General features: G+C 41.3%; 1 protein-coding gene across 1 annotated transcript; it reads right to left on the bottom strand.

Annotated features, from left to right (window-relative positions):
• Positions 1-34,412: 34,412 nt before the first annotated feature.
• On the bottom strand, positions 34,413-191,808 carry pan3 (poly(A) specific ribonuclease subunit PAN3). The gene is made up of 18 exons (XM_078222194.1): positions 191,294-191,808; positions 185,326-185,444; positions 162,021-162,093; positions 144,846-144,913; positions 132,178-132,328; positions 91,455-91,702; positions 91,040-91,144; positions 79,289-79,346; positions 68,218-68,376; positions 66,538-66,654; positions 60,806-60,907; positions 56,688-56,853; positions 55,782-55,869; positions 51,558-51,697; positions 47,072-47,201; positions 45,533-45,597; positions 37,729-37,867; positions 34,413-37,499 (listed from the first exon to the last, which is right to left on the bottom strand). Exons 1-18 carry the CDS (start codon positions 191,679-191,681, stop codon positions 37,359-37,361), a joined length of 2,457 nt encoding a protein of 818 aa, XP_078078320.1. The 5' UTR covers positions 191,682-191,808; the 3' UTR covers positions 34,413-37,358.
• Positions 191,809-210,588: the final 18,780 nt, after the last annotated feature.

The following is a 210,588-nucleotide window of genomic DNA, read 5'->3' as shown; positions in this document are numbered from 1 at the left end:
CCTATAGTCAAGATAAGTGTTTCTGGAGCTTTTGAAATTTAGTCAATTATTCATAATAATCCCAGCTATCAAAATAAGCCTTTGGAAAGATAAACAATAAAACCATTAAAACTGGAAAACAGAGGGCCTTTTTTATAAGCCATACCAGGTGTTCTATCAATCAAAGCAATTGAGCAGCAGACGGCTGTGTTTTCTTTCTCTAAGGGAAAGCTGAAGTTTTATTTTCAATTTAAAGCATTTAAATCACTTTGATAATTCCATTAGAGGTCACAAGCATTGTTTTCTTCAGTTTTGAATGCAAGAGAGCGCTGTTACCAATGGGAAAAGTGCTTTAATGCATCTCAACGCTTAAACAATGCTGATTAATGTAATGAGCAACTTATCTTTTCAGGGACATGGCCCTATGATGGACCATTGAAGTAGAAACACATTTACATAGAACATTGAAAAAATACAGCACAAACAGGCCCTTCGGCCCACAAGTTGCGCCGGTCATGTCCCTACCTACCTCGGCTTATATATAGGCTTACCTATAACCCTCAATCCTATTAAGTCCCATGTACTCATCCAGAAGTCTCTTAAAAGACCCTATCGAGTTTGCCTCCACCACCACTGACGGCAGCCGATTCCACTCACCCACCACCCTCTGAGTGAAAAACTTACCCCTGACATCTCCTCTGTACCTACTCTCCAGCACCTTAAACCTGTGTCCTCTCGTAGCAGCCATTTCAGCCCTGGGAAAAAGCCTCCGAGAATCCACCCGATCTATACCTCTCAACATCTTGTACACCTCTATCAGGTCACCTCTCATCCTTTGTCTCTCCAAGGAGAAAAGACCGAGCTCCCTCAGCCTATCCTCATAAGGCCTCACAATACATCATCTAAGAATTACATCTGAGGTTGCCAAAACATTTAACACCCGTCAGAATGTCCCGGCTCCTCAGCAGGCTTCCCCCAGTGGTCATGAAGTCTCCAATGCAGCGAGGTTTATTAGGGCTTCCAAAACCCACACCAGCACACAAAATTCGCAGAGGGGAAGGAAACTCAAATTTCCTATAGAGCTCACAATGGCAACCGTGACCTCAGCAGATGTGCATGTGGCGCCAGGACCCAAAGTCCTCCTGACCTATGAAAAGGTCACACAAAATAGAAAAGGATCAAGAAGGCACTAGAAATTTAAAATGACTACAAATGTTTTAAGCCTTTGTCAGTCCCAACCCTATTGCCACCTCCATCACCAGACAAAAATCTGGCCCCTCAGATAGTCAAACAGTTGATACCCCAATGCCCCAATGAAAGCTGCAGCTATGAGTTCTCATCTATTTCTGATTTTTGCTTCTATTGTGCCTGGCATCCACTTGGAGCCATCTACAGTAATATGGCTAAAATCAACAGTTCAGCTGGTTGGGGATGGATGCTTTCTCCCACATTATGGTGCTATATGTTGGTGCTCCAAGATGTTTCTTCCAATTTATAAATACCCTTAAAGGATTATACTACCTATCTTCTTATCCAGAATATGCTGGATAGAAAAAAGTGGCAGTGAATTTATTATTTGTGCGGCTGCATAATACAGTGTTGTGGAAATAGGATCCAATAGGAAGAGTGCGTGAGTAGTTTTAGCCTTGTTATTCATGATTCTGGATTTTGTTATATAAAAAGAAATACTGAATCTAAATTTTGATGCCAAAAGAAAGGCAGTGAAAAATCAAATATGAAAACGTGAACTCACAATTTTCAAAGAGGCACGCAGTCAAATTCCTTCAAGTAAATATAGAACTATGGTGAGGGAAGCATTGAGGATCATTATCCCCCGAGTGCAGAAGTGGAGAACTGAGTAGTTGCTGGAGAGCCAATAATTCTTATATGTCAGAATGGACAAAGTCATTTTTCTGAGGTTACATTTAACGGACCAAAGGATTTGAGCGCAAATAATGTTGGGACTTTATTCCCTGGAGCGTAGAAGAATGAGGCGAGATTTGATAGAGGTGTATAAGATTTTGATGGGTATAGATAGAGGGAATGCAAGCAGGCTTTTTCCACTGAGGCTGGGGGAGAAAAAAACCAGACGGCATGGGTTAAAGGTGAAAGGAGAAAAGTTTAAAGGGAATATTAGGGGGGGCTTCTTCACGCAGAGAGTGGTGGGAGTGTGGAATGAGCTGCCGGATAAAGTGGTAAATGTGGGGTCACTTTTAACATTTAAGAAAAACTTGGACGGGTTCATGGATGAGAGGGGTGTGGAGGGATATGGTCCAAGTGCAGGTCAGTGGGACTAGGCAAAAAATGGTTCGGCACAGACAAGGAGGGCCGAAAGGCCTGTTTCTGAGCTGTAATTTTCTATGGTTCTATGGAAATCAAGTCTGTTGCACAAACTGTGAGCAAATTCATACATTCATTTTGCACAGGCAAAGATTTCTTTTTTAAATAGAAAACCAGATTTTAGACTGAACGCAAGAGGTGATGCAGCTTATATTTCCTCGGTTGTATTTTAAAATTGGGTGAATTAAAGCATTAGCTGCTAGTATTGTCCTCCATTCACCACCACTCTCTTCCCCCACTATTCCATGTTAGCAGAACAATTTTAAAGTAATTGTGAGAACCTTCATGAATCATCCAAACAGATTACTTCAAAGAATAGAACAGATGGGCCTGAACCACCTTCTTCATAAGCTCATAACATATAGGAGCAGAATTAGTCCATTCGGCCCATCAAGTCTGCTTTGCCATTCAATCTTGGCTGATCAAGACATTTTCCTGCCTTCTCCCCATAACCCTTCAACCCGTTACCAATTATAAATTTGTCTAACTCTTCCTTAAATTTACTCACCGTCCCAGCATCCATCGCACTTTGGGGTAGCGAATTCCACAGATTCAGTAGTTTCTCCTCAACTCTGTTTTAAATTTGCTACCCCTCATCCTAAGACTATGACCTCTCGTCCTAGAATGCCCCACAAGCGGAAGCATCTGCTCCACGTCTACTTTATCCTTTTATCATCTTGTATACCTCAATTTGATCTCCCCTGACTCTTCTAAATTCCAGAGAGTACAGGCCTAAACTGTTCAATCTTTCTTTATACGACAAACCCCTCACCTCTGGAATCAATTCTTCTGGCATGTTTGTAAGACCTAAAAATGTACCCACCTTGTCTGCATTCTGCCAATGACAATTTACAATGAGGCATCCTCCCAATCACGTTAATGTCAAACTTAAAATGAACATGAGTTAGAAAAAAATCAGGGTAAACAATTGGATTCAGAGAAACCCCAAGCACACAACCGTACATTTCTCTATAAAATCTTAAAATTTAAGTTTTGACTTGTTTAGCCATCAGTCATTAGTCACAGCATGTTCAAGGAATCACAACCAAGGAAGCTGTTCAATGTCTTATGTTACGTAAGAACTTATGTTTATGTCATAAAAATGCAATAAATGAAAGAAAATAACATTGTTTTCTGCTGTATTGATGCACTTGTGAAGAAGCCAACATTTGAGAGAAGGAACATGGTGAGAGATGAACATATTCAGCATGTTTGATAGTGTATGTAAAAGATCAAAGAGTCTCAGGTGTACAGTATTATAATTCAGCAAGTAACTCACTAACCTCCACAATTCCGTGCAATGTAACTGGTTTGCTCCAGATTCAGGGTTTAAATGGGCACAAATGCAAAGGAAATTCGAGGCCACTGTCTGGATCCTTTGAGTTGGTTAATGAAGTGGGACTTCCAATTCACATACACGAGTTTTGAATCATTTAAGTATCGTCTAGCAGTATACACTGTAAAATCTTGTTAAATGCAATGTTTCCATTTTGAGCAAATATGTATAAACAAGATAGCCTTATTATTGCAATCTTATTATCTTTAGAGTGTATCTAAGCTCATGCACAAGAATATTTGCATGTTTTCTTGCCCAAGGTGAACATACTGAGTAGATGTTTGGAACCTTTGCACACTGCAAACACGCCTTGGATAATTCCAAATCCCCAGCATGCATTCATCAAATAGATATTCATAAATTGCACAAGAGGTTTCAGACCATCTACCCTAATGTTCATTTTTAATATCAATTATGAAACTGTATTCACTTACAGCATTAGGGTCAGGACTTGCAATAAAACATCACATGAAAATTGTGCATTATTGCCAGGCAATATATTAAGTATAACTGTGTCCAAATCTTTATATACTGTATTTATCAACTCACTAGTCAAACCCTCAGCTGACTGAAATGTCTCTAGTTGTACACAGTTTATCCTGAATGAAGGTGAAGTGAATTCTGCAACTGTCTTTTCTTGGAACTCGTACTACTGTTAAAAATGTATTTCTATATAAAATAATAAAAATTGTTTTATTACCTCCATGACATTGCATCATTTATTTTACCCATTTTAGCCTTGTTTTTATTGTTACTTGGTAATACTGCCAAATCGCGGAGTCACACCTAATGTTCTGAGTTTTGCAAACATAGGCTAATTGAGTGCAGTCTGTCCCCTATCCCATTGCAAACAGCTGAAGAGACATGCTGCTTCACATCATCTGTCAGGTCTTGGGGCATGCGACCTACATACCTTTCCTTGCAGCAATACTGAAATTCATAAACCACATTATCATTTGTGAGGTAAATGGAACCTCATTTGGCCTGACAGCAGCATCCTGCTAGTGAGAAACATCACTCGTGCTGCCGCTACATGGTAGCAGCATCAACTGACTAGCTTCACCCGTTGCTCCAACCTTTCAGATACTTTACCCTTCCGGGTGGACTCGGCACTTTGCAGATCCGAAGGGGTGGCCTTAAGCAAATTTGTGAGAATACACGAAACACAGCGAGCAAAGGTCGGATTGGGGTCACCATTATCCTGCAGGATAACTTTGATGATGGTGATGGCCCTATTTATGAGATTGCCGATAAAGCCAATCTTGTGGTACATGTAGCTGTAGGAATCCCAACGTGTCCAGTGAAGGGAGTAGACTGTAGCAGAGAACCCATTAGCTGATCTTTCACCGAGCATGTCCAGGGAGAGGGAGCTTGTTAGACTGCTCCATTTCGAAGCGCACAATGCAGTGCATTAAGCTGCAGCTGCAGAATCAAATATGTCATCTATGTATCAGAAATAGACGTGGGGGAGGAGGTTAGGAGTCATTCCATTGAAAATGTATTTCTCATGGAAACAGACAAAAATGAGAGCACGAGCTGAGCCTAGAGGGAATTCCATGGCAGCACCACTTGTTTGGGCATACATGATATCACTAAAGTTTTATTCAACTGCCTGTGTTACTAAGTTCATAAGGTCAATGAACACAGATTCAGAACATGGCAATCCAGCACGCAAATATGTGTGTCTGGGTTGGCCTGGTGTCTTTGCAATGCCACCAGACATTCACTTAGCAAGTGGAAATCAAGCAAGTCATTGGCTATCCTGCAGTATGTAGGTATGTGCTGGGCACACTTTCAAAGACTCAGTGTTTTCATTAGACACTGATTTGTGGCAGGATAGCTGAGAATAGAGGAGTTCAAACTCCACAAATACAGTTTCCCTTTTCGTGTGAGATGCAGGAACACCAAAGTTGCAGCTATGCCAAGGACAAGCTCCTTGCTTTCAGAGAGTATGTGGTCAGATGGATTCACTATGTGCTTGGCAGTGTCATTAATTGCAAAGAGACTGGAATAATCACCCTTTTCTTCCCTTGATGTGGCAGTTGATAAGTCCGCTAATCGGTTCTCCATTACTGTCAACCTGCCTTCATTGGTCACTCTACGCATTGAGATTCATTCAGCTCCTGCGTGACAAGATTGGCCTTATTGGCAATTCCGTAAATAGGGTCCAAGCCATATTCGTCGTGCAGGCTGATGCTGAAATAAGGCACATGAAAGCTATCCTGGATGACAATAGTGACTCCAATCTTTGCTTGCTGTGTGTAATGTGTGCTCACAAATGGGCCTAAGGCTGCCAATTTCAGAGCTGAGAAATGTCCTGTCTACCTTCAATTGCCCAGGAAAGGTAAAATATCTCAAACCAGCAGGTGAAGCTTGCTGTTTCATGGCTGCTATTATGCAGTGACAACACACGTGTGCTAAGGATTGCACTAACAACAGACTTAGGATTATCAGTCGGGCTCACAATATAGCTCACTTATGTTTACTGGAAGCTACATATTCATATGCAAGGACCTTGACCTCAGCAGGCAAAAGGAATATATCCAGATATTGTACCTTTTTTAGAATAAGCAAAAGCACTGGGGATAATAACTCCCTGGTTCATTTGCCATTGCAGTGTCTTGATGAACCAGAGTTGGCTTGTCAACTAATCAGCACTCCTTTTCTCATACAGTATAAATTACTGTTGCTTTTGAAATTTGGTATTCTTGTGTCTATCCTGATAAGTGCAAGATGAAAAGCTTTGACAGTAAGTCTCTTTTTTCAGCAAAATACTCATTTTTCTTGGTTGCATCAAAAATCTGATTATTTCTGTGTTCTGCAGTACAAGAACAGTACAAACAATAAACATCGGAGAGTGAAAGTAGAGTTAACGCTTCAAGTCCATATGAATCTTCTGCTTTGAAGAGTCAGACAGACTCGAAACAGTAAGGCTGGAATTCTCCAGACGTTCGGGCCGGTGGGATTCTCCGGTCCCACCGGCAGCACACCCCCACCCATGGGTTTCCCGCCGGCATGGGGGAGATGGCAGCCAGACCAGAGAATCCCACCGCTAGCAAACACTTGTCACCTCCCGCCGGTGGGAAACAGGCTTTTGGGAGGCTGGAGAATTTCATCCTTTTTTCCCTTATTCTATTTTCTCTCTTCACAGATGCTGCCAGACCTGTTGAGTTTTTCCAGCATTTTCTGTTTTTGTTTTAGATTCTAGCATCCGCAGTATTTTGCTTTTAAGCAATAGAACATTCTTTTTTCTGAAAATGTCAAGCTCCAGAATGATCTGCCTAACCTTTAGAGAAATACATATATATTACACTACCACTGACCAGAAATGTTGTCTTCTTGGGTACCTTCTGAAGAAGCCTGGGCAGTGCTAGTACACAGATGGAACTAAGTTTGCAAGGTAAGGTCCGTGGGAGCTAAAGCTGAAAGAGACTGGACGCATTAGTTAGATAGATGGAAAGTTGACATTAAGGAGATTTAATGTCTCCTTGCATTACTTTACTAATGATTAGTAAAAGGCCAATAGGGCAGTAATTAGATTGGGATTAGGGATTAGATTTACCCTGTGATTCTGTGTGTAGGACATACCTGGGCAATCTTCCAAACGGCTCATGTAATTAGAGGAGTCAGTCATGGTGTACAGGCCTTAAGCGCTATCACTGGGATGTTAGAAGGACCCTGAGCTTTTGTTGTGTCAGCTGCTTCTGAATCTCAGGTGGAATGAACCACTAAGAAGGATTATAAACATGTCTGTGGGCAGTCTAGTGTAGTAAAATGTTTGTACCTTATTCTGCTGCTCCAGGCATGCCTTCCTATACTTTGAATTGATCTTGTAGCTAGATGGATATCAAATAATGAGAGACATGTCAGACCATGAGGTTACAGATAGTAATTCAATTCTGTCACTGCTGTGACCCCCAGTCACTTGCCTCATGTTTTGTGCTGCGAGAATTAAGGTTATTCAGTTCCACACAACTTGGTGACGGTCCTTCATTACACAATGTAGGATTATTGTGGGTCAGATTTTGGCTGCAAATGTGTAGCTGCTGATGTTTTCCACCCCAACCCCAAGAGGTTGGAGTGGAAAATGTCAATGGAGGTGGAATGGGGATCATTCTCAACCACATCTGGTAAAGCCCACGGTGTTTAATATGTGGTAGTGATCATTGTTACAATGTGTGCAATTTAGATAACTTTTTTTAAAAATTCTACTTACAAGTTTAAAATGACCGTGAAACATTTTCCATCTCCTAATATATATGATTTAGTTTTAATGCGCAGTTATCTCCTCAAGGTTTCTTCAAACTAACATTATTTTCTTGTCAGAGAACAGTTCTAAACAACAAGCAACAGCAACAATTTGTATTTATATAGCCCCTGGTTGTGAAAGATTAGTTAAGTCAGCAGGGAATGGTGCTGGATGCTTGGAAGAAGTTGTTTGCTTCTGTTAGACCTGGGACATTGGTTATCAAATTTTTTTAAAGTATTTGCATTCATTTACGGGATGTGGGTCTTACTGGCTAGGCTAGCATTTATTTCCCATCCCAGATTGCCCTTGGGAAGGGTTAGGCAATAAACTACTGGTCTCGTCAACAACACTCACATTCCATAAATGAATAGAATATGTCGGATGACGAATGTCTTAGCTTCCAGTACAGCACAGGGAGAGATCACATAATGTCTGAGCACTCCACTGGAAGCTCAGATTAAAATAATTAAACCTCAGTTTGTTGCAGACTTAAATTAATGTCATCACAGTTGTCAATATCAGCGCTGATCCCAATGCTGCTAGATTGTTGAATTTGCAGGTGTTCTGATGGAATTTGCCATGTTAGGAAGTTGGAACGAAATGAGAAGTAAAGAATTGAATAAAAAAAGAAACTGACAGGGATTTAGCTGCACTGAGGACTTATGAGATGCAGATTAGCCTTATAGATAGCAGGGTGAAATAGATACTTTGTGAAGCAAATTGAAGACTAGCAATCCAGGGACCTAGGTCATAGCCACTCTCGGTTGCAAACCAGAACTCTCTCAGAGAATCAAGCTGTTGTGTAGAAAAGAAAGCAGAAGTAGTCTATGTGAGACCCCAAAAGTCGACTCTGAACTCGAAGAAAGGTTTCCAAAAGAAAGTTGTGTGGTTGGATTTGGCTCTTAGTGTTTAAACCTAGGGGATGTTGTTTTCGTGAAGATGGATTCTTGGGGGGCATTTTTCCCATCCCGCCTGCCACGGGAGCAGGCAGGGGACAGATCATGCAAAGGTCTGTTGACCCTGGGCAGGATTTTCTGGTTTTGAGGTGAGCTCGGCAGGAAAATCCCACCCCCAGACTTCAGAAAAGTAGATTGGTTAGATTGGGGGGTGGGGAGGGTAGGGAGTAAGGGGATAATTTAAGTGTACTGTCTGGTAACCATTATTGTTGTTAATTGTAAATACTGTTCTTTACTGTTGCCTTTCTTGTGTGTTGTAAAGATTAATAAATGTTTTGTTATTTGGATAATCTGCAACAAGACTGAGCCTTTGCCTCACTGGATTTCATCTCTTTTCTCACATTTTTTTCCAAATTGCAAAAGCAAATAGTCAATAATGGGAGTTTCATGTTTCCCCTCTGGGATTTGGGATGCCTTCACACTGAACAGCAATGGGGTTCATGACAACCATCACTTCCACACTGGAAAAGATGGGCTCCAACTCTTCACACATCCCTGTGCCAAGTTGGAGTTGGAATTCTCTGTGCTCCTCCTCATTAGCAACAGACTTGATGTCAGGCCTACCAGTGCACCAAGCATCTCAGGCCTTTTCTGTACATAGCTCCATATAATCCTCATTTTCTCTCCCGCTGATGAGCTGGCACATGCATTATCTTTCTTCCCAGCCTGACTGCAGTCCATTCTTGCCTGGTTACTGACCAGATGCAGATTTCACCTATAAACCAACCTCCAAGGCATGTACAACGCCAGTACCACAGCTGATGGCTGAAAGTGTCAGATCCAGTGATAGCATTTCTTTCTCTGGGTCTTCACCCTCAGGAACCACTGGTTGATCAGGTGCTAGGTGTTGGGTACCTCACAGCATAAATGCACAAGGGGAGGATATGGGGCGGATGGGGGGGGCAGGGGAAGCCAGAGGTACATGGTTACATCATCTGCAGCTTGTACATCCTTTCAGAATAAGGGGGAAGTGGAATTTGAGAAGATCACTTCCAGGTGGTAGCAGTCATTTGTGGGTCAGACCAGGTGGGGGCAAAAGGACATTGGTGAACAAGTTGAGGTTTTGCAACAAATTTGCAAATTTCATTGTGATTTTTCACAACTTTCCCACAAAGGGATTATGAACTCACAGCTGCTGGCTTCTTCGCCCAGTGCCATAAACACTAGGCTACTGCAGAATAATGCCAACGGCATGGGTTCAATACCTGATGCGCGATTAAATCACTCGGGAGGCTGGATCGTACCCGGGAAATAAAGGCTTTTATTAGTCACAAGAATGGAGCATACTGCATAACAATACAATCCCAGACTAAAGGGTCACCAGGCAGTGCAGTGCCCTTTATACTCCTACAGGTAGGCGGAGCCAACCGGAGTGTACCACAGAACAATACCAACAGGTAGAACACCCCAAGCCTAACCCCAACAGTGACAACAGTAACATATGTACAAGTACCCATAGTGCTAACCATCTATGGTTCAGTACCCATAGTGCTAACCATCTATGGTTCACCACAATACCCAAACTGGCTGTGTTGTTCCATGGAAGCCTTACCTCCTTACCTTGCCCTGAGCTTGCAGTGTGGTGCCCCTCAAACTACGAGTTGCCAGAATTGTCTCTCTCTGACGGTGTGAGAGATGTCCAAGCTCCTCTGGGACTATGGCTAAGATGAGATGACTTCACTTCACGGTTGAAGTCCAGGTCAGTGTAAATTAGGATCGAGGTTGCGATGTAGATTTGCAACAATCAGGGTGGGAACTTGAAGGAAACCAATCAGCATAGGCAACCGGGGTCAGTAACTGATCCTTTGTTAAAGGTGCTCTAACAGTGCGAGATTTCTATGGAGCAAGCAAAGAGGGAGGTTTACCTGTATTGCAGCCACCATGTGAGCTTTGAGGAGGGAGCTCTTGTCGATGCCTTAAAGATTTTCTGGAGTTTTGTTTGAATACAGGATGGAAAGATACGTTTGCATACCAAACTTCTTTTGCACGCTATCTTGTTTTGGGATGGGATTCTGTACTATGTGTCAGCTCCTGGTCTGGTTGTAAATCAGGACTTCCTTCCCACTGCAGAGACTGATTTCGGAACAGTGAGATCAAAAAGGACTTGCAGCCTGGAACAGTCATCAGGAATGTGTCAGGGAGCGAGTGTTTCTGTGCTGGGTGGGAGAAAGGTGCCTCTCTGAATTGAGCAGTTCTGAAGAGATGTTTGAGAATTGGGAGTGGATTAGGAGGGACGGAGTCTCTGTGAACTTGGCGGGCGGGCAGGGGGGGGTGGTGAGGGGAGAAAATTAGAGGAAGTGTGTTTCTCCCCACTGGACCGGGAGAAGGGAATATTTGTTGAATGTGGATGAGCTTTCCAATAATCATAAACCTGTATTGGGCAGTTGCAAATGGATTAATGCTACTTAATTTAGTTATAGTTTTTTTTAAAAATAAAAACATTTGTCAACTTTGAAACAAAAATATTGAAGGGAAACAAATCAATTGCAAAGAAAAAATAGCTTGAATATTTCATTATGGCTTAGAATGCAATGTTTTCCAGAGGGTACATCATGAAATGTGCCCTTTGTGAGTCTATCTGCACGGGAGGAGGAAAAGCAACAGTTGAGAAGAATGTGTACTATTTGGAACTTCCTGCCTACATTCCAGTGCAGGATAATTCCTAAATACCATTTTTTAAAAATCTGTTCTGTTCAGAAACATCGTACAAGGTGCACGATGACTACATTTGTGGCGTAACTTGTGTAATCCATGACCTTTACGATTTGACATTACTCAGGGAAAGACAAAAGGAGAAACAGAATTAAATTACTTCAGTTTCTACCTCCAAGCTCACAATAAGTCAGGAGAAAGGAATCCAGTTGCTGAAATGAAGTTCTCCGTTTTCCTTTTGAAAGTTTTTGATGATGAATAAAGACAGCTTGTCTGGTATTTTTAATGATTAAAGATATATATTTTTTTTATCCTTTCATGAGATTTGGGTATCACCGGCTGGGCCAACATTTATTGACCTTGAGAAGATGACGGTGAGCCGCCTTCGAGGAGTATAAAAAGTGCAAGAAGCTACTTAAGAGGGAAATCAGGAGGGCTAAAAGAAGACATGAGGTTGCTTTGGCAGACAGAGTGAAGGAAAATCCAAAGAGCTTCTATAGGTATGTTAGGAGCAAAAGGATAGTGAGGGATAAAATTGGTCCTCTTGAAGACCAGAGTGGTAGACTGTGTATGGAACCAAAAGAGATGGGGGAGATACTAAATGGTTTTTTTGCATCTGTATTTACTGAGGAAACGGGCATGGAGTCTACGGAAATAGGGCAAACTGGTAGGGAGGCCATGGAACCTTTACAGATTAAAGGGGAGGAGGTGCTCGCTGTCTTGAGGCAAATCAGAGTGGATAAATCCCCAGGACCGGACAGGGTATTCCCACGAACCTTGAGGGAAGCTAGTGTTGAACTTGCAGGGGCCCTGGCAGACATATTTAAAATGTCAGTATTCACGGGGGAGGTGCCGGATGATTGGAGGGTGGCTCATGTTGTTCCGTTGTTTAAAAAAGGTTCCAAAAGAAATCCGGGAAATTATCGGCCAGTAAGTTTGACGTCGGTGGTGGGCAAGTTATTGGAAGGTGTGATAAGGGATAGGATCTACAAATATTTGGATAGACAGGGACTTATTAGGGAGAGTCAACATGGCTTTGTGCGTGGTAGGTCATGTTTGACCAATCTATTAGAGTTTTTCGAGGAGGTTACCAGGAAAGTGGATGAAGGGAAGGCGGTGGATGTTGTCTCCCTGGATTTCAGCAAGGCCTTTGACAAGGTCCCTCATGGGAGGTTAGTTAGGAAGGTTCAGTCGCTAGGTATACATGGGGAGGTAGTAAATTGGATAAGACACTGGCTCAATGGAAGAACAGTAAGAAGTTTAACAACACCAGGTTAAAGTCCAACAGGTTTATTTGGTAGCAAAAGCCACACAAGCTTTCGGAGCTGCAAGCCCCTTCTTCAGGTGAGTGGGAATTCTGTTCACAAACAGAGCATGTAAAGACACAGACTCAATTTACATGAATAATGGTTGGAATGCGAATACTTACAACTAATCAAGTCTTTAAGAAACAAAACAATGTGAGTGGAGAGAGCATAAAGACAGGCTAAAAAGATGTGTATTGTCTCCAGACAAGACAGCCAGTGAAACTCTGTGGGGGTTACAGATAGTGTGACATGAACCCAATATCCCGGTTGAGGCCGTCCTCGTGTGTGCGGAACTTGACTATCAGTTTCTGCTCAGCGACTCTGCGCTGGCGTGTGTCGCGAAGGCCGCCTTGGAGAACGCTTACCCGAATATCAGAGGCCGAATGCCTGTGACCGCTGAAGTGCTCCCCAACAGGAAGAGAACAGTCTTGCCTGGTGATTGTCGAGCGGTGTTCATTCATCCGTTGTCGCAGCGTCTGCATAGTTTCCCCAATGTACCATGCCTCGGGACATCCTTTCTCGCAGCGTATCAGGTAGACAACGTTGGCCGAGTTGCAAGAGTATGTACCGTGTACCTGGTGGATGGTGTTCTCACGTGAGATGATGGCATCTGTGTCGAAGATCCGGCATGATCATCGACACATCATCTCACGTGAGAACACCATCCACCAGGTACACGGTACATACTCTTGCAACTCGGCCAACGTTGTCTACCTGATACGCTGCAAGAAAGGATGTCCCGAGGCATGGTACATTGGGGAAACTATGCAGACGCTGCGACAACGGATGAATGAACACCGCTCGACAATCACCAGGCAAGACTGTTCTCTTCCTGTTGGGGAGCACTTCAGCGGTCACGGGCATTCGGTCTCTGATATTCGGGTAAGCGTTCTCCAAGGCGGCCTTTGCGACACACGACGGCGCAGAGTCGCTGAGCAGAAACTGATAGTCAAGTTCCGCACACACGAGGACGGCCTCAACCGGGATATTGGGTTCATGTCACACTATCTGTAACCCCCACAGAGTTTCACTGGCTGTCTTGTCTGGAGACAATACACATCTTTTTAGCCTGTCTTGATGCTTTCTCCACTCACATTGTTTTGTTTCTTAAAGACTTGATTAGTTGTAAGTATTCGCATTCCAACCATTATTCATGTAAATTGAGTCTGTGTCTTTATATGCTCTGTTTGTGAACAGAATTCCCACTCACCTGAAGAAGGGGCTTGCAGCTCCGAAAGCTTGTGTGCTTTTGCTACCAAATAAACCTGTTGGACTTTAACCTGGTGTTGTTAAACTTCTTACTGTGTTTACCCCAGTCCAACGCCGGCATCTCCACATCATCAATGGAAGAAGCCAGAGAGTGGTTGTGGAGGATTGCTTCTCTGAGTGGAGGCCTGTGACTAGTGGTGTGCCGCAGGGATCGGTGTTGGGTCCATTGTTGTTTGTCATCTATATCAATGATCTGGATGATAATGTGGTCAATTGGATCAGCAAGTTTGCTGATGATACAAAGATTGGAGGTGTAGTGGACAGCGAGGAAGGTTTTCAAAGCTTGCAGAGGGATTTGGACCAACTAGAAAAATGGGCTGAAAAATGGCAAATGGAATTTAACGCAGACAAGTGTGAGATATTGCACTTTGGAAGGACAAACCAAAGAAGAACGTACAGGGTAAATGGTAGGACTCTGAAGAGTGCAGTTGAACAGAGGGATCTGGGAATACAGGTACAGAATTCCCTAAAAGTGACGTCACAGGTGGATAGGGTCGTAAAGAGTGCCTTTGGTACATTGGCCTTTATAAATCGGAGTATCGAGTATAAAAGTTGGAGTGTTATGGTAAGGTTATATAAGGCATTGGTGAGGCCGAATTTGGAGTATTGTGTACAGTTTTGGTCACCTAGTTACAGGAAGGATGTAAATAAGATTGAAAGAGTGCAGAGAAGGTTCACAAGGATGTTGCCGGGACTTGAGAAGCTGAGTTACAGAGAGAGATTGAATAGGTTGGGACTTTATTGCCTGGAGTGTAGAAGATTGAGGGGAGATTTGATAGAGGTGTATAAGATTTTGATGGGTATAGATAGAGTGAATGCAAGGCGGCTTTTTCCGCTGAGGCTAGGGGAGAAAAAAACCAGAGGGCATGGGTTAAGGGTGAAAGGAGAAAAGTTTAAAGGGAATATTAGGGGGGCTTCTTCACGCAGAGAGTGGTGGGAGTGTGGAATGAGCTGCCGGATAAAGTGGTAAATGCGGGGTCACTTTTAACATTTAAGAAAAACTTGGACGGGTTCATGGATGAGAGGGGTGTGGAGGGATATGGTCCAAGTGCAGGTCAGTGGGACGAGGCATAAAATGGTTCGGCACAGACAAGAAGGGCCAAAAGGCCTGTTTCTGAGCTGTAATTTTCTATGGTTCTATGGTTCATGAACCGCTGCAGGCTACGTAGTGTAGGTGCACCCGTTGTATTATGATGGATGTTTTTGCACTATTTAAACTTTGGTGATATTTAGTGAATAAAAATTCAGATGATGTCCATAAGGATGCCTAATCTCATCCAAATTAGGTGAGATAAATGATTCATTTGCTTGGTTGGAACACCCGATGCAAAGGATGACTACCAAGCTCAGGTTTCTGGCCTTTTCTGGCAGTGGTAAGGGATATTTTCTTTTATGTAGATATGCTTACATCAGCTGAAGGTAAAAATAGATAAATAATTTTTGCAGGGAGCTTCACGTTCTCTACAAACCTGTATTGTAACAACGTCCTCCCACAGCAAGTCACAACCACACACTGACAACCACTGTAGAAAAATGAGAATTTACCTACAAAATATTATGGACGCTGAGCTGGAAGGTTGAATGGGAGCAAAGGATATACCTCCATGGTGAGCAGAAGTTCAACGTCCCCTCTCTCAGAGATGCAGCTCACTCACTTAATGATCTTGCCCACTGTATCTAATGCAATGTCCGATAGCAAGTAGTAACTTGGCATTACAAGTATATCACAACTGGACAATGACATTGCTCAGAAATGCGTGGAAATAAGGGAGAAATTGATCATGAGGCCCATCAAGCCAACTCTGTCCAGTCGATGGTACAACCACACACATCCACTCCCAAGCAATGTTATCTCCTGAGAGGGACAAAAACAAATTCCAGAAACACTCACCACCAATTCAGGAAAAACTTTGGGAATTCTTTCTCCACTTCCTGACAAGCAAATTCCAGGAACACAATTGAAGGGGTAAGTTATTAATCAGCTACTAAGGTTACAGATAGAATAAGACACTGACAGTACTACCAGTAAAGAGTTGAATGATCCTTGAAACGAAGTTAAGGTAATGAGACAAATGGTTCACACGTGTATAAATGCAGTAAGAGAATCAAACAAGTAATTATGATTTTAAACTATTACTGATATTTTAAAATGTATTTTAAGTATTGCATGAATCATTGTTTACTTCAGCCAAGAGCAGGTTGCCGTAAGGGATGATGGTAAATGTAAAGAGTTCAGAGCCAAAGGCCTGGGAACTCATATCAGAAAGTTTCTGGTGAGGGAACATATTTTGCAACTTTACGAATAGGGACATTCATTGCCCAGACATAGAATAGATACGTACCTGGACGCAGGGTCACATGTCCATTGAACTTGGCAGTGAGCCGATGAGAATGTTCACTTTGACCTTTATGATGAGCGTCTATCATTACTTAGCAACAAGGAAGTGAGTTCAGCCAAGATGGGAGTTAGTGTCTGGGTTGAAGACAAATGAAATATCGTTATGCTGAATGGTAAAATGCAACTGGCTGAGGGATATGTCAGAGATTATTATTGATGTAAGTATACTGAATGAAATTGATTTTAAATTAATATGAGATGAGAATGATGGATAAGAAAATCTATAATTGATCTGTTTTTGATGCTGCAAGTTAGATTCATCGGAGAGGTTCTGTCGCTCTGTTCCAGAGTCACATAACCCTCTTGATGATCTCCGAGCAGCTGCTTGTGGTGTTTTTGTTTTAAATAAATATTACGTCTTTATGCAAAGATACTTGCCTCGTGAGTTTTGCATTGTTTAAGTTAAAACATAATTGGCCATCTCAAATTATCCCACAACAACTATAATTACCCAAGCCTTAAGATAATCACAACTAACATACTCCCCCTAACTGGAAATATATTTTCTTCTCAGGAATTTGTACCTCTCCCAACTTAAACATCAATAGCAATTTCATTCTCTTTTCTGATCACTTCCCTTTAATGGGGTATTCTTGCACAGCACATACATACTAATTTCCTAATCCCAAATTCATGTTACTTCACTTGTCTATATTAGACTGTTGGTTATCTAAAGGATTAGCAGCTCTTTAATTGTTAGACATTCATGAAATCAATGTCTCCATATGTGTCCCTGTAACTCTCACAAATTCAACAGGGTTTTTCACTAATGGAGAAGGACAAAGGTGAGGTTAGAATCTTGTCAGTGCTGAAGGTAGAGCAGTAAAATGTTTCTGTTTGTAGCTTTCAAAGTTTTTGGCATTATTTCCAAAAGCAAATTGTTTTTTTTCCATCGGATTTTGCTACCTCGAGGTGAAGGGACTATGCATCATTGGGGAATCTCAAAGCATGGGTTTTATGTAAACCATGTTTCCGTTGGTAGGTAGCACTCTTACTCCTGAGTAAGGAGGCTGCGGTCTCAAGTCCCACTCCAGGACTTAAGCACCAAAGGCATTACTGAGGGAGTGCTGCACTGTTGAATGTGTTGCCTTTTGGATGAGCTATTAAACCAAGGCCCTGTCTACCTTCTCAGGTGGCAATACTTTGAAGATGAATTTATCCTTGATGTCCTTACCAATAGTTATCCCTCAACCAACATCGCAGGAGCAGATTATCTGGCCATTATCATATTGCTGTCTGTGGGATCTTGCTGTGTGCAAATCACAAGCTGCATTTCACACTAGTAACTGCATTTCAAAATACTTTACTGGTTGTTGATGGTCAAGGGAGTTGCTATATAAATGCAAATCCTTTTCCTGCTGTAAATTCTTGTCCTCAGAGACCGATGATCGGCCCCTAAATACAAGCCATAGAAATACATTTAACGGGACATTGTCTGAATTATACCTTTCCAATTTACCAACAATGTTACAGTACATCTTTCCCAACTCCACAGCGATCTCGGGCTGTAAGTTTGAGGGATGAATCCATGCCCCTTCCCTCCCTGATTCATTTTAGTTTCATTTTTTTAACAGTTTCAGTAACAATCGCCCGCAAATTGTCATCCATCAGTTTAAAGTTTAAATAGTTCTTCAATGTTATCAGCAGCCAAGTGATTTGACATTTTCAATTTCAACATTAAAAGTGATCTCTGTGCAAGCAGTGCTGCAGCAGTGCTTCCATACTATTGTTCTTTGTTTTCACCAGCAATGTGAAAGCTATTAGTTGTTGTTGCACATGTTTTACTTTTGGATGAAGATTACTCCTTTGATTTTGTTTTAGAATTGGATAAAATAACATTCAACAGCAAAGCACAAGAAATATCATTCTAACTCGCTTCAGGAGATTTTTGTTTCACTGTTAATTGAATTCCGGGTGATGCAATGTTTAGGGGGGTAATTAGAGTTAGGCAGAATGAAACTTTGGATTCCCGCAACCACTGGGAACCTAAATTACTTCAAGAGTTACAGTGAAGTGAAGTGAACTTAACAAACATCTACAAGTTAATCTTTTCTAATGTACTACATTCAAACATTTATTTTTTGTCCAAGGCACGTGCACGATTGGCATATCAAATATCCTAATATGACATGCCATTAACACTGTCCCCAACCACCAGTTAATTTCCACTTCACTTAAAGAGGAGGGTGAAGGAACAACTTCAGAAGAATAACAGATACATTGACATGAGCTACAAGGAAACCATTTTCAAATAGTTGATGATATGTAAAGTTTTTAAGCCACCAGATTCCTTGTGTAGTCTAAACTCCAGGTTTGTGATAACATTATAGAGGTACCAGCCATAATTTGGAAATAGGATGCATAGCATTTGGCGTGACTAGCAAATCTTGCATAGTTGTTCAAGAGAGAGAAAAGGGATAAATCAAGAAAGCATAGATTATTTTAGTTTGTAATCAATAGAAATTTTGTTAGAGGTCACAATGGCAGACATAGTTAAAAAGAGCCCTGGAAATCTGAAGCTGTGTCAATTAGTGAAAAGAATGAAGAATCAAAGTGTTCAAAAGTTTAAGGGAGTAAACTGCTTGGTGTAAGTAACTAAGGGGACACCAATTTAGGATTATTAGAAACATAAAATATGTTAAAAGTCTGCCTCTGCTAAGTGTTTAAAATATGAATGTGCTACAGAAAGCACTACAGCAAGTAGCTATTGAAGCCCAGGCAATCAACATAAGAGAGTAAAACACAAAAAAACATTAAAAGGTGCAGGGGAAGAGCAGGATAATAGGATTAGAAATAGATACTTTGATGTGGAGATAATAGCAGCCCAGTTATTATGGGCCAGACAGTCTCTTTCTGTCGCAATATTGCTATGATTCATGCAGACAGTTCCCCATAATGAGCAGCAATATAGACCACTCCTATAGATCAAGTGATTACACAGAATGCTGATAAATAACAATCTTTACTTGGTTTAACTCAATTCACTTATGCTTTATTTCTATAGCCAGAGTTAACATAATTGGAGTTACAGAGGTTGACTGTTAATTATTATTAATAGGGATTATTCAGCACCAACTGAGTCTAACAATTTGAAGAACTAAAGCACATCCTTCTTTGAAACAATGGGCTCAGTAACCTTTCGAGACTAATCCTCAGTAACACTATCTGCACAGTACTGATGTTTTTTCAAGAGTATCAATTAAAATTAACAGAACAAAGGGATGTTAAAATTAATTCTAATTTGATGTTTTAAATGGGATAAATTCATTTGTACAAGACCAAATGTAGTATTCAAGTCAAGGTGAGTTAAAAGGCAGGTGGATAATTGGACCAAAACGTGGTGGGTGGGTGGAGGAATGGAGAAATATTGATAGGGAATTAAATCTCAGGTGGTGACGTGCCTCAATAAGGAAGAAGGTGGGTAGGAGGGTGGTCCAAGTCTGGGGGCAAGTAAATCCTGGTAACTTCTGTCAACATGGGCCACGTGCATTGCTAAATCACAACCATCAGGGTGACTCTTGGTTTAGTGCGATTAAGGCATAGTTTATTTATTAATGTCACAAGTAGGCTTCCAGTAACACTGGAATGAAGTTAGTGAAAATCCCTTAGTCGCCACACTCTGGCACCTGTTCGGGTACACTGAGGGAGAATTTAGCATGGCCAATGCATCGAACCAGCACATCTTTCGGACGATGGAAGGAAACTACAGCACCGGGAGGACACCCACGCAGACACGGGGAGAACGTGCAGACTCTGCACAGACAGTGATCGAAGCTGGGAATCGAACCCAAATCCCTGGCGCTGTGAGGCAGCAGTGCTAACCACTGTGCCGCCCATCCGGCTAGATAAAACAGCATCAGCTGTCATGAAGGACAATGAAACTTGTTAATGCCAGGTAACTTCAGTGGCTTATCAAAGCATTACCTCCCTGAGGTTTGAGTGTATAAGAGTGTGTTTTGCTACTAAAATGAGAAATTATACCACACTTGGCATTAAGAAAACCTGCTCACTTTGCAGGAAATTAGAATTGTGCCCATATTGCTGCAGCAGCATCTAGTGGTCAACGTGGTATTTGCAAGGTTACCTGAAGAGACAGATTGAGGTGCAGTGCAGAGTGGACTCAATGTTCGTGCGGCCAGATTATTTGAATTAGATAGAGTATAGTGAATAAGGGGACATACGTACAAGTTATGCACACATGAAATTGGGTTTGGTATCATTTCAGTGACAGGGCGTCGGAATTCTGTCTTCAGCATCAAACTGAGGGACACGTCCAACAATATTCCTAGATGCAACCTCCTAATTTGCTGCCTCTGGGCTCGAGCCATCCTGTAGGTGTTGCTGGAGCAGACTGGCAGCCCTTGAGCCTCAGCAGTTCTGTCCATCTCTCCCGCTGCTATCACTGAGGTAGGTTGGAGCTGAGACGGTACCTCAACACCGAGGTGTCTCCGGCAGGAAGGATGGGAGGAGAAGTCCTGAAGGATGGAGGGGAACCTCTTCCAAATAGAGCACCGGGGGATGCCTTTCCTACCGCTCTTCGGAAAATGGAGGATCAGGTTTGGCCAGACATTTGCCTCCACAATGTGGGTGACCTCCAAACACAGCGGGGGAGCTGCCACACCACCAACAGTCGTGGAAAATAATCTCAAATTGGAGAACTCGTAATGGAATTGCTCCTGTGTGTGAGGCAGCTCGCCCCGGATCCCATTCTGCCACTGGGAAACTTGCCTTGCAGCAGGAACGCATTAGGGAGCTGGCTCCCCTATTATTGCCTCACCCCCACTCCCCACCACCTTATGGGCTATAAAATTCCACCCACTGATATCAGCAAGTTGTGGGCCCATGCAGTGCTTGCGAATTCACTGCAAATGTTCAAAAGCTGGAAGAACTCCTGGAGGAAGCTTGCACAGTGGGATGTTGGTCAAGTAATATATCTCCTGATCACACTTATCTCCTGGAACCCCTTATTTAAATTAATCACCTTCCAGGATGATGGGAAATTGTCTATAATTCTTTCCTCACTGAAGTGGTTGAGCATTTTACTGAGAATAAAAATCTACTTTGGCTGTGCTTCTTTTTATTTGTTCACGAAATATGGTGGCCACTGACTAGACCAGCATTTATTGCTATCCCTAATTGCCCTTGAGAAGATGGTGGTGAGCTTGCCCTTGTCCTTGTTGATTGACGGTAGTCATTATGGGTTTGGAAATTGCTGTCTGCCTCTGTTTTGCAGATGACCCAAAAATAGGGAACATGGTTAACTGAGTACAAGTGGCTTCAGTGGCTGTAAATCAATAGCGGGGACTAAAAAAATTAGTGTGGATCAAGCAAGGATTTGTGAAAGAACAGGTGGAAAATGTGATATTTCTCCAGCAATCCTTCACCAAACACTTCTGCTGTGGCGAGAATAGAATTGACACCAGAAATTTAAATGCAATGATAACCACATTTTCCATGGGGAATCTATAACCTGCCCGTACAACTGCAATCTGAAAATGTTGCTATTGATTTCTTCCAAATGTGGGTGAATGGTGGGAGGATTTCACCTTGTCTTTGTAACGGAGTGTGATTCTTCACCTCCATCTAGTGGCAGAAATCAGGAACAGCAATAAACTGGGCTGTCCACTAACATCTTTTTGCATTTATGCAAGGTCTTTAATGTAGAAGAACATTCCAAGATATTTCACATAAGGAAAAAAAAAGCAAAAGGAGATATTAGGAGAGATGGCCTAAAAGAGCCTGATGTGAAGGAGGGTGAATTAAAAAGGTGGATGGGTTTAAGCGAAGAGATTGCAAAGCACGGAGACTAGGTGACTAATGCACAGCAGCAAAAGTGGGTGATTATAGCAGTGGGGGAGGTTATAGATAGAGGGAAGGGCACGGCCCTAGAGGATGAGCATTCTACATTTTGGCCAACGTGATGAAAAGTAAATGGAAGTCGAGGATAGGATGATAGATTACAACACCAGGTTAATGTCCAACAGGTTTATTTGGAATCACGAGCTTTTGGAGCGCTGCTCCTTCCTCAGGTGATTTGTTACCACCGACAGCGTAAACTGCCGGCTCAAAGTGGAGAGGATCTCCAAGAAGATCGCTAAACCTGTTGGACTTTAACCTGGTGTTGTGAGACTTCTTACTGTCCCCACCCCAGTTCAACGTCAGCATCTCCACATCAGGATGATTGGCTGACTGCATCCTAGCTAGCACCATGAGCCAAAATTTACTAAAGTTGGAAGTTATAAGACTGCTCAGTTAAGCCCAGGACTGTCTATTTTTGAAGAAATTAAGACAGACATGAAGTTTCAGCAACAGATGGACTACACACACAATATATTATACACATACAATCGTTTGATAACCTCATTTACATGACAAGCAGAACATCTTTTTGACTTGAGGGGATGATGCGCGTCAATTGAACACGAGGCACGAAGCTTCGGTAACAGAAGGCTTTTATTGTCTAACAATGGAACTAATAGAACGTAAACACACTATCCCAGACTGACGAGGTCCCGCCCGAGCAGGGGGTCTTATACCTCTCCCAGGAAGCGGAGCCCGACTGGGATGTGCCACAACAGTAACAACCACAGGTGTATTAATCCCACCCGAGCCCAACAACAACATTAGAACAATCCCACAGTGGGAACACCCTAGCCCAACAACAACATTAGAACAATCCCACAGTGGGAACCAACGATGGTTCACCACAGGGGAACACCCAGAGTGAATACCATTTGTGTTGCTACTACATAATAGCAACGTGAAAGAGCTAATTTCACATGTTGCTCAAAATGTTGTGATATCTTGCCCTGGTAATGTGGCATATCAATTCCAATGCCAGTGTGATAATAGGTATGCACATCCCAAAGACAAAGGGTGTTAACAAACAGAATGTCCCTTCCACAAGATACAGACATGCAAGATACAGACTGCACCCAACCAGTCCTTGTTTGCAAAACTCAAAGCAGTGTCCAACATTAGATGTGATTCTGTGAATGCACAAAATTTAGTAAATAACCCTCAGTGTGCTAAGAATTACACTGACAATCGATTTAAGATTGGCAGTCATGCTCACAGTGTGGTGCATTTGTGTGTACTCAAAGCTACATACATTAATACACAAACTCCTGTTCTTTGCAGACAGAAAGAATGTGTATACACATTACACCTGTTTCAGCTAAACAAAATAAGTGACAGCTATCGCTGATTCATTCCTCAGAGCAATGTCTTGACCAGAGTCAAATTGTCTGGCTTAAATTTCAAACAGTGCTCGGCAGTTAACTGTCAATCATCATCAACTGGTGCAGTCTTCATGACAATGTCTCTACCAATCAGAGTCCAATTGCCAACAAACGGCAGTCTCTTCCTATATACATTTTTTCATTTCCTTTGCATTGTTTCTTGTGAATGTCCTGATGAGTGCAAGATGAAAAACTTCAACCAAAAATGCATATCATTCAGCAATACTCAATGACAATGATTCAGGGCTCAAAGAGAGAAGATAATTGAGAGGCTTCTTGTAAGCTTTAAGGCTTCTCAGAAATATATTAATGTTCACAGACAAAAATAAGTTTAAGCAAATAAAATGACTCAATGACCGAGCATTAAACTGCTTTTCTATGGTCTGTTCTGTACCTGAGGGTCAGATGTATAAGCTGCTGGTGAGGCCACACCCGGAGTATTTTTTTACAGTTTTGGTCTCCTTACTTGAGAAGGTTTTTATGTTCTTATCTTATGTTCTTATGTCTGCTCATTTCCTGAAGCCCTTTCCTAATCGGGAAGGCCAATTAACTTCAGCCAGTTTTCAAATTTGACCAAATCTTCATAGAGATACAATTCAATTAAAATAGGATTGGATGTATAATTTGAGTGAGAATTCTCAATTGACATTCCTTGATAGGAAGCCAGTGTAGGTCAGCGAGCGCGGGACTAAGAGGGAACAGGACTAGCTGCAAATTAAGGCAAGGGCAAGCAGAGGGTTAACAGGAGAATGGGACTTGCTGTGAGTTAAGACACAGGCAGCAGAGTTTTTGATTACCTCTTGTTTACAGAGAGTAGAATGTGGGAGATTAGACTGGGATAGTCAAGTCTAGAGATACTGCAGGGATGGATGAGACTTTCAGATGAATGGAGACAGGGGTAAAGTCTGGTGATGTTAGACGGTCATAGTAATGGCATGAATATGAGGCCAGAAGCTCATCCTGGGATCAAATGTGACACCAAGGTTGCCTTAATTTCAGGTTGTTGACTGAGAGGGATGGTGTTGGTAGCCTGTGAACAGAGTTGGGAGCAGGGTGCAATACAAAGGTTTTCATCTTCCCAATATGGAGGAAATTTGCATACCAGATAGTATGTTAGCATGGACAGAGGATTGGCTAACTAATGGAACACAGATTTGGGATAAGAGGGACATTTTCATGGCAATCTGTAACTAGTAGAGTGCCACAGGGATCAATGCTTGGGCCACGATTATTTTACAATATATGTTAATATGAAGTTATGCACTTTGGTAGGAAGGATAAAGGAACTGAATATTATTTAAATAGAGAAAGACTGCAGAAAGCTGCAGTACAGAGAGCATTTGGGGTTTTAATACATAAATCACAAAAAGCAAGCATGGAAATTCAGCAGAGAAGGCAATTGGAATGTTGGTCTTTATTTCAAAGGCAATGGAGTATAAAAATTGGGAAATCTTGCTAAAACTTTACAAGGCACTCCAGAACAGGTTCACTAGGTTGATCCTGGATATGGAGGGATTTTCTTATGAGACGTCGAATAGGTTGGGCCTGTATTCGTTGTAGTTTAGAAGAAGGCTACCTTATTGAGACATATGGGATTCTCAGAGGACTTGACAGGGTAGATACGGAAAGTTTGTTTCCCCTTGCGGGAGAGTCTCGGATCAGAGGGCATAATCTCAGAGTAATGGGTCACCGATTTAAGACAGAGATGAGGAGGAATTTCTTCTCTCAGAGGGCAGTGAATTTGTGGAATTCCTAACCGCAGAGGGCTGCAGAGGCTGGGTAGTGAGTATGTTCAAGGCTGAGGCAAACAGATTTTCAATCAGCAAAGGAATCAAGGCTTATGGGCTAAGGCAGGAAAGTGGAATTGAAGATTGTCATATTAGATCAGTCACAATCTCATTGAATGGCCGAGGAGACATGATGGGCCGAATCGCCTACTTCTGCTCCTATGTCTTATGGATGTTGGATAAATAATCTGACAATTTAACAACAGCAATGGATTAGAGAGGTGATGAGGAGGTAGAGTTGGGTATCACAGCATACTGTGGCCAAACGGGCCATCTAAAATGGCGATTTGTAAAGCACTCTGGGACAATTGGGCAAGAACTAAAACGACAGGCTGCAGCTTAAAGACAGAGACAGACAGGCTGCATAAACAGGATATGGGTCATCTCCAGGATGAAAGGGACTTTATGGTCACACTGCGTTGTTTACCAGACATAAGGGCATCGTGACCCCTTATTTAGGAGGGAGGTATGTGACCTATGTGCCTCCAGCACCTACAGACATGGCCGTTGGGGATACACCCAGAGATCGGTGTGGCAGCACCTGATTGGACTCTTATCGATCAGGGTGATCAAGTCCTGATCGATTGATTGGCAATGGCCAAAAGGGGCGTGAAACCCAACAGAGTATAAAGGGTGCTGCGCAACCAGGAATCTCTCTCTCTGTCCCCATGAACGAGCTACAACAACAGTGAACATCGCCAGCGATGACCAGCACGAGGAGAGCCACCACACAAGGAAGGAAGGAAGACCAGAGACAGAGTGCCAGACCAGACCAAAGAACCAGACTACGCAGACGACTACCGAGACCAGCGCACAGATAAAGGCCAATATCTGCTTGGGTACTTGCCAGTCTCGCAAAGTTACGGTCTTATATTGGACTTGAATTCTAGTATTTTCCTGTACGATAACTTATCGTTGGTTGGGTGGGTGATTGATTGTGTGGGTTTAAATAAATATTGGTTGTACTAATAAGACGTCTACTTGTAGTTATTTGTCCACCGTATAAGGGTTAAAACAGACTGTGCGGCAGATAAGAGGCAACAATACATACACAAACTAATGCTGTGCTTTTAGATGATGTTGCTGAAGGGCAGCATGTAGATGGAAAATAAGAGTGGGTCAATGATAGATCCTTGTGGGACACCAGAGGTAACTCTGCAGGAGCAGAAGCTGATTCCCTGGCTACAATCAGGCAAGAATCGAACCAGGGGAGTGCAATTCCTCTCAGCTGGACTAGGTGTAGGTAAGGTGTAGGTGGTGAGCCCTGTCAAAGGCTGCAGATAGGCCAAGGAGGATGAGGAAGTTTACCATGGTTACAGTCACATAGGATGTCATTTGTGATTTTGATAAGAACTAAATCATACATAGTATTTAACTATTTACTATTTTTTCAAATTGGATAATTTACCGTATTAAATATCACTCCACAATATTGAATCCCATTCACCATGCATTATTCAAATTTTCAAATAAATGAAGAGAGAAAATGCAGTAAATATTCAGCAGGCCAGGCAGCATCTATGAAGAGAGAGAAACACTTAACATTTTGGGTCTGAGACTTCATCAGACTTGAGGAATGCTAGAAATGTTTTGAGTAAGTGAGGAGGAGGAGTGGAAAAGGAAAACAAAAGGGAAAGTCTGTGATAGGGTGGAGGGCAGGAGTTAAATGGCAAAATGTTTCATGGTTCAAAGCCAAAAGGAATACACAGAAACCATCCAAATGCAAAGGAAAGGGATTAAAAAAGAAACAAGAAAAATTGTACATTTTATATGTATATCAGTGCGAGAAAAACTCAACCAGCAAAATAAAAACCCACACAAAACAAGATAGGACAGATCAGGTAATTAAAAGAGTATTTCTTTCAATTTGGTATACTGCATTCACTGCTCATGATGTGGTGTCTATATTGAAGGGGTGGCAGGGTGGCACAGTGGTTAGCACTACTGCCTCACAATGCCAGGGACCCGGGTGCGATTCCAGCATTGCGTGACTGTCTGTGTGGAGTTTGTACGTTCTCCTCGTGTCGGCGTAGGTTTCCTCCCACACTGCAAAGATGTGCGGGTTAGATTGATTGGCCATCCTAAATTCCCCCTTAGAGTCTGGGGGATTAGCAGGGTAAATACGTGGAATTACGGGGATAGGGCCTGGGTGGAATTGTCAGTGCAGACTCGATGGCCAGAATAATCTCCTTCTGCACTTTAATTGCAGACCGGGTGAGTGCTTTGCAAGACACCTATAATCAGTCCAAAACCATGACACCGAACTCTGTGTAACCAATCATTTTAATTCTCAACCTTGCTCCCATTCTGACCTTGGCCTGTTATTCTTTCAATGAAGCTCAAACAAACATGGCACATCTTTCTGCCGGGCACATCAACAGTTTTATGAACTCAACACTGAATTTAATTATACATTTTTTATTTGTCGGTGATTTTATTGGTTTGGTTTCTCTCTCTCAAATCTCTTTATTTTGGATTGGGACAGCTGCTATCTATCCATCTCATCCAGACAAGATCTTTTCATTCCTGCATTCATTACCACTCCGTTTGGCTTTTGAGCCATGAAAGCTATTGCCATTTAATCCCTCATCCTCCACCCTATCACCTTCCCTTTTGTTCTTCCCACTCTTTCCTGCATTATTTTCTCAAAATCCAATACATTTCTAACTTTCCTCAGCTGAGATGGAAGGACCCAGACCTGAAACATTAATGCTTTTTCCCCTCCACATATGTTGCTTGACTTGCTGAGTGTTTCCAGCACTTTTGCTTGACTTTGCTTGCTGCCAATATCATACTTGCACAGTTTGAGTGTGTTACTCTATGACATAATTGTGAGTGATAGAGTTGATAGCAGCCAGGACCAAAGATGGCACTGCTCACAGCTGTTTTAGGTAGCAGCATAACTTTATCCATCCTGAAGGCATTGTTAATGGTTCCATATAGATAACACAACAGTTCCGAATCACGAGACGGTGAAAATACCTATACTTAACTCTATAAATACGCGTACAATTAATTATTCAAAATCGCAACATCACATTTTAATCCCCAGGGGGACAGAAGTGAATTAAATAGTCTATTTGGAGAAAACTCCCAAATTGCAACCCGTTTCATTAAATGTGTTACTTTTACTGCAAATGAATTGTTTCCAGTTTTAAAATGCATGTGCCGTATTTATAGAACAATGATGTTTCATTATGTCTCTGAGCAGGTCTGTGTGAGGAGTACTGATATCACTTCATGTGCACAGAAGGGTACTGGCAGGCCAGGGCTGGACGCAGCTGAGTCACGTCATTAGTTTTCTGAGCATGTGTGGACTAATGCGAAAATGGGTATCAGTAATCATCGTGCATAGGCAGGAGACATGGGGCACATATTCTACCAAAATATTTCTAAGTGTTGCCCCCAGTGAGGAAACGGGTGAGATCCCCGGTGGTTGGCGCGATCTGGATCACAATCCACCCACACAGTCATTTTTTTGGAGCTTGGGGAAATTCCCGCCAGGAAAGAGATGTGTGGAACCTAAAGGTACCGACATGGTCGGCTCCTTGGAGATCAGGGCACCTTTTTTTGAAAGGGTGTCCCAATCGCCAGACAACGCTGCAGATCCCCCCACCTCCACCAGTAAAGACCCCCAATCGCCTCCACTCTGTGGCAACAGCCCCCCACCCCACCTTGAAGTCTGCGAAACCCCGCTATGGGGTCGCCAAAGATCCTCCCGCTTCAGCTCCCCCCCACCCATATGCCCTCTTCCTTTCAAACTCCCCCCCCACCCCCTCCATTTCCCCACTTCAGACCCTGCCGCTTGGCAGTGCTAACTTGGCAATGTCCTCTGGCACCAGGGTGCCAGGAGACAGTGCCAGCACACTCCCAATCATGTCACTGACTATCCAGAGATTCCAATGGCCTACAAGCATCCCCCCCCCTCCGCCCCCAGCAATGGCCAGATCTTTGTTTGTGGAAACTATCAGTGATTCCTGCCCATTGTACTGGCAGGTTGGTGATACTGGGAGCCAGGTGAATCCAGCTAAAACCCGGCTATGCCTATTTAAATTAAAATTCAAATATGGTAATTGGGGGGGGTGGGAGGGGGGGGGGGAACTAGATTATTTCACCGTTGGGTTGTTAAGGAGTTCTTGGCGTAATGACCCCTTTCACAAGATTCTCTGGCCATAATGCTATTTGCGCTGGGGTGTGCATGGCTGGAGAATCACCCTCACAATATTTCTGTTCTTATTTTAGATTTCCAGCATCTGCAATATTTCACTTTTGCAAATAACTGATTTTGGTTGAATAGCAAGCTGCTCCTTCCTGCTTTTTACATACAATCAGCAGCTTAAGATTTAGAAATAAAAACTTTTCCAAGAGTGTATTGGGAGCTTCTAGGAACCTGAATGGTCACAGATGAGCAAACAGAATAATTACTGTTTTATTGCATTACTGCCTGTTGCCAATTAATCCAATTGGAAACTTTGTGGATCCACTTTAGTTGCAGCTATTCCTTTAGGAAATACTTTCTGAAAAATCAAGGCTTAGATATCAACCCTTATCTAATAACTCTTTACTAAATATAAACAAGATCCTGATTATAACCTACTTCCATAAACATGCCAACTTACATTTATTGCTTTACTCTTTAATTGCTTCTTTTGAAACAGCATCCAGTATTTTGTCAAGCCAATAAGATCAGGATTGTGCTTTGAATCTTTAAAGAATGGACCTATCTTGTATTAAGTTGATCTTTCTCTACACCCTAACAATGACTGTAACATTACATTCTGCACCCTCTCCTTTCCTTCTCTATGTACTGTAAGTTTTGTCTGTATAGCGCACATGAAAAAATACTTTTCACTGTATACTAATAGATGTGACAATACTAAAGCAAATCAAATCAAAAAGGCTAAAGCACACATGAACTTACTTCTTTGTGAATTTTACAACCTGTCTGGGGTTCAATTCTAAGTCCATCAGCTCATACCAGCAAACCGCAAGGGTAATATGGAAAACAGAAATGTCTCAGTGCTGCTGGGTGGAATATTCTTTGTAAGTTTGAGTTAAAACACACTTTGAAATAATGCACAAGGAATCTGCCTTGAGTTTAATCCACCTTGTATACAATGCTACCATTGTAAAAATTTGAAGCAAAGCATTCTAATCTCCCACAACCGTGATAGGTATAAAATTCCTGTTCCCTCAAAAGGCTGTTTTCACCAAGCCACTCAGACATACACAGAAGAGTTTTCTTCAATTATTTTTTTTTCTGAAACCATATAGAAAGAGAGAGCAACTCTAAATACATATCAATAAAGAACCTGTATCGCAGAATGATCCCAAAGTATTTCCACATCCAAAAAATGCAGTACTTATGCTAGTAAATTGCAAGTCATTTTGCTTATGGCAACCTGTCATAAGCAACAATGAGCATTTAATTGAAATTGACTGTGGGAGGAATGTTGGCCAGGATGCTTGGAGAACATGGCTCTTTCCAACAGTGGCATAGGACATTCCACCTAACAAAATTAAACAGGCAAACTTAGTTTAATGTTCCATCCATAGGACAGAATCTCCAATAATGTTTCCACAGTACTTCCTCAAAGCTGCCCCAGAACGTTAGCCTAGATTATATGTTTTAATTATGAGAGGGAGCTCAAACTCTTGAAGGAGGCGACAGTGCTACTAACTGAGCACTTTGATAAGAACATCTCCTTAAAGTGAATCACAAAGATGTTTAAATCACAACCGCAGGAACTCACCCAATACAATTGGAGTAAGGATCTCTAGACTACACTACAAAAATCTAAGAAGATATTTTCCATTTATGAGGTCAATTTAAAAAGCAACGAATCGATTGACGAAATACAGCAAAGAAACAGATCTCAAATTTAACCAAGTTTAGAGACGTTCTTAGTTGCCTGTATGGACTTTATCCTTTACAACTAATAGTAAATCCGCTTTCTGATAAAAGGAGTAAAGACTGTAAAAAAAACCTTGACTAAAATTCAGCATGCTGTACTTTACTGCAATATGAAGCTGAGGCAAGTGTTTTAAAAGGGGTCAAATCAGATAAAGGAACAATCAGAAACTTATCTATTTCAGTGATCAGTGTATTGCAGAGACACAGAACTGCAACATTACTAACGATGCTTAAAATTCTAATTTATTTTATACGTCATTGTAAAACTGCCTGATAATATCCCGGTATGCATTCAGATAGTAACTGGGCAAAGAGGGAAAGTAATTCCTGAAATGTGCACGAGGACTTTCTTGATCAGTGTTTCCAGCTTAACAAGGAAGGAAGCAGCAGTGAGTCTAGCTCTGGGCAATGCTATGGGACAACTGGAGCTAGTTTCAGTAGGAGAGCATCTGGGAAACAGTGATCATAATATCTTGAAGTTTAGAATTATTATGAAACGGACAAGTTGCAATCAAGAGTAAAGATAATTTACTGGAGGAAGACTAATTTTATCGAATTGAAAAGTGGATCTGGCCCAAGTGGACTGGAATCAAACATTAATTAGCAAGACAGTAAATTGAACAATGGGAATCCTTCAAAGGGGAAATAGTTTGGGTAAAATTAACACATTTCCAAGAGGGGAAAGGAACGGCATTTAGGCATATATATCCTGGGATAGTTAAAGAATAAAATTAGACAGGAAAAGGAGGCCTATGATGATTGTAAGGTTCACATTACAATAGCAAGTCAAGTACAGAAGAGAGCTAAAAGTGAGTAAAAGGAGTAGTGTGTGTGAATAAACTAACAGTCGACATAAAAGTATTTTATAAACATATAAATAGTAAAAATGTAGTCAAGGGGCATGGCCTGATTTGTGGGGGTGGGTGGGAGGAGAGAGGAAGCTATTCTTGTGGAGCCAAAGGTATTTCGTAAGTACTTTACATTTGTGTCCACAAGAGGAGAGGATGCTGCCAATGTAGCTGTGAAGGCAGCAAAAGCAATATTGGATAGGAAAAAAATAAAGTAGTACTTAAAGGGTTGCAGTCCCGAAAGTAGAAATGTCACCCAGTCTGGATGAGATGCATCCTAGGTTACTGAGTGAGACAAGGGTGGATATTGTGAGGACTTGATCAAAAATTTTGCAATCTTCCTTAGCATGGGGGTGGTGAAGACTGCAAATGTTACACCCCGGTTTAAAAATGGGGAGAGGGATGAACTGAGCAATTACAGGTCAATTAACTGTATACTAGCAGTGGGGAAGTTAGAGACCAATAATACAGGATAAAAGCAATTGATATTTGGAAAAGTATAGAAAAATTAAAGCCATCACCATTTATTAAAAGAAAATAGTATTTGACTAACTCGATTGCATTCACTGATGAAGACACAGAGAGGGTTGATGAGAATAAGACAGTTAATCTTGTGTACATGGACTTTTAAAAGACTTTTAATAAAGAACCGAATAATAGACTTGTTAACAACCTTGTAGCCCTTGCAACGAAATAAGACAGTGTCAACATGGATACAAAATTGACTAAACAACAGAAAACATGGAGTAGTAGTACACAGTTCTTTCTCATACGAGGGGGAAATGTAGTGGTGTTTTCACTATTAGAACTGCTGCTCTGTTGCTCTTATATATATTAATGATCTGGAATTGGTTATACAGGAAATAATTTCAATGTTTGCAGATGCTATAAAACTCAATCATAGTAAACAGTGAGGAAATGGTAACAGACTTCAGGAAACAGACTCATGAAATGGAAGACACATGGCAGATTAAATTTAATTAAGAGAAGTGTGAAGTGATGCAGTATGAAAAAGGAAAGACAATATAAGCAAAATGGCACAGAGACCTGGAAGGGTATGTACACAAATCTTTGAACATAGCAAGCCAAGCTGGAAAGACAGTTTAAAAAAGGAATGGGATTCTTGGTTTCATTAACAGAGGACCAATACCTGAAAGCAGGAAGTTATGTTAACCCTTTATCACACACTGGTTAAGAACCAGCTGAAGTACCGCAGTCAGTTCAGGGCACTAAGCTTCAGAAGAGATGTCATGGCATTGGAAAGGATGCAAAAGAGATTGATGAGAATGGTAACATAGGTGAGGGACTTTAGTTGTGTAGTGATTGGAGAAGCTGGGGTCCTCTTGAGGGCAGAAAAGTGTGAGAAGATTTAACAGAAGTAGTTCAAAATCATGAATGGTTTTAATAATGTGAATGAAAGAGAAACTTTTTTTCCAGTGGCAGAAGGGTCAGTAACCATAGGACACAGATTTAATGTGATTGGCAAAAGAATCAGAGGTTTTTTAAAAAACAAAGTTGTGATCTGGAATAGATTGATTGAAAGATTGTTGGAAATTGATTCAAAAGGAACATTCAAAAGTGAATTGGATAAGGCTTTGAACAGGAAAAGAAATTACAGTGCTATGGGGAAAGGGCAGGGAGTAGGGTTAACTGGACAACTCTAACAAATAGCTGGCACAGTCATGATGAACAGATTGACCTCCTTCTGTCCCATATCAACCTACAGTCCATTATTAAAGACTCAGCTAACCAAAGTGGAAAATTATGATAAAAGTTACACATGATCTTAAATTCTAATTTTGATTGCAGTTATGCCCTGAATCAATTCACTTCCTGAGGACTGAGTTACAACAGTGCAATATTTCATAAATGCATTACTTTTAAGCACATGGTAGTAATAGTGAATTTTCTATTTTTGAGACATTCATCTTGTCACTACTTATGTAATTATTTTTTCCAACCGAACGTACCGCCTTAAACATTGTACCTAATTTCATTTCATATTATATAAATAATGCAAACTTGCAAAGTAATAGCTGGTAAATTCTGAAATATGGCAAGTAATTTTCACATTGATGTGGATTTCTGAATTATTTAATTTAACTGTTACTTTCACAAACAACATATAGGCTAGACTTGAATTCTGGTATTCTTTATTAAAATACTGCTGTACACACAAAAGTTTAAATCAGAGATGGAAACATTTAACATGGAGGAGGGATCGTAGCAGACAAAACTGATCAATTCTTTTGTGGTAGCTGGTTTAAGGATTTTTTTCTTTGACAAAGAAACAAAATAAGGCCAAAGTGGAACATGCGCTGGATATGCTTACAAGGTTTTCTTACAAAAAAACTGTTACGTATAGAATATATAAAAACTATTTTTTAGTAATACATATGTGGATTGTTTTAAACAGCATTAGCCAACTGAAAACCCTGTATATAATTGAAAATAATTTTCAAAGAATACATGATTTCAAAAGTTGAAGTCACCATGTGATTTCAAGGGCTGGCACTGGATCATCAAAAGGGAGCACATTACTCAATGTATTTCAAGACTTTTTAAACTGTTTTGAAATAGCTGATGCATTAATTTAAGTACAGGTGCCCAAGATTTTAAGAAATCAATAACAACTTCAAAGCCCAACTGTAAATATTCTATAGCTACATGAACTGGAAACAGTTTAGCACATTTGGAACACTTCCAAATATACGTCCGTGGGTAAATTTCATAGATCTAGACCTAAAATCTCATGGTGACTAGAGATGTTAAATATGGTAACAAAGGAGCAAAGAATGTACAACCTGATGTGCAAATGCTAACTTGGGCAGGATCATGAATACATTCAAATGAATATTGTAGGCATTTAGCTACCTCACTATAAAATCACATTAGAGGTAAGAACAGAGGAATCAGAATTTTTTTTTTTAAATTCAGATTTTTTTTTTGCTTTTGATAATCCAGAGGCAGTGTGCTGGTTGAGTAAACATCAAAATTTAAGCCCTGTTTACCTCTGCCTGTTACCCAAATATTGGTCCATACTGAGAATATGAGGAGGCCAAGCACTCCCAACCCTTAATACCCATAGATGATCCCCTTTCTGCAATTATTCACAAACAATGAAGAAACAAGAACCTTTTGAAGTGCACAGAATGATATAAATACAGTATTTCTCCTCATTATATCAGAATACCATTTTTTTGTTTTTTTATGATTTTATAAAAAAGAATGCATTTTTTCCCCAAAACATACAAAAAAAACAGCTGCTTCTCTGTCAAACAGATGAGCTATTGACACAACTTTACTTAGGACATTATCCATGAAAGAATATAGCAGAGTTTCCTCAATTCCTTTACAATTAAAATGAGGGAAACATTGCGATTGCTTCTATAGCCTGGTCATAGGTCAATTCGCACAGGATGCATACAAATGTGTCATAATCACAAATATATGTAGTCTTTCCCCATTAATTTCAACTGATGCTACCAAATGAACCTTGTTGTGGTTGCCAAACAAGTTTACCTTCCAAACCTTTTGCATGAACGGTGTTGCCAATACTGAAATAAATCCAATCTACGGAATTTTAAGCTTATAAAAACTGGACTAATGGGAAATAACTTTGAACGGTAAAGACTGTATTGCTTTAAGTTTCAGCATTTCTCCCACAAAGCAGCCAGTACTATAAAATATTTAATGCTGGGAAGAAAAGACATGTCACAGTCATTACACTGAATTCACTTTCTTTATATTCACTTCTACATTTTGGCCCAATGGATTTGGCAGTCATGTATGATTGTTTGGTTGAACAAGTCTGCATTGAATTTTGATATGTTCCTCTTATTTCCCAAATGGTTCAGTTTCAATTTTTGACAACACATTTAGAATTTGATTCTGCAAGTGAAATAATTTCCCCCCAAAAAGTGATATAGTTTCTAACTTCAAGAAACTGAAACATCACACTTTAGGTAGTTCCACATATCTATAATTAGGATGACTAATTGCAAAGCCAACTTTGGGGCAACAGTATTTTAAAGGCACAGCAGCCCACAATCCTTCCAAAATTGCACAGGTTACTACTGTGAAACAACTGCTGTGTTTTTGTGCAAGTGTACTTGACAAAGTTCTTGTTTGTTTCCTTATCCAGTGTAAAGTACCCTATTAAAGCTGCTGTTCAAATAATAGAACTTTATACAAAATTAAATGATACATAACAAAACCTAATCCACTCCTGTCATTTCAGGTATTGAACCCAATTTAAAAATTAGTCTCCTATAAAAAAAAGCTTGCATAAATGTAGAGGCATCTTACCTGTTCCAATTACACTGAATTTGTTTTTTTTTAAAAAAGGCGCTGGTAACTGTATGAAGCAAAAAAGCTACTTTTTAATTTTGTTATGAAAGATGTGTAGCTGTGACAGTTCACAAAGATGCCATCAACACTGACACACAGGAGCTGTTTAGTTCCTAGAAGAATAGCGTCCATATAATATTCCACCTGATTTCCATAAAAATATGCTTTCTGTAGTTTGGTTTTCTAAGTGATAGCACATGGCAGTCAGTCTGAAGTCCAGCGTGTCTTTTGCCAGAAATATAACCCATCGGAATTCAGTTCACCAAATAGCATATCCAATGGCATTTTCACCTAGTCCTTGCCATAGGTTTGGTTGCAGTTCAATCACTTCAACATCTTCCTTAGGGCATATGCTGTTACCCAGAAAGTAATTTTAAAGATAACGATTTTCCCTTATCAAAATTACATGTGGTAAATCCTTAAAGATCACAAGTCTTGAACTTAAAATTAGTGCACAAACATGTGAAAAAATAAAACTGGGATCATCATGCATCTGATGCCGCTTCCCAATTTAAAAACAGTCTTCACAGAAACAACCTCTGATGGCAGTTCTAGGATCCTGTAATATGGACGTTTTTCCTTCAAGTAACAGTGTACCTGACCGAAGTGCAAGCAGCGCTGCTCATTTACATTTGTCTTTTAAATGTGAAATGAGGTGGCATGAATACAGTTGTAGTGCAATTAGCTCTTTATATTGTTCTTCGGCGATGTTTTGCCTGAGCACAGCAAATACTACAACTGTCCATTAGAAGCCGCTAGGAGTTCCGAGAAAGCGCTTTCAAAACAACGCTTCAGATCAGCATATGTCACCACAAGAACACTCTTTTCGTCTCGAGAAACAAGACTTATTTTTTCTGGTACACCAGCATCCAACTGCAAACAAACAAAAAGTTAACAGACATTGATCAATTTTCAAACACCAGAAAGCACAAAAATAAAATACATTAAATTGTATACTTAATACAGAGTCAGTTGTATGCTTTGGGGTTACCAAAGGAAATTGTAAAATTATTTTGCAAATAAATAAAATATTGTGCCGACAATGTTCCCAAAATACCATGGCAGTACCTGCTATGTTATCACTCTGTATACGATCTATTACCTTGTTCAAACAGGAGACTATATGACTGAGGTCAATCCATGGAGTACCCGCTTCAGTCAACTGGTGGAAAAGATGATCTCTGAACAGCTTTAATAGGTATCGGTCACCTGTTTCTGACCAGGTTGGATCCTTTTGGAACCTGGCAAAACAAATTTGCACAACATGAATGCAGCATATCTATTTAATGCTTAGACTTCACGTTTCCAATCATAGAATGGCACACATCAGTTTAAGATCTATATTACATGCTTAGTAAAAGTAGCATGCCGAATTTTAAAGAGAGAAACATTTCATCTTGAAATGGCAATCCAAAAGCAAATAGGAATAGTATTGTAATTAGTTTTCTACTCAAATATGTGTGCTGATTCTCTGTAATCTACTCGGGGACTTCAACTACATGTATAATAATTCATATTCAAACTGACTTCAAGGTTTGGTGAAGACAAAACACTAAGATACTCGTTCTTGGTCACAGCTGCAGGGTTGACATGCTATACTAAAGAATCAAATACCTTCATCAATAAATGCTTTTAATTTTTTTGTGTGTGGGGGATGGGGGCGGTGGTGAAACATTTAATGGATTGATCTCTTTCCAACATTATCACGGAAGTCATTTTGGAATCAATATTTCAATAGGCTACTTTGTAATGTTTTTATTGAGGTAACATAAAAAATATCTTTACACTTACGTTTATGGCCCAATTAATAGTTCCTCAAAATAATGTGTTTATTATCTGATTAAATGAACAGTTACAATATTTGTAAAAAGTCACATTATTTCTATGGATTGGATTTGATCGTTAAAAATATGCTTTGTTTGCTTTTGCACCATTTGAAGCAGTTAAATGCACAATTGTCAGAATGATTAAACACCTGGTATTACCACATCATGCAGAAATTAGCAAGAACTATAATGCTGCTTGATTTCAGTAATAATTGTTATAATTGTCTGGTGTTCGGCATTAAGGTGGATAAATATTTAGAAAACAAATGGTTAAACTAGCAAACAGTACAAATTTTATTTCAGTTAAACTGAAAATGTTAGATAACCTACCTTCAGTATGGTTTACCTTATTCTTTGAATGCTGTTCAATCTCCACATCCAAATTAACACATTTATTAAATTGAGAACTATAAAACACCTTTGTGTCAGTAACCATGCATTCATAGCATTTCCTAATAGCGCTCACTGCACAAAAGGCCCCTTTCAGTGACTGTGACCTTGTTCTTTTGAAGGAGCCAGCAGCAGAGATTCAAGTTGATGCAAGAAGGCAGAACACAGATATGCAATTACCTATCTTTGGTAAAGTCCTCTTCATTCTCCCACATACCTTCAGGTTGGACTCATCCAAATGAAAAAAAAAGTCACTGAGGTAATGCCTTCTTGAGAAATGTTATCCGCTAACTATGCAAGAATCCTATTGTTTCCCCTTACAGACCATCCTCTGCTTCATTTCAGAAAATGTAGCCGGCAGCAAAAGTTTACAATTACAAAGTGAAAGAAGAGTCAAAAATGTTAACTTGACCCAACTGACCGCACTTTTGCCTCTGAGACAGAGAAGAAGAAAAACAGTAAAATAACTCACCTTTCACATTGTTAGGGTATTGCAAAATATTTTGAAACCAATGAATCACTTTTCAAGTCATTATTGGTTGGTAGGCAGTCCAGCAGCCGATGCATGCCAGGCAAACAGGAATCATCTAAATGACCAGTTAGTCTGTGTAAAGGGTTGTATGGGAAGCCTGAGCATGATATGAAATTTCTATTCTAATTCTAAAAGGTAGCATGGAATCTAATATATCAAGAGAACATCTGAAAGATGGAACATTAAACGATGCAGCACTTGTTAAGGATTGCAATGAAATGTTAGCCTAGATTTGTGTGGTGAAGTCCAGTGAAAATCTATCATCGAGTCAAACTGAGACCCAAAATACAGATACTGTGGGTTTGAAGGCATATGGCATGCTTGCCTTTATAGGACAGGGCATAGAGTATAAAAGTTGGGGTCTGATGTTGCAGATGTATAGAACGTTGGTTCGGCCGCATCTGGAATACTGTGTCCAGTTCTGGTCGCCACACTACCAGAAGGACGTGGAGGGCTTTGGAGAGAGTACAGAGGAGGTTTACCGGGATGTTACCTGGTATGGAGGGGCTTAGTTATGAGAGATTGGGTAAACTGGGGTTGTTCTCCCTGGAAAGACGGAGGATGAGGGGAGACTTAATAGAGGTGTATAAAATTATGAAAGGCATAGATAGGGTGAACGGTGGGAAGCTTTTCCCCAGGTCGGTGGTGATGTTCACGAGGCGTCATAGGTTCAAGGTGAAGGGGGGGAGGTTTAACACAGATATCAGGCGGACATATTTTACACAGAGGGTGGTGGGGGCCTGGAATGCGCTGCCAGGCAAGGTGGTGGAGGCGGACACACTGGGAACGTTTAAGACTTATCTAGACAGCCATATGAACGGAGTGGGAATGGAGGGATACAAAAGAATGGTCTAGTTTGGACCAGGGAGCGGCGCGGGCTTGGAGGGCCGAAGGGCCTGTTCCTGTGCTGTATTGTTCTTTGTTCTCTTTGTTCTTTGAAATTGGTTGTGGCCTGTTTTCAGGTGTTTTTAAACATACCTGAACCAGGAGGGTCACACCCATCAAAAATTGGGTCTCGGGGCAAATTGCAACAACAGACACAAGCTGTAAGAGTTGTCACTAGATGCAGTTTGCACTTTGCTGTTATAATTGAGGCCACTTCCACGTCTTTTGCTGCGTCCTCAATAAGTGAAGCTACATAAAGATTAAGTAGGGCTGACGAAGCAGGTAGAAAGTCTGCTCTGTTACATGTCTATAAATTTCACTGAGGGATTGCGAATCAGTTGCTAGGTCCCTTAACAGCAGGTTCAAATGGCTACCAGTGACACCTAGAAGTCACCTTCACCTATATTGGGAGCACCCACATCACAACTGCAGAACATTACAACATGCAACTAGTCTTTGTTGTCCTGTTGTGCTCATGCTGCAATCCAGGCTCTGAATACATAACCATTGTTAACCCTTCAGTATTGCAGGAGAATTGTATTAAATGGATGAAACATTAAGCAAATAATCCAGCTGCCTGTTCAGATGGATAATAAAAATCATGTAGAACTATTCCAAGACAATCGATAGTTTGCCTGGTGTTTCTCCCACAACAGTACCAAAACGGGTTAATTGATCACGTTCTCATGACTGTGTAGGACCTTGCTGTATGCATGTATTGTAATAATGAATTGGCTGTGAAGAACTTCGGGCATCCTGTACAAATGCAAACTTTTTCTTTACATTCGTGGTTAATTTGTTATTTTATTGGATAATCTTGTTTTTAGCAAGTTATTTGACCCGATTGCTCAAAAGTAACATTTTAATGTTCAGCAGCTCCAAAGAACACCGTTTCAGTTCACTGGGAGAGGAAGGACAAATTTCATATGTAGCATTTGTCAATTATTAAATCGAAACAGACTTGAATTTATCCAGTATCTTGTAATACCATTCCAGATGCCCCAAAGTACTTTACATTCAATGAAATGTTTTTCTAAAATACAGCAAGTTCTATAAGAAAATGCAGCAATCAAATTGAATATAGTTTATAGAATCCTACAGTGCAGAAGATGGCCATTCAGCCCATCGAATCTGCACCAGCCACAATCCCACCCAGATCCTATCCCCATAATTTCATGCATTTTACCCTAGCTAGTACCCCTGACACTAAGTGTACACACTATTCCATCTACCAAAACTGGGTTAGGAACAGGAGCTATCTAAAATTATGTAGCAAATAAAATGAGCTACTGTTTAGTTTTGGATTAACCTTTGGTTACATTCATGCAGCATACCAGAGCTGGTAAGACATCCATGCAGAGAAATTGGTGCTCATCCTTCAGAGGAATACTGGAAAAAGTCATGCATGGAGGATTCCAAGACACTAATAGATAAAGCAGTTGAAGTTTGGTAACTTTATCAAAACACAAAATAAAGTAGGCAGTACAAAAGTTGATTATTGTCGGAAAAAAAGACATGCTGTCGAAGCTTTCCGTCCTGCACTCATCAGGACACATGCAGGAATGTCAAATTTCAAAAGGAGCAACATTTATACTATGGGATAGGTTGGCAAGTCGATTCCGATTAGTAGAAGCTGTTGCATGGAGAATGTACCAGGGAGCTATTGTCCCATGTCATTTAATTCAAAAAAGGCACAATACCTGGACAAGTTACTTTTGCTTGCAGAGGACAGGTGCCTGTGTAGAAGTATATGTAGCTTCTAGCCAGCATAACTGAACCACATTGCGAGCCCTACTAATTGGTTGTTAGCATCATTCTTAGTGCACTTGTGACCGTGCAACAAGCACTGTCCAATCACAGAACGCTAGACATTATAAACTGAGTTTTGCCAGCATGGACTGGTTGAGTTATGGTCGGTACTCTGCCTATTGTGAACAGCTAAAGGAACATGCGGTTTGTTACAATACACTGAAGTCCCAGGAATGTAACAGCTCCCTGGTGCATTCTCCAGGGCAACGCCTCAAATAATCAAAGATAACTTGCCAATCAGCACCCCTTTCTCAAGCAATATAAATAGATGTCCCTTGTTGAAATTTGGCATTCTTGTCCTGATGCGTGCAAGATGAAAAGCTTTGACAGCATATCTCTTTTATCAGCAATACAAAATAAAATGGTATGATTCGACTGCCAAAACCTGAAGCGACAACTTATCATGGTGAAACGCAAATGGATGCGACTTCCTGTGCAAAATATTTAAATCCATCAGATGACATAGATCAAAAAGGTTTATGAGGAATAAAAATCTGGATTTATTTTGTGTGTTTAAATGTAGAACAATGTCAAAAAGCACTTCAGAGATATAAGCCCAAGGAGGCGATATTTGCAAGGAAATCAGGTGCACAATCAAAGGAATTGGTTTTAATGAGTGCCTTAAAGTGGTGTAGGGAAGGATTCGAATAAGTGAGCATAGGCAGCTGAGGCAGCTATAAAAATGATGTGGAGATGCCGGCATTGGACTGGGGTAAACACAGTAAGAAGTCTCAAATATCTGCAGCTATAAAAAGTCAGGGGACACAAATTTGTTCCTTATCTCCCTCCTTACTCTACCAAGTATACCCATGAGTCCTGCCACTTAAGTTTTCCTTTATGCTAATTAACACATTTGAAATACTTTAGCCATTGTAATATTGCTCATTCTGTTCTCAACCATTAAAGGATTTCTTTTTTCTGGCATAAACCAGTTTGGAAAGTTCACAGTGAGCTTTTACTATGATTCACATCTAAATGGTGAACTTCTAAGTATATTTTCAGTGTTTCCTGTATTAAAATACAGCTATTTTAGGGCTCTGTACTGGGACCTCTGCTGTTGCTGATATGTATAAATGATTTGGAGGAAGATGTAGCTGGTGTGATCAGTAAGTTTGCGGACGACACGAAGATTGCTGGAGTTGCGGATAGTGATGAACATTGTCAGAGAATACAGCAGGATATAGATAGGCTGGAACATTGGGCGGAGAAATGGCAGATGGAATTTAATCCAGATAAATGCGAAGTGATGCATTTCGGTAGATCTAATGTAAGGGGGAGCTATACAATAAATTGCAGAACCATCAGGAGTATAGACACACAGAGGGACCTGGGTGTACAAGTCCACAGATCCTTGAAGGTGGCAGCACAGGTGGAGAGGGTGGTCAAGGTGGTGGTCAAGAAGGCATATGGCATGCTTGCCTTTATTGGACAGGGCATAGAATATAAAAGTTGGCATATGATGTTGCGGCTGTATAGAACGTTGGTTAGGCCACATTTGGAATACTGCGTCCAGTTCTGGTCGTCACACTACCATAAGGACGTGGAGGCTTTGGAGAGAGTATAGAAAAGGTTTACCAGGATGTTGCTTGGTATGGAGGGTCTTAGCTATGAGGAGAGATTGGGTAAACTGGGGATGTTCACCCTGGAAAGACGAAGGATGAGGGGCGACCTAATAGAGGTGTATAAAATTAAGGGCATAGATAGGGTGAACAGTAGGAAGCTTTTTCCCAGGTCGGAGGTGACAAACACAAGGGGTCACAGGTTCAAGGTGATGGGGGCAAGGTTCAACACAGATGTCAGGGGAACATATTTTACACAGAGGGTGGTGGGGGCCTGGAATGCACTGCCAAGCAAGGTGATCGAGGTGGACACGCTGGGATCGTTTAAGACCTATCTAGATAGCCACATGAACAGACTGGGAATAGAGGGATACAAACGAATGGTCTAGTTGGGCACGTGAGCAGCGCAGGCTTGGAGGGCCGAAGGGCCTGTTCCTATGCTGTATTTCTCTTTGTTCTTTACTATTTAAGAATTCCCCAAATTGATGCTGCCCTTAATAAATCAAATCATTTTAAACATTCACTCCCTCCATCACTAGCACACAGTAGTGGAATTTTACAAGAAAGATTCTAAGTGCCCAGCTAGCGTGAAAATGGGAGAGTTGCAGATCCATTTTCTGGACACGCTTTTACTCCCAATCTTGTGTATATAGTGCATGAAAAAAGGGACTAGACTGTTTCTACCTACTACAGGCAGTGGGCGTGGCTTAATTCACCAACCAGCAGCAGATGAAACTATTGTGCATGTGCAATCTCTGTGGCTGCACATGCACAATTCCAACAGCAGAGGCCTGACAGAGAGAGAGAGAGAGAGAGAGCTGTCAGGCCTCTGCTGCTGCAGCCAGCCTGAACCAAGCCCGCTCCCCACCACCCACCCACAATTCTGGGGGATCGCGGCTGATCGCAAACCCCACACCACCCGAAAATATTGCCCCTGCCCAGACCGATCGTACCTACCTCCCCACTGATCGCAGTTACAGAGTGGCAGCGGGCCCCCCTCACTCCCCGATTGGGCTGCCCCTCCAGGCCCCACCCCTCCCAGTCTTGCCCCCGCCAGCTCTGCCCCTCTAGGCCCTGCCAGTGAGCACTACCAAAGTGCCAGGCTGGCAATGCCAAGGTAGGACACCAAGCACAGATGTGACTGGTAAGCAGGACTTGGAGCAAGTTGAAATACAGGCAGCAAAGTTTTGGATGAGTTGAATTTTGTGGAAGGTGGGAGACTGGCCTAGAGATAAGACATGGATGAGGCCTTCAACAGCAGATGAGCTGAGGCATGAGCAGTCAAGTGATGTTATGGAGGTAGAAGTAGGTAGTCCTGGTGATGGAGCAAACATGATTATTTTCTAATATTCAGTATTAAAATGAACAATAACCTTGTCCTCGAGACAATAAACATCCTGGTAACAGCCACTTGCCTCTACTGAGTTAAACACATGGTAAAAAATTAAACAAGGAATTTTGTTCTAAACACCTCAAAATTACTTTTCTTAAACAAAATTGTTCCAGTAGTTCGAGTAGCTCAAATATCTCAATGTTGAACTACAAATTAGATGGTTGTACGCTTGTATATCAGAGGCACCTGACAGTCAAACTAACGTGACTACAGACAGAAAACTTCAACATGTTTCATTATGAAAAACAAGTTCTAAACAAAATTTTGTAAATACTTAAAAAAAATAAGTCTTTCACTTAATTCCACCTGTTCTAATTACTCAGCTTATCCCAGGCGACCTGTCTGAATCTTATCACTTGATTAACTAATCTTACAGATGAGTCGCTGGCCGAGACAAAATGTAATATATATTTAGAAAGGGAAAAAAATGGAAAGGGAGTAGTTTCGGAGAGATTGGAAGAATAAGCCTGTAGCTTCGTTTTCTAATGTGAGTTTCTGTAAATAACGCTTACTCTGGCCTCTCATTGATGGTTCCCAGTTTTGCTAGTAGCCTAAACAGCCTTCCATTTTGCACCTCCTGTAAAACAGAAAACACAAACAAATTAAAACAGAATAGAATCAATGTACAGCAAAACCACATGTCTGTTCAAGATGCTGTCAAGATGCAACTCATGCTCCATTTCAGTTCCACCATTCGGCTCCATATTTTATTATAACATTTATTCAAACATGGTCAAAAGAGCTAAATTCCAACAGAGAGGCGGGAACAGATACCCTTGACAGCAAGAGTACAGCATTAAGGAGCTCGAGTAAAACTGAATCAACGGAAACAGGGCAAAAGTCTTCACTGGGGCCTGGGGGGGGGGGGGGAAAGAGACAGCATGGTGGGGGTCATGGGGCTGGCCATGCTTCCACAGAAAGTATTCCTGCTTTGTAGTTTCACCTGGTTGACACCTCAACCTGCTGCTGCTCCTGGCATACCTCCTGCCCTCTTTTAAATTATGGAAGGGTTTTGTAGGGTAAATGTAGAGAAGATGGTCCCATGCCAGGCTATAAATAGAAGATCCATCACCAATAAATTTAATACGGAATCCAGGAAAAACAGGCGGAATTCTCACAAAATTTCTAAGTGTTGAATTTGCAGGAAAACTGGAGTAATTCATGCTGGTTTTTTCAGGGGGAGTTCACACTAGAATCTCCCACACTCTGTGGGCCACCAGCGTGAATATCATTAGATTTCAGGGGCCGGGCCTATTCCTGCCCGAGAAGCTGAAACCAGCGGGCCTCTGCACATGCACAGTGGCCCCGAACTGTCAGCCTTCTGTTTGCTGGCCAGCTCAATCACTTTTGAGATTAAAGCCCCTGCACTGTGTCAACGGGTTGCCTCTGAAAAATATTCTCTTCATCCCAATCTTAAAATGAGCAGTCGCTTAATTTTAAATGGTGACCCCCTGGTTCTAGATTCTCCCACAAGAGGAAACATCTTTTCCACATTCACCCTGTCAAGACTCATCAAGATCTTATATGCTTCAATCGAGCCGTTTATTTTTCTGAACTCTAGCGGATACGAGCCTAGCACGTCCAACCTGTCCTCATAAAACAACGCACCCATTCCAGTTATTAGTGTCGTAGACCTTCCAGCCCAAGTCTCTAACCTGAACTTAAGTTTGGAGATTTTTGCAGAAGGTATTGGACAGCGCAAATCAATTCATTAGATGTTTAAATTTCCAGGGCAATTACAGTACATGTGTGCCCACAGGATTTCTATGGGATCCTGACATGCATCTGCCAATGATGTGTCCCATCTCCGATGGTCTGGAGATGAGAAGATTTGGGCCAAAACTTTATATAATTTCCTGATTGCATTGGTTTGCTTTGATATGGTATAAAGGAGGTAAAAAACAAAAATGTTTTGGTGGCCTTACTTGCAAACAGCAATAAATAACTTCATGCAAAAATAGTTACATTGTACATTTTCAAAGAAAATTCAACATTTCAGTCTGGTGCTTGCACCTTAATCTGTGTACATGTAAATTAGTTCCATTTTTTACCTTCATCAGATCATCTTCTATCACATCATTTCTCATCTGTGCAGCATCCAATTGCGTGTAAAAACGTGCACCAATCATCGGCATAATATCATTTACACTGCGTAGCCGGTTTTGGTCAGTCAGCAAATATCTAGATTTAAAATTCAAGAATAAATTAAGATTTTATACTTCAAACTAGTGCATGTCACATTCCTTAACAGCTTCTTCTCCATTTTCTTCTGCTTGCCGATAACTGTTCATTCTTTCTTAACGTTTTCCCACCAGCAATAAGTGTACTTGGTAAGGAAAAGTCTGGTCATCATGCTAAAATTTCATTTTGCAACTGGAAATGACTGTTTCCTTCGAGTACATTCCTTTTTCAGAATCAAATTTGCAAGCTTTGTGGTTATAGACATTAGTAAGACACTTGGAATACTGTGTACAGTTTTGGTCACCCTATTATAGAAAGGATATTATTAAACTAGAAAGAGTGCAGAAAACATTTACTAGGATGCTAACGGGATTTGATGGTTTCAGTTATAAGTAGAGGCTGGACAGACTGGGACTTTTTTCCCTGGAGCGTAGGAGGTTTTGGGGGGGGGGTGTCTATAAAATAATGAGGGGCATAGATAAGGCAGATAGTCAACATATGTTCCCAAAGGTAGGAGAGTCTGAAACTAGAGTGAATAGGTTTAAGGTGAGAGGGGAGAGATACAAAAAGAGTCCAGAGGAAGTTTTTTCACTCAGAGGATGGTGTGTCTGGAACGAGCCGCCAGAGGCAGTAGCGGAAGCAGATACAATTTTATCTTTTAAAAAGCATTTAGATAATTACATGGGTAAGATGGGTATAGAGGGATATAGGCCAAATGCAGGCAATTGGGACTAGCTTAGTGGTAAAAACTGTGCGGCATGAACAAGTTGGGCTGAAGGGTCTATTTCCATACTGTAAACTTTTATGACTCTATAATGTCTATATTCAGAGAAAATATTCCTGCATAATTCTTCAGTGTTTTGATCATTTTGAATCTGAATCATTTCCCCTGTTTCACATTTATTTCCAGTTTCAAAATTTCATTGTCTAAAGTCTAATGCCTACAGTTCCTTCCACGTTGTATTTAGCAACCAATTTACTCACTTTTCCAAAAACTAAGTATCACCTGGGATGGATTAAACACAAGGGGCGGAATTTTATGAGAAAAAGTTTAAGTGTCCAGCGAGCGTGATAATTGGAGACTGGCAAATCCGTTTTTTGAGGAGTCTTTACTCTGAATCTGATGCATTTAGTGCATGAAAAAATGGGCTAGACTGTTTCTAGCTACTACGGGCAGTAGGCAGGGCTCAACGCGCCAGCTGCCTTGCTCCAGCAGCAGAAGGAGCTATTGCGCATGTGTAGACCTCTGTGGTTGCACATGTGCAACTGCAACAGCAGAGGGTTGGCACAGAGAGAGCGAGCTGGCAGGCCCCTGCCGTTGCAGCCAACCTCAACTGAGCATCCCACCCCCCACATTCATGGGGGCCCACGATGGAATGCGTGCCCCATACCGCCAAAAATATCACCGGTGGGGCGAGCCGGTAAAATTGCGGCCAGTGTCTGTGTCAGGCTTTGTATTCAGATGGGGCCTCATCCAGGCGACTGTTTCATTTGAGCACTCTATTTTGCTAAGGTAGTTTGCAAACACTCCACTGGTTGATTCCTTCATGTTTTTTACTATGTGATGGTGTCTTAATAGTTCAGGTTGGAGAGAGTGGGGTGATTTTGTAGAGGTACGAATACTCTTGATGCCAGGATCTTAAATAATTTGTCATGCAGCTCTGGGTTGCACTATGTTCCATACTGTTACTAACTTTACTTGCTATCACTAGTTGCCTTAAAGCACCAATCTTCCTGCCTGCTTTTTGTCTCATTTTAAGTCCTTTTGTTCACTTTCACTGTTCTTGATGCTTGTCTAGCCATATCCTGCTGTAGTAGGATATGACCCCCCCACCCCAACTATACTGACTACCACCCACATCTCCTCACTTCTGGCTCTCAGGTCTTGTACAATAGCCATCCCATAGTGCCCGATATATTAATGGACCCATTTGCTGGTTCCATGGTCTCCTAATTCAGAACTGATTCCTCAGCACTAAGCCACGAATCTAGACATTTGGGCTGGAAATCTCCAGCCGTTCACGCCGGCGGGATTCTCCGGTCCCACCGGCAGTGCACCTCTACCCGTGGGTTTCCTGCCAGCGTGGGGTGATGTCAATGGGGATTCCCATTGACAGCAGTGGGATCAGAGAATAACTTGGGTAAATGAATAGATATCTGCCAAAGCCGAAGAAAACATTTGGGACAGATACAACTTTATTTGGTCATTTTTTTCTTTTCTTCCATTTAGTCTAAGGAACTGATACAACATTCAGATTGATTTTTATTATCGCTAAACTTCAGACAGGAGGCAAAAGGCATTAGCAAAACTGAATCATGGAGAAGTCAACTCATAAGATGGAGACCGAGTTAATTAATACTTGTACATTTTTAGATTTTTAAAGATTTAATGATTTAGTTCAGTTAATTGGCATCTTGTGTATTTCTTTTATCTAAAAAAAATGGAAAGATTGACAAAATACAAAGTTAGTTGAGCACCAAAAAGAAAAATATTGAAACAGTACAAGAAATTGCTTTTCCAGAAATCCATGGTCACTTATGATTTAGAGAAAAGAAAGACTTGCATCTACATACGACCTTTCACAAGCATCTTCCAGCCATCTCAAAGCACTTTACAGCCAATTAAGTACTTTTTGAAGTGTAGTCACTGTTGCAATGTAGGAGTTACATTTAACTGAATCCAGTGATGTATAGAATCCATTTTATATGTGGATGAAGTTTAACCTACATATACAGAATAGGAATACTCTCCATCTTGTATTTCTTTTGGAGGAGGAGGGGCAGGAAGAAAAGTGAAACATATTCACTTGCATTCCCAATCAGGTGCTTCACCCAAGCTCTGATGACATAAAAACTTAATTTGAAACTTTTTACATGCTTGGCTAGTACTAAAATGTGGCCACATGAAACTAACCAAACAGGAGAACTCATACCTGCATCTTAACTGGCCAAATATATACTAAAATCAACTGCCGTCATAAACCAGGAAGTGAAGTCGTCAGGGGAAAAGATGTTTGAAAAATTGAAATCAGCCTCCAGAACATGTATGGTAAATTCTTCCAAAAAGAACAAGAACTGATAAGGTGCAATGAGAGTTTCAAACCTTCAAAAACCCAACAAAAATGACGGGTGGAGTAATAATGAAAACAAACTCCAAGACAAAATGGGGCGTAAGAAAAACAAACTTTGTCTTTAATTTTGGGTACATGAGTGAAAATTTAAGTTAAATTAGTCTTAGGGCTAGGAAGTGGGAGCCCTTGCAAAATGGCAGAGGAAGACATCACTAGAGGGTGCACCCGTTTGTCGGGGTCTGCCTGCCTGGCCACAGCATGGTTTAAAAAAAACCTTGCCTACAATGGTGCCTCAATGTGGAGTTGCCCTCTTCCTCCTGTTCCTAAGGAATGGCCATCTCAATTGCTGCTGTTGCCGAGGTTACTGTACTGCCAGCCCTTTGAGTGAGCCACCAGCTCTGGAAGATGGGCCATCATTCTCAACTGGAGAGTAGTCCAAGGTTGCCACTGGTAAAATTCTGTCCAGGTAACCACCTGCATGGACTTGGATCCTGCTCTCACTCCCAGTGGCAGGAATACCTGCCCTCTAATAAAATTCTGGCCATAGGGTCAGCAGAACTGGTGTGAAATTTAATTTGGGAAATATTGCAGATTCTCCAGTGGGAATGCAGTAAAAGAGATTATCTCAATTTTGAAATGTATTTTTGTTCCAATGAACTACATTTCTCTGAAATCTGAAGACCATTTGTCACCTTCTTTTGTTAAAGAAAGGAGCCAATAAAAGAGCTGTGTAGAGTCTCTTCCATGTCCTCATAACATCCCTAAACACTTCACAGTCAATAAAGTACTTTTGAAATATTATTGCTGTAATGTGGGAAAGACAGCAGTCAACTTTGCATTGCAAGCTTCCACAAACAGCAATGTATTAATGGCCAGCTAATCTGAGTTTGTCATGTTGATTGAAAGATTAATGTTGGCCTTGACACTGAGGATAACTCCCATGCTCATCTTCAAAATAATGGCCATTGGATTTTTTTTACATTCACTTGAGACTAGAGATGGAGCCTTGATTTAATGTCATCCCAAAAAAACAACACCTCTGACACTGCAACACTCTCCTTATCGGACCGAAGTGTCAACCCAGACTTGTGTGCGCAGTCTCAGGAGTGAGCCTTATTAACCCACGTGCTTCTGACTCAAGAGTTCTACCGACTGAGCCATGGCTGACAGGTGCTAACACAGGAAGAAAACATGCTGTTGGCAGAACATATAACCGCAGCTTAGAATATTTCAATCAAAATAGAAACGTACACTAATTAAGGAACAGCTTTGCAAAATAACTTACAGAATTAGGTTTTTAAGATCTGAAGAATAATTGAGGGACACCAGCTCCATAGCCTTTTGTAAATTCTCTCGCTGGATTCCTGCCACAGAGTTGCAAGCTAAGGCCAAAACCACTTTTCCTAGAGAGATCAGATCGGCTTGCTGGTGCAAGAAAACACAAATTGGGAATTGAAATTACATCATGATGATCAGTATCAGGTTCACTACAAAAACATTGGTTTATGTGTCCATGCTTGCTGCTTTGTTTAAAACACTTTTTTAATACAAAACCTCACATGGGTTTTCATCTGCATGTATGAAGTTTAAATTATTTCTTTAGTCATGGACCAACTGATTTGGGAGCTGCTTCTTTCTGCATTCAAACTTGCTGCTCGCAACAGGGTCTACCTCCTGCTAAATAACCACGAACACATGGTTAATGCAAGGATAATTAAGTTGTAACTGAATATGGAAAAGATTCTCTTGCACATTGTTCCCATTCTGGACTACTATCGCTACATCAGCTTGCAAGAATGCATATCAGATTCACATCCAAAAGGAATGTCCTCATTGCGAAGCAACATACAAACCAGGGCACTAAACATCATATATAATCAATGGTTGCTTTCTAAACAAAAATGAATGGGGCATGCCTCATTATTTGGACAAAGCAAAAATAAAATGGATGCTGGGAATCTGAAATAACAGAAAATGTTGGAAATACTCAGCATGTCTGGCAGTATTTTCAGTATCTCCTGCCCTCGTTAATAGGAATTGCTCTTACGCATTTAGGGTTTTTCAAAAAAGTTAACATTTAAAGTCTTTTGTAAATTTTTATCCACAAACTGCTGGAAGTGCAAGCCAACAAGTGTTTAGTGAGCGAAACGGCAAATGGGCCCTAGGTGAAAAATGGATAAAATGTGGTGAATTAGAATGATAAATTCAATGCCAAATCATGCAAAGAGATATGGGGGGGGGGGGGGCAACACAACTTGATTAACGACGACCACACTGCGTGCTTCAGTGCAACATTTGGGTTTCTGTCCAAGTTTAATTGCCAATTTGTAAATGCAGTGACTTCATGAAAATAAAAGAAAGGTTAATTGCAAGATGCCATTTTCACAGCAGCGCAGTGCAAATTGGCAGCAACTGTTGGCTATTTGCAATTCACAGGATACCTTTTCCTTGCTACATGTTGCTGGCCCATATGCACATTAATAATGGCTTACGTTGTTCAGACGCCACCACGTATGATATATAACACCAGGTCTTGCACTTATTGTGCTTCAACCAAGCCTCAGAACGTCAGTAAAATATTGGAAACGAGGCGGCTGGATGATCAAGTGGCTCAGCACTACGAGCTTGTACCTTTTAACTGCTCAATGGCTGAAACCATTATATACTTACTTAATATAACAACATTCCTGCTGGCAGAGATGGTATTTTTTATCTGTTTCGGTTGGTTTTGAACTCAAGTAAACTCAATAAAAGCAAGGCACGGTGGTGCAGTGGTTAGCACTGCTGCCTCACAGTGCCAGGATCCCAGGTTCAATTCCTGCCTTCGGTCACTGTCTGTGTGGAGTTTGCACTTTCTGTGTCTGCATGGGTTTCCTCCGAGATGTGGGTCAGGTCAGCATTTATTACCTGGTCCCAATAGCTCTTGAGAAGGGGATGAGGCTCTAATCAGCGTATTCCCCATAGTGCTTTTAGATAGAGTGCCCCTGGATATTTACCCAGTAGTGAAGGAAAAGCAATATAAGTTCCAAATTAGAATGGTGTCTGACTTAAAGGGAAACTTGCAGCTGGCAGTGTTCCCTTGCACCTGCTGCTCTTGTCTGTCTAGACAGTGAATGCAGTGTATTTGGGAGGTGTTGTCAAGGCTCATAACCTTTGATCTTTCAGTGTGATAAATCCTTTGTTGATATATGTGCAGTGAATTGAACTGGCCTTCTGTGATGGTAGAGACTTGAAGAGGCAGAGATGGATCATTCACTGGCACGGTGGCACAGTGGTTAGCACTGCTGCCTCACAGTTCCAGGGACCCGGGTTCAATTCCGGCCTTGAGTGACTGTCTGTGTCGAGATCGCACATTCTCCCCGTGTCTGCAAGGGTTTCCTCCGGGTATTCCGATTTCCTCCCACAGTCCAAAGATGTGCAGTATAGGTGGATTGGCCATGCTAAATTGCCTCTTAGGGTCCCAAGGTGTCTAGGTTAGGGGGATCAGTGGGATAAATGCGTGGGGTTTCGGGGTCGGGGTAAGATGCTCTGTTGGAGTCGGTGCAGACTTGATGGGCTGAATGGCTTCCTTCTGCATTGTAGGGATTCTATGATTACTGGATTTGGCAGATCTGCAAAGTTTTGATTTACTGGATTTGGGGTTGCTTTAATATGTCTCAAGCATTTTGCTTTTGCTGTTTAGCATGCATTATTGTAACTTATTAGTATGACACCTCATCTTTAGGTTTTACTGGTGCTGCTGCTCAATGCTCTTCTACATTTCTAACTGACAAAAGTTAATCCCTGGCTTGATGGCAATGTGAGAGTGGGGTATATGCTGATTACAGACTGCAATTAAATGCATTTTTTCCACTGTTGATTAAAAGGACTTGCCCATGCAGTGCCAAAATTCAGCTTGCTACTATTGGTCATTATTCTTCCTGTTAATGAAATTTCAAACAACCAAAATATATTAAATTTCAATTTGTTAGTTTATTATATGTAGGCTTCTCTTTCATTTTTGCTGATTCCAGTAAGTTTGTTTTAAAAGTATGTTTCACTGATAGAGCATTCTAGACTGACATTTCAGAAAAGGATTGAAAAGAGCAGAACTTGAGCTTCTGTCAGCTCCTGGTTTGTGACCCAAATGAGCCAACATTCAGCACGCCTTGAATATGCTTCATCAGTTGCATAAAATGCAAACAAATTCTTGTACACCAATGCTTTTGCAGGTGTCTGGGCAAATTAAGAGTTTGCACTTGTAATAACATATGACATAGGACAGTTGTTTTCCAAACTCTGGCTCTTACTTTGTTTTAAAAAGATCAAAAAATTAATCAAATTACTATATAGCTCTGTTGCTTTTTATCTTTTAAAGCCCAGATATTCTAAGATCTCCAACAGTAGATACAATCCTTCCTGCTAACTAATAAAGCTCACAAAGGCGAAGGCAGGAACTATGGATGAGTAGTAACAGCCGCATTTGGAACTTATGGAGACCAGATGGAATAATTGTGTCTGCAAATAACACAACATTTAGGAATCATGTCAAAGTGATTTAAATACCCTAGAGGTGGTGGAAGTTGGTTACATACGAGAAAGAATGGAAGTAAGCAATAAAAGAGCAGCAATGGAGGGCAGGGTGAAAATGTATTAAATTCTTTAGAAAAATTGAGAACAAAAAGGTAAAGTGCAGGTGCAACCCAATAAACAAAGCCACAGGGAACGTCTCAGTTTGATCATTTTCAGTGTTGTGTGATAGACAGAAACTGGATCATGCAATGAACTTTGGAGAGATGCACAAAGTTGGGAAGCAATTAAAAATTCAAAGAACTTAATGGAGAAAAAGAGGTTACAAATGTGAAAAAAATTACAGAAAACAGACAGACTGAGCAACAGGGAACTGCTGCAGATTTGAAGTGCTGCGGTACAATACTTGCGAGCTAACATGAAAGCCAGGAATGGTAGCTAGATGATTCAGAGTTACTTGGGCAGGAATTTTGAAACAAGAGGAAAATGTCATCATTTGAAGAAGGAGGGGGAACTGGGTGAGGTACAGTTAAGTGAAATGTTTTAATGGCTAAAATGATTGGGTGATGGTAGACAAGGTCAAGATTGCGAGAGAAAGGAAGCAGCTACATGGATGGGCTTGAGCTTAGAGACCGTAACTTCTTTGCAGATCAATCATAGGACTGCCACTCTGAGAAAAATTACTTATGCTAACTTCCTTCTGTGCCTGTCTTGCCTGACCTTCCTACTCAGGCCAGGCGAGATCCAGGCAGTGCAGTAGTCCTTGAGGCCCAGCATCAAAGTCCAGCTCTGTTGGATTGAAGAAAAACATGCCCCTTTTTTATGGCACTAGCTGCTGTAACCCCGATAAATTTAAAGTTCCCATTGAAGTGCTGAAGATTGGGGGAGGGGGTTTGGTTGGAGGAGTGTCTGGCCATGTTGCAAATGGGAGATGGGGATGGTTTGGGTCTGGCTACCGATTTTGAATAACGTTCGAGTCCATTTTAAAAACTGTACTCACCTGATACTGAGGCATCATTCCCAATGGATTATTTTGACTACTGTCAAATGTTAAGACATCAAAAATTCCAACACAATTGACACGTAACCTTGAAAAAACAAAAATGTGAAAGCAGAAACAATTTCATGAAAAATACAATTTTTCATGGCTTGAGACTTGTATTGAAACCTGAACTTGAAGGTTAACCCACTCAACTTTTGTCTTGTTGAAAGTAATCTGTAAAGTACTAATTTGAAAGAATACCAAAATACGACATACTAGACCAAGGTTTTGTTGATTTAAAGCGAATATGCTGTGGAATGAATCACAGTCATTTAAGTAATTGGCAAGTTGAGAGCTAGAATTTGGAATATAGTTCAAGATTAAAATATACAAAAGTCTGAAGAAAATAGAAAGAATAAACCCAAAATTTGTGCAACTCAAAGATAAAAATCGCTGAATGAAATAAAGAAAGTTTTACAGAGGATAAGATAGATTGGGGTTAAATGCTGATGTCTAAGGGTAGCTTACAATGTTCAAATGAGTGAAGGCCCCCAAGTTTCTTGGTATTTTCTATGAAGGTGACTTTTTTAAAAACAATATTGTCCTGAAATTGTCAAAACTAATTGGCGAATAAAATTTACATTTTATGCAACCCCTTTGAGTTTTATTTAATAAAGTCAAACCATAAATCTGTTTTAAACTAACAAGATGTTACAGAAAGAATTCTATATTGTATTACTACTGGATTCATTTTTGTGTTACTTCATAAATGTAAGCAGAGTACAAAAAGAATAATTTACAGGTCAATAAATTAATAGAAATTTACTGCCAATGTAGCAAATATTTAAGCAAATCTGAACATTTGAAAAAGTATGAAAATTCTAAACAAACAATTGTCTATCAAGTATCATTTCAGAGTTTTACCTGGTTTTACCAGTTATAAGAATCTTGGTTGGATCCATGGCACGACAGGCCAGTCCTGCAGTATGAATGGTCCGCAATGCTGAGCTCAGTTGGACGATATAGGCCCAAATTAGTGATTCTGGCAGTAATCCTGCGTGTTGGCGAGGCAGAGGTCCATCATGCTGGCCTAGAACAAACAAGAGTATCCATTAGTATTTTAACTATTAAATAGTAGAGATAACATGAAAAGTCAGGAAAACGTCTTTCATGTGAGAAGCTGGAGGTCAGGATTTTTATGCAGTGAACTGAGGGATAGCAAGTCCTTAAAGAACAAAGAAGAACAAAGAAAATTACAGCACAGGCTGTAAAGGATCCTGAACTTTTGAATGGATAGCCACTTAAGAGATTTTCTCAAACAGCACTATGAATGTACCTGCAGCAGGTGGACTGCAGCAAGGGTAATTAGGTATGGGAAACAACTACTGGCCTTGCCAGTGATGCCCACATCCCATGAAAATTAAACTGAACCTTTGGATTAAGCTAGCAGGCCAATAAAGTACCAAATCCTACAATAAATGGAATTCTGCTCCATATATCCATCTTGAAACAGAAATCATTATAGCAGCTCCAACTACAAACAGAAACTTAAAAGAATGAACTATGAAAAACTGAGCAAAAGTAGCACATTGTTAATAGTGAAGTGGCAAAACATTGAAGTAGAATAAAGAGCATCACTATTCAAAATGGAAATCTATACTTATGTGTTTTTTGCATTTCCTTTTCAGGTGGTGGTTAAGACAGCTACAATGTTAGCTTTATGCAGGTGCTCTAAATGAGAATCAGCTTGAAACTGAAGCAACATATTGGTCATTTGTTAAACTAGGAGAAAATTTGCTACCACATCCCTGACAAATAAAATTCATGGACGAGGACACCAGATGGCTTCATAAGATAAGACACTTTTACTGCCCACAGTGTCTGGACCCGAGGAACATGTGACTAAACCACTTAACCACAAGACGGAATTCTCAACTGTCAACTACATCTTCTGGTAAAACAAAGTAACGGGTATCATGGAACTAAATTTACCTTGCAGATTTAATTCCCTGTTTGTAGTTTTGTTTCTATTTCCTTGTGGCTTACTCACATTTCTTTTTGCAATGGTGAGCAGTGACATTACCACAGGAGTTTGCACAATGGTTAGAAGTTTCTTGGTAAAGTAATTTCCCTGGACTCATGACACTTTGGGTACAATAGATTCCACACATCTGTACCATCCTTCTTGCAACAATTCTCAGCTCATTTAAAAATGCACACAAAGCTGATACAACTGCAAAAATTTCCATAAATCAGAGTTTCTAAATATGCAAAACATTTTTCTTGAAGAGTCAAGTCAATGTGGAAACCAATTACCAAACTTGAGAGCTTCCAAATTAAAATCCTGAGAAATCCACAACGAGATTTTCTTTGGCTGCTATGGAATACACATTTATTCCCTCCCATTGCCTGTGAACATACTTCACTTACCTAAACCCAGAAAGCTTAGCCACAAGCTAGGATAAAATGCTGCAAGAGTGAGCCTGATAAAACAATGTAACTTACCATCACATAGCAAACTTTTCAATGTTTTTCCAGGTCGGTTGCTTATTTATTTATTTCCAGGAAATTATTGAAAGATAATTATTTTACCACCTAAGATTTAGACAACCCGATCAAGTACCTCTACCGCATCCCTCCTTTCCACTAACCTACCTGGTCAAATGTCCTTCAACACTACTCTGTCCCTGAACTCGCATCTTCCTTTAGTTTCTCTCCTATCTTCCTTCTGAGCTTATCTTGGTCACGAGACACATGTCCTGTTCCTTCTATCCCATTCTCAATAAAATGCTGATCCCCAACTTTTCCTTCTGACCCCATGTTAGCCGATATCCAAAACAGTTCGCTTTTCAAATGTCTCTCTCTTCTTTAAATCTGTCATTATTGCCCCTCTGCTCAAAATAACAAATGCTTGACCACACTATCCTTGCAAATGGATACTCTATTTCTAACCATCTTTCCTCTCCAAAGTCCTTGAATACGTTGTCACCTCCCAAATCTCTTTCCATTTCTCCCAGAACTCCACATGTGAATCCTTCCAAACAGGTTGTAGCCACTGAAATGATCTTATCTAAATCACAAGTTACATTCTATATTAATGTGACAAAGGTTATGTTCCCATCCTTTTGGACCTGTAAGTAGCTTCTGACACAGTCTACTACACCATCCCTCTCCAACACTTTTCTACTGTCATCCAGCTTCCATTCTTCTCTATCTAACTGAGCCAAGTATTCACTTACAATGGCTTCTCTTCTTGCTCCTGCAACATTTCCCCTGGTGTCTGCCAAGGATCTCTCTCTAGTCCCCTCCTATTTCTCAGCTACAAGCTGCCACTTGTCAACATCACTCAAAGGTATAGCATTAGTCTTCACATGTGTGCTGATGATACCCAGCTCTCCCTCACCATTATTTCTCTTAACTCCTCCACTGTTGCTAAATTATCAAACTGCTTATTGGACATCCAGTACTGGCTGAGCAGAAATTTCCTCCAATTAAATAGTGGGAAGCCTGAGGCAATTGTTTTCAGTCACAGTTCCAAACTCCATTCCCCAGTTACTGACTCCATGGTTTGCATTTTATAGCGATGGGGGGAACAGATTGCTTGACAGTCTCCTGAAGGTCAGTCAGCCAGAAGCTGACACGACCAGAACAAGCCCATCCCACAGCCATACCACACTGGGAAGGGCTAAATTGTTGAGCCTGGGACCTCAGCCCCACAATGAGGGGAAGCCCCATACTCAGGAGTAGTTGCCCATCAGATTGGCCAGCAGCGCCAGAGCTCAGTCGTGGGTACTACCAAGGCTGCAGGAAAGACAAGATCATGGCTGTCCGAGTGAGGCAACTCTTGGAGGCTTAGAGCTTGGGGGAACCAGACAGCCCAGAGAGAGGGAGTCTGAGTTTTGGACAGCATGTGGCACATAAGGAAGGGGGAGGTGATATCTTACAGGGGTGCCCCTGATGATTGCAGGGTACCTCCGAATGAGAAGCCACCCATTCCCACCCTTTCCTATCTAGGCCTTAAAAAACAACCTGCCCACACCAGCCGTATTTTGGCAAGGGCAGTGTGTTATTCAGGTCAAATGCTGAAGTCATCTTTATATATTTATTTACATATGGTAGGCGATCTTCCAATTCAGGCGCTCACTAACCTAGCAAATATGGTCAGTTCCGTGGTGAGCTAGCCACCTGACTTACTTTACATGCCTCCCACTGAAAACATGTCTGGTGTCGACACTTAATACCCAACCCCATCTCTTTCCCTGGCAAATTTGTGTTTAAGTCACTCAGTTCACAATCTTGGTGTCACATTTGATCCCAAGATGAACTTTCGAACTCATATATAATGAATCGCTAAGACTGCCTATTTCCACCTCCGTAACATTGCCTGACTTCATCCCCATCTCAGCTCATCTGCTGCTGAAGCCCTCCTCCATGTTTTTGTTACCTCTAGACTCAACTATTCAAATGCACTCCTGGCTTGTCTTCCACATTCTAGAGATCATCAAAAACTCTACTGCCTGTATCTGCACTCACAACCAGTCCTATTCTCCTATTATCCCTTTGCTTGCAGACCTATACTGGCCTCCAGTCATGTAATGCCTTGATGTTAAAATTCTAGTGCTTGCTTTCAAGTCCCTTTATAGTCTCGCCCCTATCCATTTCTGTAATCTCCTCCATCCATTAACCCTCCAAGATATCTGCATTCCTTTAATCCTGGCCTCTCATGTATCCCCAATTTTAATTTTTCGACCACTATTAGCCATGCCTTCAGTTGTCAATGTCCAAGTTCTGGAATATCCTCTCTACATACCTCCACCTTTATCTCTCTATTTCTCTCTTTAAGACACTCCTTAAAATTTAACTATTTGATCAAGTTTTTGACATAATAAGTCTATATGCAACTCAGTGTCATATTTTGTTTTACAATACTCCTATGAGGCATCTTGGGACATTGCATTACGTTATAGGCAATATACAAATAGAAGCTGTTATTATAGGTGCTAACACAGAAATATTTTGACATAAAAGGTATTCCTGCTTACCCCATTTTCTTTTTGTGAAATAGGCGTCAGCACCGGGATCATTGAAATGCCTGTTCATCATCGTCTCTGCACCAGCATGGAAGTCATAAGCAAATACAAGTGCTGTGGACAAATCAATCAATAAAATCTACATCAAAATTGAACCTGTAGTTCATTACAGCTCTCATGCAAAACTATCCTGTTGCATTCCTTTAGCTCATAGAGACCTTGTTTGTTGGCAAACACCACGAGGAAATGAGGTAAAAGAAGCCTCAGAAACAAAAGCGATCCTACATGCTTCATTGATTTGACACACAATATGGTAAATGTAGAAACCTGGAAAGAACATTTATTTTGCTTACTGATGGAGAGCAGTCCCAGTATGCCAGCTCACAAAAAAATAAACGGAGTATTTAGGCCATCATCTTTGAAGATTAAAAGCCTGTATATGACTGCCCCTTTCAAATCATCCATCACAAATACTCTTCCAGTCTTACTTGTGCCTCTCTATACAGCTGAGCCAGCCATGGTGCCATGGACACAGCTCTGGTTACACTCCCCACATGCACCACACCACTCATCAGTATTCAGAACCGAATACTGGTCGCAAGCTGGGATGCACTCAGGGGCTCCCGCACTATCTGCCTGTTTCTACTTGATTGTCTGGTGGTCACCCATTCTCTCTCTCTGGCATATTCTTAAGCTGTGGGGTGGCCATATCTATAAATGTGGGATCTATGAAGCTCTCATCCCATGGATGCATCACAGTGATGCCTGCTGCTTAAGTTCTGAAACCTGGAGCTCAACTTCTGCAACTAACATTTCCAGCACAAATAGTTATCCAGGACACAGAAGCATCCTGGAGTTCCCACATAGCACATGATGTACACTCTCAAGGGTGGAGCAACCCTGCCATCACTCTTTCAGTTAATAAACTTGCCAGTATCAATAGAACTTACTACTGCTAATAAACCTTGGTCAATACTAATAAGCGTTACTAATACTGATAAACCTTAAAGTCTCATTTTAAAAAAGGCAAGATACACCATGTTATTCTCTAGTTTAAATAAAACAAATAGGAAATACTCACCAGTCAATAACCTACCTGCTTTCCTGTGATTTTACACCTTGATTTTTCTTTCTGGTTACAAGTGGTGGCAGATAGCTGTTTATATCTCCTGGTCTTGTTCTTTCCTGCTGCTTGCTGATCCTGGTCCTCAAATACTCTTTTCCTCAGGATGAGCTGGCACACTGAAGGACATGACAAATTTCATCATCTGCATCCACTTCCATCAAGAGGCTCCAAAGATACAGAAAAGGTCCACGTTTTTCAGGATCTTGTGATAGATCTTAATCAACAGGCAGTGTTTTGCTATGGGGGTTGATTGTCAGAGGTCCTTAGTTCTCCAAGTGTTTAGTAAAGGTCCAATTTTCATAGACTTGAGAAAGAGTCACAAAGAAATGGAGCTGTTTCTGAGTAAGCACACACACAAATATCATTGGCGTATTGAAGTTTATGACTGAGGTTGCAGTGGTTTTGGATTGTAGGAGGAAAGGTTGAACAGTTTCCCATCTATTCTGTAGATTATCTCCACACCAGTGGGTAATTTGCTAGAAGTGAGGTTCAGTATTGCAACAAGGGAAACGGAGAAGATGTGTTACAATTACCCCATTGTTTGAACCAAGTTTTCACTGAGACAAAGTTTATGGTGGTTATGTTGAAGATCACGGCTTGCAGGTCATCTTAGAGCTGGCTGAGGATTGTGACAAAGGCATTTGCAAGGTCGAAAGACAGTGTACAGCACGTGCACTATTCCATGCACTATTCTTCAATTTGTCACACAGAGATGATCAAGTCTGTGGTGCCTCTTGATTGGTGAAAACCATACTGCAATTCTAGGAGGAGTTTCTTGGCTACTGGAAGGAGGCATTTGAGGAGGATCCTTGCAATTATCTTCTTTGTGGCAGACAGCAGGGAGACTCCTCTATAGTTACTGCAAACAAACTTATCTCCCTTCTCAAATATTGGTACAATCAGTGTCCCCGAGATACCCTGGCATCCATGCTTCTTCCCAGTGAATGCTAAGAGGCTGTGGAACCATGCCAGACGTGTATCTCTGTCTTCTTTCAGAATTTCAGCGAGGATTCCAGGGCATTTTTTATTTTGCAGCTGTCAAATTTATTTTTCAACTTCGCTCCAGATCAGGGTAGTGTCGAGACTGAGCCTGACATGGTTTTGACGAATGGAATTAAGGATAACAGAAGTTCTTCAAACTTTTCTCTCCATCGAGCACTGGCCATCTCCTTGATGAGCTCCCCTCCATGCTGGACTTTCAATGGGGTGGGCCCTCGAGTCCATGTGTCGTTTTGACAGCACTAAAGAAAGTGTGCATGTTGTTGGTGTCTGAGAATTGTTGGATCTCTCATGCTCTTTCTACCCATTTGCTCTTTAGGTCGTGAGTTTTAGGTTGACCACTGCCTTCAGCCACCTGTAGGACTACTGATTTCCTCTTGAGCTTAGGTGAAGTTTCCAATCAATTATAGTTTTGCGTTTATGCATGAATAGGTCCTGTATCCCTTTTCATTAAACAGTCACAATGTTTCCTGTTAGAAACCAAAGGCCTTCTCTACCTGCTCTGTAAAGGATCTTCCTGAAATTTGGAAGGTGCCGTGTATTTGACTTCAATCACGTAAATGCTTACTCCAGCTTTGAACTTAAGTCAGTTCAGCATGGAGGCTAAGTATTATTGCAATTACAATTGTATAAGGACGCCAGTGGCCCAATTAATAAGTTCCATTAACAGCAATAAATTATTTCCTGAAGTAGTACAAAAGCAAAAAACTGCAGATGCTGGAAATCTGAAATAGACAGAAAATGCTGGAAATACCAGTAAATCAGACAACATCTATAGAGATAAAAGCAAAGTTAACGTTTTGGCTGTATAACCTGCCATCCGGTCTGACGAAACCAACAGACTTGAAACCTGAACACTCTCTCCACAGATACTGCGTGATGTGAATATTTCTAGCATTGCTTGTTATTATTTTTTGACACGAAGCTGATAGTGTGTCTCTTGGAAAAACTGGAACGTGATGTTTGCTTGCATGCAGAATTAAAGAGCTTTCCCTACTCAGGATTTTCTACCGATGAATCAAATACCCTACAGTAGCCTTTCATACAGTGTTGAACATTGAAAATTATCCAACATCAGTACCCCATGTAATGATCATGGGATCTGGTTACTGGAAACAGTCAGAACTATTTTAGTAGATACAGAAGCTGGATGTTGCCATTGATGACTATGAATTGACTTGAAGATCTAATGGAGGTAAAACAGATATTTCATTTTTGAGCTATAAAAATGTAAAAAAAAAAGCCAATGAAATTATGACAGCGACCTCCAAAAATAATCTTCACAATGATAATAATTCCTCAAACCCAACATTTTTAAAAGCTATTTGGTGAGTAGTCCAACAGATACAACATGTGAAACTGCAGCTTACAATGAGAAAAAAAAGCCAAATCACTAAGTCAAGCTAGCTTTCACAGTAGCTAACCTTTAAAATGCATGACCATGTAGGTTCTCATTTAGCCAAATACTTATTATGTTGAAAGAACAATATACTCTGGAGCTAAAATTCATTATGCTATTGTGAGAATATTAATATGGGATGCTTGCTAGAGAAACACACAGAAATCACGGAGAAAGCTTGATTAAATTTGTTACCCACGATATTATATCACAGAATTATGGCACAGGAGGCAGCCATTTGGCCCATCATGTCTTCACCAACTCTCCAAATGAATATCATGACTTAGTGCCATTCCCCTGCCTTTTCCCAGCACCACTGCATATTGTTTCTATCCAAGTAATCATCTAATTCCCTCCGGAATGCCTCAATTGAATCCATCTCCACCACACTTCCAGGCAGCGCAATTCAGACCTGAACCACTCATGTGAAAAAGTTTTTCTCACATCACAGTTGCTCTTTTTTGCAAATCACTTTAAATCTGTGCCCTCTCATTCTTCATCCTTTTTACGAGCAGGAACAGTTTCTCCCTATCTACTATGGTCAGCACCCTCATGATTTTGAGCATCTCTATCAAATCTCTTCAGTTTTCTTCTCTCCAAGGAAAACAATCCCAACCTCTCCAATCAATCCTCATATCCCAAAGATGTGTGGGTTAGGTGGATTGGCCATGGTAAATTGTCCCTTAGTGTCAGGAGAATTAGTAGGGTAAATATGTGGGATTACAGGGATAGGGTTTGGGCGAGATGCTCAGTCAGACTCAGTGCAGACTCGAAGGGCCGAATGGCCTCCTTCTGCACTATAGGGATTCTATGATGCCGCATTAAACTTCATCTGTCAACTATCTGCCCACGCCACTAACTTGTCTATGTCCTTTTGGAGTTCTACACTGTTGTCTTCACAGTTTACAATAGTTGCAAATTTTGTGTCATCCGCAAACTTTGAAATTGTCCCCTGCACACTGATCATTAATGTATATCAGGAAAAGCAAGGGTCCCAATACTGACCCCTAGGGAAGACCACTAAAACTCTTTGTCCAGCTTGAAAAATATCTATTGACCACTACTCTTGGCTTCCTATTATTCAGCCAACTGTGTATCCATGTTGTTACTGTCCCTTTTATTCCATGAGATACAACTTTTTGTTGTGTGGCAACATAATTAATGTCTTCTGAAAGTCTATGTACACCACATTCAACATCATTACCCTCATCAACCCTTTCTGTTACCTACTCAAAAAAACCCAGCAAGTTAGATAAACATGATTTCCCCTTTAGAAATCCATGCTGGCTCTTCCGAATCAATACACATTTTTCCATTTGACTACTAATTTTGTCCCGAATGATTGTTTCTAGAAGCTTGCTCACCACTGATGTTAAACTGGCTGGCCTGTAATGGCTGGGGCTATCCTTACAACCTTTTTTTAAACAAGGATGCAACATTTGCAATTCTTTAGTAGTCTGGCATATGGTCGTAGTTTTATCATTATATGACTGTGCTTTTATCATTATGCAAGAGGGAAAGATCATGAAAGCCACACAGTAATTTTTATAAACGCTTGGCCTTGGATTAATTTACCAAAGGATAAATAAAGGGGCCAGTATGAACAGTTGGTTCAAGGGTGTGCTTAATAACATGGGTTCAAACTCCATATCAGTTGAGGTAGTTCTTGGAGCCTGCTTCTTCCCCATGCCCCTTGTGATGTTATGGCATTGGTTCAGCTCTTTCAAAATGTTAAGCTCAGTAACTTTTCCCAGCTCATTTCTCCACCATTCATAACCTCCTGTAGTTCTTTCCTCCCTGCTGCACGAGAATACAATTGTTGTTTAATCCTCCACCCTTTGAATCTGCCAAATCATACAACTCTTGCAACTGAGTAGGTGGTGGCCATCTTTCAGATGAAGGATTGCCACTATATTTTAATCAATAAGTACATGCAATGCATTTGCTTTGTCCTTTTGGCTTATGAGGACATATCTATACAAAAAGTTCAATAAGGATAAAAATGGAAACTCATTCTGCAGATAACCTGCAGAAGGGTTATGTTGTACATGTACACCACAAAAATTGAGCTCTGAATAACATCTGTAAAACCAGTAATATCAAATTGGCTAATTGGAAAAATGCCCCAAAATACTGCTGAGACTTTCAACCTTCTGCTAGAAAATATACACTATGCTACTTACGCTGGTTGTTATAGAGGGAATAAAAAACACTACTCACAGTGTTCTCCAAATGCTTTGGTGGTGAATACTTCTCTAAGTGTTACTGTATTTGAATGTTGTATCTTCTTCCACATGTCCACTAAGACCATACACTTAGTATTTACAAGACGGAAACCTGGAAAAGTACCCAAAGTACAGTTAAAATTGTATTATTTTATCTCTAGGATCTGGTCCAGTATACAGTTGATTGAAAGGGTTCATGTGTTCATGGGTTCACATGAAAGTAAGGAGGTGTGGGATAGAGGGAAAGTTGGCCGATTGGATAGGTAACTGGCTGTCTGATCGAAGACAGAGGGTGGTGGTGGATGGAAAATTTTCGGACTGGAGGCAGGTTGCTAGCGGAGTGCCGCAGGGATCGGTGCTTGGTCCTCTGCTCTTTGTGATTTTTATTAATGACTTAGAGGAGGGGGCTGAAGGGTGGATCAGTAAATTTGCTGATGACACCAAGATTGGTGGAGTAGTGGATGAGGTGGAGGGGTGTTGTAGGCTGCAAAGAGACATAGATAGGATGCAAAGCTGGGCTGAAAAATGGCAAATGGAGTTTAACCCTGATAAATGTGAGGTGATTCATTTCGGTAGGACTAATTTAAATGTGGATTACAGGGTCAAAGGTAGGGTTCTGAAGACTGTGGAGGAACAGAGAGATCTTGGGGTCCATATCCACAGATCTCTAAAGGTTGCCACTCAAGTGGATAGAGCTGTGAAGAAGGCATATAGTGTGTTAGCTTTTATTAACAGGGGGTTGGAGTTTAAGAGCCGTGGGGTTATGCTGCAACTGTACAGGACCTTGGTGAGACCGCATTTGGAATATTGCGTGCAGTTCTGGTCACCTCACTATAAGAAGGATGTGGAAGCGCTGGAAAGAGTGCAGAGGAGATTTACCAGGATGCTGCCTGGTTTGGAGTGTCGGTCTTATGAGGAAAGGTTGAGGGAGCTGGGGCTGTTCTCTCTGGAGCGGAGGAGATTGAGGGGAGACTTAATAGAGGTTTATAAAATGATGAAGGGGATAGATCGAGTGAACGTTCAAAGACTATTTCCTCGGGTGGATGGAGCTATTATGAGGGGGCATAACTATAGGGTTCATGGTGGGAGATATAGGAAGGATATCAGAGGTAGGTTCTTCACGCAGAGAGTGGTTGGGGTGTGGAATGGACTGCCTGCAGTGATAGTGGAGTCAGACACTTTAGGAACATTTAAGCGGTTATTGGATAGGCACATGGAGCACACCAGGATGGTAGGGAGTGGGATAGCTTGATCTTGGTTTCAGATGAAGGTCGGCACAACATCGTGGGCCGAAGGGCCTGTTCTGTGCTGTACTGTTCTATGTTCTATGTGAAATTTGTATAGTTTGAACTTACTTCTTTGTGCACAGAATGGCTGTGTTGCTCAGACTATTAGAACAGTTATGGTCAATGAAAAAATGCACTATTGTAGTAAAGAATGGGCTTCTGATATCATTGCAATGTATTAAAGTTTCAAATTTGTATTTACCTAACTACAGAGTACAAAGTGATGACACTGGGTTCCCAAAGTTAAAAATGATCCACTTCACATTACCTGTATCTTTGGCCTTGAGCATAAGAAAAAAAAATCTACAATACATAATTACTTAAAGCAACCTTAACAGAACACTGACAAGCAGCTAATATAGGATGACTGCAAGTCTGAATTTCCTTACCATGTATCCTGCGAAGACAGTATGGGAGGTCGTCTTTGCTACTGATCGCTTTATAACAGGATGTAATGAAACCAAAATTACTTGTTTTTTGTAGCCGATTAGCTGGTGGAGGCTCCAAAGGAAAAAGACTGTGGTAGTTGTCTACCTCTGTTGGAAACCCTATAGCAGATAATCCATGCTTTATTATAATAAGCAGAAAACAAGACATGGCATACAAAATGGAACACAGACTTTCTCCCCTTTCCCATTAAGTAGATTAACATATACGAATCACATACAAGATTCCTAGCAAATCCATTTCAAAAAGCTTTACATTATTGCTAACTAGACTGATTAACAGCTACTCCTTAAACAGACAAAATTAAACTCCTCGAAAGACTCAGATTAGTTAACTCAATAAGTACCTGGGCCTTATAGACCAGGAGGTTCCCCGATTAGATTCTTGAACTGTACTGAATTAGATAATCCCAGCCAAATATAAATAGAGTACAAATGGGTTGCGATCACTAGGTGCAGAAGGAACAAAACCCTGGGCCAGAAAGGGTAAAAAAGCTGCCATTGTTCCCACTTGCAAATGCTAAATAGTGATTCCTGATGGAGAAACGTATACATCAAGATTAAGAAGGAAAGGATCAGACTAAGGAATACCCAGTATGTATGAAGCAGCACCTCCGCAAAAGAATCAACACTTTCAGAAACAGGGGAGGTTGAAATGGTCAGAAAAAAGGGGTAAAGCAAATAAAAAGGATTACATAGCTCAATAAATGAAAGTAGTATTGTACATCTCAGGAGAAAATACATTTGATAGTGCAATTTAACAAAAAACGTGAAACATTAACCAACCTTGGAGTCAGAAGAAATAGGAAAACATATAACTTTATATAAAGCAAATCAGCTGACTGCTTATTGTATTCATAATTTCACGACTTATTTTAGTTTCAACATGTGGTATAAGGTAATTCCAAGTCTTTTCTAAGCTGATTTATATGGTAAGTCATCAAAAATTTCTATATAAAAATATACTTAAAGTATACAACGATGTGCGGGTTAGGTTGATTGGCCATGCTAAAATTGCCCATTCGTGTCCTGAGATGCGTAGGTTAGAGGGGTTAGCGGGAATATATGTAGAGATATGGGGGTAGGGCCTGGGTGGGATTGTGGTCAGTGCAGACTCGATGGGCCAAATGGCCTCTTTCTGCACTGTAGGGTTTCTATGATTCTATACCACTTTACAACACAATATTGAGCTAAAGTAAATGATCAATTAGTAATTAAATTGGTTCCACTGTGGGGGGGAAATCACTACTTTCAGATAGTACTACAGAGCAAAGGAAATCACTCGCCTGATGACCCTTAGAAGTCTGTAACATGGTATCTAGCAATAAGTGGTGCAAATCCACCTTATAGGCTATTGCTCAATGCACCTTCAGTTTAAAGTTTTTTTAAAGTTTATTTATCAGTGTCACAAGTAGGCTTACATTAACACGGCAATGAAGTTACTGTGAAAATCCCCTAGTCGCCACACTCTGGCGCCTGTTCGGGTACACTGAGGGAAAATTTAGCATGGCCAATGCACCTAACCAGCACGTCTTTTGGACTGTGGGAGGAAACCGGAGCACCCGGAGGAAATCCATGAAGACATGGGGAGAACGTGCAGACTCCGCACAGACAATGACCCAAGCCCGGAATTGATACCAGGTCCCTAACGCTGAGGCAGCAGTGCTAACCATTGTGCCACCATACCGATTTAATACGGATCAATGCAGTTCTGGTAATATAATGGTTATGTCATTGGTCTAGAAATCCAGAGAGCTAGACCAATGATCAGGACATGACCTCAAATCCAATCACAGCATCCATGATTAAATTCAATTAAATTCAATTCAATTAATTAAATCTAGGATAAAAAGCTCGCAATAGTAATGGTGACCGTGAACCTACCATATTGTTATAAAGTTCTATCTGGTTCACTGATGGTCTTTCAGCAAGGAAATTGTCCATCCTTTCCCAGTTTGGCCTGTGTGTGGCTTCAGAGCCATAGCAAGATGGCTGATTCTAAATTGCCCTCTGAAATGTCCTATCAAGCTACTCAGTTATACCAAACCACTACAGAAAACTAGAATGTCAAATTGACCCAAGCACTGGATTTGGACAAAATTAAGGTGCAATCAGTCCTGACAACTCTGCAAAATCCTTGTAACTTATGAGAACTTACTAAAATTGCGAGAGCTGTTCCACAGATGAGTCATATAGAACATAGAACAGCACAGTACATGCCCTTCGGCCCTCTATGTTGTGCCGAGCTTTGTCCGAAACCAAGATCAAGCTATCCCACTCCCTATCATACTGGTGTGCTCCATGTGCCTATCCAATAACCGCTTGAAAGTTTCTAAAGTGTCCGACTCCACTATCACAGCAGGCAGTCCATTCCACACCCCAACCACTCTCTGCGTAAAGAACCTACCTCTGATATCCTTCCTATATCTTCCACCACGAACCTTATAGTTATGCCCCCTAGTAACAGCTACATCCACCCGAGGAAATAGTCTCTGAACGTCCACTCTATCTATCCCCCTCATCATCTTATAAACCTCTATTAAGTCACCTCTCATCCTCCCCGCTCTAAAGAGAAAAGCCCTAGCTCCCTCAGCCTTTCCTCATAAGACCTACCCTCCAAACCAGGTAGCATCCTGGTAAATCTCCTCTGCACTCTCTCCAATGCTTCCACATCCTTCTTATAGTGAGGTAATCATAGAAATCATAGAAATCCTACAGTACAGAAAGAGGCCATTCGGCCCATCGAGTCTGCACCGACCACAATCCCACCCAGGCCTACCCCCATATCCCTACATATTTTACCCACTAATCCCTCTAACCTACACATCCCAGGACACCAAGGGCAATTTTAGCATGGCCAATCAACCTAACCCGCACATCTTTGGACTGTGGGAGGAAACCAGAGCACCCGGAGGAAACCCACGCAGACACGAGGAGAATGTGCAAACTCCACACAGACAGTGACCCAAGCCAGGAATCGAACCCAGGTCCCTGGAGCTGTGAAGCAGCAGTGCTAACCACTGTGCTACCGTGCCGCCCAGGTGACCAGAACTGCACACAATATTCCAAATGTGGTCTCACCAAGGTCCTGTACAGTTGCAGCATAACCCCACGGCTCTTAAACTCAAACCCCCTGTTAATAAACGCTAACACACTATAGGCCTTCTTCACGGCTCTATCCACTTGAGTGGCAACCTTCAGAGATCTGTGGAAATGAACCCCAAGATCTCTCTGTTCCTCCACATTCCTCAGAACCCTGCCATTGACCCTGTAATCCGCATTCAAATTTGTCCTACCAAAATGAATCACCTCGCACTTGTCAGGGTTAAACTCCATCTGCCATTTTTCAGCCCAGCTCTGCATCCTATCAATGTCTCTTTGCAGCCTACAACAGCCCTCCACCTCATCCATTACTCCACCAATCTTGGTGTCATCAGCAAACTTACTGACCCGCCCTTCAGCCCCCTCCTCCAAGTCATTGATAAAAACCACAAATAGCAGAGGACCCAGCACTGATCCTGTGGTACACCGCTGGTAACTGGTCTCCAGTTTGAAAATTTTCCATCCACCACCACCCTCTGTCTTCTATGAGATATGATGTGGAGATGCCGGCGTTGGATTGGGGTAAACACAGTAAGAGTTTTAACAACACCAGGTTAAAGTCCAACAGGTTTATTTGGTAGCAAATACCATTGGTATTTGCTACCAAATAAACCTTTTGGACTTTAACCTGGTGTTGTTAAAACTCTTACTGTTCTATGAGATCATAGAAATCATAGAAACCTACAGTGCAGAAAGAGGCCATTCGGCCCATCGAGTCTGCACCGACCACAATCCCACCCAGGCCATATCCCCATGTCCCCACATATTTACTCGCTAATCCCTCTAACCTATGCATCCCGGGACACTAAGGGGCAATTTAGCATGGCCAATTAACCTAACCCACACATCTTTGGACTGTGGGAGGAAACCGGAGCACCCGGAGGAAACCCACGCAGACACAGGAAGAATGTGCAAACTCCACACAGACAGTGACCCAAGCCAGGAATCGAACCCAGATCCCTGGAGCTGTGAAGCAGCAGTGCTAACCACTGTGCTACCGTGATAGCCAGTTACTTATCCAATTGGCCAAATTTCCCTCTATCCCACACCTCCTTACTTTCTTCATGAGCCGACCATGGGGAACCTTATCAAACGCCTTACTAAAATCCATGTATATGACATCAACTGCTCTACCTTCATCTACACACTTAGTTACCTCCTCAAAGAATTCAATCAAATTTATGAGGCAAGACTTACTCTTCACGAATCTGTGTTGACTATCCCGGATTAAGCTGCATCTTTCCAAATGGTCATAAATCCTATCCCTCAGGACCTTTTCCATTACCTTACCGACCACCGAAGTAAGACTAACTGGCCTATAATTACCAGGGTCATTCCTATTTCCTTTCTTGAACAGAGGAACAACATTCGCCACTCTCCAGTCCTCTGGCACTAACCCCGTGGACAGTGAGGACCCAAAGATCAAAGCCAAAGGCTCTGTAATCTCATCCCTTGCCTCCCACAGAATCCTAGGATATATCCCATCTGGCCCAGGGGACTTATCGACCCTCAGGTTTTTCAAAATTGCTAATACATCTTCCCTCAGAACATCTACCTCCTCCAGCCTATCAGTCTGTATCACACTCTCATCTTCAAAAACATGGCCCCTCTCCTTGGTGAACACTGAAGAAAAGTATTCATTCATCGCCTCTCCTATCTCTTCTGACTCCATGCACAAGTTCCCACTACTATCCTTGACCGGCCCTAACCTCACCCTGGTCATTCTTTTATTTCTCAGTCAAGCAACGGCTTGTCACAGTTACACTCAGACTCAACATCCTTCACCACCAGCCTTGGTTATGTCCTGTCCCACTGGCAGAACAGACCCACCAGAGGTTGGCAGCACAGTGGTGGCCTTGGAAGTCTTCAACACTGACCACAGACCTCAAAGTCTCATGGCATCAGGGCATCTATGAGGTGCTGCGGCCGATTAGAAACAGAACTATACTTATCACAATTTGCAATTGCATAGCTTAATACATCCCTTACCACCATGCCAGGGACCAACCTTTGCATAATGAGGAGTGCAGAGGAGCAGCAATAGACATACCTAGAACCTGGTGAAGCTACAGTACAAGACCATGATGCATACTTAACAGCGGAAGAAGCATGTTAGTAAAAGAGTTAAGTAATGTCACAACTACGCAGCTCTGCAGTTCTATCACAGCCAGTCATTAATGGTAGCGGGCAATTAAACAGTTACTGGGAGAAGGAAGCTCCATGAACTTCCCCAAAAGTTCAGGAGACACAGCTGATGCATTTACAACCTTCTTCAGGCAGACATCCCAAGTGGATGATCTTTTCTGGCTTCCTCCTGAGGTCTCCACTACCACAGCAGTCAGTCTCCAGTCAATTTGATAAATAAACAATTGAGTGCACCAATATAGAAACATAGAAAATAGGTGCAGGAGTAGGCCATTTGGCTCTTCGATCCTGCACCACCATTCAATATGACCATGGTTGATCATGCACTTTTAGTATCCCACTCCCGCTTTCTCTTCATACCACTTGATCCCTTTAGCCACAAAGGCCACGTCCAGCTCCCTCTTGAATATATCTAATGAACTGGCCCCAGCAGCTTTCTGTGGTAGAGAATTCCACAGGTTCACAATCAGAGTGAAGAAGTTCTTCCTCATTTCAGTCCTGAATGGCTTACCCCTTATTCTTAGATTGTGATCTCTACTTCTGCACTTCCTCAACATCGGGAACATTCTTCCCTCATCTAGCCTATCCAGTCCCATCAGGATTTTATATGTTTCTATGAGATTCCCTCTCATTCTTCTAAATTCCAGTGAGTACAAGCCCTGTCAATCCAGTCTCTTTTCATAGGTCAGTCCTGCCATTCCAAAAATCAGTCTGGCGAACCTTCGCTGGACTCTCTCAGTAGCAAGAATGTCCTTCCTCAGACGAGGAGATCAAAACTGCACACAATACTCAAGGTGTGGCCTCACCAAGGCCCTGTATAACTGCAGCAAGACATCCTTACTCCTTTATCCAAATCCTCTTGCTATGAAGGCCAGCATGCCTTTAGCTTTTCTCACTGCCAGCTGTACCTGCATGGCAACTGTTCCACCATGACACCTAGGTCATGTTGCACTTCCTCTTTTCCTAAACTGCTACCATTCAGACAATAATCTTCCTTCCTGTTTTTGCCACCAAAGTGGATAACCTCACATTTATTCATATAACATTGCCCACTCAGCCAACCTGCCCAACCCGCCCTGCAGCCTCTTAGCATCCTCCTCACAGCACACATTGCCACCCAGCTCAGCATCGTCTACAAATTTGGAGATATTGCATTCAATTCCTTTGTCCAAATCATTAATTATGTTGTGTATAGCTGGGGTCCCAGCACTGAACCCTGCGGTACCCCACTAGTCACTGCCTACCACCCTGAAAGGGACCTGTTTATTCCCACTCTCTGCTTCCTGTCTGCCTACCAGTTCTCTATCCACGTCAATATATTACCCCCAATACCATGAGCTTTCATTTTGCTCACTAATCTCTTCTGTAGAACTTTGTCAAAAGCCTTTTGAAAGTCCGGATACACAACATCCACTGGTTCACCCTTGTCCACTCGACTGGTCACATCCTCAAAAAATTCCAGAAGATTTGTCAAGCACGATTTCCCTTTAGTGAATCCATGCTGACTTGGACCAATCCTGTCACCGCTTTCCAAATGCTCAGTTATTACATCCTTAATAGTTGACTCCAGCATTTCCCCACCACCGATGTCAGGCTAACCGGTCTATAATTCCCCGTGTTCTCTCTCTCTCTCCTTTTTTAAAAAGTGGGGTTATATTAGCTACCCTCCAATCCGCTGGAACTCTTCCAAAGTCTATAGAATGTTGAAAAATGATCACCAATGTGTCCACTATTTCTAGGGCCACTTCCTTGAGTACTTTGGCATGCAGAGAATTAGGCCCTGGGGTCTTATCAGGTTTTAATCCCATCAATTTCCCCAATCCAATTTCCTGACTAAAAAGGATTTCCTTCAGTTCCTCCTTCATGCTAGGCCCTCTGTTTCCTAGTATTTCAGGCTCGGGGCCTTGACAACATCCCAGCTATGTTGCTGAAGGCTTGTGCTCCAGAATTAGCTGCAGCTCTAGCCAAGTTCTTCCAGTACACCTATAACACTGGCATCTACCCAACAAAGTGGAAAATGGCCAAGGTATGTTCTTTCCACAAACAGCAGGACAAATCCAACCTGGCCAATTACCACTCCATCAGTCCTCTCTCAAAGAGATGAAAAATATAATCAATGGCAAAAGAGGCATTTAACCACTAATAACATGCCCACTGACACGCAGCCTGTGTTTTCTGTCAGGAACACTCAGCTCCAGACCTCATTACCGCCTTGATCCAAACATGGGCAAAACAGCTGAACTCCAGAAGTGGAGGAGAATGATATCCTGACATAAAGACAGCATTTGATAATGTGGTATCAAGTAGTCACAGCAAAACTCAAGTCAATGTAAATTGGGGGAAAACACTCCAATGGTTGGAGTCATACCTAGCATGAAGGAAGATGGCTGTGATTGGTGCAGACCTATCATCTCAGCTCCAGGACATCACTGTGGGAGCTCCTCGGGGAAGTGTCCTGGGTCCATCTTCAGCTGCTTCATTGTAAGTGGGATTTTTGCTGAACATTGCAGTGTTCAATTCCATTCCGAGCCCCACAGTTAATGAAGCTGTCCATACCCACACGCAGCAAAGCCTGAGTAGCATTCAGGTTTGGGATGAGAAGTGGAAAGTAACATCTGCACCACCCAAGTACCAGAGCAGCAAGTGCATGGTAACACCACCTCCTCAAACTTCCCTCCAAGCCATACTGCTATTCCTTCATTGTTGCTCAGTTAAATCCTGGAACTTTCTCCGTAAGGGCACTGAGGCAATACTTTCATCACATTGACTATAGTGGTTCAAGAACACAGCTCACCACCACCTTCTCATGGGCAATTACGGTGGGCAATAAATGTTGAGCTTGTCAGCAACAACCACATTTCATGAATTAAAAAAACTCCCTTTTAGACGTCCCTCAATTATCTGTGTAATTAATAAGGCTGGTTATCAAATTGTACAGTACATAAGCTTAATGATGGAAAATCTTAAGTTGTATGTATTATTAAAGTGCTGAGAAGTCTGTGGTAGTTGGCATCTCTTTTAAATGCCAAAATACTGTAATGTAACTTCAATGTTGCTGAAAAAGACACTTGCTAGCTAAGCTTTTCATCTTGTACACATCAGGATAGCTCACAAGAAATAACCAACAGCAATGGGGGAACAACAATTTATACTGCAGGAAAAGAGAATGCTGAATGGTTGGCAAGTGGACTCTGATCCGTGGAGGCATTGCCATGGAGAATGCAGCACGGAACAGTTAACTGTCCAGTTTTTCAAATTCAAACCAGGGACATCAGTTCTGAACGGTCAAGGCATTGCCCTGGGGAACGAACAAGGCTTTTGTTTAGTTGAAAAAGGCACAAAGTGTGGACATGTTCCTTCTGTCTGCAAGGAACAGGGCTGCGTGTGTGAACATATGTGGCTTCTGACATGTGTAAGTGAGTCACATTACGAGCCTGACTGACCATCTTAAATTGGTTTTCAGTGTAACTCTTGGCACAATCAGGATTGTTTAGCAGTTGTCCAATTAGGGAATCAATGTTGGGCGCTATGTTTTGAGTTTTGCAAGCACAGCACTTTGCCTGTTGCGAAAAGGCAAAGGATATGCTGCTTGATACGATTCACCAATTAGTCTATATAACTGGCAAAGCACCAGTGCTGAAATTCAATTTCTGAACATCAAATTTACCCCATGAGATCAGAAACTATTAAGGACCTTCCTACATCTCAACCCAACTGCTGCTAATACTGTCATCTATGCAGCTGTCTCCTTCAGATTAACCATTTCAACGACCTCCGTAAAGGCCTCCACCCTTCATCCTTTGTAAACTTCATTCAAAACTTCTACTGCCCATATACTATCATGCATCGCTCCACTCACCTATTATTCCTGCCTTTAAAGTAAAATTCTCAGCTGCATTTTCATTTCATGGCCTTCTTTGACCACACCCTATAGCCTTGTCCAGCTGTACAATTCCACCATCTTCAAATGTTAAGCTTCTCTATGTCAGGCCCATTTTGCAACCCCCCCCCCAAAACTCTCTGCTCTGTGTTTTTGGCCACCTGGAATCCACATTGGAGAATTCACCTCCCAACCCTTTTTCTTCTTTTAAAACTTCCTTTAAATATTATCTTTTTACCATGACCCCATTTAATATCACTTTGTTTGGCTTGAAGTCCATGCAGTGATGATGTTTTTGAAGCACTTGGGACGTTTCTGCATTAAAGGCTCTGTATATGTATAGACACTGAGGTTTTTATAGAGACTAATAGGATTCTGTTGAAACCAAATGCATGACAAAAAATGGTATGACTGAACAGTGATAATGTCAGCAATAGTCTATTTGCATCAATAAGTGGTGATCTCTGTTACGTGCCACCACCACAGATGTCGAACGCTCTCTCAAGTTGCAACGCCCAAGGTCGGCATATGTAACTACACTAAAAATGAATACATTAGCTAAAATGACTACCACTTTCTTATCAGTGTCCAATGATGCCCTAAAGATAATCAGCGCATGAAATGTGGAAAAATAAACTCAAAAAGGTCAAGTAACTTGAAAGTTCTGGATTTGTACTGTTAACATCTGGGCCTGTAGCATTACTATAACTGCAGTATGTGGGCATTTTAGCTTTGAACAATCTAAAACAAATCTTATCTTGTCACAAGTAGGCTTACATTAACACTGCAATGAAGTTACTGTGAAAATCTCCTAATCACCACACTCCGGCGCCTGTTTGGGTACACTGAGGGAGAATTTAGCGTGACCAATGCACCTAACCAGGACGTCTTTTGGACTGTGGGAGGAAACTGGAGTACCCGGAGGAAACCCACGCAGACACAGGGAGAACGTGCAGACTCCACACAGACAGTGATCCAAGCCAGGAATCAAACCCAGGTCCCTTGGCTCTGTGAGGTAGCAATGCTAACCACTGTGTCACCGTGTCTTCGTTGTGATTTTGGGAACTATTTAATTATGAGGACGGCACTGTGGCACAGTGGTTAGCACTGCTACCTCACAGCGCCAGGGACCAGTGTTCAATTCCAGCCTTGGGTGGCTGTGTGGAGTTTACACATTCTCCCCATGTCTGCATGGGTTTCCTCCGGGTGCTCCGGTTTCCTCCCACAGTCCGAAGATGTGCGGGTTAGGTGGATTGCCCATGATAAATTGCCCCTTAGTGTCGGGGATAGCAGAATAAATATGTGGGGTTAGAGAGATAGGGTCTGGGTGGGATTGTTGTTGGCGCAGGCTCAATGAACCAAATGGCCTCCTTCTGCATTGACAAAGTCCAACTGTACCACAATTACAGTTTTATAGTTGCTTATAGAACTTGAATATGGCTGAAAAAGGCATGTTGTCAAAGTTTTGCGGCTTGCAATCATCAGGATAGATTCACAAGAAAACCAAATCTCAAAAGGAACAACAACTTATACTATACGAAGAGATTGTGCTGATTGGTTGGCAAGTGGACTCTGATTGGTATTTTGTATTCTTGCAAATCTGTCTTGATAAGTGCGCGACAAAAAGCTGCAACAGCATCTCTCTCTTTTCAGCAACTACAGTTTTAGTTGCAATACATCATTTTCTAGTCAAATATAAAATGTTCACGTCTAGCAGAGAAGACTTTGGAAATTATAACTCTAAATTACTTTGGCATATGTAAAAAGTAGTTTAGATGCAGTAAAAATGTACATAGGTATATGTTGCAAATACAAAAACCAAGTTGTAGTGATAGACCCTGGCTGAATTCTGCAAAACTAGTGTCAAATGTGTAAGACCCATCTTACCTGGATTTTCGGTTTGGTCAATCTGTGCCATTGTTATTAAATGCTTGTGGATCAACTCCTACAAAGAAACGTTAATAAATTACACAGAGTGGTTTCATCATTTATAACTTTATCCACTCCAGTTAAGAGCAAATGTATAAGTAACACAATGACAACATGCTGATTGACTACCATCCTGCTCTGTGAAATGACATGTTATATATTATCCCAAGGCCTCTATTCCCTCAGTCAAATCTTTACATTTTAAATGCAAGTAACTTATGCACTTCAGGCATACTGGCCATCCATTTCCTTGTTCATTCACCCTTCCATTATCACCATCCCTCACCAATCCAATCCTTATTGCATAGTTCTACATTACACTAATTCTACGAAGTACATGACCAGTTCTGAACACTTGATCACTGAACTTTCCCTCCTCAAAAACCTCCTTGCCGACATCACAATACACCATCATCCGGCACTGTCCCCACACCTTCAAAATGCTCCTGCCTCCCATGCATAAGAAAAACATTAAGCCCTTCCCCATCCGCTCGCAATTTTTTCTTCCTCTAAGTCCTCAAATTATTGTTTGTATGACAACTATGTGTCACTTTTCTCATTTTCAATTTTATGAGATGCCTGTAAACAGTCTCCATTCCAACCTACCTCAGACTGCCTTCCACTCAATGTCCTAGTTTGTATCTTTCACTTCTCAAACACTCATCTATTGTTTGTTCTCTTTCCTTCCACTCCAATATTGGTGACTAATATTTCAGCCATTTGCTTTATGGAACCTGAATCACTTCTGTTTTCAGAATCCTGCTAAAAACCTCACTCTTCATCCAATCTTTCCACCCTGCCCCCAAACTTCATCCCATCTATTCCTTTCCTCTGCTTTGGTATTCATAATTTTGTAAAGCACTAGAGACATTTTTCTAGCACGAGTCGAGTTGCATTGTGAAGCATTCTAGAATACAAAGCCTCAGAATATTGTTCATATATTGAAATACAGTGGCTGAGCCAAGCTTAGTTATGGACTATTTGTTGAGTGAGGTGGGATCATGAAGGGAGTTTCTTTTTTTATATAGCCAGTCCAGACACAGCACAAATTGTGCTGGGTTTTCTCAGAAGAATCCAAGAGTTTCTAATCCAAGCAGAGCTGTGATGTCTGCTGCATAACTGTCACATAGATGATGAAGGCACATTCGAGATTCAATTGTGTCTTTTAAAAGGGAAGTAGATAAGCAACTGAAGGGAAAACACTTGAGGCTATGGGGAAGGGGGGGAAACAACTAATAGATCTTGCAGACAGCCAGCATTGGCTGGTGAAATGGCCTCCTTCTGTGCTGTAACCACTCTATGATTGTATGGTTCTATGAATGACACCAAATGCAACCATATGAATCTATGGACCACATTGAAAGCCACAAATACAGACACAGCTTCCTTACCCTTGATCAGCAGTACCAAACAACTTTTTAAAAACCTTGATGTTTAATCGGCACTGCATGGGAATTGTGCACTCTGAAAAACAAAGCTTGTCCAATAGGCCTTGCTGCTCTGCAGAGGAACCTGGGTGTCCTTGTGCAGGAATCTCAAGGAATTGGTTTGCAGTGCAGCAGGTAATTAAGGCGGCAAATGGAATTTTGCCCTTCATTGCTAGAGGGATGGAGTTTAAAAACTGCGAGACTATGTTGCAGCTGTATAAGGTGCTGATGAGGCCACACCTGGAGTACGGTGAACAGTTTTGGTCTCCTTACTTGAGGAAGGATATACTGGCACTGGAGGGGGTGCAGAGGAGATTCACTAGGTTGATTCCGGAGTTGAGAGGGTTGGCTTATGAGGAGAGACTGAGTAGACTGGGGCTATATTCATTGGAATTCAGAAGAATGAGGGGAGATCTTATAGAAACATATAAGATTATGAAGGGAATAGATAAGATAGAAACAGGGAAGTTGTTTTCACTGGCGGGCGAAACTAGAACTAGGGGGCATAGCCACAAAATAAGGGGAAGCAGATTTAGGACTGAGTTGAGGAAGAACTTCTTCACCCAAAGGGTTGTGAATCTGTGGAATTCCCTGCTCAGTGAAGCAGTTGAGGCTACTTCATTGAATGTTTTGAAGGGAAGGATAGATAAATTTTTGAACAGTAAAGGAATTAAGGGTTATGGTGAGCGGGCGGGTAAATGGAGCTGAGTCCACAAAAAGATCAGCCATGATCTTATTGAATGGCGGAGCAGGCTCGAGGGGCTGGATGGCCTACTCCTGCTCCTAGTTCTTAAGTGTCATCTTACATTGATTATATGTTGCAATCATTGGCAATTTTAAAAACAATTTGCCATTCCACAATTTAAAAATGTATTGCGAGCACACAATGGGTTAATAATTGGATGACACTGAAAAACTTCAGAAGGGAAGAAAATACAAAGAGAATCCATTTGCTGACATAATTGCCCTTTTCACTTTCTCCTTTACGATTGATGACAGAAGTCCTGGTTTCCCTTCTTTCTGCATATTAGCGTCTACCTTGGTTCAGTTCAATTTGATTGAATTCAATTCAGTGGATTCAATTCCATAAGACCATAAGACATAGGAGCAGAATTAGGCCACTTGGCCCGAGTCTGCTCCGCCATTTAACCATGGCTGACATTTTTCTCATCCCCATTGTCCTGCCATATTCCCCATAACCCCATTCCAAGGTTTGGAGTTTCCCAGTCCAAAGATCTGAGTTCATAATCTAGGCTGATCATTCAGTGTATTAATGAGGAAGTACTGCACTGATGGAGGAGTCATCATCCATCGCAAAGTCAAGTGCCCATAAAATATCCCATAGAAAGGGAAGAGCTCATCCGGTGTGCTGGTCAACATTTATCCCTCAACCAACATTACTAAACTATGTACCTGACCAATTATCACAATGCTGCTGTAGAACTTTGCTGTATGCTAAATGTTTGCAACATCTCTCAACATTACAACACTGAATACATTGACTGTGAAGTGCCTTGAGACTTTCAGAATCATAGAAGATGATATCTGTAAGGTCTTCCTTTTTTGTTATTTAATTTGTCAGCCGGTCTTGTCCATTTGCTTAGACAATTGCTCTAGGCAAATAGACAAGATCAGCTGACAAATATAATAACTCGACCTTTTGGCTAAGATCAAGCCCAAGATCAGGCACAATGTCTTTTCTTGTCAGCTTGGATCTCGTTTGCTTCTCTTGTGGGGACCATGAATGGAATTCAAGTTGAATTGTTTTTTTGCAGCAAGCAAGGTGAGGAATTAAGGGCCTGTCCTGCCTACTCTGTGCATTGGCTTTGTAACTTTAAGAATGGAGCAATTTTTTTAAACATTGCTTGGACAATTGGTTGATGTCTCTTGCATGAATTTCAATGGATTTCCTGTGAAATAACAGTAGTTGGAGGGGGAGGGGAAACGCGTGTTGCGAGCGTGGGAATAGCTGTGTTTCTGTGCGCTCTGGTGCTACTCATCCTTTAATCCTTTCACTTATCATGCTCACGCAGCCCATACTTACTTAATCCAGGAGCGAGAACTCCTTATTATGACTCTAAGAATTTTGGCTAAACGTTGGTGACAAAATGCTGAGAAACATTAAGAAAATTGCTGATAAAAGAGAGCACTCAGAAATAACTGGGGTGGAGCTGAGTCCTCAACATAGTGACTCAATCCATGAATAGGCTCTCAATCTGGCACTCTCAAAGGCATTAAAGCTGATGACTGCTAATATAATATGAGAAACTTGGCTCATTAGTGCAGAATATCAATGCTCATGCTTTAGAACAACAGAATACTGGTAAAAGGCTTGACGAAGCGGAGGAGAGAATCCTTACTGCCAAAAATGCGACTTCCTCAGTTGAGGCCTGCTTACGATCCTTGGAAAAGCAGCAACATGGTATGTCAGAATTCCTAGACAATCTTAAGAACCGAGGTTGGATGAAAAATGTCTGGGTTGTTGTTTTACCGGAAGGAGCTGAGGTTAAGTTCCCAGTTAAATTCTTTGAGAGCTGGCTACCATGTTTTCTTAATCTGGATATGAAAGCTGGGCGTATTAACTTAGAAAGGGCAGATTGCACCCTGTTTCTGAGGCCAAAGGACAATCAACAACCCCGGCCCACAATTACGTGTTTTCATAACTTCAGAGATCGCCCAAGAATATTGGAGGCAGCTAGACATAATGGGGTCTTGTTCTATAATATAACAAAGGTCTCTTTCTTCCAAGATTTCTCGGTGTAAGAGGTGCGTTTTACTTAGGCTTGACTATCTCAGAGGTTATCCACTGCTGATAACCACCACAATATATTTTATGATGCGGTGCAAGGCAGCGTTGTGATTCTGAGCCGAAACGTCTGCATCAGGGCGAATTCTCATGTTATGAAACTGAGAATTATCTCCTTAGATCAGTTGGCAACCTATCCATGATTTGTACAGAATTCTTTACAGGTCAGTGACCATGTCACCATACCAATAGTCCTTCTTTGTGCATGAGCTCTTGGCTAAAAAGTCCTTGGAGTGGTTTGACACCGGGTTGAAGCCTCCAACTGTTCTGTCACAGCTATCTAATCTAACCTAAACTATTTCTGTAAAGAGATTGAAGATAAGAGCTAATGGCCATCACCCAAGGAGAAAGAAATTGTTGCAATGGCTTCACAGGAACAAGGGTTGGTTATCATATACAGATCTGTCTGTCTGCAAATTCAAAATATTTTCATGAAGCTGCTCAGCACTTAAAATAACTAAAGACTTAAATCAAGCTTGATTATACTTTTATGGAGAGTGGAGAATGTTGAATGAAAAAAATGGAAGGTTTAGATTAGCCATAGGAAAGGAGCAATCTAAAGTAAAAATACTAAATTGGAGGATGGCCTTTCTCGGGAGGGGCGGGGGGGGGGGGGGGGGTAGAGAGAGGGAGGGAGAGAGAGAGAGAGAGGGTGGAGGGGAAGGGGGGAAAGAGAGAGAGAAGAACAGATATGTGCAGATAAATTGGATTCAAAGAATCCCAGGCAAAACCAGCAGAAAAATGAGCTGTCTTTAAAGAAGAGATGGTTTGGCACAATTAAGATAAATTCCCACAAGGAAAGAAAGATGGGGGAACCAAAGCCAGAGTTTAGGATGACAAGAAAGATAGAGAGTAAAGTGAAACAGAAAAAGGGTGCATATAACAAATGCCAGGCTGATAATACAAGTGAAAACCAGGTTGTAATATTAAAAGCTCAAAGGAGGTAATAACGGAAATCAGAAATGCAAAAACAGAGTATGAGAAAAGGCTGGCAGTTAACATAAAAATGAACCTGAAGATTTCTGTAAACATATAAATAGTAAAACAGTGGAAGGAACTTAAGAAATAAGAGAAGTAGACCATTCAGACCCTCAAACCTTGTCATTCAATCTGATCATGGCTGATTTTCTACCTCAAACCCCACTTTCCAGCCAGTTCCCCATATTTCTTGATTCTCGGAGAACAAAAATCTATTGATTTCAGTGTGGATAGGTCAACAATGAAGCCTCCACAACCCTTTGAGATAGGGATAGACAATTCCAAAGATTTGTACCTTCTCAATGGCCTACTTGTCAAGTCTCTTCAGGACCTTGTATGCATCATAAGAACATAAGAAATAGAAGCAGGAGTAGGCCATCTGGCCCCTCAAGCCTGCTCCGCCATTCAATAGGGTCATGGCTGATCTGATAGTGGGTTCAGTTCTATTTACCCGCCCGCTCCCCATAACCCTTAATTCCCTTATTGGCTAAAAACCTATCTATCTGTGACTTAAACACATTTAATGAGGTAGCCTCTACCGCTTCATTGGGCAGAGAATTCCAAAGATTCACTACCCTCTGGGAGAAGACGTTCCTCCTCAACTCTGTTCTAAATTGACTCCCCCGTATTTTGAGGCTATGCCCCTTAGTTCTTGTTTCCATTGTAAGTGGAAACAATCTTGATGTTTCTACCCTGTCTAGCCCCTTCAGTATCTTATATATCTCTGTAAGATCTCCCCTCAACCTTCTAAACTCCAAGGACTACAGGCCCAGTCTGCTCAATCTCTCCTCATAAGCCAACCCCCTCATCTCTGGAATCAACCTGGTGAACCTTCTCTGCACCCCTTCCAAAGCCAATACATCCTTTCTTAAATAAGGGGACCAAAACTGTACACAGTACTCTAGGTGCAGCCTCACCAGCACCTTGTACGGTTACAGCATGACCTCCCTGCTTCTATGCTCCATCCCCCTCGCGATAAAGGCCAACATTCCATTTGCCTTCTTGACCACCTGCTGCACCTGCAAACTGTGTTTTTGTGATCCATGCACAAGAACCCCCAGGTCCCTCTGCTCAGTAGCATGTTGTAATTTTTCACCGTTTAAATAATAGTCCCTTTTCCTATTATTCCTTCCAAAGTGGATAACCTCACACTTACCAACGTTATACTCCGTCTGCCAGATCCTCGCCCACTCACTTAACCTATCCAAATCTCTTGCAGACTCTCTGTGTCTTCCACACAATTTGCTTTCCCACCCATCTTAGTGTCATCTGCAAACTTTGTTACCCTACACTTGGCCCCCTCCTCCAGATCATCTATGTATATGGTAAATAGTTGAGGACCCAGCACCGATCCCTGCGGCACGCCACTAGTCACGGATTGCCAACCAGAAAAGCACCCATTTATACCTACTCTCTGTTTTCTGTTAGATAGCCAATCTTCAATCCATGCCTACACTTTACCCCCAACTCCGTGCACCTTTATCTTTTGCAGTAACCTTTTGCGAGGCACCTTATTGAAAGCCTTCTGGAAATCCAAATACAATACATCCACCGGTTCCCCCCTGTCAACCGCACTCGTCACCTCCTCAAAAAACTCCAGTAAATTAGTCAAACATGACTTTCCCTTCCTGAATCCATGCTGCACCTGCTTGATTGAACCATTCTTATCCAGGTGTCCTGCTATTTCTTCCTTTATGATAGATTCCAGCATTTTCCCAACTGCGGATGTTAAGCTAACCGGCCTGTAATTACCTGCCTTTTATCTGCCTCCTTTTTTAAACAGTGGCGTTACATTAGCTGTTTTCCAATCAGCTGGCACCTCCCCAGAGTCCAGTGAATTTTGATAGATTACAACTAATGCATTTGCTATTGCCTCTGCCGTTTCTTTTAGTACCCTGGGATGCATTCCATCCGGACCAGGGGACTTGTCTACCTTTAGTCCCATTAGCCTACCCAGCACTACCTCTTTAGTAATAGCGATCGTTTTAAGGTCCTCACCCTCATCAATAAGATCACCTCTCATTCTTCTGAAGTACAGAGAATATAGATCCAATTTACTCAAGATCTCATCATAGGAACAAATCGAATGAACAAACCTTCGCTGTACTGCTTTAAAGTGTAATTTTCCTCAGATATGGAAAGCAAAACAGTATATAGTACTCTACCTGCAAACACACCAAAGCCCTATACAAGTGTAGCAAAGACTTCCTCATCCTTGGACTCAGTTTCTTTGCCATAAAGACCAACATGTCATTTGCCTTCTTAATTGCTTGCTGTACCTGCATGCTAACTTTGTGTTCTCAGTACAAGTACACCCAAGTCCTGCTAAACAACATCATAAATGTTTCACACCTTTTAAAAATATTATTTTTTATTATTACTACAAAAATGAATAAGTTCACACTTCCCCACATTATACTCCACATGCCACTTTGTTACCCAATTCACTTAATCTGTCTATATCTTTTTGCAGGCTTTTTGTGTCCCTCTCACAGCTTGCATTCCCACCTTGCTTTGTATCATCAGCAAACTTACATGCATTATTCTTAATCACTTTGCTTAAATTGTAAATAGTTGAAGCAGCTTTCCACAGCCTGCCAACTTGAAAACATCCTGTTTGTTGATATTCTCTACTATTGTTGGTCAACCATTCCTTCTTCCATAATATTACCCCCAAATCCATAACTCCTTATTTTGCACATTAATCTTTTGTGTGGCATTTAATCAATCCAAATATACAACATCTACGAGCTCATATTCATCTACAGTATTAGCTACATCCTCAAAAAAACTATTTGCCAGGCACAATTTCCCTTCTGCAAAACCCATGTTAACTTTGTCTGATCAGATTTCCTTAATAATAGATTCCAGTATTTTCTGTGAAAGGAGCTGACGTTTTGAGTCCAGGTGACCCTTGTCAAAGCTTTGACAAAGGGTCATCTGGACTCGAAACGTCAGCTCTTTTCTTTCCTTAAAGATGCTACCAGACCTGCTGAGATTTTCCAGCATTTTCTCTTTTGGTTTCAGATTCCAGCATCTGCAGTAATTTGCTTTTATCCAGTATTTTCTTGAATACTGATATCAAGATAATTGGCCTGTAGTTCCTTGTTGTCTCTCCTGCTCCTTTCTTGAGCAGTAGAATTACATTTGCTAACTTTCAATCAGCTGGGACTGTTCCAGATGCTTGGAAAGTTTAGAAAATCGTACGCCAGTGCATCCACTACCTTTGCAGCAACCTCTTTGACAACCTTTGGGTGCAAGCCACCAGGTCGGAGATTTATCAACTTTTAGTCTCTCAAGTTGAATGGTTGTTTGCTTGTACGGAACTTGAACATTCCTGAAAAAAGAGACATGCTATCAAAGCTTCTCGGCTTGCCCTCAGGTTAGCTCAGACGAATTTTACAACAATAATAGGAGAAAAATACTTTATACTGCATGAGAAGAATTTGGTGACTGGTTGCCAAGTGGACTCAAGTTGTTCTCCTATTACTGTTGGGAAATTGTTGCAAGCCATCTTGATGATTGCAAGATGGAAAGCTTTAATAGCATTTCCCTTAAGTTTATCCAATGCTCTTTTTCGGCTGATACTTTAATTTCCTCCCTCTTATTACTCCCTTGGTTACCTACCCCCCCCCCCCCCCCCATTTCTGGTATGCAATTTGTATCTTTTAATGTGAAACACAAAATATTTGTTCAAAGTCTGTCATTTCATCATTCTTTGTATCATTCTTCTGTATCTACCGCCAAGTAACCACTGTTTACTTTAACTGCTCTTTTCTACTTTGTACACTCGCAAAAGCTCATATAAAGCACTTGCTACATTCTTGGCTAGTTCACTTTCATTCTATTTTTTCCCCCTTTTTATCAACTTTTTGGTTGCCTTATGCTGGTTTCCCTAGTAACTGACAGATGGTTCTTCCTTGCTAAGCTCTTGTTTTCATAGTGGAATGTATTTTTGTTGAACATTTCCAACTGTTGGTTTACCGTCATACTTTTTACTCTATTTAACTAATGAACCTTAGTCATCTCTCCTCTTATACATATTGGCTATTTTTAAATTAAAGATTTTTGCTTGGGACTGGAATATGTTGCTTTCAAACTTGATACAGAATTTCATTGTACAGGTACAGGGTCTCAAATTCAGTACCCTCAGGACCAAGGCCAGGCTCAATTCCAGATCTTGCGTTGAGTGGGTGGGATCATGCGTCATTTGAAATGTAAGATAGACCGGTATGGAAACAGCTAAGGGGAAAGCTAATCAGATGCCACATTATGATAATGCAGCACCTAGCCAAATTGCCATGGCAAGATCTTTATTTATTTTACTCGATTAAAATTGATGTGCGGCACATTTTTTAAATGTCCAATTTTCAGACAACTCCAACAGTCAAATATGAGATCAGGTATGGGGTCAAATAGGGATTAACAAAGGGATTGATACATGGAGATAGGAGTCATGGCTGAGGCACTAAGTGAGTACTTTGCATCTGTTTTTAACCAATATAAAATGCTGCCAAAAAGTAATAGTTTAAGAAGAGGTAATTGCGCTGCTGGATGAGCTAAAAATTGAAACAAATTGGTATTAGAAAGGCTGAACATAAAAGTCTATAGCTCACCAGGAGGTACTGATCATAATCTTCCAGTATCCTTAGCTAGGGGGAGATGGTGGCGTAGTGATAATATCATTGGGTTAGTAACCACAAGACTCAGGTTAATGCTCTGGATATATGGGCTCACATCCCACCATTGGAGCTGGTCGCATTTAAATTCTATTAATAAATCTGAATGTAAAGCTAGTATCAGTACTGGTGACTTTGACAACTATCATCAATTGTTGTAAAACAATCTGGTTCACTGATATCCTTTAGATAAGGTCCTTCCAAACCTGGTTTAGCCAACATGTGACTCCAGACCCACAACAATGTAATTGACTCTTAACCGCCCTTTGAAATGAGTTAACAAGCCAGTCAGTTCACGGGAAATTAGGAATGGGCAACAAATTCTGGCCTTCCCAGCAACGCCCATATTCTATAAAAGCATTACAAAAAAAATTTGAGATGCAGTTTCAGAGGACTGGAGAAATGTAAATGTGACTCCCGATCCTCTATGATTACTCTAACTGCCCTCTGAAAAAAACCTAACAAGCCACTCAGTTCAAGGGCAATTAGGGATGGGCAATAAATATTGGCCTTATCAGAGACTGCATAAATTGGGATACCACAACTAAACTTGATGGTGTCCACACAGCTGCACTGGCAGCATGGGTTACAAACTTCTCAACAAACTTAATACAGACTAGAGTTCTAGACCAAGACCTCAACCTCATGGTCGATATGTCTCTCCTGTCCAACATAAAAGTTGAACAATTGGGAAGCTGCTCATTGTTCAATATGAATGCCACATCATCCCAAAATACACCTACTGTGATAATGGTGTGTCATGAATTTATGTTGACAACTTTAGCTTGCAACCACAGACAAAACATATTTGGAATGCAATGTTAAAATGTAGTGCTGTAGTGATATTTTAATTTAATACAGCATAATAGGCAAGGAAATTAAATATTCCAATTTTTCTAATCGAATGCAAAGCAAATTTCAACATGAATTCCAAAATCTTGGAACTAAAATGCTGTACTTACTCTGGACTTCATTGAAAATAAATATTTCAATCTTCAATATGGAAGTTATATTTCTCCCCACTTGTCAATTTTCTTCATAGAGTACCAATGATTGTTCAAGAGCGTACTATCCCTCATTTGCAAAGCTAAGAATTACAACCTGGTTTCCCTCTGTCTTCATATTTGGAAGGGACACAGATATTTGTGAGAACTAAAGTATTAAGGGATATGGAAAAAACAAAATCAGGAAATGGAAATGAAGAAATTGGAATGAAAAGGTTAGAGCTATCAAGGCTAACAAGATTGGATGTTTTCTGTCCTCTCACATTCCAAGTCTACATTTATCAAACTCACTGTTGGTTTGGTATATAGCCCAGTGCTTTACTATTAGGACACTACATACATAAATGCACAACTTCTTCAATTACACATCAACAAACATCTATGAAAGAACAAAGTACACAAAAATGGACTAAAATTTGCACCAAACTATCTCTACTAATGTCCTTCAATTCATCCTCCAACATCAAAGCAAAGCAAAATGGTTGTTGAACTGTCAAATGCTGTCAGGAATGCCAGAACCTTATAGTATTCTCCACCTTATGGTACAACATTAAACACTGCTATGGAGATCAGTTTCACCAATGTGGGATCATCAGATCATACATCATGAAGATGACCAGCTATCTGACAGGCTTTCCTTTTCATTTTCCTTTTAATGTTCCTACTGTTAGTAAGGCCACCACTGGGTATAGGTCTTCATGGAGCCAGACAAGATCCTTCAACATGATGACATTAAGAACTATATACACATTAACAAAATGTACCTGTACTTCAAAAACTTCATAAAGAAAAGTAAAAATTAATGTTCAATTTACCTGTCTGAGTTCATCGGACATAAAAAAAGAAGGCGCATTTGCTTTAGGCTGCATATAAGCAACATGGGGTGCAGATGAAGGATAAATATGATAAGTTGGAAATACCTGGGAAATAAGAAAACTTGAAAATCAATTGCAGAACTTCACTCATGTAAAGCAAAATTTTGAATACAGTAAACATAATGAGCAGTTTGCATTAATGGCAGAACTTAATGGTAGCACTTATAGTATAAAGTATTTGCTCAATAACCTTGTAATTAGTTGTATACTTTATACACTCACATAACACTTGCATTACAAAACAAATGAAATGAGCAGTTATCTTAGTTGTTCCATTACCCCATTCCAAGTTCATTTTCTGCTGCAGGGCAAGCACTTGATTTGCAGTAATTAACAAAAAATAGTATCTACACACCATTCCTGGAAGAGGTCCTGGAGTTGTGTCAGTATAGAAGTAAGTTGTCCCTCCCACAGTTTCTTTTTGTATCACCTGCCCAGAAGATGGAGACTGAGAGACTGCATCAGATACTGGTGTAGAGGCACTAGTAGGTACCATGAAATTTGCTGGATTTGGAGTATGACTCCTCCTTCGAGGGGCAGGCGACGTATGCGGAGTTATTTTTGGAGAGTGCAGAGGAGATGATCCAGCTGATAAGGACATTCCTGAAAAAGTTTGACAGCTTTGTTAGGAACATACCTTCAACACCACTATTTTACTAAATAGCAGATAGAAACAAGTAATCAATATTGACATATCAATTTGAGGTTTTTTTTCAAAGACTAAATATTTCACAAATGCTTATTACTGTTTGCACTGAATGCATTATGACATCATCACCTTTTTCTTTCAGTTCTGCAGGCTATATTCAAAATAGAAATACCACATATACACATGGAACACAATAAGATGACAGAAAATGATTTTATCTTGACCATCTTGGATAGCAACTTACAAAATGTTGTTTCTCAGATAGCCATCACAAACTGTAAGAGCATAGACTGGATTGATAAATTATTTTTTCTGTTTTCATCTTCATGGAAGGAAGAGGATAGGGTGAGTGCAAATCATTTGCCACTCAATTAAACAAAATTACAAATTTCAATCAAGGTTTTAATGCCGAATCATGAAAAAGGACACAATAATTTAATTGTGGTAGCATCTGACATGTTCTACAATTATAATAACAAACTGAGATGTTTACGGTAGCAGAAATTCTGACAGCCACGTAGTGAAATTTAATTTCAAAATATTTTAAATGTAGAATCTCGAGTCAAGACAATGCTATGGAACTGTAGAGTATTAGTGCTCATGTAACTCAACTGATAGGTAATCCCACCCCAGCTTGTAGCTCCTCCACTAGTTTCAATTCACTCTGCTTTAAATCAACACTATTATGGTCAGTATGGCTCAAACTTTCCTCTTGCACCTTTAAGTTGATAACCGTTCTGCCCACATTCCCTACAACTTTGAAATTAATTCTCATTGTAACACATTCCTTAAATCTTCAAAATTGTGAAATTTCTTGCCTGCTGCAATCGTGCCCCCCCCCCTCCCCACCCCCCACACCTCAAACCTGCAACCCCATCCAATGGAATCATCAAACTTTAAAAACCTAATCCAATGTCTACGTTTGATTTACCCAGCCTTCCCCTTCACACTTTTTAACCAGTCTTCTACATTGTCTGTCAACTTGGTTTCATGATGGGAAAATGATAGAACCTTGTGTACACAATCCCAGTATTCCAACTAAGTGACATCATAAACCAGCTGAAATATCCTTCATTCTAAACCTCTGAAAATCTTCAGCCAATCACATTATGGAAAGGAGATCCGAATAAGAAATACACTTCCTATCTTGGGAAAGTCACCAGACTAGAACCAGAGCCTGGGAATTTGCACTTTACCCTCCAAGATGCAGAATATTACCCTCCCCATGGACTAACAAGATTCCATCTTAGGAATGTAGAAGGCACATGTGCTTGACTATAAAAAAAAAGTAAGCTTTCATGAGATAAAGGCAGGGAAATAAAGTGTTCAAACAGGAGATAATTCAGGTACACATTTATTCCAAGAAAGACAACAACAGCTGGAATTCTTTTGATGAATTTAAAAAATTCAAACTAAAAAAAGACTAAAAACTAAAGAGGAAAATATTTGTAAAATCTATGGTGATCTAAAAGAAAATCAAGGCACATACAGACAATTTAGAGGAGCATCAATAAACATTAGGGAGACCTAATGAAAAGAGGAATGGTAAATGCTTTTACAAACACAGCGACAAAATGAGGAAGAGGGAGGACTGATTAGAAATGATGATTGAAAGCTCCTGGAGGATGATAGCAGAGATATTAAATTAATACTCTGTCTTGGTTTTACACAAGACTGTAGTACTGAGAACAAAGGCTACAAAGGGAGGTGTGGAGGACAGTTACAAGGAAGCAGTACCAAAACAAATTGTGGAATTCAAAGCAGACTCCTTCATGTCATGCATCCTAAAACACTCAGGAAAGTCAAGGGGCAAAAAGCATAGCCTACAATTACAATCTTTCAAGCATCTATCCTGTGAAGGATGCCAATGTAACACCTCTGTTTAAAAGCGGATAAACCAAATAACTATATACCAGAACATTTATTGTGAGCAAGCTTCTAGAGGATACAATACAGGAAAAAGTACAGGTTATCATTGACCAGAAACTGAACTGGATTAGCCATATATAAGCAGTTTAAAAAGGCAGCTTACCACCACCTTCTCAAGGGATGGGCAATAAATGCTGGCTTAGCCTACACCCCATGAACAAATAGATAAGAAAAAGGAGGAATGTCCAGGACTATGATGAAAAGGTGAGGGATTGGTACTAGGTGAATTGCTCCTTCAGAGAGCCAGCAGAAACACTTCAGTCCAAATGGTTTCCTTCTATGTTGTAACCACTCTGGGATTCTTTTTGAAAGTCCAAGGGGTTGTTAGGTTTTGAAAAGAAAGGATAAATATTTTAAAGATAAATAATTCAATGGTTATGGTGAATAGAACCAAGTGGATAGTTCTTCCAGGGAGCCAGCACAGATGTTATGGGTTGAATGGCTGCTTTCTATGATCTAATATTTGAGGATTATAGGACAGATAAAACTATTCAAGTCCAGCTGGCAGAAATGCAACTTTATGAAAAGCATGGGTTTACTGACCCACGCTATGAAGGTGTACTTATTTTTGTTAACATAGTACAATGGTTTGTAGACATCATTGCTTCAACCAATTTTATCACTTCCTTCAGGCTTTCAAAGTATTCATGTTGCCAAAATTTTTTTGTCATGCACTCATCAGGATAAAGAATGTCAAATTTCAAACAATCCCAACAATTTATATTACATGAGAAAGGGGTGCTGATTAGTTGGCAAGTTAACTCTGTTATGATTCCAGTAGGTGTTATAACTGGACAAGAAGATCCCAGATTAGAACCCTAGCTCAAAAGACCGTAACTTTTACTTTTTGTTTATAAAATGTGGATGAACAGAGTCACAGGACCGCAAATTAGTTTTTAAGAAAAAAAATTATGAAACATGAAAAAATTGGATTAAGATACCATACTCCTTTAGTTCCTACTTATCTTAATTGCACACAGGTTTTAAGATTAACGTGGATTACAAAGTGCATCTTAATCTGCAATGGGCTCATAACCCCAGACACAGATTGTCTGTGGTCCAATACGCACACTCTGCTCTGAACCCAAGTTAGTGTCTATGGATTTCACCTCAGAATCCTCCTAGATGATTGTCACGTGAGAGCTTCAAAACTCCACTCCCAAAAACAAGCTTCAAAATCTTCTTTCACAATAATGCTTTCCATTAGCTTCTTGCATTCCAAATTCCAGTCTTTCCAAATGACTCTCTTAAACAAGGCTTGTGTTCCGCTTTTAACACTAAATCCAGTCCAGGTTTTGCACCATCCTCTTTAGAATATTTTTGTTTTGACTAACTGTTCACAATTGCTTTAACTCTCGAATCCCAGACTCTATTAAAATGGCATAAAATTTTTGTTTTACTTCTGAACTCTGCTTTCCTACTTTAAGTCTGATTTGATTTATTGTCAGATATATTATACAGTGAAAAGTATTGTTTATTTTGTGCTGTACAAAGCATACCGTACATATAGAAGGAAAGAACAGAGTGCAGAATGTAGTGTTACAGTCATAGCTAGGGTGTTGAGAAAGATCAATTTAATACAAGGTAGGTCCATTCAAACGTCTGACAGCAGCAGGGAAGAAGCTGTTCTTGAGTCAGTTGGTACGTGACCTCAAACTTTTGTATCTTTTTCCCAAAGGAAGAAGGTGGAAGAGAGTGTGTCCAGGCTGCGTGGGGTCCTTGATTATGTTGGCTGCTTTTCTGAGGCAGTAGAAGTGTAGACTTCATCAATGGATGGGAGGCTGGTTTGCGTGATGGACTTGGGTTCGTTAACGACCCATTGTAATTTATTGCGGTCTTGGACAGAGCAACAGTCATACCAAGCTGTGATACAACCAGAAAGAATGCTTTCTATGGTGCGTCTGTAAAAGTTGGTGAGAGTCGTAGCAGACATGTCAAATGTCCTGAACCTCCTGACAAAGTAGAGGCATTGGTAGGCTTTCTTAACTATAGCATCGGTATGGAGGGACCAGGACAGGTTGTTGGTGATCTGGACACCTAGAAAATTGAAAGTTCTCGACCATTTCCACTTCATGCCCGTTTATGTAGACAGGGGCATATCCTCCATTATGCTTCCTGAAGTCATTGACTATCTCCTTCATCTTGCTGACATTGAAGGAGAGATTGTCATCGCACCAGTTCACCAGAATTTCTATCTTTTTCCTGTACTCTGTCTCATCATTGTTTGAGATCCGACCCACTACTGTGGTGCCATCTGCAAACTTGAAAATCGAGTTGAAAGAGAATTTGGCCGCATAGTCATAGATGTGTAAGGAATATACTAAGGGGCTGAGGACACAGCCTTGTGGGGTACCGGTGTTGAGGATGATCATGGAGGTGGTGTTGTTGCCTATCCTTACTAATTGCGGTCTTTGGGTTAGGAAGTCGAGGATCCAGTCGCAGAGGGAGGAGCTGAGCCCCAGGCCACAGAGTTTGGAGATGGATTTTGTAGGAATAATGGTGTTGAAGGCTGAGCTGTAGTCAATGAATAGGAATCTTTAACTCAGAACATTTTGTTTATTCTTCCTGGAATTCTTCTGCACAATAACTTCAACTGTTTTAAGACATTCTTGCTGTCCCAATTCCCTGGTTATCTGGACTACAACTGGAAGCCTGCCTCTTTGCAGCTCCCTTGTCCTATCCAGCTTCTCCTGGCAGAGTCGAGAGATATTCACACCTCGGTATCCTGTCTCCAACTGCAATCAAATTCTGCTAAAGCTTAAAAGCTTTTTTCCCTTAACAGGTCCTCAAGTTGCTGAGCAACACTGGCATACTTCTGTTGATTTATTTATTCTTCATGTAGTAGCCGTCTCGAAGCACAACAGAAACACAGTTGGAACTGAATCAATCCCCACACATACAAACACCTTTATCGAGCATGAATCCAACTGCATGGTTTAGCCTTCCTTCCATAGAAGCATTAAATTAAACTCACTTAAAACAATACCTTATTTCTAATGTTTAGCAATACAAATATAAATCCCTTAAAACTACCCTTGTTTTCCTAACAATGCTGATTGGCAGAGACGTCGCCATGGAAAAAGCAACTGGGAACTATAGACTCTCCAAGCTCCCAGCTATTTCAAAAATGGTGCAAGGCTTGAACATATTCCTTTTGTTTGCAAAGAACAGGTTCCTGCATATGAATGTATATCACTTCCAGCAAACATAAATGAACCATGTTTCAAACTTGACCGATTATCTTAAATTGATTTTTACTGTCGATATTAACACACTCAGGAATGTTCAGCAAGAGCTGCTCAATTGTGAAGACTTGCTTTTGATTCCAGATTAGTTAATTGAATTTAAATTCCACCACTTACCATGGATGATTTAAACCCATGGCCCTGAACATTAGGCTGGGCCTCTAGATTACGAATCCTTTGACATCACCACCTTACCACGTCTCTGCATCTCACTTTATGCTAAATATCCCCCTGCTAACACCTGACCCACCTCATTCCCAAGAACCAGGTCTAGCAGTGCCCTCTTTCTTGTTAGACTGGAAACACTCTGGAGAAAATTCTCCTGAACATTTCTAGGAACTTCTAACCCTCTCTGCCCTTTGCAATACTATCCCAATCTATATTCAAATAATTGAAGTCCCCATTATTACTACTGCATAATTCTTGCACCTCTGTAATTTACTTGCACATTTGTTCTTCTGATATCCTTCCCACTGGTGGGTGGCCTATAGACTACACCAAGCAACATAACTGCACCTTCTTAGTTCCTTAGCTCTAACCAAAGAGAGTTTGTCTTTGACCCCTCTGGGATATCTCTCGCTCCATCACTGCAAAGTTCTTCTTAATCAATACTGCCACCGGTCCCCATTTTCTTCCTTTCTGATGGTAATCCAGGGATTATGATGTCTGCAGTCACTGAAATGCATTTATTCCTGACTATCCAACCTCTATGGCTGGCACAGTGGTTAGCACTGCTGCATCACAGTGCCAGGGACCTGGATTCGATTTTGATCTTGGGTGACTGTTTGGAGTTTGCATGTTCTCCCCATGTCTGCAAAGATTTCCTCTCTCAATCCAAAAAAGTGCATGTTAGGTGAATTGGCAATGTTAAATTGCCACTTAGTGTCTCAAGATGTGGAGGTTAGGTGAAATAACCCTGGTAAATTTGTAGGTGGGATTAAAGGGATAGGGTGCTCTGTTGGTACAGACTCGATGGGCTGAAAGACCTCCTTCTGAACTGTAAGGATTCTATGGATTCTCTTAATCACTATTGTTTTCCCAGTCTTCATTGTGTTGACACCAAAACTGAATACTGGTTGGAGAGTGAGGTGCACTCGGGGAACCGAGGTAGGTAACTGGTATAAAAATATAGATCATCCACGGCCAAACTGATTGGAGGAACAAGCAAAAGGGGTCCAATAGGCTATTCTGATTGATTAGTTTATTGAGTTGTGGGAAAGGCGGCAACACAGATTTAGGTGTTAACACCATGTTCAAAAACTTTGAAGAAAGGGAGGACATCAGTTTGCAAGAATAATAGGGTTCAGGGTAGTTTTTTGAGGAGGGGATAATGACAGACTTGATGGGGAGGGGATAACACCAAGGAAAAGGGATCATTTACAATATCAGTAAGTATAGTAACCAGAAAATGGCACTGGGTGTCAGCAGTTTAGTAGGAATGTAATTAAGAGGGTGTGGGTCTCAGACAAAGTGAATTCAGGAGGGGAAGTTAGAAGAGAAGCTGGAGAGAAATGTGATTTCAGGGTTAGGATACAGTCAGTAGTCTCACAGCATCAGGTTAAAGTCCAATAGGTTTATTTGGTAGCACGAGCTTTCGGAGTGCCGCTCCTTCATCAGGGTTAGGGTAGGGAGGGGAGCCTTGGCTTGGTGATCAAGGAGAAATGCAGCCATGATTGCTACAGTCTTCACAATAAATATTCCATGAACTCCACATATTTGTTAGAGAAAAAAGGCAGTATTGTATGCATTTCAGTGTGATTAACATCAACACTTTGGGAAGATGGAGTGTGGATATCAGACCCTGAGATGGGACAACATGATCTTAAAAGGGAAGGCTCTCCAAAATCTGAGCCTACACTCGATGCATTTCACATAAAAGCCATATTTTTGCCCGACTTGCATTCTAAAACAAGTCCTCAACCTCAGAACAGTAAGTACATTTTTAAAAAATCATCTGAACATCTGTTCATTTTCTGCAGTTTAGCACCATTGTCCTCAGGGAATCCCCTATGTATCACAGGCAGCTGTCTCTTCGAGATTTATGTTTAACGACCAATTTACCAGTTTCAGAAGCTGTTTAAAATGATTTTGGTTCAGGCTGTCCTTTGCAGATGAATGAACACAGCATAAATAGGACAATGACACTAGCGTGTCCTACTTATTTACGACTTACATAAACAATATGTACAACATATAAAGATTTCCAAAATAGTTGTCATTTACCAGTCATAGATGTGAAACTATCAAGTAATGACGTGATAATATTTTGTAATTTAATAAATATTTATTTTAAATAGAGGTGCTAAAATTTAAGCAAAAAAGCAAAATCAAAAATTTAAAAAAAACATTTCTTGATCAGAAAAAGGGAACAGTGAAAACACACTGCGCATGTGGCATGCATCATGCCATGGATTCTCAGAATGTCAGTATTCGGTCACCACTAGGGTTTTTCCATTAAATCAAACCAGTAGAAATATGGATTTGTTCAACTCACTCCAACACAAAGACAAGAATCACATTTGTCTCCAAGAATCAGGCTTCGAACTGCCTAGGCCTTCCAATCACAAAATCATTACCTGTCTTTTTCATTACGATTTCCAAAAGAGCATAAAACTGGAAAAATGTTAACACTGAATAACGACAAAACAGTTCAATGAAATTTCAGAAGTTTAGATCAGTTACAGCACCGCCATTTTTTAAGCTCATCACCCTAATTCCCTCAGTGTCCACGTGTGGCATTCCAGCTGCCACTCCAGATTTAAACCTATTATCTCCAACTCCATTTTTTTTATTTCTTCATCCCAATTATTTAGTTGCCACCTTTTCCTTATTATCCAATCACACCAACTTTCACTTCTCTCTGCTCAATTTCTCCCAGACACCGCCCCCTCCAGACAGACAGACAGACAGACACAGACAGACAGACACAGACAGACAGACACAGACAGACACAGACAGACACAGACAGACACAGACAGACACAGACAGACACAGACAGACACAGACAGACACAGACAGACACAGACAGACACAGACAGACACAGACAGAGACAGACAGACAGACAGACACAGACAGACAGACAGACACACAGACAGACAGACAGACAGACAGACAGACAGACACAGACAGACAGACAGACACAGACAGACAGACAGACACAGACAGACAGACACAGACAGACAGACACAGACAGACAGACACAGACAGACAGACACAGACAGACAGACACAGACAGACACACACAGACAGACACACACAGACAGACACACACAGACAGACACACACAGACAGACACACACAGACAGACACACACAGACAGACACACACAGACAGACACACACAGACAGACACACACAGACAGACACACACAGACAGACACACACACACACAGACAGACACACACAGACAGACAGACACACACAGACAGACACACACAGACAGACAGACACACACAGACAGACAGACACACACAGACAGACACACACAGACAGACACACACAGACAGACACACACAGACAGACACACACAGACAGACACACACAGACAGACACACACAGACAGACACACACAGACAGACACACACAGACAGACACACACAGACAGACACACACAGACAGACACACACAGACAGACACACACAGACAGACACACACAGACAGACACACACAGACAGACACACACAGACAGACACACACAGACAGACACACACAGACAGACACACACAGACAGACACACACAGACAGACACACACAGACAGACACACACAGACAGACACACACAGACAGACACACACAGACAGACACACACAGACAGACACACACAAACAAACAAACAAACAAACAAACACACACACACACACACACACACACTCTATATCAACCCATTACTAAAGCTTTGTGTGTTGGCTTGGCTCAGCTCAGTTGACAGCACACTCACTACTTTCAAACAAAGTTGTGTGTTCAACTCCCGTTCCAGGGTCTGTGCACAAAAATCAAGGCTGATACTCCTGTGGAGTACTGAATGAGTACTGCACAGTAGCAGGCACCTTCTTTTGAATGGGACATTAAACAAAGTTACATCTGCTTCCTCGAGTGTTCCTTGAGTGAATGTAAAAATCCCAAGGCAGTATTTTGTTATCCCTGGGGTCCTGGTTAATATTTATCCCTCAATCAACATCACACAAAAAAAAGATTCTTTGGTTATTTCTTAAAAATTGTATTACTGCTAATTCAATGCTTAGAAGGTTTTGATTTAAACACATACATTGACTAAATGGACCGAGGCACTGCTGAGATTACACTGTTGTTTGTGGGCATTTGCTGTTTGCAAATTGGCTGCTGCACCTCCTACATTACAACAGTGATGACAGCTCAACAGTACTTAATTGACATCAAGTACTTTGAGACGTCTGTTGGTCATTAAAAGCTCTGTATGAATTGTAAGTCTTTTTTTCTTTCTTTGCTCAACCTTCCAACTTGCCCAATGGACTTCCTGGCTAGAATCATCTTTGGTAAGCCCACAGGTACTCTTTGTGCTTCTCTTGATATTCTCCAAAGGGCCATTGAGATATACGTCATTGCTTCCTCATGAGCAGGAACCCCAACTGTCCCATCCTCTTCTGTTGCTGATCTGCTGAGCTGGAGGTTAAGTTCATCAACCTTCTTCCCATCCTATTCATGGCTTCCCTCTCAGACTCTGCCAGCAGATTGTTGCAGATTAATATTCACTGGCCTATTGTTAATCTCCTTCAATAAAATGTTTCCTCATAGCTGAAGTCTTAATGCAGATAATTGCATTTACATCAATTTTTTGGAAAATTGGTTCATGGGTGGTGGCTCTCTTACTCTTTCCTCTCTACTTGGTCTTAAATTGCACCATCCATCCTGTCCAAACTGTAACATTGAAAGTATGGCCCCCATCAGAAAATTACATCTTGCTTGAACCCTATACTTTGGTTATTTTCTCTTTTAAACGTTTCATCTCATTTCACCCCTCACACTTCTTTAATTACCATGTTCACGGTGCTCCCATTCCAATCCCAAGCTTCTCGCCTCGATCACTTCCCTCTACTTCTGCAATGATCCCAGTTCTTCCTCAGTTTTCTTCTCAACTTTTTTCGCTCAAGAGTTCGCTAACCTGTGAAGCTTACACACGTGCATGCACACACCCATGAATCTTTTGTCACAAGCAACAATTAAGGCAGAGGAAACTCATCTTTAAAGGAAAACTGGATAAATATTTGAACAGATCAAAAAGGTAAGGCAGGGGATTCAATTCTGGATTACTGTACTGCAGAGCCAGTGACCAGATGGGCTGAATGACCTCCTTCAGTATTGTAAACTATTAAAAGTCCTAGAATAGTACAGATTAATGAATTTTCTCCCCTGCTCAGTCATGGTAGGCCACTTCAATTCAATGCTACAAAGCGAAGTAGTTTTGGTGTGAAAATGAATGTTGCCTTTCAAAGACGTGCATTGCAATCTAATGTGATATGATCTAACATTGAACCAGCTATCATAGCACCACCTAATGGTTTAACACGAAATGCTGGTAAATGTGATTTTTACAATGGATTTTCGCACAGATGGAATATAGGAGCAGGAGTAGACCATTCAATTAAGATGGCTGATCTGTACCTTAATCCCACCTACCCACTTTGGTTCCTTGCTCCTTAATACTCGTACTTAACTAAATCTATTGTTCCAAGTCTTGACATTTTCAATTGGAAACTTAAGATAAACATTTTCAATGTGTTCTAGAATTGAATGAGAGTGGTTGGGGCGGGGGCGGGGGGGGGGGGGGGGGGGGGGGGGAGGGAGGAGGAGAAGAGAGAGACAGAGAGAGAGAGAGAAAGAGAGAGCGAGAGAGAGAGACTTGGAGGCAAGGGTGAGCAACGAACAAGGCAGTAAAACAAAGGAAGTGAAAGGTGGAAGAGATAATTAAAGATGAAGAGGGAAGGCCGTATGGGTCAGGGCTTCCCAAACTGTTAGATCATATCACATTAGATTGCAATGCACGTCTTTGAAAGACAACATTCATTTTCACACCAAAACTACTTCGCTTTGTAGCATTGAATTGAAGTGGCCTACCATGACTGAGCAGGGGTGAGAGAATCTGCCTACCACAGGCTACAGAGCGGGGGCACTATCCAGCGCATGAGAGGAGCAGGGGGACTATCCAGCATGGGCATTGGAGCAAGTGAAAGAGGGGTGGGGTTTAGAATATTTACCACAACAAATTCCTTTCTCCCAACACTAAGAAAATGGCAAATGTGGATACACAGAGGTGGATAAAGCAAGGAAATTTAAACAGCAATTCATTAGCATAGCTATGGCTAGGGAGACGCAGCAGAAACTATCCAGTAAAAGAAATGAACTGATGAAATAAGAACTCCAGTACTGAAAGCTGGAGGTGGAAAGGGAAGCTTGGGTGTCTAATCGGCCATTTGCCTTCCCTATTAACTGCTGAACTTGCATGCTAGCTTTTTGTGATTTATGCACAAGGACCCCCAAATTCCTCTGTGCTGCAGCTTTCTGAAATCTTTCTCCATTTATATAATATTCAGCTCCTTTATTCTTCCTATCAAACTGCATGGCTTCATTTTTTCCTATGTTATACTCCATCTGCCAAGGTTTTGCCCACTCACTTAACCTGTCTATATCTCTCTGTAAACTGTGTCACCCTCACTACTTGCCTTCCCACCTATTTTTGTGTCATCCACAAACTTGGCAATAGTACATTCACTTCCCTCATCCAAGTCATTAATGCATATTGCAAATAATTGTGGCCCCCATACTAACCCCTGTAGCACTTTATTAGTTACAGGTTGCCATCCTGAAAGTGCCCTTCTTAGTCCAACTCTGTGTTTCTATTAGTTAGCCAATCTAATACCCACACCATGGGCTCTTATTAAGTAGCCTTTCATGCGGTACCTTATCGAATGCACTTCAATAAATTTAAGTTAATCAGGCAGAGTCAACATAGTTTTACGAAATTGTTTATCCAATTTATTGGAGTTAGAAATCATAGAAACCCTACAGTGCAGAAGGAGGCCATTCGGCCCATCGAGTCTGCACCGACCACAATCCCACCCAGGCCCTACCCCCACATATTTTACCCACTAATCCCTCTAACCTACGCATCCCAGGACTCTAAGGGGCAATTTTTTTAACCTGGCCAATTAACCTAACCCGCACATCTTTGGACTGTGGGAGGAAACCGGAGCACCCGGAGGAAACCCACGCAGACACGAGGAGAATGTGCAAACTCCACACAGACAGTGACCCAAGCCGGGAATCGAACCCGGGACCCTGGAGCTGTGAAGCAGCAGTGCTAACCACTGTGCTACCGTGCCGCCCCGCGAGTTCTTTGAAGAAGTAATATGCTGTGGATAAAGGAGAACTGGATGTACTATCCTTGCATTCCATAAGATGCCACACCAAATGTTATTGCGGAAAATAGAAGTTCATGGTGTAGGGGTAACATTTGGTATGGATAGAAGATTGGCTAGCTAAAAGGAAACAGTAGGCATAAATGGGTCATTTTCTGGTTGGCAAGTTGTAACAAGTGGTGCGCCACAGGAATCAGTGCTGAGGCCTCAACTCTTCACAATTTATATAAATGATTTGGATAAAGAGACCAAAGCTACGGCTGCTAAATTTGCTGATGACACAAAGATAGGTAAGAAAATAAATTGTGGATGCTACTAAAGGATACAGATAGGTGAAGTGAGTGGGTAAAGAGCTGGCAAATGGAGCATCATGTGGACAGATGTGAAATTGGCCCTTTTGGCAGAAAGCATAAAAACACAGCTTACTATCTAAATGGTCAGAGATTGCAGAGCTCTGGGGGGTGCAGAGGGATCTGGGTGTCCTAGTACATGATTCGCAAAAGATTAGTAGGCAGGAACAGTAAGTAATTAGCAAAGTTAATAGAATATCATTTATTATCGGAGGGATCAAGTACAAGAGTAGGGAGCTTATGCTTCAATTCTGCAGGGCATTGTGAGGCCACATCTGGAGTTCGGTGTACAGTATTGGTCTCCTCAATTAAGGAAGGATGTAAATGTGTTGTTGGAAGCACTTCAGAGAAAGTTTACTAGACTAACATCAGGAATGGTTGTTTTATGAACATAGGCTGGAAAGGCTATGCTTGTATCCACTGGGAAAAATAAGGGGCCACCCATTTAAGGCAGAGATGAGGGAGAAAAAATTCTTTGAGGGTTGTGAGCCTTTGGAATTCTCTTCCTCAAAGGCGGTGGAGGCAGAGTCTTTGAATACTTTTGAGGCAGAGCTAGATTGTTTCTTGATAAGCTAGGCAAAAGGTTATTGAGGTAGACAAGAATGTGGAGTTGATGTTAAAATCATACCAGCCATGGTCTTATTGAATGGCAGAGCTGGCTTGAAGGGCTGAGTGGCCTACTCCTGCTCCTAATTCAGATGTATTTTCTCTCTTTTCCCCACCAAAAAGCCAAGACACTGATTATTGGAATGGGAGGAGGACACATGTCTGTCCATCTCCATTGGGTCCACCTACAATGTGATGCCCCATAATGGTAGGAATTTCCCTTGAGCTATCAGTAGTAGGGTTCTATTTCCTCCTTGGAAACAATTTGGCTGACAGTAAAGTGTCAGCTAGTGAAAGAAGATGCCAATAAGAACTAGTAGGAATCTGCAGGAGTGCAGGGAGCTGCTGAATGTTCAAAGTTCCTAAAGGTTGAGATAGAATTGATAACAATTGAGATAGCTGCTTGGATTTAACAAGGGTGAAGTTGAGTTAAAAAGAGGTCCTGGAAGGACCAGTAGAATTTAAAACAGACCCAAAGAATGGCCTAGAAATTGGGTTGGCAGATACCTTCTTTCCAAAACTAAACAGGGACCAGAGAAGTCCCAGAGCAGGAAAGGAGACAGTGATGGAGGCATTCCACTTAATTGAAGAGCCTGAGGAAAGGAAAATTGTCAAAACGGGAAAGGTAAAGATTGAAGAATTGCTTCTTGAAACCTTTCATCCATAGTAATTAAGGACAAAGGGAGTTCCCAAATAGACAAGCAATAGGGAGTTTTGTGGCTCATCCAGTGGAAGAGCCACAAAAAAGTACAACTGGAACTAAATATTTCCTTGAGAGCTGAAGTTTTCCAAAGGGCATGGAACAATTTTGGGGAATGCCTATTCCCAAGCCAAAGGAAGAAACTCATGAGCCAAGGATCAGTTTAGCCAACAGCTTTATGGATTTAAATTGAGACAAGGGAAGTTCCCAAACAGACCAAGGAAGACTGAAGATGATGCCTCATTTAGCTAAAGAACAGTGGAGTACAGCGAGCAGAACCTCCACATGAGGGCAGTAGTGTTCCAGAACATGGAACAGCTTGGGGGTGGGGGGAGAAGCAGAGAGGAAAAATGGAACACTTAGGTGAAGGCCCCCAGCCCCCACTATCTGATTTACAACCAGAAATTCAGGCAGGTTTGGACCCCCATATTTGTCCACCTTAATGCAGAATCACATAGCAACCTGACAGGGCTGTCCACTGCATTTAAAACAATCTGTAAAGGCAAACTAGGCTGCACAATTGTAGCTCTACTTGAAATGGATGTGGGAGACCCCATAAGGCATCCCTATCATCCAGATCCAGAAAAGCTGGCCCAGGTTCACAAGAAGACCAAATACATGTTGTAACACCAACCAATGGAGCCAGCAACAGTAACTGGAACATCCCATTTAAAGCCAGAATCCCTGATGGAGGTCAAAATCACATTACAGCTCCCCCAATCTCTGAAACAGTGAGTCTTTGGAACACCTTTCCTCAAAAGTCAGTGAAGCAGAGTCTTTGAATGTTTTCAAAGCAGAGGTAGATAGATTCTTGATAAAGAGGGTAAAAGATAACCGTGATTAGGCAGGAGGTTACAGTTGGATCAACCAAGATCTTAGTGAATGATGGAGCAGGCACAAAGAGTTGAGTGATTTGCTCGTTGTTTGTATGTCGCTTCTGACAAACAGCTTGAAAACAGTGTCAGGGTCTGAGCAACTGAATTCGCAGGTGACGAAGTGTGGACAGGGAAGAGTTGAGCTTGACAAGAGCAGCTCAACCCAAATTCAAAAAACATTGCATTTAAAGTGAGACACACAGAATATCCCTGCAGATAACCCAGAGCAGCTTGACTGTTATTAACAAGCAGGATGCTAGCCACCATGTAAAGCTTCAAGACCCTTTAGACAATACTTAACTAGGATTTGAACTGGCATGGAGTTCTGAAATCAATCTTTGCTTATACCTGACCCCCCCAAAAAAACATTCAGAACTCTAATCCCTGAATAGCCTTTCCCCAATAAAGACGTCCCAGTTCACCTGAACATTACCCAAATTGAAGGAAAGAACAAAGTTATTGCTGACACCTTATCCAGAGTTTAAACTTCAGAAAAGCAGCAGAGTGCTGACACTGCTCCTGATAGCTCGGTGTTTGGCTTTTCTGTATGAATGAGAAAATGACTGCATAACTTTGCTTCTTTTGCAAGTCATTAAAAAAATCAAATAGAATTTATTTTTTTCCTCAGAGCGTGGAAGGACTGTTGGGTCCCTGGGACATGAAAATAAATCCAGAACTTTATTCTTATTGGCATTTCTTTTTAAATGGACTTTCTGCTGAACCAAAAACAAATGGCTGCTCCAAGTCAGCAGAGAGCTGGCCTTTTGCCTGGGTACAACCCCCACCCCCGGGGGTTTCAAGAGCAAAATCATTATTTTCTCAGCTGATAGTATGTCGCCTCTGGTTGTACAAACCCCTTAAAACCATGAAAACAGGAGACTCGCACATCAAAACTCATTATGCTTGCAGAGCTGTTAACAGACTCATATAATACCTGGGATGGTCCAGGCCCATTTCAAAAAGCAACCAAACAGATTTGCATCTGATGAGCCCACCTTGCGAGCAGAGTCAATGGGTCTACATAGACCATAAATCAAAGCCTGTTCCAGATACTGGATAAACAGCTTGAAAACAGTGTCAAGCTCTTTTCGAAGTCATTGTGAAGAAAGAAGATCACATGACTTGAGTGACCATTTTGAGATCTACATATGCTTGAGAATTGAGAAATCTTCAGTCTGCTGTTTTATCAACTAGAAATAATTTTTTATCCCCCTTTGAGGGGGGGAGAGCGCGAGACAAAGGTGCACGAGAAATAACTAACCTTTTGAGTTCATCATAATGTGAGTTTGCTGCAGATTATTTGTAAATTGGATTGCACAAGCCGAGAGATTGGGAAAACAGGCAACCACACTCTTTAAAAAAAAAATTCAAAATTATTTAAATGGTAAAAAAAATGCAGCATGTTGCTGTGCAAAGGACCTGGATGTCCTCGTGCATGAATCACAAAAAGTTGGTTGGCAAGTGCAGCAGGTAATTAAGAAGGCATATGGAATTTTGTCCTTCATTGCTAGAGGGATGGAGTTTAAAAACAGGGAGGTTATGTTACAGGTGTATAGTGTGTTTGTGAGGCCACACCTGGAGTACTGAGTAGAGTTCGGCTCTCCTTACTTGAGAGAGGATATACTGGCACTGGAGGGGGTGCACAGGAGATACACTCGGTTGATTCCGGAGTTGAGAGGGTTGGCTTATGAGGAGACACTGAGTAGACTGGAACTATACTCATTGGAATTCAGAAGAATGAGGGGAGATCTTATAGAAACATGATATTATGAAGGGAATAGATAAGATAGAAGCAGGGTGGTTGTTTCCACTGGCAGGTGAAACTAGAACTGGGGGGCATGGCCTCAAAAAAAGGCGAAGCAGATTTATGGCTGAGTTGAGGAGGAACTTCTTCACCTAAAGGGTTGTGAATCTGTGGAATTCCCTGCCTAGTGAAGCAATTGAGGCTACCTCATTGAATGTTTTTAAGGCAAGGATAGATAAATTTTTGAACAGTAAAGGAATTACAGGTTATGGTGAGCAGGCGGGTAAGCGGAGTGAGTCTACGAAAAGATCAGCCATGATCTTATTGAATGGCAAAGCAGGCTCGAGGAGCCAGATGGCCTACTCCTGCTCCTAGTTCTTAGGTTCTGAAAAGACCTTTGGATGGTGAGGGCAAAATCAGTGCAGTTTGCCTATCTCTCTCCTCTCTGTAACACAAGCCCAGAATTGAACCAATTAACTAGGCTATCTGGAAAGCCACACTTAAGGTCTGGAATATGAAAATACTTCAATATTAACCTTCACTTACAATGGAAGCTAAGTAAGCACACCGTGAATTTCCATGGGGTTTTCCCATCATCATGCCCAACGCCTGTTTGTCTTAAATCTGAACTTCAAACTAAATTTTGTATTTTGTAAAATGGGCACAAAGGCTGGAATGGATGGTTGCTCAAGGGTCACTTGACTTCTTTTGCGGGTTAGAACCACTCCCTGTCTCAAGTGAGAACAAAGAAATATTCCAGACTGACGCAAGTCAATGCCCTTCCCGGAAACTAATCAAAAAAGAGTACTATTTGATTGAATGGATCATGCAAAAACAATGTCTGTCTCAAACCCTCAGAGATGTTAACTCAACAGAATGTGTAATTAACATGAATACCACTGCCTTATCTGGGAAGGACTTTGAAATTGTAAAAGGTCACAGTAAAAGAGCCATGTTTTTGTTTGCTTTTTAAAGTCAGCTAGGAGCTATGTGCAGGCAGTTCCACCAAAAGGCATTAAACCATCAGTTCAGCCAGTTTGTGAATCAGACTCGGGACAAACTGCAAGACAACACAGTGGTTAGCACTGCTGCCTCACAGCGCCAGGGACCCGGTTTCAATTCCCAGCTTGGGTCGCTGTCTGTGTGGAGTTTGCTTGTTCTCTCCATCTCTGCGTGGGGACCGAGTGTAGGGTAACAAAGTTTGCGGATGACACAAAGATGAGTGGGAAAGCAAATTGCGTGGAGGACACAGAGAGTTGCAGAGAGATTTGGATAGGCTAAGTGAGTGGGTGGGCAAGGATCTGGCAGATGGAGTATAACGTTGGTAAGTGTGAGGTTATCCACTTTGGACGGAAAAATAGTAAAATGGACTATTATTTAAACGGTGAAAAATTGCAACATGCTACTGTGCAGAGGGACCTGGGGGTCCTTGTGCATGAATCACAAAAATTCAGTTTGCAGGTGCAGCAGGTAATCAAGGCAAATGGAATGTTGGCCTTTATCGCGAGAGGGGTGGAGCATAAAAGCAGGGAGGTCATGCTGCAACTGTACAGGGTACTGGTGAGGCTGCACCTAGAGTACTGTGTACAATTTTGGTCCCCTTATTTAAGAAAGGATATATTAGCTTTGGAGGGGGTACAGAGAAGTTTCACCAGGTTGATTCCAGAGATGAGGGGGTTAGTTTATGAGGAGAGATTGAGTAGACTGGGCCTGTACTCATTGGAGTTTAGAAGGTTGAGGGGAGATCTTATAGAGACATATAAGATAATGAAGGGGCTAGACAGGGTAGGAGCAGCGAGGTTATTTCCACTTACAATGGAAACAAGAACTAAGGGGCATAGCCTCAAAATACGGGGGAGTCAATTTAGAACAGAGTTGAGGAGGAACTTCTTCTCCCAGAGGGTAGTGAATCTTTGGAATTCTCTGCCCAATGAAGCAGTAGAGGCTACCTCATTAAATGCGTTTAAGTCACAGTTAGATAGATTTTTAACCATCAAGGGAATTAAGGGTTATGGGGAGCGGGCGGGTAAGTGGAACTGAACCCACTATCAGATCAGCCATGATCTTATTGAGTGGTGGAGCAGGCTTGAGGGGCTAGATGGCCTACTCCTGCTCCTATTTCTCATGTTCTTATGTTTCCTCCAGGTGCTCCGGTTTCCTCCCACGGTCCAAAGATGTGCGAGTTAGGTGGATTGGTCATGACAAATTGCCCCTTAGTGTCAGGGAGATTTGCAGAGTAAATATATGGGGTTACAGGGATAGGGCCTGGGTGGGATCGTTGTCGGTGCAGGCTCGATGGGCCGAATGGCCCCCTTCTACACTATAGGGATTCTATGAACTTGTCCCAGTTTCAAGTCACCTTAGAAACAATCATCGAGCTAATCAACTACAAGAAGCTAGAAGGTTAGGTGGATTGGCCTTGCTAATTTGCCCCTTAGTGTCCCATGATGTGTAGGTTAGGGGGATTAGCGGGTTAAATACGTGGGGTTATGGGGATAGGGCCTGGGTCGGGAGCTCTGTTGGAGAGTCAGTGCAGACTTGATGGGCTGAATGGCCTCCTTCGGCACTGTAGGGATTCTATGAGGAAGCCTCCCAAAAAGATGTGAACCCTTTGTTTTACAAGATTGTCACTTCAATTTTAAGTAATCAAAACCATGTAAGAAACCAGGCCTGCCCAAACTATAATCTGTACAAGTATCTTCGCCTGTATCGCTGTGTGTGTGCGTGCGTGCGCCCGAGAGAGAGTGAGAGTGTGTTAATTTGGGGTAAGTGAGAGAGAATAAATAACCTTTATTTAAAACACACAAAAACCCATTGCTGGGATTTTTTAACATCCAAGGTTAAGAAAAGACACACCTCCTTCATACAAAATACACCAATCACAGGAATTAAGAGAACATATTTATTCTATTCATGACAGAAATCATTAACAGATCGGGGCTTTTATTTTTTTTAAAAAGGCTTAGAGGTGACCTGATAGAGGTCTTTAAAATGATGCATGGATTGCATAGGATAGAAATAGGGAGAACATTCCACTTGTGGAAGAATCTAAAGCGAGGGGTCATAAATACAAGACAATTCCTAATAAATTCAATAAGGAAAAAATGAAAAAAAAAGTTATTAATTAGAGATTCATTAGAATGTGACCACAGGAAGGAAGTGAGGGGTGAGGGGTTAGGGAAAGAAACTTGCGTAGAATACAAAAACCAGCACTGATTGGTTGGGCTGAATAGCTCGCTTCTATGCTCTTTGCTTGATGTAGTTCTTGAAATTCTTTTTACAGGGTTTTTCATAAAATCCATAGAATCCCTACAGTGCAGGAGGCGGCCATTTGGCCCATCGAGTCTGTAGCGACCACAATCCCACCCAGGCCCTATTCTGCAAACCCATGCATTTATTCTGCTAATCCCCCTGACACGGAGGTCAATTTAATATGGCCAATTAACTTAACCCGCATATCTTTGGGCTGTGGGAAGAAACTGGAGCACCCAGAGGAAACTCAGGGAGAATGTGCAAACTCCACACAGTGCAGGCACAGGGAGAATATGCAAACTCCGGGACCCTGGCGCTGTGAGGCAGCAGTGTTAACCACTGTGCCCTTTATCCAACATAGTGGATAGTGAATAGTTCCTCCAAAAGGAATCTAGGCACTGGCTCCTAGAAGAGTAGTCTCAAAAGTATGGGCAGTGAGGAGAATGGAATGAAATGAGGCTTACAGACAAAAAAATGTAGACATGATTGGCTAAAGGACCTGTTTCGTTTCTGTATTTAAACTGTTTTCAGGTTCAAGTTGCAAATTCTACAAGACAATATCTATTGAAGGGAAGATAATCTCAAGCCTCAAATAGGCAAACTGCTCTGTCTTTGGCCAAGACAGTAAGAAGTCTGACAACACCAGGGTAAAGTCCAACAGGTTTATTTGGTAGCACAAGATTTCGGAGTGTTGCTCCTTCTTCAGGCGAGTGAGGAGTTGTGTTCACAAACAGGGCATATAAAGACACAAACTCAATTTACAAGATAATGGTTGGAATGCGAGTCTTTACAGGTAATCAAGTCTTAAAGATACAGACAATGAGAGTGGAGAGAGGGTTAAACACAGGTTAAGGAGGTGTGTATTGTCTCCAGGCAGGATAGTTAGTGAGATTTTGCAAGCCTAGGCAAGTCGTGAAGGTTACAGATTATAAAGCACATTGTAAAGATTATAAAGACTCCAGATTATAAAGCACAGATAAAGCTGCCAAGAACACTTTCTCTCCAAGACCAGACTAATGGGAAGCTAAACTGAGGTATCATTCATGATCATTTAAAATTGTCATCTTGCATTTCAATCACCTGCATAAAAATCTTTTTGGTGAAAGCCATAAACTTAGAGGAATCAAATATATCCATCGAATTGGGCAATTGATAGCTTTGTTTCCCAAGCCAAAGTAATCAACTGGGTCATCTTGAGGAGAGTTCAGAACTTCTTGGAGAATTATTTTTAATGTGTCCCCAAACTAGGACAAATCTCTTCTGCAGAAGTTCCATTGTTTCCCCATATCTGTTTTTTAGTCAAATCATTTTGACATTTTGTTTTAATAGACCAGACCTGGACTCAGTGATTTTATCTTTCCTTCAATAAAAATTTGCAGACTGCAAAACAGGCAATTAACAGGCAATCATGGTGCACATGATTGTACTTTTGAATTAAATTTATCACAAGGCAAGAACTAAAACACAAACTGACACAACATGCAAAACATGTCCAAAAAAGTAACAACTTTACAATATCTATTAGACGACAACTGGAGTCAAGTTTAGGTTATGGGAAAAAAGCAGGATTAGGCTATTGAGTTGGATGATCAGCCATGATTTTAATGAATGGTGGAGCAGGCTCGAAAGGCCAAATGGCCTCCTCCTATCTTCTATGTTTCTATGTTAATGTCTGTCAATTTTAAATAATTGTGGATGACATGGGGAAAAAAACTGAAGTCTGCATAAATCTTACAGAATCTATTAAAGGAGGGGAATTTTCTTGCTGAAAATGTCTTCTCGTCCTGCTGCTGTACCATTACTTTTGGTATTCCTCCAAGCATCTATTCTTGGTCCCCTCCTATTTCTCATCTACATGCTGCCCTCAGTGACACCACCCAAAAGGCACTGCGTCAATTTTCACATGTACACTGTCAACACACAGCTCTATATCACCACCACCTCTCGACTCCTCTACTGTTGCTAAATTATCAGACTGCTTATCTGACACCCAGCACTGAATGAGCAAAAATTTCCTCCAATTAAATGGTGGGAAGATTGTTGGCATTGTTTTCAGTGCCTGTTCCAAACTTCCTAGCTATTGATTCCATTCCTCTCCCCAGCAACAGTCTGCGATTAAGGCAGTCTGTTCACAATCTTGGTGTCACATTTGATCCCAAGATGAGATTCTGACCTCAGATTCACGCCATCACCAAGGTAGCCTATGTCCATCTGTGCAACATCACCTGACTTTGACACTGTCTCACCTCATCTGCTGCCAAAATCCTCAATCATACCTTCATTATCTCTGGACTCACCTATTCCAATGTTCTTTATTCTGGTCTCTCACATTTTATCCTCTGTACATTTGAGATCATCCAAACCTTTGCTGCCTTGTCTTAACACGCAACAAGTACCGTTCCTGATCACCTGTGCTTGCTGACCTACATGGCTTGTGATTAAACAATACATTGATTTTAAAATTCTCATCCTTGTTTTCAAGTCCCTCCATGGCCTTGCTCCTCCCTATCTCTGCAATCTCTTCCAGCCCTGCCACCCTTTGAGATATCTGCATTTCTCTAATCCTGGTTTTTGTGCATCCCCAATTTAATTGCCCTACCATTGGTAGTCTTGGGAGCCTTGGCTCCCAAGATCTGGAATACCCTCCCCACCTCTCTGCTTTGCTTTTCTCCTTTAAAACATTCCTTAAAATCCACCTCTTTGATCAAGCTTTAGGGTCATCTGACCTAATAGCTAATTTTGAGGCTTAGTGTCATGCTTTGTTTTGTACCTTGGAACATGTAATTATATTAAAAGGAGCTGCATCAATACAAGTTTTTGCTGCTTTTGAAAGATAAGTACCCTCTACCCAAAAACACAATTGTACATCTGATCTGAATTATTGTGTACCAAATAAATCATGGTTTGCAGTTTCATACCTTATAATTCCATGCTCCCAAATGCTGGAAACAAATAAACTTGAAACTCTTATTTATGTGATGCATTATGTTGTGCCTTTTGTCCTTATTGTGTGTGCTATAAATGTAGCTGTTTTCTGTGGCTTTACACCATAAGGCAGGAAACAGTGGCCATTTAGAAACCTGATTAACAATAGAAACAGGAAGTTAGTGCTCTCGATTCAACAAAACAGATTTTTCCACACATAGCTCTGGGAGTCCCATCTGTCTCACAAATCCACACAAACAAAAATTAAACTTAATCCATCTGCTTTTTGTAAATCGGCTAAATCACCTTTAGCTAAAATTAAGGGCAGTATTGCTTTTATTCATGGAATTAATGCCACTGGGACGTCACTGGCTACATTCTACTTCCATTAGTCTCAGGAGGTACAACTCTGGTGTAGGGTTGCCAACTCTGGTTGGATGTATCCTTGGAGATTTCATCATGTGATGTCCCTCCCCCAACCACCTCTGAGGTCAAACAGCTTTTTCTTCCATCACCCATACTTTTACAATAGTGAATGAAAATGTTAAAAGGAAAATTTATAAATAGCCTGGTGGATTGTTTCATGCAGTGCTCACAGAAATGTCCAGGAGATTAATTTAAAGCGAACAACAGCAAATGTTGATTTTAGAAATAAAGTTAGTTTTTAAATGCAGCATCATATATGTTTAGCAGCTCAACATTGTATACGACACTAACCAGTCAAGTCTTAAAGCTAGGCAACCAACCTAAATTCAGTCACTAATTCCTTTAAATTGATCTAAAAAAAAGATGAAAAATAATTGCAGCCACCATTTAAGGCCTGAATGGTTAACACAATACAATGCATATTTTATATAATTACATAATAATATATATTGATATATCAAAGTGATATTGCAGCATATTCACCAAATTTTAGTTTAAGAATTGTAGGAATGAGAAGATTTGTGGGATGGTCTTCCACTGCTTTACAAAGCAGAAACAGGGATAAATCTCCAATTGTAATTTCAAAATCACCACAAAAGTAATAAATTAGAAACCCAAATGTTCCTGTGAGTTAACAAGTGGAAAAATGTACAAACAAGTTGAGAAATTTCACAACTGTGATGCTATATTTGCAACAGAAACTCTGCTCCTTGCAGCCAACTGAAACAGAGAATTATATGCATTTGTTTATTTTGGAATAGGCTCATTGAAAATCTAACTGCACCCTCCTCAAAGTTGCAGAAACAAGTAGTTTTGGTATATTACAAATAACAACCTTCTGCCCGAGTATAATGGATGTAGGAAAATGCTTCATTATGGCAGATATACACAGTTACAGGATTCATTCAAACCACCACTTACAAAGGAATACCACAATGTTCAACAGAAAAGTTTATTTCAGAGCTCTGCATTACATTCTGCCATCTGAGTCAGGTTGATTGAATTATTACATGATATCAAGCATTCATTCAGAATAATCATCTTTACTAAGAATGCATTTACAGTGAAGTTGAGGTCAGCACCTTCAATTCAAGTTCCAGCTAGAAAGTACTGTGCTGATTCTGCTTGGCTCCATTGCATGTTGGAACCAAAATTGGCCAGAAGAGAACTCAACACATTGAATACATACATATATGCTAGCTCTCTATCACGAATTAAAAGTTTTAATTGTTTAGAAAGTGCTAAGAGGAGAATCCCTGCTCTCTAAACATTTAAATTTATTAGATAGATTTAGACAGCCCAGTGAATCCAATGGACATTCTTCAGCAAACAAAATTTAGTATTGCACTGTGCATGCTCTCCATTCAGTGTCAAACCCTAGCAGTTGAGACTCCCTCCTCTGGTGAGACCTAGGCTCCAGAATTAGTGCAGGTTTTCTTTATGGAGCTAGAAAAAAAACTTAATACTGATACTCTTGTCCCAATTACTACCCTATAAAATAATTTTAAATTTAGTGCTATTGACAGGAGGCTCAAATTGAGTTTTCATACTTTCCTTCACAGATGATGCTGTTTATCATGATGTAGGTTGTAAATCAGCCAATTCAGTTAAAAATAGAGTTCCAAGTCTATCTGGTGCTTTTAGGATGTGTGCCTTGTGGAAAATTGGAAGCTGCTGGTCAAATAAATTACTATTTTTGTACACTGGAGGGTCCATGGTTTAGTAATTCTTTTGTCTTGTGACAATAAGTTTGGCTATCTGTTTGAAGCTTTCATATGTTAAGTGTGAACGATTTAGAAATTCCAGTACTAGAAAAGTATTGGTCATAGAGGTTTACAGCATGGAAACAGGCCCTTCAGCCCAACTTGTCCATGCCGCCCTGTTTTCTTAACCCCTAAGCTAGTCCCAATTGCCCGTGTTTGGCCCATATCCCTCTATACCCATCGTACCCATATAACTGTCTAAACGTTTTTTAGAAGACAAAATTGTACCCGCCTCTACTACCACCTCTGGCACCTTGTTCCAGACACTCTCTACCCTCTGTGAAAAAATTGCCCCTCTGCACACTTTTGTATCTCTCCCCTCTCACGTTAAACCTATGCCCTCTTGTTTTAGACTCCCCTAACTTTGGGAAAAGGTATTGACTATCTAGCTGATCTATGCCCCTCATTATTTTATAGACCTCTATAAAATCACCCCGAAGCCTCCTACGCTCCAGAGAAAAAAAGTCCCAGTCTATACAGCTTCTCCTTATAACTCAAACCATCAAGTCCTGGTAGCATCCTAGTAAATCTTTTCTGCACTCTTTCTAGTTTAATAATATCCTTTCTATAATAGGGTGACCAGAATTGTACACGGTATTCCAAGTGTGGCCTTACCAATGTCTTGCACAACTTCAACAAGACATCCTAACTCCTGTATTCAATATTCTGACCAATGAAACCAAGCATGCCGAATGCCTTCCTCACCACTCTGTCCACCTCTGACTCCACTTTCAAGGAGCTATGAACCTGTACCCCTTCGTTCTATAACTCTCCCGAACACCCTACCATTAACTGAATAAGTCCTGCCCTGGTTCGATCTGCCAAAATGCATCACCCCGCATTTATCTAAATTAAACTCCATCTGCCATTCGTCAGCCCACTGGCCACGGGATCAAGATCCCGTTGCAATCCTAGATAACTTTCTTCACTGTCCACTATGCCACCAATCTTGGTGTCATCTGCAAACTTACTAACCATACCTCCTAAATTCTCCTCCAAATCATTAATATAAATAACAAATAACAGTGGACCCAGCACCGATCCCTGAGGCACACCATTGGTCACAGGTCTCCAGTTTGAAAAGCAACCTTCTGCAACCACCCTGTCTTCTGTCATCAAGCCAATTTTGTATCCGTTTGGCTACCTCACTCTGGATCCCGTGAGATTTAACTTTATGCAACAACCTACCATTTGGTACCTTGTCAAAGGCCTTGCTAAAGTCCATGTAGACAATATCAACTGCACTGCCCTCATCCACCTTCTTATAACGCAATCAAATTTGTGAGACATGATTTTCCACTCACAAAGCCATGCTGACTGTCCCTAATCAGTCCTTGCCTCTCTTAAGGCCTGTAGATCCTGTCTCTCAAAATACCTTCTAACATCTTATCCACGACAGTGAGGCTCACTGGCCTGTAGTTCCCAGGCTTTTCCTTGCAGCCCCTCTTAAACAAAGGCACAACATTTGCCACCCTCCAATCTTCAGGCACCTCACCTGTGACTATCGATGATTCAAATATCTCTGCTAGGGAACCCCCAATTTCCTCCCTAGCCTCCCAGTATCCTGGGATACACTTCATCAGGTCTGGGGATTTATCTACCTTGATGCGCTTTAAGACTTCCAGCGTCTCCTTCTCTGTTATTTGTACACTCCTCAAGACATCACTATTTATTTCCCCAAGTTCCCTAACATCCATGCTTTTCTCAACAGTGAATCCTGATGAGAAACATTCATTTAAGATCTCACCAATCTTTTGTGGATCCGCACATAGATGACCTTGTTGATACTTAAGAGGTCCTACTCTCTCCCAGGTTAGTCTTTTGCCCTTTATTTGTAGAAGTTCTTTGGATTCTCCTTTTCCTTATCTGCCAAAACAATCTCGTGTCCCCTTTTTGCCCTCCTGATTCCTCTCTTAACTCTACTCCTACACCCTCTATACTCTTCAAGGGATTCACTTGATCCCAGCTGCCTATGCACGTCATGTGCTTCCTTCTTCTTCTTGACCAGGGCCTCAACATCCCAAGCCATCCAGGGTTATCTACTTCTACCAGCCTTGCCCTTCACTCTAAGAGGAATGTGCTTACACTGAACTCTGGTTAACACACTTTTGAAAGCCTCCCACTTACCAGATATCCTTTTGCTTTCCCACAGACTCCCCCAATTAAATGTTGAAAGTTCCTATCTGATCCCATCAAAATTGGCCTTGCCCCAACTTAGAATTTTAACTTTTGGGCCAGACCTATCATTCTCTATAGCTATCTTAAAACAAATGGAATTATGGTCACCAATACTTCTGACACCTGCCCTTCCTTATTTCCCAAGAGGAAGTCAAGTTTTGCCCCCTCTCCAGTTGGGCCATCCACATACTGAATGAGAAATTCCACCTGAATGCACTCAAATTTCTCTCCATCCAAGCCTCTAATACTATGTTTGGCCCAGTCAATGTTGGAAAAGTTAAAATCCCCTACTATTACCACCCTATTTTTCTTGGAGCTATCTGTAATCTCCTTACATATTTGCTCCTCAATTTCCCGCCAACTATTTGGGGGCCTATAGTGCAACCCTATCAAAACATTCAAAAAATAAAAAAATAAAACATTCATGAAAAAAATGGTGTATCAGACTGTATCTCACTGTTCATTCAAACCACTGAGATTATTATTGTTTAGGATAATTTTCATTCTTTGTTCTTATTGCCCAAATGGCATTTCACATTCATTTTAACTACATTTGTTTATGTGTCACGATGTGATTTGTGCATGAATGATTGTAATCTGTAATTTTATCAGCTGATCTAACATATATTGGACTGTTTAAAAGGGACTTTTAAAAAAGAAAGACATTGACTTAATATGGCTGCCACAAGTCACCTGATGCCTGGTATTGCAAGTTGATCAGTTTCTGTAAAATTCCAATATGAATTACAATTCAGATTATTCAATACATCCTTTTATCGAATTTCACATCTGCTAATGTCAAGAACTAATTCAAAACATTTATTGATATTATACTGGACCTCACATTTGCAGTTCTATCAGATTACCTCTCAAAAGGAGACAAAGTCTGCCAGGACAATAGTTTTGATTTGATTTGTTATTGCCACATGTATTACCATACAGTGAAAAATATGGTTTCTTGCGCGCTATACAGACAAAGCATACCGGTCATTGAGAAGGAAATGAGCGAGTGCAGAATGTAGTGTTACATTCATAGCTAGGATGTAGAGAAAGATCAAATTAATGCAAGGTAGGTCCATTCAAAAGTCTGACAGCAGCAGGGAAGAAGCTGTTCTTAAGTTGGTTGGTTCATGACTTCAGATTTTTGTATCTTTATCCTAATGGAAGAAGGTGGAAGAGAGAATGTCCAGGGTGTGTGGGGTCGTTAATTATGCTGGCTGCTTTGCTGAGGCAGCGGGAAGTGTAGACAGAGTCAATGGATTGGAGGCTGGTTTGCATGATAGATTGGGCTACATTCACGACCTTTTGTAGTTTCTTGCGGTCTTGGGCAGAGCAGGAGCCATACCAAGCTGTGATACAGCCAGAAAGAATGCTTTCTATGGTGCATCTGTAAAGGTTGGTGGGAGTTGTAGCGGACATCAAAATTTCCTTAGTCTTCTGAGGGGGGGGGGGGGGGGGGCGCCAGGGCAGGTTGTTGGTGATCTGTACACATAAAAACTTGAAGCTGTCAACCATTTCTACTTCGTCCCTGTTGATGTAGACAGGGGCATGTTTTCCACTATGCTTCCTGAAGTCGATGATAATCTCCTTCGTTTCACTGACACTGAGGGAGAGATTATTGTCATCGCACCAGTTCACCAGATTCTCTATTGCATTCATGTACTCTGTCTTGTCATTGTTTGAGATCCGACCCACTACGGTGGTGTCGTCAGCAAACTTGAAAATTGAGTTGGAGGGGAATTTGGCCTCACAGTCATAGGTGTATAAGGAGTATAGATGGGGCTGAGAATACAGCCTTGTGGGGCACTGGTGTTGAGGATGATTGTGGAGGAGGTGTTGTTGCCTATCCTTACTGATTGTGGTCTGTGGGTTAGGAAGTTCAGGATCCAGTCGCAGAGGGAGGAGCTGAGGCCCAGGTCATGGAGTTTGGAGGTGAGTTTCGTAGGAATAATGGTGTTGAAGGCTAAGTTGTAGTCAATAAATAGGAATCTGAAATGGGTGCCTTTGTTATCTAGGTGTTCCAGGGTTGAGTGCAGGGCCAGGGAGATGGCGTCTGCTGTGGACTTGTTGCGGCAGTAGGCAAACTCTAGTGGATCCAGGCAGTCCGGGAGGCTGGAATTGATTCATGCCATGACTAACTTTCGAAGCACTTCATAATGATGGGTGTCAGAGCCACCGGACAATAGTCATTAAGACACGCTGCTTGGCTTTTCTTTGGTACTGGTACGATGACCATCTTCTTGAAGCAGAAAGAGATCTCAGATTGTTGTAAACAGAGGTTGAAGATATCTTTGGATACCCCCGCCAGCTGATCCGCGCAGGATCTGAGTGCTCCTCTGGGTACCCCATCCGGGCCCGTCATTTTCCGTGAGTTGACCTTCGAGAAAGCTGCTCTGACATCTGCAATGGTGACCTCAGATACAGGTTCATCTGAGGCTTCCAGGGTGGAGGGCATGCTCTCGCTGACCGCTTGCTCAAAAAGCGTGTGTAGAATGCATTGAGCTCATCAGGGAGGGGTGTGTTGGAGCCGGCGATTTTACATGCCTTCATCTTGTAGATTGTTGTGTCTTGCAGACATTGCCATAGTCGGTGGGGGTCGTGTGGCTAGCCAGGGACCCCAGCTTGGTCCAGTACTGTCTTTTGGCATCTTTGATGGATCTCTTTAGATCATATCTGGCTTTCTTGTATAGGTCAGTGTCACCTGACTTAAATGCCTCAGACCTGGACTTTAGCAAGCAGTAGATATCCCTGATCAACCATGGTTTCCAGTTGGGGAACAGACAGATTTGCTTCTTTGGCACACAGTCTTCTACACACTTACAAATGAAGTCAGTTACTGTCGTGGCGTACTCGTTCAAGCTGGTCGCAGAGTTTTTAAATACTGACCAGTCCACTGATTCTAAGCAGTCCCGTAGGAGATCATCCGATTCCTCAGACCAACATTGCACAACTTTCTTTGATGGGTTCTTCCACTTCAGTTTATGTTTGCAAGCCAGAAGCAGGAGCACACCTTTGTGGTCTGATTTGCCAAAGTGTGTGTGGGCGATTGAGCGGTAAGCATGTTTAATATTTGTGTAATAGTAGCCTAGGATGTTAGTTATATGGAAAGGTGTTTTTTTTTAAACTATCAATTTACTATCTCATCAAGATAGATAATTAATCATGCAGAAGCTAATAGCTAAGACATTATAGGCCATGGGACAAATAGCCACACGGTCTGTTCAGACATTTGCTAAGCACATATCATCTGAAATCATTATGGGGAATTCATTTGACTAGAATAACCATTTTAAAATCTCTTTTTATGGTATGCAAACAGCTAAAATAGTAGTTTAGAAAAGCCAATGAAGCATTAACGAGCTTCCTTAATGAATTTAATCATTTTAAAACACTTCGATTGCAGTTAAAGGTGTCTTTGCACAATTAACCCATTTAATAAACCATGTCATATTAATTCAATCTGAATTACTGGTGTTATTTTTTTCAAATTTCAAAATGGCGATCATTCACACCAGCAGTTCACATTTAATATTCGGCATACATGTCAACCTGTTTTTGAAATGATTTTGGGGAGGCTTCAAAGGTCGACTTGTGTCATGATCTACTGTACATACATTTAGGAGGACAAGGTTCTAGTATGTTAATGCATGATATATTTATTTGCTCCTAATCTCCATTTGATACCTCAAGTCACCACTCTAACTACAAGGCCAATTTATATTTAACAACATCACCAGAAGTCTTTTAATGTTAGAAATAGGAACTGAAGTAGACCGTTTGTCATTTCAAGCCTGTACCGACGATAAGATCATGGTTGGTCATCTACTTCAGCTTCACCTTCCTGCACTATCCCCATATCCCTTAATACCCAAAGTTAAACAATCTTTGACTTGAATATACTCAAAAACTGAGCCCTCTGGGCTACAGATTTTCAAAGGTTCACAACACATGAAGTGAAGATATGTCTCCACATCTGAGTCCCAAATGAACAACCTTTATTTTGAGATGGTGACCCCTCGCTCTAGACTCTCCAGTCCAGCATCCATCCCGTCAAGCCCTCTTAGAATTTTATTTCAAAGACAACAAACCTCATTCTTCCAAATTCCTGGGAATATAGACCTAACTGACTCAATTTCTCCTAATAAGACAACCTCCTCATTGCAATTATTCAGTCAAGTAAACCGAAATTGCACTCCCACCAAGGCAAGTATACCTTCCTTCTGCGAGGAGAATAAAACTGTACACAGTACACCAGGTGCAACATCAGCAAGGTTCTAACATACCATTTCTTTCCAAATTACTTGCAGTTAATTGTGATATATGTACAAGGACACAAGAAGATATGAATGCAAGAAAAAGGAGCAGCAATACACCATGTCACCCGTCAGCTCTCCTCCGCAATTCAATATAATCGTGGCTGATCTTTGGCTTCAACTCTACTTTCCTGCCCACTCCCCATATCCCTTGATCCTTCAGACCTCAAAAATCTGTTTATCACAGCCTTAAATATATTCAACAATGATATATCCACAACCTTTTTGGGTTGAGGATTCCAAAGATTCACAACCATTTGAATGAAGACATTTCTCCTCAAATGATCATCCCCCTCCCCCCCTTCTCTTATCTTGAGACTGTGTCCTGGAGTTGATCCTGTTGAGCCTCATCAGAATCTTGTGTGTTTCAATGAGATCATTTTATTCTTCTAAACTCCAAATGATCTAGGCCCAATTTACTCAGTCTCTCATCATAGGGCAACCTTCTCATCCTAGGGATCAATCTCGTGAACCATTGGGTTCTGCCTCCAATACAATCTTTCTTAAATATGGAGACCAAAACTGTTCACAGTATTCCAGGTGTGGTCTTACCAAACCATATTGAGCAGCACCTCTGGCCCCAAGTGGACTGACACAGGCAACTGTAGACAGTCGCTGCCTGTCATTACCTCTGAAAGCTGATAGTTTGGAAGGAATTGGAAGGGGAGAAGAGAAATGGAAAGCTCAACTGCCCGAGAAGAGGGCATAGAGAATACAACGGCCAGTGAACCTTACACCTTCTCAGCCCAATGTCTGCATCTGCAGCAAATGCAACAGAATCTCATGCCTGCAAAGAGTTTGCTTTGATCATCTACATCAGGAAGACAAATGTCATGGCACAAAAGGTTGCCATATTGCCATCAATCAGCACTGACTAAGTGACACCAGAGTGTATTGCTGGCTTCACATATTTAGGCTTCACAATCACCAGCAATTTGTCGTTTAATGCTGAAATCAACGCTGTGCATAGTAAAAGCTGAGCTGATTATGTCCAATTTCAGCAAGTGTAAAGCAGCAACCCAAAACTGCAAGTCTACAGTGCACTCCTCTTTGGTAGTGAGACCTGGCCAACATATGCTACAGAAAAAACAGCCTGTTCCGAAAGCTAGTGGCTTTTGCCACCAAATAAACCTGTTGGACTTTAACCTGGTGTTGTTAGACTTCTTACTGTGTTTACCCCAGTCCAACGCCGGCATCTCCACATCACAACATATGCTAGCCAGGCAAAAAAGCTGAGCAGTTTGCACCTTCACTGTCTCAGGTATATCCTTGGCATCTTTTGGCAGGACAAGGTCACTAAGTCAGAGGTCCTGGAGTGTGCTTATTCTATCAGCATACAGCTAAGCCAATGACATCTGCGTTGGCTTAGTTGTTCTAGATGGATGATAGTCAAATATCCAAGCACCTTCTGTACATGAACTGATCACCAACTGCACAGCCATATCTCCACTACAAGGATACTTGTAAGCGAGATATTGACACAGGCAACTGGTGACAGTCGCTGACTGTCATTACCTCTGAAAGCTGACTGTTCGGAGGAATTGGAATGGGTGAGGAGAAATGGAAAGCTCAGCTGGCCGAGAAGAGGGCCCAGAGAATACAATGGTCAGCGAACCCTGCACTCCTCAGTCCATTGTCTGCACCTACAGCAAATGCAACAGAACCCGTCATGCCAGAATGGGGATCCTGAACAACACCAGGCAATGTTTAACACAGAATTGAACACCAAGGCACAAACCAGCTTCTCACAAGACAGAAGGCTGCTAAAGTTGTCAGGCTAGCTGGCCTATAGATCCCCTGATTATTGATCCCTCCTTTCTTGAACAACAGAGTTGCTTTTGCTACTTTTCAGTAGAGGGGGAACATTCCAGAATGAAGGGAATTCTGGAATATCAAAACCAATGTGTCTATTATCTCTATAGCCAACTATTTTAAAACACTAGGTTGCAGGTCATCAGGTCCCAGGGATTTGTCCACTTTTAGTCTCAATTTCTCCAGCACTATTTCATAGTGATACCAACTAAGTTCCACAATTTTACAGGATTCTTGCTTCCACACCTCTACCAGAATGTTTTGGTGTCTTCTGCAGTGAAGACAGATACAAAGTACTTAATGTTTCTGCTTTTTCCTTAATTCCATTACAATATTTCCTATCTCCACCTCGTGCTAATTTCTTCTTTTTAACAGACCTATAGAAAATTTGACAATCTGCTTTTATGTCCTTTGCTAGTTTACTCTCATTATATTTTCCCTTTATCAATTTCTTTGTCATTCTTTGCTGAATTTTAAAATGCTTAGGCTTACAATATTTTGTCAACATTATATGCCTCTTCCTTTAATCTAATATTATTTTTAAACTTATTTTGTTGGCCATTGTTTGACTAGTTTGCATGTAGGGTTGTTTATTAGGAATGTACATTGTTGCAAAATATGAATTAATTATTTAAATGTTTACCATTACCTTTTAATCCAGTTTCCTGATCCACTTTAACCAATTTATCCCTCTAACCTATGTAGTTTCCTTTGCTCAAATTTCAGGTCCTCGATTTGGAATTAACAAAATCATTCTCAGCATCAATACAAAATTCTATCATATTATGATCATTCTTCCCCAGAGGTTCCTTTAATAAGAGGTCATTAATTTATCCTACTTCATTGCACAATATTAGATCTAAAATTATTACCTACTTGCTTCCTTGACTCTAAGCCTCAATAGTAATAGTTCTGTATGGCAATATGTAAACCAGGAAATTAGAAGTACGTATAGCAGTAATCACAAGAAGCATTAATCTTCATTTGCGGTAGGAAAACCAAATATGCATTAATAAAGTGGAAGACAAATTGATGGAGTGTATTCAAGATAATTTTCTAGATTACTACGTGACTTCTTCAACCCCTGGTTAAATCCTAGCTCTACCCAAAGAAATGCCATATTTGATTTTGAGTGCGTATGTTATATTTTTATCAGATTTACCACATCCACTGCATTCCCTTTGTCTCTATCACAGTAATATTCTGGAAGAACTAAGCTTACTAGAGTATGACCTGCCCCTTACAGATCTATGTTGACAATTAAGATTACCAATAACTTAAGTATTTATTGATGCCAAACACTTTTTAATACTCTTTAAATCTGCTTCGTCAGAAAGCTCATTGTACTTTACCAGGTCCAAACAGAAAAGCAGCTGGTAGTTAAAGCTCATCAGCCTGCTGCTGCTTCCTTTTGTAACACAAGTCTTCAATACCATAAGAACTTGGCACAGAGGTCTGGTACTGGATTAATTACAGAGTCTAACTGTGGTACTAGCCAGCTGTTTGAATGCAAGACAAAAAACATACATGATGGCCGTGACAAGTGTTTTCTACACAAAAGATAGCGGAAATCATTGCTCCCCATTTTAGATGCTGAGTCAATTTGAAGTGTCAAGGCTGAAGAATTTTTGTTAAAAATGGTAAGGAATATAGACCAAAGATCTATACAGTTACTGGATACTAAAATGTAGAGCATACAAAAGTTACCTGCTGCAGAATATTTACTGGTCAGTATATTTAAAGTGTGGGAAAATACATAGTTCAGGTAACTGTCAAATACTGCTTAAAGTGGTGGTTAAAAAGAGGCAATAGCGATTTTTTTTAAAAACAAAGTTAGTTTGCTGAGATGTCCAATTTGTTTCAGAAAATAATAGATGAGTAATTCTACAGCAATATGTCCTGAATCCAACAAAGTAGCAAGAAATAGCCTGAAATCAAAATACAAAATTTTTTGTACTTTAATTTTAGTTGTTTTCTGTTTAGCTATGGATTTGTCTATTTGACAAAGAATATAATGAAGATTACTTCAAAATGCTAAGAATATGTAGAAGATAGATAAGAAAACCTTCTGGAGGAAGCATGCCCTGAGAACTTCCAAGAAGTAAACAAATCCTCTCCTAAAACTGCTATTATATCACTGGCAGTATGACTAGGAAGCATCCACAAAAGTCATGAGAGATTTTGAGTCTAGGTATCATCATCTAAGGGAGGTTAATCAAAGTGAAGATCGAACCAAGACAAAGAAAGCTCAATCGACTCATTTAAATCGTGCAAGTGAAGAAATATATACTATTCAGTAACAAATCAAAAATTCTAATTTCAAATAAACCGTGCTCATATACTTCATCCCAAAAATTCCACAACATATAAAACCAACACTCAATATTTGTCAATGTTTATGATATGAAGGTCTAAGTATAAACCAAATAACTGGAGAAGACCAGGTTAATTTGGACTTTAGCTCTGATCCAAGTTACTTTCCAAGTCTGAATCCTGTGTACATGAAGAGTAAATCAATTTGGAGGATGGCTATCAAATGCCCAGCGTGCACCTAAGCCAGACAATCCAAGAAGAACCCAGATTCAGTCCGCAGTCTATGTAGAGTTATTGGATTCAGCCACAATTACAAAAAGGATGCAACAAATAGGCTTCAGTTCCAGCTTCTAATTATTGATTCACCCTTGATCAGATGGACTGTCAATACAAAGTCAAGCTTCACACTCATATACCCGTAACATAGTGAGACTTGAGATGAACCACACCCTAGAAAGAAGTTAACTCCTTCAGAAGAATGGGAAAAATGACAAGAAACAGAACACCAAATATGGAATGTTTCCCACTTCCCTTGTGCTGAAGCAGAAAGTCCCCACTGGAAATACCACCTTTTGACACTTAATACCAGCAGTTTAGACTGTAGGCACAGTTTGGAATAAAGACATATCTTCTCAGTCATGCTCAAATTGCATACGCGTTAAACAGGAATACAATTGAATGTACTTTTATAAACTTAGCAACCTAAATTTGAGTCTCTTCTGTTCAAAAGAAAGATAAATCTTTGCAATAAAAGTGCATCTTGTGGGAAGCTACACATATGGCCTCCCAATTAGAACAAAGAACAAAGAACAGTACAGCACAGGAAACAGGCCCTTCGGCCCTCCAAGCCTGTGCCGCTCCTTGGTCCAACTAGACCAATCGTTTGTATCCCTCCATTCCCAGGCTGCTCATGTGACTATCCAGGTAAGTCTTAAACGATGTCAGCGTGCCTGCCTCCACCACCCTACTTGGCAGCGCATTCCAGGCCCCCACCACCCTCTGTGTAAAAAACGTCCCTCTGATGTCTGAGTTATACTTCGCCCCTCTCAGCTTGAGCCCGTGACCCCTCGTGATCGTCACCTCCGACCTGTGAAAAAGCTTCCCACTGTTCACCCTATCTATACCCTTCATAATCTTGTATACCTCTATTAAATCTCCCCTCATTCTCCGTCTTTCCAAGGAGAACAACCCCAGTCTACCCAATCTCTCCTCATAGCTAAGACCCTCCATACCAGGCAACATCCTGGTAAACCTTCTCTGCATTCTCTCCAATGCCTCCACGTCCTTCTGGTAGTGTGGCGACCAGAACTGGACGCAGTACTCCAAATGTGGCCTAACCAGCGTTCTATACAGCTGCATCATCAGACTCCAGCTTTTATACTCTATACCCCGCCCTATAAAGGCAAGCATACCATATGCCTTCTTCACCACCTTCTCCACCTGTGTTGCCACCTTCAAGGATTTGTGGACTTGCACACCTAGGTCCCTCTGTGTTTCTATACTCCTGATGACTCTGCCATTTATTGTATAACTCCTCCCTACATTATTTCTTCCAAAATGCATCACTTCGCATTTATCCGGATTAAACTCCATCTGCCACCTCTCCGCCCAATTTTCCAGCCTATCTATATCCTGCTGTATTGCCCGACAATGCTCTTCGCTATCCGCAATTCCAGCCATCTTTGTGTCATCCGCAAACTTGCTGATTACACCAGTTACACCTTCTTCCAAATCATTTATATATATCACAAATAGCAGAGGTCCCAGTACAGAGCCCTGCGGAACACCACTGGTCACAAACCTCCAGCCGGAAAAAGACCCTTCGACCACTACCCTCTGTCTCCTATGGCCAAGCCAGTTCTCCACCCATCTAGCCACCCATCTAGAAAAAACTCAAAGGTCATAATTGCAAGTCCAGTTACTTGCCCGATGCTATTAAGCAGAGAGTAGACTCTGAGTTTTAATGCTGACTCAAGCAGAAATATTGTGAACTTTCCAGTTTCTTTCAGGTCTTAAGATAGTCAACGGTTTTCAATCAAAATATACAGGATGTGTCAGAATTTCTCCTTTCTCATTCCACTAAAGTACTGTTATTTCTATCCCCCCTAATTTTTCTGAATTCTCCCACGAACATCAAATTGTGATCATAAAACACCTTTAAAGTAGTAAAGCATTTAAAGACATCTCACCGGAGCACAATCAAATAAAAATCTGACACGAAGCCAAAGGAGGAAACATTAGGACAGGCGACCAAAAGCTTGGTCAAAGAGGAAGGTTTCATTATTTTACAAGAAGGAAAGATGATCTGCATCCTAGGGTTTTTAAAAGTGGCTACAGAGAGTGGAAGCATTGATTGTAATCTTACAAAATTCCCTAGGTTCTGGAAAGAACCCAACGAATTGGAAAACCACAAATACAACACCTCTGTCCAAGAAAGGAGGGAGACAGAAGCCAGAAGAGTATAGGTCAGTAAGTCTAATATCCAAGACAACACTCAATCCATTATTCAGGAGGTAATGGCAGGACATTTAGAAAACCGTAACACAATCAAACAGCACCAAAATGGTTTTGTGAAAGAGAAACTGTGTTTCACAAATTTATCAGTGCTCTTGATGAAGTAATAAGAAGGGTAGATAATGGGGAACCAGCAGATGTGGGCTATTTGGATTTCCAAAAGGCATTTGATAAGGTGTCACATAAAAGATTATTACACGAGATAAAAGCTCATGATGTTGGGGGTAACAGACTGTCATTGATAGAAGGTTGGTTAGCTAACAGGAAGCAAAGAGTCAAGATAAATGGATCATTTTAAGGTTGGTAGACTGTAACTAGAAGAGTGCCACAGGGATCAGTACTGGGGCTTTACCTATTCACAATCTAAATTAATGACTGGACAAAAGGATTGGGTGTATTTTAGCTATATTTACTAATGGCACAGATAGACAAGAAAGCAAATTGAGAAGATGACACAAGTCTGGAAAGGGATATAGTTAGGTTAAGTGGGCCAAAGTTTGGCAGATGGAGTATAATGTGGGAAAATGTGAGCTTGTCCACTTTGGTCGGAAGAATAGAAAACAAAATATTTAAATGAAGGGCAACCACAGAAATCTGTGGTGCAGTGGAGTGAGTATCCTAGTACATGAATCACAAAAAAACGAACATGTAGCAAGTGATTGGGAAGACAAATGTAATGTTGGCCTTTATTACAAGAGGAATTGAGTATAAAAATAAGGAAGTACAGTTGTACAGCGCCTTAGTGAGACTGCATCTTGTGTACCATAAACAGTTTTGGTTTTCTTACCTAAGGGATAGAACTCAATTGGAAGCAGTTCAGAGAAGGTTACCTCAGATGTTTCCTGGGATTTTGGGGTTGTTTTGTAATGAAAAGTTGAGCAGGTGGGCCTATACTCACTGGAGTTAAGAAGATTGAGATACGATCTTATAGAAACATACATGATTCTGAGGGGAAATGACAGAGTAAATATTGGGAGGATGTTTCGCCTTGTGAGGGAGTCGAGAACCTGGGGGCACAGTATAAAAATAAGTCGTCTCCCACTTATGATGGAGATGAGTGGGAGACGACTTATTTTTATACTGTGCCCCCAGGGCTCATTCGATTTTGGAATTTTCTTACCCAGAAAGCAGCAGAAGCTGAGTAATTGTCGAAATTCAAGGATGAGTATGGCAGATTTTTCATCAATAGATTTTTGATCATCAGAATCTTGTGTGTCCTTGGAGAGTTGCAGGAGTTACAGAAACAGGAAGGGGCAAGACAATGAATATATTTGAACCCAAGCATGAGAATTTTAAAACTCAAGGCACGGATTCTTTGCTGGGATAATTCTATAGGTGTCAGTTACCAACTGTTACCTTACCAAAGCTGCTACTGTTTATGGATAAGCCTTGCATATCAGTGACCTATTTAACAGCACACAACTTCACAAACAAATTTGATTTATTTTCAAATATTCACAAAAGTCCCACAGAGATAGGAAGAACCTAACCCACCTCCATGCACAACGCCCATTCCTGCTCACCCATCCCACCCTGCACCAGAGGAAAAAGCTGAGAATAGGACAGTGGGACAGCGGCCCATTTATATGACGGAGAAGTTGTTTTGTAAACATAATGGGATCCGCAAATGGAAAACTGCACGCTAAGGTTTTGATAAATCCTATTTTGGCCAACCACTTCAGGACAGAGCAGAAATCAACATCTTTTCCAGCCTTAAATGCTTATCCCAGGTAAAGGTAAATGCAAGATTAAATAGTAGCTGGGTCTTGCAACACTTCAAGTTAAGCTCTTTATGTGGGGTTTTTTTTATCTGAACAATTTAAAAGGTGTAATTCACAAGTTGTTTTCACACTAGTCAAACCAAGTTCTTCATATCTTCAAGAACTAACATTTTTCAGCAACATTTTCCCCTTCAATGCGTTAATGGACCGACAACTTTCACCTCAAATAATTTCTTCCACTCTTTATTCTTTAGAATAGTTTATAAGTGGTATTAAAACAAGCAGCTTGCTTTCATTAATGCCCATTCCTGCAACAAAAGACGAAATACACAAGTGCTTTTACTAGCACATACTGAATCACCATCAACTTACCTGGGGCTAACCCAGCTGCTGATGGACTGCCCAAGGATGGATGAGAAAACAAGGCTGGTGAAAAGGCTGACATGGTCGATTGTGACACAGAACTTAGCCGAGGGGTTGATCCACCTTTAGGGATGAATTCATTTGCAGCTGGATTCGGTGTCTGGTGATAAAATATTCAAAGCAATTATTCACATAATGACTAAAGTTTATTATATGGCACTTAATCGAATATTCACATTTTACAGTTTGGAAAATTTTATCAAGAGGAAACGAAACGCACACTGGGAACTCAAAACATGAGAACAAGCCCACTCGAACATCGATTTATCGATGAAAATTTTCACTCCTGCACATGTTCACATTAAAACACTTGGGAACTTACAGTTTATAAATAGACTAAAGTAAAGGGTTTAAGCATCTCTCTCATTTAAGAAGGGTGACAGAGGGAATTCAGAGCATCAAAGACCAATTAGCCTAACAACTATTGTCAGGAAATTGCTAGTCTATAATTCAAGATAAGGTGACTGAGCAACTTTAATTTTTTTTAGCTAGTCAGAGACAGCCAGCATGGAAATGTAAAGCGAGGTCATGCCTGAAAAACCAGATTGAAATTTTTTGAAGAGGTGAATCAAGGAGATTAGAACAGGGGAATGTCTATGGATTTCTAAAAGTTATTGGCTGAAGTACCTCATAAGAGACTGTTAGCTAAAGCTGAAATTCACAGAACTGAAAATAAGTTATTGACCTGGTTAGGAAATTGGCAGAGTAGCAGGAAGCAGAGTAGTGATGATGGGCAGAAACTCTAATTGGCCGGATGTGACGAGTGGTTTCCCACAAGGCCTCAACTATTCACCATATATATTTACAATTTACATAATGGAATAGAAAGCCACTTATCCAAATTTGTTGATGACAGCACTGGCACAGCATTATAAGCTGTTATTACATATAGATAGTGAAACTATACTGATAGATTAAGTGAATTGGAGCAACTATAGCAAATTAATTTCAATGTAGGAAAATCCAATTCAGACCTAAAAAGTATATGACATGATACATTATAAATGATCAAAACTAAGAAACAATGCTACAGATGAGACATGTGGACAGGTGGACAGATCTTTACAACGTCATGAACCGATTTGGAAAAATAGTCAAAATTTCCACAGGATGCTAGCTTTTATATCTAGAAAGCTAGAACAGAAGACAGTAGAAATCATGTGTCAGCTATACAAAGCACCAGGTATACCATATCCGGGGTACTGTTAGCAATTGAGGCACCACACCTTAGGAAGGATATATTGGCCTTGGAGAGAGTGTAGTATGGATTTACCAGAACAATCCTGGACACCCAAGATGAAATTACATGGAGAAATTACACAAACAAGTGGATGTATTAATAGCTGTTTAGAAAATTACGGTCAATCTGATTGAAGTTTAAGATATTAAGGAGAACAGATGGTCTTACTCTATCAACCCTATTTCCATTGGTAGCACGGGGATAAAGTTGGTATGGAGATGGCATGGGGGCTTGGAGATGGCACACGGAATGTGTGGAGGTGGGATGAGAGGTAGAGGGCCTAACACCATCTAAAATGAGGTGGAGATGCCACCTCATTTTGGGACTGAAGTGGGCACAGTAAGAAGTTTCACAACACCAGGTTAAAGTCCAACAGGTCTATTTGGAATCATGAGTTCTTGGAGCGCTGCTCCTTCATCAGGTGAGTGGAGGTAGGTTCACAAACACGGCATATATAGGCAAAGACACAATTCCAAGATAATTACAGATTGGAATGTAGGAATGGTTGGAATGCGAGTCTTTATAAGTAATTAAGTTTTTACAGATACAAACAGTGTGCATGGAGAGAGGGATAATCACAGGTTAAAGAGGTGTGAATTGTCTCAAACCAAGACAGTTAGCAGGATTTTGCAAACCCAAGCAGTATGGTGGGGGTTACAAGTAGTGTGACATGAACCGAAGATCCCGGTTGAGGCCGTCCTCATGCGTGCAGAACTTAGCTATCAGTTTCTGCTCAGCTCAGAAGACAAATGCAGGATATAACCGACAGAGCACCCTTCGCCATCCAGTACTTCCCCGGAGCGGAGAAACTATGACGTCTTCTTTGGAGTCTTCAATATGTCATCCATGACGAAGAACATCTCTCCAAGGCCATCCCCACACCCCCACTACTTGCCTTCAAACAACCGCTCAACCTCAAACAGACCACTGTTTGCAGCAAACTATCCAGCCTTCAGGAAAACAGTGACCACGACACCACACAACCCTGCCACGGCAACTTCTGCAAGACGTGCCGGCCATTGACACAGATACCATCATCTCATGCGAGAACACCAACCACCAGGTACATGGTACATACTCATGTGACTTGGCCAACATTGTCTACCTCATACGCTGCAGGAAAGGATGTCCCGAGACGTGGTGCATTGGCATGACCATGCAGAAGCTACGACAACGGATGAATGGATACCGTGCAACAGTCACCAGGCAGAAGTGAGTTAATGCTCATTAAAGGAGATCAGGGATGGGGAGTAAAACACCTTTCCACCACTGTTAACATCATGCACTCCAGAGTATCCAACGTGAAGAGTTAGAAGCAAAATAAAGCAGCTACTACTGCAGGGATGTCAAGCATACAATCCATGGATCAGTTTCTTCCAGCCTACGGACTTCCCATGAATGTTTGTTTAGGAGTACCAATTGTATTTAAAGATGAGTAGTGGTTACCAAATAGGAGCAAGGCATGGTTAATCTGAAATAGCAGTAGCTAAACAATTGAATGGGGGTCATGGTATTGACGGTAAATTATAGGTTAGCCTGACTTCGGTCATTGGCAAGATTTTAGAGTCCATTATTAAAGATGAGATCGCAGAGTACTTGGAAGTTCATGATAAAATAGGACTGAGTCAGCACGGCTTTGTCAAGGGGAGGTCATGTCTGACAAATCTGTTTAGAGTTCTTTGAGGATAAAGGAGAGCCAGTGGACGTGATTTATTTAGATTTCCAGAAGGTCTTTGACAAGGTGCCACATAGGAGACTGTTAAATAAGTTAAGTGCCCATGGTGTTAAGGGTAAGATCCTGGCATGGATAGAGGATTGGTTGACTGGCAGAAGGCAGAGAATGGGGATAAAGGAGTCTTTCTCAGGATGGCAGCCAGTGACTAGTGGTGTGCCTCAGGGGTCAGTGCTGGGACCACAATTTTTCACAATATGCATTAACGATTTAGAGGAAGGAACTGAAGGCATTGTTGCTAAGTTTGCAAATGATACAAAGATATGTAGAGGGATAGGTAATATTGAGGAAGCAGGGGGGCTGCAGAAGGACTTGGACAGGTTAGGAGAGTGTGCAAAGAAGTGGCAGATGGAATACAATGTGGAAAAAAGTGAGAGGTTATGCACTTTGGAAGGAGGAATGGAGGCATAGACTATTTTCTAAATGGAAAAATGTTTAGGAAATCATAAACATAAAGGGACTTGGGAGTCCTTGTTCAAGATTCTCTCAAGGTTAACGTGCAGGTTCAGTCGGCAGTTAGGAAGGCAGTGTTAGCATTCATGTCGAAAGGGCTAGAATACAAGAGCAGAGATGTACTTCTGAGGCTGTATAAGGCTCTGGTCAGACCCCATTTGGAGTATTGTGAGCAGTTTTGGGCCCAGTATCTAAGGAAGGGTGTGCTGGCCTTGGAAAGGGTCCAGAGGAAATTCACAAGAATGATCCCTGGAATGAAGAGCTTGTCATATGAGGAACGGTTGAGGACTCTGGGTCTGTACTCGTTGGAGTTTAGAAGGATGAGGGGGAGGATCTTATTGAAACTTATAGGATACTGCGAGGCCTGGATAGAATGGACATGGAGGGGATGTTTCCACTAGTAGGAAAAACTAGAACCAGAGGGCACGACCTCAGGCTAAAGGATCAATCCTTTAAAACAGAGATGAGGAGGAATTTCTTCAGCCAGAGAGAGTGGTGAATCTGTGGAACTCTTTGCCGCAGAAGGCTGTGGAGGCCAGGTCATTGAGTGTCTTTAAGACAGAGATAGATAGGTTCTTGATTAATAAGGGGATCAGGGGTTATGGGGAAAAGGCAGGAGAATGGGGATGAGAAAAAAAAAAATCAGCCATAATCGAATGGCGGAGCAGACTCGATGGGCCGAGTGGCCTAATTCTGCTCCTATGTCTTATGGGTCAAAAGGCTGGAAACAGAAGGTCAACAATGCAAGCATTGGCAGAAAGACAGCTAATTTGGAAAACCAACCAACTGCATTCCTTGCTAAGTACTATTAACTGGTCATTGACACTTTCGATAAGACATCCCTTAAATTCATGCAACCACCTTCAGCAATTCTTTAAATTAGTGGAGTAAACAGCTATCAACATAAAAACATGTTAATCAGAGTAGCCCAATTAGTAGTTCATGACTTATTTAAATTAATTATTTAAATTCAACCTGCAGCTTCATCATTATCTGTCTTTTAAATAGTTTGCTAATTTAAGATTAGCAAAGGATGGCACAGTGGTTAGCACCAGGGCACCAGGTTCGATTCCGGCCTTGGGTGACTGTGTGTGTTTCCACCAGGTGCTCCGGTTTCCTCCCACAGTCCAAAGATGTGCAGGTTAGGTGGATTGGCCATGCTAAATTGCCCCGTCAGTGTTCTAAGATGGATTAGCCATGGTAAATGCACAGGGTTATAGGGATAGGGCAGGAGAGGGGTTGGTGGGCCTGGGTAAGCTGCTCTGCAGGATAGTTGGTGCAGACTCAATGGGCCGAATGGCTCCCTGCTGCACTGTAGGGATTCTATGGGAGATCATCCCCCAAAAATATACAAGTTAAAGTTTTTTTTTTAAATCTAGATTTGGCGAAAAACAGGAATCAAACTATAAATGGAAAAGCCAAAGTGTGAAAATTGTCAACTTTAACCGGAAGAAGCTAAAACTTTTAACTTTAAAAAATAAACTGAGCTAGTACCAGACAAAAGAAAGGTAATTCGTTATTGGTCAAAAAAGGAGACATGTCGAAGTTTTTTGTCTCACACTCATCAGGACACTTCACAAGAGTATCAGTAGAAGGAGAAAACAACAGTTTTTCAGCATGAAAGGAGACTGCTACGCAGTTTGTGTTAGAACTGCTTATAGATTTCAGTGCTGCAATCTGAAGCATAGTGGTTCCAATTGTTTTGAGACTCAATTCATTTTGATGTTTATTCATGGAACACTGTGTCAATGGCCAGTAATTTATCAACAGTATGCCACTCGTGAACTGGAATTGAGACATTTATGCTCTTTTCCCTGTTTTCCACATGATTAGAGTTAAAATTCTAAGTGCCGACAGTGTACATGGAAAACACGTGCAATTCAGTGACATGGGAAGTTTTTCATTGGTGAAGCCCACTGTCACCTGATAAGTACAGGTGGTCTGTAAAACAGCATACAATCACAGAATCCCTACAATGCAGAAGAGGCCATTCAGCCCATTGAGTCTACACCAACTCTCTGACAAGAATATATTAGCTTTGTCCTCTCCCCTGTGCTATCCGCGTAACCCCACACGTTTCCCATGGTGAATCCATCTAACCTACAATTTAGCAAGGCCAATCCAACTAGCCTGCACATATTGGACAAACAGAGGGGCTCTGCATCACAGCCATGACTTTTTTTGCCCAACTACATTGGCATTAACACAAGGTTTGAGAGCACAAAGTTGATATGGTTGTTTTCCAAAATTAAATTTTCCTTCCAAATTTTTCACATTATGTTGGTTTCACGTTATTCACATCATTATTAAGGATAGTTGAATCAGAGAGTAAAGTACTAAATGTACTGGCACACCTCCTGGCTGGCAGGGACTATTGGTCACATTTCCTTTATTGTGGAAGAATCAAACAATCTTGTGTTTTTTTGTTCACCCTTTATTAAATGTTCATGTTAGTGTCCTGTGTTGTTCTCACCATTCAGTGGGACAAGGCTGATTTTGCGACTGGCTGTTCCTTCTATGCCTTGTGACATGGGAATAAATTGACATGTTGTAGGTGAACCCAAAGCCCCAAAAAGTCTCTGCCAGCTAACACCCTGAGATGGACATAAACTTGGACAGTACTGACCTTTAGGCTCCTCATTGTCTTACCTTGACTGACTGTCCCTAATTCCACCACACCCGGGATGCCAGGTCCTTTCCACTTCATTCTTCCATGACACCCAACATCACCCTGTCCTTCCCTGGATCTCTTCAATTCCTCCATGTTCTGGTCCAATGCTGCACCCCTACCCCCACTACTGATTCTTCCTTGCCAGTCCAGAGCTGTCATGCAAGCTTTATGTTTTATCTGCAGTAGTTTGAGGAAAAACTGTAATTTCCCAGGCATCTCACTAAATAATATATTTGACAATACTCATCAGCCAGGGCTGGATTGAAGATCAAATACTACAAGCGGAGAAAAGTAGAATGAACAACTTCCCTCAAGATTCCTAAAAAAGACATGTCTGAAGGTGTGAAACCAGGAGATCCACTAGGTGTCCATGTACACAAAAGCTAGGAAACATGTACAAAAGTAATCAAAAAGACACAATGAAAAAAAGTTTTTTTTATCTGAAAGGAGCTGAATACAATAGTTATGCTTCAATTCTACAAATCCTTAGTCAGAGTCCTTCTGATGTAATGCATTCAGTTTTGGGATCACACTGCAGGAAGAATATATTGGTCTTCAAGTGGATATAATACAGATAGACTAGAATGATTTATCATAAACAATACCAGGACATAAAAGGATTAAATTATGAGAACTGATGGCAAAAACTTGGCTTGAATTCCCTTAAGTTTGCAAAGATGACAGGTGATCCAATTGAGGTACCTGAAGTTAAGCAGGATTGGATACAGTCGGTAAGACAAGCTATTTCCTACGGTGGGGGGGGGACATCTAGAAAAAAGGGACTTAATCCTAAAATTAGAGGTAGGCCATTTAGACACATAGGGGGGGATTCTCCCATCCCACTGCGCTGATTTTGTAGCACAGCGGGCTGGAAGAATTGCACAGAGGGGCGATTCACGGGGTTCCCACAAGCATTCGCGCCCCACTAGCGTCTCCCAGTGCCATACTGCCGGTGCGGTCTGCTCCACGCCAGAAATCGGTGGGGAGGCGGGGCTAGCATTTAAATGATATTAGCAGGCCTGGGCCCACTAGCCCCCCCCCCCGCCCCCCCCCCGCCGAAACTCAGTTTGGATTCTGCCAGGATCACTCAGCTCCTGACTTCACTACAGCCTTGATTCAAGCATGAACAAAAGAGCTAAACCCCAGGAGTGAGGTGAGTATGACTGCCCTTGATATCAAGGCCGCATTTGACTGAGCGTGGCAGCAAGAAGTCCTAGCAAAACCGGAGTTAATGGTAATCGCTGGTTTGAGTCATACCTAGAACAACTGTTGTGATTGTTAGAGGTAAATCATCTCAGTTCCAGGACATCACTGCAGGTGTTCCTCAGGGTAATGTCTTTGACCCAACCATCTTCAGCTGCTTCATCATAAGGTCAGAAGTGGGGATGTTCAGCACCATTCACCATTCCTCAAACACTGAAGCAGTCCATGTTCAAATGCAACAAGAACCTGGTCAAGCTTGGGCTGGTAAGTGGCAAGTAACATTCATACCACATTAGTGCCAGGCAATGACCATCTCCAACAAGAGTGAATCTAAGCATTGCCCCTTGATATTCAATGACATTATCATCACTGAATCTCCCACAATCAACATCCTGGGGTATACCATTGACTGAAACTAAACAAGCCATATAAATATTGTGACAAGAGTAGGTCAGAGGTTAGGAATCCTGCAGTGAGTAACCCATCCCCTGATTTCCCAAAGCCTGCCCACCGCCTACAAGAAAAAAGTCGGGCATGTGATGGAATACATTCCCCTTGCCTGGATGAGTGCAGCTCCAACAACACTGAAGAAGCTTCCCTGCTCCATCCATAAACATTCACTCCCTCTAACACCAACACACAGTGGCAACAGTATGTACAATCTACAAGATGCACTGCAGGAACTCACCAAGGTTCCTTCGACAGCACCTTCAAAACTCACAACCACTACCATCTAGAAGGACAAGGGCAGCAAACACATGGGAACACCACCACCTGGGAGGTTCCCCTCCAAGCCAATCATCATCCTGACTTGGAACTATATTGCCATTCCTTCACTGTCGCTAGGTCAAAATCCTGGAACTCACTCCCTAACAGCACTGCAACTGTACCTATACCACGTGGACTTCAGTAGTTCAAGAAGGCAGTTCACCAGCACCTTCCCAAGGGCAATTAAGGATGGCAAAAAATGCTGGCCTAGCCTGTGACACCTATATTCCATGAATGAAAAAAAGGTTTTCTATTCCAGCTGTAATGAGCAAAATAATTCCCTTTTTTCATTTATAATGAGTGAAATATTAGTCACCCTATAAGTGATGTGGTATGATTTTGAATTTAATTTTTCTTTCAAAAAGTTCAAATGATGACAAAAATCAAGAAACAAGCCAGTAACATACGTTGCAAATGTCTGTAGTTCTTCTCAAATTATTTTCTCGGAGAAAAAAATCAAGACATTCGGGCTTGAACATACGGGACACAGTCTTGAAATTTACTGTTGGCATGCACCTTAGAGGTTTGGCAATAGCTTAAGACAGAACATGTTAGTAGGAAGGATCAGCAGGTGAAGATGCAATTTAATATTAATAGGTAATGAGGAGAAGGAAAACAAGAAAAGGAAGTATACATCCCAAAGAAAGACAGGAAAGGAAATATGCCATTCAATGTGGATATGCAAAAATGTCGGGGGTTTAAATGCATAATCTTGAAAGAAAGACAGAAAAACAGAAAGACAAAGACATGCACAGTCACATTTCATAACCTTAGGATGGCCAGCCAATTGTGTAATTTTGACTTATTCAGCCAATAGTATTTGTGTTGTTCTGTAATCTGTTTTAATGATGTTGGTTGAAAGATAAATATCAACCAGGATAACAAGGAGAACTCTGGCCTTTTTTGAATAGCAGCATGGGATCCTTTACATCCAGCTGAGGGGCAGATGCGACCTTAGACGAACATCTGTTCCTTAATAAGGCATTCAGACAATGCAGTACTTCCTCCATACTCTGTCAACCTGGATTGATCCTAAGTTGATTCTAACTCAGAGGTAAGTATACTATCACTGAACCAAGGCTGACAACTATGTGAGGCGGAGGTAATGACCAACAATGTCTTGGTTTTAAAAACACCTGTGCTTTACTTATGTTCATTCATGAAGAGCATTTTTAGTAAAGAAAAATAAACTTTGAATCAACAACAGTTTTTACTACTTCTATACATTTTCTCCAATATTTCTGAAACCAAAGCAAATAGATCACATAAATAATGATAAATTGGTGCAAATTAGTATGTAGGCCAAATTTTAAGGTACCCCATTATAAAAAGCGTATTAAAGCTATAGAAAGTCTTAAATTACATTAAGGATACGAACCTAGTTATGAAAAGAGATTTGAGATACGAGGACTATTTCCATGGAAGCAGAGAAGACCAAACAGATTTAGAGATCTTTAAAGTTGTGAAGGGTTACAAGGAAAAACTTACCTTTGGTTAGGACATCATCGAGGGCAAAAAGCAGGATTAGGATAAATGTCTTTACTGGATCATGGCATGCTTTGCCACAAGAAATGGCTGAATCAGATACGATGGCATATTTTAAAGAAAAAAACTGGATAAATAATTCAAGTAGAGGGAAATGTAGAGAGATTGTACTGCTTTAGTATACAGGCACAATGGGACCAAATGGATTACCTTCTTTCCAGAACACCATCTATGGTGCTATCATTTTGTTTTTTTCCAACCAACAACCAATACAAAACTGAATGAGAAAAAACAGAAGCAGACAACATCACTAACAGTGAGAGATAAAAAAAGAGAAAGTTAAAGCAAGACAATTGCCAATACGTAATTACAGGATAAGGAAAATATCAATCCCTATTAAACACATCTGAAGTGCTTTACTTGTGTTAATTCATGACGAGCATTTTTAAGAAAGAAAAATAAACTGAGTCAACAACAGCCTTTACTACTTCCATACATTTTCGCTAATAATATTTCTCAAACCAAAGTGCACTGAATAATTTAGTGCACAAAGTGCCCATCACATTTCATATGGATCTACATCAATTCTGAAACCTTTTGACTCCCACACAAATATTGCAGAAGTGCAAAATTCCATTTGCCAGCTAAAATCTTAGTTCAAAGCTGTCCCAGTCTGAAAAGCAAAGCAACTGGCAAATGAGAAACAATGATGGTACATATATTTTAGTCTTTGTTTTGCCAGATTAAATCCCTCTCTTCCAGGGGTCAACTCCAAATTTATATCGGGCTGATTTCAGGCTAGAATATTTTTCAAATGGCCAAGTTTTCCCCACAGCCATGAGTAAGACAGTAATATTTTTTTACAGTACTGCTCTAAATTAAAAACTAAAATACTTGCCATAAAAAACAGAAATTACACAATCAACCAGGTCACGTGGATCTAAAGCAAGGCAAGACTTTTGAAAAAGTTGGCAACACATTGATGTTTAACGTCAAAAGTAATAAGTTAGCTCACCGTCGTTCTAGGCTCTCAATGATGCAATGCTCAAATAGGTCATTTTACTCACCTACTTTGTCAGTATTTATCTCACACAAGTCGCAAGCTGTACGCCTGCAACTCAGAAACTTTAACGCTCTAAACCTTTGTGCTTTCAGATTGTCTGTCTCACATAGGGCTGAATTATCAGAGAATCCAAAGGCAGGATGGAGGTGGAGGGGTCCATCCTCTTCCCAATTAACAGTTCAAAAAAGTTAATTGAGAGCTCGTCAGGGGGAACAGATTATCTGAAGAGAGGCATATACAGGGTGGGAAGCCAGCTATGACTTGCCCAGGGCATCACCCTAGCCCAATAAGAGGTTCAGCAAGGCAGACACGGGACTGGGTACTCGACGAGGACATTCCCTTGGGACTACACAGGTGGCAGGGAGAGTGGGCACTCGAGTCAACAATCAATGAGGAAATAGCTAATCATTTAGGAAAGCTGATATAGTCAGACCTAGTCAACATGATTTTACGAAAGGTAAATCATGTTTGTCCAATTTGCTCAAATTCTTTGAGGATGTAACAGGCAGAGTAGATAGAGGGGAACCTGTAGATGTTGCATATTTAGATTTCCAAAAGGCATTTGATAAGATGCCGCATAAGAGACTGATGCATGAAGTAAAAGCCCATGGAATTGGAGGAAGTGTGTTAGAATGGATTGAAAACTGGCTGCCACATAGAAAACAAAGTTGCAATCGGAGTGAAAAGATATACCTAGTGGAGTACCACCGGGGTCAGTTCTTGGCCCACAACTGTTCACTATTTATGTTCATGACCTGGAAGAAGGAACAGAATGTATCATTTCCAAATTTGCCAATGATACGAAGATGGGTGGAAGGGCATGTTGTGATACGATAGTGTGATTCAGCAATGGGATATAGACAGATTGGATGACTCGGTGAACACCTGGCAAATGGAGTTTAATATGGGGAAGTGCGAGGTCATGCACTTCGGAGGAATCAAAAGGCAGATTGTCTAAATGGAGAGACACTGCAGGCGAGTGAAGAACAGCAGGATCTAGTTGTTCAAATGTATGAATCACAAAAAGCTAGCAGGCAGGTCGAACATGTAGTTAAGAAGGCAAACAGCATTTTGGCCTTTATTACAAAGAGATTGGAGTTTAAAAATAGGGAGGTTTTGTTGAAATTGTACAGGGTGTTGGTGAGGCCTCACCTGGAATGCTGTGTATAGTTTTGGTCCCCTTGATTAAAAAAAGACTAGAGCAACATTGGAGGCAGCCCAAAGGAGATTCACCAGCCAATTCCTGGGACGAGAGGGTTGTCCTATCAAGAGAGACTAAATAGTCTGGATCTGTGTTCCTTGGAGTTTAGAAGAGTGAGGGGTGACTTTATTCAAACATGCAAGATCTTGAGAGGGCTTGATAGGATAGGTGGTCAGATGCTTTCACTAGTGGGAGAGTCTCAAACAAGATAATGGGCCGGTCATTTAAAACAGAGGTGCACAGAAATTTCTTCAGAGGCTGGTGAATCTCTGGAATTCTCTGCCCCAAAGGGTGGTGGAAGCTGGATCATCAGAAGTATTCAAACTGAAGGTGAATATATATTTGATAGATCAAGGAATAGAGGGCTATGGGGAAATGGCACAGAAAAAGAGTTGGCATATATCATCCATCATCATATTGAATGGCGGGCAGGACTGAAGGGCCTGGTGGCTGCCTCTATTTCTTGTGGATTCATGTCTTGTTCTCTATTACAAGTTTACCTGTATTTTGCTTTCCCCCACCTGAACAAATAGCCATCTGTGAACAATTATTTTGAGTTTTAAACAGAACAATTTAAAGCAGCCCTGTAAAATCAGAGGAATAAACATCAGCAGATTTTCTTATTCATCTTCTTGGGTGAAAGGGTGTAATTTGCATAATTCCTCCTCTCCCTCCCAGAAACGCTCAGGAGAAGGGGTAAATATTTTTTGGGATGACTGCACAGTGAGGGACAGAAATACAAGGAAAGCCCTAATTAAATACAGCCTGTTTTGCAGTTAAAAACGTAGTCAAACTACCTACCTTTCTCCGTTGAGAGATGCTGAGGCCGGAGAATTCACTGAACAATGAGGCAGGTAAATTTAGTTGATCTGCAAAATAAGTTTAAGTATTAATTCGTCGGGTAAAAACCAATTAGTATTCCCACTATTTGCTAAATTACATTGAGCCAGAAATTGCTGTGAAAGTAACATTGAGGCAATGACATTGACCATTATTTGTGTGTAAATGATACAGCAACTTCTGGAAAGTGTCAGATGCACAGGTTAAATGTGAATATCCAAAAGATGCTGTTTGAGTTGGATCATCCTTTTGACGAATCCATCTGTGCCCTCTCATTCTTGATCCTTTTACGAGCAGAAACAGTTTAGTTTCTCCTCATCTATTCTGTCCAGCCCCCTCATGATTTTGAATATCTCTATCAAATTTCCTCTCAGCCCTTTTCTCTCCCAGGAGAACAGTTTCAACATCTCCAATCTATCCGCATAACTGGTGTTTCTCATCTCTGGAACCATTCCTGTAAACCTCTTCTGCATTCTTTTCAATGCATTCACATCCTTCCTGTAGTGTGGCGCCCAGAACTGTACACAATATTTCAGCCAAGATCTAACTAACTAGTGTCTTGTAAATGTTCAGCATAACCTCCTTTCTCTTGTACTCTATGCCCCTATTAATAAGTCCAGGATACTATATGCTTTATTAACTGCTCTTTCCACCTGTCCTGCCACCTTCAATAATCTTTGCACATATACATCCAGGTCCCTCTGCTCCTGCACCCCTTTAAAAATTTTACCCGCATTTTATATTATATTTTCATGTTCTTTCTACCTTACACTTCCGCATTGAACTTCACCTGCCACCTACCTGCCTACTCCACCAACTTGTCTATGCCCATTTGAAGTTCAACACCATCCTCTTGACAGTTTACAATACGTGTTTTGTGTCATCTGCAAACTTAGAAATCGTACCCCGTACACAAATATCTAGATCATTAATATATATCAGGAAAAGCATGAGTCCCATCACCCATCCCTGGGAAATACCACGACAAACTTTTTTCCAGCCCAAAATATATCCACTAACCATTACTCTGCTTCCTATCATTCAGCCAATTTTGTACACACATTACTACTGCCCCTTTTATTCCATTAGTTATAACTTTTCTCACAACTCAGTTGTGTGGCACTGTAATGAATGCTTTCTGAAAGTCCATGTACACCACATCAACAACATTACCCTCATCAACTCTTTCTGGTACTGCCTCAAAAAACACAAGCAAGTTAAACACAATTTCCCCTTTAGAAATCTAAGCTGGCTTTTCCTAATCAACCCACATTTTTCCAAATGACAACTAATTCTAACCCGAATAATTGTTTCTGGAAGCTTGCCCACCACTGGTGTTAACTATTATAAAAATTGACAGGAAAAACTGTGAACAATGAGTGATCTTTAAGGAGAAGATGCTTCAAGTACAAGCAAGGTACATTCCAACAAATGAGATTGAATGTTCCTTGAATGACGAAGGAAATAGCGAATGCGGTGGAGCAATAAAAAGGGGGTATTATGTATGTCAGGTGAATTCTTCAAGCAAGAACCAGGTTAAATACAATAAGTTGAGAGGAGAAGTGAAAATGAAAATAAGGTAGGCAAAGAGAAAATATATAAATAGGAAGCAGGTGCTAAAAGGCAAAACAGGTCCTATGAAAGAGTAAGAGGGGGATATATGCATAGAAGGCAAGAGTAAGGTTAGAATCCTAATGAGCACTTTAATGGTTACTAAGAGGAGCTGACAAAATATTGGTAGAAGCAGAGATGGCAGAGGTAATGGATGGAATAAAAATTGAGTCAGAGGATGTATTGGAAAGTCTGGCTATGTTTGGAATGGATAGGTTGACTGGTACAGATGGCTAGTATCACAGGTTGCTAAAGCAGGTTGGGGTAGTGATGCAGAAAGGCTTGCTATAATCTTCCAATCTTCCCTAGCTATGAGGAAGATGCCAAAGGATTGGAATTATGACACCCTTATTCAAAGAAGGATACAAGGATAGTTTTGGTATCTACAGAACAATCCGTTTAACATCTCTATGGGAAAGGTTTAAGAAACAATAATCGGGTGTGGGGAGTATCAGACATTGAGAAATTTGTATAAATAAAAGATAGCCAGCATGGATTGCACTTGACCAATCTAAGGTTGATGAAGGGACTGCAGTGGATATTGTCTGTATGGACTTTAAGAAAGCATTTGACAAAACGCCACAAAATGCTGGTCAACAAAATTGAAGCCTATGGAATAGGAGAGTCAGTGTCAGCTTGGATTTAAAAAACAAATGGCAGAAGGACAGAAACTAGTGAGTCATGATAAAAAAAATTTCAGACTGGAGTATGGCAGACAGTGATGTTTCCCAAGACCACAGCTAGGACTGCTGCTTTTTCTGATTATCTATAAAGGACTTGTATATTGGAATTCAGGGTAAATTGTCAAAATTTGCCATTAATACCAAACTTTTAGGGGGGCTTGCAAACAGTGAAACTGATACAAGTATACAGTAAAAGGCCATCAATATATGTGGCAGATGGAATTTAATACAAAGTGTGAGATAGTACATTCTGACACAAGGGAAAAGGAGAGGAAATAAAGGTAGAGGGGCTTGCAGGGAAAATTAAACTTCCAGGTGGTGATGGCCCCATGTCTCTGCCGCCCTTATCCTTCTAGGTGGAATTGGTTGTGGGCTTGGAAGTTGTTATTGAAGGAACCTTGCTGAGCTCCTGCAGTGCATCTTGTAGACGGTACAAGCTGCTACCACTGCATGTCAGTGGTGGACGGATTGAATGTTTGTGGAAGGAATGTCAATCAAACAGCTGCTTTGTCCTGGATGATGTCAAGCTTCTTGAGTGTTGTTGATGCTGCACCCATCCAGGCAAGGGGAGAGTATTCCATCACAATCCTAACTTGTGCCTTATAGATGTTGGGCTGAACTTGGGGCATCAGGAGGTGAGTTACTCACTGAACGATTCTTTACCTCTGACCTGTTCTTGTCGCCACAGCATTTTTGTGGCTAGTCCAATTCAGTTTCAGCCTATGGTGACTCCTCAAGATATTGACAGAGGGGGATTCAGTGCTGGTAATGCCACTGAATGTCAAGGGGCGATGGTTAGATCCTCTCTTGTTGGAGTTGGTCATTGCCTGGCACTTGTGCGGCACCAATGTTACTTGCTACTTGTCAGCCCAATTCTGGATATTGTCCAGATCTTGCTGTACTTGGACATGGATTTTTTCAGTATCTGAGGAGTGGTGAACAGTTCTGAACATAGTGCAACCATCAGCGAACATCCATTCTTCAGACCCTACGGTGGAAGGAAGGACATTGCTGAAGCAGCTGAAGTTGTTTGAGCCTCGGGCATTCCTCTGAGGAACTCCCACAGTCATGTCCTGGAGGTGAGATCACTGACCTCCAACATCCACAACCATCTTACTTTCTTAGGTATGATGCCAACCAACGGAGCGTTTTCCCCAAATCCCACTGACTCCAGTTTTTCCAGGGCTCCTTGATGCCACACCCGGCCAAATGCGGCCTTGACATCAAGGGCAGTCACTCTCACCTCATCCTCTGGATTTCATCTCGTGTCCATGTTTGAACCAAACCTGTAATAAGGTCAGGAGCCAAGTGACTCTCGTGGAACCCAAACTGTGCACCAGTGAGCAGGTTATTGCTAAGCAAGTGATGTTTGGCTGCACTGTTGATGAGCCAAATGATTATTGAGAGTAGACTAATGGGATGGCAACTGGCCTGATTGGATGTGTCCTGCTTTTTGTATACAGGATATACCTAGGCAATTTTTCACATTGCTGGGTACATGCCACTATTATACCTGTATTGGAACAGTTTGGCTAGGATTGTCATGACAAGCAAAGCTTTTTTGAAGCTACCAGAGCATTTATAGACGAAGTTCAAATGGACAAAATTGCTTTCACTCACAGGATGATGTTTCATGTCCTAACGATGACAATCCCATCTGTCAACATTAGAAAGAAAATTTAACAACACAACTGTGAATCCACAGTGAAACTGATATTCTGCAGGCTATTCCCCAGAACATTGTGGTAGAATCCATTTGTGAACCATCTTGATCGGAGAACTGCAACAAGCAATTGAAAAGAGTAGAAAGAGGAAGATCCGGATACAGCAGCAACTAAAAGTTGTATCCAATCCGTGACTCTAGTGCAGACCGACCATGTTCTCAGAAAAGTTGAACTGTGGTGCCACAGGGAAACTGGCTTGGTGAACATTTTTCTTATTCATCTTTCAAAACTCAGGTAAAACTCTGTAGCCAAGAGCGCAAGTTCAGATGGTTGTGTTGCCTACCCGGTGATAGGGCTCAGGACATCTGCTCTGGACTGAGTGAGGAGGAGGAGGATGACCCAGTTGTCATGATCCATGTAGGTGCTAATAATATAGCTTAGACTAGTAAAGAGGTTCTGCTTTGAGAGCATGAGCAGCTAGGGGCTAAATTAAAAAGAACCTCAAAAGTAATAATTTTAGGATTATTGCCTAAACCATGAGCAAATTGGAGTGGTGCACTTAAGATTGGAAAGTTAATTGCGTTTTGGTCTCCTTACCTGAGGGAGGATGTACTTGCCAGAGAGGGAGTGCAATGAAGGTTCACTAGACTGATGCCTGGAATGGAATGGTGGGATTATCCTCTGAGGAGTGATTAAGGAGACTGGACTTAATCTCTAGAGTTTAGAATGAGAAGTGATCTCACTCATATGTACAATTTTCTTGAGCATGAGCAACAGGCTTCCTGGTCTAGAACCAGAGGACAGTCTTAGAATAAGAGGCTGGCTATTTAGGACAGGGATGAAGAGGTATGTTTTCATTCAGAGGGTGATGAATTTTTGCAATTTTCTACCTCAGAAGGTTGTGGAGACTTAGTCACTAAGTATATTCAAGACAGGGATCAACAGACTTCTAGAGATGAAAAATTTCAAGGGATATAATGATAGTGCAAGAAAATGGCACTGAGTTAGAAGATCACCAATGATCTCACTGAATGGCAGCGCAGGCTTGAGGGGCCAAATGGCCCACTGCTCCTTGTTCCTATGCTCCAAAGGGACAGAAAACAACACAGCCGATAGCCCCAATAGTATTACAAACGGAGCTCTTCAAAGCTGATTGACTTTTCATCACGTCAAAACTTCATGCATTCATCCTGCATTCATCAAAGGCTGCCCCATTTCATCCTGTGGACTTCAGGAATGAGACAAATGTAACAAGAAATGAAATAAATCATGCTGTGGAAATTATCAGAGTATTTCCCTCCTGTCCGCAAAAGGGAAAATCCTAATACTCATTCTCCTAAATTGCTTACTTGATGAAATCCTTCCAGTGGCAAAGTGTGGCTGTGGACCTTCCAGAGGAACCTCCAACATGATCTTTGCTGCCAGACAAATCTAAGAAAAAGGTTGAGATCACCACCAGAAACTCTGCATTGCATTTGTCAACCTGACTCAGGAAATCACAAGGCTCTGTGAATTGTGCGCCAAAGATCTGGATGTCCAGTAACTTTCAGCACAATCCTGCAACTGCTTCATGATGACACAACTGGGGGATCTGAAACAGATGCCTTCAAAATCCAGACCAAGGGCCAGTTAAGGCTATATACAGGATGGGAGGTATCACACAGTGGCTATTCACCTCAAAGATCAACTGCCCTCCTGTGTCAGTATTGAATACCGCCTAAATGGAAATCCCTTTGCCAAAACTAAATTGATCATAATAGACATTTAAGATCTACAGTTTGCAAATGACAAATGTCATTGCCCACTGCACCAGATTTGAAAGCCACTCTCCTCAATTCTGCATACAAGAAATGCAGCCAGTCCTTGGATGTCACCGAAACTAAGTTCACACATCAATCGACATCTGGTCAGTCAAATATTCCACCTCCCATTTATGATGAAGAGACGACTCTGGAATACATTGAGCACTTCCCACATCTTAGCAGCCACCTTTCTCAAAGATCACCATTGACGAGAAGATCCCACAGTGAATCAGCTGCGCCAGCTCAGCCTTCTACAAACTACAGTAGAAAATCTTTGAAAACAAATATCTCCATAAGTCAACAAATAGTCAAGTGCACAAAGCAATTGTCATCACCACACTGCTGTAACACTGAAACCTGGACTGTGCATCAGTGAGACACAAGAGCACATTACAAACTGATTAGGGACTATTAATTTAATGTATAAAGTATACAAAGTTTGAAATGCCAGTTACCCATTAGGATGATAAAAGCACAAGATTCCACCTTTTTAAACAAACAAAATAAATGTAACTAAACAAGGTCAGAAAAGTAAAACTATCTACAATATCTAACTTATACTCTAACATCAAAATTAACATGAGATAAATATGATTTAACAGGCAAACTACAGTCAAACATACCACAGTGCACATTAAATGACAATGTGATTTAAGACAGATCTCATGGATTTCTTAGAAACCCACCCAGACATCAATGGTAACAGAGTCAGAAAATTTCATTAAAACTCTGTGTCCTTAATGAGGAATTTCAACTCTTCACTTCTGAATCCCCTTCAAAGTCACTCTGATTCGGACTGCCTCAACTGCTGCTCACCTCCTGATGGTTCAATCTCTCCTCCAAGGACTGTGTTCCACAGGATTCACAAAAGCTGCACCCACACCTCTGATTATCAACATATAGAGTCATAGAGGTTTACAGCATGGAAACAGGCCCTTTGGCCCAACTTGTCCATGCCACCCCGTTTTTTTAAACCCGGAAGCTAGTCCCAATTGCCTGCATTTGGCCCATATCCCTCTATTCCCATCTTATCCATGTAACTGTTTAAATGCTTTTTAAAAGATAAAATTGTACCCGCCTCTACTACTACCTCTGGCAGCTTGTTCCAGACACTCACCAGCCTGTGAAAAAATTGCCCCTCTGGACACTTTTGTATCTCTCCCCTCTCACCTTAAACCTATGCCGTCTAGTTTTAGACTCCCCTACCTTTGGGAAAAAATATTGACTATCTCGCTGATCTATGCCTCATTATTTTATAAACCTTTATAAGATCACCCCTCAGCCTCCTACGCTCCAGAGATAAAAGTCCCAGTCTACCCAGCCTCTCCTTATAACTCAAACCACCAAGTCCTGGTATCATCTTAGTAAATCTCTTCTGCACTCTTTCTCGTTTAATAATATCCTTTCTATAATAGGGTGACCAGAACTGTACACAGTATTCCAAGCGTGGCCTTACCAATGTCTTGTACAACTTCAACAATACGTCCCAACTCCTGTATTCAATGTTCTGATCAATGAAACCAAGCATGCTGAATGCCTTCTTCACCAGTCTGTCCACCTGTGACTCCACTTTCAAGAAGCTATGAACATATACCCCTAGATCGCTTTGTTCTATAACGCTCCCCAACGCCCTACCATTAACTGAGTAAGTCCTGCCCTGGTTCAATCTACCAAAATGCATGATAAAAGCACAAGATTCCACCTTTTTAAACAAACAAAATAAATGTAACATTTATCTAAATTAAACTCCATCTGCCATTCGTCAGCCCACTGGCCCAATTGATCAAGATCCCATTGCAATCCAAGATAACTTTCTTCACTGTCCACTATGCCACCAATCTTGGTGTCATCTGCAAACTTACTAACCATGCCTCCTATATTCTCATCCAAATCATTAATATAAATGACAAATAACAGTGGACCCAGCACTGATCCCGGTGGCAGACCGCTGGTCACAGGCCTCCAATTTGAAAAACAACTCTCTACAACCACCCTCTGGCTTCTGTCATCAAGCCAGTTTTGTATCCATTTAGCAACCTCACCCTGGATCCCATAAGATTTAACCTTATGCAACAGCCTACCATGCAGTACCTTGTCAAAGGCCTTGCTAAAGTCCATGTGGACAACATCAACTGCACTGCCCTCTTCTACCTTCTTGGTTTCTCCTGCAAAAAACTCAATCAAATTTGTGAGACATGATTGATTTTCCACTCACAAAGCCAACCTTTTCACAGATCACTAGTTTCACTAAGCAGGAACTACTCCAACGTTTCTCTACACTCCAGACTGCTGGAAGCAGTTACAAATGGCTCGGAGGTCTTCTCTGAGTCCTAAACCTGCAGACTGCTAACAGCTCCCAGGACATTTCTGTCAGCTGCAAGCCACACAGGGTCCAATCTGCAACCAACACCCTCTCCCAGATAAATTGAAACCAGAGAACCTTCTTAAGTTCCACCTATCACCACAATATTGTAGGTTTTCAGGGTTCATTGAATGCTTTTAATTTAGTTCTTCCAAACAAAATATTTTTCTGAACTGTACTTCTTTGAAAGCAGTGTAGACATCACATCTCCAGTTCTCCAACTAAGTAAGCTCTATCTCTTCTACTTACAACTCTAGGAAATAAAGATAAGTAACATTCAGAACTGCCAATTTCTTTTAGTTGTTCTGGCAATCTCCAAGTCCCAGCATTTTAGCTTATGTACCTTCACAGCAAGAATCTTCCCAGAACTAAACATCTGAATCTCCTTGAAAAGTGGCAGCACTGACATTGATGACTGGGAGGAATTTGCTACCAATTGTTTAAAATGGCGACAACTTGTCTATCAAGCTACATCACAAGCTGCTTTGAGTCACAATGGTGAATGGTGAAGCAGAGCAGTAGCAGATAAGAAAAGAGGAACAGCATGCTGGCTCCCACTACCTCATGGAACACCCTGGCCCACATGTCCAAAGATCTATGGGTCGAAAATCAGCCCAGTCAGATGAAGACCTATGGCAGAAACTTGAGATCCTAAATAGAACTCATCCACTAATCAAAGGATAGCCAACGATGACAATCAGGAGCAACCGCAATGAGGAATTTGCTCGAGTAAATCAGTATAGTTGTGGGAAGATAGAATATTAGTCAAACTTATTTCATTTCTGGAACCTTGCTATCTCTGTGATCCAAGTCTTGCAAATCGAGGTGTTAAGCATCCTTTATCACAAAATAATTTCAAGGATCTGATTATATCCACAGCAGGATGAGATGTTCTGTAATGCGATTACTTAGCAATTTTACTGGTATTTCTTAAGATTCTCTAATATTGTTTTATTTCTTCCATGACTTTTTCTGTGTTAAGAAAATCTGAAAATTTTAGCCAAATTCTTTAGCACAGCAGTCACCCCTGAACGACAGACCCATTAGTAACTGCAAATCTGAGATTACCTATAGAGGCTAAGTCATGAAGGTGCATTATTGGCTCACAGTCCAATACCTTTTTGAACTATTTTACATATGTATCATAAGAGTGCATCCTCCTCAGTCTATATATCATTCTCTCCATATATCCAACTTTCTTTTCCTCTGGAACACAGGATTTACAAGAAATTCCACATAAAGTATCAAATGCACAACAAGAAAGGAAGGACATCTGCATGGTTGTAGGAATTATATATGACTTGGATTCAACAAATGAAAACTTTCCCAAATAATTTAGTCAAAAGATTTGCATAAGTGGTCAAAAGATTTAAAAACTTTAAACTGGAGAATATTAACAATGTTAATATATCCAGGACAGCATTCTCTTCAAGGCATAGTTCTCAGATACAGAGGCCCTATTGTTAAGTAGCACTTGCATCAAAACATCAAAAACAAACCTCCAACTCTTTAAAAAAAAATCAGTTATGAAAGGATCCTGATGCTTTCTCTTTGAACAGCTCCAATGGCAATATTCTGGTTCAGCAATCTGTCCCATCATTTACAGCATCAGTGACAACTAGAATCCAAGTCAAATCATTTTTCTCTCAAGAGCAAGGATACTTGCCTACAAATACTACCTTTGATCAACATCAAGCATTAAAAACTGAGAGATACTATACTGACAGTGATAACATTAGCTGAGTTATCTCCTGCCAAAGTGCTGGATAAAACTTACTGACAGTGTGTTCAGACCTGTTCTCAAATTATTTCAGTTACTCTAGTTCCAATATCAGCAACTTACCTTCATATTGCACCTTTAACATAATGAGCTGGTTTCTAGAGCAGAAATAGTGAGTGCTTGTTGTTATGTAGAGGCATCAAACAGCAAGTTGCAGCAACCATGCATGCAAAGTTAATTGCAGAAATCAGTGGTCCTGCTTTTGCAGAGGCGTGCCCACATAGGCACTGACTGCAGCAGGAACTTGCTCTCTCAGCTACAGCGTGGATCAATCGACGAGGTGACTGGGAAGGCCTAGTGACATGGAATGTTTCTGGTGATGACACGTCGCTCTAATAACATGAGCTGAAGGCACACCTTTTGAGATGTCTCCAGCCAAATGGCCACCTCGGAATTATTTTATATATTTTTTAGTGTCACAAGTAGGCTTACATCAACACTGCAATGAAGTTATTGTGAAAATCCCCTAGTCATCACACTACGGCATCTGTTTGGATACACTGAGGGAGAAATTAGCATGGCCAATGCACCTAACCAGCACGTCTTTCAGACTGTGGGAGGAAACCCACGCAGACACGGGGAAAACGTGCAGACTCCGCATAGACAGTGATTCAAGCCGGGAATCAAACCTGGGTCCATGGCGCTGTGAGGCAGCAGTGTTAACCACTGCCACAGTGCCACCCCTGGCCATATTGGTTAGTGATGTGTCTCAATATCTATAAAATGTTCCCAAATGGGACCAGAAGCAAACTTCATTGCTTAAAATGGTAATCAATTAAGTTTTCAACACAGATAAATGGACTTTCATTAAGAAAGTCAGAGTCATAAAGGTTTACAGCATGGGGAAACAGGCCCTTTGGCCCAACCTGTTCACGTCACCTAGCTTTTACCACTAAGCTACTCCGAATTGCCTGCGTTTGGTCCATATCCCTCTATACCCATCTTACCCATGTAACCGTCTAAATGCTTTTTAAAAGACAAAATTGTACTCACCTCTACTACTGCCTCTGGCAGCTCATTCCAGACCCTCACCACCTTGTAGGTGTGAAAAAAGTGCCTCTCTGGACCCTTTTGTATCTCTCCCCTCTCATCTAAAACCTGTGCCTTCTAGTTTTAGACTCCCCTACCTTTGGGAAAATATATTGACTCTCTACCTTATCTATGCCTCTCATTATTTTATAGACCTCTATAAAATCACCCCCTCAGTCTCCTACGTTCCAGGGAAAAAAGTCCCAGTCCAACCAACTTCTCCTTATAACTCAAACCATCAAGTCCTGGTAGCATCCTAGTAAATCTCTTCTGCACTCTTTCTAGTTTAATAGTATCCTTTCTATAATAGGGTGACCAGAATGGTACACAGTATTCCAAGTGTGGCCTTACCAATGTCTTGTACAACTTCAACAAGACGTCTTAACTCCTGTATTCAATGTTCTGACCAATGAAACCAAGCATGCTGAATGCCTTCTTCACCACCCTGTCCGCCTGTGACTCCACTTTCAAGGAGCTATGAACCTGTACCCCTCGATCTCTTTGTTCTATAACTCTCCCCAACGCCCTACCATTAACTGAGTAAGTCCTGCCCTGGTTCAATTTTCCAAAACGCATTACCTTGCATTTATCTAAATTAAACTCCATCTGCCATTCATCAGCCCACTGGTCCAATTGATCAAGATCCCATTGCAATCCTACATAACCTTCTTTACTGTCCACTATGTCACCAATCTTGGTGTCATCTGCAAACTTACTAACCATGCCTCCTAAATTCTCACCAAATCATTCATATAAATGACAAATAATAGTGGACCCAGCACCGATCCCTGAGGCATACCACTGGTCAAAGGCCTCCAGTTTGAAAAACAACCTTCTACAACCACCGTGTCTTCTGTCGTCAAGCTAATTTTGTATCCAACTGGCTATCCCACTCTGGATCCCATCAGATTTAACCTTATGCAACAACCTACCGTGCAGTACCTTGTCAAAGGCCTTGCTAAAGTCCATGTAGACAAGATCAACTACACTGCCCTCATCTACCTTCATGGCTACCCTTCAAAAAACGCAATGAAATTTTTAAGATCTGATTTTCCACTCACAAAGCCATGCTGACTGCCCCTAATCAGTCCTTGCTTCTCTAAATGCCTGTGGATCCTGTCTCTCAAAATACCTTCTAACAACTTACCCACTATAGACGTTCGGCTCACCGGCCTGTCGTTCCCAGGCTTTTCCCTGCAGCCCCTCTTAAACAAAAGCACAACATTTGCCACCCTCCAATCTTCAGGCACCTCACCTGTGGCTGTCGATGATTCTAGGGGACCCACAATTTCCTCCCTACCCTCTCACAACGTCCTGGGATACGCTTCATCAGGTCCCGGCGATTTATCTACCTTGATGTGCTTTAAGACTTCCAGCATCTCCTTCTCTGTAATATGTACACTCCTCAAGACATCACTATTTATTTCCCTAAGTTCCCTAACATTCGTGCCTTTCTCAACAGTACATACTGACAGAATCTGTCTAGAGAGGAAAAGAGTTCACCCTTCGACTCCATATGAATCTTATTCAGAACTGAAGAGAGGCAAGTATGTTTTATGCTGCTGAAAAAGAGGGGGTGGAGAAGGTGGAGCAAAATAATAGGTCATGGATAGGTTGGAGCTCAGGAGAGATTTGACAAAGATGACATGGATACAAGACAAAGGGAATGGTAATGACAGTGTAAAGACTAAGGCGGGTGTTAACATTGGCATAAAGGTTAGTTAGCAGAATGTGTTAAAAGCAGAATAAGGGTAAGTTTGATATTGGAGCTGACCAAAGAAAATATCTACACAGTTACAATGCAGAATTTACTCAACAAAGTTGAGGATAAAAATAAAAAGTCTGTTTTTAGACTGAAAGCGGCACGGTAGCACAGTGGTTAGCACTGCTGCTTCACAGCTCCAGGGTCCCGGGTTCGATTCCCGGCTCGGGTCACTGTCTGTGTGGAGTTTGCACATTCTCCTCGTGTCTGCGTGGGTTCCCTCCGGGTGTTCCGGTTTCCTCCCACAGTCCAAAGATGTGCAGGTTAGGTTGATTGGCCATGCTAAAATTGCCCCTTAGTGTCCTGAGATGCGTAGGTTAGAGGGATTAGTGGGTAAATATCTGGGGGTAGGGCCTGGGTGGGATTGTGGTCGGTGCAGACTCGATGGGCTGAATGGCCTCCTTCTGCTTCTGCATTGTAGGGTTTCTATGATGACAAGTTAAAACTGAAGAATGATTTCATTGAAAACTTCCATAAAGTTGTAATTACAAATTGTGAAGGGCCACATGGTGAAAAAGAGCTCTCCCTTCCTGCACTAACAATGTGAAGGATTGCAACCATAAAAGACCACAAGACTTTTAAAGTTCTTAATTGGGAAACTAAAACCCCATCTCTAATTTGAATATTTGTCCAACTGATGGTATGTATATTATTAAATGTTTGGGGTGTGGCAGGGGGCTGTGGAAGAGAAGTTTTGCCAGTTGTATCATAGGAATCTTCCATATATTAAACAAAGGTTGTTTGAAAATGGCAAGTTTTAACCAAGCGCATTCCCATGTGAATCGTTGTCAATGTTTTTCTGCAAATTATTTTGCTTTTAGATGAATCAACTTTAACATTGTTCTTTTACCATTGGTATGAATTCCTAACTAGAAGATTTTCCGCTCCTTTAACAAAACTTTTGAATTCTACTTTATATCAATGGCCAACTAAAAAAAAAATCAGAAGTCAGAAGATCAACGTTAGACTTAAGTTGCAGGCCAAAGGGCCAAGCTGATCTATCAACACAGAGAGAAAATACTTTAAGATTGGTCCTTAATAAGTCAGACTCAAGGCATGAAAAATAAAATGAGTGCTATGCACAGTACCATGAATTATGCTGAAATGGGTATGGAGGAGAGTAATCAAGGCCTAGAATTTTTAACAGAGTTAACATCAACATGTCCAAACAATGAAGAGGAAGAACCAACAAAGCTAACAGAAAGACAAAAAATTGAATCAAAGTAACAGTCAAATAAATTGTGATTAAATTACTATGGTCCAGTCAGACAGCATTTGTACCATGTGCAGTTCTAATCATGGGAGACATAGGATTTTACTGTGCAGAAAAGAGGCACAATGCTAGTGTTGGAATTCAGAATCTTAAGGAAATATTGAAGAAACTTCAACCTAGAAAGGAGATATACAAAATAGTTGATATGAAGTACATCTACGTACTACAAATTAGATTGCAATAGTAATCCTCTAATATTCTAACTAGTAACAGGAAAAGCTGAAGACAGATAACAATAAGCTTTCTTCACAAAGTGTAAACAACACAAAACAGACTGCTAGATAGTTTATTAGAGATAGACTTCTTGCAATTATTTAATAAACAACTGGATGTTGAATGGAGGAACTTTCTGAATGGATGAATAGAATAGACCAAATTGCTTTACTCGCGCATAATTATTTTGTGATTTTCTGACAGTCTGTGGATCAATGCTGAACAAAATCTATCCTGCGATTGACTATAAGGGGTGATGAAAAAGCCATGTGAAAAAGTCAGCTCTGAAAGATCAATAATGGAAACTACAGGTAAACCAAAATATTATTTCAATGTTCAGGGATCAGAGTTTTATCCCTACCTTAGTTTAAAATTATAATACAATAAATTTTCAACTTAAAATCAAATATACTTTTTATTAAGCATTTGTACAATTCCAAAATTACAGTATTTAGCCTTAAAAAAATCACATTACAGACAAGGAAGATATAAATTTCAATTCCAGCTCTGCTAGGTTAACTGACCTCAGATAGGGATAATGGAACTGTTAAACTACACAATATTGGTCATTGTCTTTACATGATTATATTGACTAATACAATAATAGCTTTTTTTTCCACCAGCAGCCCATTAGTTTTTTTCTCTTATAGTCTTTACCTGGCATCAAGAACACGTTACAATACGGCCATTCTCATGTGTGCATAACTATCACACACAAATATAAATCAGTTATCACAGCAAAGAATATTTTGATCTAATATAGTGCACTAATATTACTCATTTTTAAGTACTTATCTCTTCTAACCACAATGAATGCTGTGTTAAAATTGTGTTAAGATATACACTTATACAACTTCACAGAGATTATGGTAGGTACATTACCACATAATTTAGAATATAGACTGTCAAATATGTAAAATCATGCAATATAAGCTTGTGAAATATTTATCTTTTACATTTTCAGGGGCTCATGGCACATTCTCTGACGAAATTAGGGATAGCAATCCCATGAAACACGGAAAAAAAAAATCACGAGAATTTAAGAGTTAAATGCTTTAAGGCAGGTGAATACTTTGCACTGTTCTTGACATCAAAAAATATTTAACAGAGTATGGCATCAAGAAACCCAAACAAAATTTTAGTCAATGGGGGGAACCCTCTCTAGTGGTTAGAATCCCACATGACAAAAAAATATTGGTTATGTTTGTTGGGCACCAATCATTACCGCCCCAGAACACCGCTGCAGTTTCTCTTCAGGGAGGGGTCCTTGTCCTAAAAACTTCAGCTGCATCATCAAAGATTTTGTTCTGTCAAAAAAACAGTTTTGGCTTGTTTCCTGATGATTCCACAGTGCTTGGTCCATCTACAACTCTTCTGGCAATGAAGCAGTCCACACCATCCTTCAGAAAAACTTGGATATCATTCAAGCTTAGGCTGACAACAGGTAACATTTGTGCCAGGTGTTGATTATCCTGAACAAGAGGAAGTTCAGCAACCACTTGCCTCTCCTCAGCAGCATCACCAGCAGGCTTCCCACTGGCAACAGTTTGCAAATCACCAATGACGAAAAGCTTAACTGGACCAGCTACAAAACCAGAACAGAGGCTTAATACTCTGTAATGAGTCAGGCTGATCTCTTCACACCTCAAAGCTTCTCCACCATCTGCAAAGCTTAAGTTAAGAATGCACTGAAACACTTACTTCTCGCCCGGATGTTTCCATCTGCAACGACATTCAAGAATCTCAGAGTGGCCAATTTGATTAATGCCCCAACTGAGCTGAATATCAATCCTCACCATCAGTCCACTGTGATTACTTTATGCTAATTTACAACTTACACTGATGGTACCGTACAACAACCTGTGACCTCCACCAAGAACTGGAACAGGAAGATTAATGGAAAGACCATCACCTCCAAATTCATTTCTAAATTTACACACCATCCCAACTTTGACATAGGCTAGTATTCCTTCATCACAACAGGTTTAAGCCTAAAATTCCCTCCTCTTATCACAAGGACAATGCCTTCATTTTCTAAAGGCGGTCAAGGATCAAAAATGATGTAGCCATGCCAGCAAGAATCACATCCCAAATACAATTTTGTTTTGAAAAAGATGTTCAAGTCATAAGAGATTAGTGAATTGCTTCCACACAGCAAATGATTAATTGTTTTGAAGAGTATTTGCACCATCAATATTGATAAAGCAAAATTAAGTAGGCAATAAATCTTTGTTACTCTCAAGCCTATAACTCTGATAAATTCACTACTGTTCCCAAATGCTCTCCATTACAAATTAGTTTCTCCTCTTTCTTTGGGTTCAACAGGTGGGCACATAATTTGTTCTTGGGTCTCTGCCATCCTTAAACTACTAAGTTTGTAAAAGTGCAGATTAGCTGATTATTACTTTCACTGTCTCAAAGATGGTACCTTTCCAGCTGCAACAGCCAAGATGTAGATAGAAGAAAGGAATTAATATGCACTGACAGTCCCATTGAATGATGGGAGAAAATATGTTCATATTAATCCCGAGTGAAGGGTTTTGATAATGCAGATTTAATAGTATACAATCCTAAAATAATTCCCAATGTCATATCTAAAATGATCTGTTTCAAAATACATCTGCTATCATTTGTGAAATTAAAATAAAGCCTGCACAGTATCAATCCTGTGAACTTAGATCATCCCAATCAGAACCAATAACAGATCAAATAACAGCAACCTAATTTTTAAATAAATTTGTACCAGATATTGGGTACATAAAAACTGTTTTGCGTTTTGGTGCATCATGCTATTAAGAAAGCCAGTTATTAAATGTCTGGAATTTGATTTTCTGGAAAAAAACTAAATGGCAAAAAATACATGCCACCCCAACCAGCAAACTACATTATGGAAAACACCTACAATATGCTACTTTTTTCTAAAATATATACAACTGAATTACAATAAAATACTTTACCATGTCCTGCACAAGCATAAGCTTTGGCACAATCACTCAACAGGCTGGGTGAGCTGCTGCTGTTAGCTTGCCTCTGTAAACAAAAACAAGTATTATTATAACTGTGACTTTTGTGATGTCCATTCTCTCACATCAATCTACATGTTACTTTGCAAACACCACCTGCCTTTCATCCTTCATTTAAATATATCAAGTTACCAACAGACACTACGACTACCACATCTCTTATTAGCTATATCATAAAAAGTGCTCATCTACGGATACTTCATTTACACTACTTTAAAAGACTGCTTGGACCAGCAGAATCAAGAATCAACTGGGGGCTCGTGCCACTGACAGCTTATTTAAGCAGGGAGGGGCTTTAGTGACACCACACCTAATTTTCTCTCCATTTTTAAGGAAGCATATATTTGCATTGGAGACAGTATAGAGAAGGTTCATCAGATTGGTCTCTGTGATGAGAGAGTTGCGCTATGATGAGAGGATGAGCAAATTGGGTCTATATTCTCTAGAGTTTAGAAGAATAAGAGATGATCTCATTGAAACATTCAAGATTATGAAGGAGCTTGACATGGTAGATAGTAAGGAATATGGCTATGGAGTCTTAAACAAAAAGTGACAAAGAAAGACATCAAAACTTGTTGCCAGTCAAATGCTGGGAGTGAAGAACAAGGCCAGAAGGATGAAAGACTAAGAAATGCTCGAGCCATTGGAGGATGAGATTGTATTTGGGAGGAGGCGGGATGGGAGGAGAGAGGATGGGAGGAGGGAAACACAAGGGTTGCATCCGAAGGAGTGGAGCAGGAATTCATCAGAGTAGAAAAGTAGAAAAGATCAATAGAGATAAGAAAGGTGGGAGGTAAAGCTTCAGGTGATGAGCACTCATGGCAAAAAGGAGCTAAGGTTACCAGTAATAATCTAGCACTCATCTATTAAAGCCAGAGGAAAAGCCCATCTTCAAATTAATACTGTGTGGAACCAACACAACTGAAAAGCTAGGATTCTAATGCTGCCATTAGAAAGTGAAGCGTTTGAGCTGGCTGGGCAGCGTAGAAGTGACCAGGCATTCAGACCTCCATGTGAGTTATAGGAAGTACATTAATGGGATGATTTTAAAATGAATGCAGAACTTGAACCAATACAATTAAAAATAGTAAGGGGGCAAAATCATGCTGATACCCACCAGATTTTCTTTGAATTCCTCCCATTTATTTTCCATTATTCTCACCGGACCTAGACCACAACATTCAACAACACCAATAACCACTTTCCTAATAACAGTGATGAACTGTTACCTCCCCTGGTTGTCCTCAAATTCTCTCAACATCCAACACTGTCAATCACTCCAATATTCTCCACCATACTTTACACTGCCCAACTCTGGGGCGCACTCATTTCAGAATCAGTTTTTCTTTGATTTGTCACATGCATTGGGATACAGTGAAAAGTATTTTTCTTACGCATTATACAGACAAAACATATCGTTCATAGAATACATAGGGAAGAAGGAAAGGAGGTGCAGAATATAGTGTTACAGTCATAGTTAGGTTGTAGAGAAAGGTCAGATTAATATATGGTAGGTCCATTCCAAAGTCTGATGGCAGCAGGGAAGAGGCTGAGTCAGTTGGTACATGATCTCAGACTTTCGTATCTTTTTCTTGATGGAAGAAAGTGGAAGTGTGTGTGTCCTGGCTGCTTTTCTGAGGCAGCAGGAAGTGTAGATGGCATCAATAGATGGGAGGCTGGTTTGCATGATGGACTGGCAACGTTCACAACACTTCACAGTTTTTTGTGGTCTTGATCAGAGCAGGAGCCATAACAAGCTGTGCTACATCTCCAAAGATATCTTCTTCTACGACCCAACTTCACCTCTAGAGTACCTCAACATTCCATTCTTGACGCTTTTGTTATTTACATGCTGTCCAGATACATTACCTGCTGCAATATACATGCACAACACCATATCTACCACTGTCCTTCACACATTTTACAGTCACCTCTACGGTGTGAAACTGCATATTCAGCATCACAACTCACAAGTTAAAACTTTCTCCAACTGAACAATGGGAAATCCAAAACTTATTTGCACCTGTCAAAAACGCTATTCTGCCTATCTTTTTGGCTTTGCATTCAGCCAGCTCTCAATCATTGTGTCTATTCTGCCCACCTAAAACATGTTTAGACATTTTATTGCATTGAAGGTGCTCTTCTGTTGCTGCAATAACAGAAAGAATAATTCCGTGGTTCTCAAACATTTTTGGGTGAAAGACCCCTTTTCAAAATGATTTGTAATTGTGGAGCTCACATCCAAATTAAAATAGTACACAATATATCTAATATCAAGTGCTGCATGTAGAGTGCTTAGTTATGCTTTTAAGAAAACAATCAGTTACTTATAGGTGAGATGGGTGTTTCTGCTTTCACTGCAGTCTGCCTTTCTTCAACAGGAGCACAGAAAGGAGGCTGGGAAACAGTAGTGGTAATGTGGAGAAGCCAGCGTTGGACTGGGGTAAGCACAGTAAGAAGTCTCACAACACCAGGTTAAAGTCCAACAGGTTTATTTGGTAGCACAAGCTTTCAGAGTATCACTCTTTCTTCAGGTGAGTGAAGAGTTGTGTTCACAAACAGGGCATATATAGACACAAACTCAATTTAGAAGATAATGTTGGAATGCGAGTCTTAACAGGTAATCAAGTCTTAATGGTACAGACAATGTGAGTGGAGAAAGGGTTAAACACAGGTTAAAGAGATGTATATTGTCTCCAGCCAGGACAGTTAGTGAGATTTTGCAAGCCCAGGCAAGTGGTGGGGGTTACAGACAGTGTGACATGAACCCAAGATCCCGATTGAGACCGTCCTCATGTGTGCGGAACTTGGTTATCAATTTCTGCTCAGCGATTCTGCTGAGTAGTGGATTTCACAGTAGTGGAACAGAGGGGAGCAGGGGCACTGGAGAAGTACAACTCAGTGACAGAGGAGCCTGAAGAACACTAGAAAAACAAGAGAATAGCAGGACCACTGTGGAAACAGACAACAGGGCAAGAGCAGAATACAGAGAAAGCTGGATCATGGAGAGAGCAAGGACTTGGGGTTGGGGAAGAAGAGCATGGAGAGAGTACTAGAGGACTGGGGATAGCAGGATCACAATATGAGCAGGGCACACCAGTCACTGGCTTACTCTTGACCACTGCGCAAATTCATGCCAGGGTTGTCGACCTGTCAGGCCAGCCCAGCCCAGCATCACAAACCCCCTAAAAAGGTCTTAGCAAACCTCAGTTTGAGAACCAGTGAAATAGTTCATGTAATATCAGAATAAAGGCAGCTGGTTGAAATGCGTAGATTGAGAAGTTGAACACATAATTAACTGCTAGAGTACTTGGCAAGTGTGGGCAGACACTGGGAACATAATTTACCACAAAGACTGGCCTTCATCCAGTTTGTGATGAGGTATCACATGCAGTTCAATACCACAGGAAACAAGGATTCAAGCATTTACAGCACATCTGGTCCAACAGGTTGGGTACATATACTATCTGGTTCCATTGTTATAACAGCCTTGCCGCAGATTGTGTGGTTGTAGTTATTAGTGTGAGGATAAACCTATTCTGATCACATTTACATTTTAAAATAAACAGGGACTTCATTTCTATAAAGGCCCGAATTCCAAATATCAGAAATTACATGAATGCAGCATAGAAATTATCCAATAGCTGTGCGTGTGGGAGAAACAAGATTCCTGAAAAAAATCAATTGTTTTTGAAGCCGATTTAATACAGACACAAGTTAGCATGTTTAGTAATCAAACTTGCCAACCCCTCCTAAGACACCGTAGAACCAGATGACTAGAATATTCATTTTGAAGTAAAAGGAGTTGGTAAAAGTTTGAATTTCAGTCTCAATTACTTTCACTTGCAACTATGAAATAAATAATTTTTGAGAGCTGGCAAAAATTATGAGGTAATAATACTGGAAATATATTCCTGAATTGCACCAAAAATATAATGCCAAGAGTGTAAATGACATCACCAGTTCAGTACCATACTTCACTAAATGAGGTCTGGTGGCTTATAAAACAGAAACAAAGATTTTATTTGTTTTAGGAAAGGCTATAGATTTTGATGTGCACCATTATTTGTACCAGATATATATGATATATTTTAGTTCATCAGAGCACCTTTTTTCTCTCCAGTATTTACACAGGATAGTAAACTCTAGAGCACATGTTGAAACTGGTGTGTAAAATGTATGTTGAAAGACTGAATGCAGTAATTTTAGTAAGGCACAATCAGAATAAATCCGTCATTAAAACATGTTTTTATTTCAGTTTTCCAGCATCCACAGCATTTTATGCTTTTTTTAGAGAAATCTATGCCGGTGAATTTGAATGTACGTGGATCACAAACTAACTGTGAAGATCAGAGCATTAAAGTACAGAGGTGTACTCACGAGTGAGGAAAAAAAAGTAATTTAACGACAACCAAAGGTGTTAGCTCTGCTATAATTTAGGCCAAATCCTGAGGCCTTTAAAAATGGCAGGCAGAGTTTTTTGGCAGATCCCATTTTTGCTGGCAGTGGAAAGGCATTGGGGTGTATATTACACAGGTGGGAAATCCAGACTCAGCAGGGCCACTTATAATTAGTGCCAAGTTCAACAGGCCCCTCTTTGAATGCTGTGAGGGCTGTACGGGAGACACAAATCTTGAAATGTTGATAAGGTCAGAAGTGTCATGATTTGAAGTTATTTAAATCCCCAGCCTTATAAACATGAAAAAAATGTGCAGCTATAAATCAAAGAAACAAAGCCATGATGTTGGAGTTCATTCATTGCCAGGCCTACTGGTGCATCTTTGAAAAAATTGTTGCCATGTATTTCTACTGTTTCAATCGAGTTGATTGTTGACACTTTCCAAAGACTTTTATTACAACTAAACGCATTTAGAATGCTTAGTTGAGTTTCAAAAAAGCGCTTTTCTCAGCAGGAAGGTCGCGTTCACATTTTTGACTGACAATTTCAAGAGACTACTAAAGCTTTAGCTCTCTTTTATGTGGTTAGTGAATAAAGGTTTGTTTGCTTGTGTAACAGATTGACCATGTGAGGGCATTTAAAATCTTTGAACGGATTTCATGAATAAGTACGTTTTTTTTAGTACCAAGTATGTATGAATGAAAGCTCTATTAGATTGTTTGAAGTTGATTTTTTTTTCATCTCCACATGGCTCCTGAGTCCTGCCTATAGTGGATACAGAATAAGTGGCTATGGAGGGGCATGGGGTTTGAGGTGGTATTGGAAGTTATGCGGCTGAAGTAGAGCTGGAGGGTCGAACAGTTTTTAAAACAAGTGGGAGAGAGTCCCAGAAAACTGAGACCAGCCTTCTAACCAGCCCGCATCAGCACTCGCCCATCCACATTGCCATCTCCAATATGCTTCCAGAGTCGGCAGGATTGCACACAAAATTGTGTGTGATGGGGCCCTTTATATCAAGGCACGTCTGTCAAGTCAGAAAATTTTCTCACAAGGGATATCTGCTTTGATAGCGAATATTCAGCCCATTAATTATGTTCTTCTCCTGACATGTGCAGCCTGTTAAGTATTTACAGCATTTTCTGTTTTTAATTGAAGCTAACATCCACAATATTTTGCTTTTGTATAATTCTACTTGTTAGCTTGAAACCTGTTGATCAAGCCATAGACATGAATACTGGGTCAGACTTGTCCTTCATAGATTTAATCAAAACTTCAACTTGGTTACTTTAACAGTTGACAAAAGGTAATGTTACTAATACTCTGCGTGGCACAAAGTCCTCAAAGTATGCTGTAACAGAAACTGTTCAACATATGATTTTATTTCACTTATTTTCCCCCACATCAGCATTTTTCTACTTCAATTAAATTAAGGCATAGTGCCAATATCAAAAACACTTGATTCCTTGTCTCAAAAAGAATGGAGTAGATTTTGACCTCTGAGTAGCCACCTGAAGAGGCCCACCCATTGGGCCACTAGAGCATTCCAAGCAAGTGAATTTCCAAAGGATTGAAATTATTTCCTAAAAAAAAAAGACATAAACACCAGCATGGGTCTGTAGGACCAAATGACCAATTTCAGTGCAGTCAGTACCATGTAATATGAAATAGCTTCATTTGTCCTTCCCAGTGACAAATGTTGCAGAAAGGGAAGTGCGATTGATGTAATCTTGCCGAGTTGCTCTGTAGTGCTCCCTGGAACAAAGGAGGTTGAACAGAACTCTACTCGAGGTGTACAAGATTTTGACATGTTTACATAAAAGCCGATGGAAAGGGACTAGAGGACAAATATTTAAGGTTTTGGGCAAGAGATACAGGGGAGATGTGAGGAAAAACTATCGTTACACAGTGAATGGTAATGACCTGGAACTATTGCCTGTGAGGGTGGTGGAAGTAGAGATGATTAATGATTTCAAAAGGAACTTGGATGAGCATTTAAAGCAATAAACTTGCGGGGCTATGGGGACAGAACGGGGAAATGAGACTGACAAGATTGCTCAACAGAGAGCTGGTGTGGACTCAATGGGCCAAATGGCCTCCTTTATATAGTAGTGTATCTATGACTCCAGACAATATTGCAATATAGTAAAACTTCATATAAATAAAATAAAATTTGAACACTGCCACTTCCTGCTATATGACGACATCATATACTTTGATGAAAGGCTGCATCATCCTTTCACCTATAAGGGAGGATATTGGTAATGTATACGTTGAAGAACTTGCCAAAGAAATGTATAAAGATCTCTTCATTGTGGTGGCTAAATTTTAAGCGTTAGATTACAAGTTAGTTCCAAGCTTTTCAATTAAAATGATACACAACCATAAACAATTTTGTTTAAATTCTGTGCAGACTGTTTGCACAGGAGAATAAACATGTAAATATTTTTGACATCTAGTCATTTATTTAGCCAACAAATTGTAGAATGAAAAGAAAAAAGTCAAAATAAGTTGGTTTAACTTTACAAATTTGGAATCAAAGCATTACTCAAATAACAAGGACCTTTACACATCTGATGCTACGTAATACTGATTACGTATCAAAAGTTTGCTTTTTCCAGACAAAAACATTATTAATACCCCCCAATAGTCACAAATGGAAAGCAATGCATCTAATTATCCAGGTGAAACATCTCTCTCACTTTCACATGAATCATCCTGCCAGCACCACCAAAACAGTAACTCATACGGCATCTTGTATGTAGATGGAACTGACTGAATGTTTCAACCAGTTACCCGTCAAATCTCTAAAGAACTCTGCCTTTACCCACAGCAACAAAAAACAGCCCCAGCCAAAATCCTGAAAAACATTCTCTACGACTAAAACTGTGGTGAATTTTCCTTTCTTGCCCTCTCCATCACCTTGAACACTGTCTACTGCATTATTTCTCTCAACTGTCCAGCTCAAAAGAAAAAAAATGAAATGTTTTCCTTTATAAAACACCTTTCAGATTCTCAGGACATCCCAAGGTGTTTTACATGCTTAATTAGATGTAAAGCGCACCTTGGGATGTCCTGAAAATCCGAAAAGGGTTTCCAAAGTGGTTACTGTTATAATTAGTAAATGCAGAAGCCGATTTGTGCATAGCAAGATCCCACAACTATCAAGAAGTTAATGACCAGGTAATTTGCTTTAGCAATGCTGGTTTAAATAGGAATAGTCTGGCTTGGTTCTACTATTACCTCTTCAATCATAATAACAGTACCTCGACAAACAGCTTCCCTTCCCAATGTAAAATAAGAGATAGAGGTACAAACAGCTCATCTGACCCCTCAAACCTGCTCCACCATTGAATAAGATCATGGCTAATCTGATCATCTAATCCACCTTCCTGACTGTCCTTCCATAACCCTTGACTCTCTTGTAGATCAAAGATCAGTCTAAGACAGCCTTGAACACATTAAATGGGACCCAGCCTCCACTTGGGCAGAGAAGAACTTCCTTCTTATCTCCACCTTGGATAGAAAACCCCTTATTCTGAAACTCTTCCCCTAATTCTAGATTCCACCCCCTCCCCCCCAACCCCTGAAAGGAAGCATCCTCTCAGCATCTATCCTGCCAAGCTCCCTCAGAATCTTATATGTTTCAATATGATAATCTTTCATTCTTCTAACCCTCAATCAGTATAGGCTCAACCTGTTCAACAGTTGCTGTACGACAATTCCTTCATTCCAAGAATCAGCCCAGTGAACCTTCCCTGAACTGCATCCAATGCAAGTATATCCTTATTATATTAAGGACATCAAGACTGCACAAAGTAGTCTAGGTGCGGTCTCATCAATCTCCTGTACAGTTGTTACAATATTTCCCTACTTTTATACTCCATCCTACTTGTGCTATGATGCAAATTTGTGTTATAACCAGACAGGAAGATCCCAGAATTGAACCCTGGCTCAAAAGGCCATAACTTTTACTTTTAAAAAAAATGTGGAGGAACAATCATAGGACTGCTAATTAGTTTTAACGAGAAAAGTTATTAAACATGGAAAAATTTATAAAACAATGCTCCTTTATTCCCCCCTTTGGCTTAATAAATTACACTCAGGTTTTAAGATCAATATGGATAACAAGTGTTAATGGTCCCAATAACATCCAAATTAGTGGGTGCTAAAGAGACCATTAGAAATCATAGAAACCCGACAGTGCAGGAGGGGGCCATTCGGCCCATCGAGTCTGCACCGACCACAATCCCACCCAGGCCCTACCCCCAAATCCCTACATATTTTACCCGTTAATCCCTCTAACCTACACATCTCAGGACACTAAGGGGCAATTTTAGCATGGCCAATCAACCTAACCCGCACATCTTTAGTGCAGAATCAAAACATGGGCTCTGTTCTCCCTCCACAAATGCTGACAGACCTGCTGAGATTTTGCAGCACTTTCTGTTTTTAGAAACATAGAAGGTAGGAGCAGGAGGAGGCCATTTGGCCCTTCGAGCCTGCTCCGCCATTCATTACAATCATGGCTGATCATCCAACTTAATAGCCTAATCCTGCTTTTTCCCCGTAACCTTTGATCCCATTTGCCCCAAGTGCTATATCCAGCCACCTCTTGAATACATTTAATGTTTTGGCAGCAACGACTTCATGTGGTAATGAATTCCACAGGCTCACCACTCTTTGGGTGAAGAAATGTCTCCTCACTTCTGTCCTAAATGATCTACCCTGAATCCTCAGACTGTGACCCCTGGTTCTGGACTCCCCCACAATTGGGAATATCCTCCCTGCATCTACCCTGTCTAGTCCTGTGAGAATTTTATAAGTTTCTGAGATCCCCCCTCATTCATCTGAACTCCAGCGAAAACAATCCTGACCTAGTCAATCTCTCCTCATACATCAGTCCCACCATCCTCGGAATCAGCCTGGTAAACATTCCCTGCACTCCCTCAAGAGCAAGAACATCCTTCCTCAGAAAGGAGACCAAAACTGCACACAAAACTCTAGGTGCGGCCTCACCAAGGCCCTATATAATTGCAACAAATCCCTGCTCCTGTACTCGAAATCTCTCACAATGAAGGCATATACCCTTTGCCTTCTTTACCGCCTGCTGCACCTACATGCTTACCTTCAGTGACTGGTGCACAAGGACACCCAGGTCCCACTGCACACTCCCCTTTCCCAATTTACAGCCATTCAGGTAGTAATCTGCCTTCTTGTTTTTGCTTCCAAAGTGAATAACTTCACACTTATCCAAATTATACTGCATCTGCCATTGATTAGCCCACTCACTCAACCTGTCTAGATCATTCTGAAGGATCTCTGCATCCTTGTCACAGTTCACCCTCCCACCCAACTTGGTATCATCTACAAACTTTGAGATGTTGCATTTTGTTCCCTCACCCAAATCATCAATATATATTGTGAATAGCTGGGGTCCCAGCACTGATCCCTGTGGCACCCCACTTGTTACTGCCTGCCAATTTGAAAAGCATCCATTAATTCCTATTCTTTGTTTCCTCTCTGCCAACCATTTTTCTATCCATCTCAGTACATTTCCCCCAATCCCATGCGCTTTAATCTTGCACGATAATCTCTTGTGCGGGACTTTGTCAACGCTTTCTGAAAGTCCAAATATACCACATCGACTGGTTCCCCCTTGTTAACTCTACTAGTTACATCTTCAAAGAATTTCAACAGACTTGTCAAGCATGATTTCCCCTTCCTAAATCCATGCTGACTCTGTCTGATCCTGCCACTGCTTTCTAAATGCTCTGCTATAAAGTCCTTGATAATGGATTTGAGAATTTTCCCCACTACCGATGTTAAGCCTTCTGGTCTATAATTCCCTATTTTCTCTCCACCTCCCTTTTTGAATATTGGGAGTGACATTCGCTGCCCTCCAATCTACAGGGACAGTTCCAAAGTCTATAGAATCCTGGAAGATGACCACCAATGCATCCACTATTTCTAGAGCCATCTTTGTTTCAGATTCCAGTGTACACAGTCATTTGCTTTTATCTTAGTGCATGTGAATTTTTCCTTAGAATTCCCCCCAGACAATTGTCATGGGTTTCCAAACTTTATCCCAAAAATATGCTTTAAAATCCTCTCTCGTAGTAATACTTTCTCTTAGCGGTTTGCATTCCGGAATCCAATCCAGATTTTACAAAGGACTGTTGACCAGAGCCTTTCCTCCACTTTGAACAGTGAATCTGTTCCAGGATTTTGTACCTACCGCTTTAGATTTTCATTGCCTTGACTGACTTTCAGTGTTACATGAATTCTGACATCCAGCCAATACTTTCTTCCCAATTACTTTACAATTTGTTCATAGATGATAGTAGTCATTCCAAACTTTAGGCTTACTTTCGAAACTTTTTCCATCAATTTCACAAACCGACTCCTTCTCAGCTTTGTCTGGGGTCGATGAACAGAAACCAGACCCAACCTTGCCTTCTTGCACAACTCCATTGTACAACTTTTCTTCTAACAAAGTTAAGAGAACTGGTCTCTCCCTAGTTTCTCCTAGCAGAGTTGAGAGAGAGCTGTTCACTGCTCCATGACCTGTCTACAACTGCCACTAGTTTCCAGCTAAAACTACAGAACAAAAACAGCTTTTTGATTTACCTTACAGGAGCCACTAGTTGCTAAGCAACTATAATTAACTTGCACACCGCAGTTCTCGAAACATAATAAAATCCCAGCTGAATTCAAACTAACCCCCACACATCCAAACATCTTTGTCCAGCATGAAATATTAAAGTAAACCCACCTAAAACCAGACCTTATTTCTAATGCTTACCAATACAAATATAAATTCCTTAAAACTACCTTTAGCTTCCTAACACTTCAATAAATGTCAACATTCTAAACATCTCCCAATTACTTGCTAACTTTTTGCAATCCATGTACAAGGACACACAGATCCGTCTGGATCCCTGTTTTTGAGCAGTAAGACTTTGCATTTAATTCCATTTGCCAAGATATTGCTATTTTACCAGTCTGTGTCCTCCTGAGGTCCATTACTATCCTCATGATTTAACTTCATTTCTGAATTTCATCATTTGAAAATTTTGAAATTATGCTCTTTATTCACAAATTCAGGTCAGTAATATCAAAAAGGACAGTGGCTAAATACCAAACCCTGGGCAACGTAACTTTCCTTCAACCTGAAAAATAACCACTTACTATTTATTACACTGCTTTCCGTTTCTTGGGCAATCTCATATGAACACTCCCACTGCTCCTTCAATCCCATGGGCTTCAATCCATTAGGAAGCCATGAGTATAAGATCATTTCTTTTCACAATGTTCAATTTGTTCCACCGCCTCTTAACTTTATTTTTTGATGGACATAAAATCAATCAGATAAAATTGTCAAAGCTAACAACTTTAATATCCTTTATATGCAAAGCTTCAAAAAGATACTTAATCATTGGCTTAAGCAGCGTTGCTTGAACAAGTATTATACTGGGCATAACCAGTAATGTTCCCTGCTTCTAAGTTCCCAGCATCCAACAAGGCAAAAGTATGAGGCTTGCGACCTCATTACAAATTGCTTGCTGCACAAAATTATGTTACCTTACCAAGAGAAAAGATACCTAAACGGAGAAATGCTTAATTTAGAACATAGAACATAGAACATTACAGCGCAGAACAGGCCCTTCGGCCCACGATGTTGCACCGACCAGTTAAAAAAAAAACTGTGACCCTCCAACCTAAACCAATTTCTTTTCGTCCATGAACCTATCTACGGATCTCTTAAACGCCCCCAAACTAGGCGCATTTACTACTGATGCTGGCAGGGCATTCCAATCCCTCACCACCCTCTGGGTAAAGAACCTACCCCTGACATCGGTTCTATAACTACCCCCCCTCAATTTAAAGCCATGCCCCCTCGTGCTGGATTTCTCCATCAGAGGAAAAAGGCTATCACTATCCACCCTATCTAAACCTCTAATCATCTTATATGTTTCAATAAGATCCCCTCTTAGCCGCCGCCTTTCCAGCGAAATGGGGCAACTGCACACAAGGACAAAGCAACTATTTACCACCAACAGTGTTCTACTTTATAGTAAACAAAATAATCCTGACCAATACACAATCCTGTTGTTTAAGATTTGAACATAAATTAATCAAATGAGCAAGGTGTAGGATATTGATACCAGAATCCACAAAACATTTGCAGTGAAAGTAGTTTTTTCATACTTCTTTAAATTCCCACCTCAAGCCATTTTATTCTTCCTATATCATCTCTCCCGTTCCGGGGGGGGGAGAGGGGGAAGAGAGAGAGAGAGAGGAGGAGAGGGAGAAGAGAGAGAGAGAGAGTCACATCTGGCTAGCTCTGGTCTTTCCTGTCCATAGGGGCTTTGGTCATGGCTGAGGAATGTGGTCTGAAGCCTGCTCGGCCTGTTAACTACAGAGTGTTTGTCCAGCCAGAAAAAAAACTATAGAATTATTCAAAACAAATAAAAATATAATAGGATGTTTCACAATATTTGAACTTAGCTACCCGTGGCCCCTCAAATTAATTCATGTCCCATGTGACGTATGGAGGACTGGAACACATGTACCTCAGCATACACCAACTCCACCCATCAAATCAACCTAATGGCCAATCAGAAAAGTGCAGACAAAACCTGCATCATTATTATAAAATCCTACATACATGCTTTAAGAATTATTATCCAAGTTCACACCAGTATTAAATTTTTTGGCTCAAACACCTTTGGATCAACATTCCACATATGTAATTGAATATTAGCTATTCTGGGATGCATGCAAGCTGCCCCATAACCAAGACACTTAAGCTGCCTGGGTGAAAAATTGTGACTCTCCCAAATAAGGGACTGAATACCTATGCGCTTTTTAAAAAAATCCTTTAAAAGATGAGCACATTTCATTGAACCATCAAATAATCCAGAAATTTAATAAAATCAAAACACACCCATTGTACATTTTAATAGCTCCACCTTATCCAATTAAAGCATCCTGGTAAGATACATTATTATTCAGCATTCTTGGCATGATGCCAGATGTTGTGAATAAGGGATCTTTGCCTAGAACCTATCTATCTTACTGTTGTACACCTGTCACACTCAATGCCAATGTCCTATAATAAGCAAAAAGAGAACAGAAAATTCAACAAGGATCAGTATGACACAACATCAGGAGATTCTTGCACAAAATATCTCTTGCTGGGATACCTTCTGACTAGCAGTTTCAAAGCACGGTAACAGAGCAAATTAGATATGTGGTGGTATGCCTTTCTAGAAAGGGATTGTGAAACAATTTACACGATACACTTTTTTCCGTATTCAGTACAGACCTACTGCAAAGTAATGAGTCAGATACAGGAAGGTTAAATGAGAATAAAATACCACTTACTGAAACAATGTGATGTATTTCTAACAGTGCCAGTTTATCCAGGGTTATGGACTTGCTTTGTGATATAGAGTTATGCCCACCAGGAACTTAAGTAAAATGGTCTGAGATCACTATTGTCATGATGTGGAGATGCCGGCGTTGGACTGGGGTAAACACAGTTAGAAGTCTCACAACACCAGGTTAAAGTCCAACAGGTTTATTTGGTAGCAAAAGCCACTAGCTTTCGGAGCGCTTCCCCTTCGTCAGGTGAGTGGGAGTTCTGTTCACAAACAGGGCATATAAAGACACAAACTCAATTTACAAAATAATGGTTGGAATGCGAGTCTTTGCAGGTAATCAAGTCTTAAAGGCACAGGCAATGTGAGTGGAGAGAGGGTTAAGCACAGGTTAAAGAGATGTGTATTGTCTCCAGACAGGACAGTTAGAGAGATTTTGCAAACCCAGGCAAGTCGTGGGAGTTACAGATAGTGTGACATGAACCCAAGATCCCGGTTGAGGCCATCCTCATGTGTGCGGAACTTGATTATCAGTCTCTGCTCAGCGACTCTGCGTTGTCGTGAAGGCCGCCTTGGAGACATGCCACAGCGAAAAACCGCACCGACCTCCTCAGAAGACAAACACGGGACACGGCGGACAGAGTACCCTTCGTCGTCCAGTACTTCCCCAGAACGGAGAAACTACGATATCTTCTCCGGAGCCTTCAACATGTCATTGATGAAGATGAACATCTCGCCAAGGCCATCCCCACACCCCCACTTCTTGACAACAGATGAATAAACACCGCTCGACAATCACCAGGCAAGAATGTTCTCTTCCCGCTGGGGAACACTTCAGCGGTCACGGGCATTCGGCCTCTGATCTTCAGGTAAGTGTTCTCCAAGGTGGCCTTCACGAGACACAACGCAGAGTCGCTGAGCAGAAACTGATAGCCATGTTCTGCACACATGAGGACGGCCTCATCCCGGATCTTGGGTTCATGTCACACTATCTGTAACCCCCCACGACTGCCTGGGCTTGTAAAATCTCACTAACTGTCCTGTCTGGAGACAATACACATCTCTTTAACCTGTGCTTAATGCTCTCTCCACTCACATTGTCTGTACCTTTAAGACTTGATTACCTGTAAAGACTCGCATTCCAACCATTATTTTGTAAATTGAGTTTGTGTCTTTATATGCCCTATTTGTGAAGAGAACTCCCACTTACCTGATGAAGGAGCAGCGCTCCGAAAGCTAGTGGCTTTTGCTACCAAATAAACCTGTTGTGAGACTTCTTACTCAGATTCCCTGACCAAAGGAAACAATCTCTCAGTATCCATCCTAACAAGCATCTTCAGAATTTTATAGGTTTCAATGAGAACATCGCTCATTTTTCTAAACTCCAGAGAATACAAGTCCAATTTACTCAGCCTCTCATCATCGGAAACTCCTGCATTCCAGGGACCTTCACTGAATTGCCTCCAATGCAACTATATCCTTTCCTAAATGTGACAAAACTGCACTCAGTACTCCAGATACAGTCTCAGCAAAACCTTGCATAACTGCAGCAAGACTTTTGATTTATTATTGTCACATGTATTAACAGTGAAAAGTATTGTTTCTTGCGCGCTATACAGACAAAACATACCGTTCATAGAGAAGGAAACGAGAGAGTGCAGAATATAGTGTTAGTCATAGCTACGGTGTAGAGAAAGATCAACTTAATGCAAGGTAAGTCCATTCAAAAGTCTGACAGAAGCAGGGAAGACTTCTTTATTCTTGTATTCCAATCCCCTTGCAATAAAAGCTAACATGCCATTTGTCTTCCTAACTTTCTGCATTCCTTGTACAAGCACACCCAAGTCCCTTCGAATGAGAACATCTCTCACCTTTCGCGTCTCTCACAAGTTTCTCACCTTTTAAAAAGTATTCTGCTTTTTTATTCTTATGACCAAAGTGGATAACTTCACATTACCGCACATTATATTCCATCTTCCAGCCTACTCATTTAACCTGCATACATATCTTTGCAGCCAGCCTCTCTGTGTCCTCTTCACAGCTTATCTTTCCACCTAATTTGGTATCATCAGCAAACTTAGATACGTTACTCTCTGACTTTTCATCCAAGTCATTAATATAAATTGTAAATAGCTGAGCGCCCCAGCACGGATCCTTGCAGCACTCCACTATTCACTGCCTCCAACCTGAAAAAGTAATTTTGCCCACTCTGTTTTCTATCCGTTAACTAATCCTCTATCCATACCAACGGCACGGTGGCACAGTGGTTAGCACTGCCGTCTCACGGCGCCAGGGACCTGGGTTCGATTCCCGGGTCACTGTCTGTGCAGAGTCTGCGTGGCTTTCCTCAGAGTGCTCCGATTTTCTCCCAGTCTGAAAAGGCGTGCTGGTTAGGTGTATTGGCCATGCTAGATTCTCCATCAGTGTACCTGAACAGGTGCCGGAATGTGGCAACTAGGGTATTTTCACAGTAACTTCATTGCAGTGTTAATATCAGCCTACTTGTGACACTAATAAATCATAGAAACCTGACAGTACAGAAAGATGCCATTCGGCCCATCGAGTCTGCACCGACCACAATCCCACCCCCATATCCCTACATATTTTACCCACTAATCCACGCATCCCAGGACACCAAGGGGCAATTTTAGCATAGCCAATCAACCTAACCCGCACATCTTTGGACTGTGGGAGGAAACCAGAGCTCCCGGAGGAAACCTACGCAGACACGAGGAGAATGTGCAAACTCCACACAGACAGTGACCCAAGCCGGGAATCGAACCCAGGTCCCTGGAGCTGTGAAGCAACAGTGCTAACCACTGTGCTACCGTGCCGCCTTAGATAAACTTAATAAACTTAAGAACTGTTTTGCTTATTAACCTTTTGTGTGACACCTTATCCAATACTTTCAGGAATCCAGAAAACAGTTTTTCATAATTTAAAAGTAACCTCTCAAATGTTGGTATCAAGAAACTTGGATGCCCTTGGACATGAAACAACGTTAACAAAGGGCAGCAAGCAATTAGGAAGGCAAATGCCATGGTAGCGTTAATTGCAAGAAAGATGGAGTAGAAGAGTGTAGTGAGCATGACTTGTTTCAACTGAACAGGGCCACACCTGGAGTACTGTGCATAGTGTTGGTACACAAGAAAGGATATAGTCACCTTTGAGGATGAGCAACAAAGGCTCATTAGATTGATTCCTGTGAAGAGAGGGTTGGCCTCATGAAGAAAGATCGAGTTGAGAGGTGATTGCATTTAAACATACAAGTTCATGAGAATGCATGGCAGGGTTTATGTAGAGATGCCTTTTCCTCTTACAGGCCAGTCTTGAACTAGGGGGCGTGGTAGCAGGATAAGGGGCCAGCCATTTCAGCCTGATGAGGAGAACATCTTCACTCAGGATTGTGAGTGCCCAGTTACTGCATACCTTCAAGGCGACAGATTCTTGAAATGTCAGGGTACCAAGAGATATGGGGATGGGGTGGGAAAGTGGAATTAAGGTCAAAGATCAGCCATAACCTTACTGAACAACAAAGTCGGCTCAACAAGGTGTGAGCACACATATAAATGTTTCTCAACTAACAGGACAGATACCCGTATGGGGCTGGGTAACACTGGTAATACATCTCCTGGTAGCACGATAGAGCATTTAAAAAAATGTTTAATGTTTATTTGTCACAAGTAGGCTTACATTAACACTGCAATGAAGTTACTGTGAAAATCCCTTAGTCGCCGCACTTCGTCACCTGTTCGGGTGCACGGAGGGAGAATTTAGCATGGCCAAGCACCTAACCGGCATGCCTTTCGAACTGTGTGAGGAACCCAGAGCACCCGGAGAAACCCACACAGACTCAGGGAGAACGTGCAGACTCCACACAGACAGTGACCAAGCCAAGAATCGAACCTGGGTCCCTGGTGCTGTAAGGCAGCAGTGTTAACTTGCTGCCTTACCCATCTGGGTTGCTCATTTTCACATTACATGTGATTTATATATCTTCTACTAAATATATGTGGGATTTTTTTTTAAAGCAATCCCATCTGGTTTCTCAGAAACTTTTAATTCCATATTTATGACTTGCTGATTAATCTTCATTTGAATTCTTTCTCCAAATGTTGACTATCTGGTGATAACCATGAATATCTGCTCCATTAATTTCTATTATTTTGTACATTTTTTATTATCTCTTGCTCCTAAGGTTCCTTTATTTTAGTCAGAGACTTCATAAATTTCTCCTTTCCAATATTATTCCAATATATATTTCTAAAGTACTTTGTAAGCTTTAAAGTGGTTTGGATTGTCCTGGGTTGTGTGGGACTCTGTTAACATTACCTTTCTTTGTAAAGATAGGAAGTACATCCTTTTGCGACTGAGCTTTGATATTATACTAGTGTCTTTGCTACTTCCTCCCTAGTTTTTTTTGGTCTCAGTTGTGCAATCCATTTCAACCTTTGGCTAATATCTTTCTATTTTAACTGCTGTAAGATCCTACTTCCTTCTACTATTGAAGTTCTTCTTTGATAGCCTCTTCAGTGAAAACCAAGGTGAAATATCTAATCACCATCCCTGTCATTTCAGTACTATCTCAAGAGCTTATCTTGCACATCTCTTAGTGGACCTGTCCACATCTTAATTCTACTTTTGTTACTTAAGTATCGATCAAATAATTATAGTTTTGAATTTTTTATACTCTTAATAATTCCATTTTATATTTCACTCCCCAATCCCCACCTCCAATTTTTTTTAAATCCATTTCCTAGGTTCATACTCTTTCTTGGCATCCATTCCTTTATTAGTTATGTTGTTTGTATATATGTTTTTCTTTAGATTCAGCCTTAACCTCACATCCATTTATCCATATCATTCCATTCTCTTCATAACAAAAATCACTACTTCTACCTCAAACATTGCCTGCCACTAACCTTTCTTCAGTCCATCTGCTGCCCAAATCGTAATCCCCACTTTCATCCCTTCCAGATACAACAATTCCAAAACTCTGCCTGCTAGCCTCCCACACTACACTTGAACTCATCCATAAATCTACCTATTTCCTATCCCACATTAAGTCCTGTGCCGATCATGATGCCTTTCTAAACTAAAACCGTATGCACTTAGAGTCTATATCCTTCTATTCCCATCCTATTTGTGTATTCGTCAAGTTGCCTCTTAAATAACGCCATTGTACCTGCTCCCACCACCTCCCAAGGCAGCGCATTCCAGACATTCACTACCCTCTATCTAAAAAAACTTGCCTCGCACATCTCCTCTAAACTTTTCTCCATGCACCTTAAACCTATGTTCCCGAGTACTTGACTTTTCTATCCTAGGAAAGAGCATCTGACTATCCACTCTGTCCATGCCACTCAATCTTGTAAACCTGTATCAGGTAACCCCTCAATCGCCATCGTTCCAGTGAGAACAAACCGAGTTTATCCAACCTCTCCCCATAGCCAATATCCTCCAGACCAGGCAACATCTGATAAACCTCTTCTGTACCCTCTCCAAAGCATCCACATCCTCTGGTAGTGTGGCGACCAGAATTGTACACAATATTCTAAATGAGGCCTAACTAAGGTTCTGTACAGCTGCAGCATGACCTGCCAATTTTTATACTCAATGCCTCGACCGATGGAGGCTAGCATGCCGTATACTTTCTTGACTACCTTATCCACCTGCGTTGCCACTTTCAGTGATTAGTGGACATGCACGCCCAGATCTGTCAATACTCCTAAGGGCTCTACCATTTACTGCATAATTCCTGTATGCATTGGAGCTTCCAAAATGCATTATCTCACACTTGTCTGGATTAAACCTCATCTGCCATTTCTCCGCCCAAATCTCCAATCGGTTTGTATCATGCTGTGTCCACTGACAATCCTCTCCACTATCCACAACTCCACCAATTTTTGCGTCGTCTGCGAACTTACTAATCAGACCAGCTACATTTTCCTCCAAATCATCTATATATACTACAAACAACAAAGGTCCCAGAACTGATCCCTGTGGAACACCGCTATATTCAGAAAAGCACCCCTCTGCTGCTACCCTCTGTCGTCTATGGCCAAGCCAGTTCTGTATCCACCTTGTCAACTCTCCTCTGATCCCGTGTGACTTCACCTTTTGTACCAGTCCATCATGAGGTACCTTGTCAAAGGCTTTACTGAAGTCCACTGCCTTTCCCTTATTTATCATCTTCGTCACTTTCTCGAAAAACTCAATCAAGTTAGTGCGGCACGATCTCCCCTTCACAAAACCATGCTATCTATCACTAATAAGTCCATTTGTTTCCAAATGTGAGTAAACCCTGTCCCAAAGAATCTTTTCCAATAATTTCCCTACCACTGACGCAAGGCTCACCAGCCTATAATTTCCTGGATTATCCCTGCTGCCCTTCTTAAACAATTAGTCATCCTCCAGTCCTCTGGAACTTCACCTGTAGCCAATGAGGATACAAAGATTTCGGTCAAGGCCCCAGCAATTTCCGCCCTTCCCTCCCTCAGTGTTCTGGGGTAGATCCCATCAGGCCCTGGGGATTTATCTACTTTAATGCTTTTTAAGATGCCCAATACCTCCTCCTTTTTGATATCGACATGACCCAGAATACCTACACACTCTACCATAGGCTCCTCATCCATCAAATCCCCCTCTTTGGTGAATACTGAGGCAAAGCATTCATTTAGCATCTCGCCCATTTCCTCTGGTTCCATGCACACATTCCTCCACTATCCTTGAGTGCACCAACCCTTTCCCTCTTGCTCTTTACATATGTATAAAATGCCTTAGGATTTTCCTTAATCCTGTTTGCCAAGGACTTTTCACGACCCCTTTTCAGCCCTCCTAACTCCTTCCTTAAGTTCCTTCCTGCGTTCTTTATATTCTTCAAGGGCTTCATCTGTCCCAAGCCTTTTAAACCTTACAAATGCTTCCTTTGTCTTTTTGACAAGGCTCATAATATCCCTTGTTATCCAGCATTTCTGATACTTGCCACATTTATCCTTCATCCTCACAGGTACATGCTGATCCTGAATCCCAATCAACTGACATTTGAAAGACTCCCACATGTCAGATGTTGATTTACCCTCAAACAGCCCCCCCCCCCCAATCTACACTCCCCAGATCCTGCCTAATGTTATTGTAGTTAGTCTTCCCCCAATTTAATATCTTGCCCGAGGACCACTCTTGTCCTTATCCACAAGCATCTTAAAACTTATGGAATTATGATCACTGTTCCCAAAATGCTCTCCTACTGAAACTTCAATCACCTGGCCAGTACAATGTTTCAATTTTTACATTGACTTCCCCAGGCAAAAAATTGTCCTCAGGGACCTTCCTTCAGCTTTAATATTAACTCCAAGGGGAAACTATGCTTCACTTAGAGGTTTTACTTAGTGCGATTTTCAGGAACATAACACTGTATAGCCAAGGAATATTTACATGCATGGTGGTCAGGTGTTGGATGAGCTGTTGAGCTCCAAACTCTGATAACATGTTAATTTCTGGACTGGCATCAGACAAGTCTTAGACTATTGTAAAAACCCAACAGAGGGAATAATGTTATTGGGTGAAGAAAACCTGCCACTGTTTATCTGATCTTGGCTACATGTAACTCTACTCTCAAACTATCAGACTCAGTGCCCATGGAGCAACTCTCAGAAAAAAATAAATGCTGCTGTGTCAACCACATTGAAGAGCAAATAAAACCAAAATCAACCACAGTTTGGAGGAGGATAAATGATACCGTTTGTGCTGTTCTTGAGGAGAGTTTGCATTTGTTTATGGCTCCAGACTAGTTAAACATTGGGTGGCCATGAGCAATGAGTGAATATTGGAATGCATAAAGGATCTGTCAGCCCGTGAAAGCGAAGAGGCAGGTTACTGTTCCCGGCGGACCCCCTTACACCAGTTCCTTGAGTCGCTGTGATTCTTCAGCATTTGCTGCGGATTTGGAACTAGGATTGGAAACTTGTTCTGGACAGAGTGAGATGAGGCAGCCCTAATGGTCTGCAGCCTAAGACTGACAGCTTGTTCCTACCTGCAACATTCCCATTCTGCACAGAGAATTGCTGAGCAGAAGCAGCCAAATCACAAAGACTGATTTCAAAGGAATCAGAGGGTTTGTCACATCCGTCCCATCACAATCAATGATTTCTATCTCTAAGTGATTGCACTATTTAATCGTCCATGATAAGTGTTGACAGTTTGCAGGCAGGACCCACCAAATGAAAAAACATCCATGTCCTGGGGTGTAGAAGGGGAAAGAGGAGATTTGTGATTGTGACCAATGCCTCAAACCATCTACTGCAGATTACCTTGAAATGGATTTATTTTCTAAACAACACTTACAACACCAAATGAGGACATTAAGTCTGTGATGTCTGTGCCGGTTCTTTGATAGAACTGTCCAATTTAATCCTACACCTCAACACCACTGCTTGCTTTATCATCTTCAAGAACATGTCCAAAATTCCAATGAAATCTGTCTCCAATACCCTTTCAGGAAATGTAACCCAAATCTTTCCAACGCTGTGAAAAAATTACCATTTTGAGACCTCTAGTTATCAACCCATTTGCCAGAGCAATCAGTTTCTTCCGACTTCCTCTATCAAAGCACCTCAATTTTAAATATCCCCTTAGAATCATAGCATAGTACAGCAGAGAACGAGCCACTGAATCTACACAGGCTCTTTTAAAGAACAATCCAATTAGTCTCTCCTCCTTTGCTCTTTCCCCATGTCCCTGCACTTTTTTCTCCAAGTATTTACCCAATTCTCTTTTGAAAGCTAGCTGGGAAATCTAGAAGAGGGACAGTGTCTCAGGTTAAGGGACCGATCATTTAGTTCTGAGATGAGGAGAAATTTCTTCACTCAATGGATTGTGAATGTTAGGAATCTTCTACCTCAGGGGGTTTTGTTGATGCTCCATCTTTGAACATGTTTAAGACAGAGACAGACAGATTTTTGGAATCAAGGGATATTGGGAGCAGGCAAGAAAGGGGAGTTGTTAATCCACAAACCATCTAAACTTAAAAATATATTGCCTTTCCTTCATTGTTGCTGGGTCAAAATCCTGGAGCCCCACCCCTCCAATACAAAGAATACTTAATGAAAAAATTATATTCCATTACAGTGCCAGATTACGCTGGATCATGGAAGATTTTGTGATTTTGCAAATTAATTTTAGTAGAAACTTGAAGCATAATCTAATCCATGCAATTTCAAGAGTATTTCACATCCAAAATGGAATTTCTACCCAGATATCACACTAAAGTGTACTGTTTCTTTAAATAAACTTCAGCATTGCCCTTTCAACCACATGTAAACTATGTTATATTCAAATGTGAAAAGACAGCTGTCAGCCTCTATGCCGAATGTAATATTTAGGTTAGTTATTTTAATACTGTAAAGTCATTTTCAGAATTTATTACATGTAAAGTTTAGAGGCAATTAATTTCAAATACCTGAATCAAAGGGTACTTTGGCTCAGCTGGCCCTCCTCCAAAGCCATTTACTCCAATAAAGCTGCTGCTGAAGTATGAATTGGTGAGGTTGTCTGGTAATGCTGCATCCATTCCTGGAACTGAAAAATAAAGAAGCTTAAAGATTTCCGAATTATTTTTCGCTACATAATCAAAACAGTAGGAAGTAAGCAAACTAGCACAATTAATATTAAAAAATAGTTGTACTAGTTATTGGGACCACACTGGCTATATATATTGCCCTTCCTTAAGCATAGGTCTGCTTTATTGTAATTTTTTTTTAAACACACAGCTACCTTGATGAGCCACTTCAGAGTGCATTAAGTCAATTATGTGATATGGGATTGTAAATCAGACCAGATAGGAAGTAACGCTTCCTTACAATAAAGATCATAAGTAAATTACTTCAGTTTTTCACAAATCTAGTGCCAGCCACAAGTGACCAAATTTAATGAATTTAAAATCACAACAAATCAATTCCACTACTACTGCTACCACACTATTGGGCCCTGCCAGACATGATAACATTTTCTCAGCATATGTCTTATGTTGAAATGCAGTACTGTTGGAATACATTGTCATAATTTACTCCAGGCTATTTTGCTACTCCCTATACTTTCTCAAAAGAGATTTTCAAGATAGATAAATCACAAAAATGAGCACACAGGTACAAAAGGTAAGCAAAAGGCTAATGGAATTACCTAATATTACACAGTATTTACAATGCATAAATAAGCCATTTGCTTCAACAGGTCAATAATCATGTTTATGCTCTATATTAGCCTCTTCCTACCTTATTTCATCTCACCTTTTCAACATATCCTTCCATTCCTTTCTTTCTCATATACTTACATAATTTCTCCTTAGTTCATCTAACCTTAGTTCATTAAGTTTTTCACCTCAACCACCCAGTACTCCCTCTGGTAGAGTTCCATATCCTAATCACATCTGAGTAAAGAAATTTCTCCTGAATTCACTTATTTGTAACTATCTTATATTTATGGCCCCAAGTTCTGGTCTCACCCATAATTAGCAACATTTTCTGTATGTTTATCACATCAAAACCCTTTATAACCTTGAATGTCTCTATCAGGTGGCCCCTTGGTTTTATTTTTCTAGTAAAATGAACAGTCTGTTGAATCTTTCCTGAGAGATATAACCTTTCAGTTCTGTTTTCTTTTTTAAAATCCAATTTGCACCCTCTCCAGTGTCTCCATATTATTTTTATAATAAGAACAGAAACAATCACACTACTTCTCTTGTGGTGCAACCAACATTCTATACAAATTTAACATAAATTCTTTGCCCATAATTGCCCCAAGGTTATCCTAGATTGCCCACTTCAAATACAGTAATGAGTATTGGTTGATGCCCTGTTTACACAGTGCAGCACGCAATTAGGAAAGCAAATTATATGTTGGCCTATATCGCAAGAGGAGAACCTTGATTAAACCACGTCTTGGAGTATTATGTACTGTTTTGGTCCCCTTACCCAAGGAAGGATATATTTTGCAGGAGAGGGAGTACAGCAAAGTTTCACCAGACTCATTCCTGGAAGGCAGGACTGTCCTATAGGAGAGACTGAGGAGACTAGGCCTGTATTATCTAAAGTTATCTAAAAATAATTTATGGGATTTTCAGTAACCTCATTGCAGTGTTAATGTAAGCCTACTTGTGACACTAGTAAATAAACAAACTCTATGTTCGGAAGAATGAGAGGTGACCAACAACCTGCCCTGGTCACTCCACACCAACGTTAATATTAAGAAAGCCCAACTTCTTCAGGAAGCTAAGGAAATTTGGCATGTCAGCTACAACTGTCACCAACCTTTACAGATGCACCATAGAAAACATCCTTTCTGATTGTATCACAGCTTGGTATGCCTCCTGCTCTATCCAAGACCACAAGAAACTACAGAGTCGTGGACGAAGCCCAGTCCATCATGCAAACCATCCATTGACTCTGTCTACACTTCCCACTGCATCGGAAAAGCAACCAGTATAGTGCGCTAGAAACAATAGTTTTCACTGTATACTAACACGTGACAATAATAAATCAAATCAAAAATCTCATGAAACCTACAAAACTCAAGGGTTTAGATAGGGTAGATGCAGGAAAGATGTTTCCCTAGCTAGGGGAGAATGAGAGGGTCTTGGACAAGGGAGAGCAGCCTCAAAATAAGTGACAAGCCATTTAGGACTGAGATGAGGAGAAATTTATTCATGCAGTGGATTGCAGATCTTTGAAATTGCCTAGCTAGAGAGCTGTGAAGCTCAGTCATTGTCATGTTCAAGATAGAGATTGATAGATTTCTAGATACTAATGACATCAAGGAATATGGGGATAGTGTGGTAAAATGCTGAGGCAGGAAATCAGCCAAGATGTGACTTAACAGCAAAGCAAGTTCAAGAACTTGTATGGCCTACTTCTGCTCCGATCTAAAGGGGCTGGAATACAAATGTAATCCCACTATATAAAAAAAGGGAGAAAACAGGGAATGACAGACCTGTTAACCTGACATCAGAGGTAGGGAAAATATTCAAAAGGGTGTGATAACAGGACACTTAGAAAATATCAACGTGATTAGACAAAGTCAACATGGATTTAAGAATCATGTTTAACAAACCTACCAGAGTTTCTTTGAGGACGTAACTGACAGAATAGAAAAGGGAGAATGTGGTGCATTTGGATTTTCAGAAGCTTTTGATAAAGTCCCACACGAGGTTAGTGTGCAAAATTAAATCACATGGATTGAGAATTGGTTAGCAGACAGGAAATAGAGTAGGAACAACTGGGTCTTTTTCAGAGTAGCTGGTGGTGACTAGTGGAGTGCTCCAAGAGATCAGTGTGTAGGCCCTAGTTATTCATGATATACATCAATGATATGGATGAGGGATATAATATTGCCCAAGTTTTCTGACAACATGAAACTGGTGGGAATAAGAGTGGAGAAAAGGAAAAGAGGCTTCAAAGCGATTTGGAAAAGTTGAATGAGTGGCCAAATACAGGGCAGATGCAGTACATTTATTTATTATTAGTGTCACAAGTAGGCTTACATCAACACTGCAATGAAGTTACTGTGAAAATCCCCTAGTCACCACACTCCAGTGCCTGTTCAGGTACACTGAGGGAGAATTTAGCATGGTCAATGCACCTAACCAGCACATCATTCGGACTGGAGGAGGAAACTGGGGCACCCGGAGGAAACTCACACAGACATGGGGAGAACGTGCAGACTCCACACAGACAGTGACCTAAACCGGGAATCGAACCCAGATCCCTGGCGCTGAGGGGCAGCAGTGCTAACCACTGTGCCACCGTGGATAAGTGTGATGTTATCTGCGCAATAGGGAAAACAGAACTGCAGAGTATTATTTAAATACTGATAGATTGGGAAATGTTGACATACAAAGGGACTTGGGTGTCCTCATACACATCACTGAATGTGAGCATACAGGTGCAGCAAGCAGTTAAAAAGGCAAATGGTATGTTAGCCTTGGTTGCAAGAGAACCCGAATACAGAAGCAAGGATATCTTACTGCAGCTGAACAGAGCCTTGGTAAGGCCACATCTGGAGTAGTGTGTGCAGTTTTGGTCTCCTTGCGTAAGAAAGGAAACACTTGTCATAAAAGGAGTGCACCAAAGTTTCCCCAGACTGGTTCCTGCAATGGCAGGATTGTTGTATAAAGTTGGGTCAACTAGGCCTGTATTCATTGGATTTTAGAAGAATGAGAGGGGATCTCACTGAAACATTTAAAATTCTGACAGGGCTGACCAAGCGGATGCATAAATGATGTTTCCTCTGGCAAGGTTGGTGTAGAACAAAGGGTCCCAGTCTCAGGATATGCGGTAAGCCACTTAGGACAGAGATGAGGAAAACCTTCTTCATGCAGAGGGTGGTGAACCTGTGGAATTCTCTACCTCAGGAGGCTGTGGAAGCCAAGTCACTGAGTATATTTAAGAAAGATAAGAATTTCCAGATTCTAGAAGGTGTCAAGAGGTATGGGGAGAATGCGGAAGTATGGCATTGAGATAGAGCAGCGGTCTCCAAACTTCGATCCAGATGCGGCCCGCGGGCCGTAGTTTGGAGACCCCCGAGATAGAGGATCAGCCATGATTATATTGAATAACAGAACAGGCTCAAAGGGTTGAATGACCTACTCCTGCTCCTATTTTCTATGTTTCAGTTTCATTTGTGAAGACTTGGTCAGAGCCGTCAAGAGTACTGCAAGCAGTACGGCACAACCTCAGGAAAGATATGCCTTTGAGAAACACATTTACCATAATGTCTTTAAAAGGATTAAGTTAGCGAGACAGGTTGTATAACTGTGACTTATATTCTTTATTTTAAAGGTAGATTAGGATATATGGCACAGATTCAGGCTGTTTGGTCCAAATAGTCCATTCTGATATTTATGCTCCACTGCTGCCTCCTCCCATTTTAACCATCTAATCCCTTCTCCTGATATGCTTGTTTAATTACCCTTTAAATATAACTATACTATTTGCTTCAACCACTCCACGTAGGTAACAGGTTGAGGGGTCATCTAGCTGAGATATTTAAAACCATAAAAGAATTTGTTAAGATTATAGGGAATCTAGTTCCTCTGGAGGGGGAATTCAGAAAAATGGACACCAAGATAAAATTAGAGCTACACTATTCAATGAAATTAGAAAGCATTTGTTTCCCTGAAGATAATAGAAATGTGGAATTTTCTCCCTCAACAAGCTGTGGATTCTGTGCCAACTAAAACTTCAATACTGATATCAGCAGACTTTTATTAGCAAGGATATAGTGCATATGGATCAACTTGGAGTTGAGGTACATAACTGCCATGATTAAATTCAGTACTGAAACAAACTCGAGACAATAGCCTACTCCTGTTCTTATATTCCAGATGTCTAAATCACTTTCAATTACACTGACCATTAACTTGATCACAGCTTATTTCACTTTATTTCTGTGACCAGGTAGTGCCCCCAAGTTTTTTTAAGGCATATCTGGGCTTTGTTACAATTTCGCAGAAGCAATTCAATTAATTTAAATATAGTTTATCAAGTAAGTACTAAATTGATCTGAGCAGAAAAAAAAATTAAGTGTCATAACATGTCAAGAACACTTGAGCTGTGGCTGCAAATGGAATAACTTTAAAAAGTTATATTTTTCAGATATGTTTACCTTTTAAGACAAATTAACCAATAAAAAATTGCCAACCTGATCCAGATTCTAGCCGCCTGTGTACACTGCACACCTCCACTTCCTTTCACAGCACCACTGATGGCTACAATATACATGCAAATGTCCCTGTTTCCTGTCCTCAAAACCCACCTCTGAATCGGATTTTGGTGATTTCTACCAATATCCCTCCTTGGTTTAAAGTCTATTTGAATCTCGCTTCTATGCAGTGCCAAAGGATTATTTTGTTCGCATTAAAGGAGCTGTACAAATATAAATTGAAATACTCAAATTTGAAGTGTCAGATTGAGCAGCCCAGTTCCTGTACTATAACTCATCAATCCCCAAAATAAACAAATGCATGGCTACAATTGTGTGAAGTTACACCCAAAAGCCCTGGGATTTAATTGGCACCTCGACCCCATCCAGGTCAACAAGATGTGCTCTCAGAAAGACGTTAAACTTCTCACTATTGAGGTTTCATTTTTAAAAAGTGCATCCCATGTCAAGCCACTCTTTTCCAGAACATATTTTAATGGTAAGGATTGGCCAGAGATGATGGTAGTACTCTTTTTGTTTTGAGACGTCTACTCTTCCGGGTCCACTTGACAAGCAAGCTGCTGTTTCCTTTGTAGGAGTGGGGGGGTGCGGGGAGAGGGAAGGGAAGGCAAAGCAAATGTATTTGCATCAAGCAAACAGCGTCTCCCCTGAGACGCGGGCACGGTGGGGGACAGGTTTTAATAAACAGACCGAAATATATCCAATACACTCACTGGTGAGCAACTGCCCGGGCTCCACCAGGCTTCCGAGTTCGCTTTTTTTGGGCCCTCCGTGTGGATATCCTCCCCCTCCTCCTCCACCGCCGCCGCCGCCACCCCCTCCGCCGGCAGCTCCTCCTCCGCCGCCGCCGCCTCCCGGCGCAGCCGCGGCCGGCCCGACTCCCAGTCCCGGGTGGTTGTTATTGACGACAAGACCGAGGCTCGCGGAAACGGCGCCATTGTTGGGATCCTCGTGCAGGAACTGGCACTCGTCGCCGTAGAAACAGGTCTTGTCCTTGGCGTAGTAACGGCAGTACTTCACCTTGGAGGAGCCGCCGCCGCCACCACCACCGCCGCCACCACCGACACCACCCGGCAGCGCCCCGCCGCCGCCACCATTCATGGCCGGCGGAGGGGACGGGAAGAGGCTGGAGAAAGCCACCTTCAACGACGACGACGGCGGCGGCGGCTCGCCACACGCACGGCCCCGGGGGGGGCAGAGCCGCAGGTCCAGGTCCGGCCTCGCTGCTGCTGCTGCTCCTCCCGCTGCTGCTCCCGCTCCCGCTGCTCCCACAATTCAAATCCGTGAGCCGAGGCCGAGAAGAAGGAGGGCAACAACAACATTGGAAGCGGGCGGGCGGGCGCGGAGAGGAAGGGGGGGGGGGGAAAAAACACCACACACACAAACAACAAAAAAAAACCACCGAAAATAATAGATAGGCCCCGCTTGCAGCCGACAACTCGATCGGGGTGAAGAGGAGGAGGAGGGGGGGAAGGGCGGCTAATCGGGTTAGGCTCAGGCTCCCGAGCGGTGGTGTTTATTTCTGCCGATGGTGGGAGCCGCTCCGACCGCAGCCACAAGTTTTTTTTTCCCTCCCTTGTTTTTTTTTCGGCTGGAAGCGGCCTCCGCCGAGCAGCCAGCTGGCGCCTCAGTGCGCATGCGCAGCCTTGGCGCATTCTGGGCGCCCAAGGAATCAAAACAAATGTGGAGGGAGAGAGAGGACGCTGTGCCTGCCCCACTGGCTGTCAGCTGCTGCTTCCTTTCAGTGTCCTCCCTCCACCCACTTCACAAGACTTGTGTGTGTGTGCACCTACTGATTACATTCCTTATCAAGACTGTTCCTTCCCTGCCCTGCTTGTCACTTAAAAAAAATATATATATACATCATAAAAACCCTACAGTACAGAAAGAGGCCATTCGGCCCATCGAGTCTGCACCGACCACAATTCCACCCAGGCCCTACCCCCATATCCCTACATATTTTACCCGCTAATCCCTCTAATCTACGCATCCCAGGACACTAAGGGGCAATTTTAGTATGGCCAATCAACCTAACCCGCACATCTTTGGACTGTGGGAGGAAACCGGAGCACCCGGAGGAAACCCACACAGACACAAGGAGAATGTGTGAAACCCACACAGACACAAGGAGAATGTGCAAACTCCACACAGCCAGTGACCCGAGCCGGGAATCGAACCCAGGTTCCTGGAGCTGTGAAGCAGCAGTGCTAACCACTGTGCTACCATGCCATTTATTACACAAACAGAAGATGCTGGAAAATCTCAGCAGGCCTGACAGCTTCTGTCAACATAGAATAGAGCCAATGTTTCGAGTCCAGATGACCCTTCGTCAGAGCATTCTCTCTGCTGTCAGACCTGCTGAGATTTTCCAGCATTCTCTGTTTTTCTTTCAGATTCCAGCAGCCGCAGTATTTTGCTTTCATAATTAAAGTTTGTTTATTTATTATCAGTCACAAGTAGCCTCACGTCGACACCGCAATGAAATTACTATGATGATTCCCCCAGTTGCCACACTCGGGGCCCGCGCCTGTTTGAGTACAAGGGAGTCATGGAGGCTTACCGCATGGAAACAGGTCCTTCGGCCCAACTTGTCCATACTGCCCAGTTTTTACCACTAAGTTAGTCCCAATTGCCCATATGCCTCTACACCCATCTTACCCATGTAACTGTCTAAATGCTTTTTAAAAGACAAAATTGTACCCGCCTCTACTACTGCCTCTGGCAGCTTGTTCCAGACACACATCACCCTCTGAGTGAAACAATTGCCTCTCTGGACCCTTTTGTAACTCTCCCCTCTCACCTTAAACCTATGCCCTCTAGTTTTAGACTCCCCTACCTTTGGGAAAAGACGTTGACTCTCTACCTTATCTATGCCTCTCATTATTTTATAGACCTCTATAAGTTCACTCCTAAGCCTCCTATGATCCAGGGAAAAAAGTCCCTGTCTATCCAGCCTCTCCTTATAACTCAAGTCATCAAGTCCCAGTCGCATCCTTGTAAATCTTTTCTACACTCTTTCTAGTTTAATAATATTCTTTCTATAATAGGATGACCAGAACTGTACACAGTATTCCAAGTGTGACCTCACCAATGTCTTGTACAACTTCAACAAGACGTCCCAACTCCTGTATTCAATGTTCTGACCAATGAACCCAAGTATGCCAAATGCCTTCTTCACCACCCTGTCCACTGTGACTCCACTTTCAAGGAGCTATGAACCTGTACTCCTAGATCTCTTTGTTCTATAACTCTCCCCGATGCCCTACCATTAACTGAGTAGGTCCTGCTCCAATTTGGTCTACCAAAATGCATCACCTCACATTTATCTAAATTAAACTCCATCTGCCATTCATTGGCCCACTGGCCCAATTGATCAAGATCCCATTGCAATCTGAGATAACCTTCTTCACTTTCCACTATGCCACCAATCTTGGTGTCATCTGCAAATTTACTAACCATGCCTCCTAAATTCTCATCCAAATCATTAATATAAATGACAAATAACAGTGGACCCAGCACTGATTCCTGAGGCACACCGCTGGTCACAGGCCTCCAGTTTGAAAAACAACCCTCTGCAACCACCACCTGTCTTCAAGCCAACTTTGTATCCAACGGAGAATTTGGCACGGCCGATCCATCTAAATCCATCCTCTCGGGTTGTGAGAGGAAATTGAAGCACCTGGAGGAAGCCCACACAGACACGTGGAAAACGACGTGCAGACTCCGCACAGATGATTACCCAAGACACCCAATTAGACAGGCAAAATACTGCGGATGCTGGAATCTAAAACAAAAATACTGGGAAAAGCTCAGACAGCATATGTGGAGAGAGAATGCAGAGCCAATGTTTCGAGTCAGGTGACCCTTCCATCAGACGCGAAACGTTGGCTCTGTTCTCCCTCAGAGATGCTGTCAGACCTGCTGAGTTTTTCCGGCATTTTCTGTTTTTGTTCCAGTCGAGCAATTATATGGCATATCAGTCAAGGGTGACCTCTTGTCTCGTATTTTAAGGGATTGTCCCTTTATTTTGATCATTTGTCGATTATTTCTAGGACAGGCTATGAAAGACACTCCCTTGCCTTTGCCTCTTTTTTTGCAAGCCTGTGCCCTCCCCTCCCCCTCCACCCCCACCCCCTGCCCCTGCTTTATGGTCACCAGAACCTAACCTCACCCCAGCATTTATGCTCAGTGGCATCCCACAGTCAAAATGTTCTTTACTTTCGATCAGAACAGTTGGTCAAGTAATCATGAGGGGTCATGATAGAGTCGATACAAATTGTTCCTGTTAATGGAAGGACCGCGAACCAGAGAGCAACAGTTTTAGATAATTGGCAAAAGCTGCAATGGTGACAATGAGGAAAAACTTTATGCAGCAAATGGTTAGGATCTAGAATGCACTACCTGAGACTATACTGGAGGCAAATTCATTTGTGGCTTTCAAAAGAGAATTGGACAATTATCTGAAGAGAAAAAAATGCAAAATTGTGGGGAAATGGCCAGGTAATGGGGCTAGCAGCTGGCAGGAACATTACAGTCTGAATGGCCTCTGCTGATAATCACATTGTATACAACTATTAACTCCAGGACAAAATTCTAATTAGGGCTGGATAATACCTACAGTTAATGGTTTCAAGCTCAGAAACCAAATACGTTATGGCAGCTGCTTGCTCAGGGTCTCTGCTCAAGGATAAGTATCAGATTAGCCTTTACGAAATTGAGGGCAGGAAAAGGCTGTTCCTCCAAGGCTGAAGAAAGTGGCTCTGGTAGAAAATCATGGTCCAAAGTTGAGGCAGATAACCTGATGGGAATGTGGGTTAATTTGGAAATGCGAAAATCAAATTTAAAACTTAAACCATGAATGGAATATCGCCGATCCTGCAGTGGTAGGGAGAAACAGAAAATTTACCTAACCTTCAGCCCAGGTGCCTGTGCATGCTGAAAAGAGCTATCCAGCTGAATCTTGTTTTTCAGCTATTAGTCCATAGCCCTGTGAGTTACAGCACTTCAAGTACATACCCAATTTTCTTTTATGTGATGAGGATTTCTAGCTCTACCAGCCTTTTTGGCAGAGTTCTACACCTGTCCCATAGTCTATATATCGTCAACTCCCTCCTAATCCTTCTGCCGATCGCTTGAAATCTATGCCACTTGGTTATTTATTCTGCTAACAGAAATAGGCTCACCTAGCCATTCTGGGGCAGCACGGTGGCACAGTGGTTAGTACTGCTGCCTCATAGGGACCAGGGTTCGATTCCTGGCTTGGGTTACTGTCTGTGTGGAGTTTGCATGTTATAAGACCATAAGAGCATAAGACATAGGAGCGGAAGTAAGGCCATTCGGCCCATCGAGTCCACTCCACCATTCAATCATGGTTGATTTCAACTCCATTTACCCGCTCTCTCCCCATAGCCCTTAATTCCTCGAGAAATCAAGAATTTATCAATTTCTGTCTTGAAGACGCTCAACGTCTCGGCCTCCACAGCCCTCTGTGGCAATGAATTCCACAGACCCACCACTCTCTGGCTGAAGAAATTTCTCCTCATCTCTGTTCTAAAGTGACTCCCTTTTATTCTAAGGCTGTGCCCCCGCGTCCTAGTCTCCCCTGTTAATGGAAACAACTTCCCTACATCCATCCTATCTAAGCCGTTCATTATCTTGTAAGTTTCTATCAGATCTCCCCTCAACCTCCTAAACTCCAATGAATATAATCCCACGATCTTCAGACGTTCATCGTATGTCAGGCCTACCATTCCTGGGATCATCCGTGTGAATCTCCGCTGGACCCGCTCCAGTGCCAGTATGTCCTTCCTGAGGTGTGGGGCCCAAAATTGCTCACAGTACTCCAAATGGGGCCTAACCAGTGCTTTGTTCTCCCTGTGTCTGCATGGGTTTCCTCCAGGTGCTCTGATTTCCTCCCACAGTCCAAAGATGTGCGGGTTAGGTGGATTGGCCATGCTAAATTGACCCTTAATGTCAGGGGGACTAGCTATGGTAAATGCGAGGGGATAGGGTCTGGGTGGGATTGTGGTCAGTGCAGACTTGATGGGCTGAATGGCCTCCTTCTGCACTGTAGGATTCTATTCATGCCCTTCATAATTTTATACACTTCAATTAAATAATTTTCCGCCACCTCTGATGCAAATTAAACAACCCGCTCTTGATCTGAAATGCTAATTCCTTTTCTCTCCCCACAAATGCTGCCAGACCTACTGAGCATTTCCAGTATTTCCTGTTTTCATTCTAGCTTATACAATTATCCTCATAGCTAAAATTCTCATTTCCTTGCAATATCCTCATGAATCTCTTTGTACCCTCTCTAGTGTCATCACATCCTTCCTGTTACATAGTGACCATAACTGTATGCAGTACTCTATAGCTGGGGCCTAGCTAATGTTTTATCTCATTCTAGCATAACTTCCCCGCCTCAGCTAAAAAGGAAAGCACCTACATGCTTTCTTGATAATCTTATTTACCACAATCCTATTACCAACAGGGCTACGTGCACTCTGTAGTCCCTCTGTACCTCTACACACCACCGAAGCCTACAATTTATTGTGTTTTCCCTTGTATTGTTTGCTCTCCCCAATTGTATCACCTCAACCACTCCAGCTTGAATTATATTTGACACTTTTCTGCCCACTGACCAATTCATTGATAATATTCTGTAGCCTACAGCTTTCATCCTCACTAGCAATGATACAACAAATTTATTTCATCTGCAACTTGTTAATTACAGCCCCTACATTTAAGTCTAAATTATTGACTCATAACGTCCTGGCTTCCCAGTATCGGATTTGGGGAATACCCCTAAGATGCGGTGGGGAATCCTTCTCCGAAGATCCCAAGTAGTTTACCCGGCAATTGTCCAAAAGAGCTAACTTCCTCTGGGCAATTGCGTTGTAGTGGGAACTATCAGACATAATTATTTAAATCGCTAACTTCAAAAGGTTCTGACAATGTTACACTCATGGTTACTCTGAAAGAATTAGAAGCAATAAAAGCACTTCGAACTTTGGTGTAACTATTTTAAAGACGCCGACTGAGCCCCGCATGGAACACTCTCCCCAACTAAGCACCCCATCTCTCAAGGTAGTCCCCACCCGCACAGGATTCACAACCACGTCGCTTGACCTAACCTCCCTCTGACCCAATCGGGCCTAACGTCCCCACTAGCCCAACCACAACCTAACCCAAAAGAACCCTCCACCAACCTGCCACCCACCCCGCCTCCTCATCCAATGTCTAACTTCCTCGATATCCCTCCCTGCCGACAGCTGAACCCCCATCCCGACATCCTATTCACTTACCTTAGAAACTTACCTTCTCCCTGGCCTGTTATTTTCAATGGGACCTTTAAACTCACTTGCTATATGGCAGCTAGTACTGTTAAAGGAGGGCTTGTCCTGCTTTACTCCGCTTCTTTTAGACTTTGCTGCTGGAGCAGGGGGCATAGTTCACTTGCTGAGTCTCACCCAGCCTAAGTCAGGAAGGTTGGATGAGAGAGGTGCTTTACATTTTAAGCGTAGGTAAGTCAGTATGAAGTGGCAATCTGCTGCTGGTTGCCACTCCAAGGAGGTTACAACCCATTGACATACAATCAGTCAGGGGACCCGATATTGAGCCCTGCAGAATACTACTGATAACAACCTTCTAATCACAAATACCCATTGACCATTAGCCTTTGCTGCCAGCTACTGAGCCAGTTTTGAATCCAATTTGCCACTTACCCTTGGATCTCAGTCTGTTATGTGTAACCTTGTCAAAGGGTTGCTAAAATTCATATAGACTGTATGGAAATGCATTACCATCAGTGACCCTCCTTGCTAACTTTTCAAAAACCTCAAACATTAGCTAGACACAGCTAATGTCCATGTTGACTGTCCTTGGTTGATCCATGCCTTTCTACATAATTTATACTATCCATTGGAACTTTTTCCAACTATTTGCCCACCACCGTTTGGCTGACAGGCCCGGTTGGGTTGGAGGGAGGTTAGGTCAATCAGCGTGGTTGTGAACCCTGTGTGGGTGAGTAAAATCAAGGAAAACCCAAGGCTAATTTAAAAATACATGAAGAACAAGAGGATCACTAAGGAAAGAGTAGGGCTTATAAGAGGCAAAAGCACAACTTGTGTGTAGAGGCAGAAGTCAAAGACATGCATCTTAATGGAGGAACAATGAAGACATTGCAGTTAAACAGGAGTGTGGAATATTGGATGTTATAAAAAGATTAGCATCTTTAAAAATTGATATATCACTAGCCATGGATGAAATGCATCCTACACTTCTAAGAGGGGCAAAGACAGAAATAACTGAGGTTCTGAACATCATTTCACAATCCTCTCTGGGAACAGACTGGAGAATGCAAAAACTGCTAATGTTGTACCATGATTTAAAAAGGGAGAAAAGGGTAGATCAAGTACAGGCCTGTCAGCCAAACATTGGTGATGAGCAAATAGTTGAAAAATATTCTGATAGATAGTATAAATGATGTAGAAAGGCATGGATCAACCAAGGGCAGTCAGCATGGACTTGTGAAGAAAAGGTGGTGTCTGGCTGATGTTGGAGATTTTTGAAAACTTAACAAGGAGGGTCAGTGATGGTAATGCATTTCATACAGCCCACATGGATTTTAGTAACCCTTTTGACAAGGTTACTTTAATGAACTCAACAAGGCCCATGAGGTGAGCCTCTTGGAGTATGAGCTCCCTGATTGAGATAATGATTGTCTGCCCAATTGGGGAGTCTTACCTGTGTATATAATAATCCAGTGTCAGGTCTACTGACACTCTGGATTCTGACTTTGTACCAGAAGCACTCTCAGGAGTGGAGATAAGTTTGTAAATAAAAGGGACCTGGTGAAACAACACTGGCCTCTGAGGAGTTACTTCAGCTACACATGACAGACTGGTCTTTCCACATAACTGAAGTTCCTCATCCCTGGAATTATTCTTGTGAATCATTCCTGCACTTTCTCCAATGCTTTCACATCCTTCCTCAACTATGATGCCCAAAACTGTACACAATTCTCTAGCTGAGGCCAAACTAGTGTTTTATGCAACTTCATCAAAATTTCCTTGCTTTTGTGCTCTATGTCCTTACCTTTTAAGCCCAGGATCGCATGTGATTTATTAACTGCTTTCTCAATCCGCCTGGTCATCTTCAGATTCATCTGCTCCTGCACTTCCTTTATTTTTTATCCTTTATTTTACTTTGCTTCTCCTCATTATTTGTACCAAAATAAATCAATTCATACTTGATGGTGGAGCTCAGAAACAGGAAAGGTGCAATCACTACGCTGGGGGTATACTACAGGCCACCCAACAGCCCACGGGAAGTGAAGGAACGGATATGTCAGGAGATTCTGGATATGTGCAGAAAAAATAGGTTTGTTTTGGTGGGAGACTTCAATTTCCCTGGTATCGACTGGAAAGTGCTTAGGGCCGGGGGTCTGGACGGGGAGGAATTTGTAAAATGCATACTGGAAGGTTCTTTGGAACAGTATGTAGATAGCCCAACTGGATCTAGTTCTGGGAAATGAGCCCGGTCAGGTCGTCAAAGTTTCGGTAGGGGAACATGTGGCAAATAGTAACCACAACTCTGTTAACTTTAGGATAGTAATGGACAAGGACGAGTGTTGTCCTAAGGGTAGGGTGCTAAATTGGGGGAAGGCAAACTATAGCCGGATTAGGCAGGAATTGGTGGCCGTTGATTGGGAGAGGCTGTTCGGGGGTAAGTCCATGTCTGGCATGTGGGAGTCTTTTAAGGAACAGTTGATAAGGCTGCAGGACAGACATGTGCCTGTAAAAAGGAAGGATAGGAATGGTAGGATTCGAGAGCCGTGGATAACCAGGGAAATTGAGGATCTGATCAAAAAGAAAAGAGAGGCGTACGTTAGGTCCAGGCAACTGAAAACAGATGGGGCTCTGGAGGAATACAGAGAGAGTAGGAAAGAACTCAAACAGGGAGTTAAAAGGGCAAAAAGAGGTCATGAAATGTTCTTGGCAGATAGGATTAAGGAGAATCCTAAGGCATTTTATTCATATGTTAGGAACAAAAGAGTTGTCAGGGAAAAAGTCGGACCTCTCAGGGACAAAGGAGGGGAATTATGCTTAGAATCCAAGGGAATAGGGGAGATCCTAAACGGATACTTTGCATCGGTATTCACAAAGGAGAGGGACTTGTTGACTGGGAGTGTCTCAGAGGGAGGTGTTGACCCATTAGAGAGAATCTCCATTACAAGGGAGGAAGTGTTAGGCTTTTTAGGTAACATTAAAACTGACAAATCCCCAGGGCCTGATGGCATCTATCCTAGACTGCTCAGGGAGACAAGAGATGTAATTGCTGGGCCTCTGACGGAAATCTTTGTCTCTTCATTGGACACAGATGAGGTCCCTGAGGATTGGAGGATAGCGAATGTGGTACTGTTGTTTAAGAAGGGTAGCAGGGATAACCCGGGAAATTATAGGCCAGTGAGCTTGACGTCCATGGTAGGGAAGTTGTTGGAGAGGATTCTTAGAGACAGGATGTATGCGCATTTAGAATGGAACAATCTCATTAGTGACAGACAGCATGGTTTTGTAAGAGGGAGGTCGTGCCTTACAGATTTGGTGGAGTTTTTTGAGGAAGTGACAAAAATGGTTGACGAAGGAAGGGCCGTGGATGTCGTCTATATGGATTTCAGTAAGGCATTTGACAAAGTCCCTCATGGCAGGTTGGTTAAGAAGGTTAAGGCTCATGAGATACAAGGAGAGGTGGCTAGATGGGTAGAAAACTGGCTTGGCCACAGGAGACAGAGGGTAACAGTCGAAGGGTCTTTTTCCGGCTGGAGGTCTGTGACCAGTGGTGTTCCGCAGGGCTCTGTACTGGGACCTCTGCTATTTGTGATATATATAAATGATTTGGAAGAAGGTGTAACTGGTGTTATCAGCAAGTTTGCGGATGACACGAAGATGGCTGGACTTGCGGATAGCGAAGAGCATTGTCGGACAATACAGCAGGATATAGATAGGCTGGAAAATTGGGCGGAGAAATGGCAGATGGAATTTAATCCAGATAAATGCGAAGTGATGCATTTTGGAAGAACTAATGTAGGAGGGAGTTATGCAATAAATGGCAGAGCTATCAAGAGTATAGAAACACAGAGGGACCTAGGTGTGCAAGTCCACAAATCCTTGAAGGTGGCAGCACAGGTGGAGAAGGTGGTGAAGAAGGCATGTGGTATGCTTGCCTTTATAGGACGGGGTATAGAGTATAAAAGCTGGAGTCTGATGTTGCGGATGTATAGAACGCTGGTTAGGTCACATTTGGAGTACTGCATCCAGTTCTGGTCGCCGCACTACCAGAAGGACGTGGAGGCGTTAGAGAGAGTGCAGAGAAGGTTTACCAGGATGTTGCCTGGTATGGAGGGTCTTAGCTATGAGGAGAGATTGGGTAAACTGGGCTTGTTCTCCCTGGAAAAACAGAGAATGAGGGGAGACCTAATAGAGGTGTACACAATTATGAAGGGTATAGATAGGGTGAACAGTGGGAAGCTTTTTCCCAGGTCGGAGGTGACGATCACGAGGGGTCACGGGCTCAAGGTGAGAGGGGCGAGGTATAACTCAGATATCAGAGGGACGTTTTTTACACAGAGAGTGGTGTGGGCCTGGAATGCGCTGCCAAGTAGGGTGGTGGAGGCAGACACGCTGGGATCGTTTAAGACTTACCTGGATAGTCACATGAGCAGTCTGGGAATGGAGGGATACAAACGAATGGTCTCGTTGGACCAATGAGCGGCACAGGCTTGGAGGGCCGAAGGGCCTGTTTCCTGTGCTGTACTGTTCTTTGTTCTTTGTTCTTTGTACTTCTCAGCATTAAATTTCATCTGCCACTTTTCTGCCCACGTCCTCTTGATGTTTATCATTATCCTCCTCACAATTCTTAATTCATCCAAGTTTTGTGTCACTCACAAATTTTGTAATTGTGCCTGTGCATCCAAGTTTAGGTCATTAACAGATACCAGGAAAAGCCAGGGTCCTAACACGCGAACTTCCCTTTCCAACCTTATCCTTCGAGAATCCCACTGTTTTGCTTTCTGAGAACATTTTGTTCTGAACTTTCTCTATCTTCTTGATGACCTCCCAATGTGTTAAAACTTACATCTTGAAGTAGCTTTTTCCAGTCCACTTTTGCCAACAATATTGTGCAGACTATTTAATTTTACTCACATGCTTGTTAAAACCCAAGTACCTCTATATTTGTGTACTGGAAAATATGTTGGACCTTTATTTGGGTAATCCTGCCATTTTATTCCTAGAAGGATGTGATAAACCTCAGAATTTATATTTATATTTAATTACTTAATGTTTCTCTCTAAGTATCATGGCAGCAAAATTCTGGATTTTTTTAGCTGTGGAAATTTGATTGGATAGAATTATTCTACAATCAGTTGTAGAGAAATGTTTTGGGTGTCAAGACTGGTAATCAATGAAAACAGAAAATAACCAGTTGGAAAGAAGAAAACACAGACAATGCTCAATGAACAAGAAGATGCACAATCTTAATCATTAGATGCAATAGACTCCAGAAATCATTGTTGTAAAACAGTAATGTGACACTTTATAAAATTCACAATCTAAATAAAACAATCATATGACTAGATTATGATTTAACCTAGTATGATTGTACAGGGGCTATCATTAATCCATTAATGGACAAATCATTTTTTGTCCAAAAAATTGTTGATGTTTTCATCAAATTAATATAATTTGGGCAAGACTGCCATTTTCTGGATTAATTTTTTTAACATGTACCCCAAAATAACTTAAAACTTCAATCTTTTTGTGATTAAACTAATTTCGAAATGTATTCCTAAACCTGCTAGCTAGCACATTGAAACTAATGGTGAACCATGTTTCAGGTTCATGACCATAATTTCTGCATTATTAATGCTGCCAAGAACTCTTAAGTACATAACATTAAAGTAAAACTCAATAGAATTAAGGGGGAAAAAGGGGCAAAATAAATTAACTGTATTACTGGTGCTTAATCCAATGAATCTTTTCTCCTATCAACTATTTTTTCAATCTTGTTATACCAAATATTTCATATATTAGTTTACGATTCTACAATTTTCACTTGCTTGTACACCGATAAGTAGCTTGCATGGCAAGAGGAAATTATGATACTTTCACGCCACTAGAACAAATTACATTTCTCTGAAATTATGTAAAATGGTTTCAAAGTCAATTTTTCAATCAAATAATTATGACATTTAATTGCTAGCTTATTTCTAACCAGAAATGCTGTTTTGATCTAGCAAGAATTAACTGCAAAGATGGTTAGCTATAAGCAAAAATATTTAATTCAGTATTTAACTTATATCATTTGAAGTTTATTTTAAGAAAAACATAATGTCGAGTCTTGATCAACAATAATTTGTGAATTATAATGTTGAAAGGTGCGTATATGATTGTGTGAATTGAGATATTTGAGATAGTTTATGTAACTCCCTAAATACACTCGTGTTATTTTATATTCGGAGTATAGAGTATACTTTGCACATGCAAGCAAATAGACCAAGCAAAGCTACATTTCTACAACCTACTGACTGTTTAAAAATAAAACTCTGTTTGTACCAGAGGGACTACAATACATCATCACCCACCACCATTCCCAGCCATGGGACCAATTTTTTATTTGATTTGATAAGTTTCATTTAAAAATGGTTTAATTTATCATTTATTGTTTATGTCCCCCTAATAAGGAGCACCACTATCTTTTAATTGGCAATGCCACTGTCAATCATTGTTAATATAAAAGATTAAGCAGATGTTTCCATGGTAACAACTTTATTACAAATTGCCCCTAGGCAATATGGAGCAGTGGGGCATAAGAATCTCTCAGATGTTACACAGCTGACCCTGAATTATGGGTCTACCATCATTACAATGTTTCCAGCAGTTCAAGAAAATGGCTCACCATCATCTTTTCAGGACAATCAAGAATGGACAAAAAAAAGCCATCAACATCCACATCATAAAGACATTTTCCAAAAACTTGCATGATGCAAAAAAGGAAACACATGAAGTAGATCCAGGATGTTGTGGTCTCTACATGTCGCTCTTTCACGACACCATTGGATAGGGGCAGGAAAGGTTTTGCATGAAGCATTCCATGAGATATTTAAGCCTCGTCATATACTCCCAGACTGCCTGTAAATGTTGTGTCCTGAATGAGTCCATGTTTCATCTATTCACAGACAGATGTTGCAACCCATATTCCATTATTTGAAGTGTTGTTCTTCAATATCTGACTTCACTTTAGTCCCGTGCTGCTGATCTTTGGCTATGATGTAGAGATGCCGGCGTTGGACTGGGGTGAACCTGTTGGGTTTTAACCTGGTGTTGTGAGACTTCTTACTACGATCTTTGGCTACCCAGTGTGGAGGAGGATGGACACATTGGACAAACTTCTCATAGAACTGTTCCTGATGTTGATCGAGGTGGTTATGCACAGGTCCAACCAAACTAGGACCACTGGGGTGGCTTTTGGCTTTCTGCCTCTAGTCTATGGATCTTCCACAACCACGTGGTATTGAGAAACAGCACACAGTGTCTGCTGATATGCTTGAGGTCTTCCATGACCAATGGGCACCAGCATTCTGGAGTGCATAGTTGACATGGTTGGTAACATTATTATTTAATTTTTAAATTGTTTTCTTAATGATTTGGGTTTCTATAAATGCTGGGACACTTTTGTTAAATGCTTCAGTTAACAATACTGGGGTAACCACACACTTATGTGCATTAACTATAGCAGACCTACACTGCAGCGTTAGAGGACAGCAGACACAAGGGAACAGTTGCAAGTTCCCCTCCAAGTCACTCGTCATTCTGATTTAGAACTATATCAGCATTCCTATCCTGTCGCTGGGTCAAAACCTTTGGAAATTCCTCCTCAGTTGCACTCACTGGAAATGTACCTAAACCACAAGAACTTGTGCATGAAGAATGAAGCTCACCAGCACCTTGACAAAACCAATTAGGGACGGATAATAAGTTCACATCTCAAGAACGAATAAAAAAATGCACTACACCATCTTTGATTATTCAATGATTATTAGTGTCATAAAAGTAAAGTACTTGCATTTGTTTGCAGCTCTTTGCATGGCAAGTTTCTGCAAAATGGAAATGAAATAAATGACCAGTTTTTCTGGGGTTTCTTGGTATTGCTTGAGAGAGCAGTGTTGGTTATGTAATCCCAAAAAAATAGTCGTTCAATTAGTGCAACAAGAATTTTTAGATGCACTTGAACCACCAGATAAGGCTTTGGTTTAATGTCTCATCTCTGATAATGCAAAATGCTCAATATTGTTATCCTAGATTGTACGCTGAAGCCTTGGAGTTGGGTTTCAATGCACAATTTCAAACTTGGAGAGGATTCAGAATTATCTAACTCAGATAGCACATTGCAACCACTGAGGTAAATTGACACCTGATTCCACATCCTCTTAGCATCATAGAATCCGACAGTGCAGAAAGAGGCCATTCGGCCCATCGAGTCTGCACCAACCACAATCCCACCCAGGTCCTATCCACATATCCCTACATATTTACCCACTAACCCCTCTAACCTATGCATCCCGGGACACTAAGGGGCAATTTAGAATGGCCAATCAACCTAGCCCGCACATCTTTGGACTGTGGGAGGAAACAGGAGCACCCGGAGGAAACCCATGCAGACACAGGGAGAATGTGCAAACTCCACACAGACAACAACCTGAGCTGGGATTCGAACCCAGGTCCCTGGAGCTGTGAAGCAGCAGTGCTAACCACTGTGCTACCGTGCCGCCTCTTGATTATACATTCCATGTTACTGAGAAGCTGAACACAACTCAGGAAATAGATAAAAGGAGGATTACCGATCTGTGTAGCATTTTCATTTTGTTTAAGGAACATCCTCCATGCTCCTTGAGTGAGCAACCAGGTCATATTTCCGGGGAAAAAAACAGACAGGACATATTTTATTTTATGATGAATTTAACACCAGAGATATGATCCCTCCAGCTGAGTCATAGTATGCACAAACTGATTCCCTCTCTTGTGCTTTATTATGTTATTGCCCTCCAAATATTTCAAGAGCAATAGAGTATTGTAAAGTCTATGGGAACAGTTGGGTGGTGTGCTCCCAGTCCTATGGCAATGTCCTAGGACTGTGATGATTGGTTTACAAAATCACAGCCATCTTCCTTTGTGCCCGGCATGACTCCCATCTCTCACCTCACCTCTGGAATTCAGCCTTTGTGTGCGTGTTTGGAACCAAGTTGTCCTGGTGGAACCCAAACTGAGCATCAGTGAGAGGATATGGGCAAAGCAATGAAGTGATTGAAAACTTGATGCATTAGGGGGCCCAGAGTTAATATATATTGGAGAACACACTGGTGATGAGTGAGCAGGCCTTGGTGCAGGATGAAGTATGGATGTCAGAATTATGATTGAGCTGAAGGTCAGGGTTGGGAGTCTGAGCAAAAGAGCTGTGGAATTGATGAGTTTGGAGACGCACAAACAATCATTAGGATTGAAAGAGAGACAGGGATCATGCACATCAAATTGGAAGTCAGTATTTTTGTGATGGAAGGAACATGGGGACAGAAGCCCAGTTCAGGGTTTGAAAGATACAAAAGATACAATAGGTTAACAGTCTGAATCAGCTTGAGATGGGATCATTCAGAGGATATGCAATATGTGGTGGAGCCAAAGACAATGGCATTTTTCCAAAGTTTCACAGATGGACTTAGCTGAGCAGAAAATCAATGGTAGTGGACCTGTGCCTGTAATACACCAGGCCAACTGACTCTACTGAAAAGGTAAATGAGACAGATTGTGTAGTGCACAGCCAGTCTTCTAATTCTTGTTCTGCCCCTCTGCCAAGGCAAATTTTACTCCCAGCACATCTGAAATCCTTGTCCCTATAAATCTTTCCATGTCCTAATTCTAACCTGTTTCTACAGTTTTTTCAGATTCATGTATCCTCACTCCAAACATTTTGATTTGATTTGATTTATTATTGTTACATGTATTAACATACAGTGAAAAGTATTGATTCTTGCGTGCTATACAGACAAAACATACCGTTCATAGAGAAGGAAACGAGAGAGTGCAGAATGTAGTGTTATAGTCGGCTGCTTTGCTGAGGCAGTGGGAAGCGTAGACAGAGTCAATGGATGGGAGGCTGATTTGTGTGATGGATTGGGCTACATTCACGATCTTTTGTAGTTCCGTGCGGTCTTGAGCAGAGCAGGAGCCATACCAAGCTGTGATACAACCAGAAATAATTTCTCTGATTGGCCTCCCTTATTCATAGCAGCCTTTGGCTACATGGCAAATATCTACAGTTCTCTCCCTAAACATTTTATAAGGGTACCAATCAGAAACCCAAGGTTTCTATTATGAAGTCAGACTCTATCCCAACAAATTTTGATTTTGGCGTTAGTGTGAGGATAAGATGTTTCATGCCAGGCATCATTCTACTGGGAAGCTTTCATTAAAGCAAACTTTATTTAACAACACAGTTTAACTATAACAAATGAATTAGCTTAACTTTTAACAATTGAGCAATACTTAAACATGACAAGATACAATTCTTAACTGCTAACCTATCACTATGAGTTCCAATCAAGAAATATTTCTCTTAAAGACTGAGACCCTCCTTTAAAATTAGTCAGCAAAACACAGATATACTTGCTTTAATTAAGGTTACCAGGCATGGAGCTTTCAGAAAGTTTTTGGAGAGAGAGGGAGAGACAGAGAGACACTACTATCTTCTGGCAGCCCAAGCATCAACTGCTTGTATTTTTAAATGAAAATGAAACTTTCTTTCCTGCAAGCTTAGCTCCTCTCATTAGCCACATGACTCAGTCCCTGACAATCAACCTAATGAAAGCCTCACATATCTCTGCATACCTAGTCTAAAATCACAGGAGAACCTAAATAAACAAAAGGCCCAATAACTCTACAAAGTGTCACATTCCTAACTAAAATCAGTTATTATCCTGCATTCTTAGCATCTGCTGCTAATTTCCCAGACAAATTGACTCTTGTAACAAAACACTGTGTCTTAAAGCAGTCCACAGAAACATAAAATATATCAAAACAGCACATTATCATCACACTCTACACTTTTCTTTTTAAATATCTAAACCCACTGTAACCAAGACTTTGATCGTGCTCCCTAATCCTTCCCTGGCCCAGTGTCTGCTTTCTTTGTAAAATGCCTTAGATTTATTTTAAAGTTCAAGGCGTCAAATAAATGCCAGTCACGGTTGTGCAACCTCAATGAGCCAACATTTCCTTCTGCTCAATGTCAACAAAACCAAAAGCATGTTTTCAGTTCATGTAACATGTAGCATGCCACTGGCCCTAATTTCATGCATTGCTTTATCTACCGTTTCATGAGGTTTTGCAAGTACACCACACTGCTCATCACAAGCTTCATTGGACAATTAAGTTTTGTTCCACAAGAATGTCCTGCACTATCAATATTCTTCCTTTACCTGCTCTTTGTTTTTATTTATTTTCTTTTTCCACTTTTTAGTTGATATTTTGTTGAAGTTTACATCATTACTTTTTTCATGATCATATTATGTTTTTGCTTTCATATCATTCAATTCATTATGAAACTGATGCTGCTATAGTTATTTTCTTTTCCCACTTCTATATGGTGCACAAGTAGTAACTGAGTTTCATTTCATAATAACATGTAAATTTTTCTGAGTTATGATGAAGATCAACATCCCACATTTAGTACATTTAAAATCTTTTTATTCGTGTGTTTGTTCAATCAACTGGTTGGCTTTGTTATTTTTTACAGTTTAGCACCACTTCAAAAATCCCTTCTACAAACATAGGTTTCACACTCCTAAGGGGCGATCTTATGAAAAAAATTCGAAGTCCAGAATGAGCATGAAAACCGGAAAGATTCGGATCCATTTTTTGAACGAGTCCAAATGTTGAATCTTATACACTTCGTGCATGAAAAAAATCCTGAAATCCATTTCTCACCAGTAGGGGGAAGGGGGGGCGGGGCTGGGTGCGGCTTAAAACACCTGAAAACTGGCTGTTCACCCAATCTGGGAGCAAAATACTGGGCCTAAGTTCCTTCACATAACTCTGATCTAGGGATCAGCTCTTCTCTGCACTGTGCCCTGTGCTTGAATATTTCTTTTGTGTCTCAATGAACAGAGGTGGATATAGTACACAAGCTGTGGTGAGAAGAGAACATTATGATTATAAGGAGGGAGGAAAGAGTTTCCATTATAACATAGAACATAGAACATAGAAAGCCACAGCACAAACAGGCCCTTCGGCCCACAAGTTGCGCCGATCACATCCCCACCTCTAGGCCTATCTATAGCCCTCAATCCCATTAAATCCCATGTACTCATCCAGAAGTCTCTTAAAAGACCCCAACGAGTTTGCCTCCACCACCACCGATGTCAGCCGATTCCACTCACCCACCACCCTCTGAGTGAAAAACTTACCCCTGACATCTCCTCTGTACCTACCCCCCAGCACCTTAAACCTGTGTCCTCTCGTAGCAACCATTTCAGCCCTTGGAAATAGCCTCTGAGAGTCTACCCTATCCAGACCTCTCAACATCTTGTAAACCTCTATCAGGTCACCTCTCATCCTTCGTCTCTCCAGGGAGAAGAGACCAAGCTCCCTCAACCTATCCTCATAAGGCATGCCCCCCAATCCAGGCAACATCCTTGTAAATCTCCTCTGCACCCTTTCAATGGCTTCAACATCTTTCCTGTAATGAGGTGACCAGAACTGCGCGCAGTACTTCAAGTGGGGTCTAACCAGGGTCCTATAAAGCTGCAGCATTATCTCCCGACTCCTAAACTCAATCCCTCGATTAATGAAGGCTAGTACGCCGTACGCCTTCTTGACCGCATCCTCCACCTGCGAGGCCGATTTAAGAGTCCTATGGACCCGGACCCCAAGGTCCTTCTGATCCTCTACACTGC

This window comes from Mustelus asterias, chromosome 10 (genome assembly GCF_964213995.1).
Source record: "Mustelus asterias chromosome 10, sMusAst1.hap1.1, whole genome shotgun sequence".
In the NCBI taxonomy this organism is placed as follows: Eukaryota; Metazoa; Chordata; class Chondrichthyes; order Carcharhiniformes; family Triakidae; genus Mustelus; species Mustelus asterias.
Note: the sequence above shows the minus strand (reverse complement) of the source record. Positions and strands in the feature narration are given on the sequence as shown.

Excerpts from the sequence above, each read along its gene's own strand:
- pan3 (XM_078222194.1), bottom strand. The coding sequence starts at position 191,681 with ATGAATGGTGGCGGCGGCGGGGCGCTGCCGGGTGGTGTCGGTGGTGGC. Across the intron at positions 91,703-132,177 it reads AGCAGCTGGGTTAGCCCCAG|GAATGTCCTTATCAGCTGGA; the intron begins GTAAGTTGATGG and ends AAACTTTTTCAG. Across the intron at positions 66,655-68,217 it reads CTGTCTTCGCAGGATACATG|GTTTCCGTCTTGTAAATACT; the intron begins GTAAGGAAATTC and ends GTACTTTTCCAG.